This window comes from Magallana gigas, chromosome 3 (genome assembly GCF_963853765.1).
Source record: "Magallana gigas chromosome 3, xbMagGiga1.1, whole genome shotgun sequence".
NCBI classification, from domain to species: Eukaryota; Metazoa; Mollusca; class Bivalvia; order Ostreida; family Ostreidae; genus Magallana; species Magallana gigas.
In genome coordinates, this window is record NC_088855.1 from 3729537 (window position 1) to 4017894 (window position 288358).

A 288358-nucleotide genomic window follows, 5' to 3' on the forward strand; every position below is an offset into this window, starting at 1 on the left:
AAACATGTTAAAAAGGACGCTGGATTCAACTGAAATATGCACTATATATATATATATATATATATATATATATATATATATATATATATATATATATATATAATATATAATATATATATATATATATATATATATATATATATATATATATATATATATATATATATATATTCTGGATACCACGGGAGTAAGACGGCCGATATCGTTTGTAATGCCCGTTGTGTGGTTATACTCACAGAGTAACATTTTATTCTGTCCAAATGCCCCATTCGTTATTATATTTTCGTGTACATAATTATCTAAATATTGTTCCCTGCATCAAAATCATTACATAAACAGCCACCTGTTGACTTGTCGCATGGTCTATATGTTTGTCTAAGAATCTGGTGAAGAGCCCACTTGTCTCGTGGTGGACTTCTAAGGTTAATCGGGAGTTTAAAAATTTATCATTTCGATGATTTGATTGAAAAAGTATTCCTATTGTACGTATTCCGTTATGCAATTATTGTTTTTCAAATAAAATATGAAAATGAAAATTGGCACCGTCATCTCGATCCAAGAGGTCTAATATACTTCAAAAGAATTGAAAATTTTGCAAGAATAGACGATTAAGACCTACTGCATCAAATACCAAAATTAATGTGCAACAATGCCTCCAAACCGGATGTTGCCTAAGAGTCAAACTTGATACTTGACTGTCATAATGATCCAACTTTGAACTAAATAAAAAATAATAAAAAGAAAAAATAAACAGCTAGAATATTCATGCAGATATTGCATATTGTCAAAGCATTAAATTGGATAATGGGAAACTACAAACACCTGGGGCGCAGATACAACGTACGAGGGTTGTTCGGAAATTATTGAGACATTTACTCTTATTTCCTTGTGGAAAAAGATAAATCCTTGAAATTTCACCAAAACGTACACCAGGATAGAGTTTATCAATGTAAAAAATTTATTGTTCATAGCATGATTGGATCATTCCTGGTAAGCTGACCAAATTGCCATCGCCCAGTGACCCGGCGCAACCGCAAACATACCGCAACGTCATTATTGATCCTATGTTTAAAAACCTAACAAACGAAGGGAAATTGGAATTAATTCTTCATTTCTCATCTTTTGTTTACATTTCAAGATGTCAACATTCGCATATTCCCTCCATTCTTGATTTTGTGGTAAAAAATCGGGTCATTTCTAACTGAAAGTCAAATTACTGTGAAATGTCTCCTACAGTGATTCTGTGTACATATTTTAGAACTGTTTACATCAGTTAGTGTGTAAAAAGTTCTTGGTATTTAGTCTCTTTGTCTAAATTCTAGCTAAACAATTAGTGTAAAAAGACGATAAACTGAAGTTCTTTATCCCTTGCCATCGTATAGTTTTTGTTAAAACAGTTGGGTGGTATTAAAAGGTCTTTTTCCGACATTTCCATCAATTTGATGTATATTCGCTGCGCCGCCTTGACGTCAAATTTCTATATACTGTCGTTTTCAAATTCCTATTGCTTGGTAAATATATCTGTACCATATCCGTATTTCAACTCGAACAGAAGTGAAACTTGATCAAAAGTTAGTCACAATAAATAGCAAAATGAACATATATAATCTGATTTCTTTTAGTATAAGCTGTAAGTTTGCGGACACTTAGATAAACGATGTTTTAGTTTTCTTATTCTCCGAATTTATGCTTGCGCCGGGTACCCCGAGCACCGATTTGTTAATCTACCGTTGTAACCAAAATATTAAACATTTTTTAAATATTACTTTCTTTAATTATTTGTTAAGGTTTCTTCAATGTTCATGCCAACTTTCACCATAATTCGTCACTTAGAAATGGAAATATCCGTGTTGTCTCAATAATTTCCGAACAACCCTCGTATGTAATTAGAATGCAAAAAAAAACCTACAAAAACAAAAAAGAACCAACAAAATAAATAAAAGTGAGATACATGTTACAACAAGGTACAAAAGAAAAATAATACTGTATATATCGTTTACACAATTAGATCAAATTAAACTCAAACTACCTTTTACAGACCATTCAATTCTAACTAAAAGTAAAGAACGGTTTAAGAAATATCATATAAAATATCTCTTTATACACAAGAAGCTCTAAAGACCTTCACAAGAATATATATATAATGCTAACATGTAGAATAGAACTCGATGTTAAGGCCTGATACAGACCTCTAGATCTGATTGAGTAAAACCATGCTAACATGTGATATAACCACTTATATCGTTCAACACACCCTTGACATAGGAGAATTGTCATTCCAATGTCGTCAGACAATGCCTGAAACTATTATCAAGTTTTGCAGGTATAGGATGTCGTCCTCCCGTCATTTTAATTACAGCTTGTATCGGTTCAATCGTTCCCTCCATGTACACTGATAGCAGCTACCTAATTAAGATCTCTGGCCACGATAGGACCCTAGCTACGGGACAGCCGCAGCAATATCAATTCTACTGGACACAGAAGTTCAATTACTCCAAGTATTATACATAAAGACATGGCTTCAGCAGATGTATTTCATTTCTTCCGAAGGAAACAGACTCGTCAGCCGTGTCACAAGAAATAAGCTTGCATATTGCGTGAACAACATGGCTCAAAACACAAAGGAGTAAATGTTTAGAGATGTATTATTTTGAATTGGAAACCGCATATTTATAAAAACTTAATATGAACGATTCAAGCCAAGACAGGGAATTCTCCAAGGAGGCCTGGACGATACCTTTGGTGACCATGTACGGACTAATCTTCTTGACCTCCATTATTATGAACTCTTTAGTGGTAGCAACGTTCTGTAAATTCGAGTGTTTGCACTCAATTCACGATCGTCTAATTTTCGCGCTATCCGCTGTCAACATGATTCTCCTGCTGGGTATGCCTTTCTACCTGATGTATTCAGTCGGTTACGTCTTTGTCAGACATAACCAGTACTTCTGTCTCCTAAACTATGTTCTCCTCCATGGTGGGATTGGTTGTTCGGTGTTTCTACAGCTAGGTTTGGCGCTGGACAGGTACATGTGTATTGTTTGGCCCTGGAAACACTCTAAGATCAGGAAGCGATATGTCGCTTTATACGTGGTCATGTCGTATGTGTTTGGATTCGGAATCAATCTAATGCCGGCGTTTGGGTGGAACAGCTGGTCTGAGTACCGTAAATGTGTGTGGGAAAGTTTTCCTCAAGGACATAAACTCTTTGTTAAAGCCACTATGATTGGAATTCTATTACTCAACCTGACTTTCCATCTTTACGTCCTCCGTGTGGCAAACAAACACTCCAGAAAAATCCGCCGGCTGATCCAGCGGGTTCGCCGCGAGCATTGTGGGAAGAGGCGGGGGTGTGAGCACACCGCGGTCACCACCGTGGTACTCCTGTCTGTCATCTCGACCTTCTCCTGGCTGCCCTATTGGATTGGAACGTTTCTTCTGCCGCCAAACACACTGGCAACAATTGTGACCCTCCAGATTCTGTACGCTGTCATCATTCTGAATTCTGTTACCAGTCCTCTGTTGTTTGTAATGCGGAATCGGCACTTTAGGGACGCACTGTGTAAATTGCTGTTGTTTGTCCCGAAAGCTCATCGCTGTAGCAGTTGAAAATTATTGTTCTCTGGTTAAATCAGCTTTGAGGCAAAAACCAAATTGTACATTTAATATTTCCATACTAAACTTATTGGCAGTAAATGGTATATTCTCGTTTGCATTAATTAATTATAAATAACGAATTCAAGACACAGAGTAAGGCGGCTAATACATGCTTAGGTCGGGCCAATTATGGTGCATATTTCAGAACTTTTAAACATTTTTTTTTGGAGGGGGGCGTTTTTTGAATACTTGGTCTGTTCTCCATATGTTTGTCCAGGTTTTTTAAAGTTATGATGTAAAAATTAGAGCAATAATCCACTATACAGTATTTTATTATTCTTTATATAGATATTTTTTGGTAATATAACGTTTGAAAGTTACTTTTCATTTTGTTACTTAAATGGCTTATATGAGTGAGAACTGACTTATATCTTGTGGGCCTAATCCTTTCAAACACTTGTGAGTTTTTTTCGAGTTTGTTGAGTTGAAAATAAACAATAGCTTGATATCTTGTTTATACTTACTTTAATTTGTTGTAAGGCAGTTAATTAAAATATTTCCTTTTAAGTTTGTGATTTCTATTTACACGTACCATTTACTGTTAGACATAATCTTATCTACATATCCTCATTTTAGTTGTATGTCATCTTTATAAAATTCGGGCAATTGAACATTCATATGCAACAATAAGTGAATAGCACCAATCGTCATGCGCAGTCAACACAAGTTTATAAATTATTCAATTGTATTTTTATCACTGAGTAGCTTGTAGATCTATTTTTTCTATAGTAAATAAAATTAAAGAATATGGAACATTTTATTTCAAAAAGGAAGAGGGGCTTGTGCCTTTCACCCTATCCGCGATGTTACGTGTCTGTGGATAAGTTTCGATTTTATCTACTAGAATGTAAACTACAATTTGTGTGTTAAAGCTATACACGCTATAATTTGCGTCAATTTTGAATGACAGTGAAAACGCATGTGTTTGTCTACTTATAAAAGTTATCCTTAATCTGTAAATTACAAGGGTGAATTCCATCTCGTTACAAAGATATAGATTTTTAATTGTTTATTTTCCTGCCAGGAAAATATACCTTTTCATGAATATTGATGAAGGAAGAGCAAACCGACCTCATTGCGCATGTCCGCGGAGAACTAGGTGGTCGTTATTGTTTGCCTAATTAAATATCCAACTTGATTTTTAATATGCTTAACAGTTGTTAATTTGAAATACATACATGTATAATGAGTAAAATACGCTTGCCATTCACGATACCCTTACTTCTGCATTAACACTTATAGGATCTATAAATAGCACATAGGGGAAAAACACAGGTCTATGTCATTTTTTTAAAGGAAGTATTCATATCTACTCACAGGCTTGTATTTTTTCCTTTTGTTTGTACTCGTATATCGGACAAATTTATGCTTTACTGAAAATATCCTTTCCTTTGTGAAACTATCACAATTATGAAGATGTTGACCCTTCACCAGTTTTGGTATGATAGGCTAAATTTAGCTGTCGATATCACGTGATAGATTGATATTCACGAGGAGGCATTACTTTCCTGGCAGGAAAATAAATATTTTTTATTGTTTAATATTTGATATATTTGTTACGTGATCGATTTGAGCATTATAATTAACAGAATAAAGGTAACTTTTATTAGTAATCAAACACATACATTTTCCCCTTTATTCAAAATTGACGCAAATTATAGCGTGTATAGCTTTAAAAGTTATGTTGAATAGACTTAACTTTACATGATGTATGAACTCTTCTCTACATCCAGTTTGGGGCCGTTTTATTATCCGAGTAAGTCCGTACATGTATCAAACATTTGGAGGACTGAACTGTGTATTGATTGTAGGCTAGGCTAAACCTTTCATTAAGATTGTCATCTTCTCGGAGGCCTATAGTCGCCTATGGACATGTCAACAGTCTGTTACAATCACGTGACAATGAAACAGTATGTGCTTTATTTATCTAACATATTCCAAACATTATCTCAGCTTTGTGTAGTTCTGACTTCGAAATTTGTTGGTTTTCTGGAAATTAAGTAAAAGAAACATCATTTAGCAGCAAGCGTAGCGTACCGTTCAGGCTTGAACAAGCTTAGATTTTGTGAAATTGATGCTTAATACATGTAAAAGGTTCGATGATTGTACAAAGCCGACAATACTCAATACGTACTTTCCATCGACATTTACTTACTCCTTACTAAGTAAAACAAAATGGTTGGTTTTTTGTTTTGATTTTACTAAGTCTGTTAATGGATTTTTATAGAATTTGTTCCAGCAACATATATATTGCCTATATTGTTTCAACAGGTTTGTGAACATAAATACGTCAATTTAAGCATGCATTGAGGAATTTTCTCCGTTTGAGGAGTTTATTATATCGCCCATAAGTAGACATACCGTCCTTATCTGTAGATTGGAAGGCTAGCGCTAAATCCCCCTCTTTAACGTTAGGATAGGCTACAGATGAAAACTCCTCCAAATCAACATGGTCGTCCCCGTTCTTGTCCCAGGCAGCAAAGTTACAAGGTAGTGGGGAACTACCAGACACCTTACATGAAAGGATTGAGAAAGAAGAGGTTAAACTGAATCGATGTCTTTGTAAAAAGGTCGAATGGACAAAATATAAACGTACCCACCTCGCTTCTTTTTCCTCCACAAACTCTTTTGCAAACTTTAGGGCATACTGGTGCACACTTTGAACAATATCTTACACATTTGTAACTACAGACTATGCCACAGACTTCTAAATCGGCGTCTCCTCCTTGCACCCTCCGATTCGTCAATCATACACCACGTGATCACGATTAATACAAGCAAAAGTGAAACCTTCATTCTAAGTTAAAGAAAACTGTCACAAGTACTAGGATGCATACTGCCACTATTTCATATATTTCATAGAAATATAATACTACATGTAATGTTTTTGGGGATTTTCAACTTGTTTAACTAATGTTTTCCAGACATATTTCTTTATATTGTGTCAAAATTTGAATTTTACATACCTTTTCTGTAGTGTACAAATTCAACAGCATTGTAACTTTTAATCTGATATTTATATTTTTATGCTGCCAAATCTACAAAACCTGTTCAAGTAAATTACCGCATCATAAATCTGTTGTTAATTCGCAATGACTCTTGTGTTCAATATACTGATGCTTGAGTTCACTAATCAAACACTGGCTGTTAATTTAGGACCATACTTCTGTTTATTGCAATTCAAACTGACGTGTCACTCCTCTATTAAATGATATGGACGAATCTACAGGCTGTTTTCAAAATGAACCAACTTTCAATGCAAAAAGGTGGTTGATGGGTCTTTAAGAAGCGATATATAGTATTAACAAAGATTTTCTGAGTCATTATTAGTTAATTACGCGTTTGATTCTCTCTGGGTCGCGGAGTGGGGGGAGGGGTTATAGGAATCGTAAGTTTTAGAGTTTATTCTTCTTACTCACAGGTAAAAGTAATTAACATTGTGTCCTTGCTGTATAAAATTTGCTTATAGAGGAATAGCTTCAATTCACGGGAACCAAAAACTTTGCATTTCCAAATAATCGCCAAGATTTACGTGGGATGTTATTTTGTGAATTCGCTGTACATACGCTCTGAATAATATATACAGTAGTTTAATACTTTGGTAAGATCTAAAGGGATATAATTAAGTTGAAAATAATTTATTAAGTCATAATGAATTCACAATGATTTTATAATTATAAACCCTCTGCCAAATAGTGAAAATCATGGCCCCTGGGTGAGAGGTTCAGATCCTAGGGTGGGGCCAATATGGCCAAATAGTAAAAATGTATTTATTCAATAAATCATTAAACATCTACTTCTCTACTCCCATATATAAATAAATAAAACTAAATTATGATGTGCATGAAGACTTCTACCTAAATTTCGAAATTCATTAAACTTGGGACAGAGGTTCAGACACGAGGGCGTATCCCATATGTCCATATAGTAAAAATGTATTTAATTACTCCCATATATATTTGTGAAAAACTAAATGCATGCCTGTGATGTCCACGAAGTCCTTCATGTAAATTGTGAAATTCATGACCCCTGAGACAGATGCGCATGCTCTAGAGCATGGCCAATCTGGCAGTATATTTAAATTCTCTAAAATTCTTCTTTTTTTTATATTGGTATGAGAAAATTAAATCATGGTTATGATGTCTTTAAAATCTTTACATACTTTTTGAAATTCATTGTTCATAAGTCAGGGGTGCAGTCCCTAAGGTGGGGTCAATATGGCCACATTGTAAAAATATATTGATTTAATTATATTTTATTCTTTACCATCACAGTAGTTGGAGATAGAGTCATGCATTGTCACTATGTTCATAATGCCCTGATGTTAAATTGAGAAATTCACTGCCCAGGCCATGGGGTAGAGGTTTAGGCTTTTTATTGGAAGGGATGGTGATAAATACGGTCATTCTCTTCATTTCTTGAACACCAGCCCAACACCATATTACAACAGTTTTATGAATGTTTCTCAAACATCAAATAATAGAAGTTGGGTAACAGTCAGAGGAGTCTCAGATTAGGGTTTAGACTTCAAGATGAAGCTTAAAATGCAAACATGGGGCTCAGACATGACATTCTAAGGGCTATGGTGCTCAGGTGACCGTCAGGGCATGTGTGCCTCTTTAAACTACTGATAAGTAATCTCATGACACGATGACTTTTACATATGTGCTTAATTTGCAATCAATATTGCTTTGTTGACTTGAATACCAATTTTTTAAGATAATAATTTAATAAGGTTTTATAAACAAACATCTAACCCATGGCCTGGGCAGTGAATGTATACATGTACAAAGACTTAAAAAGACTAGAACACATGTATATTTTGATGAACACTTTTCAATGATATTCGACATCATAGTTCTAATGTAGAAGTTCTAAATGAATATTTAAAATCTCTTAAATTCAGCAGAGTATTATGACAATAAAATAGTGTATAATTCCATGCATTCCAATCTATATAATGTTTTTTAAAGAATTTTTCTGACGATCATTTAAAGAGTAGGTGTGTGCATGCTCCCTATTTTTCAGGTTTTACATTATAATGATGTCAAAATTTGGAACTTTGGTCCATTTTAGATAGACAGGAGTGTTTTTGTCACATAACATTTGCAAAAAGTCCGCAATTCGTCATCATATAAAAAAATTCATACCTGTGGCATTTTTTTGAAAATGGCTTTAAACAGACATATCGTGTGGGTTCGATCCTTACAAACATCTTCATACTTGTGGAACTTTTTGTATTTTTTTTAAATTCATGATTGTGTTAATTTACCATTATTTCAATAGATGAAAGGTCCAATTTCATTTTTAAAATCATCTTGAATCTAAAATTAATATCGATTCAGTTTTTATCCGGGCTCTGTTGAAAGCAGAGACATGGCTTTAGGCAAGCAAATCGCCAATGTTACTATAAATAGCACAACTTCAAAAGTAAACAAAAAACCAAACAGCGTCAAAGTAAAATCTTACGCTATACCAAATAGTTATACAAAGAGCCACGTTTTGGTTTTTTAATTTTGAGAGAACTGTATATCTTTTTTAGTTTTCTTATTAATAATGTGTTTTGAAAACAAGACTATGCATTTTTGGACACGTACAATGAGCATGAATTTCCATGAACTACTTTGCTGCGAGTTGAAGAAATGGGAATTGAATATATAACGCTTGTTGCAAAATTCAAGGCAGCAACTGTTGAACTTTTTTCTACTAGACAGGCATATTTTTGTTTATAGCTGCTCACAAAATTTGGTCGCTCTCTGACGCTTTGCCGACATTAAAAGCATGAGAGAGAGAAAGAGAGAAAAAGAAATTTAATTCAGTCTTTACCACACAATATGCATATTGACACATCAAAAGAACCCGGCTTTCAGTACTTCAGTACTTTGATTATGTGTTGACTTGAAGGCTGACAAGCGGACATTTGAGCATGGACGTATAGAATAGATACATCAATAAAGTTTCTGTAAATAAATACATCAATAAATTTTCATCTGAAATATTAGCATCAATCTGTATGTTCAGTGTACATTATAAGTTTATTATTTTTAATCAATTGTATTTTATAACCCATTTGTTTGTAAATTCATAAAAGAACGGAGCAAGCTTTTTTCCCTTCGAGTTGATACATGTACCTGCCTGTTCATAAGTATAAATGCACGAATGAACTCCACATTCAGTTACAGTTTTAACAGTGGAGTTGTAATTTTTAGTAAAATGAAAAACACGCTATGGATTAAAAGCTATGAATAATTGACTACATTATACATGATGTATCAACTACAATTCGTTGCATGACACCTAGAGAGAGAGAGAGAGAGAGAGAGAGAGAGAGAGAGAGAGAGAGATTTCGTGCATACACCAGGACATTCAGAAAACTGAAATGTGTATTGAGTGTACATGTATGCTGGGCTTAACGGTTTGTTAAATAATCACCTTTTATGAGGACAAACGCTGCCTTAAATGTAGACATATCAATCGTTTGGAACAATCACGTGACTAGTGCTTCAGTATGTGATTTATTTTTGCATCAACTATTATCTAACATTTTTCAAACATTAATTCAGCTTTGTGTAGTTCTGTCTTCGAAATCTGTTGGTTTCCTGCAAATAGAGAGAGAAGAGAATATTATAAATCTTCGAGAGTAACGAATAAATCCCTTAGATCTAGCATCAGTGCAAATGTACAGTAGCTATTAATTAGTTCCATTCTAACAAGAGCTTGGACTCTCGGTGGGATGTTACTATCTAGTTGCTCATCAAAACAAGCTTTCAAATATTGACCTTCTTTCTTATGATTCGCTAAGAGAAACTGATTAATATTCATAGACTGCCAAAACTGGAAAGTTTTTTGCCAAGATATGCACTTTTGTGTGCAATTGACGCTGTTCAACGGAATATATATCCCTGGATGAAGTCGGACGAGTGTCATTGCGTTCAATGTATTCATATCTATTAGCAAATGACTGGACAGTTAACTATGAGAAGACCCTGCCTTCATCAAATTGGAGTTTGTCACGTACTGCCCTAAGTCCAAGCTGGTTTTAAAACGGTTTTACACCTATACAGCTAAGTTTCTTGTCAAACATTTAATGCATTGATTTAGACAAGCAGCTAGCATATAGGCTTTAAGCAAGCATAACTTTTGTGAAATTGGTTGTCACTAAAAAGTTTGATGATTTCACATACCAGAAAAACACAAAATGTTCTTAGTCGCCTTTTTGTTGACATGTACAAAGTTAAGACTTGAAAAAGTAAATTTTGTTTATTAAACAAAGTCTGTCAATAGCTTTTTAAGTCCAACTACCACACATTTGGCTAGTTTGTTATAACCATAAGTTTGTTGACATATATATTTTAATAAAAGGGACTTGGACACGATTTTACTGAAAATTTTCAAATTTTATTTTTTTCATTTTCAGTTATTATACCGATAGATATAGAAGTTTTTAATGCAATATCAAAATTTGGAAGTCAAATATCAAGTTATAAGCAAGATACAGAGTTCATAGTTCTTTGTTTTGTTAACGAAGCTCGAAAATTGTTGTCATATGTGTTGTATTGGTGTAAGTTTCAATCAAATGTATACAATGTATTTCTTTTGTTGATAATAGTATTTATGAAGATATTAAATATTATTATACTTTCATGTTAAATACTGAAATCTGATTGGTTAAGACGCAGTTGGTAATCCGTTCTATTACCCTCAGCGTTAGTAACACACTTAGCAACGGGTAACACAACGAATTGTTACATGCACGTAAATTATGCGCGTACGGTTCGCCGTAGAATTCAAGTCATTTCTATAAAAATTCTCTAAAATTAAGACATTCGGTATGATAAAATAAATAGTGCCTGTTTGGGAGGGTAACAGTTGAAATTGACATCCCGAGGAAACCATTGTCAACCTCCGCTTCGCGTCGGTTGACAATGGTTTCCTCGGGGTGTCAATTTCAACTGTTACTCTCCCAAACAGGCACTATTTATATAATGTTAAATTGGTTTTTTACATGTAATTTTGTCTAAGAAATGGGAATTCTCTACATTACATTTTCAATAAACAACTATAAGACTCGTGCGTTGTTTACATAACAATCAATTCTTACCTCTGTATCTCGCTTGTAACTTGACTTTAACAGTAAAGATTTTGGTCAATCACTTAAAATGCACCAGTAAACCATTTTATACATAAGAAATAAAAAAAAAATTGATCTCAAATCGTGCCCAAATCCCTTTAAAGAATTGTGGACTTTACTCAGTTTGAGGACTTGATTAAATCAAGCATTAATATACTTACCATCCGCGTCAGTAGCTTGAAAGACTGACGCCAAATCTCCCTCTTTGACAAATGGATAGGCCATAGAAGAAAACTCCTCCAAATCAACATGGCCGTCCCCGTTCTTGTCCCAGGCCGCAAAGTCGCAAGGTAGTGGGGAACTACCAGACACCTAACATGAGAGGATTGGGAATGAGTTGATACCAAATCGATGTCTTTGCATCAGGTCGAATTGACGAACTATAAATGTACTTACTTCGCTTCTTTTTCCAAGACACACCGTTCGGCAATATTTAGCTATACAGATTCTGCGACAGCGACGTTTTCTCCACCACGATCCCTCTGATTCGCCAATAAGACACCAAGTGATTCCCAGGAATACAAGCAAAAACGGAAGCTTCATTCTAAAGGAAACAAAATTACAACCTGTTTAAAATTGTAAAACTATCAACTCCATTTTATAGAGATTGAATACTACAAGCTCGAGGGGTATTATGACTTTAAAATTCTTTTTTACGATACATTACTATTGATATCATGACACAATCAGCTAACATACCTCTCTGTAGTGAACACTTATCTAGTTCTACAACATTGTAGCTTTGAAACGAATATTTATACATATTTTCTGAAAAAATCGACAAAATCTGTTCAAATGAATTACAGCATAATTGTCTGTTGTTGGTTCTCAATAGTTCTTTTCGCTAAATAAACTGCAGCTTGACTTCGATAACGAATCAAACACTAAACCTTTTATATGGGGCCATATATTGCAATTCACGCAGATGTGTCACTCCTCTGTAATTTTTTTATATGGGTGATTCAAAATCGAACCAAACTTCAATGCAAGACAAACAAGTGACAGGTGAATGCTTTAATACATTTTAGTTTATTAGCTATTTGACTCTCTCATGATGTATGTGATGATATGAGTTGCCATTCTTTCCTTTTTCCTTTTACTTTCTTGCAAGTTACAATGCCAGGTATATCTTTGTTGTTTTTACTTTTATATCAGAATAAATAAGATTGATAAGAATATACGTTACTCAGAAGACTTTTTGTCATAAATTCCATAATTTTGTTTTAACAGCCTTTAATTTCCTTTACCTAAGGATGCTTTACAGACAGACGGACATTGAACAGAAATTCATCAGAATAGCTCAGTCAGAATGAGCTTAAAGGAGTATGCACAAATAGTTGTGCACAACCATGCCACTTTGATTTTAATATGATTTCAGTATGTGTTATGAAAACCTTCTCTGGAATTACTTTCCCAATTTAAATAAACTTGACCAAAATAAATGACGAAACACTTTTTTTAACATTGTACCCCAATCAAAATAGTTTTCTTAAAAACAAAAAATGGCGATATTTATAAGAACGTGCCGTAGTTTAGAATAGATTCTACATGTAATTTGTTCAAATTATGGCACTCTTATCGATAATAGGACCACAGTAGGGTTTCAAGGTTTAATACAGACGTAAGTAGGGAAATCTTATCAAAATCTCCCTTAGCCCTTCATTCCTACTCTTTGCAAGCATCATGGAATCACATCTAGTTTACCTTGGCTCTGCAGCAGATCATGGTAGTATGCTTACGATCAATCAGTAAAAAAATTGGTAACTTGAATTTTGTTGTTTAGACCTCTTGCTGTTGGACCCAGACTTGATAAACCTCAACAAGTTAACAAGCAATATAGTGTTTTAAAATACCTTTAATTAGACAAGCTTTGAAATTACTTTTACATGAATGTGGGATGTATCAGCACGGAAGATTTGAATCTAAGTGACAATTGTTCACGATTCCCAATTATACATAGTTAACAATGGAATAATAACACAAAGAACGGATAATATAAGATATATAAAGAAATCATTTATCAAATCGCTGTTAAGTAACTTCTGACATTTTAGTAACATGAACTTATAGAAGATATAATGTATGCTAATATACAAAGACGTCAATTGAAATATCAACTGTTCTGTGACTTTGCCCAGTGTATATTCCCCTTATATCTGCGACGTTCAATTTTCTATGAATACACTTTTATAATTCATGAGCCATGAGCACAAATATAAACGTCCCCACGTGTTTTGAGAATATTTATTTTTGTAAAATTAAATGAAACGTTCAATCTTACATAACCAATTTTATATGTACTTATGAAAAAAAAATCATTAAATTAGATCTACCCCCGGTACTCCTTAAAATTACTGTTCAATGTATGTTTATATCCTTACTAAGAGAGTATATAATGGCTTTACAGCGACAGTACACATATATTTCATTGAAAAAAACCATTATTATGAATATAAATATAAGCACTGAATGCTTATTATTTTTGGATGTCATCGGTCCTGTAACACACCAAGCGGTGCAGACAAATTATCATACCGTGCGGTATTCAATTTGTCTGCAACGCTTGGTGTGTTACAGGACCGACGACAGGACCAACGACATCCAAAAATTAAGCATTCAATGCTTAAGAGGTATTAAGTTATTTAAGTTGTTATAATATAAGAATAATATTTGCAGCGATTAACTATAAATATACATGATGATTAATTAATATAGCCTAAAGAATAATTTAACACCGTTGTAAAATTGTTAAATTTTAATTGTAATTCAATAATAGAGTGATCTGTCCTATAACCGGGTAATATTGATAGTTAATCTATGTAAAAGTGACATTAACTCTTCAGATATTAAAAAAAATATAATCCAGTAGCTTGTTTGATAGGTGTTTTTTTACTCCATGTTCTTGCATAATGATTATTTATTCTCCATGGGTCCACCAAGTTAAATTTTTCTTGTAGCTTAATGACTTCTAATTTATTTTTTAAATTATTTTCTTTAAGATAATTATGACAGTCTAGGTTGAAGTTTTGAGCAAGGTTCCAATCTCCACACACGATTATAAAATCGTCACTGAATTCTTCAATAATATTAGAGAGATCTCTATAAAAATCTGGAGAATCTCTATTTGGACCATACAAGTTTACAATAGTTAGAGAGTATTTGTTATCAACAAGTATACTAGAGACAAAATAATTTCCATTGGGATCTGACTTAACTTTTGAAACAGTATATTCGAAATTATTATTAGTAAGAGTCAGTGTACCCCTTGAATTTGAATTACCTGGGCTCATTAAAAAATCCAGGCCCCATTGTGCATATACAACACTTTTATCATTTTCAGTACAGTGAGTATCTTGTAAACAGTACAGGGATGCTTTTTGTTCTCGCAAATATTTGAACACATCTTTTCGTTTTTTAACATCATGGAGCCCTCTACAATTTAGGGATATAATCTTAAATTCAATCATTATCAATCAAAGTATTTAGTACAAGCCCATAAACAAAAACACATTCATACATTCTAGCGTGCTGAAAGTCAATCGTAAATGAAAAAATTCCTTCCAGCATTGTGCGGAATAATATAAGGATGAGATACTAGGACACTGAGGTGGAAGACAAACAAGCATTCAAAATTATGCATAATTAATCTTAGGCAACATGTTCCAGTCACAAAAGTGGACGATAATAAACGTAGGCTAACACATGTTAGAGGTTTTTCAATACCAATTATATGACACTGAGATACCGATGCCTGGTCTCTGCCTTTCACAAATTCGTCAAGGGGTCCGTCAGCCTTTTTACCCGTTCTTTGGGGGCATGTTTGCAGTTGAAATCTTATTGTGACTAAAAAAGTAGGATTTAGATCGAAAAGAGCCTAGTACTTCAAGAAGTGTCCTCTGTTTTTTTTAAATTTAGACTCTATATTTTTCCACTTCTGTTTTTTTTCTTTTGTTTTAAACTCGAACAATCTAAGTATATATAGTTACTCTGTGTACACAACCATAAACTCTGGATGAATGTGTGTGTATATGCAAAAATGTCCTATGTACAGCTTTTTTCACAATAATATTGTAAATTTGATGACTTCAGGGCCTCCCAACCCTGACATCAAATAAATGTTTAAGTTGTCTGGGACAATAAAATATTTAAATTTAAAAAAAAATTTACACCGTTACAAAAACATGTACCACAAACTCTATTACACGCACTATTTTACAGAGTGAGCAATATGCTTCATGAAAACAATGTGTAGTTTACGTCATAAATGAAATTAAATTATGACCAATACAAGTCATGAAATTATGCATCAGATTCACTTATTAAACATTTTTTTTAAAATGTACATACATAATTTCATAACCCTAATGTAAAAATGCAGTTTGATTTTCATTAATTAGTTCTGCATGTTTACAGGAAAACGAAGCCTCTTTTCAACCATGCATTAAATTTTTCAAATATGTTCAGACAGTTCTGCTATATCTTACATTAATTAAGTGTACATTGCATAGAAAGGTAATGTTAAATTATAGGAAAATTGCTTGGATCTTTGAGGATTCATATGAATTTCATTTATGATACTCTAGTTTTTGAGATCAATTCATTTGTAATGACTGATAGCAAGAAGCACCTTTCAGATAGCTGCACCCACATAAAGACGTCCTAGGCCATCTATACTAATACATTAAAATAATAGACTCGAATTGTTGACCTTCAATACCGATTAATCAGAAGAGTACTCTATTTTGTTTAACATATTTGAAACATCATTGGCACATGAAGATTACCATTTTGTTTTTATTTTTTCTCAATCAAGCTTCGTTAATTTATATATAACGAAAATTGCTCAAAATATGCAGGGGAAATCATCTGGATTGTTTGGATTCTATAATCTTGCGCATGCACATTGCATTCACGCTAAATCACGTGAGGGTTTTTAGTTGTTGTATGTCAAAGAAATCAAACGCCTGTCCGGGTTCTGGGCATCTCCAGTATTTATTGGTATAGATAGTAAAAAATGAATAACCCTACAATAAATAACAACAATATAAATATATGGCATAAAAATATTACAGTAGGAATAAGTTGCATTCAAGGGGAATAACTCTTTACATCAATCCATTATACATGTATGAATTACGTTATGTATTCATGAATTTAAAAATAGGTTCACAATGATATTCATCTTTTATGTCTATAAAGACATCACTTTATTATTCTAAATCATAAAATATAGTTAAACATACCATTCTAAGGGAATGTGCTATTGTACAGTATTATGACTCTATGGTTTATATACAATCTGGTATCTGGTATGGCAACTACAAATTATTGTAAAGTTTACAAAGTGGAACTATTAAAATTAAAATTATATGAATTAGTAATATAAATTTATCAATAGGTAGAGTTTGTTAAAATTCAACAGTAAGCTTTCAAATTATAACATCCATTCTCTTTGATATGACAAAGAAATATAACAAACCAGCACTAAGAATTTGGAGGGAAATCTCTATCAACCAATAAAATCAAAGAAGACAAAACTAAAAACCAATTGAAGTACAAGTTTATTAATGTAAACTTAACAATAAATTGTAGTTGTCATACCAGATAGTATACATGTATATACCATAGCGTCATAATACTGTACAAGAGCGCAATCCTTTAGAATGGTTTGTTTAACTATATTTTATGATTTAGAATAATATAGTGATGTCTTTATAGACATTATAGGTGAATACCATTGTAAACCTATTTTTAGATACACGAATACCTAACGCAATAATGGATTGATGTAAAGAATTATTCCCCTTGAATGCAATTTATTCCTATTGTACTATTTTATGCCGTATATCTTTATTGTTTTTATTTATTGTAGGGCTATTCATTTTTTAACTATTTATACCAATAAATACAGTTACATGTTTCCACAATATCACATTTGCATGGATAAACTAAAATCAAAGGCCGGAACGGCCACAAAGGCGTCAAGCTGACATTTTCTTTTATATAGAATGATATCAATAATTTGAATTTCTGTACTAATATATATAGTCGTTTATCAAATAATATTAGAATAAAAATGGAAATAAATTACGTTTTGTGCTCTTTCAAAAACAATAATCAGTATATTTCGTTATAAAATAGGTAGTGATGAGTTTATAATACAATAACTCATCATGGTTACAAAAATCGAAGAAATTTCAAAGTTCAAAAAAAAAATATTAATTTCTTTCTGCTTTAAAAAGTCTTTGCACATTTCACAGGCTCATAATTTGAATACATTAACAGTGTGTCCCTAATTATAATATTAAAACATACTTTTATTTATTTCAATTCCCGTTTGAAACAAGATTACCTATGCTATGGTTGTTTACAAACAAATCCACAACACGTGCTATCTAAAATGCTCGACCAAACCAACTGCATTATCGTGTTTATTAATTGCAACAAAATCTCTATATAAGTTTATCGCTTACAATTATTTTGGAGACCATGCCCGATAACAAATACATTTACATATCGAATTTTATTTCTATCGGGCACAGTCTCCAATCAAAATGTAAGCGATAAACTTAAATACTATTTTAGTGAATGTTCACATTGCACCTTATTGTATTCATCCGCCATTTCTTGATTAAGCAAATTTATACTTATGCAATGAGTTGTCAATAACTAGGGAAGCAAAGTTGGTTTTTTTGTACACAATTTAGTTGAATAAAAGGAATACAAATCTTGTTATACGTTTAATACTTCAAGGAACTTATTTTTTATGCGCATTAAAAAGGCGGTGCAGTGCATGAATTTTTGGACGATTGCCAATCCAGACGATCGCTAGAAGGCTGCCGAGCATTAGCTCGACGCCTTAAAAACGATAATACAAATACGTGTAAATTTTTATTGGAAATTTGCTACATATTCTGTTCATCAAAGAAAATACAGTAAATAACTCTAACATATTTCATTTACTATATATGAAAAATCCCTAGAGTTCCGAATGTCAACATGGTGTGTAAATTTGAAGCGAATAAAAAACGTTCGTAAAAAGTGTTGAATTCTTCAATAATATGAATAAATTTTTTAGATGAAAGGTATAAATTTGCAGCCTCAAAATGGTTTGTTATAAAATATTTGACTGTTATTTTCAATGCAACTTCATCAATTTCTTCCAAAATCGTTTCGGAGCGATTCTGCAATTTTTGGCTACATTACGGGTATATGGGTGAAATTTTAACTGTGGTGAAGGCTTGTCCCGAGACACGGTTAAATTATTCTAAATAAGCAAGGTGTAGTGAAATTAATAGCATTATTGTAGGCTTAAAGTTTGCTTATGTAAATGTCAACAATGTGTCGATGTATCTATTTCATAAATGACCGACATCAAATGCAGTGTCAACCCGTACACGCAAGGGTCAAACTGTATTAACAGATTAAATATTTGCGTCTATTTTGAACTGCCGGTCAATAGACTTCGGTCTATTGGACCGCCGGTCAATAGACTGTGATCTAATGGACCGGTAAAGTATTTCAAAACGCGTATATGTTAATGTTTCATCCTTTTGATAGTTCTCAGGGAATGTATATTCCTTTACATTCCTTTACATAGACGCTGTTCTTAGTACTTGGTGAAACCATATTCAATGTTATCAAAATGGAGTATCAAATAATCAACAGTTTTAAAGCCTCATATAAGGTAATGCATGCAACAGGTTTGGTGCATGTAAAAGATGAAAAAATATCTTAGTATATTGTATAATGGGACGAAAACCATCTGCAATATGCAAATTGTAAACCCCGAAAACTAAAAAAGGAATTGGGTAATAAAACAATTATTTAATGCTTGAACAGTCAATAGACCAGAATTTTTTCCCTTGGTGCAGGGAACAGCTCAGTATGATCTATTGCCATTGGCCGTTGGCCTCGGGCAATAGATCATACTGAGCTGTTCCCTGCACCTCGGGAAAAATATTCTAGTCTATTGACTGTTCAAGCATTAAATAATTGTATTATAATGGTTTCCTTTCTGTTCATCTGCAAAGTATTTTCTTTTAGTAGGCTTCACTGTATAAAATATTCTCAGATCGCGGGCAAAATAACCATTAACGTTTTCTTTCCTATCTGACACTAACACAATCACTTCTGCGCCATCAATCTGCCGTGGAATTCTCCTATAATGGCGGTCATCACTTGGAGTATTTGATGTCACACAGTAATGGGTTGGATGTTACGCTCCCAATGACCATCCTGTTTTTAAACACCGTTGCTACAGAGGACGCAGGGATCTCTCCCCCATCATCCAGGAACACCTCTATCACATCTCTCAACATTCCTTTCTCTGTTTTTATCTTCAAAACCTAAACAAATGACAAAAGACCCATGGTAAACATTGCTCACATGCGCATCTACGTTGGACAAACCAAGAAGCCGACATTGGTTGCCGTCTAATAATACGCTCTCTTGGACACCAGGGAATCTTTGACATGGAATTTGCCATGATATATACCAGGAATGATGCTTATTTACAGTTTTGATATTGTTTAATTAAAGCGATGTAGACTTGTAAAACACTCTATTTTGTTTTTATCAATTTATCATCCCCACTTGGCAATAAACCGCCCTCCTTTTTTTAATAAATATGAAAGCCCTTCACCAAAGGTTTCTTTGTATCAAAACTGATTGAAAGTCGAAAAGCTGTTCTGAAAAAAAATTTAAAATGTAAAAATGTTTACAGATGGATGAACAGACAGACACCATACAAAATATCATAAAACAAAGCTGAGAGTTGAGCTTAAAGTACAAGCTATCTTTAAAACATTTACAATCAATTCAGAATTCAGCATTGTCTTATTGTGTCACATACCTGAGAAGGCGACGGTGCCCCTTGTCCTTCTCTATGCATGAAGTAGATTAGGGTACCGATTCGGGGGTGAGCCCCCACCCACAGGTCCCCAGATTTAGGGTCTACCTCTATGTTGTCTACTCCTGAGTCCACATACTTAGTCTACAAAGATCTCATTCATTATGTATAAAACAAACTTGAATATAGTTATGACATGTACTATGACATATTTTACCTACATGTAAGATAGAAAAATGTCTTAAATCTCATTAAACTTATCCCCATAATTTATGATCTTATTCTGTGATTGTTTACCACTGTTCACAAGAAATATTGATGTACTATTTTAGAAATAGTATTTTGGCATTGTATTTTTTTTTTGTAGTGTTGCAATTAAAAAGTGCTAGGCAAGTATTGTGTTGATGTAGTCAGGTTTTAGGTAAATTAATGTTGACTTTAATTATAAAGCACAAAGTGTTGCATGTAAGGTGAATCAGTTCATTGCTTTATGTACTGAGGAAGTGAATTGTATGGTTTTAATGTTGTGCATATAAAGTGTTGAAAAAGATGTGTTGGTTAAGGTAAATGATTTGTTTGTATTCAGTGTTGAGGTAGATGAACAGTTTGTATTCAGTGTTAAAATAGAAAAATTATTTCTATTTCACATTGAGTTAGTTAAATTGTTTCCATTTATGTTAATGTAGTTCAAATGTCTGTTTTCAGTGTTAAGGTAAACAAATTGTTTTCTTTCAATGTTAAGGTAGATATTCAGTAATGAAGTATATGAATTGTTTGTATTAAGTGTTAAGTCAGACAAATTGTCTGTATCCGGTGTTAAGTTAGATGAGTTGTTTGTATCCGGTGTTAAGTTAGATGAGTTGTTTGTATTCAGTGTTAAGTAAGATGAGTTGTTTGTTTCCAGTGTTAAGTTAGATGAGTTGTTTGTATCCGGTGTTAAGTTAGATGAGTTGTTTGTATTCAGTGTTAAGTTAGATGAGTTGTTTGTATCCGGTGTTGAGTCAGATGTGTTGTTTGTATCCAGTGTTAGGGTAGACAAATTGTTTGTATTAAGTGTTAAGTTTGACAAATTGCGTTTGTATCCGGTGTTAAGTTAGATGAGTTGTTTGTATCCGGTGTTGAGTCAGATGTGTTGTTTGTATCCTATGTTAGCTTAGATGAGTTGTTTGTATTCAGTGTTAGGGTAGACAAATTGTTTGTATTAAGTGGTAAGTTAGACAAATTGCGTTTGTATCCGGTGTTAAGTTAGATGAGTTGTTTGTATTCAGTGTTAAGTTAGATGAGTTGTTTTTTTCCGGTGTTAAGTTAGATGAGTTGTTTGTATCAGGTGTTAAGTTAGATGAGTTGTTTGTATTCAGTGTTAAGTTAGATGAGTTGTTTGTATTCAGTGTTAAGTTAGATGAGTTGTTTGTATTCAGTGTTAAGTTAGATGAGTTGTTTGTATTCAATGTTAGGGTAGACAAATTGTTTGTATTAAGTGTTAAGTTAGACAAATTGCGTTTGTATCCGGTGTTAAGTTAGATGAGTTGTTTGTATTCAGTGTTAGGGTAGACAAATTGTTTGTTAGATGAGTTGTTTGTATCCAGTGTTAAGTTAGATGAGCTGTTTGTATTCAGTGTTAAGTTATATGAGTTGTTTGTATTCAGTGTTAAGTTAGATGAGTTGTTTGTATCCAGTGTTAAGTTAGATGAGTTGTTTGTATCCAGTGTTAAGTTATATGAGTTGTTTGTATTCAGTGTTAAGTTAGATGAGTTGTTTGTATTCAGTGTTAGGGTAGACAAATTGTTTGTATTAAGTGTTAAGTTAGACAAATTGTTTGTATTCAGTGTTAATGTAGTGAAATTGTTTGTATTCAGTGTTAAGTTAGATGAGTTGTTTGTATCCGGTGTTAAGTTAGATTAGTTGTTTGTATTCAGTGTTAAGTTAGATGAGTTGTTTGTATTCAGTGTTAAGTTAGACAAATTGTTTGTATTCAGTGTTAGGGTAGACAAATTGTTTGTATCCAGTGTTAAGTTAGATAAATTGTTTGTATCCAGTGTTAGGGTAGATGAATTGTTTGTATTCAGTGTAAAAAAGTAGATGAATTGTTTATACTAGAGGGTTGCAGTAGATGAATTTTTATACTTAGTGTTGAGCTAGGTTATTTAAGGCATGTAACATTAATGTAGTTATAGTGTTTATTGGTCAATACAGGTCTTTAATTATTCTCCTAGAAGTACAGTGACAAAGGATACTTAGGAAGAATCGATTTGTGGCATGCAAGTGATACCAAGCACCTAGAAATGTACATGTAAGTGGTACAATTTAAATACCTGTTTAAGAACTAAACTGTTGTCACCTTGCCTTTCATAAACTAATATATCTTTCTCCAATAACTCAGCCACATATACATGCCTAAAAGCAATGAAAATTTGGAAATTACTGGCATTTTCCTATATTCCATCTGAGAATATAGTTTAAAATTGATAATGCCTTGAAGTTATGGTTATGGAACATTTTTTAAAAACATTTAGCAAATCCATGATAATTTTAGATACAATAAAGTTCCAATACCCCACCTTTTGGGACAGAGACTAAATTTTCATCTACCCAAAGCTTTCACTTAAACATAAAAAATCTGTTATTTTTTAAAGAACAATGAACCTGTGGTCTGGAGAAATGTTGATACCATTGGCAAAAATATGTCCCCCTGCCGCAACTCTCACCCTAGAGCCATCATAAAACAGGACCTCCCCAAACCTGAGGTGTAGAAATAACTCCAGCAGTGACCACTTCAGTGAACAGGTGACATAAAACTGGTTCTCGCTGACCAGCACAAGGTCATTTAACCTGGCAGAGTTGAATGCAATTATATTGTAAGGAACTGTTTCACATTCAAACTTTTCAATACATGTACAAAGTCAAATATCATTACTTACAGCATTGTGGCAAGAGTAACAGTAAGATCTTGGGTTTGAGTCACATTGTAAACTTGAGCGATACATTTAAAGGTACCTACTCATAGAACAGAGGATCTCTGACTGTTTTACTGTGGATCAAGATTTGTTTCTTCTCATCAAACTTGAACATTTCGACTGTGTCTTCTCCAGAGGAATGGTGCATTATCACAGCTAATGTAAGCTCTCCTGATCCCAACGAAACACAATATTGGAAGTAACATTCCCATTGTCTTGCTTGAGATTTTGTGAGAGTTTTTCCACACTTTTCTTTCACTTACCTGTTTCATTATCCTGCCAAACTGAGAGTCCGTGATAATGAGCATCTGACATATTCTGGTCACTCTGTAGCTGAAGTTCTTTGATCTTGTGAGTGGGATCTAAGAAATCCATCAGGAGCATTTTCCCTTTCTCACTTGAAATGACCTGATGATGATAAAATTATTAACTAGCTGCCAACTGACACTCAATAGGGAATTCGCATAAATTGTTCTTCTTTTCAACATAAGATTAAAAGAATGACTAAGAGGCTTTGTTTTTAGAGAAACTTCTCTCACCCCACTTGAAATAAATACTCTTCCATCTGGCAGAGCTGTCAAATCTTCAGATCCTCCCTCTACATAAAGTATTGTATTAAAATTGTAAATAATGTTGAACTTCAGAATCTTGCACATAAGTTTTTCAAAGACCATGCCTATAAGTTTAACATAATAAGGTTTGACTGTACAATCATACATTCATAACCTCACCTCACACCTCTCTCTCTCTCTCTCTCTTCTTCTTCTTCTTCTTCTTCTTCTTCTTCTAACCTTCAGTTCTTTCACCACCATATCCCCTAAACATACCTGCACCTTCCAGCCTGATACATGGGCCAGGAGCATCATACATTCATAACCTCACCTCTCTCTCTCTCTCTCTCTCTCTCTCTCTCTCTCTCTCTCTCTCTTCTTCTTCTTCTTCTTCTTCTAACCTTCAGTTCTTTCACCACTAGATCCCCCTAAACATACCTGCACCTTCCAGCCTGATACAAGGGCCAGGAGCATGTACAGCTATCACAGGACTCCTGAACACATCCCTACATAAATCAAAGGCAATGAAATATCTTTAGAACACTGAAATGAGCATTAATTTAATATGCAAACTTACTGAATTTCTCACATATATTAAAAATAATACGTCTATAAAACTGTGATTTAAACCGTGATCATGCTAATCCTGTCCGAAACAAAGCAGGTTACAAAAACATTTTTTTTTTAAATAGTTATAAAGTTCTTACCATACCGTGGCAAGTTTTTTCATGACTACAGCAAAGACAACTGTTGCTATTATACTTAGAACAAATTTCACGGCAGCCATTTTCGGGATTCTTTAAAAAAAAAAATTGGGATACTCAGTCTAATGTTCACATTTTTAAAATTGGAAATAAATATGTCATACAGTCATCCTGACAATCTCATGGGTCCCGGGTCCACTTAGGGCTACAGAGGTGTGTGTAGGGGGAGGGGAGAACAGCCATGTGTGGACTCAACGCTACTGACATTGTGAGGATATCATGTTCAATTCAATTCCTTTTTGGTAGAAAATTGAACTTGTAAAGGAAGAAATAATATTGGGTTTTATTCTTGCAGATTGGTATGTGTATTTCCTTAAAAGACCTACTTGGGGGGTTTTCCGTAGAATTTATCTTATGACGAATGGGACATTACTGAATTAATTTTGATGCAAATTTATTATTTCACACTTTGAAGATTAAAAGTTACTACAATGAAAAGTGTCAACTTTTTCTTTTTATAATAGTTTTACAATGTACTCGACAAAAGCAAAAGAGAGCTAGTGAGTGTTCGTAATCTGACTGTGAACTGTACTTATATTTTATTTCACAAGCTGCTTGGTCCGATTATCTCGCTTTTAAATGATGGTTATTCTAAGTATGTATATAATAAATAGCATTGCAGTAGTTTTCTTGGTCAATTAAGTCATATTTCAATGAAAAAAAATGATGTCCAATGATGTACAAAATTGTTACCAAAACAAGCAACACAAAAGGGTACTACGTTATTTCACCTGATATTTAAATTCACCCCTGATGTCGATACGGCTATGATTGTAACCTGAGTGTGTACATTTCATTTTGTTAACTAATATTTCTGAAGTTTGCTTTGTTTACAATCGATGCATAATATGCGGGTTGAATAAACCCAAACATTCGGGGGACGATACCAAACTTTTCTCAACATTCTCATTACTGTTCGTATGCTCACAAAGAAACTACATTGAATTTTATTTACTTTGAAAATATCTTACTTCGAAAGGAGACCGATTCTGCTGGTGTAAAAAGGCAAATGTATATAGAACCCTTTTAACAATACCTTGGACTTTCAGTGGGGTGTAGCTATCTTTTCCATCCGTCAAAACAAGTTTAAAATGATGCGTTTTCAAGCGAAATATGCATCGATTGCGTAGTATTAACTCAAAAGCCAGACAAATCTTGTTAATTTCAAAGAGCCATGGCTGAGTGGCCCACTAGGAAATAGACAGGCCTGTGTCACATTGCTGTTTGACACAACTACCCAAAGTCCAAGCTCTTGTTCAAATGGTTCTAACTTTCTAGGATAATTGGTTTTTATGGACAATTAAATTTGATACTGTAATATAAAAAAAACGTTATACCATGCAGCTTTAAATTGATGCTGTAGTCCTTCGCGAAATAATCGGACCATGCAACTTTACTATTCTGAATATTCTACCTGCCTGGGGTTTTTCATGAATGAGAAAAAGTTTGAGAATTTCAGACTGTGTTCATGTAATATACGCATTATTTCACATCCTTCCCTACACTTAACATTTTCGTTACTGTTATAATTAATATCCTCTTACGAGGATCCAAAATTTATTTTATTTGTCTATAGAGCTCGTTTCGCTTTCTATAGGTGTAACCGTTTGAGCGAGCGCAGTGACCATGAAATGGTTCTCTATCCGATATAAATAAATTGCTTGAGAAAAAGAAATACTGTTTTACATATTCTGATACGATTTTAGCTTGCTTTGCGAATTTGAGCATGATTTTTCCTTATTTTGTATGCATTTTACGCACAATGTTTTTTATTGTTCAAAAATCACGTGCAATATTGAATTAGAACCTTCAAATTTATTAAGATTTCTTTTATCAAAATTGAAAAACAAGAAAGACAACTTGTGGCGCTCAGTTAAATTTCAGCGTTTACTCAGCGTTCAAAAATTTATCTCAGCAAGTTAGACAAATGTAAGGATTATATATTTTAAAAGAACGAAACTTACTTGCCCTTGCTCTAAAAAAAAAACTTCTTGATTTGTCGAAGAAATCTAAATAAGTAAATAGTTGTTTTTCATTCTCTTAAACCGGATCTTTCAAGTTTAAAATGTAGATAAAGCTGTGCACGATGGAGCTAATTTTCTCCGGTCTAAAGAAAGACAACTTGTGGCGCTCAGTTAAATTTTGGCGTAGACTCAGTGTTCAAAAGTTTATCTCAGCAAGTTAGACAAATGTAACTATCCAATACGTGCCTGCAATGTAAATAAAAAAAAGGTAAGAATTTAGCATGTTTATCATAAATTGAACAAATTATGAGATCCTTGATAAGTAAGATCCTTGACTATAACTTTAATGCTCCCTCTTCTTTGCTACCTCTCCATTATTTTTATACATTTATTTATTATATATTTCTCTTTTTTTTTAATTTGTAAATTTTGTTCATATATCCGACCTCTTTTATCTGTGTTAAGTTAAAAATTCCATAGCAATCACGACTCGATGGCATATTCTATTCACACTTGTTTCCCGTATACATAAATGCATGGTCCAGCTCTTCATATTGAACTAAACTTGTAGTTGGTGCCTTTTTCGTATTTTAATATCGACTGATATAATACTCAGAAATGCTACACTCCTTACAGACCGAGTATACATGCAATCGCGTCTTCTCTGACCTTTCCTAGGCACGTATTCTTGACAAGCAAAAAAAAAAAAAAAAAAAAAAAAGGGGGGGGGGGGAATTCCAACTTTTCCAAAATCCTAATCCTAATCCGGGGGGGGGGGGGGGGGGGGCTGGCGTAGTATATTAGTATATTACTTCAATTTCACCCCTCATTTCCTTATTTTCATATCAATTTTTTTTACCTACTCCCAAAAAGTGGGGGGGGGGGGGGCCAACTCCATGATAATTCAATTTTTCATATGTAAATTTTTAAAAATTTTGTTGCTGCGAGAAAAAGTGGGCCCCCTGATGCTACGTGCCTGTTTCCGGCAGCGCTTCGGCTATGTATTTTTTTCTGCAGGTTGCTACCTTCTTATTGTATGCCGAATGGTACCTCGAGCTCATTATAATAATTCTATGTAACGCGTTATATGATTGGTTCTAGAAAATCACATGCTAGGGCAATAAAAATTCATATTTCGCTGTCATCGTCATAGTATTCACCATATTCCTCCCATTTGAAAGCCACGTGAATTCTCATTCTATTTTCGTATGAAAAATCCCGACGATGAGCATACGATGTCATCAAACAATTCTAAAAAGAAATGTTCAAGACATGAAAAACTGATAATTGCACAATGTTGTTTTAAGAGATTAGCAGTTCTTGAGACTTGGTACTCTGTCTCTTTGAAATCACATTAAGAGTCCGAAAAGTGTCAATCACTAAATAAATAAGTAACTTTGAAAGAAATAAACTGTGAGAAAATATTACGAAACAGATGTTGAATTTTAAAAGTAATGTCCAAAATAAAGTTATAATTAAACAGTGAATTTTGCACGGTGATATTGCCCTCAGGAAATATGATTTTTCCTAGTGGAAAAAATCGTCATATCTCCATTGCCATCAGGAAATATGATTTTTCCTGGGGGAAAAATCGTCATCTCTCCCTCACCATCATGCAATAAATATATAATATTCGAATAATCAAATCTGAAAATATTGCTCATCAAATTTATTAATATATATATTGAACTACGTATAAAGTTCGAAAATTGATCATCATACATATTTATAACAATTTAATTGGAGAATAGCAACTATAAAAATGCATCAAAACGTCAATAGAAACAAACAAAAACCGAGGTAACACGTCATTGCAAAATGGTTGAACAATTTGTATAATTTACCCTTCAATTTACTTAGAGACATATCATTGTCCGATAAAGCTTTTTTGTTAAACTCTCTCTCTCTCTCTCTCTCTCTCTCTCTCTCTCTCTCTCTTTCGATCTTTTTTTTTTCTTTTTCTCTCTTCCTATCGCTCTTCCTCTTTATTTCTCCATTGTCTCTATCTCTATCTCTTTCTCTCTCTTACTCTCTCTCTCTCTCTCCCCCTCACTTTCTCATAAATGGGAGACAGGTTGTAGGTAAATGTCCTTGGACAGTCGGTGATACACACACGCCGCAGACTTGGCTTTGTCGTAGTGAGGGGTGCTGGGACAGTACGTCTCCATATCCCACGCCATCTTCCCGCAAACACGTGTCAATGTAGTCAGCAGGTCATCGTCTGTGTTAGTGACGTCATGTAACACATGGTACAGACAGTACATCAGCCAACCACCTTTACCGGAATCGGACCACGCAATAGTTCCTGAAGTGAAATTCATCTTGTCTTTTAACATTTTGTTGAACTTTGAACATTTTAATGGAACTTTACAATTCTGATATTAATAAAAAGGGGTTTTATGAATTTTGTTTAAAAAGTTTATCTGCACAAATAGTTAGTTAAAAATGCAAGCTGTCTTTATTTGATGAACTATTTTTAAGGTATAATAAGAACGCCTTTAGACCATTTTATATTACCTGCTGCGGAAGAAAACATAACCAGGTAGTCATTGTAGCACGGGATCTGGAAAACCTCAATGGGCTCGGATTCGGGTTCGGGCTCGGTAGGTTTGAATTTATAAGTCCCGGTTCGAGCTGGTTCCTGCCTCTGTAGAGATGCCTGGGCATGGACTTGGTAGTATCCAGGATACTGACGGGATAGTCCATGAACTTTGTAGTTTTCATACAAAGGGTCAAGAGTAGCTGCAGTGAAGTTTCTCCGGAATTCCTCAGGTCGTCGACCCGAGTAATCGTCATAATTCCCGACCACATCGCCCGTGGTAACAGGTCTTGCTGGAGCCATATCTTCCGTGTTATCGGAGCTTGTTGGAGCCATGTCGCCTCTTGTAAAGAATCTTGCTGGAGAACCGGCTGATGTGGTTGCTTTAGTCTCCACGAGACGGACCTCCACACCCATATCTACTTCGTCTGGTCTCTGCACATCGAGGCGGCTCCTACAGGCCTGCAATGATCTAAGGCATTACTCACCAATATATCGCCATGCTATATTCAATTTTAGGTGTATCTTTACATACACAGTATATAGCGTAGCTTCGTCTCAAGTCGAAGCTCGGACTGTAATTCTCTCTCTTAATAATAGTGAGGAACGGTTTTCAAGAAATTCATGCTTAGAGCGAAGTCAGTTTTACTCAGTTTTACTCAGCCTTACACTTACTCATCGTATATTACGAATTTCATTTATATCGAATACAAATAATTCGTCATTATCACTTCGCTATAAGCTTGTTTTACTGTATATACATATGTAACAGCTGACAGTCCCATTAGGTTCTGTTTTGTCTCACCTGAATGAAGAACATCTTTGGCTTCCCCTTGAGATGTCGACAGTTCCGGTCATTGAACAGCTCCAGGAGCTCGTTGGTTCTGACCACCCCGTCCCTGGTGTAGGTGAAGTGCTCTATCCTGATAAACGGTTTCTCGACCTGGGGGTGGACGGTGCTAACTTTACCCTCCATCCCGTGAGAACTAATCACACAGGCGAAGCAGTCAGACTCCGCACTGACAGCATCCCGTATTTCTACAAAACAACACACTCAATACTGTAAACATTGGTAAGCTAGAAAATGAACACCAATATACAAACAGTTGAATTTTGCAATCTCGAACACTGATATCTCGTATACCATAGATATGTCGAAGTGATTTGGAAGTCCAAACTCCATATTCTTAAAGCATTTGACACTGGATATCTCGATTACTCGAAGTTTTTCTCGATCCCATTGAGTTAAGTTAACAAGCTTTGAATTTTATACAGTAACTCTCTTACATGTAATTCAATGCAGAAGGGACCTCTTCACGGCTATATATATATATATATATATATATATATATATATATATATATATATATATATATATATATATATATATATATATATATGCAAAGTAAACTTGTGTTGATGAATAAAAGGAGATTAACATATTTATTATTCAAATGATATATTCTGCAAAGGGGATATCGATGAATAATAATTATATACTAGTACTCGTAGATTTTGGTATTTGTACTGTAAACGAACTTTTTTCGCGACTACATTATTCCTGGATTAACATCCTATAAACTGTTCACAGCGATAAGTTGCTATGAAACCTCTGTTGTTTATTATATAAACAAGTTAAGACTACTTCGCGGCGAAAAAGACTAGTTCGCGGTGAAAAATCTTTGCGACGACGCAGTGCGATAAAAAATAATTGTTTTAGTAAATTATCAATGTACAGATCACCTTATCCGATCTATAACTCCATCCATGTTTATCAAAAATATTGGTTCTATAGTATCATTAGGATAAATTTTGATTTGTTTTATATCTTTTCAAAAAGGAACGGTAAAGAAGGTTTTCTTGCTTACGGCTTAATGCCGTCATTGATGCATATTCATATATACAAGGGCTTGAAGGAGTGTTTTTTCAAAAGGAAAGCATTTTTGAGTGCATGTTTACCGCCATTTTATCAACATGATATTACAATTCAATAGTCGTGTGTTTATAATGAAGGGACATATGATATCGATACATGTGTACCTTTCATTTTCTCCAAGAGTTCTTTTGATGCAAGGTTCCTTAGAACACAAACGGCAAAATTCAGTTCTTTAAACATCTCGCGCATGTAGTGTGCGTCCCAGACGGCATTCTCCCTTTTAGCCTGGCTGTCGAACACGCTGTTGATGATTAGAACGGCAAACCCACGTGTCTCGTGACAGAAACGGTAGGTGTTGTCCGCAGAGGAAGGGAGGGGGGCCGGGTCACGTGGTGGACAAGAGGACTGTGGGTAGACCCAGGCCGGTTCACTGGTCCCTTGCAGTGGAGGAGACTCTCTTTGATATTCGTAATCTGAAGTGAAAGCCCCGGAGTCTTCATCTCTCTGAGATTGGACATGTGGTTTTTCTTTGAGTTTTCTGTTTTTAGATTTACGTCCAATCAAACTGCCAGAACAGAACACAAACTGATTTAATATGTTCTCATTTCATCAGATATTTGTATTACACATTTGTCAATAGGTAAAACTAATCCATCCGCATTAAATAGAAATGCTGATAATGCTGATGTATTTGTACGTTATATATATATATATATTTACCGTAGTTGAATATCGCGTTACCTTTGCATTTTGATAAAGCTGATAATTAGTGGGAAATAAAATACACCTCACGTGAAACCATCCCCGATTGTTTGCTTGTTAATGTTTGCTTAAAATTTTACCTCATACAATTTGCACGTATCAGCTTTCCAAAGTTTAATTCTTAGCCTATCGATTTTTTTAAAGTTAGATCTTCAGATATGAATTTAGGTCATTTAACAATGCGTAAAGAAGGCAAACCTCTGTCTATTGACTCTATTCTACTAGTGCAAGATATACTTTTATTTGTAAGAAATAATTTCAATTGTCTACTGCTTTTGTGATGTTTTTACACATACTATAAAAATTATTAAATAATTAATCAGTGTAATAGTAGAAAATTGGCAAACGGTTTAGATAACAACTAAATTCTATATAGAATAATTTAAGAAGAACTTTCAAAACTTCAAATCATTATAATTTACATAGATATTTCTCAGAATACACGGATCTTTAATTAAGCAAGTGTCTGTACCAGTATACTTACACGGACAGAGTTTTCTTGATTGCTTTATATCCATCTTGTTCTGATTCTACAACACAAAAACCGTTATATTATGGGACAATTTTTTTTATTTGAATATTATTGGTATCTTGTGAGAATTTGTTCTCATATAGGAACTATTTATTCTCGACTGTGTCCATGTTTAAAGTTAAAAAAAATAACTGATTTAGTTTATAGATATGCTAAGTTCCATTTCAACCTTCGGTCAAAAGGGCGTGGCAGTATGTGTCGTTACCTCATGATTATTACCATATGACGTACATTGTACTCAGATATACGTGTATCTGAATAATATCAATATTTCACTCGCCATTGAATAATTTGCAATTATAAGGAAGATTCAATTTTATTGCCTCATATCTTTTGATACTTGAATAAAACTTTCAGGTGATAACTAAATTGATTTGTTTGTCTTAATTGAATACTAGTAATCATTGTTTATGTTTGTTATTTCTTAAATACATTAATTTCCTGATAAGCGAAGAAATTTCTTTAAAATACATGTACATGTATAGGTTTGTTTTTCAATATACGGGTAAAATTATGTTTAACTTATTTTAAGTTACTGTATATGATTCATACATACGCCTTTTTCTAGAGATTATATCGGACCAATTACAAATTCATTTAATCATCTCGTTCAGTCAAATATCATGTTCTGTGTCAGGTCGGAATTTACTTAAATTTTGTTTTCTAAAATCAAAGGATTTCATAAACAGTTTTTGTTTCTATAAGATATGTTTTTTAAATTACAAATTATATGGCCTTTATTACTTTGTCCGAGGAATATAGAGGTGAAAAAATTACATGTAATCTAACCTACAAGTCTACACATTCTGATGTAGCAACAATGTACAACACAAGTTAAGGTTGCCTCAAAGTTCATTCTATTATCTACCGAAGTTACTGATTTAATAAAGTTTCCCAATAACGAAAGTTGTTCTGTCATTAATTTTCTGGACACCCCAAAGTGACAAGTAAACACATGATAACAACAGTCCTCTCGACTCGTTCAGTTTGGTAGATAGTTCTATAAGTACTGACTATAAGTACATTATTTACATTTGAATACACTATTTAACACGGCAAACAAAACTGCATTTGCGTTTAAACTTAATTCACTTGGTTGTACAATATTAAGGGTCTTCGGTTTTTGTATTAATCAATCGAGACCCTATTGGTTTAAGGTTCTAAAACGCCGATTGTTAACACGTACCAATGATTAGAATACTACACAAGGTTGACATTCATGATTGTCATATGACATTTAAATCTTAATGTAATATTTCATAACAATAATGTGGAGGTTGTTATCAGCAAAATTATCGCAGTCCAGAGTATATCGATCGGACACCAAAAATGTCATAATTAATAACCTCTTTAACTACAGTAGACAATTTTCAGAAGCACGTGACCTACCTGGTGCTAGTATTTCGGAGTTTTCGCAGAACTCTCTTCCCTGATCCTCCTGGTCCATTTCACTGTAGCAAGTATCCGAACTGTAGCAACACAGACATGGGGCTAACCGTGTACAACGGCTGTTATAAATAGCCCAGGAATTCCCACAGAACGACCACGTCCAGATATCGCAATCGCCGAAACTCTCGGGACAACCCGGAATGACCTGGATTACGTCAACAGAGTTAAAGAGAATGGGTCGTCCTAATCCCCCAGTGTCGTTCTCGTTGCGCACTCATCCATGGACAATCATTGTACCCTTATATTTACCGATGTATACTTGATATACACGGCGTACGATCAACAGACCAGCGGTTAAAGGCGCAAACGATGGGAAAATCATTTCATTGCTCGGGGAAACGTACATTGACTTCAGAAAGTTTGGCACCGATTCTCCGTTTTGCAAGTCAATCACCCTCCTGATCACAGCGATATATTCAAGCCTTCCAGCCTGATAAAATAGTCTGTCTACCTTATAAATATAGAATGTTCTCGCTGGATTAAAACTTTGGTATGCTTATAAGTTTTTCTAGAACTTTGCAATGTTGAATAAACAGCTGTAGGGGTGACACCCACGTGGGCGTTCCTGGAGATTATTACTTTACCACGAGAATTAAAGCTAAAGAATCAAATAAATTTATGTATAGTACATACAAAAATGTCCAATCTAACTTAATCATTTTTATAATCCACGTTAATCGTCTTTTTGAGATGATTTATAATAAATTCAGCCACAGGCCCTGGCGTCACCAACAGAACTTACAACTAGTGACGGCAATACGATGAGACTAAACAATTATTCTTGAAATGAAGAAGATGGGTAGAAGCGTGCAAAATGCATATTTTAGGACGGATAAAATATTGAGAAATATTTATATCAACACATCTGATCATTTTTTTAACATCGTTCAAAACAATGTATATTAAATATAACATCGATTTATTACTTTTGAATATACATGTATACAATACTTAGAATTTGCCTTTTGAACCAATACCCTTTCGGACCGTTTCATAAAATGTTTTTTACACAGAATATAGTTAGAAATTTTGTTTTTTTAGAACTTATATCAGTTGTTTTTAAATAGATTTATAGAAATTTTATTTTACGATTAAACCAAGTTTAACCATTGGGCATTGGGAATCTTTTTCACTCGGTCATCAATTCACATATACTTTATGCATGCATAAAAAATTATAGAGATATATTTATTAGATATTTTCATGTTTCGATATTATATGGACTATGTGTGTTAAAAAAATCCATGACAAAACCCTTCATTAATCAAACAAAAAATCAGCTACTATTGTTTGTAATTGTGTTTATGTCAGAAAAATATCCAATGAATTGTCACAAGGCCAAACAATATGATCAAATATGAGTCAATTTGATGACAGTACATGTATATTCCGAAATAAGCAATCAAAGTAAATGTGAAACTTATAAAGATAACAGGTCTTATCGGTTTAGCGATAAGTAAGGAAGCAGGGTTTATCCACAAACCACTCGATCGATCTCATTCCTATGCTGCAGTGTTTACAGCGCTCTGTACACGACGTGGTATGAGCTAAAGGAAATATTTTTAGCTGCAAAAACGTGCTATATAATTGCAATGCACGTTACTCTGCATGAAACTTCAAAAACCTATTCAGGGAGTAAGACCATGCATGTATCTTCAAAAACATTTTCTAGGATTAGGACCAATCAAAGAGTGGATGAATTTTATCGGAAGAAATAATTTTGTTCAATAGAATGAATAGGATATTTATTTTTGAACAGGATAACAGTAACATGAATAATGCAACTTGCTTCAAGAAGAGGAACCCCTTCTAAATTAAACAAAATAAAACTATTTATAAATGTTACTTTCTGTTTTAGAGGTAAACGATATTGGGATACTGAATCGGTTGTCAAAGTTTCAATACTGGATGTCCAAGTTTCTATCTCAGTAGGATCGTACAACGCACTTTGGGTGCACTCTTAAAGGAAAAGTTTTCATCACGTTATAGCATTAATCATGTGATGACGTTCGAACCATTCTTATGCTTCGAAAATACCTTTCTTGTTTGTTAATGAAAAGTAAATCAAAACTTGAAGAAAAAAGAATCAAATTTCGTTGTATTTTTAGGAAGACTGAAGCAGACAATTTTTCAAGTGTAATAATACAAAATACGGCATGATAGAATAATCATTCTAGTGCTTCATTACATGTATTTCTTAAGCAGTCTCTTTTGAGTTCACATAAGTACGAGACATGTTGTACCAAGATCGTCTTTTGAAAATGCGCGCGATGTCGGCCTGGTTTGTTTCAACAATCGACGTCACTATATTTAGTCTTGGATGAAGGGAAATATATATCTTTGCTCAGTTTATGATATACACAGGCGGTGCTCTTTGAGCAATGAGCTCTTTCGTTGTTTGGAATAAACGCTTCTCTGGACGCCACCTCTCCGCAAACTTGTGTCAAAAGTGAAAGTAGATCGTCACCGGCGGAACCGGAAGAAAACACTTGGTCTATAGCTGACAGCAGCCACCCACCCTCTAAATCTTCCGACCATGCATATTTACCTGAAATATATTCGCAAGTCAAACCATCTATATACACATCCTAAAAATAATTCACAAAATTATAAAGATACACTGTCAACTTTTGAATTGAAGCAATGTAGAATGGTTGTCATGACAACAACCTTACCTGAGGTGGATGAAAACATGACTAGGAAGTCGTTATAACAAGGAATTTGGAACACATCTTGGTTCAAAGAAATATCCTCACTTTGATCTTTATTTGATTCAAAATTTTCGGTATTCTCATTCAAATAAACGCCTTTATCGACGTCATTTCCTCTACAGGCCTACAACGGTAAGACACATTCTATTTTACGTCATAGAAATTGAAAAATATCATTTAGACAACAATTTAAATCAAGTTTATGATCACAAGTTCTAAGTCTAAAGAACGAAACTTTTTTTACAGCTAAGTTATAGTTTGAAATTTATCATGCACATTTTGTTTTAAAACATCTAACATCAGAAGAAAAAAGGATAGCATTCACATATACATGTACCTGAACAAAGAACAGTCGAGGTTTCCCCCTGAGAGCCTTACAGTGTTGGTCGTTAAACATGTCCATGATGTGTCGGGTCCACAGTGCGCCCTCATTATTCAAGACATAATGTTCTGTCTTAGTGTATCCTGGCTCCTGAGGGGAATTGGCGTAAAACCCGGGATCCTCCCCTCCGTGTGTGCTGATGACGCAGACAAAACAGTCACAGTCACTCGATATCTGAGTCTGGATATCTGTCAGAGACATTGTAAATTAGATATCTTAGTCTGGATATCTGTTAAAGACAATACAATCTAAATATCTCTATCTGGATATCTGTCCGAGACAATGTAATTTAGATATCGTAGTCTTGATATATGTCAGAGATAATGTAACTTAGATATCTCAATTTGGATATATAATGTAATGCTTGTAAATAAGAATAGAACGAAAAAGATGTTACAATCGCCATATGGTCATCTATTATCTGCTATATAAAAAGGAGATATAGATGGTAGATCACGTGATGTATTTTATCCAATGACTTTGCGTCAATCTATTCCCTATACTAAGCCATCCTTTTTACAATATATTTAAAGTCGTTAAGCCTACAGCTAATGTCTTCCAAAAGATGCACGGCAGAGGCACGCAGCATCGTTTTTGAAAGTGGGGGGGGGGGGGGGGGGGTAGGCAGACTCAAGCAAAACAAAAAAGAAAAGAAAAAGGCAACTTTTCAAAATCTTCAAAAACCTTATCCGGGGTGGTGGTGGTGGGGCGGGTGGGGGGGGGGGCTGGTGTAGTATATTTATGACCTTATTTCATTCTAATTTTGTAAATGATCCCAAAATGTGGGGGAGGAGGCAACACTATCATAATTCAATTTTTTATATCTAAATTTAAACTAGCATTGAAGAACAATACTCACCCCAAAGATCTGAAACAAGCTGGTCACCTGTAAGGTTTATGAGTTGTCTAACTTCAAAATCCATCGATGTGAATAATCTGGACATGCTGTCAATATCGTGTTTCACCCCGGGTAAATTCTCGTCCTCGTTTGCGAACTCGTGGTTCATGATGAGGACGGCGTAGCCGCGCTTGCTGTGGGTGAAGCTGTAGCTGCTGTCTGTGTCGCGGCCTACTATTGGTTCGTTAGATGTTTGAGGGGATATAGGAGGGGCACCTGTACTGGACTGCTGACGGGATTGTGCCGTATTTCTGATTAGAAACAATCATATTTTTATTTCTTTCTGATCTATACAGAGTAATAGTTTTTGCAACTTTGGTACCGAAAATGTCTAGTTATTTAAGAAATATTTTTAAAATCAATAGATCTTTATCTTAATATATTGATAATTATCTCTTACTTTAAAAATGACATCCAGAACTTGTCTATTGATCATTTGTTTAGATATTGTAGACATTTCATTGCATTGCACTAGTACTAGTATTTGTTTCACCACGATTCATCGATCTTTTAATACATTTAAGAATAGACGAATTTCTATCGACACCAGGGTTTGTCTGTTAATTACGTTTGTAGAAATCGTAGAGAAGACGGTGAATTGAGTAGGTGGGGTGTCTCGAGAGAAACAGGTACATGTATATACTTACTCAACTCTCGGCTCCACAGAGCCAACGTCATTGTCCCCGGGCTGGGAACACAACATCCTGAAAACAATCAACGATACACACATGCACATAAATCTATTACTGGGAATTCGTTATAGCAAATTTAAGTAAATTATTTGGCCTGGGATTCGCTATAACCAAGATTTACTGTAGTGAATAACATTTAACAATGACCGGCTAAAAGGTGGGCTTGACCCGATTCATGGATGACTGTTGTAGCGAGATAATTGATAATTGGTTTAAGGTTTAAATTACCTGGACAATTCACCTGAACATCCTACCCGTCATCAGAGTGGGGAATCCCCTGGTTGAAAGTTTCACTTACGTATAGTCCTAAACAGTTCGTAAAACACTATGCGATGTGTCACTTCTTTCTGGTCCTACAAACAGTTTTTGTGAAGCACTACGAAACACTCAATATGGGGGCCATCTCATGAAGCTGTAAACTATACCCGGGTCACAAGGAACGCTTGGCGAACCCTTACTCTGGATGGACTCTAGACACAGTACAATGGCGACGAGGAACAACTAGCTAGCCTTGTTTGTCAACTACCACCTCTCCTAATCCGGGAGCACATGGACAGGATTTCACCAATCTATATTTAGAATTCTGCTGCACGGTCTTATGCAATGAGCAGCAGATTAACGTGAAGGCGACAAATGACTGGTATCAGCGTTTATTGTATATATGTATACATGTGATAACAGCTGTGTGGTAAAAATCCATAGATCTTAAAATAGACATTATTATAGTTACTCAGCGTCTACTCACGTGTATCTGTTTTAATGATTGTTATCAATGATATCATTGTAGGAAGTTTTTAATCCTAGTTAATTCATTAAATAAAGGCTTACGCATGCCGATTGTTGCAATAATGCCATGGCTTACTGGCATGTGACCTAACGAAACCTTTGTGTTTAATGAGAAACTTCATATAAAGCAGGATCGGTTTGTCTTTCAGAGTTATCTAACATAATATTAACAACTAACAAAGTTGTTCTGCATTTGATTCATTTTTAAAGAGATATCTGTCATCTTAACAAATAAACAAAAAAATCGTGTCCTTAAAAGCGTTCATGATTTTTAATGAAAAAATAAGCAAATATTAACAATGCCTAATTAAAATGAAATCATTTAATATTTCTTCGTTTGATAAAATACTGGTGCTTCTGATTGGTCGAAAATTTTCTTTGATACCTGCATCAATAAATGTTCGCCGGATCTACTTTTCTCATCTGTTATGATTTAACACTACAGAGAGAGAGAGAGAGAGAGAGAGAGAGAGAGAGCAGGAATTTCCAAAACACTGTCTACAAAATGTTAAGTTGTGTCTGTTTGATTGTCAGCAAACAAAATACGTTATGCACATGTATATAATAGTATGTATGTGCGACTTTTGTAAATGTTGTGATACCTAGATAGCCTGTGAGGTACATATCGGCTAAAATTTAACGTTTTCTAGATCTTTTCGTATTTCCCTATTTCTTGATTTTTTTGTATAACATTTGACATACCCAATATGGTAAACTCCTTATTTATCCATCTGTTAGATTATATTATTTAGAACCCAAAACATCTTGTTTTTGTGCTATTTAGCACGCCCTGAATTTGATGAGTTTTTACGATTTACTGTACCAGTTATCGGCTTCGTGGTAATAACATAGTAAAATCACTGTACGCTCATTGATCAAGTTTTCCGGTCAATTTTTCCTTTGACACGTCGATCAACAGAAAATTATTAAATTCATTTCTTAAATAATTTTTTATGACTGAATATGTAAACAATAGTCGTCTGTGGATGCTCTGCACGATTATTTTGGACTATATTCTCCAACAGTCGTTTACAACAATTTTTATTGGTAAAAAGAACACAAAACTGGTGGAAAAAGAAAACCGTTGAACAAGTGTTTCAGTACTATTTCGTGATTTGAAACAAATAAAAAGACAAAAGATTGATTTGTCTCGATAACACCGGACCGTATTTAACTTGAAGATGCTTTCATCTCACTTGAACTTGTTCTTCCGCGTCTTCGGTTTCCATGTTCCCGTTCTGATTAACAGTGAAAAGATAGTTGTACTCCGGTAATGACGTAAGACTGACGTCATCATCTGTCGTCAGCGCTGATATGTATTCATCCTCCGCTATTCCTACTTGTTTGAGAATATTCCTAGCTCTCTCCGACATCTCCTCAAGGGGCTTCTTCTTAAATTTTACCGACTGAGAGCGAAAAACTGTGACCTCGCCAAAGCCTAGGGTCTCCAACCTCTCGAAAAACTTGACGGCTGCCCAAGACGGGTGAGTTGTCCGTGGGGATGAAGTCCTCTGTACTAACGGTACGGGAGGGAAGAGTCGATACTGGCAGGCGTACGAAGAGGTAATGAACAGTCCTTTGGTCAGCAGACATTTTCTGATCTTGGCAAAACAAATCTGAACAAATATATTGTCACTACAGGTAAAGACACATGTTTTGTGCTGTGTCCTGTCGTTCAGTCGTTTTGGCGCGGGAATAAACCGACGATTCATGTGCAGCTGGTGGGGGCGGGGTTTCAAAGGTGGGGGTGGTGGGCGAAACTTGCCCCTTGGTCTCAGTACACTTGTCATGTTGTCCTGTTTTGGACTCTCGTTTTTAGATACACAAAGCTGGTCAGGTTCATAGTGTTGAAGATTCACCGTCTCTCTGCTCGGTGAAGTAGTCATCATACCATGCTGTTTTTGGTACTCTATTATCTGCTGCTGTGAAGTCTGAACACCCGGGTAATACATACTGCTCAGGCTCCGCTCCGTTTGATTTTCGTCACGGTCTCTGCTTTCCATCTGCCAAATTGTGACGTCAGATGATGACGAGGCTTCCATGGAGGGATTTTCTTCTTTATCCTCGCGTTTAGGTATAATTCTGGCTACTGGTTCATTATTTCCATCTAGAGTGATTTCTATAACATCATCTCCATTTTCTTGAGAATTAAAGGCATTGCGAACTTCCGTTGGCTTTAGCAATTCGACTTCACTACTCAATATGGAGTGGAAGAGCTGGGAGTAACCCGCGGAGTCGGAGCCGTGTAACAAAAGACATTTCTGTCGCAGCATGTACAAACAGATTACAAACATACCCTGAACAGTCGTTTTTGAAATCACATAGTCTGATCTGCTATCGGAAACAGCATGCGTCAGAGCATGGGAAACTGCACTTAATCGCGCCGTTTGGCTCATCACGTGATTAGCACAGCCTCGTTTTAACTCGTCGTTGTGGCACTCTTTCTTTATTGAATTCACCACTCCAGCCATTCTAAAATGAACCAAACAGATATTTAGACGTGCTCTATTTCAAGCGCATATTTTCATAGGTTAATTTTCAATACACAATCAAGAATTATGAACATTTAAATTAAATTATTACAAATTACAGTAAAACCATATTTTTAAACCTATTTAAATAATTTGTGAATTATTTTACAAAAGTACACATAATGTCATTGCATTAATTCCACCGTTACTAACCTTTCCAATTCTTGCAATGCATCGTCGCTAAATGTGTATGTAATATCATTGTTATTGTATAACTCGTGCACTCTCTGAAAAATGATATGAAGTGATGTACATTGTTTCAAAGAAAACGTCATTTCCTCCGAATCACGTGCACATAAAACTAAAACCCGGTCCAGCAGTCTCCCAGGATCGGGCCAGTTTATTATCTCTGTTATCTGTGCTCCCTGCACGGTTGCTGCAACATTGATGTTTTCACTGTAGGAAGCGTCTGAATAAGGGAATAAAACTGACTTCTGCAGGGTATACGAGTTCCAGAAATCTGGCGCTTTGGTCACTTGTTTCATCACTTCGTCTAGATCATCAATGACAAACAATCTGCTCCCATTCACGTTACATGTCTCTGTGACGCCATCAACATTCATTGCGTCTTTTAGTCCAGTCTCTGTTGACCTTGTTTCTTCTTCTTTAGTGACCCTGGTCTCGGTTTGAACTCGTCGGCTGCAACTTTTGATAAAGTTTAACACAGTAGTTTTCCTTTCACCGCGTCTAGCTGCAACTATGCCCATCAGACTTGGTCGCTCAATCCAGCTTTGGGTAATCTGTATTTTTGTTTTTGGTCCAATGAAATTAGCCGCAGAAACGAACAGTGGCAGCATAAAAAGATCAAGTTCGCAGCCCAATGACTGCGCATGCGCACTAAGTACTTCATAAACTTTGCCGTCCAGCACAAGTCCCCAGTCTATTTTGTAAGACTGTGCTAATTTAAATATTTCCATCTTTTCGTCCATATTAAAAATCTACCTACAAGAAATGAGATAAAATTTTATGTTCATCTTTTCACACGCTTTCAGATATCATTACACCCTGAACATATTGATGAAAATAATCAGTGAATCTTACAATAAGACAATAAGACCATCCCACCGATAGACTGGCTATAAAAAGTTACCTTAAACCCACCACCCCAACCTCAACCTAAAAATACCTACTTATATTTTAAAGACATATATCAGTCAGGGTCAGCTTACTTGATAAAATTTAATTCCTCTGAATGAAAAAACTCGATCACTACACACACTATTATCCGGTGGGGTGGGGTTGATAGGGGGAGGGCATGGGCCATGTTACAATTATCTAATATCTAATGTAAGTGAAAGAAAAAACTCCTCTATTGACAACAATTTTTATAGCCATGTGTCATTGAGAATTTGAACAGAATAATTTTGTCGCTGATGAAGCAGAAATAATAAGTTTCAGTTTACAAACTTTTGTTTAAAACTTAATGCAAAAATAGTTATGTTTAAATGTAGTACATGTACATAAATGTGTATTTATAAAGTACATGAATAATTTATGTTTATTAAACTTAATGAAATTACTGTAACAAAAGAAATTCCACGGAAAAAAATCCATGATGTAAATATTTAATGCATTAACTACATTTTTATTATTTCTCCTTTGGGCCTATAAAAAAAGTTGTGTGTTTAGGGTAACACTGATGAAAAAATTAGGTTAGGTAGGTAGGGATTTTTTTTTTATTTCATCATATTTTTTTCTGCATGAATCCTAAGAATGTTTGTTTGTGTCACATTTAAAAACAGATTTTTTAATAGAAATAATATAAAATTCACAATCGGATAAAAATGGTAGGATAGGGGCATTTTTTTAGGTTAAGTCGGGTTACCCTAAACACAAAACTTTTTTTAGGCCTTATTTTGTATTTTCATAATAATGATGCTATTATTATTTCTCCTTTATTTTGTATTCTCTATATAATAATGTAATCTGATAAGCCATATTTAGCTTAATAAAGAATAAATAAACTATAACATACATTAGTAAGAGTTTTAAAAATCATCTAAAATGTTTATTTAAAGTAGGGCCGCTACTGATGCAAAAATTCACGTCGCATATCTCATTATCCAACACAATAACAAACAACCACTGCAGAACAAAGCTACAAGCCTGCGATCAATCTAAACATAGCGACTAGCGAGGCCGGGGAACTAGTCCAATAGTTAGATACCAGCAGGGCGAATCGAGGTAATGATCTAAATCGGGGGAAACTTTTACAAATACACAACAGTTCAACAGTTGACTTACGTTAGTCCAACAACAAGAAAATGTATGTAAACATCCCCAACTTACCCCAAACACAGAGTGTAGCGACAACCTTAGCAAAATGGCGGATATTGCTGTAGTGGCACGCTAATCCGGGTTACCGCGCTAATGCTTGTCTACAGTGTTCTAAAAATAGATCCTCGCCAGTGCGTATGACTCAAAGCTGTCAGGTAAATAATAGCAAGCTAATAAAAGTTGTAAGATAGCCCGAGGGCCTTTGTAATAGACCTACAAGGCACGTGATAGTCGTTCTATCTTCAGAATTCAATGAACACAGTTCACCGCACATGGCATTATTTTGGAAACCTTTGCTATTGTTTAGCACGAGTTATATTGACTGCAGTAGATAGCACTCGATTACCTATTTGATATCAAGCAATGGGATAAATCTTCAAATTTTATTAAATATATTTCCCAGTTAAAACATTTCATATAAATTTCAAAATAGCATGTATTTATTATTAAACAATGTGTGCACCGGGGGTGGGGGGGGGGGGGGGCATATGTACATTTTCCTGCAAAACATCAATGACATGTATTGAGGAAGTTATTATTTTAAAGAGGGTTTGTAAACACTAATACCAAGTAGTGGGATTAGCATGTTTTAACATCTTTGGAAAACATATGCTAACCCAAATTAACTGTCTAATATAGTATCTGGATTAAACTCAGTCATGATGGACAATAATTGCGATTTGCAGACAGGACAGATACATTTTTCCTAAATACATGCACATATCCATGCCAATTGTCTAATTAGAAATTTTCCTCTATAATTTAAAACTAGCTAATAAGAAAACACAAGAGTGTAGGTGTTGTTTTTCTTATGATTTGCTTGTTCCTATTACTCATCATGTTTTTCTTCCTCGGTTTTCTTTCTTATGTACGAGATATCTATGCAATGTAAATGTAGATATCCATGCAATGTAGATATCCATGAAATGTGCATGTAGATATCTAAAAATTAAAATATACATGTAGATATTTATAAAATATACATGTACATATTTATAAAAAGTACATGAAGATATTTATAAAAAGTACATGTAGATGAGAAAATAGAATGGTGACCAGTGTAAAACAAACAATTGTTTTATGTCAATCTTGAGCCACACCCTTGGGACACAGGCACCCTACGTTATGATTTTTTTCTCATAATAAAAATTCCACCCATCTAATAATACACAAGTATATTATTTGGTAGAAGGTGTACATTTTTTATCATGAGAAAAAAATATAACGTAAGACACCTGAGACTTGGGACATCAAGGAAAGGTTCATGAGTTGCAGTTTCAAAGTGGGTCGAGAGCAAAGTGAAGAGAAAAAGATATACTTTCACAACTCTTTTACTTCTCTCCTCGGACAAATTGGTCAGGAAATGTATATGAGGGTGATGAAACGGAAACGAATGTTTACACAGAGTGGAAACCACTATTGGTCAACTTGAAATATTAAGTGTGGATAAAGAAATCTATAACTAGAAAACTAATCTAAATGGAAATTAAAACTAAACCTAACGGTGCGCCATGTTTTATTCAAATTATAATTAAGATAATGGATCATCGTGAAAAAATAAACTGGGTTGTCAATCATTCTCAATTCTCTTCAGTACCTTTATCATGTTCGTGCCCATTTGACGTTTTATTATAATACATGGTATCTATGTATATCAGGCACTTAGCATCGATTTTAAAAGTGGGGGGCCAGACTCATCCAAAAAATCTTGACAAGCAAAAAAAAAAAGAAAAAAAAAAGGGAATTTAAAGTTTCCCAAAATTTTCAAAATCCAAATCCGTGCTGGCGTAGTATATATCTTCAATTTCACTCCTCATTTCCTTTTTTTCATATCAATTTTTTACATACTCCCAAAAAAGTGGGACGGGGGGCAACTCCATGATAATTCCATTTTTTATATGTAAATTTAAAATAAAAAGGTTGCTGCGAGAAAAAGTGGGGGTGCCCCCCCCCCCCCCCCGATGCTACGTGCCTGTATATACAGAACATCCATATCAAAGCTGTCCTCTATGTTGCCCTCTTGTTCTTTCTGTTACTTTGATGTATTTCCTGCTATGCTTTTTTAAAAAAAATTTTGTCTATTATCGTTTTTACTTATCTTGATGTGTTGCAATTTATAGATTTTTTTAAATGATGGTGAGTTGTATCATTATGCAACGTCATTTTTCTGTTCTTGAATGCAGAATACTATAAATTAAAGCGGGATTTTGCACGTAATGAACTATTTCAAAGTCTGCTCTGGAAAGATAAATTCTGATTTAAACCCTTTCGGATAAATCATGATAATTATGGGTATTGATGTAACTCTTTTTAAAAAGTAGGACTATGTTGTTAAAATTGTTAAAACCTATACAGGCACGTAGCGTGTGTGTGGTGGGTGGGCAGACTCACCAAAAAAAAAAAAAATTGACAAGCAAAATCAACAAGGTTCGCAATTATTGGAATTACTAATCGGGGGGGGGGGGGGGGGGGCAATGCTTATAAATAACTTGGATTTCACGGTTAATTTCCTGATTTTTACTCCAATTTTTTTACACTATGGCATGTTTTAAGAAAGTTCATTTAACGCAATAACAACAGGGATATTTTTCGGTTCTACGGAGTCGGTTGTTTGTCCTTTTAAAATTTTCCGTTTCTAAAAACATGTGTCGATTAAAACACATTTTTAAAATTCATCCCTTCTAGAGAATTCTTAGGACAGTCATTTTTCGAAAATGACGGATAGTTGGGGATTGAATGTTATTTTGATCTTTAAAGGCATTTCCTCGTCGGAGAAAGATATAAGGAATAAGGAATCATTCTTTGATCGAGTATTATGAGGTGATAATTTCGGTTGGGGCATGATCAAATCCAATAAAGCCCGAAGGGCTTTATGATAGATTTAATCACGCCCCGTCTGAAATTATCACCTCATAATATTCAAAGAATGATTCCTTATTACTTATATTTATATATTTTTAAGCCATCGTACGATTAAATCTATAAATATAAATTAGCAAACCCCGCTGGCGCCTCAATTTGGCGTCATTTGTATTATGGGTTATATAGTACAAAATCGATACGTAGTGTCATCACAGGCAAAGACACTGGAAAATGTAAATATACACGAGTAAGAACATTTATATTGATTAAAATTGATGATCTGGAGATGGAATATTATAAGTTTAGTCATTTTAATGAGGCATTAATTAGCTCGTTAGAAATAGATATACATGTATGTTGTAACCAATTAAATTAAATTGTTTAACATTCAAATACTATAAATCCAAGCAGGTTAACAACTATCAAAACGAAAAAAGACGTTTATTAATTCTAATGTTTACTGCTTATAAATTTTTCTCTCATTTACTTTATTTTCTTTCATTAAAAATGCAGTCATGAAAATGGATTTAGCTTTTATTCGATAGCTAATAATAATAATAATAAAATAATAATCATCAACATCATCATCTTCATCATCACCATCATCATCATCATATATTACTGACGTCTGTTATCCTCCTCCTCATCATCATCTTTTACTGTTATCCTTCTCCCCATCCTCCTCATCATAATCTATCTATGTGAAGAGACACAGACAGTGCTAACAATGATGTAAGACCAAATAATGAAAATCCAATCACAAATCTCTGTGTATATACTGGTATGAAAATACATTAAAGAGATATATATTCATGTATTGTACTTATTACTTTCCCCTATGTAACAAGCATCTGTTGAAGAATTAATACTGTTTCTATTTCAGTCGTGTGTATATTCTTCCTTGTTTTCAATGTTTTTGATTTTATAACCGCGTCCACTTTCAAATCGACTCAGTTCTGTTGTGGCTCTGGTGAAAACTACAGGAAAAGGAAGCAATTGGAAAAAAGTCGGTTGGTACAATATAGAAGCCGAACGTTAACAGAGAGGGGGTTAGGGTGATGAGATGGGCGAGTTCACGTTTGGGAGTTCCCGTGAGGTGCTGCCCCTTTGTAGGAAGCATGACGAGGACAGGGACATGTGCTGTGAGGACTGTAAGACCATCTTCTGTGTGACGTGTGGTCAGACAGAACACAAAGAACACAACTGGGGCAGCATCAAGAAAATATCGTCCGAAAAACGGAGAGACATTCCCAAAATCAGCCAGGCAATACGTGGCTGTGTGCAGGAAATAACCGAGAGCCTCTCCTTCGTGTCTCAGATGGAGTACGAGCAAGAAAAAAGACATTCGGGGCAAATCAGAAAGCTTGTGAAACAGCAGGACGAGATGGTATCCGAGGTGTTCAAGATTACTAACGCCAACATCGAGAAATCCAAAGGAATCTACTCCCGTTGTCAACAAAAGCTTGCTACCTTAAAAACCAATATGAACAACTATAAACGAGAACTGCTGGATAAGGTCCAGTTTCTGGACTCGCAGTCAGGTAGCATGACGGGATTCCAGCTGATCGAGACAAGGAACGACGCTGAGGCAGTGATTGCTGAGGTCAACAACATCGACTTGACGGCGTACGGACATCTACCCTGCTTCTTTAAAGGTCAGATGGACTACCAAGCACTGAAGGCCATGTACGGTACACTGATGGACCCGGAACATATAAAAGTATCGAGACTAGCGAATTTCAAGAACTTTTCGAACACGATCGTCTCCATACATTCGGTATCGGAAGATTTGGCCTGGGTTCACGGATGGGACTGTAGTGCCTATTTATTGAGCAATATTGGTGTTACTAAAAAGACGATAGAAATGAACAGTCTTTCTAACGACTTCATCGTGGGACCCGGTGGGATTCACATCTTTACAGACTTTGAAAACGATGAAATTAAAAAAATGGATGAAAATGGAAGAGTCTCTGTCATTGTATCGACGAAGCCGCTCACCCCCATTGGGATTGGGAAATCTTTGGACGGGAACATGCTAGTGGCGCTGGTAGATGACTACAGCTTCAAGATCAACACAAACAGCAAACGCCTGCTCAAGCTGATCTCCATTGACGGAGAAGAAATGAGGGCGTTTGAATTTGATAAAGATGGCTCAACAAAGCTGTTTACCAAACCTCATCGCGTGTTTCAAAACTATAACACTGATATTTGCGTCATAGACCAGATCGGCCAATCAAGTGGCGTTCTCCGGGTACTCTCGTCAGATGGCGCAGTCAAGTTTGATTACCGCGGGAATTATGTCAAGAAACGTTTTGATCCCCGTGGGTTGGTGTGTGATGGAAACTGTAACATAATCGTCACCGACTGCCTCCATAGCTTCATCCACATGTTGAGTCCGTGTGGCGAGTTCATCCGGTACATTGTGACTAAGCAGGAGGCGATCGATTCGCCATACTCGGTTGACCTCACAAAGTCTAGTTTGTGGGTAGGTGGAAAAAATGGAGAAATCAGTGTGTATCGATATATTTCTGATCCAAACAATTAAAGTATATCAATGGTATTTCAAAATGTGAAGTGACAAAATGAAAAAAAAAAACGTGATAACATTTACCGGTACTCAAAATTTGATACAATCGCATTGTTTCTTTTCAACTCAAACTTTGAGATAAACTTGCTATTGAATTACCATGTACTACTCTATGCATCTACAAGTATTGAGGTTGTATCATGGTTAATATCTACTGTTTGCAAAAATGTTTGATAACGATTTCCTTAAAATAAATATAATGTATTTTTGTCTTTACGTCAAATTGGAAAAGTTATTGGTCATTTTGACTTTATAATTAACCCCGTGTTGTGTCTCTACTCTGGGAATAAGGAAGTTGGAAACGGGAACATCATAAAGCATTAATTAGTCCCTATTATCCCAATACACGGCTCTGCACAAGTTCCTTGAGACAGCTCTGACTTCAGACATCGCCCGCCTGTATTTTCCTGTCAGTAACAGTGCTAACTGGGATGTGTCGTGTTAAATTTTGATTTAAAGACTCGTTGACATGTAAACGTAAGACTTTATTTGGCACTTATAATTAAGTGCTGTTGAAATATTATATACTGAAGTGATAGAACTTGTGTAGTGGTAGGCCAGATGGCCTTTCCGGTGCCAGACTAGCCATGAGGAAGTTCATATTGTGGCAGAACAAATGTCAGTGGTTTAATTTTTGAAAACATGTTTATTTACTAGCAAGGAGAAAAATCATTCTGCTGCAACAATACAATTTGAACCATAGATATCGGCTTATATAGTCCCATGGTAAAGCACCTGACTCTGGTTTTACACCTGATCCAAATCATTTATATTCACAATTCCTCCTAGGACGACTACACTGTATACCACACAACAATTATAACAGGAGTAATATTGCAATATCTTAATTTATTATCAAGATGTTGGACACAAGTACATGTATATCACAAGCAATATAAAATAAATGTTGATGGATAAACTGTTCTGATAAAGATTGTGGTGGCTACTAGTATCTGGACAAACATGGTCTCCATTCAGGTAAAACATGGAATCCAAGTCTTGAAGCTCTGTCTTTTCTCTCAGCAGCAAAGAGAAAGGTAATTCAACCTTCCCTTAATGTGTCTCTTTTTAGGTCACCATGGGATTGTACCCACAAAACTGTATGAAAGCTTTGTATATAAACTGGCTATAATAGTTGCAAGCCATTGTATAAAAGTAATACGTTAACATGTGTCTCATGATTAAGCAGCAACAAACACTTCCTAAATCTTTTGCAAATGGTGGGCATACTTTCATCTTGTTACTAGATTACAAAATACATTTACATCATTCTTTAGTAATTCTGTGTTATCCCAAAGAAGGATACCAATTTTCTGGGGACCCAAGAAAAAGGAACATAATCATACTCCACTCATTAGCCACATGCAAGAACAGAATGTACAGGATGAATACTGAGTCTGTGAATGAACTTTTCTGACTCCAGTGACTTGAAGCGAAATAGATAAAACAATTACTTGATCACTTATATCGAAGCAGGATAAAAAGATTCTTCTGGCAGTCTACAAAATATGCTAAAGAAATAAATCTAACAAGCAAGAAATCAATCAACTGGTGTGAATTAACAGCAATTATGAAATGTAAAAATAATGGTTTCCAAATAGAGATAAAGATATATAGATATGTCATATAAAAATACAATATAATTCATGTATATATATCATAACAAAAGCCTTCATAAGTTGACTATAGTACTAAACGTATCTCCATCAGCCGAAGAGTTTCACAAAACAGGGGTGACAATAAGGCTTATCGTTCTGTTCCTTGAATGTCCCTTTGTTAAGCTGCTTCAGGCAGAAGGCACAAACGAAATGTTCAGGGTGGAACTTCTTGCCCATGGCTGTGATACACCGGCCGGTGATGGGCTTCTGACAGCTGGCACACAGGGAGCCCCGCTTGGCGTGGTAGTGGGTCTCACAGTAGGGTAATCCTTCATGGTCAAAGAAACTTCGCCCTCCAAACGGTTGGTGGCAGTCCTGAAGAAATACAAAACCTATCGGTAAAAATCTCACAGAGGTTTTTCATTTTATCATTGTGCACCTTTTTAATTGATGTTCCTTTATGCATTAGAAGTATCAGATGTTTAATCGCATACTTTTAACTCTAACAGATTAAGACTTCCCTACAAAGAAGAATCCAATCTTTTATTGCCCTTTATACCTCAACTTTGCCAGTGGGCAAAACAAAATGAAACGAAATCTTTTTAAGTGTCAGTAGGTGAAAATAGAAAAAATAATTTAAAAATATGATTTCAGACTAAAAAGTTTCTTGTCGGTACTTCTACAAAAATAGCACCTAGACACAATTGTTATGAAGCACCTAGATACATGTAGCAGATAAACTTACAAAAAAATTTATTTGGGTTCCAAAGACAAATTAGTAGAACTTACCCTACAAACAAAGCACTCTGGGTGCCAGTGTCGAGACAGGGCCGAGATGTAATTGTCTAGAATTGGGTGGCCACATCCTCCACAACGCGGGGCAAACATATCCAGAAAGTCTTGTCTACAACACAAACCATTATTAAACATACAGATCATATACAATGTGGGGCAAACATATCCAGAAAGTTTTGTCTCAACACAAACCACCAACAACTAATCATCATACAGATCTTCAACATTTATTCAACATACAGATCATATATAATTCTCACTTTGTTCCACATAGCTCTATGTTTTACATTCTCAGGGCATGGTCACAAGGTTTTTTTTCCAAAAATTTATATACTGTTTTAAAGATTTTAAATTGTATTCTAAGTATAGCATAAACAATGATCAAACGTTGTATTTAGGCAGTGGCATAATCATGCTTGAATAATTTGGCTTCCTGGTCCCATCTCAAAAACATTTCTTTTGAAATTACCAAATGTATGGTAAGAAAACATCATAAAATGTGAAACTACTTTTTTTTTTTTATCATTCAACAATATTTACCTGCAGTAGGCCTTGCCGTTCTTTTCATGGAATCCATCGTCTCCGAACGGTCGCCCACACTGGGCACAGAAGAAGTGATCTGGATGCCAGGTCAGGTCTAATGCAGTCACACATTTCTGTCAAAAGAAATTCATTCCAAGTTCTCCTCTTTGATGTAAATAAGACAATGCAGTAAAACTTTCCATGAACTGTCATATTTTCTACATCATTTATTTTAACCTCTTTTATCTTAAAAATAGTTATTCCTGAACTATGGAAGCAAATTACGCTCATCTTTTTTAATCCATATCTAAAACAGGATTAAAAAAATCAAAATGGACTCTTTGAGTTTTTTTTTAGTCTTACATCTATGATTTGTTAACTATTGTATTTGAGCTATGATTTAAAAAGATGTTTCCATCCATGAATGGTTAACATTAGTGACAGAAGTTTGAGCTTACATCTACCAGTCACATAAGAGAAATCTGTGGTTCATATATAGAGCAGTTTCATACGTCTAATATAGCCACTACAGTATTCCAGATTATAATATATTATAACGTTATTTTCTTATGTTTATGATAGGCCCATTGCAGTAGTCATCACCTATTGTTAATGTCTATGATAGGCCCGATACAGAACTCTGAGCTAGCTATTTTCTTACGTCTACAATAGGCCCGTTGCAGTAGGCACATTTAGGAGCAAATATCTTGTGGTAGTCCTCTTCACAGTAGGCCTCTCCGTCCCTCTCGTAGAAGTTCTTGGTTCCCAGAGGGAGGTTACAGTTAGCACAGGTAAAGTGCTCAATATGCCACACCTTTCCCAAGGCCGTGATCACCTGGAAAATTCGTTCAAATTTAAAACCACTAATTTAGACATCCCTATTCTGAATCACTTGTCCATTATCTCCAAAAGTAATTCATTTATCAATAAGTCCAAATTGCTTAAGTGATATATGTTTGAAATTTTAATTAAAGCACTTATTTATACATTCCTGTTTTGAATTACTACCACTAAACCATCTTATAAGTCAAAACTGATTGATTGCTTAATTGATATATATTTTAAACAGGATATAATTAATAATTTAAACCACTTTATTAATAAAATCTATGATATTAAATTAAACAATCATATAAATGGGCTAATTTAAAAATCAACATCCTGCATAAATAAACAGTCATCTCCTAAAAATGTTCAGTTACAAAGTAAAATAAACTTTCTAATACAATGTATTCATTTGAAGTAGGATATACGCAATACTGGTAAATATAGCAGCATAATTGGCAAATCTATTAATCCAATCTAATGATGCCTAAATATAATTTGTCTCTATAAACCTGCTTAAAACAAAGTGGCTACATTATATAGAGCAAAAAAACGAGATTTAACAAGAATCATGACCAGCTGGTCATTTGTCCCATCCCACTCTTCCTTACACTTAAATAAAGCAATCTTCTATCTTAAATGTGTTATGGATCCCATATCCCTTCCAAATATACATACATCTAAGAGCCATTAATTAATCTGTCCTCAGATTTAGATCATTACATGAAACACATCATCCTACCTATCCAATGAATGTTAAGCTATACAACCTACCCCCCCCCCCCCCATTTCTAACTCTTTCAGAACATCTTTCTTGTCAAATACAAAGCTGATTTAAGGTGGAATAACACACCTGGAAAAAGTCACTCAAATTAACAGGACATTATTTGATAATGAAAGATATAATGATAAATAAACTGTACATACGTGAAGTAAGCGAAAAATTTTGCAGTTTGGGAATAAAAAATGAATATCTAAAATAATTATTTCAGTAAGTAACAACAAAAGCCCCTGCGGGATTCGAGCTCGCGATGTACGGATCACAAGACAGATACTTTATCCACTCGGCTATAGAGTAAATTACATTTTGCAGTCGATAAAATCCTTTCAATAAAACGAAATGTCGTTTCTATCAGCGGTCAGCCATTTTGTGATGATGTGTTATTCCACCTTAACACCCCACCACCATCCAAAATTTTCTTTTAAAGGTCAACAAACTTAAATGTATTCTATCACACTCCACTATCACCCCCACCCAAATATTCATAACCAGCCCCCCCCCCCCCCCCCCCAAAAAAAAATCCTACCTATCCAATGTATGAATTATTTGCACACTCCCTCTCACCCCACCCCAAACTTATAAAGACATCCTACCTGTCCAATAACAGGTTGGTTACAGGCCCCACACACACCCTTAGTCTTAGTGGTGACCCCCTGACTCTTCATGTCCTCATGTAGATTTCCCAGCATTGATTCCAACTCCTCCCTCTGGGGTGCAGCAGGTGTGCTAGGGGCACTGCTCTGAGAGGGGGTCCTCTTTTGTGGTTTGGCGTAGGGAGGCTCACTTGAGGGAGAGACTGATCTCTGAGTCCTCTCATGCGAGTTCCCACTCACCTGCATCAAAGTAAACACATAATTATAAATAACTGCTCTCTGAAATAATTCACTATTTTTGGTATAAATTGACAAAAATATAATTCTTTACTTCTGTGATTTAACAGAATTTATTCGTAAATTTTCATAATTTAAGAGATAAAAATTCACTTGATGTTTTTTTTTCTTTTTCATCACGCGTTTTTAGCTTTATTTTTTCACAATACTTGGGGAAGATAATCAGGGCCTGTGTTAGGAGTACCTTGAACCCAGAGAGTGTGGCCATGAGTTCGTCCAGCTCACGCGTTGCGGTGGAGGTAGCCTGCGGTTTGGGCTGGACATGCATGGTTGACTGCTGTGGTTGAGGAGGTGGTGAAGTCGTGGTGTATTCATAGTTGTCATTGGCTGGGGGGCTATAAAATATCATAATAAAGAATACGAAATACTACAATACTTAAATATTATGAAGAGGGCTGTAAAAGAGGAATACCCTAATACACAATATAAAACTCTATAATACTAAAATAACCATGAAGAGCTTCATAGCTATAGAGGTGGCAAGAGACTTTAAAATACTGTAGATTTCTAATTAAACGTGAGGAATTAATAAACACGTAAAGTTGCGAAAAGTAAATCTTGCAGATTTTAAAATCTCGCTTTTATTTTTTGGACAGATGTAAACCAAAATAACACTATGATAAAAATTTGGCGTTTGCAATTTTATATTCTCGGAATTAGAAGAAAAACACTTGAATTGCGAAATAAAGTACTGGTACCCGCTTAAAACAAGGAATGTACAGTACCAAACTAGAACTGTCCTAATGGGACTAATACCCCCGCTAGGCTAATTTCAAATGGGACAAATAATTGAATTGAATAATAATTAAGGTTTGGAACACATACAAAAAAAAATTTCTAGAAATGTAAAAAAAAAAAAAAATAGTTAACAAAGAAAAATTAAAATCAAAATTGTCAGAATTTCACTGTAAATACATATCTATAACAGTAATACATTTACAAATGTATGTATTTGATGATATATTTTTTTAATTTAATTGATTTAAAGAAAAACCAACAAAATGACAATAACCCCTCCCTTTGCAGTGAATAGAAATACCGGTAGCCAAGCAATGCTCTTCTGTTGATTAAACTTTTAATATCTTTCTAATAAGAGTCTTGACAGATGCAATTAGTTGTTTCAAATTTTCCTCACTTTCTCCTATGGCACAATTGAACTCCAAATCAGAAAATTTATCCCATAGGACTATGATTTTCTTTGATGAGCTTGTTAAATTTAATAAACTCCCAAAACATTACCATAATTACCATACTATGTAAAAATATGTAAAAAAAAAAATTTAATATTACAAACAATTTTAAAATTGCCAAAACACTTCAATCATATCAGTAATTTTGAATTTCATTTAAATTAATGCCCAATAGGGTCACTTCATCAAATTACTTGACAAATAAATTTAAACAACCTCTAAAAATAATTTAACTTCTATATTAATAATTATATTATTTATTTCCTTATAATGATAGACCTTTTGGTTTACATGAAACAGTTTTAAAATAGCCCCAAAACCATCACCCATTTTACAGATTATCAATTTCCCCTAAACACATGCTCCATCTGAACCATGGCTCAGATAATGGCTCCCTTGGGACAAATGAATTCAGCCACACTTGTCTTTGATGTTCTCATTAGCTCCTAAGAATTTATCATTGACAAACAAAAACTTTGCATTGTCAGTTGATAGAATACATGTACTTATAAAAAATAAAAAATTTTTATTAATTAAGACATAAAGACAAAAAACTCCATCTGGATGTATTTATATAAATATATTTTAGAGTGTTTTCTATTAATTAATTAATAAAATCTGTAAGGATTACCTCCCTTACTTTTCAACATTAGTGTACAATATATAGAATAAGGAAAATGAAAACTGTCATAAAATCATTAAATCTTGTCTGATCTTAAAAAAAATTGCAGGTGCACATCTTCAGATGGTGTTCAACATATGTACAAATTTTCAAACTGTTCCATGCAGTAATAAAAAATTCTATAGGGGGGACAAAGTTGCGTCTACAGACAGACGGACAGACAGACAGACGGACAGGGTGAAACCAATATACCCCCCTAAACTTCGTTTGCGGGGGTATAAATACACAGCATGAAGTACAAATCATGAGTTGTTTTATATTTCATCAATTTTCTTTATGGGTATGTCATAAAAACATTTTTTAATATCAAAATCCTGTAATACCTACAGGAAAGTAATTCAATATACTTATATGGTATATCTAAATACACTAATGGCCACTTTACTTTAAGAAAGTTATGCGAGCTTACAGGTGCCCTTAACAAACTTAATTCATTCTAGCCATAAACTATTTGCAAAACTCAAGTACAGAATAAAAACATAAAAGAGACTCTCAAAACACAAACATGTTGACTGGCTGTACATGCTCTGGTACTTAAGAGTTCAACAAGAGGATGCACATTTCATTTTTATGGCATGTTGTGTTTTGAATTCAGGATGTATTTTTGCACTTATAGTTAAATACCAAAGTGAATAGGTGTCAACTCATGTGCACACAATATTACAGAAATAAACAGAGCAAAACAATTAACCTCTGACAATTATGCAGTGGAATTTCAAAAATACAAGCATGATGTAAGCACCTTAAAAAAAACCTACATCCCAGTCCACCGAGTATTGATCTATTGAAACAAAATATTTGACTTGGTAAAAACATGCCTGCTAATCAATAACTAAGTATTTAAATATTGAATGCAACACAGGTACAATTCTATCCTTCCATGTTTCAACACAGCTGAAAGGTTATCAAACAAGAGGCCCATGGGGCCACATCGCTCACCTGAGCAACAATGGGCGTTCAAAAGATATTGTGCCATATGGTCCCTCGGCAGAAAAACAAAAAATAAATATTGTAAAGTATTCGAATTTTACACTTTTTTTGTATACATGTAATCTTTGACATTGTACCTTCATGAAATACTATTTTTTAATAAGAAAATTCTACGCAAGATATAAAACTAAACATTTGGTAGAGGTATACTGTTAAGTTGTTAACTTCCAAATCCCTATATTTTCGTTCTGCCCCCCCCCCCCCACTTTGTAAAGCGATCAAAATATATGAGTGCATATAGTTACATTTTTTTCATCAACTACTCAGTACTTACTAGTTATTGTTTTTAAAAAAAATAATAGTTATTGTTTTTTATTTTAAAAACCCTACATGTATAGATGTGAAGAAGAAAATTGTACCTCAATGTGCTCAATTTCTCAAATTAAAAACATTCAAAAATTTTATTTGTCTTCTCCATTACAATTAAATGACTGTTATTTACTTCGCGTACAAACCAGGATAATTTTCCGCTGTGATATTCTTAGGAATAGCGATAATTACTTTATCCCCGCAACAGAAATGTGTCAGAAATATGGAAACTGTTTTAAAGATGTCGTTTTTATTTACTCGTGTCTGAAAAACTATCAAAATTGATGTAGATTTCACAATATTTATTGTATAAAGAGAGGGAGAGTAGATATATACAGAATACTGTGGAATCATTAAATTTCGTGGGGGCCAATTTTCGTGGATGACTTAAATTTTACAGATTCGTGGGGACGTAATTTCGTGTTTTCATATATATCTACAAAAGGGAATATGACTTTATTACCCTAATTCATCAATTCGTGAAGGATGTTATTTCGTGGATGAGAGGTACCCAAGAATTCCACGAAAAATGAGCCACCACGAAATCTAATGATTTCACAGTATCATTATTTTATTTTGTTTGTACAAGTATTTAACATACTCTAATTCATAGAGATTTTCTAATGTTCAACCAAAATTTCAGCGTCAATTGTAGAATTATAAGCAAGATACAGAGCTCACAGTTCGCCTAGGTTTGATTCATATTTTGTTCACATGAGTTTATTACATTCAGCTTATGATTTTTAACTTGGTATTTCCTATTCAGCATTTAAAATGGAAAAAAAGAATGGCCTAAGATTTTATATTCTTTTATTCACTCAATACCAGTTCACTGGTATTTGAGGTTCAAAATCAGTTTATACAAATGTACACAAACACAGTGAAGGATCACATGTACAGTAGGAGTAATAATGACGAAAAAATGTTAAGTTTACAATACAATAAGATGTTAAAGTTGGTTTCTGAACGAACATACTTTGAAAATTTTCTCAATAAATATTGACAAATTTTTTACTTTTTTAATCTTTAGTTTTTAAGATCTGTGTACAAACATAGAATTGTGAGCAAATCTCTGTATCTTGCTTATAATTTGAAGTTTAACACTCAAATATGGTTAGTTATTAGAAATTGAAAACAATTAAACACAAGAAACATTCACTATAACAAATAAAGAACACAATTTATTTTTTCGAAATGAATCATATAGATACATGTATATACCTACATATTTCCGTCAGCAATGTCAAACTTTATTTAAATTGAATAAACTCGAGAAAATGCCGAGCATCGCAACAAAACCTATTGCATTAATCTACCATTACGCAAAAGATAATGCCGATCGAATTACCGGTAGAATGAATTGTATTTCATTATTTTTTAATACATCAGATTTTGCTTAATTTGCGCAGGTAAACAGTTAACTGTTTGATTTACCAAAGTCTCTGTTTGATTTGATACGTAAAAATCACGAAATAATACAGACGATTGTTCCCAGGTTACAAGCAGAAATAATAAAAACGAAACGAAAATCGGAACAAGCTAACACCAACGTCATGTGTGAAAACTGTCAACGCATTGAAATATTTAGCCTCAATTTACTTCACAAAATCGGCAACGATATATTTTGCATGTTTCAAAAATTTCCCTTCATACGCGAACTGTTGCACAACAAGCAAATTCATCATAGTCAGATCGACCCTTTTTCTTATAATGTCATGGCTGCTTTAAACAAAGAACCTCGTTTTAGATGTATGGAATACGAGTCTAGGTAAAATGGGTATGCAAACCCGGGCCGTGGCAAAATAAAAGCCAAGGCAGATCGACAATCGTCAATTCCAAATACGCATTATTTTGCAGCAATATTTACAGCGAATACAAATATACTAGTCCATCAAATATCCTGATATTTTAATGAGATTGGCAGATTAATATCTGCCAATCTTTGTTTTGCCCAGACCAAGTCTTGCCTACCCATTTTACCGGATGTCGGATTACCGGATGTCGAGCCCGAAGCTATTAAACTGATTGAAACACCCATTTCCTTTATTATTATTTTCGTAATAACTCAAATTTGACACAGAATTAGCACTTAATTTTTGCAATTTATATTTTCCTTCCCATAAGGATAATTTATGCTAAACTACGTTGAATTGGAATCAGTAGTTCTTGAGAAGAAGATTTTTAAAAATGCACCCCCCTTTTTCTACAGTTTCAAGGTTTTCTCCGCTTTGAATACAGATCGGACTTTTATTTTTGCAATTTATATTCGCCCTCACATAAGGATGCTTTGTGCCAAATTTGGTTGAAATTGGATAAGCGGTTTTAGAGAAGAAGTTCAAAATGTAAAAAGTTTACAGACGGACAGACAGACGGACAGACGGACGGACGGACGGACAGACGGACAGACGGACGACGGACAAAATGTGATCAGAATAGCTCACTTGAGCTTTCAGCTCAGGTGAGCTAAAAACAACATGGTTAATATGACAGATCGCCAAAACACGCACAGCACAGCAGTACAAGCACAAAAGCAGGCAGGGTCTACACACTGATTAAGATCAAGCATAGTTGATGAAAGAAAGCTGGAAGCCAGGTAAAAACATACCTGGTATACATACTGTTTAAACCATGACTAGTGACTGGTGGTGCATGTAAACTAGTTTTGTTTATGAGGGGGGGCATGTACATGTAATTACATTGTTATTGTGTGATAATCATTACTATAACACGAATAGATACATCATCTGTACATAATTAGGGGGTGATTGTTATAAGAAGTCACAGAGGGAGGGATGTGGTTGTAATACACTGTAATGGTGCTGGGGGGTTCATAAAGTAACATAAACACACAGAGGGGCCTAGCTCTGTGGTATGTGTTCCTGATGCAACTGTTTATAATCTTGTAATGGTGTAGCACTGGATTATATACGGTAGAGTAGTTTTAATAGGGGGGAGGGGTTGTGTGGCACACATACCTTCTATAGTTTTCATTGGGGGTGTCTGGGACTGTCCCCTCCAGCATGTCCAGCAGTCCGTCCACAGAAGATCTCTTCTCCCGGGATGGCTTGGGGGCCACAGGTGGGGGCTCCTTGTTATTGCCATTGGGGATAGGTTGAGCTGCTGGAAAATCAAAAATCTGTACAGAAATCGCTATAATACACCAGTGACAAATGTTATGACCATTCACAGGGAAACAAACTTATCGTGGTGCAAATTTCACAACAAGCCAGATATTTTTTCACCCCTGCTGGCAAGAAAATGAGTCAGCTTTGGATTTTATCGTGAACACACTACAAACAAGCATGACCCTGGGTAGTCTTATAAAAAAGATTAAGTTTTGATAACATTATTATCACAAGATTAATTGCTTAGGTTATCAAAGCTAGCTGGACCACACAAAAAATATTTTAAAATTTTTTAAAAACTTAAAATATCAACCAATTTAGAGATACTTTAATCTCGTATCTATAATGTAGAAAAACTTGTTGACATTCTCATAAAAACCTGTGAAGATGGAAATCACATTCCTAAAAACCTACAGATAATTCCTCACGCATTGGAAAGTAAAAGCACACATACAGAAGTTCCACAGAAAAACACTAAAAAACGCAGCCCTACCACTGTACTTCCATTTTAGCATGACCCAGTATTTATGAATACACTGTCACAATCATACGGCCTCGCTCAGTGATGTGATGGATTTACACGCCAATTAATCATCCAAGTCAAGTGAATGTTTGTACCACTGAATTACCCTTCTATCAATAGCCAACCGTGAAACGACACCAACACCGCTCTCTCTCGATCTCATCTCGTGCTGATTCAAAAACTGTGCAGGGTGGCAATCCCCATTAAATCTTATACTTTGTGTCAACCTTTTTTTTTGAGGGGGAGGGTCCCCTTTATCTTGGAGAGTTATTTTAAAGCTCATAGACAGACACCTACTTAATTGTGTGTATCAGGAATTCCAAGCATTTAAATTATGAATCCTCAGTGCAATTCTTCTGAAGTACATTTGTGCATGAAGGGAAGATCTAAATTGATTTAGAAGTAATTATAACATGACTATTATTACAGATAAAGGGATGCTATCAGCAGAAAGAATAAAGCAACCAATTATCTTAACATTTTAAGCTACGGACTGGATCGACCCTCCGTCTCTACGTTAATTAGATTTAGACATCAAAAACAAATATCAGTTGGTTAATTACATCAAAGTTTAAACACTATCTTTGTAAAACAAAAAATATTTTTTTTATATTTTGGACATTATGTTATATCATCTACAGTAAAAGGAAGGCTACAGAGACGCAAAGATCTAAAATTAACTCTCGTTCTTCATTAATTGAAATTTCATGTTTCACTTGTTCTGTTTCCTTTCAAGCTCTGCCAAATGATACAAAACAAAGGGGAAAATCAAAATCAGCACTCTCATGTAACGACCACTGATCCCGGGAAACAGAAAATTATACTTGAGCCGTAAAACAAAAAACCTCTTTTATTCTCATGAAGTTTGCTATGGCTATGTTACCGTGGATATCAATATCAATGCTATAGGTGTCACCTGTTCCACTACAATCTCTCTGTGTGCCTACTTGTACTCAAATTTTATTGCGTACTGAGTACCATAAGCTGAATACCGGTACATTTGTATAATACAGTATTAGTAGATGATACACACTGATCTCCGTAACATCACTGAAGGTATTATATATATACTATATAATGCTATAACATGACTGTAGGTAAACTATATAATGTGTAACCTATGTACACAGTGAACACACCATCCAGCATATCTAACATCAATGGTTCAGTCCAGTCATTTGGTACAGTATATGCCTTGTACACTGCATAAACAATAGACATCTATCTTTGTACAGTCCACTACTTCTGATAACACTACAATATACATTTCCTTGTTCTGCTCCATGTACAGTTCTTTAGAAATATAACAACAAGTTTGAGGCCGTTTATTTATCTATTTTAAGACACTTCTTAAACCATCAGAGGTCGCTTGTTGCTTTGACTTATTGTTTCAATGTAAAATTAGAAAATTCCTCCTGGAACTGAATCAAGTTTTAAACATTCACTATTTAGACAGCATATCGCACCAAACAAGTAAACAGTGCACCTGCCGGATCCTAATTCTTTCTCGTTTGATGGTTAATATCGGTAATTGTATAAAGAACACTGAGAGTGCCTGATCATTGCACACACTGCTTACACATGTGTGAGGCTTTTTACATGATATTCTGTTTCCTTATCAACAATATTTATTTTCTTCATTATATAATACATTTTTAAACTAAGTAAAAATGTCATCATGGGCATAAATTTTGCTGTAAGACTGAATTCCTTAAAAGCGTGTTTGTTATAACCATGCTTCACTGTTCTCTCTTTAGAATAAAGGAAGTGAACAAGGATATTGTGTACTCCCACTAAGTAGCCAGGTAAGTTAAGTAACAGGAATATCTACCTGTGTTGCGTTTGTCCACCTCCGCCATGAACTGAGCCGAGTTGAGATCTTGCAGAAGTTGGTCAAGCTCAGACAAGTTGTTGCTTAGTTGGGAGGTCCTCGGTTCCTGGGGTGGTGGAGCTACCCCAGTCTCATAGTAAATGGGCTGGAGAGAGAAACATCAGGCAATGATAAAAACAGTTTGCTACAGGCTGCAGAATCCTTAAATTACATAAATGAAGTAGCACCAGTTCCTCTGAAATGAAACTGACTGCACACTGAAATTCACACAATTAATCAAGAATTGATTTGAATATTTACTCACGTCCTGCATCTTAACACAACAATGTAGACATCAAGGATACACCTTACACTTCCTTGTGTACATGTATTTCTGATATCATGATACAAGTGTAAACACATTGAACAATTGTACATACCGTACATGTACATCCTATGTGATGTAATGCTTGAGTATACTTCTTTAGGAAAGCTATTGATATACCAGTACATGTGTGTTTATAGGTTCTGACCATTATAGATTATAGTATTTGTCATAATTCTATCAAATGTGTCATTTTCCAGTCAAGGTTGACAGACCTGTACAAATATCACTAAACAATTGTTAAATGCATAACGTAAGATCCTGATATGCCTTGATGGTGTCAAAACTATTGACAATGTGTTGTCTGTATGATCATTCCTGAGTAATAAAGAGAGGTTGTGATATATGCCTATAAAGATGTTGTATACCTGTTTATATATTACAGGGATTACTACACCTGTATACAGTACTGACTAATGGAGAGGTACACACACACAGTGACTGACAGAGTTACCTTCCTAAACACCTGGTACACGGACAGTCTGCGCTGTGGGCACAAAAAACAATCAGCGGGTTACTTCAAGCAACCACTACCTCACGCTATATGTCTCTCTAGCTCTTTTTATGGGAATAAGGCCGATCAAATCATTGCAAAAAAATCACTTCATTAGTTGTTTCAATCTCACATTAGTCTTAGTCATATAAAATAAATTACAATGTTTGATGAAACATCAAAAAATATATTCCTCAACAAAGAAAAATAACCCTTGCAAGAAAATTTATTAAGTATAACAGATAAAATTGTCTTTCTTGTTGCATGTTTAAATCAAATTTGAAATTTATCTGAATTTTTTTCTAGCTGATAAAAGTACAAGCCTTAGGGGATTTTGTTACTTTACATTAGATATTTCACATTTATTCCAAAGAGATGCATACACCAGTACACCACAGAATTCAACAATAATGCAGTATTGTCTTTCTTGTTGTATATAATATAAAAAAAATCAAATTCAAAGATAACTAATAAAAGTGAAAGTCTATTTTTTTATCTGTTGATTACCTACTTTGGGACATTAATATTAATCGCTTTCAAAATTAGGTCAGAATTTAAAACAGACCAATGATCATTTCAACATCATGGCTGCTTTAATTATTAATTATTATATTTTTTGGTCCTTGTTATTTATTCTAAATGATTCCTTAATTTAGGTTAAAGATAAAATTCAAGTGGTGGATCTCACCTGATCGAACTGTTTTGGTGGTGGAATGTTCTCTAGGAGTTCCTGTGGAGGGGGCGGGGGTAGAGGTGGTGGTGTCTCACTGCCGCTGGACCGCTGGTTGTAGCGCGAGCTGTACTCGACAGCAGTGCTGCTGTACTGAGCATGGTTCTGTACTGGTTCTCGTTGCTGGACCCCGTCTCCTTGGCGACCCGAGCCTTCAGAGTGTTGGTAATGTCGTGATTGAGTGGTTGTGTTCTGAAGGTCAGCCAGTAATGCATCTACAAACAACAAGTAGACAGAAATAAACATCAGAGAAACAAATAAAACCAAAGTTGTATCTAAACATTGTCTTTCTCCTAAATGTAGTCTGTATCTTGCATACAATGTATGGTTAATGAAAGTCTACTTTGACCTCTGACCTTAAAAAAGAAGACCCTCAAATCAAGATTTACAGACCAGAAATGTTCATGTATGTCTCTGGATAACTTGGCCTTAGACCTGACCTTTAAAGTAAATAGAGTTCTTTCTCGAACTACCAGTATTCTATGTATAATCACTGTACCAAATATTGCACAGTCTAAAATGTGTTGAAAAATAGACAAATAGATGACCCGCACATATCATTACAAAACACTCTACACCATACATTAAGACATTTTATTAGTGAATTCGACATAAAAGTCAGTATTTAATCAAGTACTTACATTTGCATATTGATATTACTATCATTAACATTGTATTCTGATGTAAATAGTAACAATTTGAAAGTAATTTGATCCATCCAAAACAAGCATGCCTCAATAAAATGGGGGATGAATGTTTCAAAATTTGTTTCCATTATCTGAATTTTAAGAAGCTAATTACATGCTGATGTACGTCTTTTTTTTTTGGTCAACTAAGTAATATGAATTACATTCAATTTAAATGCAATTTCTAGTACTAATAATGGTTTATATATTTACTTACTGTTACATAAATTGAAGAAATAACAAGATGTTATTAAAGAAAACAAAAGTATGAAATATTGCAATAAACACACCTCTCAATTGCAAATAAAACTGATTTTTAGAGAAAAATTCCTAAACTTTTCTAAATATTTCTGCCTGTATATAAAATGCTTACAGTACATGATTACATGAAAAACTGTGGCCACAGAATGTACTTGTGCTTGAGGTGAAGTGGCTATGATTAAACAATAAACTCAAGTCCATGCGGCAGTTGGGGCACTTAACAACCACTTACATGCTGTGAGTCTCAACAACAATATGGCCTCTAATTTATCAAAATTGGGAGATAACCCCCCTCCCCCAACTACATCTTTTTTTTTGGGGGGGGGGGGGTGTCAAGTATTACCTTTTATAATTCCTGATTTATAAAACACTGTAGAAAACAACAGCCATGAATTAATTGAATCATTAACTTGCCCTGTTACCCCTAGCCTGACATGGTATTTGCAGTATGCATCATTTTCCAGACATCCGGATTCCGGCTCCTAAAGGCCTGGGGCTTGGTGTGAATTTTTATACTCAGGAGATGCTGATGAATCATTCATATTAATGGAATAAAGAAATGCAAATTTCTGGCTTGGTGAGGTAGGAAATTGACTCTGAACAGGTTCACTGGAGGATGGGGGTCGTAATCATCTCAACGCCCCCCTATCTGACCCACAATCTACTGAGGAGGATATCTGCTGAAGCATCAGTCAGCATGCTCGCATTGTCAGAGGAGAAACACATGTTCTCCCTGTCCTACAACCACTTGATCCCCAACAGGAGCCATTAAACACACAGAAGTCATTAAACGCACAACTATTTCATGAATGCTGATCTTTCACAGCCATATGCAACCAGATTACACAGGCGATGAAAGGTCAAACACTTCCTCCCTCTCTTTATATGTCAAAACTAAATAAACAAGGCAAGCTTATTTGTTGTAAAGAATGCCATTCATGCACCAATCTGAAACCAGTTGCTCAGCACTATCTGGTAAAATGGTTAAAATTGACTTCACACAAGGATGAAGAGGCTTGAGAGTTTTCTTAGAAATGTAACTTGGTGTAACTTACATAACACATAATTACATAATATCATTAAAAGATCACAGCAGAATATTGTTAAGTTCATACCAAACAAACTGTAGCTAGCTTGAAGAATACTTAACTTTCTTCCGAGGCAGTCTGGGCGAAACCTTCACAAATTTCAGCATGTTTCCTTCCCTACTTCAGTCGTACGGAGACTGACTATAGGGGACAAGATTAATGTCAAAGTATGACCGGGAAGGAAAAATACAACACCAGGCAGGAAAGTAAAACCCAGAGAACTTAAACCACACAGACCCTGTCTCCGCTCCAGTCACGATGACAGAGATGTTGCTGACACTCAGGTTGTATAGCAGTATGTACTGAGGCTGATCCCCGAGATTTCTTTTTTACAGCTTGTACTCATGCAGGGCCCCGCATTGTAAAACTAATTCATTGTGTCATTCTGTACAGCAAGTAATGTTACACAGAACATTGGATACACTTTTCCCCCTCTCCTTCCCTCTCCCCTGTATAAACTAATTACATAACCACAGATACAGTATCAGGAAAGTCAAGCAAGGTCAAGCCGCTCATCACACAGCCACCCCACAGAGAACTCATTCAGCTAAACAATCAACAATTACCATGCAGCAAATCACAGAATCTCACTACAAACCCAGCCATTTTCTAATTGAAAAGTGAATTAGTTGTCAATTAAAAGCCTAAAATGTCCTACCTATTTCTATCATGGTTGTCGGTTCTGCAGCAGGCTTCCTAGTGAATCATCTCCACTCAAACACAGAGATAGGCTCTGCCAAGAATTTCAGAGGGGCCTTGTCAAAGTTATCAATTATTACGGATCTGCTTAGTGTCAGAGAATGGAGGGCTCACTCCCCAGTATACGGGGGATCTTATTTACATTTTTTAATTCCTCTCTTTACCAACTCTTGGTAGAAAACCGCTTCAGCATACCTAGTTCCTAGTGGAGAAAAACATGTCTGTAATCAGGTGTTTGATTTAGTCATTGTTCACAAACATTACAACCCTTAATGGGGACTTGGAGGAAAATGAAGGAAATGGATCTCTGTTAAAAAGGCATTTCAAGTCTAATACGCAGCACTATGGACCGCTGTGGGACGGGATTGCCTACAGGTCACCAAGTCTCAAAGTCATTACACAAATCTTGATCCCAACCCTGATGAAGTAGATCAAGAAAACTGCAATACATTGATTTTTAAAAAGCTCCTTCTTGTTTGAATATATGAAACTGCATGCTTGGGTATGTGATTATAAGTAAGTTTTCTTAAAAATTGTTTCACTTATAAAAACACTTAACACATGAAATATCAATTTCTTCACTTTTGAGCTATTTTTTGTGTCAGACTCCCGAGTCTATTTAAACTATCAGCAGCCCGTCAGTTTTAAGCCATTGAAGTTCTCACTAAAAATAGGTTCCTACACATTCCCTCACTGAAGTGATAAGTACATAATGTAGATAAATTAAATTTTGTGGTGATGTAACCCCTGCAGAATGCCAGACGGAGGTAGGCAGCATCTATAAATAGACTAATTCCCTGCCTCTTCCATCAATAACATCAGTCTCCCTGGGAAAAATCGGCAGCAACTTATTACTCATCAATGGCTACATTGTACACCGAGCATTGGTAGCAGGGAAGATAACTCTACTTATACACATGCACGTATATCAGCGAATGACTAAGTTATACAAATGTACTAACAAAATGAATAACTTGAATGTGTTAAAATTAGGCTTTTTTTGCATTATCATAGATATTAGCATTTATTGATTATTTGTGTGACTATTTTCTGCACAAAAAAGTGATTTCAGCAGTAAAATAAAATGTATATATGTGTATAAGTTAGAATCTAGCTATTATCCATGCACAGTACATATCTTCAGAATGAAGAGTTTGAAGAAACAAAAGAATGTCATCAAATATGATGACTCTTCATAAGAGCAAAAAACAGTGTTGTTGAAATTCTATGCATAAACTGCAAATGATTGCATACATGTACTTTTTATTGTAACCAATGAAGCTGGATTAGGAATTATTACAGTAGTTTTAGAATTAAAATTCCAAGTCTAACTTTACATTGATAGTGAGTGGATAGTTAAAGCTAGCCAGCACTCTTTTGAACAGATATTAAAGGCATTACAAATACTGCATGTGACCTTTGTCAAATCCCTGGGATGACCGAAGGAGGAAGAAATCCCTAACTCAATATATATTAATATAAAATAAAAGATATATTTCAATCACATGATCACCTGACCTATTTTTTTTTCATGCCTGGAAATATTTTTCATGATATGCAAAAATAAAGTAACAGGAATTCAGGGCTGATTAAGATTCAAATGACTGCTGCATGATTCTAGCATCTCAAGGACATAGCACTCTCATGTTGATTTTACAAAACTCATGCATGGAGTTCTATATGAGGATGCCTAAGTTTGTAACAAGAATATCCTTCATTCCCTTTATCTATAGTACCTGGTAATTAATCTGTTAACATATGTGGCAAAATAACAACCTCTCCCAGCCACCCTCACCCCACCCCAGCCCCTCTCAATATATATTTTTTTTTTAATTTTAATGGCCTGTGTAAACTTAGTGCGTGTAATCTTGAATAAATATTTTTAAGACTGTCCTTGTATGCTCAAAGACCGATGTCAAGATTCTAAATACTAGATGACCTAGATAGAGCTGGCCCTGTGCTGAGACAGATGAAGCCCTGGCACCTGTAACCTCTACAGGAAAACACATGTATCAGCTGGGGGTGACCGGGCTTCTGTGTGCACACACACACTCAACCACAAAGCTTTATTCATCTCCAGCTATAAAACCCATAAATCACACATTGTGTTATTATGTTAAAAAAAAATACATTGTGTCATTATGTAAAAAGCAGATTTCTTAAGAATACATATACTGGGAGAGGGATATAATGAACCTACTATTCTACTTGCTATCAACTTCTCTGTGTTTTTAGAGCAATTGTTTGGCATAGCAAATCAACCAGTTTGAACACAAAAGTGATGTGGCCACTTATTTAAAATCCATTTGTTTTAACTTAAATATGCAATGAAAATATTTTTACAATTAATGTTGTATTGTTTGACAAATGTACCACAGGTCTTGTTTTGGTCTTTTTTTTTGGGGGGGGGGGGGGGGGGGGTGTTGTTGTTGGTGTTGGTGTTGGGGGGGGGGGGTGTTGGGCAGCAGTGCTAGTTTTGTCTTTAGCAGTTTGAAGGTAGCAGTAGCTAGCCCAAATAATTTACACCATTGTGTAGAGGTGACTTGTTTGTGATGTTTTAAACTTCACCTGTGTGTGCCAAAACAGTCCCAGCAAATTCGTTTGGCATAATATACCTTTAACTAATTAGTTCACCAAATTCACATTTGTTACACTTCTTATATAGACTACATGTGTTCTAAATGGTAGGTATGCCTTGTGAATATAGCACAAGATCTAAAATTAGACAAACTGAAATATTCTTTGGTTTAATGAAAGTTTTTGGTCTTTCTTTTAAATAAAATGTTTAAAACATTCCATTGAAAAAAAAATAATGTTGATGTGCAAAATAAGCCAGAATTATATGATGATTGTATAATAACGCCAACAATACAACAATATTTGTTTGATGTTACTCTCTCAGATGGTCAGACCATCATTAATCCCCCCCCAACCAAATTAATTTTTTTCAAAGATTTACATTCTACATTTTTTATTTTGCTTGCAATAACTACAATTTTTCATGTAATTTTTAAAACAAATCAAGTTTATTATATGTATATTAAGTAATATCAATTTGAAAGCACATTATTCATTGCATTTTTTACATGTAAAGAAGATGGTTATATGAGAAGGTTTGGGAATGTCCTCTTTTTCTAAATTCATTCAACATATATACATATACAGTTCACATGGAGCAGTAAATTTACAACAGTTCTAAAAATATATGTACCATAATTGTTGAGCCAATAAAATATTCACTCACCAAAAAAAAAAAAAAAAAAAAATTTACAACAGTCATAGTAATACCGAGCGCAGCGAGAGGCGGGCAAAGCCCGCCTCGTGAAACTAGGATTAATGGTAACAGGTATATATAAGAAAATCAGTTAAAAATGAAAGTTGAATCAGGGGTACTAAGGCCGAAAATAATTTTTTCCAGCCATGGGCGCCACCATATTGCCAGCCATTTTGTTTCTAAAAAGTTAGTTCGATCATTGATTGGCCAGTACTTATTGATGTTTATTGCCCCTAAACTCATTTAAAATGTTCCAGTGTTTCAAAAGAAGGTAATTTGAATTAAAAGAAATAAAAGAGGACGCCAGATAAGTTTCAATAGTGCTTCAGTCAAGAAACACGACTAGTTCTATGTACATCTTATCAAATTATCAGATGGAAAATAAAAACATTAACATCAGGGAACTGATCTTTTAGATACTGAATAAAGTATTCAATTTTATTACCGCGGCATTTATATGAATTAAATTGATGAACAATGAAAGAAGAAATAAATAAAAAGGTTTGGAATAGCGTAACTCTCTTCGGCTATTTCCGAAGACAAAACGTGTACGCTTTACGTCTGAAACATGATGTCATAATGTAGACTGAGCATGCGACATTTAGTTAAACTTTGGCTAATGATTTGAGTAGGCAACCAGGCGTATCCTACCATGTGCGTTTCAAATAAATTTTATTCTACAAAAATCAAATTGCACTGTGTTAAGTCTGCGCTCGGTCCAACGGTCACACCGTTTACATATTAAGTATGTTGCTTATACATGTGAAGTACGGGATCAATATAACAGCCAGAACAGAAGACACCCTTACAATAGTAACAATACTGATGTAATCATCAAATGTTTTTGTAACATGAAGACATTTTAAACATTCATTTACTATTACATGCACATAGCCTCGTTCTGTGCTTCTCATACCAAGAAAACAAATTTCCTTGTATTGATCAAACCACCCCACATTGTTTTTATACATGTAGTAAACATATAAATTGTTTTCTTATCAATGAAATATTTTGTGGTATACTGTACCAGGGTTGTCTCTAAGACCCGGGGAGCGGGAATTCCCCCGTCTAAAATGACGCAATTACCCGGCTATTATTGCTTCAACCACAATCTAGCTATAAGCTAGACCTTCAGAACCCTCGTCTACTTTTTTATTTCTTCCTCCTACTTCAATTTTTAGAGACAACCCTGCTGTACTAATGATTTATACATCAAAGTACATGCTGATGTAAATCCAATCTTCCAAAATACAATTTTGGATGGCTTTCTTTTAAAAAGGTACACTAGGTTGGTGGAGTTACCATTTATTTAATGGTGGAAAATGGTAAAGAAAAATAAAATTGCAAAATTTGAATGAATGGCGATAGACAAAGATATGCAATTTTAACAACAGAATTTCTAAACAAGAATGCTTTGGACCGTCCTCAGATTCAGTATATGAAGGTGAGATTGGTATGTTTTCCAAATTGTAGGCATTTCCTAGCTCAAAAGAAGATGAAGACTGGGAGTGGTACCAAAGGACAGAGATAGGATTGATACAAAAAGTGAATCACAGTGTTCTATTTGACACTGAGTGACATTAATGATCAACCGCCCCTGGCCTACAACCAATCAACCACTCCCTGTTATAGAGACATTATTTGAACTGCTGAAGTCTTCTTCATTATGAATTTTGTTTTAATAAAAACATCTTAAACCAAAGGTATTCAAGATTTCAATCTTTGTGAATTTTCAAGCAAAGATAAAAACATTTGTAAAATAGACAACAATTGGTAGATCAGACTTCTTCAACAGACCACATATACCATCAGTAGAAACAGGACACACCTAGCCCACACCTGAAAAAGTTTGACTGAATACAGAACATCAAAGATTGTGAAATATACAGAATAATAAAAGACACAAACCTAAATCTTCCATTACTCTCTGGCTATAGTGTTGCATCAACTACCACTTGTTCAGTGTTTGTAGTTTCGCTTCCGGTGTGCAATTGTTTTAGAAATGCAGAGGAAATCCTGAACGCTTGCGGAGAATGACTGGTCATACACTCTCTATGTAATTTGTATTGCTACCATAATCTGTGTCTAAGGACGCTGCACGGGCACGACACTCACGCGGCCCTAAAAAATGTCAAAAATGTTGACACACAACTTCATGAATTTTCGCACATACTTTTCCGGACGAACTTCCGTTCTAAATATTACACACTCGTGCCCGACTCTTCAAGGCGGATCTAAGAAAAATTATTTTAAAGGGGCATGGTCACGATTTTGGTCAAAAATCATTTTTCCGATTGTAATATTAACAATGCTTCAGATAGGCATTTTTAATTAGCAACTAACCCCTTCACAGTAACTGCGGCACTGCTCTTTTGCAGGGCAAAATGACATAGTTTGGTGAAATATGACGTAACGTCAATTGTTTCATTTACGTCATTTAATTATCTATCTACTGAAATTTCGGCAAAGTATATCATTTTGCCCTGCAAGATAGCAGTGCCGCAGTTACCGTGAAGGGGTCTAGTAGAAATTTGAGTGTCGTTTGTTGAGTTATATGCGAGTTACAGAGCTTGAAATTTTTCGCTATGTAAACAAGGCGTTTGTTTACATTTTGAACGTTGAAGTAAAAATTTCAGTTTTAAACCTAAAACAAATGTGTAAAACGTTAGGAATTGTTTATCTTACTTAAAATAAATAGAAAGATAGTCAAGTAAGCTGGAAAAAGATTTTTTACTGGTATTTTGAACCTATGTAAACAAAAACAGGACACGAGCCTTGTTTACATGACAAAGAATTATGAGCTCCGTATCTTGCTTATAACACTCTACAAATGACTCTCAAATTTTATTTGATCATTAGAAATGCATTTCTAAAGTATTGTAAATAATAAAAACATGAAAATAGAAGTTGACCAAAATCGTGACCATGCCGGCCCTTTAAGGAGCAATTTTAAATTCTGTTTTACCCGACATTTTACATTCAAATAAGTAAATATGAAGACAAAAGAACATATTTGCTGATTTCTTGACATTTCATAATAGAGTAGGGCCTATTCATTTGAACAACTCACTCAACACACAATATATAGTCAGTCAAGATATATATCCGATGTTCTGATTGACTTTAGACTGCTATAGTTATTTATAGTATCAACTCTATATTTTGAGTTGTAATTTTTTATTTATCAAAATAAAGATACATGTATGTATATTTACATTTATTGTCAATTATAGCAGGGACGTATATATATACTAGTATATACATCCCTGATTATAGATATTTTTGAACATTTTTAGAATACTATTGTAGTACAATCCAGGAATACCAGTAAATATATATCAATCATGCTGTTCAGTTTAAATCATTGATATTTGAATATTCCAGTTTGTATCCCATATGAATTTGAGTTAAATGATTTAGAGTTGTTCTATATATATTAATTAGGACCTCACTCTGCAGGCAACCTCTAGTGAGCAGTCTATCCATTCATCTGTTTGTCCATAATATCCATTAGACCATCTGTCACTCCATTCAAGATCCCTTGTCCAGAGTGTATCTTTTCTCTCCTTGACTTTATCTGGCTCATACTTTAACCACAAGGTGCCTTTGGTCAAAGGGTGTGCAGTATGTGACCTAACTGACGTTTAATGAAGTTTCTATGTCAAGGTCATGTCAGACAACACAACATTTTTTGTTCAGGGCATATATTCTCTCCCCTCGGCTCTACTAGTATCTGGTTCACACTTCAAGTAAACAGAGCTTTTGGGTATAGGGTGTGTAGTGACCTTGAACATGCACATTTCTTGGTCAAATGTGAAGGTCAGAAAAATTTCATAAAAATCTTGTTAATATTATCCATAAATTATTTTCCATTGGCTTTACCTTGCTCAGATTAAAACAAAAGAATGCATGTAGCTAAGGGTGTTGAAATGAGCTTGAATTTAAGTTCTATACCAACTAGAAACGTTCTAAGTCATACAGTACCGATCAGACCCAACCTAACAGAAAGTACATGTAAACCCCAACTAAACCTTGGGTTTACTTCGGGTTTACTAGTCTAAGAGTGGACCCAGAGTAAACCCAAAGTAAACCAAGAATGAACACAGAGAGTAAACCCAGTTAGAAGTATACCCCTTAAAACAGACGCTAACTGTGTATTTGGAATATACAAGGGGCAGAAATTACATGCAGTAGGATGGTAAGATAAAGTACTGGTTTGCTTCACACTTCAGTGCGTACTGTTGACCTCAAAAGCAATATCCAAGTAAACCCAAAGTAAACCCCGAGTATACCCAAAGTAAACCCCAAGTGGACCCAAATTTTCAAAAAGTAAACCCGGGGTTTAGTTGGGGTTTACTCTGGTGTTAGGTTGGGTCTGATCGGTACTGTAGGTTAAGGTCAAAGCAGATTTCTCTGTTCATCTAATGTCCATCATTTAAGCAGGGAGATGGTCACCATCTCAATACTGTCTAGTTACTACAAAAACTGTAAGTGACAATCCCCGATATCGATTCAATTTTAGTTTCCATTTCAGTGAGTAGTGGGAGATCAATTTTGGATACATTTTTAGAATTGAAAGGCAGTCTTAGCTTTTGGGCACAGGGGCCAAGCCCGTTTTAACATTAATTTCAATATCTTTATATATGGTTATGGTTGAAATTAATGTTAAAACGGGCTTGGCCCCTGTGCTTTTGGGTATCAGCAAAGTGAAAGAGCATCAGATTATAAGATGCAGGTATATGGTTTGATTCCATGCAGTCAAGCCATTTTTATGCTTGCATGCATTTACCTTATCCCTGGCAATATTCTCAGCAATTCATTTTAAAATTCAATAACTATGAACCCTTACAAAACTTTACTGATAAAGGGAGTTGATAAGTGTTCTGTACAAATTTAAAAAGCTAATTTGTTGTTTTTGTTTCCAATGAATAAAATTAGAACAGATTTTAATTTCACTTTGTACTTATTATCAAAATTGTTGCTTTACCCCTTTCTGTATCAAATTGTATTTTAACAATCTATAAACGCTCCATTTTAATACATGTAAGTCACAACAGCCTTCCAAAATTTCAAAGAGACAAACACTGCATAACATTCAAATTGTTTTATCAATAGTAAACTAACATTTATATTCATTGAAATTATTTCGAAGCGATTTTTACCTACAAATTGCAAAATTTGCAAAAACTCTTCAAAAATGTGATGGAACCTAGAAGCCATTTCATAATTATACAATTATGATAATAGTTCAAGTTTTTAAAAATAAAAGTTTTTATGCTAGAAACTTTAAGTTTAGCAATCATGAATGTACATGTATTAAAGAATCTGCATTCCACATCTACTCAAGTACCAATACACAAATTATCCAAATCCATTGATTTATTTTCTCATAAATACTCAACTTACACATAGCATAAAAATGAAAAAAATGAAGAATGTAAGTAGAAACATACATGTAGTAGCATTTTTTGTCTAATGTGCACATACACAGCCATATGTTTTAATGTAATAAAAAATAAATCGCCCCACTTCTTTCAGATTCTGGTAAATTTCCCATCTAAATCAGAGATACATTCAGTCTCTCGCTATGACAGGAATTATTCCACCCTTGTCCACAACTATCCACACAGTCACATACAAGCAATGTTTCCTTCATGTCTTCAGGCTGGTGTCTCTTGACCGGTAATACACGCCTTTACTTTTGAGGTCCCTGACGGTGCTGGGGTGGAGTCGACCAGTCACAGATATGGCATAGCACCCCTTAACAAATCTACCTGCAATACAAAACACCCCAAAACTCATGGTCAAATAATAAAGCTGTGGGCGGTCAAGTTACTTTTAGTTTATCTTTATCACATGAATAAGTTTTTTATTTTAAGTTTAGATGTAACACACTGCTCTGACAAATGACAATATTTGATATAAAGAGAGATAACTCTGCTAAAGCTCACCAATTCGCTGCCACTTGGCCACCCAGCTGTCCTCTGGACCCATTAAAGCAATTAATCTGTTAAAAAGGTATGAAATGTATTACAAGTAATAAAAGAACTGTTTATTAATCATTACTAAATTAATGATTTCACAACTGAAGATTAGAACAATGACTGCTTATCAATCACAAACTAATAGTTTATATTTCTAACATTACGATTAAATATAATTACATAATTCAATATAGTGGTGAATGTCGGTTTTGTTTTTGCAAATTGATTTTACATAAGATCATTCCAAGAGACTGAAAAAGAACTTTGTAGTAAATTAAAACATACCCATGTATAACACAAATATAGTCAACTAATTGACAAGATGAAATCTTTTAGGACTTTTACACTCCCCCAGTTTGATATTTCAGCATGAAGGATATAACAAAATATGGAAGTTAGTAGTTCAGACTGAAATTATATTTAGTTTGCACATTCTATGTACATTAATTCTTCATTCATCAAAAGACAATTTGTAAATTAAATATGACAAATTGACCTCATCATACCAATGAGATGACACAGTTCATTGTATGACATGACTTGTCACTCTGATATTTAGGTTAGTAATCTTACCCATCGAAGTTGGAGCTGGTGCAGTCGTAGACGCGTTCCCTGTTGTTCTTTAATCGGAGATATTCCTCACAATTATCACAGCCATCATACTCAAATTGCTCTAGTGTCTGAAAAAATAAATGAAAGAAAATCCTCTTTATAATTATAAACAAGTGCAAAAATTATTTCAGTTCGACACATTTTACACCTATTGATCAATCATAGGAAATCACAAACTGGTGATATGTTCACCACCTCCACTTCTTTGTCAGAACCCACCAAATATTTCTATGTAACAGTGCTTCCGTTCAGATTAAAAAAAAATTAATGGGTTTCAACAAATACTTTCACTATATCAAATATGTGCTGCAAAGGTTCTCAAGCAAACTTAATGGTTAATTTGATCAATAGTAGTCCAGTAGTTGAAAATTTGAATACATCAGGAAGATTTTATTTTGTTTTAATAGTCGTTTTTCATCTCCCCATAAAATTTGAATTCCAAATAGAAAAGCTGAGAAATGAGTCTTCTTTTTGAAACAAAAACACAATATTAAGTGAATTAAATATTGTGAAATATAATTTTTAAATTAAAAACTCTTTTCTTTAAGAAAGAGTAACCTTACATGAAGAAAATTTTACTCCTTTAGGACCTTTATTTTAAAAAATTTACTTGTTTAGGATCTTTATGGGTCACAATAGGCAATTTGGGATGTACCATACATTTTCGGAACTCTAGAACCCTTTACCTTAACAGGCTGCAGTTGTTTTCACATGCCTAGATCGTAGAAATCGAGAATAGAGAGTCTGACTCTGAGGAATGAAGCCATGTTGTATTTTGAGTAAAATTTATCTTTTTGAAGACAGAAACACATTGATTATACAGAAATTCCTAGATGTATTTTTAAAAGAATGTTTAATTAGGAATTATAAAGTAAACATGTTTAAGTACTTGCCGACTTGCAGCAATCGCAACTTCATGGCCCTTTCCAGTGGGCTCGGAAAAACACCTTGATTGTATTAACATCACTGGATGTTAGAATTTGATACAAAATGGAGTCGCTTCCCATTAAAACAAGTATTGGTTAGACAGTCTTGTATGTCGCTTCTGTGTTATATTTTAGTGTAATACATGTACTATATCATTTACTTTAATGAAGTATAGCTCTTATCTCAACTGATCGTAAAATGTGTTGTATTTATATCAAGTTTTATAAAAAGGGGGTTGTCATGGACACCTAGGTATTAATTCGAGGTGCTTTTCCGAGCATGCCGGAAAGGCCAGAGAAGTTGCGATTGCAGTTGCACTACACTGAAACACTATGTGCTATTTTTCTAAAGAAAAAAAGGTATTCTGAGATGAACGAAAAAAGAGTGCAATTTGGTTGGTAAAATAGGTACACCATTTAGGTGTTCGACCACCAAGGGAGTCAAACAACCAATCAGGGGACTGTGCCCAGCGATCCTGTTTCAGAAAAGACTTGAGTATACAGAAAAAAAACACATCTGTATTTATAATTACCCATGTAACCTGTTTCAAAAGAGTTATAGGCTCTTGTATAAAAGTGACCCGATGTTAATTCTTCTGATCAAACACCTGGTGAACTAAATACATATCATGATTGATGAAGTGACAAACAACACTGAACAATAGGACCTGAGCACTATAAACAGGCTGTCAGAATCAGACTGTACTTGTGAGTTGTGACTACTTTAAAAAGGACAAAACATGATTGCTTACCTTAACCAAAGAACATAAAAGACAAGCCCTTAAATTTCTCTGGTCTTTAGGAACCGTTTCAAGTGACATATTTCGTCAATATCGTGCTTACTACTTGGTATGAAAAAATGGATCCCAAGTTTTTCACTTATTAGTTCATTCGTAAAACTATTCCGCTATCTATTGTAAACAAATTAGAAATACTTTTCAATTCTATGTAGACATTTTCATAAAATTAAATATATACATTTTTTATTATTCATATCTTATCTATTAATTATAAAAATCATCTACCACAAAACTCAAATAACACCGAATTATCTAATCAATGCGGATGAATATCTCCTGGATTTATATCATGGTTTATATGCTATTTAAGAAAAAACCTTTAATTATAATTATTGAAATTAATTTTCAATAATGTTTTCCCTTCTAAACATGAACCACTGAATTTTTTGTGAACATTCCGGTGGAAACTATTTATTTATTTAGCGGAAGTCGCCGGTAGACAAGAAAAGGTGTTGTTCGGCAATTTCTGTCGATGGTTAACAGGGGTTATTTTATGGGTCGTTCAATCGGTTACCTGGTTATTATGCAATCTGACCTCTATTTAACGAGCGTGACGACCTCCCGTTATATACATTTCAGGCATCCCTCAAACTCATAAGGACAGCGAACATGTCGTTTTGCGGATCAAAACACAGAGCGAGGAGTGTTGCTGAGGGTGTTGTGAAAAATGAATGTTTTGTAGATGTTCTGAATATCGTGCCACATGCAATATTTGTGCTTGTTAGTTTATTTATACTAATAGTTTGGTGCAAATCCAAGTATTACAATGCTACAACGTGGGTGCATTTCAGAGGACACAACGTACGGTGGACGTGTTCGTTATTTCTAATTATTGTCATTGTGACTGAGATATCTGAAGGGTTCATGTCAGATGCCCGAGATCCAGACACTGTGAATTTCCATGTGTTTATCCCACCCATCATCGCCCTCATTGCAACCATTCTCAGTCTTGTATTTTATCACAATATAGAACAGTGGAATTCACCAAGATTTTTACTTATTATTTTAGCCTACTGGCTATCAGTGTTGCCAATCAAAATCCTGAAAGGTATTTCTCTGTATCAGAATGGTACAACCTCTGCTCATGTTAGAGTGTTGTTAACATGGACTGATGTTGCGCTGTATGTGATTTTACTTGGTGTTGAGGTCAACGTCCTCAGGGTTCAGGTAAGAATTCTTATTTTACTACAGCCCTCTTCATTACACCTTGCACCAGAAAATTTTTCAAAGGGAGGCCTACTTATAAAAATTTTACTATGTAAACATGGTAAATATAAGAAGTTTGAATTTTTCAGGAGTTTGGTGGGGGGGGGGGGGATTCCCTGACCCCCCCCCCCTTTAGATTGGTGCATATCCATTTACCTTGTCATTTATTTTACCAACTTGGTATTGTTATAACAAGAACTAATTTTAATAGAAATATATCTTTTTAATCTTTGATTTACAGAAGTATGCATTCTTCAAGAATCCTGTGCCAGCAAAAAGCCCATCCGATCTTGGAGGAAGCAAGTTTGTCTACAAGCATGTCAATTTTTTATCCAAAATCACCTTTTGGTGGCTGAATGGTTTCCTTGTTGATGGTTACAAAACACCTTATGAACAAGAGCATCTAGGAAAATTACCAAAGGTTTGAGTTTTTTTAAAGTATCATACTTTATAGTGCTTGGAGATGCTTATTGGGTTGCCTGTTATTAATCTAAAGCTGTGTTCTAGAACATTAAACATAATGAAACATACTGTAATATAAGTCAATGACATGCAGAAAACAAGGTACAGTTTCTTTCAATATATGCCCTAAAATTCAAAATTTGTTTAAATCTCATGAAAATACACATATATTATCTTGAATATGTGTGTACAATACAATATACACTTTTATCGTGTTTCAAAAAGTAATTATGACTTCAATATTTTGGCATATTTTTAAGACTTAGTTAGTTAAAAATGATGAGAAATGGCACATTTTCTCATAAATTTTTAAAAAGGAAAATGTGTCCACAGCCGTTGCCCATCACAAAATTAACATGATTAATATATTTTATGTGATATCACATGATAAAGTTATAATGCGAGTATCATTGTGGGCGACAGCTGCGGACATAGTTTTCTATTAAAAAACCCCACTGAGGAATTGGTGTCTTCTGCTCAGTTTTATGAAAATTACAGGAAAATGCATTGTTTATGATGTCAGAATTATCCTTGTGAAAGTCTAATCGGGTATCGCTTTATAGATTCTTAGTTTATGGGTATTCTTGTATAAATAAATGTTACATTTCAATCTTTTGTGATATTTTTCAATAATCACTCTAAAAGAGGGCAAAATACACTGTATGACTGAAACTGTATCTACATGTAGTTCTTAGCATCCTAACAACAAGATATGAATTTTACAGGACACAAAACATATTAAACACAAGTCTTATGTTTATTTGTTTGGAAATGAAATTAATTATGATTAGATTTTACTCTGAAAGTCTTGAAACTGATGCTTAATTGCAGCTTACACCTTTTTCATGTTTTTTTTTTTGTGTGGACAGACACCAAAATGTGTTGTTACATTTGTCCTAAAAATACTAGCGGTAGTATATAACATGTATCAAAATATTAATGCAGCACCAATAGGCAAAAAGATTGAAAGATAATTATTTTATATTCCAAGGGAACTGTTTTTACTCTAAAGATTTGAAAAAAAAACTTTGGAGGCCACTTTAGTGTTTAAAATGTACCTTTTAAACTCAGTAAATTACTAAGTTCAATCCTAAACTATGTCCTGATGAAAACTGAATTGGGGAAATTTGTTACAGTTTTGCAACGAACATCTACTGTAACATGTATTATAAATTCAAATGCCAAGGGAAAAAAGTGATGTAATTTGGTGACATAAAGTGATGTAATTTGGTGACATATTAGGATTCACAATCATGTGTATTTGGTCAATTTGATGTAAAATTGTAGTTTGATCTGAAGGCTTATCACTGGTGTTATTATGACTGCTTTCACTTGATATTTGCCCTGAACAAGTTTCAAAAACTTGAAAAGTTGTTTAAATCATGATTTATGTTATCAGTCATCATGATCAACAAATTTATTAATTATTTTGGATAAGGATCAAAGTTGTCCTTCCATGGTTTGGAAAGATTGTATGATAGTTGCTGACAAATGACCTCTACAGAATCTATAATTTAATTGAATAACCTTCTAATACATTTGTAATACTGTAAACTTGATTATTGATACTAGACCCTTTTCAATTTCCCTAATCTACTCGTATAAATCGGCAAGAGAAATTGATCCCATCAAATATTCATGTACCAGTACCCTAAAAATTAACCTTTGTGTATTTAGAAGCAGTGAGATGTCCATAATTCATAAATCAAATATATGTGAATGCACATTGATTACAAGTTTCCAATATTGAGGATATTCTATCAGTTTTCTGTAAAAAATAATGATGAAAGTGTTCCATAAAATGAACTCCAAGAGTTGGTGAGATACAAGTAAAATCTTAGGACAGCAAGTCCATTTGTTTGTTGTATGATATAAAACAAAATATTTAATAACATTTTTATTACTTTTTGCCAATTACATGTGTTTTTCTTGTTGTCTTGGGACAATACTGTACAAAACTTTTAGGAGTCACCTATTGACACTCTTTCACATCAAGAATTGCCACTCCCATTGTATTGGAGATGGGACAGTTGACAGATTAGAACGGTGAAGAAGTAGCCATGGGGAGATAAAGTGCATGTGAACTTTGCTTAGACCATGTGTTTCAGTAAAATTAGATCATCGAAGTTACACAGAAGATGTCTCGGAGAGACAGGGTGTCGATAAGTTTCCGTGACAGAGGTCAAGTATAGGAACATTTAGCGAAGTGGAGATTGGATTTTAGAACAAGATCTTATCTACAAACTCTAGCGATCTGTTTATTTCATGATAGAAAACATTTTGATGATTATGTTTAAATATTTCAGCAAAATAAACGTTATAGGTGAAGCATCTTGACAAGTTCTATCATTAGCACGTGGTTCCTAATTCTTATGATTATTTTACATGAACTTCAGAGGCTACATTTAAGACCCCAGTGAAATCTAACATTTATCATCCTGTCTTACAACACAAGTTGATAGTTGGTGATTAAAATTAATATGAATTGTCTTTGAGGTGGTATGGGACACCTGTTGATACTTATTAAATAAATGTGAATATATGTACATTATGATCAATCATTATTATACTTTCACTGGCTTAGAATTTTACAATTTTACAATATTTGATCAAAAAATATGTTTTAGAATATTTGGAAAGGTAAAAAAAATAAAAACCCTAGTGGGATTCAAACTCTTGACTTATAGATTCGTAGTTAATGCTCTAACTCATTGCACTATGCTGTTAGATAAGAGTTTTAGAAAAGAAAACATTTGTAAAATTATTCTTTATTTTATTGTTTAATTCGATAGGATTAAGTACATCACAATATGGAGGTGTCCCATACCCCCTTAATCAAAATGTTAGTGAAATCCTTCTCTGTGCCATGAAGGAGCATTTTTAGGCCGGTGCTTATCCCTGGTTTCCGTGGTGTTAAGCAGATGAGAGTCATCGACTTCCCCTGGATGGGACACCTGTCCATCTCAGGTTAACCCGCAGCATATTCCGGTACCCAATTTTAGCTGGATGGACTGAGACAATGTAGATAAAGTACCTTGTCTAAGTGCAAAACACACAACATCAAGTGACAGCAGTGGGGTTTAAACCATCGACCTTTCGGTAACTGGCTTAACACCCATGACCACTGAGCCATGTGCTTCAATTAGTTAATTAGAATGTAGTTAAGAATAAACAAGGTCTGTCTAAGTCATTGGTCTTAGTCTAATGAAAGGTATTGATATTAAAATATTTCATGTACAAATTTGAAAAATAATTATATCAGCATTCAACTCTGTCTGTATTTGTTGCACTTACAATGTATCAACAAATAGAGTTCTGGAGAATCTTAAATCGATTTTATTATTATTAGTTCAATTGTATTGAAGAATCTTGGCAAGGTCAACTTAAAGCTGAACTTTAAGTACCAGTACTTTGATTTAGTAGACCTGCATTTTTTGTTAGTTTATTTGGAAGGTTTGGGATGGAGGTAACTGATCTGTGGGATGGTGCATATCTTAATACAGGATCTGCTCTTTACCTGAAGAACCCTTTACACACCTGATAACATTTACCTTAAAGCTACATGAAGTGTAACAGGTGACATTTGTAGTTTGGTCTGTTGGGCAGGCGCCTTTTTTTTGAAGAAGATTGAGGAGAGGCACTAATACTTTCCTGGTTCCATTTAAAAGTACATTGTCTGAATATCAAGTTATCAACCGATAACTATTCATATTAAGAACTGCACTCCAATGTTTCCCTTTTACCTCAGATAAATCATTTTTAATCTTAAGGTTTTATTGATATTTAAATTTCTCTCTTGTATGGAAGATTTGTTGCAGGAAAAGATCAGTATTTTGATTTACTTTGCCATTTATATTTAATGGAATGAAAATGAAACAACTTATTACCAGAAAAAATCCTATTAAGAACACATTTATGTCCTGCTGCTCACAAATAATGAACAAAGAAAATACTCCATAATATGTGTGATGTAATGAAAATAAATCAAATCTGAGGAAAAAATATGATTTTAATTTTGAGCTCATCTCAACAAAATCAGAAAGTGAATCAAGGTAATGCAGTACCACCAGCCTATGATAATGCAGTACCACCAGCCGATGGTAATGCAGTACCACTGGTCTAGGTGTCAGCATCCTGAGATTAAGTTTTAGGAGAGAAGTAAATATTGACTGTATTGTTCAGTAAATATAGAAATATATGTAATTATCTTTTATATGAATGAATTACATTAAACCTTTCACACAAATATATACCGGTATTTTAAGAAAAAAAACAGTAAAAAATCAAGCTATTCATATTGATTACCTGTGTACATTTAATTAGGTATTGATGCAATGTAATAATATTGTACATGTACCATTATTATTTTTTTTTTTTGAAGACTTCAAGAGACAATTAAGGATATTGCTATAGCTTTTAATTAGCGATTTTACCTTATGTATGTCTGAATATTTTGATTCCCTCAACATTAAAAACTTTGTAAATTATTTGATAAAGTACATGCATGATATACAATACAAATTTATTTTGGAATAGTTCTAGAAATAAATTCTATTTTTTTTTTAAAGTGAGACACTTTAAGTTTGAATGGTTAAGTAAATTTGTTCTATTGATCTTTCTTTTGTTCAATTGAAATAATGGTCAACGGATGATTCTATTGTAAGTGACCTTTTACCCCCCTTTTAAATTGTTGTTAGAAAATTGGTGGCCTTTTTACTTTGAGTTTGATTTTAGAAATGATCAATTCTAACATCTCTTCTTTGGATGGATGCATCAACATAAAAATACATAGGTCGGAATACTGCATCAGCATGCAAAGCAAATTGACCCTAGAGTTTTCATTCCAATTTTATGCTGATGATTCCATGAAAAGTAAAAATATTTTTTCTATCTTATTATTTGATATTTTTTATCTTATATAGATAACATTAAAATATGAAAAAGAATCAATGCTGATAGAAGGGACCTACTATATTTAGTACATGCAGTAAAGTGTCCTTTTAAATTGTTCCATGAATTATTGACAGAATTTTTCGACCAGTCAGAAGAAACATTATCTCCTTTATTTCTCTTCTATTTATTACATATGGAATGATTTATTTTCAGGATATTCAAGTCGAATCTGTGTACAAAAAATTCAAGGCTGTGTTTGATGATGAATTGGTAAGTACTATTGGACTGTAATCCATCTTGTCTTTGGCTAAGGTTATTGCTCATAATAATACAAACATATATCTTAATATGGATATGCTATGGATATCAAATACACAACATATCCACATACATCTGACACACCCACCCACATACATCTGACAGTTTGGACAGAGTAGGTTTAAGTATCTTTATGATATTGGAATGAATTTTTTTTATGTTTGATTATTTGATAATTTATTACTAAAGACTCTATTCTTCAATGCATAAGTTTAAAGTTATGTTCAATTTCTTCATTTTACACTTACTCTTCTGACTCTTCTTGCAGGAGAAATGTCAAAAGAATGGCAAAAAGCTCAACTTCCACAAAGTGTACCTTCGAGTGTTCTGGAAGAATCTTTGCCTGGCTGGCTTTTTGAGATTTTTCGGGGACATCATTCAGTTTGTCGGACCTTGGTGTATTGAGCTGATCATTAATTATGCATATGCTCAGGTCAAGGTCAAGGAGGGTAGCAATCCGACCAATGGCAGCCCACTTGGAACTTCTCCGTCTACGGTTTCTATCATCCCATACAACTCCTCCGTGGTCTCCCTCTACAATCAATCCGTTGACATGACCACTCCTTCAAATACGGTAATCATTATACTTCAAGCTGTCAATAGGAATACCGATCAAAATTAGCCTGTCATAAAAAAAATGTTCTAAAATACCATAGAACCAAGTCAGTATTAGTATCAAATATAATAAAATTAAGGTGGTATGGGACATCTGTCAATGTTAATGTGGATTTAAGTACATTATAAATAAAATGCTTTCACTGGTTTAGAATTTTTAATTCCCTGGTATTTACAATATTTTACCAAAAATATGTTTTAAAAATATTTGAAAAGTAAAAATTTTAAAAGCTTTAGCGGGATTCGAACTCTTGATTTACAGATCTAACCCACTACGCTACGCTGATAGGTAGCTATTCTGGTAAAGAAACTATTTATAGAATTATACTTTTTTTTATTGTTTATTTCGATAAATAATACGTTACAACATGGAGGTATCCCATACCACCCTATTACAGAAATTCATGCGATAATGTTAAATCCAATTTGGTTTGGTTATGATTACACATATGTCAAGTTGCATTTGCATTACAGTTTTTTCCAGGTGTGACTTCTGAAGGGTAAAAATGTTCAATTATATCTTAGATAATTGATATTAAAATCCTGATAATAACTATACCCTGCTATGGAGTTGAATTGATAAATTCTAATGAGAGGAAAGAACCATATTCATCAGTAGGGCGATAACCTGCATGATTTGATGATTTCATTGTAGACCATTAATATCTATGTGACTCTCAGTGAGTTTATCTCCAATGGCTACGTCCTGGCCAGCTCTCTGCTGGTCCTGACTATCCTACAGAATAGTCTCTGGCAGCAGCACCACAACCTGGTCATCCTCGAGGCCTCCAAACTCAAGGTGGCCATCCAGGTACGCTCTCGCCTGTACAACGCTTGCTTTTATAGTTGCATTTTTTTATTTTCTGCAGAATTTGTATATCCCATACGTTACTAGCCATGAGTTTTTCTCCAATGGTTTTGTGATTGCTGTTGTACTCGTATTAACCACAGCAATACAGTCTGCATGTCACCAGTACTATGGATTTCTCTCTATTAACATGGGAGCCAGTTTAAAAGTGGCTGTACAGGTATGCCTCTAATCCACCAGTCTCTCACCCCTTCCCACCCATCATTACCTTAAGGTCGGGTTTCTAGGACAACCAATCAAATTGCTGATTAGGTCAAGCTTTGAGAATTATAATAATAACACATCACACTAGTATTTTATTCCTCATCTAACCACCTTCCTTCAAAAGTTACATCACTTTATGCTTTTCAAACAAGATTATAAAATAAAGATTTTTGGTTGAATTAAAAAAATTAAATAGTCTCTTTTTATTTTGAAAGTTTCCATAACCTTGTTTTCTGAAGAAAATGAAAATTTAGTTGTTCATAAGCAAACAAAGTGATGACTTGAAATATTTTGCACAAGAATGAACTTGATCTTAGTCCTCACAAATTGATGGTCCGGAAGCAGGTCTTCTCTATCTCTGAACCATAAATAGTACTTCACAGATTTAACCACAGATAATCAAAGTACAAGTACTGAGCAAGAGCAAGCATCTAACTCTTTGTATATATTTAAAGCATAGTGTACTAAAAGTAGGGTAGTGGGCTCATTACTATAAACATATTATATATCTCTAGCATGTACGTTTTTTGGCTGAATTTGATTTTGCAGCAAGTATATAGCATGGATTTGAATTTGTCCATACTAGTAATTATGTCGATAAATGCCAGGCATTTAGCAACATAATTTGAATATTTGGGTAGAAGACATTTATTAAATTTGACAATTGCCTAAATCCTCAGTGAGTGGAGTGCTGTATATTTGAGTGTTGTATATTGGTGAATTAGTTTGTTGTATACAAGTGTGTTGCATATTAGTAGTGTGTTGTGTATAAGTGTGTTGTATTATAATATAAGTATATAAGTGTGTTGTATATAAGTGTGTTGTATATAAGTGTGTTGTGTATAAGTGTGTTGTATATAAGTGTGTTGTATGTAAGTGTGTTTTGTATTTGAGTGTGGAATATTTGTGTGTTGTATATCTGTGTGTTGTGTATCTGTGTGTTGTATATTGGAATGAGTTGTTTTAGCCTGTGAAGGGGTTATGTGTTGTGTATTGGGAAGTGGTGTGTAATATATTGGTGTGACTATCTGTTGACTGTAGGCGATGGTGTACAACAAGGGCCTGCGCCTCTCGGGACTGGTCATCAACTCAGGCCAGATGACGATGGGTCAGATTCTGAACCACATGTCTCAGGACGCCACCAATCTGATGATGATGTTCTTCTTCATTCACTATGTCTGGAGCGTACCCTTAACAGTGAGTTAGTAGAAGCATAGAATTCAGATCACATGCTACCAAATCACCTGTGCTGGAACAGGGGACCTGGAAAAATGGCTACATATCATTGCTAATTCTAGTTGGGGTTAGTTCTGGGTTGTTAGTTTGATGGTGTTTATGAACTTGTCTGTCACACAGTGAAGACATGTGTTGTCTGTCACACAGTGAAGACATGTGTTGTCTGTCACACAGTGAAGACATGTGTAGAATTAATAATCCAAGGATCAAGTCAAGTAAATTCTATTATTCAGTATTTTTGATGATACTCTAGAATCATTGAAATTAAAGGGACCAATTTTTGAAAATTGCCAGGCTTTACTTGTTTGCTGCAATGATACTTTGTGGATTTTGATCAATGAGTAATAGGTAAAGACTGTTCTTCATAATTCACTGAGGATTTATAGTGAAGGATATCAATGAAAACTTTAGCCATCTTGAGTTTGAATGAACGAACTGAGACACATTTTGATGAATAACAGTTAGTTTAGAGTGTCAATGTAAGAGTATTTTTTGCAGGTTATCATAGCGCTGGTGCTGATGTACATGAAGATGGGGTGGACAGCCCTGATCGGGGGGTCAGTGGTGGTGATGGCGGGACCCATACAGTATCTGGTGGGCAAGGGAATGTCCAACATGCAGAAAAAAGTCATGGTATGTGGGAAGAAAAATCATTCATACCGGTATAATACTGAAAATCACACAGAGGAACACATTTAGAGGCAATATACTTAGAGCAAATTCAAGCTTACAGTTAAGTCAGCTTTATTTGCTTTATTGCAGTGTAAACCTATTGGTACATGCATAAGAAAATGTCTTTATATAATCATGTTTTAGTGTACAATGAGTATTGAATTGAAATAGAATACTCACTCTATCTTAGAAAACTGTATAATCACTCTGATTAGGCACGTTTGTGGTTGTATATGATTATATTATTAATTATACTGTGGAATCATTAGAATTTGTTTTGGCTCAATTTTCGTGGTATTCGTGGGTAGCCCTCCCCCACGAATTTAAATCCTCAACGAAAACAGTTTTAGAAAGAGTTATCTTTGTTGCTGAAACGGTAACCGACACATCCACGAAATTACATCCCCACGAATCAGCAAAAAGGTCATAATCCACAAAAATTGGCCCCCACGAATTTAAATGATTCCACAGTATATATTTGTAATAACTGGTTACAATTCTAGAAATATGTTTCTGATTTTAGGCTCAGTCAGACAAAAGAGTCAAGAAATGCAATGAGGCCATTCAGGGCATCAAGGTGATCAAGCTACTGGCCTGGGAGAAGTTCTTCTGCCATGACATCCAGTCCTCCAGGAAGAAGGAACTCAAACTTCTATTCTTCAACTCCATCTTCAGAGTTCTCTTCAGTAAGATTGAATTAAAGAAAATGATATTGAGCTTCTCTGCTTTAAAACAAAATGCAACAGCTAGGAATTATTGGGGTTTTTTTATTACAAGATTTGAGAAGGGGGAATCACTTATTTTAATTTTTTTTAAACTGAAAATCAGAAGACTGGTGGAGTAAAGACCCTTTTCAATATATCTACAAAATTAATCAATGCTGCAGCATTTGACTTAATGCAGCAGTGAATGAGAAACTAAACTTTTATAGGGTCAATTTAAACATTAGTTTGATGTCATTTTTTGCTGATTTTGTACTCTGTTTTAAGAAATAAAGCTGTTTAGAAAATGTTGCTATAACAGTCAAATAAGGCACCTGTACCCATACATACATGAAAGTAAAAATCTTTCCATTTTTAACTTTGTTGAATGAATACAGATAACTTATTGGACTTTTCCTAAAGACTAGAAAGAATTGTCAACTGTGAATTAGAAGCAATCATATTCGGCACAAACAAAGTTGATGCAAGAATTGGTTCAGAGAAAAGTACTCATTGTCCTGCATTCTGTCCTTAAAGTTCACCAAGCTGTTCAAGATGTTTCTAAAATTAAACCAAGTTTCTCTCAAAAAAGTACTTATGTATTTTCCTTCAAACACACCCATCCCCTGTATTGTTATGAGTATTAATATATTTTGTTTTCTTGCAGCTTTCATCCTGGTTGCTGTACCAACCATAGGAACCATGGTGGTATGTCACTGATAATGATAAATGATCTTACCGGTATTCAAAATGAGCTTTTTACTGGATTTGATACAATATCCAAGAAAGTCATCTCTATACAGTTTATACTTGATTTTCTCCTCCGAAAAAATCCAACTTTACTTAACCCTGTACCAAAACTTTGTCTTATAACACATGATAACCTGTATGACCTTTGACCTTGCAGACGTTCATCCTGTACCCAGACCTTGAGGGTAAGCCGTTAGACGTGGGTAAGGCTCTGTCTACTTTGGCCCTGTTCAACATCCTGACCCTCCCCATGGCTCTGTTCACCCTCTTCTGTACGACCTTTATCACCGCCAGCGTCAGCATCAAACGTCTGATGCGCTTTCTGTTGTCCGAGGAAACGGAAGGTCTTGCGGATAAAAACAAGACCCTGACCCACAGCATTGGGATAGACACCACAGACCCAGACGGAGTGACCGGGACAGAGGTAGGTACTTCACTGGTCCACACTGATAAATATATCAGCTGAAAAACGAGTCTCGCAAAAAAAGCCATGTTTATATCATACAAACGAATTTACTTCCAGAGCCATTTTATTCATTGAAATTCACATGAATACCAGCATTTAAATCTTAATGGTAAAAATACATTGCATTGTATAATATTAGTATTGCTATACTTTGATATTGGTTGTAAAATCCTTTATTGTAATTGCATGTTATCTTTAAAAGTTTATAATGATAAATTAATAAAAAAAAAATTTGTTGCTCAATGAAATTTAATGGCCTTAAATTTAGGATATAAAACTGGACACGATTGTGGAGTATTGCAATGGGACAAAAAAGAATTCTACGTCCACGAGCCTTCATAAGGATGAGGATAGCAGCAGTCAGAGTTCGCTGGGAAGCAACATGTCTCGAACGCCGAGTCGAAGCCGTCAGAACAGTAAAGGCTCGCTGCTGGACATGATGGAGGGAACCCGGCGCTCCAGTGCCCAGACCAACTACTCAGGACCAGGTAACCATAACCTAGACTACAAGATGGGGTTTTAATTTAATTTATTTTCAAAAAAATTTCTGATTATTAAAAATTCTTAAATTTCATCTTGTATTTATGTACCAGTAGATTATCATATTATTATTTGATGACAGCTTTAACAGTGAATGATAGAAAGGACCCAGCGCGTCGCAGACACACCAGCGGGGTGTCCACCGAGGACGAGGAAGAAGTCTCGGAAAACCTCACTGTTATCGAAGCCAAGAATGTGTTTGAGATCAACGACGGAGCTTTCTCCTGGCATTTAGACCATGAGGAGGAAATAGCCCTGAAGGACATTAATGTTAAAATACCTGTCGGGAAGCTGACAATGATTGTAGGTCAAGTGGGTTCAGGGAAGACGTCGTTGATATCTGCCATGCTTGGGGAAATGACAACAGTTAGTGGACATGTGGATATCATCAAGTAAGATACAGGAGTATACGATAAGGATCTGAACTGATTATTTTTTTAATTTTATATTTTGATCTGACATACCTGGTACTTGTTAATAGTTAATCTTACAGTTGAAGCTGAAAGGAATCTTAGAATTTTTTTGTTTATGATTACAGAGGAGCTAACATTGCATTTGTACCACAGAAGCCATGGTTACTGAACGCAACACTGAAGGAGAACATCTTGTTTGGACAAGCATTCAACTTCAGACGGTAAGGCCTAAAGTTCCAGTTCTTTAAAAAAAAATTCTCTGTTTTATTCTCCCAGTAGCAGTCAGTCAAATTTAAAGTGGAAAGTTATCTGTCTTACAGAAAATGCACACTCAACTTTTGATGAATTTAGTGTGATGTAACTTTATTATCCCCTCGCGCAACAAGTTACGCGAGGGGATATAGCATCGCTACCGTGCGTGTGTGTGTTCGTATGTATGTGTGTATGTATGTATGTGTGTGTGTATGTGTGTGTGTGCACTCCATTTCAATTTTCTAGTAAATTAATAAAAAAAACCTTCCAATAGAATTTCCTCAGCCTTTGCACAAATATGCCTCATTGTAAAAGATTAAAACAAATGCAATGTCAAATTAATTGGTCAAATTTGTATGCAAAAACTTAGATAAAATTACACCATGGTAAAGGAGGGGGGGGGGGGGGGGTATACATTATGACAAAATTCGTTCAAAACTAAAAATATTTATCATAGATTGCACACTTCTGTAAAATAACAAAGAAAAAATGCATATGCCTTTCCAAACCATTAATACTATTACAAATTATTATTTCATTAAATCAATGTTATAATCAATTTTGTATACGAGTTATCAATCTTCCGCTTCACTTCTTTGAAACCAAAGTGAAAGTAAGCAGTTCAAATCAACAACTTGATATTTTTTGGATTTAGATCTAGTACAGGTAAAGAAAATGTAGTTTTTGCAGTAATGGAGAGTTAGTAGAATGTGGTCTTCTCATTAACATAACTATATATTGCTAAATAATGCATCCCTGCACACAATAACTCATGTCGCGAGGGGATGCTCCGCTTAGCGGTGCCCTTGTTCAAGATTGATATGGAGAAAAAAGTTTGAAAATAATGTAAAGTATTCTGTTGATGATAATGAATCAAACATGCACTGGCCATTACCAGTAAGTGTATTAGACTGTTCTCTGTACAGTATCATCATGAATCTTTAAAACAGCTATAACAAAGTAATAGATTCCTGTGCACTGAAACCTGACATTGCATCACTTCCTGCCGGAGATGAAACAGAAGTCGGAGAGAAGGTAAGGCCGTTTCTATAATCTAAATGATAACATCAGGAGTAACACTGAACTTATATATATAATTATTTTCATAAAAGTTGATAAATCTACAAAGAGATGGATGTATTGAAAAATAAAAATAGAAATGATTTGTGTATTTCAGGGAATCAATCTGAGTGGTGGACAGAAGCAGAGAATCAGCATAGCCAGAGCATTATACTCCAATGCTGATACTGTCATTCTGGTGGGCTACCTTTAATTCAAGTTTTATTAAGTTCTGTTTATCTTTCATACATAAACATGTACTTCAGCTTTCTTTATGGAAATTTGAATTCTTTCTCTGTCTGTTCAGGACGATCCTTTGTCTGCGCTGGACGCTCACGTTGGGAAGCATGTTTTCGAGGACGCCATTGTTAAGCGATTAGTCCGACGTAAAAGGTCTGTCATCCTGGTCACTCATCAGCTACAGTATGTCGGTCACTCCAATCAAGTAAGTACTTGCTATCTTATTTTCTCCTCCACTAGAATATGTTTGTTTAAAGCACAATTATAAATGGTATATTGATTGATTGTTTGATCACTTGATTGATTAATTTACTGATCAATAAATTGATTGATGTATTGATTGCTTGTTATTTCACATTCTTTGAGTTTTGTTTCTACTGTGGATTGGTAATTGACTTGTTGTTTGATGTTGATTAGTTTGGGTATGTAATTGACTGTTGTTATTTGGTGTTGATTAGTTGATCGTGATGAAGGATGGGAGGATACAGTACCAGGGGACGCTGAGTGAGGTCAAGAAGCAAGAGCCGGAGTTGTACGAGTCCTGGAGGCTGGCACTGAGAGAGGCCAAGGCCTCCGAATCAAGGTCAGGGTCATTCCTAATCACCAAGGATAAAACTCAATACAGATGTTCCTACAGTCAAATGGTTTTATAGTGATCAATTGGATATGTGAATAACAACTGATGATTCCATGAATTGGAAGAAAGAAGTTTTTGTGTAAATTTAAATGCAGAAGACAGAATTTTAAATTTTCAAATTTTTGAAGGTAGTATGTTTTTTTATGAAGTCAGTTGATTTGATGATAGAAATCCATGTTACCTCCCCTGTTTTACAGTCGGGACCACCATGATGCCCCTATGTCTCCGTCAGATGGTGCCCATCCATTCGACTACAGCAGACAGATCTCTGTACAGGTGAGTATTCCTATTAACAAGTCAGAGAGATCGGTGGGAGGGGGGCTTTAGAAAAATTGAGATGTGTCAGTCTTTTTAAAACTATTCAAATATTTCAGTCCATTCTCTCTGGAGGCAGTCAACCTTTCAGCAGACAGATGTCTGAGATGTCAAACGTGGAGGAGGATTGTATAGATGCTACAGAGCAGGGTAAGGGAACCTTGCATACATTTACTGTAGATATAGCTTTTACTTGGGGGAATAAAAGGGTTCAGGGGAAGATAAAGAGATTGTATACATGCTACAGAGCAGGGTAAGAGAATTCTCTTACAGTACACACAACTTAGTAGAAAAAAGAGAGTTGTATACATATTGGATGTGCAAAGAATGAAATGGAATTCTATACATGAGCCTAGGAACTAATATAAAAAGCATGTGCATAAAGAAAGCAACATTTTTTTGAAGGAATATTGTATTTTCTACTTCCGTCTACTGAGTGGAAGACATTGCATCATTAAATGTTTTCAAACTGTAATGAACCATTAAGGCATGTCTTCTGTGTCTGAAATTAATGAACCATTAAGGCATGTCTTCTGTGTCTGAAATTAATGAACCATTAAGGCATGTCTTCTGTGTCTGAAATTAATGAACCATTAAGGCATGTCTTCTGTGTCTGAAATTAATGAACCATTAAGGCATGTCTTCCGTGTCTGACGCTGATTGGTCATATGTCCATATGCATCATTGTAAATGTTTTCACTGATTGGTCCTGTAGATCCCCTTAAGGAGAAGGATGGACAGCTGGTACAGAAGGAACACAAGGAGGTGGGGGCCATCTCCCTCCGCGTTTACCTGCAGTACGCCGCAGCCTGTGGCTACCTGCTCATGGGTGGGATGATGATGCTACAGGTGGGCTACCATGTGTTACTGGCCTGGAGCAACATCATTCTGTCTTTGTGGGCGGAGGAATCGACCGAGTTCCAGACTCAGCTAGCTCAACTCGGCTCACAAAACAAGAGCAGTAACATCTCACAGGTGAGATATTCTGGAATGATTTCAGCTGTGTATCTCCCAATTTCAAATACTGTGATATCAGTAATTCATGTTGAATCCCTATTGGACAAAATTGGACAGTCATGAATAATGGTACAAATTGATGCAACTATTTTACACAACTTTATGTCTCATCAAAAGTTTGAATTTTAACAAATCCCTGAAAAATTTGTGCTCACAAATGTTAAAGAAACTACAATATGCAGTTTGCCTGGTTTTATTAAAGGGATATCAGTTGTGTGCATCGTATGGTTAGAGCCCTTAATTAGAAAGAAACATTTTGCTCTGTCACTTTGACCTCTTATGTACTTTAAAAAATTGTTACTACTCACTGAAGTTTTTTTTTTAAAGCAATCAATTACAAGCAACTAAGTTGATGATTACTTTAGGTACTTTTCCATCTTGTGGCAACCGATAGCTCTCCGGTTATACTGGAAAATTACTGTATATTTTACTTTCAGACATTTGACAATCACAAATACATGTTCGACTATATGATACTGAACATAATTGGCTTGGTTGGAGCCTTCATTGCCAATCTAGTCCTGTACTTGACCACACTGAGGGCTTCCAAGAATCTCCATTTCAACCTCCTGGACACTATTCTTCACCTCTCTATCAGGTGAGGTACAAATTACAAAAAACTACTGTAAATTCCTTATATTACACGAGTACTTAATTCCGCAATCCCGCTGTGATGTATCAAATCGCAAGAATATAAAATTGTGAACCCAGAGTGCTTTATCTTATTTCTTATCGTTCTAAACTTTGAAAAAATAATGACAAGATTTTAAATTCTGCGAAGGATGCTTCTCGCGATTTTATGCGGATATTAATTTCTCATCTTTGATCAGGAATCTACAGTATATATGCTGGGTTATGTTTGCCAAATCACTATTAATACACATAGATATAAGTAGTTGATATTAAGTAGTTTATGTCCCATTTAAATATGTATGTATCTACTTCTTTTGGTAAATTTGAATAAGATAAGTTTCATATCAGGTGATTCATTTTCTCTTTATTTCAAATTCCACGGCTATCCCTCATGATCACCCATAGAAATGCTCAACAAATTGTAAAACATAACTATTAAGCAGTGTTGTCACTTGATAAAACACAATTACTTAATATATAAAAGTAAACCAATGAAAACACGCCTCCATGATAGCATGAAATGATAGCAGACCACAAAACAAAAATTAATGTTATTTTAATAAATGTAAAAATGATTGATGTTTTGTATATTTAAATCCTGAGCTTTTATTCATTTTATTTTTTTGTATCTGAGCAGGTTTTTTGACACAAACCCAAGCGGTCGAATTATAAACAGGTTCTCAGCGGATGTGGCAGGAATTGACCAGGTACATTTATTAACATTTATTTTAAGCTCGACATATAAAACAATACTGTGGTTTCATCAATATTCGTTGAATACCAATTTTCATGGATTTCGTTGTTAAGTTGATCCACAAAATTAAATGTTCATTGAAGTGCAATTTCTATTAATATTTTGTATTGATAGACCAGTTGGCCACGAATTTACGTATCCTTGAAACTGTCATTTTTACTTTATCCACGAAAATTGATACCCTCGAATATTAATGAAACCACAGTACATCAATTTAATAAATATTGATGGAGAAAGTCTCTACCCTTAGACAATACAAAAAGTATGTAATTTTATGAGCATTCTAAAAAAAAAAATTACAAAGTAATTATTCCCATCAGATATTATTGAGAACTACATGTACCTGCATCTACACTACAGTTTTATGATTTTACAGCGATTGCCCTTTATTCTGGAGAGTTTTACCCGCTGTGTCCTGGTAACAATATCGGCCCTGGCCATTAACGCGATCGCAACGCCCTACTTCCTAATAGCGGTGGCTCCACTGGCCATTCTGTACTACTGCTTCCAGTACTTCTTCAGGGCCACAGCCAGGTGAGTTTCAGACATCCCATCCCCCACTCATATCACTCACAGAATCCAGTTCAGCTGATACCAATTTGATTAAAATCACCTTTTAAATGTTTAGCTTCTTGGGTCGTTCGCCACTTGGGATGTGATCTTTAAGCAAATTATTGCAGTTGTTTCAGAGTGGTATTATCAGAATACAGTGAAACACAGCTACTCTACACACTCTTATAATGATACGGTGAAACACAGCTACTCTACACATTCTTATAATGATACGGTGAAACACAGCTACTCTACACACTCTTATAATGATACGGTGAAACACAGCTACTCTACACACTCTTATAATGATATGGTGAAACACAGCTACTCTACACACTCTTATAATGATACGGTGAAACACAGCTACTCTACACACTCTTATAATGATACGGTGAAACACAGCTACTCTACACACTCTTATAATGATACGGTGAAACACAGCTACTCTACACACTCTTATAATGATACGGTGAAACACAGCTACTCTACACACTCTTATAATGAATTCATAATTACAGCCAAGTCAGTTTCCTTCTCTCATCAAATATATCTGAAGTTTCTGGATAAAGTAAATAACTTTGATAACAAATTTAAAGTTGCTCTTTCATTGTACTTCACTTTAGTTATGAATTACTGTATTCTAAAATGAAACTTCACAGTTAAAAGCAATATACTGTTTGTTGTTTGACCCTTTTCAGTACACAGCTGTAAGGGTCTATATACATCAGGTATATTCTATGTTGTTGATTATAAATCTTGATTTGGAATATTTGTTTGCATTAACAGGGAGCTTCAGAGGATAGAGAGTGTGACAAGATCACCTGTGTTCTCTCACCTGTCAGAAACTCTCAGTGGGATGCAGACAATCAGAGCCTACAGGTAACTAATTACACGCATTGTTATATTGAACTTAGTTTTAATGTTTACAGGTGAGGAGGGATTGTGTATTAGCTTACAGGTATGTAGAACTTTCAGGAAACAGTCGCTGCCAAGAACTATGGCCTCTGTACCAACAGGTAATAGCAAAATGTATGATAGCATTGCATTGATGAGTTTTGGATTTCAAATTTTGAATTTGATAAACTGTAACTAAGGTCCATTGATATTACTGGCACATACCTCCTGAAGGTTCACAGCAAAATGACTGTTGAAGCTATTGTAACTCTAAATCCATTGTATATCAAATCTGTTCTAGATTACCATAGCGCTTTGCAAGTTTTTGATAAGTACTGGTATGAAGCGTCTTTTTATATTTTCAGAGCTGAGCGGCGGTTTAGAAAGAGAGCTTTTGCCCTCATTGACAACAATAATACTCCCTATGTTTTTGTGATGGCTATAAACAGATGGCTTGGAATTCGTCTGGTAAGTCAACTGATTACTGTAGATAAAAACCACAGTAAACAGACCAAGGAAAAGTACTCACCGCCACGATTTTATGGTGTCAATTTTAGCATTTTTCTTGCTCGAAATTACCGGGGGTATACGTATATGTGATACTAATTTTTATATGAACTTTATTGAGAATTATTTTAATTGCTCTTTAAAACTCAAAGTTGTACATTGTTTTCAGATGGTTTTGCATAGTTTCAGGTTGAAGTATTAATTGGTTGTAATTTCTTCCCTATTTAGGACTATATAGGGTCTCTGCTGGTGTTTTTATCTGCTATATCCAGTCTGGCCACCTGTCTGACCGGGCAGACCTCTCCAGCTTATGTCGGCCTCTCAATCACCTACGCTTTACAGGTATGCCTTTCAATCACCTATGCTCTACAGGTAGGCCTCTCAAACACCTATACTTTACAGGTATGGCATAGCCTTATTGATAAAAAGTGTGTTGCTGTAAACATGAAAATTTTCATGTGGGGAGTAAAACATCAAGAGAAAGTACTTGGGAAATATTTAACTCAAAATTGACTTGCATACAATGTACATTTATATTATTTTTTAAATAAACATTCATAATATGGAAACAAATTTTGCTTTTTGTTTCCTATTGGTTATTGTGTTATTAACAACACATGGAAACAAAATTTACTGTAGTCTGTAAACTTGGCATTGAAATGCAAAAATGAATTTATTTTTTCAGGTGTCTATCTACTTGAACTGGATCGTCCGTAATGCTGCTGAGCTGGAATTGTCAATGAACTCGGTGGAGAGGGTTGATGAGTTTATCCACCTGGAGCGAGAAGTTGACTTCCACCATAAAGGTCAGGGGGGACTCAACATAATAAAAATAGAAAAGGGAAAAACCCAATGATATACTTAACACAGCAGTGAAAATGTTTGTGTGCTCTGAAAATAATGCATGCTCCTTATTTAGGTCAATTGAATCTGCAAAGAAATTTTTGAAGTCAAATAATTAGGTAAAAATCAGGTCAATTAGTACATGTATATGATATGGTTGAAGAGATTTGAGATTTAAAATATTAAGTTGTGTACTTGCATTTTGCAGGTAACCATAAACTGGAGAAAGGGTGGCCAGTGCACGGAAAAATTGAGTTTAGGAATGTGAGTCTAAAGTATGACAAGGACTTAGAGAAGGTGGTGACCAATGCATCCTTCATCATCAACCCTGGAGAAAAGGTGAGGAGCTTGTAGGGGCAACAAAGTGAAGTGGATCAACTAAAATATTCTTCTCCTTTGTTTGTTTGTTCCAAGTTAATCTATATTTTAAAGAACATATTCAGCTATGATATCTCTTCTACCTTATTTGATTACACAGAATTAAGGAAGACAAAGCCCTCTCGTTTGCCCAAAGGGCTGTGAGAGTGAAGCCCTTCCTATAGATAACATGTATATGTGAGAATAATGACTACTAGTATTTCAGAGTTTACAAACTTCACTTATGAACTTAAAAAATGTGGTTCAAGATTGTTGAAAACATTTAAAGTGTTGTTCTACAACTAGTTATTTTGATCTATTTGCAAATTGTTCTCCACATTGTTTCTTGTTTATCGGAAATTGTCCAGTGATGTCTACTAACATGACGTCACAAGGTACACTGTGCATGTTACATTGAGCGTAATGAATAGATAGGAGGATCTAACTGTGCGTGTTACATTGAGCGTAATGAATAGATAGGAGGATCTAACTGTGCGTGTTACATTGAGTGTAATGAATAGATAGGAGGATCTAACTGTGCGTGTTACATTGAGTGTAATGAATAGATAGGAGGATCTAACTGTGCGTGTTACATTGAGCGTAATGAATAGATAGGAGGATCTAACTGTGCGTGTTACATTGAGCGTAATGAATAGATAGGAGGATCTAACTGTGCGTGTTACATTGAGCGTAATGAATAGATAGGAGGATCTAACTGTGCGTGTTACATTGAGCGTAATGAATAGATAGGAGGATCTAACTGTGCGTGTTACATTGAGCGTAATGAATAGATAGGAGGATCTAACTGTGCATGTTACATTGAGCGTAACGAATAGATAGGAGGATCTAACTGAGCATGTTTCCAATGAATCTGATAGTGAAAATCTAATTCTATTAATAGCATTGCTCTTCAAACAGCACACTGTAAAACATATTACATGTATTTCATTTTAGGTTGGAATATGTGGACGAACTGGGAGTGGAAAATCCTCATTGACCTTGAGTTTATTCCGCATGATTGACATATGTGAAGGAGAAATTTACATCGATGAGAAGGACACTAAGAGAGTTTCTCTGGAAGAACTGAGGAGTAACCTGGCAATTATTCCACAGGACCCTGTCCTGTTTACAGGGACAATCAGGTCAGGACCACCTAGCACATCAACAATCGCTATAAATTGGACTGACAAGCACATCTGATATTATTTTCACTAAGGGAAACCCAGTGTATCAACTTTCAATCAGGGCCACCTAACACATCAACTATTGCTTAGGCCATTTAGCACATCTACTATAACTTTCAAAAAGTGCAACTTTGTATAACAGCTACCGGTATTACTGAGGACCATCTAGCACACCAACTATCACCTAAAGCCACATAGCACATCTTTTATCACTATCGCTTAGGGCCACCTAGCACAACAGCAATCTCTAAACTTTATCTTATTGCATCTTTCCTAAATTTTCCATCCGTAGAGAAAAGAAGTTTACATACCATACACTTAGGTCAGTAACCTTTAAAATCCATGCATATTAGGTGTTAGTCTAATAAAAAGAATGAGTATTATAGGCTTGTATAATTTTGGGGATATAATAAATTCTGTACATTAACATTCTGTATGACACCTTTATATAGTGATGAAATGTTTTGTATAGGTATAACCTTGACCCACTAAATGAGATCCCAGATGAGAAGTTGTGGTCAGCATTGGAGACAGTCCAACTGAAGGATTCCATCACAGAGCTTCCCAATCAGCTAGGTGAGTGTCTGGAGGATTCCAGGTGAGTGTCTCAGTCTGGAGAATTCCAATTGAATGTCTCAGTCTGGAGAATTCCAGGTGAGTGCCTCAGTCTGGAGAATTCCAGGTGAGTGTCTCAGTCTGGAGAATTTCTTACTGAGGTACATGTACATATACATGTATGTATGTTAGTTTGTAGGAACCTTGGTTTTGGTGAATAAGTTAGATCATTGATCCATATTGAGCATTATCATTTCTATATTTTCTAAAAACTGTGTTAAGGCATGTCAAAATTGGATCAAGACTGGTATGGACATTGTATTCTACTTTGTGTACCACATACGTCTTAATGGTTTCTGTGTCTTGTGTAACTTGGCACAGTCTTGAGAGAGCTCATCCAAATTCTCTATCCTAGAGTGAGAACATTAGCCAGTGCTTGCAAGCACATGATCTGGTCAATATGTCTGAGAATGTTATTTTATTGTATTTATATATACTGTAAGATGTCACCATGAGTTATAGATTAGTAATTTTCCGCTGTTTACTTTTAGATGCCAATGTGTCAGAAGGAGGTGAAAATTTCAGCGTCGGCCAGAAACAGGTATGGAATTCTCTTGACAATTACATACCTGTTAACCCTCCCGCATTGCGCGGGAGACTCCCGCAAAACGGCCTAAAAATCTAAGATCTCCCGCATCCAACGTATCTCCCGCACGGGAGACAAATTTCTCCCGCAATCGTATTTGTCTTCCCCATACCCCCCCCCCCCCCCCCCTCCCCAATTCTGAATCTTTACATGCAAATTTCAACATCCACTGCGGGGTTTTCTCTGATTTTGAACTCAAAAAGCTGCTGTGTAGTTTGAATATATCAATATCCATCCAAGTACTGTCTACCGTGATCATAGTATGACATGTTATAGCCCAGTTTACTTTTTACGATTACTTCCGGTTTTGACTTAAATCAGTTACGTATTTAGTTATGCATAGGCCTTATAAAAAATAAGTGAAAGCTTAAAACATCTTGATTTTACTCTGTAACACCAAAGAAAACAATAACAGCCAGTGGTGTCACTTAACAGGTGCACAGGTAAAGCACCCAAGCCACGTGCAGTGAGTCGTGACTAATTCTGTCTGGCCAGCACGATCGGTAAAAACCAAAGTGAGTTTGGAACACTGAGTGTTTATAAAAGCTACCAATAAAGTGAAGCTCGAGGAAAAAGTGTAAAAGCATTTCACAAGAGTTTTAAAAATTTATAGTACCGGTACTATGAATTACAGGGATGCTAAAGACATTACAACAGAGATCATTTTTAAATGATACTGGAGAAATACATGTTAAAATTGTTTTGTGAATTAAAAATCTATCCTATATATAAGGCAAAAAATAATTTTAATGAATATTATTTTCTGGTATTTTTTAACTGGGTTTCACTGCAAATTCAAAATAGGCAAAATAAATTTTCTGTGATTAGCCTAGATGTCAGCATGCAGTGATGGTTCAATACTGAACAATAAGAAGACTTAATATATAAAGTGGCACTATTGACTTCTTGTATTGTACCATGCAAACAAAATAATAGTTTTCTGAACTTGTACAGCAACACAAGTTGTAATTGGACACTGGTAGTCATAGAAATAATAAAATTTAAAATGATTGCAAATGCATTCATTACTATGGTAAAATAAGGTATCTCGTGAAAAAAAGTCGTTTACGCAAAATCTCCCCCTTAGCCAAGTTGGTAAGGGGGAGATTCTCCCACATAGCAGCTTTGAAAGGTTAACAGGTATGCAATTATTCCCTAAAATCATTAATTTTTAGGAAGTCATTACAAACTTTCATTGTAATTTTAGAAAAATAGTTCATTTATATGATTTCAATACTATGGTTCATTTACAGTTATTTTTTTTTAAATATTCATTGTGATTTTGTGGGAAATATGAATTTTTGTATATCTATCACCCTGTCAATGACAAAACCATTCCCAGCTACTGAAATGTGTCTCTGCTGTTTAAAGAGTCTCATCTAAATCTTTCAAGAAAGCATCAGAAGGGTAAACCTGTGTTGAAATGTGGGTTCGTGCAATCATGTATTATATCAGCTGATCTGTATAATCAGACAGTTATTTAGCAATTTCTCCTGTATTTCAGCTGTTCTGTTTGGCGCGGGCGTTCCTCCGGGATAACAAGATTCTCGTCCTGGATGAAGCAACAGCATCCATTGACCTGGAAACAGACAATAAGTTACAGAGAGTCATCGCCTCTGCATTCGGAGACAAAACTGTCATCACTATTGCTGTAAGCTTTTTCATTGATTACTCTAATTCAGACGCAAACATGTAATTGATTTTTTAAGCTCCAATATTTGTAAACATCCTGTAAAGATGAATATGAGAAAAAAACAGTAAACATAGTCTTTGATTTCATGACATGAATATACTTTTCTTAGAAATGATAAGTTACTGTGTGTGTGTGAATGTTTAATTCTATTAAATCTTCTTATGAATTTAATGTAAATCATAGTTTCATATCGACATGCATGTCGTTGATAACCACATAAGGTATATATATATAGAAAAATAAATTGGAACCTATCTTGTTCTATCTTGTCCCACAAATCAAAAATTTTAACTTGATCTTACAGCATCGGATCTCAACCATTTTAAAGTATGACAGAGTTATGGTTCTTGAAAAAGGAGAAGTCAAAGAATTTGACTCGCCTCAAACTTTGCTCAAGAATCCCGAATCCATCTTCAGCAGTCTGGTGCACAGTAAGAAGAAATGAACGCTGACTGAATGTCTGTGATAACCCACCAATCAGACTTAAACTTGACTTTGTGTGATACAGTTCAAAGCTATTGTTCAAAGTTCTTCCAAGAAGAGCAGGAGATTTTATGGCATGTATAAAAACAAGATGATAATGTGATTCTGTGGTGTTATTTATTTAATGGTTTACTTTTTTAATTGATGTGAACATATGAAGTGGGGTTTTTTTCATTGAAATTTGTTGTGTATAATGCATTCGTTGCTTTTTTGCAACTTGTAAATAAAGATATATCGATCACTTTATTTTGTAAAAAAAAATCAGTGAAATGAAGGACCATTGGTCCTGGACCAAGGAGAGATGCCTTCAAACTAGAGTCATCTATGTACCATATATTGAAAAAAGTACTTAGTGACATACTTGTATTCAGGGTTAATTATGCATGATAAAGGCATTATTTTACATACAGGTATTTGTCATTTGGGATTTGGTATTTGTCATTTGTCCTTTGAGAAAAAGACAAAGTGATACTGAAGAATATCATTTTTAGGTAAACAATCTAATATCATGTTTGTGAATGCAAATCCTTAGTGGAATTTTTAGATTTGTACATACCTGTGCATTCTGATCAGAGAGGGGCATTCCTATCGTCTTGTACAACTCTGCCAGTGCTGATTCTTTTGTATGATTCAGGCCTTGTTTTGTTTTGTAGTTGGCTGTCAATTCAGTGTAAGTGTTGCACTGTTGTTAAACATGCTGTCATTAGTTTTGCCATAGAAAATCATTTGTTGCACAGGTACTATTTTTTCAACATTTGCCATATGGCATTTTATGACATGAGTGTATCATGTGCCATTTGTTAATTTTTGTCTCAATTGCCATATGACATTTTATGATGCATCATATGCCATCCCTTAATTTTCATATGAATCGTCATTTTTGTGCGATTTGCTGTGTGATAGTTTCAGCATCTTTGCTCTATGTGACAATTTTTGTGTATGTCAACTTCCACATATTCCAAACACTTAGTAGAACTCTTTGTGTTATTGTTGTCTTAATTAGTAAAAAATGTCATGACAAAACAAATGCAATTTTGTAAGAAATGTTTTATGTGTGGTTTTCACAACTTTATTTTTTTCAATCATGATTGACAAAACGTGTATTGCTATTACAATCATATATTGTATTTCTTATTTTTGTATAAACAGACAAATCTGACAATGCTATGAAAAAATACTCATTTTTTCCACTCTGTAGAAATAAGATATTTTTTAATGTGATTACTGATTACGAAGTTAATTGTTATGAAATTGTTCTCCAAGATTGACATAATGTGTCCATTAGCACTGTTTTCGTGCAAATTGTACGAGCGCTGTGTGTCCTGTAATTCAGTGACGATTGTTGGTGATTGTTTGTTCACTTCTTTGATCCAAAACTATGGCTGCCTTTTTTAAGTAAAAAGGAGGTCATGATTGCAAGTAAAGCTTGACTGAATTTGTTTCTTTGTGTACACTTTGCTTTTTGTTTGTTCAATCAAAGAATTATGTATCGCAAACAAGTTTTATGTGATACAAATAAATATGATTTTTGTGATAGAAGTATGACTGCAATGATTTTTATGTTTTCTGGTTTTTTTCTGTTTTTTGATTATTTGTTGTGTTATAATTTATCTGTGCTTTTTTATCAAAAAATTATATCTGCAATGAATTTTATGTTTTGTTTTGTTGGTTTATTTGATGCTTTTTATTTTATCTGTGCTTTTTGTCATATTATCTTGTTGTTAGATGTAAATTTACTGTTATTTTATCATTGTTTATTCTTATTTACTTGGCCAACTCTATGAGTTTATGATAGCGGATTTTTATCAGTTAGCAAACATTGACCAAAAAACTCTGTAACATCTTCAGAAAGTGTCTCCCCTTTGAAGGAAACGTGTACTCGCTGTGAACGAACAATATCAAAAGTATTTAAACATGCAATTTTCAATTAACGATTATAAGTATTTGTATATAAATTTGCCAACGATACCTAAATAGTATTGGTAGATGCAGTTTCTATGATTGTGTCTAGTATTTTAACATGCATTGTAAACAATAAATTAATGTAACTTGTAGATGCAATTTATATGAAAATGGACTTTTATTTAAACATGCAATGTTGAGACATTTACCTTACTGGTAATTAATTAGAATTTTGGGCTACGACAGTGTCTTTATTTTTTGTGAAAATGGACAGTATTTGATTTATTGATGGGAATTTAAGAAAGAATTTTTATCAATCTTGTCAGGTAAACTTCTAAGTAATATTTTCCATGTTAAGTTAGTTGGAATATTCTGTAATGTGAGCCACAGTTAACAGGTTTTTTTTGGTTAATGACTTAACTATTACAGAGATTGTCTCACACTGTATGATCAATGTTTGTTTTTTTAGTGGAGCAGTCTTGCTAGAGTCCTGTTTGGTGCTATTCATTTACCTATACAGATGTAAAGTACAGTATGTGTACAGATGTGCAGCACCATATGCGTAAACCTGTAATATGTACAATAGGTTTACACCTGTAACATATGTACAGTAAGTGTACACCTGTAACATATGTACAGTAAGTGTACACCTGTAACATATGTACAGTATATGTCCACCTGTAACATATGTACAGTAAGTGTACACTTGTAACAGATGTACAGGAAGTGTACACCTGTAACAGATGTACAGTGCAGTACGTGTACAAACTTCAATTTGTTGTATTACATGTATAATCAGGTCACTGTGTGTTAAAAATGGCTGGAATATATTGTATGATAGATTTTTATTTAATCATGTTGAATTGCATGTAGATGCTAGATTAGATAGGTATAGTTTTGATTATACATGTATTATCATAATTTTTATTGAAGTAGCATCTTATTTATATAATGTTTTACTGACAACAATGGTCTTGGAGTGTATGGGTGGGGGTGGGGACCATAGAGGGGATGGATGGGCTGGGGGTGGGCCATCTAATTGTTTAGGACTAACAAGAAGAGTTGCTGTGATTTACATGTTTGCTGCTCAGGATGCTTACACTGCCCAGACTGAGGATCCTAAAGTCTGATCAAAACTCGGCCGGTGTGTCAATAGTACCCAGTAGTACATAGTACCCACTAGTAGTCCACAGTAGTACATGTAGTGTAGTATGACACAAGGTGAGCCAGGGTCCCATGATACAATCTCTTCATGACTAAGAACTCTTTGTATTTCATCATTTAGTCTTCTTATTTACTCCTGTTAAGTGAATACAGGTGTAGGCAAGTAGCAGGGAACTTTTTCTTATGCTTTTGCATTAAAAAAATGCATTCCTCTAACAGTTCTCTAAATATTTAATCTGATTGTGTATGTAGTAAGTCTTTTTGGTTTTTCCTACCCCGATACTTCGTGCCTACTACTTTGACCAACTGATCAATAATTTGTTATTTATTCTATGGGAGGGAGATGATCCTATTTTCTTGTATAAATTAGGGCCCAAACTCACCTATGATAGCCTCAAACATTGCCAAGAACAAACAGATAGTTAGAATTTTCAGAGATTTTTTTGTATGTAGCAATGCAACTTGTAAGAAATGTGAATAATTTGATGTTTCACAGAAGACGAGACTTTAGAAAACAAATGGGGTACACTGACAATATATTTTGTTGTACAGAAAATTTTGTTTATTTAGATATCAATTTTACAAGTTTTATGAATTTTAGGATCAAAATAAAAAAGTGAGTGTATATTTCAGTGTTTGTTGTGTTTTTAAAGTCAACAAATTAACCATCAGATCTACCTCAAAATTTAAGATATGATTTGTTTGGGTTAGTAATAAACTATTATTTAGTGAAGAAAAAATCCATATATTTTACCTTTTAAATTTGGATATTTTCCTATATATTTATATGGAGCTTTTCTTCTAAAGGAGATCAATACAGTCTAAAAATGACAAAGACCATCAATCCCTCTTATTCAAAATTGATAAAAAAAAGCTGCCCAATCAGCCCAGAAAGTGAAATAGCCTGTTTGGTATTTGAAATACAAATGTAAATCCATTTTAGCTCACCTGAGCTGAAAACTCAAGTGAGCTATTCTAATTACTTTTTGTCAAGGGTCATCTGTCTGTAAACTTTTTACATTTCCATTTCAATTTCCATTTTCTCAAGAACCACTGGGCCAATTTCAACCAAACTTGGCTTAAAGCCTCATTAGGTGAAGTAAATTCAAGTGTGTCAAAAGAAAGGGTCACACATTCTTTGAGCGGGAGATAATTAAAAATAATTGAAAATTTGTTTGTTATTTCAAACATATCTTCTCAAAAACTATTTGTCCAGAATAGCTGATGATTATGTGGAAGCATCTTCAGGTAGTGATGATTCAAGTTTCTTCAAATCATGACCCTCAGTGGTAGGGTGGGGTCAATATGGGGGTTCGAATTTTTAATTAATTATGAAGACACAAATCTCCTCAAAAAACCAGTCGGCCAGAAAAAGCTGAAACTGTTATGAAAGTACATGTATCTTTAGGTAGTGTAGATTTAAGTTTGTTCAAATCATAGTTCCCGGGGGTAGGATGGGAACACAGTGGGAGTTTTCAGTCTATACATAGGAAAATACAGAGAAAAATCTTCTCAAAACCCGTTTGGCCAGAAAGATGTAACTTGTGTGGAAGCATCCTTAATTAATGTAGATTCAATTTTGTTCAAAGCATGATCCCCATGAACACGGGAGCCACAATGGACAATTTGGAGTGTCTGAAGTTTTACTTCTTTTTTATTTTCTTGGGGGTTTTTTTTGTTGGTTTTTTTTGTTGGTTTTTTTTTTGGGTTTTTTTGTTTTGTTTTTTTTTTGTTTTTTTTTTTGCTTAGGTGAGTGATATGGCCCCTTGGCCTCTTGTTTCTGAATACTGCAAATCATTGTTCTGTGACGTGACCGGCCAGAGAGAGAGACTAAAACTTCCTCCACATACCGTAAGATACTTTTTATGATAGTTCATCACAACACAGAGATTTAATTGTTCTATGAGAATTGTTTACATCCCACTTTGTATCACATTGGATACTGCAGTATGGCACCAAGTTACTGACCCGTAAATTCTGAGTTCGAATAAGACAGCTGGGACTCTTGTTTACTTTTACAGCTATTATGAAAATTAGGTGGATTTTTTTTTCAAGTTACAAATTTTCAAATCATACACATGCTAGAATATCTTATTCTAATGTCAATGTTGTAAATTTTGAATTTACCGGGTTAGTGTACTTTTACACCCATCCAGTAAATTCAAAACTTTTAACATGACACTAATCACTTGTTACATAAACTCAAGAAGTTATATTAGAATAAGAACTTAAAACATGTATCTTGTAGTATGCCAATATCGCGGTCTCCAGGGGCTGCAACAGACAAAAAAAGTAACAAATAAAGGTTTTATTCTATTGGAAAAAATCAATGTGACTACTTAAGAGAAGACAGACTAGAACTGTATCACACTGAGATTCTACAGAAATTGGTGAAAAGTACATATGCTATCTGTAGAATGTCCGTTATTATAAATATCACCACCAGCAAAAAATATTGTCCTCAAGATTAATAACATTGTGAATATCATTTTAATTTTGTTCGTACATGTATCTACCACGAGAATTTTTTTTTTGTTATCATAACTGAAATTCTACAGAACGTTTTAAAGTATACGATAGCGTACATACTTTAACCAGTTTCTGTAGAATTTCAGTTTTGATAACTGACCTAAGGATCTCTCTTTTCTCGATATTTAATTTAAGATATATATGTAATTTTGTTTTGAAAACGCAATGTTGATCAATTATGTAGGCTGCAAGTAAGTTGTAATTTTTCAAAATAAATTTTACATGCGCCATGCAGGATTTCATAATTACTCTAATAACTTTCATCTGTTTATTTAAACAACATTTACTGCTCCTTGTTTTTGTTTTCTTGAGCATGAATTCGAAGCAATCCCATCTTTTTCTTATACAAGATGAAAGCTTCACTATCATAAAGATCAATTATGTAGTATATTATTACATGTGTGCTTGCAAGTACCAAGATATTTTTCAAAATTTTTAGTGAATGAATTTTAGAAAAAATTTAATGGCACATACTTCTAGAGCGTATATTTCACTGCATCGAGTTAAATATTTTCTGCTTTTTAAAATATTCAAAAGAAATATGATGGGCTCATAGGCACCTGGCGTTTTATATTTTTCTCATGCTAAAAAATATATACACTTTACCCAATTATATACCTTTATTATTAGGTAGCGGGTATTATGAGAAATATATATATAACGTCAGATGCCTGTGAAAGTGCACTCTTTTCAGGGGTCAATCCGTAGATCCGTTTTGTCTATTGACTTCACAAAAAGCATACCGAACTGGCACTTGATACTATACTCTATCAGTCGAGCTATACTATATGAGTTTGTATACTATACTATATCAATCGAGCTATACTATATGAGTTTGTATACTATACTAAATCAATCGAGCTATACCAGGCTTGGGGTAATGCTAAATGTAATGGTAATGCATTGCAATGCATTACATGTTTTCAAAGTAATGCTAGTAATGTGTAATGCCACAAATTTAGCATTACAAGTAATGCTAATGTAATTCATTACTTTCCAAAATTTAGTGTAATGCTGGCATTACATGGCATTACTTTGCATTACTATGCTTATTTATACATGTTCACTTTAAAAAATGTGATTAATAAATAAATAGCTAAAATTGAATTTGATTAACTTTATTATAAAGAAAGAAATAATTCTTGAAACAAAATTTTTTTAGTTGTATTAAAAAAGATATATAAAATTTCATTTTTAAATTATTCATATTACTAGATATAACAACACAGTTTCATAACATTTTTATGAGTGTTGTTTTTAAGAGTTTTAAATCATTTAAACAATTTACTCCAATTAGTTAGCACTTCAAAAAAGATGTGTCAACAACACACTATGCCCCCAGGATAACATAAGTATCAAAACAAAACACCCTAACCCCCTTCCCTATGCCATGTCCCAATAGAATAGGGGACATACATGCACCTTTAAGGGCAAAATGAATGCACTGTCCATCCATGATGAAAATCAAAATCACTTTCAATATTATAACCCATTTGAAAATAATTTCTCTCTCTCTCTCTCTCTCTCTCTCTCTCTCTCTCTCTCTCTCTCTCTCTCTCTCTCTCTCTGTTGTACATGTATATTAAGTACATTAGTTTGGACTGAAAGAAAATACAAGATTCATGTATATTTTCTATTGTTTCACTTAAGATATCCTAGGTTAAAGATTTCAAACAATCTTTCAGTCTCAGCTTCCACTGCACCTGTAGAACGTTTATTTAGTATAGCTGGGAAGATTTTCAAACTAATAGGATGCAGTTAAAAGATGAAACCTTCGAAACTTTGATCATAAAGTGCAACAGCAATCTTTTGTTTTAAAGTGTCCTTAGCATAAAGAAATCCGATTAAAAAATATTAAGAAATATAACTGGGAAAAACCATCTGTCTCTAAATTAATACAAAATTATAAAGATTTGTGTTATCTGGGGAAATACATGTATCTCTATTTAGCTTTTTAATAACCGCAACACTATTCCATAAATAGTTTTCTATTATGCACGAATTCTGTGTCTCTATATCTATCATATCTGACATTGTATCATGCCAAATGTCTATAAATATCTTTTTACTTAATATGTAATATGTTGTTCATAATGCAACAAGATTATTATATATTGAGCAAAAAAAGAATGACTCTTGTATATATAGTCATTGAATTTGAACCTGATACTGAACATGAACCTGTAGATATGTTAAAGAGTGTTTTATATTTGAAACATTAGCAAAAACTCTTTATTAGCTTTACTTTTTTAAAACAAAGTAATGGTAATGGTAAAGCATTACTTTACTCATGTAATGGTAATGTAATGCATTACTTTAAGAAAATCAAGTAATGGTAATGGTAATTTAATGCCTAAATTCATGAAGTAATGGTAATGTAATGCATTACTTTACAATGTAATTTGCCCCAAGCCTGAGCTATACTATATGAGTTTGTATAACATGCACGCCAGTAATCCAGGTAGCATGTATCAATACACGTAATTATTTGTGGGAAATTCTTCAGAGAGTAGAAAAATACCTTAATTTGATGATAAAGAAACTTTTGTTAAGTTTTTTATGAAGTGGGCGGAAAATCATTTGATTTTGACATTTAATGTATTTCGTTTGTAATATATTATCTGTTGTCGTATTCTCAACTGTAAACCCATCCTCCCCCCCCCCCCCCCCCAAATGCAAATTATGATGCATTTTTTTTATTTATTTTAAAATAGATGTTGCAGAATTTATAAGTCAGTTGAATTATTATTATTATTTAACAGGAAAGTACAGCTGTGTACTTTATCGCCATAGTGTACATACGATATAATCGGCATATCGTCTAATTCAGCAACAGAGGCACTGAACGGACAATCGATTAATTAATAATTAACCTACGATGTTTCATATTCTCTTATTTCCTGGGTAACCTCACTCCACTTTGTCTCGTGAGGTGAAACCCAGGGTCATAAACTCAAACCATCAGAAGGTATAATTTACAAAACATCACAAAACAGTTAAATACCTTAATTACTTATATATGTTTATGTTTATTCTCCAATCAAGGACCCTCGGGGGGGGGGGGGGGTATGCATTAAAACAATAAAACAACATGATTATAACAAAGAATGGACTTGTATACGACGCAAATAGGCCACACAAACTAAACCTCCAAAAATTTATGAATACCCATCTTGGAGTATCAGTAAAATTTCTTTGCTTGATCTAAATAAAAATAAATTTATAAAAATTTTAATTTCAATTACTAAAAAATAAATGTTTATATGATTTTGTGATATAGATTAACTCTCTTTTGATTTTTACTGATCACTAGTGATAAAAATAGTTGAGAAAAATTTCTCTCTCTCTCTCTCTCTCTCTCTCTCTCTCTCTCTCTCTCTCTCTCTCTCTCTGAGAGAATATACATGTGAGACCTGCACACCCCCAGATTCTCAACTTGGTTCAGTCTCCTCATGCGTGACCTGGTGAAAAAAACAGCTTAGGAAGCCGAAGTGTAGATTCAGTGAACCGTGTCGAAGTAAATATCAACACTACTACCGCGTGGACGTCTACACTGGCACACATGACTGATCGGCGGCGACATGACAACCCCCGAGGGACGGAGACTGAAGGAGGATAGGACCAGGGCCAAGAACTGGAAGCGATGGGGGCCCTACCTCTCGGAGCGACAGTGGGGGACGGTCCGGGAGGATTACTCTGATGACGGGAACTGGTAAGACCACTAGAGGAGATTTAACTATAGATGTTTGTACAGAACTTTGAAAACTATAATCACCTTAACAAAAAACTGCATATACAATCCGTTATATAAATACATGTAATGCGTTAGACGGCTGGTAATGTATTTTTTTTTTTACGTGTATGTCAGTAATTTAGGTTAAGTAACATATAGGGCATGAACGTATATATGATCAGGGTATATATCTGCATGCAGATGCTGTCCATTTTACAGATTATTCAACTTGCTCAGAAAATTTAACTGGCCGAGGGAGGGTGGTATTCTTATTTGATATGTTTTATTTGATTTATTTATCACAATGCTTATCGTCCACATAAAGTTAAGTAAAGGTGAAGTTGTTTATGACTTGAGGAAAGTATAGGAATAAACGCGAAATGGCCTGGCCTTCTTAATTTAAAGCCTTAAACTTTTGAAATGTAGGTCATATTTCTGCCACAAGATTTTCTATATAGCTTATAAAGGCTATTCATTACTGATGGCTTGAATGAAAATATTTCATTAAGTTTAGAATAACCTTACACTTATTCTCATTTCAATATCTTTTAATGAAATAATCACTGAAATAGAAAATGTGAATGGACAAAAAGCCTCATTCACAAGTACAGTTAATTATTCAAAGTGTCTGTTCCATTCTGCCTAAACCCTGGCCATGGTCATTAAGCCAAAGATAATAAACAATGATTGTAATTTAGCATACATACTTTTTGTCAGCATCAAAGATTTATAAATATGTAGTTACAGTGAATGGCCCACTTTTACAGGGATGCTCATTTGTAAATTATATAAACAAGGGTTATTTCTTAATTAACGCTCAACTTAGTGATGTAACGAAACTAGCACAATGGACCTGTTAGAAACTAGTACATTATTTGTTTATGAGCTGTGTGTTTCAATCTTCATGTTCATCAGTTAGAAACATAACTTACGATGACTATATGCATGTTACATAAGAATACTTGGCTATGATGCTGTTTTATGAGTACTTTCTGCCAAGTTAATAGGTGTAATAACTGGAAATCATCTCAAACAGTTACACTTCAAAGCAATCCACTGACAAAAAGGTGCTATGTGATTTTTATTTGACATTTATACTAGCACTTGAGAGAATATCTCTCTCTCTTTCTCTCTCTCTCTCACACACACACACACACACACACACCCACACACACACACACACACACACGCACAATGTAAGAAATATTTTGTAGTTTGAGTCACTCAAAGGTAGTCCAGTGTATGTGTGTGTGTGTGTGAGAGAGAGAGAGAGAGAAGGAGAGAGAGAGAGAGAGTGTACCCATTGCAAGATGAGATAAGTCACAGGATGCCAGTAATTGTCTGAGCACTGAGTGGACATCCTTCCTGGTATCTAGATTGATTTGACATGCTGATATTAGACATCTTCCTAGTTCAGAACCCAATCTGTGAATCAGTGAGTAGGGGTGTCAAGGCTTGCTGATCCTCACACTCAACAATCAGTCATATCAGTCCCCATTCCATCTGATTTATTCTGGAAACAGCTGATAATTTGCTTCAACTGAAAATGTTAGCTTGTATGTTAAATTGTATGAATTTCAAAAGAACATTTTGAATTTGTTTTTTTTTTTTTGCGTGACAATCACTTTGCTTGCATGACAAAATTTTTTGGTAGTCATGGTCGACTGTTTTGATATTCATCTAGATTAAAATTTGATAGCCTTTGTGAAAAAGGAAAAAATGAGGCTTTTGTAGTGTTTGTTGAAGTTGTGGGTGTATATGCTATATTTCATAAAACTCATGGAATTTCTGTGATATTTCAAACGAGAAAAACTCTGAACACTTTCTTTAGAACAGAAATTCTACGCTTTTCATTGATAAAAGCCAACGGTGCATGATGAAGAAAAAAGAAATTAAGAAAAAATTCAATTATTTTACCAATATTAAATTACATATAAATTCCCACTTATCATTTCAACAAGTTGTTTGTTTTCCTATGTTTTATGAAAATATGTGTAAATTTTTTAGTGCACTGCACCTTTCACAAGAGAGTACAGTAGTTCAAACAAAATCCATCTAAAATCCATCTAGTATAAGACGTTTGCTTGGTATGTTTTTTCTAAGTAATAGAATGCTTTATAGATTTATATATGTGTGTATACAGTGGCTTCTTCCTCTTTGGGACATCGTATTGATTGGCTTGAAAGTTAGGACAGGGCTTTTTATTCTCCAACAACAGCTGTTATGAGCATCAAATAGTTTCTGGGCAGAGTTCAAGGGAGGTAACTCCTAAAACCTATATAATTGTTTGAGCTTCCCTGTCTTTCTGTTTCAGCTGGAACTACTTCCCCCATGACCATGCCCGCTCCAGGGCATACCGCTGGGGTGAGGATGGACTGCTGGGGATCTGTGATCGGGAGGGACGACTCTGTATGGGCGTTGCTTTGTGGAACACCAAGGACCCAATCCTGAAAGAGAGGCTATTTGGGCTGACCGGCCACCAGGTACTGCTATATTGGTGGATAGGTGGAAGGGGGGTTACATTTAATTCTTAAAGGTCACAAGATACTGTTATAACTAGTTCTTACTGGTCATGCATCAGATAGTGTTTACCTGGGGGGGGGGGAGGAGGAGGAGGAGGAGGAGGAGGAGGAGTGGATTAAAATTCCAGTAGGCCTGCATCAAGTACTTTAGCTGTCAAACAGGGTAATGGGAGAGTTTAATTCTCATCAGTGGTCTGTTACCATTTAGCTTGGGGAAAGGGGGGGGGAGGAGTGAAGAGGAGTGCAAGTATACATTTAATTCTCACTGGTCATCAGTTTCAAATATCAAGAAAGGGAATGTGTGCTGATACTGAAGGTCATTTTTCATCATTTGTAAATCAAACTTTATTATTTGTGAATCAGGCTTTATCACTAGTAAATCATGCTTTATTGGACCATTCTGCAGGGGAACCACGGGGAAGATGTGAAGGAGCTGTACTATTACTTGGATAGTACCCCCACCCACTCCTATATGAAGGCCCTCTACAAGTACCCCCAGAACGAGTACCCCTACAGCCAGCTCGAGAACGAGAACCGTATACGTGGGTTTATGATGCCCGAGTATGAGATTCTTGATACGGGTAAACACATACCTAATAGAATGCTGGCGTAGTATGATGATCATGATATGAATTTAAAGAAGTTATATTTCTTTATTGATTTAACTGACATTGGATTGTATATGTGTGAGAGAGAGAGAGAGAGAGAGAGAGAGAGAGAGAGAGAGAGAGAGAGAGAGAGAGAGAGAGAGAGAACATTGTACCCTATATTCAGATTGGTTTGTGTCATTCATAGGTGTGATTGACCAAGGATACTTTGATGTAATGGCTGAGTATAGTAAGCACACGCCCAATGATGTCCTGGCTAAATACACCGTCACCAACCGCGGGAAGGAGCGAGCCACCGTCCATGTTCTCCCAACTCTGTGGTTCCGGAACGTCTGGTCCTGGGGTGAGGATGCTTATGTAAGTCCCACAGTGATGTGTAGGTCAATGGGAAATCAGTTAACATACTGGTCGCAAGAAATTCAGTAACAGTAAACGTACTGGTCACAGGAAAATCAGTAATTTACAGTAAACATACTAGTTAGACGAAATTCTGTAGATTTATGTTAGTGAAAATCAGTAGCCCTTTTCACAAAAACTCTTACGACAAATACAGCTTACTCCACTTATATTGAACTCGCTTATTTTGAAATTCCGCTTATTTTGAAATAGAAATAAATCCCCAGATTTTACCCCTCATATTCTTTGCATTGATTTAACGGATATAATGAACTCGGTTATTTTGAAACATCGCTTATATTGAAGCCACTGATCGGTCCCCAAAGGTGATAATTAGTTGTTTTTATAACGGTTATATTGAAGTTCTCCCTGGCGGCTGTCGTCACGGTTGGTGACAGTAATTATGCCAGACTGACCGGTTGATATACAAAGGTGTGAATTGATAAGTTTCTAAGCCTAAATTCGAAATAGCTAAGATTTTGAGATTATCGCGATGATATACAAGCAGCGTTCAGCAATATTTGAAGCGTTTGAGTGTGGTGATTTTTCTCTAACGTTTTTCTAAAACGTAAAATAATGCGATCCGAGATTATGATGAGGTTTAAGATAGTAACAAAACGAAACTTACAAAACTTTCGGATATAATTTTAATCAAACTTTCAAGGACTAATGTTCCATGTAATCCGTTTATTGTAATAGATAAATGATGAACTAATAATTTGTTCGGGTTTGGGTTTCTATGCTTACATCGGGATTGAACTTTCCAAAATGGCGGCTTCACGTCAGTCAATTTCGCTTATATTGAAATACGGATATATTGAAATAATTTGCATGGTCCCCTGAATTTCAATATATCCGGAGTAGGCTGTATTTGTGAATTATTAGTGACACTATCCATCTTAAGACAAAAATAATTGTAAACAGATATGGCTGCGGCGTTTGTTGTTTTATTAGAAACAGAGAGAGCAAGACGTCTGGAAAGGGTTTTCAGTTTTAACAATAAGATTTTTGTTATGTTTTTCAGTGTAATAGTTTTCAGTTTCTTTATTTTAATTAGATTTTGTGTTTCAGTGTTATGTGAGTCCAAAACCACATCTCAGTCAAGTTTCTGGGTGTAAAGTAAAATGTGACCATCCAACATTAGGTATGTTATAATGTTGTGTTTTTGTGGTGGGGAATGTATTAGTAAAATATATGTAGGGTGACGATGTTTCAGCGTTTGTGAATGTTATACATTGTAATTCCTTAAGGAGATATTAATGAGACAAATTTGTGGTTCCCTGTACAGGAGAGGATCAGAGTCACCACATTGACCCCACCGTTGACCAGGCCACTCCACCACCCGCCTTCATAGGTAAATAGTACAACAATTAACTCCGCATATAATACCCAAATAATACGGCAGATAATATCGCAGAACCTCAAATAGAACAGCAATTAAATAAAACTGCAAATAATGCCAAAATGATACAGTAGATAACATCGCAGCTTCTTTGCAATAAAGTATTACACATAAGTTTTAACACATATTTCAATTGAATATACCTATGAAATGCATGGTAAATATGTCCTGAATGTCGTTACGCGCTACGACTAGATTTTTTACTTTCCAAATCTGGTCATGACCAGATTTTCACATGTTGGAGGTTGGCAAGTATGTTGCAGAACCACAAACGGACCAGCAAATTATGCTGCAAATAACACTGCATCAGCTGGGAACCCAATTAAAAACTGTCTAATAGGCAAACATAAATATTTTCTGAAGAATATAAAATATATTGATATTTTCTGTAATATCCATGAACTACACTGCATTAATCAATAGATTATTAATCATAGATATGTTGATATTTTCAGCAAATTAATTAAACAACAATTACCATTTGGAGTACTACAGTATTGTTTGTTTGTCTGACCAGGTTCATTCTACTGGGAGGTCGACAAAGACCAGAATAACAAAGAACCAGAACTCTTGTTTACCGAGAATGACACAAATCATAAACGCTTGTTCAATGTAGACGGCCAGCACTATTCCAAAGATGCCTTCCACAACTACGTTATCAAAGGTTTGTACATGTATCTATAAAGTTTCAAAATACTTGGCACCGAAATAAAGGAATACTCAGGTAGAGTCATAGTAATTACATAGCTCTGTTGATATGAAGAAGAAATAAACTACTTGTAGAATCTGCTGTAATAATGTATTTAGATACAGAAAAGTCTTTTTCTATAGTTAGCAAATTTAAAGGTTTAGGAGAGCACAATTTAATTAAATTCTGTTAGCTTATTTAGCTAAAAGATTTTATTGTACAATACACTGTAAGGAACAGTATTGTTGTTATTGCAGGGGACAAATCTGCAGTCAATCCATCCCATTGTGGTACCAAGTGTGCTGCACATTATGTCTTGACCCTTGACCCAGGTCAAGAGTTCACCATCAAAGTGAGGCTGTATTTTCAATTGGAGGCCCCTAAGACTGAAGTATTTGGCCCAGATTTTGATGAAATCTTCCAAGACAGACAAAAAGAAGCAGATTTATTCTATGACGAGGTTTGACATTATTTTAGATTATTTTGATGTCAGATTTTTCTTAATTGCAATGAGTTTAAAATATGACAAATTTACTAGAAATTTTTAAGATAATCAAAAATAAATTTCAGAAAATTCCAATGAGAGACCAGAAGCAGAGACAGGTGTCTCGACAGGCCTACGCGGGCCTGCTGTGGAGTAAACAGTTCTACTACTACGTCATCGAGGAGTGGCTCAAAGGTGACAGCACTCAGCCGCCACCCCCAGCGTCCAGGCTCAAGGGACGCAACTTTGAGTGGCTGCACCTCTTCAACATGGACATCATCTCGATGCCCGACAAGTGGGAATATCCATGGGTAATTGTGTAAAATATTTGTAGAAAACAGTTTTCCTGCTCATCACACAAGGGGCTGAAAATATTTAAATACACTGTATAAAAATTTCATTGGCAATCAAACAACTGAAGGGATTAGCAGGGGCCTATTTCATATCATTATGGTGCAGTTCACACATCTTCACATTGTCAGTTCTGACTGTCACATTTTCCACACCAGCACAACTTTAATAAGCTTGTGGACAATTTAAGTTAGGTAAACCTGTTAGCCTCATTGCATGAATATTTCTTGCCACGAACCAGTCTTAAAATGTGTGAAGTAATTTATTATCCAGATAATATTTGTCACATTTCACACAAAATTTGTTGCCCCAAATCATTTTATCTTTTGTTATTTGCAAAAAAAAAGTCATCCCAAATGACAGTATTTTAGAAATTTGAATACAGCACCAAAGCTTTTCTTTGATTCGTGAGTATGATATTTTTTATGATGGCAGTATGCGTCCTGGGACTTGGCCTTCCACATGATCCCAATGGCTGACATCGACGTTCAGTTTGCCAAAGATCAGCTTCTGCTGTTCCTCAGGGAGTGGTACTTACATCCAAATGGACAGGTATGTTACCTGTCTTTGTTCTTCATCGTTATCCGTTTTCTGTTTATACAGGGTTATTTTCATTCCGTCTTTTATCACCCTTTTACACTTGCAAACTTGCAAATATTTCAGATTAACACAGTATCTAAAAATTGTTTAATTTTGCCCAGTTTTAAATTTGTCCAATGACAAGACGGGCAAATGGGGCAAAAATAATACGGGCGAATATTTCCCTGTATACAGTACTTTTGAATGTACTTTTGGACAGGAATTGAATTCTTAAAATTTTATGCTATTTGTAGGAAAATTTTGACATTAAAAGAAATAATCTAGTAATCAAAGTCATAGTAAATAACATTTGAAAGTAAAAGATATTATACTAGTCTTAATTAAGATACACTTTAAATTGAGACTGTTATGAATAAGTATATAGATCCTTTACTGGGTTTGTTTCAGCTTCCAGCCTACGAGTTCAGTTTCCAGGATGTTAATCCCCCGGTCCACGCATACGCTGTGCTGAGGGTGTACAAGGCCTCGGGGCCAAAGAACAAGAGAGACCTTGCCTTTCTCGCCCGCTGCTTCCACAAACTCATCCTCAATTTTACATGGTACATGACGGTCAGTCATTTCTATCTATTACCTGTCTTCTGGTAGAAGGTGTATTGTTGTTTGTATTGTATTGTGTAATTTTAGGTGGATAAATAGAAAGGATTTGGAAGGTCGTAACATTTTCACTGGTGGTTTTCTGGGTCTGGATAATATCGGGATATTTGACCGCTCTAAGCCCCTACCAACAGGTATGAATATCCCTTAGTTGACTCTTGGAATACATAATATCAGTATCTGTGTTAGCTCATGTCCAAAACTGAATTATAAACATTAACATGCTTTTGGATTACTCCATACATTTATCTACTAAATGAGGTGCTAAGAAGATAATTCTTTTTTATATTAAATGTTTACTGATCAAACAAATATATTTCAAGAATGACAGCAATTCAGTGTTAATTAAGTTTCCTCATATTTAGAGAACCTAAGCATAGAAATATATTTGCTATCCTGACCCTTTATGTGTTGTGTAGGTGGGTACCTGGTGCAGGCGGATGCCACTGCGTGGATGGCCTTCTTCTGCTCCATCATGCTGGAGATCTCCCTGACCCTATCCCGGCGGGACTGTATCTACGAGGACATGGCCAGCAAGTTCTTTGAGCATTTTGTGGCCATTGCTGACGCCATCAACCAGAAGGATGGAATAGGTAAGAGTCCCTCCCTATAGTGTCTGTCCTTGAACCTTTGTCTTTATTGAAAGAAACATTGACAGCATCTGTCACTGTGCTGTACAGGGTAATGAGAAGTATTTATATCAAAGTCCACAAAGTTGGTTTTTGTGGATTTAGTAAAAATCAGTTGTGTTTTGAAAATGATCCTATTAATACAATTTGTCTTTAGATATTGCACTTCAGTGAACATTTAAAATTCATGATCAACTCAACAACGAAATCCATAAAAATAGTTCTCAGTGAATATGGATGAAACCACAGTACATGTATTTTTAAACATTAAGAAAACCAAGTAAAGCTATCTAAAAATTAAACAGTATTAATCACCATTTATGACTGTAATTATAACATTTTTATGAAATGCAAGTGACTTGAATAAGATGAACATTATTTAGAGCAATGTATGATATAAGGGACAATGCTGCATGATGGAGACTGATTTGATTGCGTTGTGTGATCAGGTCTGTGGAATGAGGAGGATGGGTTCTTCTACGACCACATCAGAGTGAACGGTAAGAAGACAATGCCACTTAAGATCCTGTCCATGGTGGGGCTGGTTCCACTGTTCAGCTGTATGGTGCTGAAACAGGACGTGCTCCGGAGACACCCAGGCTTCTACAAGAGGACTCGGTGGTTCCTGAACAACAGAAAGGACCTCTCTCATCACGTAAGTGTATAGGGAGTAATGATGAAAATGTTGCTTATGTATGTGTACACTAACGATAAAAATGTATGTCATATATAAGTTTTCTGAGTGATCTTATACTGTTAATTTGTGGTTTCCTAGTAGATATCTCACATGTGTGAAAATATTGTGTGATTCTAAGATCCTTTAGATATTTTTTATGTCTGATATTGATATTTGGTCCAATGCAGATACCATCCAGTCTCTTCTATGTCTGATATCGACATGTGGTCCTTATGTAGATATTGTTTATGTCTGATATCAGTGTGTGGTCCTCTTGTAGATATCCTTTATGTCTGATATCAATGTGTGGTCCCCTTGTAGATATTGTTTATGTCTGATATCAATGTGTGGTCCCCTTGTAGATATTGTTTATATCTGATATCAATGTGTGGTCCCCTTGTAGATATTGTTTATATCTGATATCAATGTGTGACCCTCTTGTAGATATCCTTTTTGTCTGATATCAATGTCATGAATGTGTGGTCCCCTTGTAGATATTGTTTATGTCTGATATCAGCAGGTGGTTCTCTTGTAGATATTGTCTATGTCTGATATCAATGTGTGGTCCCCTTTTAGATATCCTTTATGTGTGACAATGAGGACTCAGAAGAGCCGGCCCTACTTCTCTCCTTGGTGAAAAAAGAGCAGCTCCAGAGAATCCTCGCACACGTCCTGGACGAGAACAAATTTCTGTCTCCGTATGGAATCAGGTCACTGTCCAAGGTACCACAAAGTTACTAAGCAGCTCATTATACATGTATTCTCTATGAGCATCTCTATGCTGTGAATATTCATCATCTTAAACCCCTGCATGCAAATGTCAATGGTTTCATTGTGAAAACTTGTTGTTGCAAACAACTGGTAGCCTATCAGGAATTTGTAAAGCAAAGTAGTTGCTAAAAAAGTAGGTATGCTAGTAATTTCATAAATGTTTGATAAATGCTCTTTGTTTGTTAAGAATGATTTGAGTAATATTTTCTGTTTGCAGCACCATAGAAAAGAGCCATTTATTCTGGAAGCCGGAGGGAATGCTTATGGAGTAAAGTATGAACCTGGAGAGTCGGAGAGCAACATGTTTGGAGGAAACAGCAACTGGAGGGGACCCATCTGGTTTCCAAGTATGTTTCCTTATTATTTTTCTTAGTTTCTGTGCTCATTTAATGAAATAATTAATAATTGCTGTATTTTCTTGAATATTTAGTGGCACACCTTACTAGTGCTCATAATATGACATTCCTAATAGACTCAATGTTTTGCAGTCTTTATTTATTGCACTTTTCATGATTCCACAGTAGCTCAGTGGCAGCAGAGGTTTGCTTTTGTTGAACCTTTAGGTTTTCAGTAACTTGTAACAACCAGATCTAAATGAGGGTGATTACAGGGAAGAGTGCCCTCATGAATAGACAATTATTTATTCTCTGTTTACGAACTCTATTTTTTAATGCAGTGAACTACCTACTGATAGAGAACCTGCGGCGGTATGACTACTTTTTTGGGGACTCACTGAAGGTTGAGTGTCCAACCGGCTCGGGGAAGATGATGCGACTCACGGACGTTGCCCACGAACTCTCTCTCCGACTGTCTAGGCTGTTCTACCCCAACCCTGAGGGATTCCGTCCCTGTCATGGTGAATATATTTTGACATAGACCCATCATGGTGAGAATTCGGTCAAGCTAATTGTCAGATGTGTTTAAGTAGAGAATGTTCTTAATCACTCATATTACGCTGTGCATTCTTATTGATATTCTTACCATCTCATGTATAGGATATAAGAATATTCTGTTTTAATGGAGGCTGGATGGTACAAATTAACCATCAGGTCTGTTAAACTTTTAAGAAATGGTATAGACTAATGTTTAGTAAAGAAAAAGTAAAAAGGAAGTCCATCATTTTTTTTCTTTTATACATTGTATTTGGGAATTTTCCTATAATTTTATATAGAGCTCTTCTTATAAAGGAGATCTAAACAGTTTAAAAGACCGCACGTACCATTGAGCCGTCTTAATAGTTATAAATGGGTAACATAATGAAGAATTAGCAATAACGACATTCCCAATAATAATCATGTGATGGTTTCTCTTTTGTAGGTGATGAAGAGAAATATGCCAAAGACCCCAACTTTAAAGATTTTGTTTTATTTTATGAGTATTTCCATGGTGACTCAGGACGAGGATGTGGTGCGAGGTAAGAAAGACAATCGACGATTATCAGTGAAGGTTGTTAGATCCTTAAAGACTTAAGTGGTTTGCACTCTTTGTTGTTCTCCTCATAAAAATGTCTGTTCTTCTTACATCATTTATGAATTTTTTCTACTGTAATTTAATTTTAATTTACTTTTTACAAAAATTTTAATAGAAAATATAAGAAAGGTGGAGATTTGGGTATTTTAAATATTTTAAAATACTGCTCTGTAGTTAAGAACCCTGAAACTTTATTCATTAAAAGGTTGATGTGCTGAGCCAATGTCACTGATGCTTAATACTGAAAAAAGAAAAATTTGTCTAATTTACAATTTTAACTGACAATTCCACGATTTAAGTGTTATAAAACCTTGCTGAAGAGCAGATAACATTGATAAATTAGAGGATTAAACGCTTGTATTTTGTAATTAAAGTTCCACAAAAACACTCCTTTTCAGCCATCAGACGGGTTGGACAGCGCTTGTAGCCAACCTCCAGAAGTACATAGCAATCCGCGAGAAGTGGGTCAGCTCGGTCCACATGGCACAGCTACGTAAAATCTCCAACACCGGCATCCCATTGGACATCGACATAATGATGGATTTCAGCTCCGAGGGCGAGATGTCCTCGTAACCTGTCAACCCAAGAACTCTGCAGATGCCAAGATATCTGCATTACTTGTTGACCCAGAAAACTTTTAAACAGATTCCAGATAGACATTCTGAGATCTGTTTGTTACAGATCTGAAGAGTGCAATGTTCGTGTCATGTTTTTTCTTTTAAGCCAAGAAGAGTGCATGAAAAAAGCTTTGTTACTATTTTTTTGATAAAATTCTGAATCCGATTCACATGCCGACATACCTCAGTGTAAACACTAAACTGCTAGCTCCATGAGCTGTGCTATGTTAGGATTAATCATTTGGCTCCTTGATGAGCTGACTGGATGTGGATATGTGTGCTTTTTTGAAAACATTTATGTATATAATTTACAGTATTTCCCCAATACATACAATAGTATACGGTATATCTTTGAGAGTGCAAATAATTCAATCCCAGTTTATCAATTTGTGTTATATGAACTTGGTCTTATCTATACCATTTTTAAAGTATTACATTTTACTTGCTCTTATAATCATTTATAGCAATGTTTATATAATACGTATTTTGTAGAGTGCGTTTTTTTTTAAATAACAGTTTAAGGTTGCAATATATACCTTATGTGACTATTGCTTAATGTACCAAAGATATTATAATCTCAATGGGGTTTTATATTGCATTTTGCAGCCTCATTGTTATTATGATTATTTATCCTATTATTTTTTTACACTTTGGAGAAGATTATACAGTTTTATTTCAATTGCAGTCATTTGAATGGACGACCTCTCAACATTTGCTGCCTTCCATTTTCTGATTGTTGATTTATATTTTGAAGAGCATAGGTGATTGAAATTTATACATTTATTTGAGTGTTTCCTACGGAAATGCAAAAATGTTGTGCTCATCATCTTATTTATAAAATGTTTTTATCAAAAGCAATATTTTAACAATAAAGTGCAATGATAGTCTACATTAATTGTTGTAGTTAATACATGTATTAGCTTAAGAAAATTACACATAGATTCTACTTACTTGATTGTAGAAGCAAATCTTCCTAGTGGACAACAGATCAACGTATTTTGCAAATAGCATGTTTTATTTATAAGCATGAAATAGAAAAAAAATTGAGAAGTCAAATGAAAGTTCAAGACATTTTTGGAAATAGACCAGGCAAGGGTAAATATAAACTCTCCACAACTGAAATAAAATTGGTTACAAGTTAATACTGCTCAAAACTTGGTCACTAAATGGAATGGTGCATATTTTAGTCACTGCAAACGATGTTTGAGTTCCGATTCCTCAAGCTTGCTCTTTATTCACCTCCAGCGGATACACCATGTTGAATCCAAGTGATGCACATCCGGCCGCCATCTCGACGAAATCGAGGCTCATGTCGGCGCCTGTGACCACCATAATGAAAATAGACAGCGGGTCTCGGTCGTCTTGGAGATAGAGCTGGAAGAAGATGACCCCCGCCGTCACTGCCGAAGTCAACTTGAAAAACGCGAAACAGGAGTGCAGCTTGTTGTCGGAGACCTCCTCGCTCAGCTTGAACGATACCGTCAGGATGAAGCCGATGATGACGACAAACGCCAGGTAAAAATAGAACACGTACATCCAGGTGGTGTTCGAATAGACAAACCCAGGGTTGACCATTACTGCGGCGATTTCTGCGGCGTCAAAGCCGTACCCAATCCACATTCTGAACAGGAAAAAAGTAGGGATCTTCTTCCCGGAGTAGAGTTTCTTTGCGATGATGAGCGGAATGTCCATGCTGGAACAAAGCTGTCGAAGAGTATGGCTCATGACTGCTGTCTCCTTAACTTTTATAGCCTTGGCATGAAGAAATGGTATCCCCAAAGATCCCCAACTTCATATAAATATATATGCCGATTAGATAAAAAAAAACATCATACTGGTCTCTGATTAAACAGAAAACGAGGAAGTTGGATAGTTTATTGAGTTTGAAACTGTAAATAAGTATATGATTTTTTAGGGCGCCAAGCGTTTTTAATCCTTTCCTTTCCATCCTATCTAGAGGATAGCTTACCTGTCAAATTAAAATAAAGACGGGTGTCGAATGATGAAAGTCAGGGAAAATATATGGGCATTCATTTTAACCGTTCTGATATAACTAGCATACGTCTATGAGGAAATGATGTAGAAATTGTTTTTAAAAGTTCCACACGCAAAGTGTAATTTACAACAAAACTCATAAACATGTTAGCCTGTAAAATTTTCACTTTTGTAAGCTAATCTTATCAACAGAGACTTTGCGTAATGTAGGACTGACAGATGAAATATAATGAGTCGTTTTTCAAGTTAATCGAGGCAGCCAACTTCAGGGAATTCCGTTTATTTGATAATATGCTTTACGCTCCTTCAAAAGAAATGATTGTTTGTGCCTGCATTGACTATTAGACTATTATCAATAACAGTTAAACTCCAACCCCTAAAAAATAAATGATATATGAACAGTAGTTTATTGAATTGAACTGTATAGTTTGAGTTCAGGTTTCTTGCACTACGCACAATAACCCACAAATTAAAACACTGTACAGAAACAAATGTGAATCTCTACTTCACAAACTGGAATAAGCATTGTACCATAACCATTGCATGTAAACGGAAAAGATGTCATCCAGTTTACAACAAGAAATAGAAACTGAAACAAACTGAACACATCACAGAATAGAGTCAGATGGAGGATGATTGACTTCTTCGTGTTTTGCAAGGATCGATAATTCAAACAGAGGATTGACTCGAGCAGGTCATGTATACATTTATATTTTTATTAGAGGACCTCCAAACAAATAAAAAGGACATACCTTAAACATATGTTTTGCAAGATTTAGTGAATTACTTGTAGGTATAATACGTTTCAAGTTCTAATAATTGAACTAGGTCATGTTTATTTTCCGAATCGTTGAAAAAAAACGTACTGACAATGAGTTTACAATTACGTATTCTGCGGCGTCGAATCCGTAACCAATCCACATCCGAAATATGAAGAAGGTGGAATATTTCTTTGAGGCATACAGCTTTTTGGCTAAAACTAACGTAATGTCCATTGCGTCTTTAGTGTCGAGATGTTGCAAGTTGGCAGAGTATTCCAAAAGCAATCTAGGTAAGGTACTCAGACATTTTCGTCAACAAATTACAATGATGATTAACCCCCCCCCCCCAAAAAAAAAAAACACCCCCCCCCAAAAAAAAAAGCCAAAAAACCCCCGAAAAAACAAAACAAAACAAAAAAAAAGAAGAAAAAAGCTATCCACGAAAACAAATTTTTCGGCATCTTATAAGTGTTGTGCTGCTCAGATGAATTTATGTTGTACAAGACCATGGTCTTATACGTGTATTAAGAATACATATTGTATATATATATATATATATATATATATATATATATATATATATATATATATATATATATATATATATATATATATTATAGATTTTTTTATAGATTTTTTTGATAAAACAAGGAAGTTCTTGGTTAACTGAGTTTGCTTTGAGAGTGTAATTTATCCTTATTTATGCCATGTTCCTGGTAGAGGTAAGTATACCTGTTGTTGCGTGGATAGTTATTATAGCTGATATCACTTAACAGACAGTCTCTGTGGATATTATATATTGGACAAAAAAGATATAATACACGCAAACATAATTTATCACAAAACTGATAACAGTCCATGGAATGGTTTATTGTCCCTATACCTTTGTAAATTGGTATAATAAATTTTATCACACACTTTATTACTTTTGGTAAATTATATTGATAATTTGGAATATCACCATGACATTTCATTTAAATACATTGAAAAGTTACCTCGATGCTAAAATCCAACTTTTTTTCAAAGTGCGTTGATTTTAGGACCAAGTCAAAAAATATATATAATTTTATTCCAAAGTTCGTTGATATTGTCGAAATACTTGATACTTTTTAAAAGTACAATCAAAAATTATTTTAACCTTGTTTATGCTCAATCGGACACATGTATATATAAAAAACCCAAAGGGTTTGTTAGCTAACTTTGTATTACAGTTTTTCAACTGAAATGTTTTCTCTCAAGCTTACGTAGTTCAACAAATGAGATTTGTATCATCATGATAGGACGTGAACAGCATCGCTTAGCAACTGTCTTTGGCTAGAAATGAAAAAATACCCGTGATTTTGTAATGCCATTGAAGTCGAGTTTTTACTCTTTAGCAGATGATCTACAAAGAGTTGGTGTTTTCCACAAACAAACCAAAGAAGCTACCGAGAAATTATCATTAAAATTTTATAATGACGCAAAGTATCAGGAAGTCTTTGGGCGCGTCCCTGGAAACAAGTTTAGAGGAATACACTGCTTTCAACATGTCAGACAGACTCTCATTTCAAATCATAATTATTTATGGTGCTTATGTTCACCGTTTTTGTATGAACATTTAAGTATCCATAGAGAAAGATAAAAAGAAGGTTAAGTGCGATCGAGTGCCTTTGACGACAAAAATTATCTTTACAATGGCCATCAAAATTATGAATTTTTTTTAATAGAAAATAGATTTCCTTAAGAAAATCTACACAGAAAAAGAACCGATCAGCAAACATTATGCTACAACTTACTGCATACCAAAATGAAAGGATAAAAATCACTTCAGATTCAAAACATCAAAGCTGTTGTTACGTATAAACAATGTATTTGCAACTCTAAACATATGAAGTATAAAACATTATCCATTAAAAGGAACATTTTTAGCTCACCCGAAGATGAAAGTGAGCTAATTTGATAATCTTCTGTAAGGTCGTCCGTCTGTTCACCTGTCTGTAAACTTTACACATTGTGTGAAATGTCTTAATGATTGGTATTCAATTTTCTTGAACACAGTTTTTTGAAAAGCCAATTTTCTTTTTTACTCATACCATTGTATTCAAATCCGAATTTTACGTACAACTGCAAAGAACGTCAACGCTTACATACTTGTTGTCGATTTCAAAATTAATTTTTGTTTAAATAATGAACGAGTATTCTAGTACTCAAGCAGAAAAACAGATAAGTAATCGTTTATAACAAAACAAACAAACTATGAAGTAATTTATTTGTTTTTTCGGCAGTCGCCAATCTTTTAAGTACAGTGTACGATGCATGCCCAATTGAGTTCAAAATGAAAAGCAATGTCAATTCTATCAAACAACCTTACTTTCTGATATACATTAATTTAATTCAAATACATAACATTCTACACATTTATTCCTTGTAAATATTATAGTTCTATCAATGTCCAATAAAACCACAATTTCATATTTTGACAAAAAATAAACCGCGGTTTTCTTTTCACAAAAGATATGCGCTCCCATAGAGACTGAAAACTTTCATGTTTCCTTTATAAAGTGAGTAATATTTACCTACTAGTAAATCTGCAAAACGTATATAAGATCGCTGTGTATCGTGGCAAGGTGAAGTTTGACAGTACATAACTTTTGATTGGATATGTTGCTATTATTTTTGAAAGGCGAAAAGAAAGACAATTGAATCATAACAAAGGACTCTATACCATGTATGATAAGGGCATGATATGCACCCCCCCCCCCCCCCAAACGAACATCATCAATTTACTGTAATTGTTTGCTACCTTTGTACGGATATACATGTGATATTTTTTTTAAAATATAATTTTCCTTTTGATACAAATAACCTCAATTTTGAAATATGACTAAAAAAAGTTAACCTTTCCCCGTCATTCTTGCATTTTTAGCATAGAACAGCTTGTTTTCAAGCATTTTTTTTCAGAAAGCATTGAGTGATTGCTTGAGCAAACAAAATATTTTCATCAAAGATATGTCTATCGAAGACTTATATGTGACAAAAAGTTTGTTCTTGTTCAATTCGTCGCTCTATATTTTCCCTTTAAAAAAAAAGATAAGAAAAATGTCAATTTTCGACTGATTTTGATTGAATTACGAAAAGATCATATACTGCCAGTGAGTCCAAATAAATAAAAAAAAATAAAGGTGACAAACTTATCTATGGGAGTCAAATATGACCGATATAATATAGAGGCTTTTGTTTTGCCTATTGAATAACCTTTCCAAAATGTTAATTATAATAATTTCCCAAAGGATCTGAAAACACACGTAAATCAGACTTATCACTTGTGGACAACATGTTCAATTTAGATAAAATCTACATTTAGTTGACACACAAATTAACATTTTCATATAAATTCGTTATTTTTTAAGACCAAAAGCAAAAACATAAAATATTTCTCCATCTAAACCAGAAATGACAAAGTCAACGTGCTATAAAATTAGTAAAATATTCCAATTTTTATAAAATTGATACTTATGATATACATTCGTAGTTTGTTTATGGCAAAACGAAAATTTGTTAAGCTATCTTAAAATTCCAAGATTAAATACCATGTGCCAATTCAGATAACAAATTCAATGAAAAAAAAATTAACAATAAAAAATTCAAATCGAAATATGTCGCTTATATTTCTCTTAAAATCTAACTCATAAAATGTCAAATTACAATGAAGATCTTTACAATACATGTATATAGCTAGGGAAGTTGAGTTTTCAAAATGTTCAACTGCCAATTGTTTTCAACACCTTGCATGAATCGTTCTTGTCAATATCACTACTTTGTGTTTGTTATAAAATTTTACACCACAATGAAGTTTGAATCACGAGAAGGAATTCTTGTTGCCAAAACCAGATGTACGAGAATATGGCGAAAGAAAATATAAAAACGAAATGGAGCAAGTTCGATCCTATTTCTTACTTTTGACATCTAAAGGATAAACCGTATTAACTCCTAACGCGGCACAGCCAGCGGCCATTTCCAGGAAGTCCAAACCCATGTCAATTCCTGTGACCACTAGAAGAAAAATAGCGATACCGTCTCTCTCATCTTGAAGATACAACTGGAAAAAGATCAAGGCCGCATTAACGGCCGATGTCAGCTTGAAGTAGGCTAAACATGAGTGGACCCTTTTTTCCGAACTGATTTTTGTCACTCTGAATACCACCGTCATAATGAAAGCGCTCAGAGCCAGTAACCCGAGATAAACGTAAAATACGTACATCCATTCCACACTGTTGTAGATAAAGCCGTAGCGTATAATTACGGCCGTGAACTCAGCAGCGTCGAATCCATAACCTATCCACATCCGGAAGATGAAGAAGGTGGAATACTTCTTGGAGGCGTACAGCTTTTTAGCCAGAACTAACGGGATGTCCATAGCGTCGTTGGAAATGAGTTCTGTTTGGCAGATCTACAAAGCGTTGGTTTGTCCAAAGAAACCAGATAAGCTTTTGAGGAATTCTTACTTACAATCGTATGATGACATCACCGACAGAGAGTATTGCACGACATAATAGGACGATTTCTATCAGTACAAAGGACACATTGCTCTGACCACGTCAGGAACTTGTCTCTAAATTAGATTTATAACAACCCATATGTTTCTTGTTGAAATAAATAAATGATATTAGATTGTCTTTTTGGAGCTAGACCTACCTTTATGAAGTATGAATAAGCTTTGATTGTTTTATCTCTTAAAACTCCAAAGCTAGATCGTCTTTTTTATGTTTATGCCAAGCTAAGTTTTCTCTGCCAAAATTTTGTATAAAAATTTGCCCGATTGGCCTTTTTTTATCGTAAATTAATCAATCAATGAAATCACAAACTTAGCATGGATCGACTAATGCTCTTTACCATAGAAATGACAGTATTAAGCAATTAAGCATGACTTATTATTGTAAACATCTATAAATGGTCATCAAGCATCATCAGAGTAAAAATATCTCATTTTTTAACACCCCTTTAATAATCTGTTCCACTCTTTTTCTTTAACTGACTGGATATTGACCTAAAAGGATAAAATAAAAATAAGGTCGAATACATTTTGCAAATAGTTTTTGAGTGTCTTTGCTTGTGATAACACTGCGTATTGATTTTGTACTGTACTGTTTAATTAAATTCAAATTGGGGCGCAATCGAAGTTTGCTTATTTACGTTCAAATATTTAATCGTACAATTACTGAAAATTTTATAAATATTAGTAATAAGGAATTATTCATTGAATATTATGAGATTAAAATTTCAGTTAGGGCGTGATTAAATCTATCATAAAGCCCTTCAGGCTTTATTGGATTTTGTCACGCTCCGACCAAAATTATCTCCTCATAATACTCAAGGAATGATTTCTTAGTCATTATATATAAGGAACAGTTATGAGAGAGAGAGAGAGAGAGAGAGAGAGAGAGAGAGCTTGTATTCCATCTGTTTCATTCAGTATCAATTTTGTCATTATTACAATAAAAATATATCCCTTAAGAGTTTTAAGGAAGACATCGCAAAGGAGACGTTTAGGAGTCCGAATATTATTGAGTTATAAGTGCAATGGAATTTTTTTTAACCATGTGTTCATGTAATATACATCAACTCTTGTGTTCTGTGAAATTTCACGAAAATCTATCGTCTGGTACCTTATAATGGCCATTTCAAAATACAGTTACATTTACGATAGGAATGTATAGAAATTTTCTGCACTTCAAAGCAGATTGTAAAAATACTTTGATACAATTTTTAAAACTTTCATTTACTGTAATGTAGAGGAGTTTTTTTTTCTAATTTGCAATAAATATTATCATCTGAAAATATCTTTATCATATTACTAATATTACTTTATCATATTACTAATTTTATGTTACATCTTATTAATTAAAGTCGACTTAACTTAAAAATGCCATCATAACTTTGCATTTTTTTAAACCCAGTTTTGTTTTGGTTGTTGTATTCACTAAAGTATTTGTATCTTTTATAAATTATTTTGTTTTAAACAAAACATACCTTCCATAATATATATGTGGATTAAACACATCTTTTTAAAAAATAAACCAAAATTTTTATCTTAGATGTATAGCAATTGATAATTTTAAAATGTAACCTATTATGACCTGAATAGAAGTGGTCACTGATGGGTTTATAAAAAAACCTACTTTCAATTTTGTTTTATCATGAAGATTTAGTATTATCTTTCCAAAAAAATTCATTCTCTTTGATATTGATTGAAAGAGATATACCAAATTTAGTTATCGAGAGTTTTTACCTATATCCAGAACATTATCATACACATCAGCTTTGTCAACTAAACCCATCAGCTCTACAGACATCAAAAGCATTTGACGCATGCATTCAGTATTGGGTTCGCATAGACTGTGTGCACCTACTGCGCTGTTCAAAACCTTTAATCCGTTGTTAAAACATGTTCCTTACAAATACTATTGATTTTTCTTATGTTATCGATATAAAATTTTAGCAATGGGTTAGATCTCTCGATAAAGTTTTTTTTATGTAGATATAGTAAAGAGTTCTAATGATCAATATTTTATCATCTTGTGAACATGCAAATATATATATATATATATATATATATATATATATATATATATATATATATATATATATATATATATTTATATATATATGTATTTTTTTTCTTTAGATCTTAATGTTGGATTATTTTGAAAATTTATTAATAACAGGATCAATTGTGAATCAACAATCGCACATAGAATCATAAATGATATATTATTTCATAATTAATAAACAATGCCATAAGCTAAAGAACTGATTAGTCTTTGATATTGAACTCTTTGGATTAACATGTCACATCATTTCCTGGTTCACGAGATTTAAATACTAGTATACGACGTTTTTTTATATTTAAAATGATAAAAGAACTCATAGTCGATCGTAAGTAAAACGAATACTAGCATTTATCTACTTATGATAAAAGCACTCGAGAAGTTCTCCAATTTTAGATGATTTTTCATGAAGGATTGTTTCTCAATTTATTTATTTGATTGTATCAAATCTGTTAATGACCAAAAAAAATCAGGTTAAAATACCATGTAATATTTGGAGTTAAAATAATTTGGGTTTTTCATATAATAGCATGCAAAATGCAATACAATGCTATAAATAAAGTCATAGTATACAGTATATTAAAACTGTAGCTATCATATAACATGGAGTAAAAATAAATTATGGAATAACGTTTTATCTGACAAGGTGTATATTCAGAATGTGAATGTACATATGTATTTAAAACGATTCATTTCATTTAGTATTCACAAAATTCGGGGTACCAGCAATGGTTAACATAAATTTACCTATGTACAGTTTTTATCAATTGGCATGCAAGAGCACTAAACGATCTACAATCCTCAACAATGTTCGATAACTCTGAATTGTCCGAGAAGTTTTATTCATACCAAAACATCAGCCTTTTATATAGACTTTAAATAAATTTCTAGTATTAATATTACATTAAGCTATTCTACGGAAAACTATCACATACTGTGAAATTGGTACGACCTTGCGATGTACCGGTACAACTGGGTTTTTTTTAAATCTCAAATTGTATATTTATTCAATTATATCCATCGTTGGCACAATTGCAATAACTTTGTGTAAAGCATGGACGCAATTAATCTTTTTATTTCATTTTATTTACAAAATTTGAAGGATAAATAACATTTTGATGATGAAAAAATACTTTGAGGCTGAGGATCGGAGAACCTTAAATTGTTTAAAACTTTTTGTCAAAAGAAAACTTTTACTGCAGACCTCTTGGTTATTGTTGTTAACATTTAAGGTGACGTAATTTAATATGAGTAAATCCCTGTAGATTTGTTCTTCATTCCCAATTATAGGGGAACACAACATTTAATTTTTTTTTATCACATTTGTAGAGATAATAATTTTGTGTTAAGTACAGTATTAACGGTTTTACTTTATACAATCGCTATCATCGCCAACATCATTAAGGCATATTTGAGTCAATAAATGACAGAAGTTCAAACTGTTCTGCGTCCCGTCCTAATTTCAAAAAATTTAGATGAATTTTTTTTTTACATTTTCCCTCTTCATTTAAAAATGTGCACACTGCAAGGTACTCAAAACGTAAGCATTAATTCTTCACACTAAACACCTTTCTAGGTGACAAAGGGTAGGGCGAACGAGAAAGTTCACGTCCAGGCTTACTGGTACTCTTTACTTCAGCCCGAGGGGATTCTCTGGAGTCCATAGGATAAATCATATTAACTCCCAAAGCGGCACAACCAGCTGCCATTTCAAGGTAGTCCAAACCCATGTCGATTCCTGTGATAACTAGAATGAAAATGGCGATCTCGTCTCTCTGGCTTTGAAGATACAGCTGGAAAAAGATCATGGCGGCATTAATGATAGATGTCAGCTTGAAGTAGGCCAAACAAGAATAAACCGTTTTGTCCGATGTATTTTGTTTTACTCTAAAAACCACCGTCATAATAAAAGCGACAAGAACTAGCAGCCCGAGATACACAAAGAATATGTACATCCATTTCACACTGGCGTAGACAAAGCTGTAACGTAAAATGACGGCCGTGAACTCGGCGGCGTCAAATCCGTAACCTATCCACATCCGAAAGATGAAGAAGGTGGAATATTTCTTGGAGGCATACAGCTTTTTAGCTAAAACTAACGTAATGTCCATCGCGTTTTTGGTTTTGAACTATTTCCCTTTAGTAAGTCTTAAAAATTTTGCTGTGTTTTATACAAACCAGATAAGGTATCCCGAGAATTTCTCATTTATAACTTACGCAAATATACAACTTGATATGTTAGATTACCAGTCCTTTCAAACTAAACCTGGGTATACATGAAGCCAATTGGTTCTACATGGAATACGTTTTTGTTATTTGTTATCTAAAGTGTCAAATGAACTAAAGTTTATTAAGTAACACTCTTTGTATATACCACTTTTTGAAACCGGAAAGATTGCTTCCAGCGTAAAAACTAAAACATGGAGAGTTAAGCAGCGTGTATTGTGAGACACTGGTAACGACCCAACGGATTTCAGGTTCCTCTAATCATACCCTCATCAATTCACCGATGTTCATAAAATATTAAATTCTTTGGATGCATGTAACAAAGTTAGAATTCAAAGATGTGTTCCAGGCCGACAATAGGCCATGCAATAATAATACTGTAGTAATATCGTCAAATGCCATTAGTAGGATCCTGCTACTTCAATTTTCACCAACATCGGGTAAATATTTGATAATAAGATATTTACTATATTCTCAAAGCAACCCCTCCCCCGTACACTACATTCTTTCGGCGGTATATACTTTCCTGAATATTTATCTAGACTAATTATGTTGTTAGAGTCCTCCAAATATTTCATTTTTTCTAATTATTAGTTTTTAAAATTTCAATTATCATTTTAATCCTCAACAGTGACTAAGTTTAGATTCTTTTATATATAGCAATGTGTGTTTCAAAATATAAAATACATTTTCTTTTACTTGAATAGGAGCATTCAATAAATGGATAAAAGTTGTATCAATTTACATGTATATAAACTGTGTCAATTGAAGTCTTCAGCTCTTTTGATATCAAAATCCATTTGGTATTGGATTGTTTTAAACCAATAACATCTATTATGTTTCCATTATATATCCTCCATTAATCAACTCATTCTTGTACTTTTTCATGTTTTTGCTTTTTGATGACTGAAAACAATGAAATAGTAATGGTTAGATTTCTCAATATCGTTGTAATGTGCCCTGTCTTTTCTGAGATCAGTGAAAAGTTCAAATGCTCTCACAGTACGTAATGGGCATATAGTGAGAGTACATTGATTTTTATCGTAAAATTGGGCGAACAATCAATTTCTGACATTTTATTATATCATAAACAAGCGAATGGTAAGATTTAAGATTTGGATATTTGATTTTTGAACAATGATTAATAAAAGGAGCAGTTTCGAATCATTAGCCTAAATAACAGTTAACATTTTGTGTGACGTCAATGAAAACAAGCAAGCACCTTTTGATTTATTCTTTATCTTTTAATCTTAAATCTTAATCTTAATTTCCAGAGAAGAACAGAAACTCCCACTTTTCAAAAGTAAGAAATAAGTAAATGGCATATTTTAGGATTATATAACTTAAAACACACTGCTCTTTCAAAATTGTGATACCATCGTTCGAGAATCTAGTGTTTTTATATGCAAAGTTAAAATTCTGTATGGTTGTGGACATTTAGAGTGTACATTAATCTTCTATAGTCAAAGAGCTTAAATATAGGAAATGTTCAAATTTTAAAGCTAAAGTAATTGGATATTTTTATTTAATAAATAAGTAATAGTTTACGGCAAAAACATCAGCTTTTAAATTTTAAGGCAGATCTGATGGTTAATTTGTTGACCGTCCAGTTGTGTGCAGGGGAGGTAACACTTCATACTTTATTTGATTTTATATTCAATGTCGGATTATCCGAAAAGTTCTATATTTATCCTGTAAACACAAATTTGTAAATAATTATGACCAATTTTTTGCACCATTCAGCACTTTGATAGTTTATATCGGCTTTCAATAGTTAGGAGTTAAATTTGTTTGGACTTATCGCTGCGCCGTGACACCCGGCGACGTCAACATTTTTTGAGAATTTTAAAGAGGACTATCTGTCTTTAGTAACTGGTTTTTGTTCAACAAAATAATATATCCCGTCATTATTTGGTATTTAAAATATCATATGGTTTATTTTTGACAAAACAAAATTTCTACCGTGCGCCGCGACCTCGGTTTTGCAGGATTAGATTCTTAACAATTCTTAGAAATAAATATTTATGATTTTTTAAAAAATGTTTGAAACTATTATAAAATTATGTGTTCCAGATTTAGTAAATATGTGACATTAAGTTAAATAGCCATGGCAAAAGTCTTCGCATTTTTCGATTGACTAAATCATTGAATGAATATAAAACATTTTTTACACAAACTAGTTTGACTTAAAAATAGCATCATATACGTTGATGAAAATGGAAAATTTTATTCCTTAGAAATTTACAAAAAACTTAGATAAAAACAAACTTTCTGAACTATGCCTCACTCAAAAATTTAATTATAGCTAGTCACTATAGCTTTAAATTCAAATGGGAACAAACAACCTTAAACCAATTTATTCTCATAATCTTAAAACAATTCGTAACAACAAAGAAGGAACAAAACATATCTACAATATTCTTATTAAAGAAAAATTTCCTCTGGGAAAAATAGAATTAGGAAAGTTTCTTTATTATTTATGACCTTCAGTGGGAAAATATTTTCACGTTTCTTTTTTTTTATACAAATGTTTTTTTCTAAATTACAATTGAGAAAAAATCAGTACGTTTTGAGTACAAACTCATTTGTTTTTATATAGGTAAAACGGACATAAAATTGTGTTGCTTACTAGTATGTCAAAGTAACGTTTTATTTTTATTTTCAGACAGATCTAAACTAAATGAAACTATGATGAAATTAGGCGTTCGAGATTTTATATTCTCGTGAAATGATGCAAAACAATTTAATCGCAGAACTAATTACCCGCGTAAAAAAAATCTACAGTATGTAAAATATTTCTGACATGATACATGCATTCTCATTATTATTAAAATCGATGAAAGGGAAAATTTCCAAGATATCTTCATTGGTGCATTATCATTTTTCACTCGTAAATAATCACAGGATCGAAAATAGATTTCTTATGTAGGTTTATAATGGGGAATATTTATATCTTTTTCCAGTAGGAAGTCACTCTCGGAATACCTCACGCAATTTTTGAACGTTATCATCCGGGCTTACTGCAATACAAAATCCCATTAGATATCACATTATTTAGCCATGTTTTGAAACCCAATAACCTAACGGGGACATTTCAAATGAGAAATCCTATAAATGTTTCATCTTTTGGAATTAACATCGTTTGAACCCTGCGGTATTTATAAATGTCGAGTAATTAAGCAAAATTTGAATCGTGGATATCTTGGGACAGATTAGAGTATTCTTAAGACCTTTCAGATTTCAAAATGGTTTTCGCCATCGCACCCCCACCCCTAAACCTACCGCATACCAAAATCCATATCTAATTCCCTTGAAAAAATCTAAAAAAAAGATTAGAAAAATCGTCAACATTCTCTTTCAGTTTCTTATTTACTATGCATAATCATAATTTAAGTTTGAATACAAGGACTCTTAAAATAGGTAGTGTTTTTTCTAGCCGTTTCAATTACCATAAGTGTTTCTTTATAAGGTTTTGTCTTTGACTGATTGTTTCTAAAAGTAAGGATACACCTTATCCTTATTCATTCCTAAAGCGGCACAACCAGCGGACATTTCCAGGAAATCAAATCCAATGTCAATTCCGGTGACCACAAGAAGGATTATGGCGACCTCATCTCTCTGGTCTTGAAGATACAACTGAAAAAAGATCATGGCCGCATTAACGATCGACGTCAGCTTGAAATAAGCCAAACAGGAGCTGATCTTTCTGTCCGATATTTTGAATTCCCTTAAGACCACAGTTATGAGGAGAGCGACAAGAACTAATAAGCCGAGATATCCAAAGAAGACGTACATCCACACTACATTGGCATAGACAAAGCCGTAACGTATCATGACGGATATGAACTCAGCAGCGTCGAATCCGTAACCTAACCACATTCGAAAGATGAAGAAGGTTGAATTTATTTCGTCGTGGTAGAGTTTTTGAATCAGAAATAAAAGGATATCCATGCCGTCTTTGGTTTTGATGTTACTGTTTGTCAAATCTATAAAATGTTTGTTGCTCCAAAAGCAAACACGACTAACAACGAAGAATTATTTTTCACAAATTTATAATGATATCACTTAAAACAATGAATGAGCGAGTCGTTATATACAAGCTTTTAGGAATACTCTGCTGTTAACCATACGGGACACTCGTAGCCTTTCACAGAAAAAACTTCATAAACGAGACATTGATTTGCAGTGAATACTAATTAAAAATTAAAAACAAGTAAAAGGATCAACCCCGATAGGGTTACTGCTGGTTCCATTCACCGTTCAGAAAGTCCCTTTCTCATTTTCTTTGGGGAATTGGAACAATACAGTCTAGACTGCTGTAGCGAATATTTGTATCAAGAGACTCTCCGTCTTATGCGACCATATTAAGATTTTGACAACCATAGTTATCAACTCAAAGTGAGTTTTTAAGTTTGTTCATATGAAAGACCAAGTCGTCTTCATAGAGGAGATAAGAGTGACATAGAATGGGTGAATAAAAAATCTCCCTATCCAGAATCAAATTTCAATTTCAATTTCAGTTTCAATTTCAAACACGCTTAGCACAAAGCATCCTAAGGGAAAGAACTTCAACTTTTTATATGAAGGGCCATGTCCTATGAAAGAAATAAATAAGTTGAGGTTTTAAAATTCTACTCCAGAACTATTTGGCCCATTATCATCAAATCTAGCAAAACACACCCTAATGAAAGAGCTTAAAAAGGTTCTTTTCCAATGAAGGGTCACGTCCCCTACAGGTTATTGCTTGAAGCGTACAATGCTTAGAAACTTTTGTTTTCAGGATAAAGTAAAAAATGTAATAATGTTAACTGACGACAAACGGACGACCAACGGCAATAGATTAACAATAGGTTCAAGTGACATAAAATAAACATTGTACATGTTCATTAAATGGCCATATTTATAACCCCCTCCAAAAAATAAAAGTAAATTAAAAGCCTCAACCTCTGTCCCATAGGCAGTGAATTTCAATATTTAAAAAGAGGACATTATGAACAAATCAACCATGCATTTAGTTAATCCGATTATCTTTGACGATGCATGGGATATATACGGTTTCCATATGACTGCTGTTCACCAATGATTTCCTCTCAATTTAGTAGAAGGTAAGATATGAGTAAGATATGATTTTATGCAGCAACAGATCACAAAACACATGGTATCTAGAAAAAGATATTTTGATATATTATCTGTATTATATGCTAATACGGGAATTTACATTGAAGCAAGGCGTAAAAAGTTATACCTTCCAGATAATGGGAACCCAGTCTTCTCTGATAATGTAACCTTAATAGAAACTTACCCTGTATACCGATCTGATTTTGTTACTTTAGGGATAGCTGCAAGAATGTAGTTCTCAGTTTGATAAAATTTAGATGGACGACCTTGGAGCTACCGTTCCGTATGTGTAATCATAATCACAAGATTGCCGAAAATCCCCTGTAATGGATATGAATAACTAGATAACAGATCGACTTGGGTGGATATTCACTTTCGTCTTTCTTAAGAGCGTCACAAATAAAGAGCATCCATATATTGCTCATCGTGGAGATATTATTGTGCAGCAGTTTGGGTACTGCAAATTTAAGTGACAACCTTCTGTTTTTCTCTTGGCGCCAGTTTTTGAAATTACCAAAATCTAAACGAGTGTTTCTCTGTATTTTTATTTTCTTGATTTAAATTAACTTTAAAATCCAAAATTTCTTCAAAACGCGACTTTGTTTATTAATCGCTGTTTATTTCAAAATTATTACTAGTACAAGGTCCATCTCCGTCTGAATCAAAATCTCCAAACATTTCAACATTAACATTATGCATTTTGGCACATGGCGACGGCGGAACATCAATGTTCAGATCAAACTTTTTTTCAAAACTAATTTCATGCACATCGTCAATGAGTTCCTCTTTTTCTCAATTGCATCCCAAAAGACAAGAGCTTACAAGGCCTGACAAATCCCCCCGTACCCAGGGTTTTGAAATGGCATATGAACATATAAAAAAATCTTTGAACGTTTGAAACTGTCCATCAGTACATGTATAATATAGAACTGCATTCTTTGACAAATAAATAATATACAATAATACATGTACTTTGTACTTATCTTCTTTGCTTTATTTGATGCTTTCTAAGCATTACAACATGGTTTCATATCTGTGCTAGCGCTATTTTTATCTGATATTGTATGTACAGAACATGAACATACGTAATTGTTGTCATTATATAAATGGTATTAGATATTTTTCTCATAATCAATAATAAAGCAAAACACGTTTTACTTAAAGGCAAATGAATTTAAAAATAAAACGCCGTCTATACGATTCGAACACCATCTTCATTGAGAAGGATGGACTACGACCCTCCGCCTATCACAGTGAGCTACTTTGACACATTAGACTACGGGTGAATAAATCTAACTCTTTGACAATAATTAATAAAGTAAAACGTTTTTGGTGAAAATAACAAAGTTGACCCATTATGGGTCTAGACTCCATTTTAATAAATCAATAATTAAAATCAAAATGAACTTATTCTTTAAATAAAAGTATTTTTAGGATGGTGTCTGGACCTATTTATACCTAAGTTTGCAAATTAAGAACATTGGATGATCCAAAATTTAGGCAAATAACGATGTGCAGCTTAATTTGGAAACCAATACCTGTCGTGTTTATAGAATGAAAGAACAAAATTGCCTTCCATCGAGAAATGTTTAAAGAAAACGATGCATACAAGTCAAAAATAAATATTCTAACTTGAATTGAAATTCTTTCGTCTTCACTGCTTGGGGATATGCAACGCCTTGTACGCCCCTCTTCTTTTTGAAAAAATAATTTCGTTCTCTAAAGTTGCAGAAAGTAAGATTCATCAAGATTTATGGTTTCAAATATGGCGTCCATCCTGCGTTCTACTAATGAAAATGTCGTCTGCACACCAGTTGCACAGTACAACATTGCTTTGCGATAGTGGGTGGAGTTAAGGTAAGTCTTATCTAGACTTTTCTTTAGATTGTTTTATGTACTGGCGTAGTTACCGAGGCATTACAAGCACAATCGGAAGGCCTTGAGAGCCAAACTATCTACGCACAATGTTAAGTTCTCCATGATAAATGTTATTTATAGAACAGTACCTCGTGATAACTGTATTTATCTTACATCCTCATTGGGTGAGACTTTTTGATGTTGTTGAGACTCGTCCCACCCGAATTGAAATATAAGCTAAGTACAGATATCACTTGTAAACTGTTCTAATAAATGTAAACTTATGTGTATTATGAGGTTAAATAGGTGTTTATAAGCATATAAGTATATTTTAGATGCAGTGTTTATTGTAGAGTTAGGTTTGTTGTATTTGTATTATTCCATCCGTATTAGAACGGCCTCAGATAGGTTTACATACGGTCACTTAGGATTGAAAATAAAAAAAGGTAGACTGAGTTCCATTTTTTATTTTTAAACTTACCCAAAGATTAAGTAAAATATGGAGGACAGACCCACTCTATAAAAATGGCATTGAACTCTAAAAAATGACTATAAATTTGAAATGTTTATAATTCAAAATACGCGACTTTATTCACAAAAATGGCTATTTGGCCTTTTCTTTATATGTTTTAAGAATAACACAAATGTGAAATAAGTTGTATTTAATGATTGAAACAATTTTGAAACATAATGTTAGCATTTTTAATTTCTTTTTTAACTAAATCATGTAAGATAAAAAAAATTCCAAAGGTTTAAATACAGTTTAGAGGCAATATACAACAACAAGTCTGAGTCATTCAATGATCGAGTTAACTTTGTTGAACAAATTGGCGGTGCCATAGAACTGAAAAATATATTTTTAGCCTTCAACTTTCTTTTTTACTGCTTTTCTTATATATACGTGAAACCACGAAGCTTTGCCCCTTTAGATCTCTTGTGCGTATAAACTATACCATTGAACTAAAAATTGAGGTTCAAGATAACGGAGCACACTTTTCTACATTTTGAAACTTGCGCCGAAATCTCGTCTAAAGAAAACTGATTTTTTTTCTACAGAAATTCAAATTCAAAGGAAATCCTGAAAATATTAAAAGGACTCAAACTTCTTTAAATATTGTTTGAAACAATGTCATTTCGAGAGAATTGTTGAGAGATATCTACTCTACTAACATGATTTCACAATGTAGACTAAACACGCAACTTCTAACGTAACAAAGAAAAGGATTCCTTTTTGCAAGTTCCCAATAAATCAGCTAGTGGTTATGTTAATGGTCACACGGTAAAACATTTTTTTTTTCAAATTAAAAATCCCGAGATAGAAAAATCAGAACAAATTCGTTTCAGTTCATAATTTACTCATTTGTATAATAAAATTTCGAGTTCACATACTTCTAAAATCAATAGAGTTTTTTGAGTGTTTAAATTTTTAAGACCTCTAAATGTTTTCACAAGGTTTGGTCTTAATTTGATTGTTTCTAATTGTCTATAGGATATACACTATTAATTCCCAAAGCGGCACAACCAGTAGCCATTTCTAGGAAGTCCAAACTCATGTCGATTCCTGTGACCACTAGAAGAAGATGAAGGCTGCACTAACGGTCGATGTGAGCTTAAAGTAGGCCAAACAGGAGTGGACCTTTTTTCCGAAACTATTTTTTTTTATTCTAAAGATCACAGTCATTACGAAAGCGACCAGAACCAGTAACCCCAGGTAAACGTAAAATTCGTACATCCATTCCACACTGGCGTAGACAAAGCCGTATCGTATCATGACGGCCGTACGGTAAACTCCGCGGCGTCAAATCCGTAACCTATCCACATCCGAAAGATGAAGAACGTGGAATATTTTTCGGTCCCGTACAGCTTTTGGACCAGAACTAAGGGGATGTCCATAGTGTCTTTAGTGTTTGGCTTTTGTTATTCTTCCGCAGATCTATAAGTGTTTGTGCGTTCCAAAAACACAATTACCGCCTGAGAAATTTTCTCTTGGAAACAAGTTTATAGGACTTTAAGCTGTTCACCATCCGAAACACTTCCGGCTTATTTAAGAAAAAGACCTGGGAAATGAAGTACTGATACGCAGTAAGTGCTTATTCGTATCATGTAAAATGATCCGGAGTGGTTAAAACGTAGAATCAATTTTAGAATCAATTTTAGACTGTAATTAAGAGAGGGTAAATAAACAAGCACTAAAAATCACACCAGGCAGAGATAAATAGACTATTTTCTGGTGTCTAATATGTGTCATAGTAATTGTTGACTTATTTTACATGAATCAAAAAGTAGATTGACCTTTACACATGTACTTGTGTAAGATGTAAAATAGTCAAAGCTTCATCTTGCGTTGTTCTATTGATAATGCCGTTTACACGCCGGATGGATGCGCTATATATATGCGATATATAGTGGACAGAGATAACGAAAGAAATTTTTTGATGTTTTGTATAGTTTTTTTTATGAACTGGCGTAGTATGGAGTTACAAAAGCATCAAAAATTTAACTTTAATGTACGTTTTTATCTAGTGGCTAATTTGTACTTTTTTTGGAAGATATAATTTACGAACGACTGTGAACTCAGAAACGACGAACCCGTAACCTATCTAAATTCTTAGAACAAAGTTTATAGGAATATCGGCTGGTAACAATCCGGAACACTTCCGGTTTTCAAAGGGAGCGTTGTGGTTTAAATAGCTTTTCTTTTGAGGTCAACGGACAAAAAAAAGCGTAGTTCTCTCTACCAGCATTTATGTTACGAATATGAGCGTATTTAAACAATTCAAGGTATTTGGGATTGGCAAAATGGGTACGTGTGGTATAACAAGCTTACCGTTTTTAGAATTTTGACCAATATTTTCAAACAACACAATCATTGTAGATCATTGTAGAAAATATGTGTATTTTCTTCATAAATAAGTTATACTACTAGTAATTTTCAAATGCTATGTATGATCTCAATTATCACAAAAATTGCAGTATAGTCGTTGTTTTGACAGAATATACTTTCTTAAATATTTCTTTGGACGAACAATGTTATTCGGGTCTTCCAAATATTATTTTTTTTAACTTCAACGGGCTTCCTTTCATTTCAAACATCATTACATTTTCCTTAACAGTGCCTATGAATAGTTCCTCCTGCATATAGCAATACGTGTTTCAAAAATGTTTAATTGTTTGACTTGAAGAGAAACGGCTGATGAAGAAATAATAACTATATTAATTTACATGTGTATAAACTGTGTCAGTTTAAGGTATTTCACTACATCAAGACACCCATTTTAAGACGCGATGTCACAAGATGGCGATTTCATAGTTTCATTAAGTTGTTTGTATCCATCGATTTGTTACATATCATCATAATTCAGTGGTTAAAGTATCTTGCTCTAATCCGGATATCACGAGTTTGAATCTGTCAGAGGCTTTTGTTCATACTCTGTGAATTAAAATTTTGAAATAATAATTTTTAAAAATTATTTTTAAATTTGCAAATATATTCATCCTTTTTTACTTATATGCTTTTTATGCACCATCAGCTACTTTTTATATTCAAATAATTAAATAATTTTCAAATTCAAATATTATTCATATTTCAAATATTTATTTATTAATAACAGGAACAATTGTGAATCAGTATTTTTAAAAAAGATTTTGTACTATATATTGTAAAACAAGTAATAAACAAAGGGCTAGAGAACTTGATTAGTCTGAGCTATGATTACACACATTTACATATCTATTGTGATAAGCATGTCATGTTTTACTCTTTCATTTCCCAGTACAAGAGATTTAACGTATTTTTTTTTTATCTCAAGAATTAAAGAAGTCTCTCGCTCATAAGCAAAGCAAAAAACCTGCATTAAAAGACTTTAACCTTTTAATTAAAAATAAACTTTAATGGTGAATAAGGGATCACTGGCATTCAAATTTAGTTATTTTTTTAATTATGAAGTACATGTGATGTGTTTACCTGTAATACTGGTATTATCTAACTATTAGTATTTTGAATGTGCTTGAATTTAAAGTGTTTCAATGTATTGAAGAATTAGAACATCCAAACTAAAGGACATGTCACTTAATATTAGAAATTTTTCGCAAGTAAGTATTGTTCTTGTGAGATATCTAAGTTTTACTTTACAAAAGACTAGTTCAAGATTTAAAATTGACGGCCATTTTGGAAAGTGAATTATGGCCAACAATATTATATGCGTTTTTCGATTTTTCGTCTTACGATTATTAAAGATTTATAATATTAAAATGGTTCAGATAGAGTTTCGAGAAAATATACAATAAAAAGTGTCAGTTATTTGATGATCGAAATACCTTTGTTGAACAAAATGGCGACATCCATGAACCAAAAAAGTATATTTTAGCCCTTAGAACCCCTGATTTAACTTTCATTTTGTCTTGTATAAACATGTAACCATGAAGCCTTGCCCTGTCCCTCTCTTGTTTCGCTCAGTATAAATTATGCCGTATGAACTAAAAATTGTGGTTCAAGATGGTGATCTGTACTCTTCGGCATTTTAAAAATTCGAGCCGAAATATTGTCCAAAGGAAATTGCTCTTGGCTTGAAAAAGGCGGAGTATTTTAATTTTAAAACAAAATCCTGAAAATATTATAAAAAACAAACTTGTCGCTTTAATCTATCTTCTTTACAAAGTGTTTGAAACAATGTCATTTTCTCCTTTACTTACATAAAGTTCCAGAAGAGACTAAACACACGACTTCTTATGGAACAAAGTAAAGGATTGACGGATTAAAATGTGCAATGCCTAAATAATTCAAAAAGTGGTTATGTTTAATAGCTTTACGCTCACGCCGTAAAATATTTATTCCAAATTGAGAATCACCAGATAGAAAAATCACAACAAACCCGTTTCAGTTAATAATTAACTCATTTGTAGCATGAAATAAAATTTCAAGATCAAATACTTTTGAAAGAAGTTTTCAAGTGTTTTGGTTTCAAAGCCTCTAAATTTATTCACATGGTTTCCTCTTGATATGATTATTTCGAATTGTCTATAGGATACACACTATTTACTCCCAACGCGGCACAGCCAGCAGCCATTTCTACGAAGTCAAAACTCATGTCGATTCCTGTGACCACTAGAAGAAAAGTGGCGGTCCCATCTTTCTGACTTTGAAAAAACAGTTGAAAGAAGACGAAGGCTGCGTTAATGATCGATGTGAGCTTGAAGTAGGCAAAGCAGGAGTGAACCTTTTTTTCCGAAACCGGTTTTTTGATTCTAAAGATCACGGTCATTAAGAAAGCGACCAGAACCAGTAGCCCCAGGTAAACGTAAAATACGTACATCCATTCCACACTGGAGTAGACAAAGCCGTAACGTACATTGACGATCGTAAACTCAGCAGCATCGAATCCGTAACCAATCCACATCCGGAAGATGAAGAAGGTTGGATATTTCTCGGAGGCGTACAGCTTTTGGGCGAGAATTAACGGAATGTCCATAGCGTCTTTCGTGTTGAGCTGTTGTTCTTCTTTTGCAAGTCTGTATAGGTTTTTTATGGTTTTAAAAAACAAACTAAACAGGCTTTTGAGAAATTCTTAGAAACAAGTTCTAAAAATAAAAGTTGTCAGCAATCTTCCGGCTTTTAAAGAATCAGTAAATGCAAACTCATGTAGTTAAATGAATCTTGAGTGGTTAATACTAACAAGAGATTAAAATATAAGGTTTTCTTTTGAGTTCAACGGACAAAAAAACATAGTTCTCTCTAGTATTATTTAAAAACACCAGCATTTATGTTATGATTGGGCTGGTGTTGGAAAAGATTCAGTGTGTTTAGTATTGGCAAAATAGGTGCGTGTGGTGTACAAACATTATAAAACATTATCAAAAAAAGATATGATATTTGTAGTTTTTTTTTACCAATATTATACAAACAACTTTACAAATAATTGTCGGTAACGTTTTATTTGTGACACCGTGAAATCGAATTATCCACTGCATATGTTTTCTTAAAGGACTATGTATGATATTGGCCTTAAATGGTCCCCTTAATTGAACATCATTATTTTACTGTAATTCTTTGTTTTATTTGTACAGATATATATGTGATGTTTTAACATTATGTTCATTTTGATTCAAGTGCCAACGATTAAGAAATATGATATCACAAAGACAACCTTTTCCCGCCATTTTTGCATTTTTAGCATAGAACAGCTTGTTTTCAAGTAGTTTTTCTTTCAGAAAACATAGAGCGCATGCTTGAACAAACAAAATATTTTAATCAGAGATGTAACTAGCCAAGACTTATAACAAACAAAAATATTTTCCTTGTTCAAGCATGCGCTCTATGTTTCCCATTCGTTAATGATAAAGAAAAATGTCAATTTTTGACTGATTTTGATTGAATTAGAGAAATAGAAATAGCGTCACTTCTGACGTTATATACAGAAAGTGAGTGCAAATGAATCAAATAAATAGGTGAAAAATATATTTTATATCAACTCTTTTAAAAAACTATATAACATTTTTTTGTTCCTGAAACACTTAAAAAAATGGCAAATTATGGGGGCCAAATTCAACTCATATCGTATATAGTTCTTTCATTGCGAAACATTTTCTTAAAATTAAGTAATGTTACATTTGTGGATATTAATTTTGTGTTAACTAGAGTTCCTTTTTGTTAACGTTTTACTTTATACGATCGCTGGATGAATCTAAGTTACACTATTGCAAAGTTTCTAAACAATTAACTCACACATCTTTCCATTAAAAAGATAATCATAATGCAAGGACAGAAATAGCCTATCGTGATTATTTTAGGCAAAGTATTGAAACTTCGTACTTCTATAGCTCAACTATAATAATGTATTATGTTTCACTTATGTAATTCTGATAATCTTTCGACCTGTAAATATGATGAATCAGTCCACACTGGCGTAGATAAAGCCGTAACGTATAATAACGGCCGTGATCTCCGCGGCGTCAAATCCGTAACCTATCCACATCCGAAAGATGAGGAAGGTGGAATATTTCTCAAAGTCGTACAGCTTTTTTGTTGAGAACTAACGTAATGTCCATAGCGTCTCTTTGGCGTTGAACTGTTCCACTTTAGTAGGTCTTAAGATTGCTGGTGTTTTTTTAAAACCCAGATAGGGTACTGAGAATTTCTCATGTATGACATGTAAATATACAACTCGATATGTATGATTATTAGTCTTGGCAAATCAAAACTTGATATCCAGGAAACAGATTGGTTCTACACAGAATATTTTTTTTATATTATTTGTTATCTAAGATACCAAATGAAGTTATGTTCATTATGTAAAAAAAGGAAAGAATCTTTGTATATACCACTTTTTGAAACTGGAAATACTGCTTACAGTGTATAAAAATCAAACTGGAGAGTCTGTTAGCAACACATATTTTGATACACTGTTAACGACCCATGTGATTTTAAATTCCTCTAATTATACTGTCATTAATCTAAGATGCTCATAAAAGAATTAAATTTTTTGGTTTTATTTGACATATTAATAGTTCAAAGATGTGAACGAGCCGGATACACATACAACGATACCACTAGTAGTCTTCAAATGCTATATGTAGAATCATGTTATCAATTATCACCAGAGTTGTAGTATAGTTTTGATATTTAAATATGTAACCACATTTACTCCATGACGGCCGTGAACTCAGCAGCATCGAATCTGTAACCTATCTACATCCAAAAGATGAAGAAGATGGAATGTTTCTTGGAGGCGAACAGCTTTTGGACAAGAATTCAAGGGGCATGGTCACGATTTTGGCCAAATTCTATTTTTATGTTTTTATTATTTACAATGCTTAACAAATGCATTTCTAATTATCAAATTAAATTTGAGAGTCATTCGTAGAGTTATAAGCAAGATACAGGGCTGACTTTTCTTTGTCATGTAAACAAGTCCCCTTTATGTTTACATAGGTTCAATGTACCAGTAAAAAATCTGTTCCCAGCTTATTTGTCTATCTTTTTATTTATTTTCAGCATATGTAAACGGTTCCTAACGTTTAACACATTTGTTTTCGGTTTAAAACTGAAATTTTTACTTCAATGTTCAAAATGTAAACAAACGCTTTGTTTACAAAGCAAAGAATTTCAAGCTCTGTAACTCGCTTGTAACTCAACAAATGACACTTAAACTTCGGTTGCCTTATAAAAATGCCTTTCCAAAGCATTGTAAATATAAAAATCGGAAAACAAAATCAAAATTTTGACCAAAATCGTGACCATGCCCCTTTAAGAGGATGTTGATAGTGGCTTTGGTGTTTGAATTTTATACTTTTTATTAGGTCTTAAAATTGTTGGTGTGTTTTATACAAACAAGATAAGGTACTTGAAAGTTAACAGTTATAACGTACATGTACGTAATTTACAACTTGGCAAATCAAAATAGGGTGTACAGGAAGTAAATATGTTCTACACAGAATTTTCTTTGTTATCTAAGATGTCAAATGAACTAAGGTTAATTAAGTAAATTCTTTGTATATACCAATTTTTTAAACTGGCAAAATTTCTGAAGAGAAGGCAGTCTGAAGAGTTTATTATCAACATGTATTTTGATACACTGTTCACAACCCACCTGATTTCAAGTTCCTCTAATTATACTCACATTAATCTACTGATTTTCATAAAATATTGGGTTATTTTAAATATTTGTTTTTATGTGACAATTTAAGGTACCTCATTGAATCAAGATATACTTTTTAAGACGCTACGTCACAAGATAAAGATTTCAATGTTTTGCTAAATTGTTTGTAACAATCAATTTGTTATATTTCATCATAGTTCAATTGTTAAAGTATCAAGCTTGTAATCCGGAGATCACGGGGTCAATCAACCAGGAGCTTTTTGGGCTTTTGTTCATATTTACTGAATTAGATTGTTGAAATTTTTTTAAAGAAATATTTCAAATATTGCACATATATATCCAATTTGACTTTTATGCTTCTTGTGCATCATCAGCTAGTTTTCCTGATCAAATTATTCTCGACTGATTTGAATGAATATTTTGTACTGTAGTAATCAGCCATTCGGTGTTGTATTGTTTGAAACCAAGTACTTGTACATCTATTGTGTTGTCCGTTTTATATCCTCTATTAATCAACTTTCCTTGTACTTTTTCATTTTCTTGCTTTTTGATTTCTGAAATCTATGTAATAGTTATGGTTAGATTTCTCAATATCGTTGTGATGTGTTCTGTCTGTTCTAACAATAGTGAAAAGTTCAAATGATCTCAAAGTACGTCAAGCACATACGTTGATAGTATTCTGATTATTTTCGTAAAATGGGGCGAACAATCATTTTCCTGACATGTTATCATCTTGTGAACATGCATATGATAATGATTGTAAGATTTGAATGTTTAATTTTTGAGAATTTATAACTAACAGGAACAATTGATAATCAGTTGTCCTAAACCAGATTATGTACGATATATTGATAAACAAATAATGAACAAAGGAACAGATAACTTGATCAGAAAGAGTTAAAATTACACACATTTATTCATCTATTGCGACAAGTTTGTGACGTTTACTGTTTCATTTCCCATACAAGGATTTAACATGAACAGTTTTTCTCTTGAATTCAAGGGCTAAAGAAATACAGTCGCTCGCTTGTAAGCAATGCAAAAACACCTGCGTAAAAAGAAGTAATCCTTAAAAAGATAAACTTAAAATAAGGTTATGGGACCAACGGCATTCATGGTTTTTTTTTAATTTCTTTCTTATTATGGAGTACGTGTAAAGTGATGTGTTATATTAGCTTACTAAGTGTATTTCAAAGATCCTTGAATTTAAAATGTTTCAATGTATTGCAGAATTTGAAACATAAGTGCGTTTTGGGTATCACAACACCTACAAGAAATAATATTGACACAAGCGTCAAATGGGCCGCAAAAATATAATTGTTTTATGAATCATTGGTTGTTTACATAAAAAGACACCACAAAGAAGAAAATATAAGTTGGTTGTACTAATTTTTATGGTAAATTTTAATATACTTTCAGCAACTTGTTTTAAGTTTAACATTTTACTATTATTATTAAGAATAGAGTTCGTTACTGTAAGCATTTCTAACGGTAATTGTATGATCATTGCCATAGTATGAAGTAAAGGAGAACACACTAATTTGTACATTACTTTAATACAAATTTCAACTCATCACATTTCTCTTGGAGATTATGTATTTGAAATCATTTTGGGTTTTTTTTTGTTGCATTATTTTGAATGAAAACTTAATGCATTAATCTATATGATTTCAAGGGACCTAATGATAAAATAGAAATGGATTAGTTTTCCAGTCAACTCAAATTTTCATTTCTGTCATATTTTTGCGCAAAAAATTGATATGGATGTCATTTCATGATATTTTCTACCACATTTAACATGGAAATATAATAAATACACACACACACAAAGTCATTTTACTTGACACGGCACATAAAAAGTCAAATATATCAGTTATATAAAATTTAATGACATTCAGGTCCTTGGTATTTCAGGTCTTTTGTATGTCCCGCATACTGATCCCGATACATTGTTTTGAAAAGAATGAAGAACACTGAAATTTTCCGAATAGATTTTAGTCTTGATAAAACGCGCCAAACACGACAATCTAATATGTACAAGTAAAACAAAAATTATGTGATATTTTTAAAAGGCATAAAACATATTTCTACATGCAAATTTACTTTTAATTTATAAAAATAAGCATAATATTAATTCTATTAAAAAAGAACTATCCCGCAGAAACGCAGTAACAATATTTAAATGTATATCAAATAACGGACCGCCTTCCGGCGGCCCGTAACAAACATTAACCTTTGTAAAATTGCTTATGATTGGCAAGCCAGTAAAACTGCAGGCAAACTTAAGGATAACTTTTCTATGACGTCAATAAATACAAGTTTAGTATCTGTTGATTTATTCTTAATTTTATAGTTTTAACTTTTTATAGAAGAACAGCAACGCTTGCTTTTTAAAAGTAATAAGTAAATTATATTTGATAGGAAGAATCTAGTTTAACTTTTGAAAAATTCTAGATGGTTCTGGCCATTTTGAGTGTACATTTATCATCTTTAGTCAAAGCTCTGTTTAAAGATATAGGAGAATGTTCAAATTTTAAAGATAAGATATTTGTAATTTTCTTTTTATAAGTAATAGCTAATGGCAAAAATATCATCTCTATATAATTTTAAGGCTGATCTGATATTTAATTTGTTAACCATCCAGACTCCTTAAAACTTACTCAAAACTCTCAGAATAATTCTTCTGAATCAATTATATATTTAATACGAAAGACGAATAGGGCCACTTAAAAAAATATTTTTATCTCGTAATTACGAGAAAAGATCTCGTTATTACGAGTTAATTATCCCGTTATTACTAGAAAAGATCTCGTTATTGCGAGTTAATTATCTCGTTATTACGAGAAATGATCTCGTAATTACGAGAAAAGATCTCGTTATTACGAGTAAATTATCTCGTTATTACGAGTAAATACGAGTAAATTATCTCGTAATTACGAGAAAAGATCTCGTAATTACGAGAAAAGATCTCGTTATAATGAGTTAATAGTCTCGTAATTACGAGAAAAGATCTCGTAATTACGAGAAAAGATCTCATAATAACGAGAAAAGATCTCGTTATTATGAGTTAATTTTCTCGTAATTACGAGAAAAGATCTCGTAATTACGAGAAAAGATCTCGTTATTACGAGAAAAGATCTCGTTATTACGAGTTAATTATCTCGTAATTACGAGAAAAGATCTATTTTTGAAATGGCGCGTTTCATTATTCTATTCTTTTTATATAAAGTGTATGAACTACTGCAATGTCTTTTAATATACACTTACTTAGCATGATCATCGTTTAAAACGCATAATTTGATATAAAATCAGACCAAGCAGTTTTAAAGAAATTTCAGAAGAATTAGCAAAGCAAATTGATTAAAAAATTAAAGGATACGTGTTATTTTTTTCAGACTCCAAAATGTTTATATAAAATCATGTATTTTCAATATACATGTAGGTTGTGTATGAACATATAAAACACAAATTCGGGTAAATCCTGTGTATCCATATCCATGACTGAAACTATATAGTCTTTAAAGTTATCTGTAACTAATACAACTGTGTTTTACGACTATAGGACTACCTGGTATTTACTTCGGAGTGGGATTATAATACATATAAGTTGAATAGAAATATTACATAAACTTCTTTCCTTTTATTAATACCAGATAAAATGTCAAATCCAATCATTTTGATATGTAGAAATTAATGAATAATGATCGTTGTTATTTTTGAATATTGATCAAAATTGAATCAACGTTTCTGGAATGAAAAAGATAGACTTAAAGTGTGATCCAGTCGAATTCTTTTTCAGAAACGTACCATTTTATATAGATCTTTTCTCGTAATAACGAGATCTTTTCTCGTAATAACGAGAAAATTAACTCGTAATAACGAGAAAATTATCTCGTAATAACGAGATCTTTTCTCGTAATTACGAGATCTTTTCTCGTAATAACGAGATAACTAACTCGTAATAACGAGATCTTTTCTCGTAATAACGAGATAATTAACTCGTAATAACGAGATCTTTTCTCGTAATTACGAGATAAAAATATTTTTTATGTGGCCCTATTCGGCTTTCGTAATTTAACAATCATCTCAATCAGAAAAAAAAATCGTACTGCAAAGGCAAAAAAACAACCCAACCAAACAAACAAAAAAACCCGCATAACTTATTTATTCTTATAGACTATAACTTGGGTTTACCCTGCGCGATTTTTATAGTTCAAATTACTCGATCATGTCCAGGTTATTTTTGGTAATCATAAAGTCAATGCTTTAGATTTTTTGAATTTAAAGAAGTCCGATAAAAATGTAAGGTAAATGTGATGGATAATTAGCTGACCACCCAGTCTGCTCAAAGTAAATGCGTGTTTGTTTGTATTGTTACTTCAGGGTGTCTGTGGAATTACTGCAAGAAAAATATCTTCGAAGAATGTTCAAAGAATGATTCTAAATAAGATGTATTTTTCTCTTATACGTACGTAATGGTTTTTTATTTTTGCAATTAAATTTAAAAAAAAGTTCTCATCAGTGTGTTAGATAATTTATATTTTAAATGGCCAAAAGAAGAGTTCACTGCTAGAGCAAAAAAAAAAACAACAACTTTATGATAAACGTGATGACTTCAATTTTTCTATCGTCAACTTTCCTTACTTATGTAGAAACATACCTTCATCTCCTGCAGTTTTTGGAGTTTTTGTCTCTCAAAACGAGGCAAGCTACTGACAAACAAGTTGATCAAACTAGATTATCAACAGTCTCAACTGAAGTATTCATTTTGTAAGCAAATACAGTCTTCCGCTATATAGGTCAAATGGTGACTAACGTTTTACATACCAGGCCATAATTACCACATGTAGTATTCACCGATTTGTCTGCGGATTTTCCCGTTTTTCGCGATTACGACAAAGAGCACACGGCTGGTATGACCGGTCAGCCGAGGATGCTCACGCCACCATGGAACCTGATTCACCCTACAATTTTTGAAGAGGTCCATGTTTGCTCTGATTATTTAGTTAGATATTCTTTAAATAGTGTCATTTCCCTCAAATATGAAATTTCACTTATGTTACTTTTATATTTCATAATATTGTTATATGCCAAAAGGCGACGTTGAGGCAAACAAGACACACAAACAGACGGACAAAATGTTGATAAAAAAGCCTCAAACTCGAGGACATATTTATCTTTATAAAAACAAACAAACACGTGACGACAAAATTTAAAAAAATATATGTTTATCTAAATATTTGAGATGAGAAAACTTTTCAAAGAGATATATATATATATATATATATATATATATATATATATATATATATATATATATATATATATATATATATATATATATATATATATTAAGTGACATCAAACCATTTGATGTCTAAAATAGTCAAAAGCAGATAAAGAATTAAGCATATTTTAGTTGTTTTTGGTAAACATGAAGTTGTAAAATATACAAGTAATATTTATCAAAATCACTTGCATTTCTGTAAATTTCAACGGAAAACTGTTGTTCATTTATACATAAAATATGTTGAATAAAATCAATTATAAACATCATGGGGACGACAGTGTATTATTTAGTGCCTCAAATAGTTTTCAAAAAGCTATGTTATAAACTTTTGTTCTTTGAGCATGTTAAAAAGTTGTAAATCTTAGATTTTACCATATAAAAATTCCGACAAAAATTTGAAGCTCATGCCACTCTTTAAATCCCAAAAAGATTAATGCAAATAAAATCACATGGATAATTCCAATTTAAAAAGTCTGATTCCAAAATGTTCAGCACCCATGAAAACATTTTTTTAAACATCTTTGGATTGTTTTTGTCAATATTGAATATTATGTGTTTGTTTGGATTTATACACAACAAGCTTCTTTTTAACTTTTCTTGTTTTCAGCACCGAAGACAAAATGGCAAGGGTAAGGCAAACTCAGATATCCAAATGGAGCAAGTTCGATCCTAATTCTTACTTTTGACGTCTAAAGGATACACCATATTAACTCCCAAAGCGGCACAACCAGCGGCCATTTCCAAGAAATCCAAACCCATGTCAATTCCGGTGACCACTAACAGAAAAATGGCGACCTCATCTCTCTGGCCTTGAAGATACAATTGGAAGAAGATCAAGGCCGCATTAACAGTCGAAGTCAGCTTGAAGTAGGCCAAACAGGAGTGAACCTTTTTGTCCGATATGTTTTGTTTTACTCTATAGACCACCGTCATAATGAAAGCGACCAGAGCCAGTAACCCCATATACACATAGAAGACGTACATCCATTCCACACTGGCGTAGACAAAGCCGTAACGTATAATGACGGCCGTGAACTCAGCAGCGTCGAATCCGTAACCTATCCACATCCGAAAGATGAAGAACGTGGAATATTTCTTGGAGGCGTAGAGCTTTTTAGCCAGAACTAACGGGATGTCCATAGCGTCTTTGGTGTTGAGTTAAAAAATTTTACTGGTTGGCAGATCTACAAAGTGTTGGCGTGTTCCAAACAAACCAGATAAGCTACCGAGAAACTCTCGTTAACAATTTTTTTAACAATATCACTGATATGCTTGAAGACCATTATCAACAAATCAAAACTGGGTACACATGAATTGAATGGATAGGTCTATGGAGCACACGTATAAAGGAATCCAAAGCTGTAGATACTTATTTACTAGAACACAGTGGTACATAATAAGGTATATACCGGTACCCCTTCTAGCAAGGAAGATAACTCATAAAGTGAAGATAATTCTCAATGACATTGAAATGTTTAAAATTCAGTAAAAAAGTAATCTTTGAATACATGTATAAAAGCTGGACTTTAATCAAATATTTAAAGACTTTACAAGAATAATAAAACATAAGGCGTTTGCCTTTTACTTTAAAATGGGATGGGCAAAGATTACAAATAATTCCTGGCAGTGTTGCTAGTATTATAACACGTTTGGAATGTCATCATTTGGTACAAAAACACAAGTGGTCTTGGTCAAACCAGGCTGAAGCTAGCAGCCACTAACAGCAGCCACTAAGCCCGTAGAAGCTAGCAGCCAATAAGGAAATTCATCAAAGTACTGAGAGTACTCGAACAGAAAAATTATATTTCACTTAATTATCGACATATTTTAATTAATATCAAAATGATTAATGCTCAATAATTTGTACGAGCATTGACGACTTCCAAAGCAGTAAAGCTCGCCTGGATAAGAGTTATAAATGCTTCTATGTTGGATAGAAATGAAATACGTCTATACGGGTCATAAGTTATGAAAATAATGTTATCTTAAGTGTAGACTTATTGATACAAATAGAAAAACTATATGCATCGTATAAAGTGATATGCAAGCGTATTATTATATAAAAGAAATGATAAATGAAAGTAAATTAAAAGGCATAAAACGACACAAATACAATTAAAAACCCAAAACCAACTCAGTGTGGCACGATAATTTGTTTACATCAAAGTTGAACATGTGCGTGTTTGAAAATTTATTGTCGGGCCTTTTTACTCCCCCGGAAACAACATCAATCGAAAATTAAAAAGACATCGTATTATTACGAATATGAGACAGTAGAACACCCAGCATTGGGATTTTTTTCTCATAAGAAAATAATTATATGTCGCAGTCAAAAACAGCGAAAATCATCAGATGAAATTGGGATTATTTTGTCTCGGCCATGTTTTGACGTGAACCTTCGAATACAACATTGACAGTGAAAAGGATCGGTTTAGCTCAGCCGAACTTTGTCATATTTTAGCATTTGACAATGATATAGGGGTTAAAAGTGGTCCATTATCTTCCTTATCTTTGAAGTGTGCATCAAACAAATAACGGGGTAGTGTAGGGGGCATATTGGGCTATTATTTCACGGTCTCAGATTTGGGCTGTATGGGTACCACCAAGTGGCTCCCAGGGGTTCTGGCTCATTTCAGGGATTTATATCTCACTTGAGATTGGCCACAAGACCTTGCAAACACTTGGATTAGGTATAGGGCCTCAAGAGGTATTCATAATAAGCGTTAGAGGGCACCTATGACCCCTACAAGGGTTCGGTTAGCTCAGCCGAACTTTGTCATATTTTAGCATTTGACAATGATATAGAGGTTAAAAGTGGTCCATTATCTTCCTTATCTTTGAAGTGTGCATCAAACGAATAACAGGGTAGTGTAGGGGGCATATGGGGCTATTATTACCTGGTCTCAGATTTGGGCTGTAGGGGTACCACCAAGTGGCTCCCAGGGGTTCTGGCTCATTTCAGGGATTTATATCTCACTTGAGATTGGCCACAAGACCTTGCAAACACTTGAATTAGGTAGAGGACCTCAAGAGGTATTCATAATAAGCGTTAGAGGGCACCTATGACCCCTACAAGGGTTCTGTTAGCTCAGCCGAACATTGTCATAATCCAGGTGTTTCCAAGTTCTTGTGGTCAATCGCAAGTGAGATATAAACCCCTGAAATGAGCCAGAACCCCTGGGAGCAACTTGGTGGTACCCCATACAGCCCAAATTTGAGACCTAATTAATAGCCCCATAGGTCCCCATACACTGCCCTGGTATCCGTTTGTTGCACACTTCAACGATAAAAGAGATAAAGGCCCGCCTTTCACCCCTATATCATTGTCAAATGCTAAAATATGACAAAGTTCGGCTGAGCTTAACCGACCCTTTTCATTGTCGTTGTTGTTTTTTTTTCGAAGGTTCACGTCAAAACATGGCTGAGACAAGATAATCCCAATTTTATCTGATGATTTTCGCTGTTTTTGACTGCGACATATGATAAATTTTTTTGAGAATAAAATAACAATGCTGGGTGTTCTGTCGTCTCATATACGTAATAATACGATGCCTTTTTAATTTTCGATTTATGTTGTTTCCGGGGGAGTGAAAAGGCCCGAGGATAATTTTTTAAACACGCACATGTAAACAAATTATCTTGCTACACTGGATTGGCTTTGGGTTTTTATTGTATTTGTATCGTTTTGGCCTTTTAATTTACTTTATGTCTTTTATATCATAGTAGGTTTGCATATCGCTTTATCCGATGCATATAGTTTTTCTATTTGTATCAATAAGACTACACTTATGATAACATTATTTTCATAACTTAAGACCCGTATAGACGTATTTCATTTCTATCCAAGAAAGACGCATTTATAACTCTTATCCAGGCGAGCTTTACTGCTTTGGAAGTCGTCAATGCTCGTACAAATTACTGAGCATTAATCACTTTGATATTAATTAAAATATGTCGATAATCAAGTAAAATATAATTTTCTGTTCGAGTACTCTCAGTACTTTGATGAATTTCCTTATTGGCTACTAGCTTCTACGGGCTTAGTGGCTGCTGTTAGTGGCTGCTAGCTTCAGCCTAATCTTGGTCAAGGAAGAGTGAAATACCATCCAACAGCGCAGGGCTGCAGCCGTTCTCTCATCTCTCTGAGTTACACTAATCTGTTTGTAATTTTAATGTCTTAGTGGAGTCGTCTCCTGAGTAAAAGTAATCAGACAGGTCGTCGGCATGGTCTATGCCCTACTGAGTGGACAGAAATATCCATGGAATACCTCGTCCTCTTTTGATAGTGCACCGCGGTATCCAATATATCACAATAATGAACAGAAATCCAGACATAACACATCCTTGCCTCACTCCTACTTCACACCAGTATGGCGTTCTTCTGCATTAATTCTCTATAACACAAATAGCATTTCCTTCACATGATATCCAAAAATTGTTAATATAAATTTCATGTAATATTCGTGAATAATATTTGAACAAAACTTAATGTACAGTCTATAAATACTATTGTACATGTAGGTTGTAGATCTATGGTTTGTAAAGTTCAGAAGATCTAAATCTTCAAATCAATAGATTTATGTTATTGTCATCACTGTAAGTAAATAAAATTTTTAAAATGAAAATCCCAATTGTGTCGAACATGCGAATTTTAAATGACAGCATCAAGAGTTAACTTCTCTATCATGTGTGCTTGCAGCACCAGTTTCGTGTTCAAACTCTCTAATCGAACTCGACCATTTATGAATCGGGTTCGGAATACCTAACCGCAATCCGCGGCCTAGACTGGATAGCCTGCCCTTGATTCCATACGCTGCCGCTAGGAAATTCAATTAATTTAATTAATTGATTATACGAGGCGCGCTCGTAATCAGTGACAGCGAACCAGTCTATCCGCGGCCAATATGAATGATGCAATTATCATGTTCATAAGGACACGGACCAAAGATGCTTTCCCATCTATTTGTAGGAAGCTTGCGATGCATATTCATCAAGATCTGCAAATAAGCTGGAATAAAAAATAGGAGTATTGATTTTCGGTACGAGTATATTGCATTACTGCAGTAAGGTTTAAGCAGCATAGTGCATACCTGGTATTGGCGGGGATGGGTGGGGGTATTTACATTTACTTACAGGCATCTGACAGGTAATTTAAAGAGATGTACTTATTTTGATTGATCAGATAATGTAAGGTAAACCTTTTTTTTTTTTACCAAAAAGCAAAAATTATTGAAAGAATTCATTCCAGTTTTCAAATTCAACTTAAGTGAACTCTGTTGAAAGGTTTTGAAGAAACCACAGTGAACCAAGCTGAGAAACTATCCCATGCTCTTTGAATTCCCAGTCAGAGTTTTCTAGGGCCTGTGATTAATCCAATCAAACCATCTAGGTGTTATAGAAAGACAATATTGTAAGCCGTGGGTTTTGTGTTCATTCCACTCCCACAAATGGGGAAGTATAGAATAGACACAAAACATGTGGCTTGTAATGATGGGTGTATTTATTGTGAGCCAGAAAAAATAATCCTGATTTGTTTTGCCCTGACAAACCCTATGTTATGACAAGGGAAAATGTGCCGATGCTGCAGTATGGAATTTATGTTGCTGTTGAAAAAACATGGTAATGAATAAGTATAATTTCATGAAAATTTTTCACACTGAATGCACTGCCACAATATACATTATTTTGTACATATTGGTGTTGCTAGAAAACAAAAGTGCTGAATAAATGTTGAATAGTTTAAAGTTTAAAAATTAAGCAAAGTGAGATATAGGACAGCTCTGGGAGCGTCCAGAAACTTTTATCCTGTTCTAGCTAGTTCTGTCACGTCTCCTTTATTTTTGATACATTGTAGAGGAGTAGGAGTTTTATGTAGCACAGAATGTTGAGTTTCAAGGATTGAAGGAGTTGTGTTTCTTTGCATATGTAAACAGGGATGTATTCATGTGTATACTAACATATATCCGTGTACATCCCAGATGTTCATCACACAACACCTGGAAGAGGATGAATGTTTTTTAAAATTTATCAAGGATGATTTAATAGATAGAATTATTGTCCTTTTATACATGGAAATGTTCTACTGTTAGCGCTCAAAATTTAGTGCGTTCTTTCTCAAGATTTCATCATGAATATTAAGCAGAAAGTATAATGCAAAATTTTACTTGTGAGTGTATAAGTTATGTATGTTTATAGTATCTACATTTTAATAAGGATATTGATATTTTTCACATCACAATTCATGTACCAGGTAACTTAATTTGCATGAATTAGGGTAAATACATGTAGTACAAAAGAAACCAAACAGCAGACTAAATATTTGTATCAGTATTCTTAAATGTTTTTGTCCATCTGTTTTCATTAAGAACACATCAAATTGTAAACTGATGGAAAAGTCTTTGAAAATTGATTAAAAATTACAGGTTGAAATTTAAAGTTATTTTTAAAAGTTTGGAAGATTTTTATGATGACATTTGAGACAGTATATTTAAATGACTGATGATGTGTGATAAAATCTGTCAAGCTCTTTACTCGCTGTGTGGTATTTTATCAAGTCTCTTTGACTGCAACTTAATGAGCTAGAGGTTCAAAACAGTGTTTAAAAGACAATTAATCTTCAATCAGATGAAGTTTGCATGCAGTGCAGTAGGTGCATACAGTGTTTGTCTTTTCTTTCTCTTGGTGATTTCTGGAGAGATTACCTTGACCTTTACACAGATGACACCCCAGATATGTTGACCTCTCAAGGTCTGATTACAACTGTGTCAGCAACATGTAAAAATCTTTTGAAAATAATTCTGAAGTCTAGTGATGAAAAGCTTTGTCTCTTTAATAAGTCACATCCTGTATGCCCAACATTCTTTTATAAAGTCATCATCAACACTATCATTCTGTCTGCACCATCTGATTCTCTATTATTTTAAATCAGTATTTGTATGTAAAGATGTTATTGTATATTCTCTTTCAACTAATAACTGGTACATATGTCATTCTCTTACATTATTTATTACAGTTTACTTCATATGATCCACTTAATTAACTTTTTTCAGTGTCTTTTCTTGACATGGGAGATCTTAGGGAGCTAGAAAGAAAGAGGCTGCATGAAATGACATGATAAAATGTATCTTGTGATGAAATCTTTATGGAAAGGACCTCCTCAGAGGACCTCTATGATGGAGACTTCGTGAAGACTTGTGCTATGTTGACCTCTCCTATGAGATATACAGGATGAGGTCCTCTAAATTTGTGAGGCACATAAATGTACTGTGAACATCGTTTATACAAGACTGTCTAAACAATAAAATCACCTTTCCAGTGAGATGTACAGCTTGTGTACAGCTGTCCTATGAGGTAAACAGTATGAGGACCTATAGATTTCTGAGACATAGAGAAAACACCTTCACTCCAAGAGGTCGTATCCTATAAGGCATGCAGTATGAGGATGCTTCTTGTATTGGCTTTCTCATATGAGGTAAACAATATGAACATCTATCCTCTGAAGACATTAAATTGAAATACCATTCTTGAATTTTATTTAGTTTTAATGAAGTATTTCCTGTTAGTGCCCAGTATGGGGCCTTTTTGTGAGGCCTCTACTGGTAATTTTAGGACCTTCCTCTTGGTGAAACAGTATGAGGACCCTGATGGTGAGACATGCTATATGAATTTCTTTTTTCAGACATGCATTAGCAAAGCTTACAGGACTGTTTTAACAAGACATCTAATATGAGGACCTTGAAGTATACAGCATGAGGATTGAGGACAGCTCCTATGAGGCATGTAGGACCTTTTCTGTGAATACGTACGATGAGGACCCTCTCTTAACAGGTCTTATGTGTTGAATGTAGTTGATATAAGTAAGTTAACAATGAAATGTTTTCTTTAGTATTCAGTACTTTCCTTTTTCTGCATCAAGCTTTGTCAGTTGAGTGTTGATTTGTACGTAGCATTCAGAACTTTATTGTGAGTCTCTACTCAAATGTTTACCACTACTAGAAGCTTTATCTTAATTTCACTGTCTCTATCTGATGTTTACGATTTTTGTTTAAATAAATTTCCATTTTTTAAAATGTATATGTTACTTTGAAGTTCGGTTCAAACACATTGGTGCCAGTAAACAACACGCAGTGTTGGTGTTTGAATAATTCAGGAGATCGTCCCTGTAGGTAAAAACTCTGATCGTGTGGACTACAAATATTGTTTTCACAGTTAAATGACACGAGGACATAGGCAATTAATTCCATTGATAACAATAACAGATTGGCGTGAAAACAGAGTGCAGGTCGTTTACAAGTCAATCTTTATCTTTGATTTTTTTTCCCCGTTCCTGAATTGTTCTTTTTTGGTCAGCCAGTCAGGGTTCCATTGTCCTGTTTGCCTTTATTGCCTCTGGTAAAGAGAAGCTTCCGTAAGCAATTTGCCTGTCCTCTAGTCCAGATATAGTTTATCATTTAATATTTATTTACCAATCAAGGGCCCTCTAGGGACATGCATTATTTAAACAATATATTAAAATAAATCATTTTCAAAATACACAGAATGAGAAATGTCTTTTATTTTTACAATGATCTTAGAATGTTTCCTGGTATGAAAATGTACATTATCACATGGATGTACGATAATTTTAAAAAGTACAATATTTATGAGTATAGTTTGTTAGATTTACAACAACAAGGTTGCTAGCTGAATAGTTACAGAGAACACGAAGGGACGGTGCCTGTGAAAAAAAATATGCGTATACATGTATTTAAAAAAATCACTCTCCAGTTTAAAGAATCATATCTTACAGATTAACACCGAGTTTAAAACCTAATACCTACAGCTGTTTTGTTTCTTGAATAAAGATGAACTAGACAAAAAGATGTTAAGAATTCTTTGAATTTACTCAAATTGATATTCAAGTACTCTTTGTTTGCATGGAGTTTATAGGAGGGTAGGTTTTGGTTTAATGTTTTGCCATTAAACGATACCATCGATTCAACAGGTGATACAAATGATATCATTTTGATAAAGGATGCATTGAATAGATGATATCAATTAATGGATATATTAATTTGTGCCTAATATGTAAACTTCTATTTCAATAACAGTCCTCTGTATAAACCACATGTGCTAATTAAATGTTAAATGTGCAAGACTCGGCTTGCATAATTCATTTTGAAGTGAATGGATTTAAACAGAACACTTGCTGATCCTTATGCATTGTTCTCCGTTATGCGCTATGACAGCATGCGTAACTTAATCCTCCAATATAGATTAAGGTGGAAATCACCTCTCAATGAGCCCAATCCACAGAACTGACCCATGAAATCTGACAATACGGCAGAAAATGTCTTCATAGACCTGAATAAACAAATATTTGATCTCATTTTATTGTCAAGACTTTTAAATAGTTATAGTCTAATTAATGAGCGTTGTATTATTGAACTACAGGAAGTGCCTTAGCGCGGAGTGGGTGATTCGATTACTTAAGTAATATTGAACATCAAACAGTTCCCTTTTTACTTATAGATGGTCATGTGTGTGGTTTGGGGATTGTGTATGACATTGTCGGGGCTTTCTTTGGTGGAGAGTTCTTTCCCACACCTGTTTCCACTGATTTTGAAGGAGGCCGATTGTTAAAGAAACAAATGAAAAGTAAGTGTTGGGAGTTAATATACATGTGTATATAATGCAATATATATCAGGTAAAATAAATATTATGAAAAAGAAATTTGTGAATGTTTAATATTTTAAAATGTGTGTTTATTGTAAAGAGATTGAATGCAGAATAATATATATTAGTCCTCAGAACAAAAGCTTATTTACTTCAGTGCATAAACAAATTTAAAGGTAATATATTCTGTTATACTTATCAGAGGGTTAGCACATGTTATATTTTGAAATTACAAAAGAATTTTTGTTTCTTATAAAAGTCACTCATACTTCCATAGAGGAAATTTTTTTTTTCATTTCCTTGATATCCTTTTCTTGCTTTCTGTAATATTGTTAAAGATACGATCTTGAGTGCCAGGACTAAAAATGATAGATATAGTGGTGATAGTTTATAGCAGATCTCGAGTTGGGCAGGTGTCCATATTAGAAATACAGGTGACGTCCCTGTCAATACAAGCTAGATCACTGATATCAAATCGCATACGGAAAATAGCGATCCTCAATGAATGTGATTAAAACCAAGAAAGCGCAATGAAGGAAATATTAAGCATTGTTGCAAATTAATTTGCATAAGTGTATGCAAGCAGAAACGCTTTAATCGTTATCGTCTGGTTTTACATGTACCAATGTGAAGTGTATGGAAATGACCCCTGTAAAATGTATCGTCTATAAAGTGATAAAGCTGAGTTCGAAATCGGACAACCACAGCTGTTTTGTTTCACAGGGAAACGTGTCATCACAGGTGAATATCACTGAAGCTGGTTAATGCGACAGCACATTACAATATATGTTTTGGTTTGAAGAATCTAGGGAAGTTAGCTTTTTAACCAGTGCACAAAGGACACTTTATTCGAAGGATAAATACAATGTCAAAATCTTGATAGCATTTCTAATGAGCCCCTCATGTAGAACAAAATGTTTGATGAGTGTATTAAATGTCCATGGAAAGTCACACCCATGTGTCAAATGTTTATAAACAATCTGCACCTGAGTGGTGCATAGATCACATTGGCAGGCTGTGTGTAATAATGCATACATCAAGATAATGTATAGGAGAGTGGAGTCCCTACATGTTATAATTCTGATACAGCAGGTAGATTGATTCAGTTCACCGGATTAACCCTCCATCTCCATGGCTGATAAATGTTTGGATGACATTTGTTTGCATATATCTACTAGTTTATGTACTTTGTTAATTCTACGCAGTGACAGTCCCCAGCAGCCGTGTCCGCGCTTGATGTCAATTGTCTGCTGAGTGGGGTGGGGCTCTCATCTCCTGTCTGGGCTTCATACAGTGCATGTCCCAAAGGCATGAGGACCAACTTTTACTCAGGGTCCACCTTACCCCGTGGTACAGCCAGGTAGGTAAGTAAAACGCTCACTGATGGAGACACTACGGTAGCTAGAAAACACTGACCGTCCCTCACTAGCATTGAGGTTCTAATTAGTGGAGAATTTACAAAGTAACCATCTGATAGGCAGAATTGATCATTTGTGGGAAATGAATTTTTAATGCAATTTACCTGCCTGATCCTGATTTTTATTTTTTGACGGTGTTAATTTGGACCAGGATCTCATGAATAATCAATTATCCTAACACACAGTGCGGCCATATAACTGATCCAACAGGAATCAATTCAATACTGTTTTATGACTCTTCACCTAAGCTTTGTGTATTGTGCGATTCAAAAAGATGATGTTTACACGTCAAGCTATATCTATTGGCCATTTTTTATGTACACACCTATAGCATGTAATAGCTATTGTTAAAACAAAGAGCCCAGGGGCACCTGTACAGGTAAACAGGTGAACTGGTGACCACCTGTACTAGGTATCTCTCCACTTCTTCAGCGGTGAAAGATAAAATGACTTTGTCTCTCCCTCCATTTCAGAGTCTACCTGAGGGTTGCGAGTTAGACAGAAATTAGCAGGGATAATATGTTCCAACTGGTGGACACTACCTATGGTCAGAAGATTGCACACCTGTATATTATCAAGCCAGGTATGTATATAACCTAAAAATTAACATGTAAATTTCCTCATAATGCAAAAAAAAAATAGGCGCAAGTTTATTCTGTTGTTGAAGGTATATATTTACATGTCATTTAACCAAATTGGAGCATGTATAATGTGATTCAGTGTGGCTGGTCTTTGTTGCAGTAGGTTGAATGGTTTACTATTTGTGTGAACTGTAGAGATCCCTCTTTGTGGTCAGAGAGACTTTTAATTGTCACAGGCCCACTCAATGAGTGGCGGAATGTTTGAAGGTTTTTAGGTCCAATTTTTTGTGGTGAAACCTCTTTTGTTCCCTGGATAAAAAGTGACTCAAGTACATTTAAAAAGTAAATGTATGAGATATAATTTAATTTGTCAGATTAAAAGGTTATAACAGACAGATGACTAAAATGTTTTCTTTGGTAATGAAGTGTATATTAGCGTCCATCATCGAGTATAATTGCCCTAGGGTTTATCTCTTCATCTGACAACGGTCCATTTTACAGCAGGGTTGTTTTATCTTAAAGGCTGAGTGCAACTGGTATATGATACCAGTGATTTTAAACTTGATTTTGACTTTTTGTGAATGAGGGCCATTGTTTGGGAGGTTTGCGGTAAATGGTATCATTCAGGGTTCAGGGTACAACCCCTCGGTGTCAAACGGCCGGACAAAGAGCGGGGTACAGAGCTAGCTGGCTAAGCAATACATGTGAGCTGCATGAGAAAAATGCATATTACCTGGAGTTAAGTCACCTAATGCTGGCTTAATGGATTAACGTGATTAGTCTGGGGATTTAGAAGCCATGCAGTTAAATGACAAGAAAGGGAAGCTCAGACTTCCTAATATACATGAAATATTGCAGTACAGTGTGCATTGCTTTCCATGATTTGGCAGCTTAGGAATATTATTGTCAGTGAAGAGCATTCTGTTTTAAGGTAATATACCGCTTATATTGAAAGATAACAAGCGACAAGAGGTAGATTTACAGACAGGGTGTGCAAATGTCAAGCAATATTGCCAAACAAAGCAATCCCATCGACTGAAGTTGGATTGTTGGGATCATAACTTTGTGTGCAGATCTTGTTCATATAGGGCACCATAGTCTTGTGTAAGATGACCAGAAATTCCAAATATTGCATAACATTTAATGGCTCCTGGATGAAGCAACTTTGGTGTAGGACCACTTGAAGAAACTCTCAGGCACTGTTTGCTTGTACTTCTGATAAAACTTCAATGGGAGGAATACCTACTTCATTGGGCTTGTTTGGAAATTGTCTAATTAAGAGCCTTAATGCTCTGTAGGTGGGATATTATAGGCCCTTGACAGACGGTAAATATTTGTGGCTATCACTTTCTCTTTCAACAGTATGGTCATGGGAACTATATAGACTTTGTTATATGAACTTCTAATGAGTCTGTTCTGTTATGTCATTCTGTATCTTGAAGTGCTTGGTAATTTGATTTGTGGTGCTATATACATAAAGCAGGAAAAGGAACTGAGGGAGTTTTCTATATGGTAAAAGCTGCACTTATTGCTCATGTACTGTTTGGACCAGAAAAAGCTCTGTTTATCTATGTCTTCACATTGTTTGTCCAGCTTTTGTCTGTCTCTAAATTTAAGTGGCTCTTTAGATATATAGATACTTGAATCTTGGAATAGAAAAAATTCTAAATAACTGCATGGTGCAATGGCCTATCTTGACCGTCTGAAGTATAGATATATATTCCATTGGTATTATTTATAATGCATGCATAAACATTTTTCACTATTAGCTATAAATGTACATGTATCTTGGCAGATGTTCTTTCTTAGACACAAGAGTTATTGTTGTCCAGAAAAGATACTTGTCTTTTAAATTCACTTCTTAACGCTGATATTTTCGTACTTAAGGTTTTGCCATTACCTTTGTTTGATGAAATTTGAGATTTATGATGTCCCCAGGCAGAGTCTTAAATGGATTCTGACAGCTCTAGCTAATATAAATTGGTGAATGCCATGCAATAAACTTTCACCCCATTCTTAATCCAATGGATGTATTAAATCAGCTGTTTCCCTGTTGATGATACTTAGGTGCTAGAGTTCCCTCCCCCTGTCACCACAAAGGGAGGTAATAAGAAGTTAACCCTGAGTTATGTGTTCACTGGAGGGAGTTGTAAAATATTACCTGGACTTTTTCTCAATCATCCATCTTGGCCTCACAACAGTGATTTTGAATTGTGTGGTCTAATCTGTTGAACTGTGTGTCAATCCAGAAAGATCTCGGGATTATAATTGTCACTTGCCGGATTGGAGAGACTGTTGGAAATACTGTTTGCTTAAATGATGTATTGGAAATTTTTATCGATATTACAAAAACACATTCCTAAGTTATCTCTGGCATGGCCTTGCTTAGCTGTTGGTTAAAGTAACTTTGGTTGTTCCTTTTCATCATACCTAATAATTGATTATTTTTACGTTTTGATTCCAAAATAGGTACGCTATATTCATTTCTTTGCAAAAATATTTTTTTTGAGTTTCTATATTGAGTTGAATTGAATTAAAATATTCATGACCAATTAATATATTTTTTATCAGAATGATACAAATTATTGTTCTTTTTTTGCATTTGAGAGTCTGTAACAAAATTTAGCTACAGTATAAATAAATGCATTATCACAGAAAATTACATTCTGAGTATATCCTCTCTATCATCTAGAATACAATTACATAAATGTAGAGAACTGTCAAGATTGTAGTACTTGAAGAATTTGATCAGTGTGGATCCTGTTGTAATTCCAAGCACTGATGGAGGACCCTTGGTCTTGATGGATCAGTATGTCCCTTCATTAATTGCTCGTTAGGCTGTCATTAACCTCTGCAGAGTGCAGCCGGCTTTCATCTGTATTATTACAGCCACTTTTTGTCATGTCTACAATGACATGGTGTGTGTCTGCTGTTGGTACACAGGTTTTAGCATGTTCAAAGGCTCAGAATTTTCTGTCAACACAGACTTTTACACTTGTCTACTTCACAACGGTACAATCAGTGAGCGATATACAATAGGAAGAAAAGGAACAACCTTGTTTGGACCTATGAAATGATTCCAAGGGGCATCTGGTGTTTCTTTATAAAAAAAAATGTAGTTCACTTTGGAAAAGTGCATTTTTTAAGAAGTCTGTTTTAAGATTTATATATTTTAAGACATTTTGACCTGTTTTTTAAAAAATTAAATGCAGTGTGAAATATTAAAGTCACAGCATGAAAGAAAATGTTACTCAGTCTTGTAATCTAAATACATGCTGATAATCAGAAAACTATATGACATCTCACTTACCACAAGTAAAGTGGAAGCTTCTGACTTTCAACATTTTCAACAGGTTTTTTGAAATTACATGGTTTTTTTTAGCGAAGATGATCTGATATTCCTTGAGTTGATCTTTGTACAATTTCATAAAGCTTAATTTATCCTCTCATTTAAATACTGAACTTTATTTGAAGGAGGAATGCTTTAAGTTTTCACATTGTGGTTTTAGTTTTTGAATGCCCTGGTGACAACTGCTGTTATATATATTCAAACGTTTTTACCTCATTTGAATATGTATGTCTAGAGGGATTTGTACAAAATGAGCACTGTAACTTGATGTTCCCTGCAGAAAAAAATAAAAGGTTTTGAAATCTAGCAATGATTTAGAAGAGCTTTAAATATTAACAGTGCATTAAATCTCCATAAAAAAATCTATAGCCCATGTAGGTAGAGAATGACATTTTTACTTTTGTCACTTTATTTTCAGGTTACAACAGATCTTGTTAGCCGAGTTGTGGGGATGATACTGATAACTGACAATGAACTGTGAAGATTTCAAGATCTTTAAAAGACTGATCAGCAAAGTTAGCGCATCAGCTGGGCTGGAACAAGATCTATCAATTAGTTCGCTCAAAGAAGCACATCATTACCCCATTTTATGAGTAGATCCCAATTCTCCACTTCAAAATCTCAGACTTCAACAATTCATGCAATTACCACCATTCTGTTTTGTTTCAAAAAAAACTTCACTGCCTTGAACATATAAGATTTTCTTGATTGTACCTCAGAAACGGATTTGTTTATTTGTGAGACATTGTGTTCAGTGGAAGGATAATGAGTTTTTGTTGGAGAATGTAGACAATGGCGGAAAATGCGAAAATGAAGGACACCTTTCGTAGTGTGTGTTTCCATTCACTGGAACCTTCCAAACCCGCTACAATCACAGACTCGGACAGACAAAAGAAACTCTTACAGAGGATTGAAGAGAATCGGATCCGAACTCAAAACGCAATCAAAAACTGCAGAGAAAATGACTCTGTGATGAAGAATGATCAAACTAAATCTAGTCCTGGAGGATCAAGAAAATCAGTTTCTCTGTCAAGTAAAAAGATTAGTGAGCCAGAGGCCAGTCCCAAAGAAAGAGGAAGAAGTAGATCTAAGGAAAGGTCATCTGAGGATTCCAGTAGGTCAAGGTCACAGCATAGTGATGACCCTGAAGGTTGTCATGTGAACCACTGTATCAATGGAAGGTCAGATGTGCCTCTCTCTGGATCAAGTGTTTTGCTAAGTCCAGACACTGCTGAGTCCTTAGATAGTATAAAGACAAAAGGAGTGGCCACAGAGCAGAAAGAGCAATCAAGGAGAAAGTCATCTCGGTCCAGAGACAGGCTGAGTGTGAATGACCTGCCAGACAGACCCCAGGCAGCTCCCAGAATGTCACGGAGTGTGTCGGATCCAGGAGGGGGTCAAGACAGCTACACAGGGGTGATCCGGAGTGTCTCCCAGGGGTCAGAGGGTCACGAGACAGAGGAGTGGAGGGCGGAGCTGAGTAGCCTACAGGAAGAGGTGCAGTCTGTTTTATCCGTCAGATCTGGTCCCAGGGCCTTAAATCTTAGGCTAGCTAACTTTTGGTCCCTGCAGTCTCACTTTTTCACTACCAATACACATGTACATGTATATATTCATTTTGAAAAAGTGAGACCAAGATCAAAAGTAGGCTCATCTAAGTTTTATGGCTGCAGAGCCAGGTCCATTTTTTGTCTATAATAATGAAAAATCTTTAATTGTAAATGTCTCATGAATGGCCATGATTATCATTAATTATTCTCTTAAATCAAATAAGTGATAATTAACAACCAGGATATATGGTAAATGTGCTAAAACTGTCTTTTAAGTGCTAGGTTCATTGTGGCACCAACTTTACTCTTATAAATTGTCCTTTATCTGGAATTTGTGACGGCACTTTTTTCATCATGTTTAAGGTAGTCCTATACTCGGCACTAAATGGGCTCAATAATTAAAAGCTTAGCTTTAAATGATAAATATACAGTCTAGCAATACATATACAAAAGAAAATATGTATGTTTACATGCTAGTTTGTTTGCTATCACCTCTCAGACGGGTGTACCCCCTTGCGAAAATTATTGACAATTATGAAATTTGCCAGACGTCCGTTTTTCCTAAAAATAATTACCAATTTTGGGAAAATTAGAACTGAACATACAAAATAGAATATAAATATTTATTTAAGCCATATCTCATCAATAATTTTGCGCAAATTTTTGTAAGTAAATACGCTTTATGGACCTGATGTACCATAATAGAATACAAAAAAATGCAATGCTAGTATCGCGTTTGGTAATTTTTTTTACTATTTTATGGACTCAAACTTAAATTCATGGTGTTTATTCTATAGATTGACATCTTAGAAAAAAGATTTGGTAAAATAAATTATATGTTGACGGATTACTTTTCACGCTATAAGCTCTAAACCAAGTAGACCCTGACGAAAAAATCCGTAAAAATCACATTTTGCTACAGTTTTCTGCCTAGATCTGTCAACAATGTTAGATATCTTTTAAACATTAATTAATTGACGATTGATTAATTTCGAAATAGCTTCTGTCTCTAAAGTTAAACCGGTTTTAGTAAAAGAAAAGGAAAAATTCGAGGGGGGGGTGTCAAAACAAAGAAGATATAAGCATACCTGAGATCCTGGTTAATCAGAAACTTCGTTTTTCATTTTACTTTAACAGAATCGAGTTTCTCAACATTAATCATTTCTATCTCTCATTGAATACATATATTACCGTTCTTATTGCTTATTATTGCCATTGTTTACAACAGCGATGTAGAGCAAAATCAATACCGGGTATCAAAAACGCTTTGTAAAAGTCGAACCAATATTGTAAAATCCGTATTATGACGTAGTGCGATACTCGGACTACTTTAACTTAAACATTGTGCTATGAATCTTATTTGATTAACCGTTTGTGCCTTGCTGTTGGGGATCAGATGGACTAGTCAAGCATTCCAAGAGGGATAACTCTAGCATTGCTATATACTACCTGTGAGCTTCACTGCTGGATACTAGTATATAGTGAATCAAAGCAGAAATAACAAAAAACACTCAAATTGATGATTTTCATTGATGTTCAATGAAAGAGTTGTAATAATACAAAACCAGTATTTTTGCCCCAGTTGTAACATTATATGGATTTAAAGTGTCTGTTCAATTACTGTACATGTATGTAAGTGTTGAAGTCCAAACATGTTACCTGTTTGAGAGATAATTCTTGATAACTGTTAAATGATCTTAGAAGTGGGAAATGAGTATAGGTTTTGTCATGTAACTACCTTGAGGATAGGTATATCGATATCTACCTGTGTGGGTGGTGCGGACTTGAAGTCATTGTGCCCCAATCAACATGCTTTTTAAATTACATAAGTGTATGGGGGTCTTACTCATTGTGGTATTTCAGATATGTTGAATTTCTTACATTTAAAATATAGTAGACAATAGGTGTGAATATAGATCTATCACCATTCAGATCTTTAATGGGATCGGCACCTCCCCCACGGTCTGAGTGTTTTTTCGTCAACATGTTGATTTTTGTAAACAATAATTTAAATGTTGTTAATTACGTACAATAAACTATTTATCTTTTGCCTGTTTGTAGTTGAGGAAATGTTCAGATTTCACAGAGAGAAGAAACATCAGAGATAAAATTCGGAAACTGCGAGAAAAGAAACAGGGTAAATTATCTTTTTCGATTTTAAATTTTCCTTTTTCTTATACACTGATTAATTTTGAATGACAGGCTGTCTTGTGTTTGTGTATTGGAAATTCTTCAGTGACAATGATGACGTCCAGGGCTGTCAAACTGAATTTAAAATTATATCTGGCATGAATTAAATGCCATCTTTGCAGGAGTCCGTTTATGATCTCATTTCATTGCATTAAATCAATTTAGCGTACGCTTTAATGTTTAGGGTAGCCTTTTAACTGACTGACAGTATTTTACGGTGAAGGGCTGTAGATGTACGGGTATCAAATTCCTGGCACCAAATCAGACCCCTGACACTTTGATGTCTTCTGATGAAGAGTATTGTCTTATAAACAAGGGACACAACTCCAAATCATGCCGATCAGACATCTAAGATAAGAAGTTTACGACCCTAAACCCACTCAAAACATCTACCTCCATTCAAACAGCCCATAAGCACACGTGTGCATTAAATGATTAAGCATTTGCTAATTTATTGTAGGTATTCTTTTGTCTGTTTAGCATGGAAGTTCCAAACAATTATATTTAGATTATTCGGTTAATGACAAATTGATTTTCATATAATTTGTTTGAATAAGTCAGGAGTGAACAGAAATGGTTCTCCTTAAAGGTAAAATTATTATTATTACTAATTTACATTTTATTTGTATATCCCATTTTTACACTGAATTGTCAAATTATTTCATTTAGTATTTCTTTAGTTGTTTTTCCTTTAAATGAAATATTTTGTGTACTTTGAAATTACTGAATTTGTAAAGATCAAGGATCCGTCATAGACAATTATTATCATTGTTGATTGTGTTACAATAGAAACGGTACGTAAACTAATACTGTCACATGGTTTAGATGTAATATGACAGACACGTATATAAAACATGATAAAATGCATAGATTTTGTTAAATAAATTCATCTTTGCTGAACAAAATTGCCATCAGTGTCACTGAGGCTGTCAGTATGGGGCTTTTGAAGTTTCACTCTGTTAAACTGATATGTTGGTTGTCAAACTTGGAAACACTTCAGCTTTCCTTTCTTTACTTTATGATGCCATAAAATCAGAAAGCTTTTAATAGAGTTTCTTAATATTGCTCCGTTTTATGACCACATAATTTGGATAGAACACTCGATAAAATTCATGTTAAAAAAAGGTGAATATTTGTCAAGCTGTTAGGCCCTACTAGGTCTGAGGGCTAATTATAGGGTTCACCCTAGATGCATTGAATTATCCGATCTCAAATGGGAGGTTATTACAGAATTCCGAGGAACTTTCTGATGACAATTCCTTGTCAACCTATTTGTAGAAGAAATGCTCTATATCATTTTAAAGAAATTAGGTCTTGGATTTTAACATTAATGACAGAGGGATTTCTGATTTGAGACAATTGGAGACAATTGGTATGTTTGGAGTAGGAATATTAGCCCCAGTTATCTAGAAATTGATCATCTGCAATTTGTCAGTCACAGCATAAACTGATAAACTGACCGTTATTACACACCGTTATACACAAGATATCTATTCATTTTGAAATATTGTGAAAAATTAAACCGTTTAAATCTGTTGCCTAACATGAGTTTGTAAGTTTATTATTTTTCTAGGGATTAATTTTATAAAAATACATGTACCAGGTATGAATGTTAACAGGGTTATTCTTGTCTTTGGTTATTTTAACACAGATTATAATTCATAATATTACATTTGCGTTACTATTTGAAGTTAGCCCTGCGTTAAATTTGCTAACGGTTAATTTGTGTTTGTAAAACCAAATTAAAAGAATTGAATTTTAATTACTTATCAAGTATTATTTTTAATATTTAATAACAATGATCTCTATCTATATTAAATGTAATACTGTGGTTTCATCAATATTCGTTGAATACCAATTTCCGTGGATTTCGTTTTTAAGTTTAACCATGAATTTAAATGTTCATTGAAGTGCATTTTCTACTAACAATTTGTATTGATAGGGTCATTAGCCACGAAGTTACGTATCCTTGAAACTGTGATTTTCACTTTATCCATGAAAATTGATTCCCTTGAATATTAATGAAACCACAGTAATATATATTTCGGTGTATACATCATTTTATTTTTATGTCCTTAAGAGTATTGATCCCTGTAATTTCTTAAAATGTGGTCTCTGACAAAAAAAAATGGGGGCTAGCGAAAAGGGAGATGATGAAATAACTACCGATATATGTACAATATTAGATATAAAAGAATCACAAAAATTCCTGAAAATGTGTAAATTAGATTGTTAAGATCTGATGATGGATTGCTAGATGGGAGTTTTTATATCTAATTTCAGAGCTGAACGTTGCAGAGATGGGTCGGTGCTCTCCCCCTCAGTGTGGGCGTGGCAGTGACATCACAGAGAAGCTCCGAGAACTAGACTCGATCCAGGACATCCCAGAACTCAGAAAACTGGTAGGTTCCTATTGCAGTCTTGTCCGAGTCCAAATTCTCAGCCATTCTATGGAATCATACAAATATTATTTATATATTTATCATAAATTTTATGGCTACCCCTCACTTATCAATTAACATGTCCAACAAATTATGAAATTTCTTCATACATGTATAAGTATTTCGATGAATTTTTCATCCATACAAATCTACAAAAAAATGCCCCCACATATTTAAATGATCCAGAGTTTGTAACAGCTAGCTGGGAGTTGGTTGACCAGGTATTGTCCGACACAATACAGCATGTAAAAAATAGTCCCCAGACAACGGCCATATAACTAAATACAGGCTTACTACATGCAGACAAGGGTCTATTTCTGTCAGAGAAGGAGTGCTTGGGAAGTAAAGGGACACTTTGAATCGTTTCTGCTCAATTGAATGTGTTTTGAAATTCATACTTGGACTTCACACATTTAAAGTCTAAGGGGATAAATGTTTTAATCACAGATTGAACTTTCTTTAGAAATATAAGTACACTTTATGTATAACTTTTTCAAAACTCCCCAATTTGTTCTGGTCAGCATGAAAGGAACACATGATAAAATGAAATACATGTATAAACAGTTATTGTGTGTAAGCCCCTTGTTCTATAGACAGACAGGGGAAATCAGAGTCAACCAAAATGAATGAAAAAAGAAGAGATCGAGAATTTTAAATGGGATTATTGAAATCCCTTTTGGGGTCCTAAATACTTGGCCATTTAAACATATATACAGTAATTATTAGGAGATAGAACGGGTCGTGAAGAATGGAAACTGAATTGCAAAAGTCATGGAGTGTTTTAAATGTCTTCAGAAACCTTCAACCTTGACTGTTTAATTTGTGGAACTATGGCTAATTATAAGAGAGTTTTGTGTCATTTTCTCTTGCTTTATTGACTGGGATCAGTTTGTGGGGATGTATCCGGGAGAACTACATCGCAGACATAGTGTGGATATACAGGATCTGTGTGGGAAAATCAACTCCGCTATGTCCGTAAATTCTCAGGTAGGGACAGACTCCGTATAGTATCATCGCAGGAACTGGTCAAATCAGGATTCCTTTTCTATGGGGCCATAAGGAGATAATACGATGATAGAATTCCTTAAAAAATTTTAATTTCACATTCGTTATCTTGCGAGTTCCGAATAGATGAGAGTATTTTGTGTGACCATGTAAACAAATCACTTTCGTGAACATTGGTCTCTGATCATCGCATGTCCTCAAAAACTGTTGACAGCTGATTCAATATCATTATTATTGATTATTGATTTGGCAGGGCTTCAGTTTTGTATGTGATCAAGTACGCTATCAATGGGGATGTTCTCAGATCTGAATAAAGATCCTCTCAGTGTAAGAGTTAAACTTTGGCCAAAGCCCAGCTAGCGAGTTTTGTCTCTGCTTTGGAAAGTCTGAATAAGACCTGTCATCTGCTGTTTTTTCTGCGCTATCAAACGCACTAGTGTTTAAAATATAAGGGGTAGAACATGCAACTCTCAAAGTCTTTTGAAAAACTCTTCACTTGAACCAACTCACCAAAAACATTCAATAAATTTTTGACAACTTGTGTTAGCTGGTATGACATTATGTTAAGACTGTATTATTTTGGCCCCTCAGACATGTAGCTATTTTATGTTCTGAGCTTATTTTGTAATTGTAATTTCAGCTGAGTGAGACCAACGATTACGATGAGAAGAAGCAAATTCGCCTTGCCCTTCGTCAGCTTCGACAACGAGACAAAGGTAGGATACATATCTGTGTAACTGAATTGGCAGTAACTGTCAAAAGGGAGAGAATTTCATCACTTCAAATTTTTTGAAAATCAGAGGAAGAGTTAGAAGGATGGTCCCGGTCCTTATAATCTGCATTAATTACCAATATTCAAGTAACAAAAAGCGTAGTCAATTGTTGAACTCTCTAATGCCTTAAAATTCTTGAGATAAGGGTTTTCTTTCTATTGCTAAACTTTTTGTGGGACAACTTGTGATTTCCATAGTAAATATAAACGTCAAGCTATATTGTGTAGTGGCCTTGATTTCAAGTAATAATATTTTCCTATCCAAATGATACATATTTTTTTACACTTTGGAATTTCTGAAAATCTCTTTAGCATCATCACAGGTGTTGTTTTTATGTTGATTAGACTTTGGACACATTAATAAGTGTTAAAATGTCACAGAAAAGTGATTATAGAATGCGAACAATTTGACGTAAAGTGTGAATGGTCATTTGTTTCGCCTCTTAATTAGATCTAGTTCTGATGAAGACAGTTGTGTTTAAAATTTCACACCTGTGGGTTTTTATTATCCAACTTGTTTTGTTTTATTAAACTGGTAATGTTCTGTGATATTGTGTAGAAGTTTACCGTTGACATATTGATGTTATTACAGAGTCAGATGGACAATGCTAAAAGAGGGTTAAATTGATCCTTTTCATGCATGCAAGGTTTCGCTATGATAAGAAAATTTTGCTCCATAAACAAAAAACAAGAAAAGTGCTATCAAACCAACTAATTTTGTCTGTGAATTTTCAGGTCCTCAAACTTGCAATTTTATTTTGAATTTAATATCACATTTCAATTGTTTCTGAGAATACCATTACAGCAAGCATGATGGATCATGTAATTTCTCAGAGAATGAACTAACTGGAGAGCCTCTTACTTTTATGACATCTGGAAATATTTGACCTAATGGAAAAAGATTTTGAAAGAGATTTTAAAAACCATTTTTCATTGCCTAGGGTATAAAAGGGATTTGTAAAAATCAGGAGCAATAACTTACTACAATATTTGTCTAACTCATTAGCATCTTCATTGCTGTTGGGGTATTATGGGTGTTTATTGTGGGCCGTAGTTCAGGGCCGATACTTGTTCGCTCTGTTGACCTTCAGTGTGTATTCCCTAAATTGCTTAGGTGGCCTTAAATTTTACAATGAGCTTAATGCCTCTTGTCAACCACTGAGGAGGCCCATGATGCAAACTGGCCATTTTAAATGGTTGACATCTGAGGGTTAATGTCGTAATGTTTGGAATTTGATCGTTTGTGGATATTGTGCGTAAGGGGGGGGGGGTGGTATTAGAGGCAGCGTTGTAGATCTAAAGTGTTTACCCGTCTTTGTTACAGTAACAAAACACCTCCCTCTTGCTATATTCCTGCTTCGTTTAGAGAAGAAAGGCTTGTTGAGACATTCTGTAAACCTAAGACCCCTTGTTTGACTTAAATATTGACCGCCAAAGAGGCACTCTGTCCTTCTTCAGAATTAAAGCCAAATTTTCTCAAACTACCATTGTGCTTATTTTGACATTCCATCCTTGAGTAATAAAAATATTTATCAAGGTAGAGAAGTTGCAGAAAAACAAGATTTAGAGTAAAATTTTGAAATATACATCAGAGGAAATTTAAGAACTATTATATAGTTGAGATTATATATAGCAAGAGATACATAGAAGCAAATATAAAGGAAACTTAACATGGCATTACATAAAGATTAAGGTGCTAAATTACATATTTGTGTTATGCATATGTTATGTTATACATGAAGGAAGATAAGCTATAGGTGAAGTTGAATTTTAATATAAAGATAACCTGTTGGTACCCTAGTCATATTCCTTTGATACAATATAGAAAGTTTAGCCTATCAGCAAAATAAAATGTTAATCAAAGTATGAAAACATGGCAAAAAATCAATGTCCATAAATTTATGTGTCCATAAAACCCTGTCTTACATAATCCACAAAAAATGATGCCAAAATTGAAACATCAATATTTAAAGATGTGAAGAAAAGTGACATGAATGCAATTATATATGTACAAAAGGTGTGTGATGAAAGTCTGAGATATATGTAAATACTACTACATTTGACAACTGATGTGTATATATAAACTGTAGAGGTGTGTTACAAAAGCCTGCACCCAGGGACTCGGAGTCCCTGTTCCAAGATCCATGTCACAATGGTAGTAAAAGTAAGGACATCTTGAGTGAAGAACAGCTAACATCTGAAGGGTATTCAATAGTTTTCTTAATGGGATGGAACGGAATCTTTCTAGTTTCTTCACATTAACTCTTGTACTTTAAGTCTCTATAATGTAGAGTCTGTGGCTGTCATTGTGCCATTGTGTCAATAATCTAGTGCCATAGATTTCACTTTGTAAGCTGATCTATAACCTATGCTAATTTTACCTCCTCAGATTACTGCATTTTTGTTATCCAACAGATGATGAGGCATAACAGGAATTTTTTTATGTTTTCATTCTCTGTGAAAGTATGTCACATTACCCTTGAAGTTTGACCTGATAGTTTAAAAACTCAATGCATCTTTTTTAGCCCGTAGAGTGATACATTTGGGTTTTTCATCACTCGTTTTCTCACTATATTAATGAGTTTTGAGATAAAAGATCCAGGCAATATACATGTTTTATCATTAGAACATTCGGTGTACTATCTCTGTTAAAAATTCAGTTTCTTTTAACAGAGAATGTTTATGTACATTCTACAGATTTTTCGTCTGTTTGGCTGTTGGTAGGGATAAGCTGTGTTGTCTTGATAATATTAACAGAATATTTTACCAGATAAGCATGTATCGTGTAAACAAGAAAATCCAGGGGTTCAATCAGAAATTCCTCAATGTGTCCCCATATCCGGTCAGATGGAATATGTTTTTCAATTTTATTGATTTTTTGAAATACCCGTGATAGATAATTATATAGCAGAGGATGATACATGAATGGCCTTGTCTTAGTTCTGGGTTTTGCTACCCTTTGTCCGTCTGTCAGTCTGTCTGTCAGTTATCCATTGATGTCCATTGATTTCTCCAATGACCAGAAAGTATCAGCATATCTCAGGTGTTATTACATGTACCTGTAATTACTAAGAGGCCCCACAAGAAAAAGTGGACAGGCAGGAGTCTTTTACCTGCTGAAACTCTCACCTGTCGCACACCTTATCACGACCTGACACGCTCTACTCTAAATCAATCTCCCATTTATTACATCTTAATGCCGATCACTTATTGCTTGCATTCTAATATCAGGTCAGAGTAAGATTGGACTGGAGTCTGGATTCAAAAGTTTGGGGGTCAATGGGCAATAAATCTTGGCTCAATTACACTCCTTCATAAGCAAACACCCAAGATTTTATATCCATTCCGAGAAGGAATGAGAGGTAACAAGGGAAAGTTAACTGCTATCTGTGCCAAAGGAAACAATTTCCATTTCGTAAGGTAAAATGAACTTATTAACAGCAGTTCACTGTTTTAAGGGCTTGGTTGTCATTTATAGAATTACATCACTCTGAAAAACAGCATAACTGTCACACAGAGGTTTGTTTTTTTTTCTTGATTTTTTCTTTGCCTGGTTGTGAAAAGTTTTGACAGCCGCTTTTCAGACATTGAAACAATCGGCCAATTCTTCAAGCAAGCAGAAGGGTTTTATATTATCTCTGAGAAAAATGAGACAAGATGTTTCCAAACATTGTACCGCTTGCGTGTTTACATACCTAATGTAAATTTCAAAAATGTTTACTTCTTAAGCACAATGTAATTTTAATCGGATCGAATAGATCAAGGCTTTTAAAATGGGCCAATTTCAATTAGAATTGAGCAGGTGATGTCCCTTTTAAATTCTCCACAAACTAATCCTCTTTCCTACGAAGAAAAGTGTCCAATAAATCAGTTTCCAAATCAAATGTTATTCCATGCAGGGGTCCTTCAATACCCATTATGCTGAAAAACTTTCATATTTTACAGGAAGGCTTTCAGTGTGAATAGTTATGCGATAGAAATAAATTAGCTTTCTCTCTTGTATTGTATATGCATATAGAAATTTGGCAACAAAATCCATAGATAATGTTGTTAATTATTCAATTTTTGGTACATCAAGATGTGTGAAATAAATTGTTAGAATTTTTTTGTAAAGAACATTAAATAAAATAGGATTTTGAAGCTGTGATTTTTTAAATTAAAAAATAATAGGTATGATTTTTAATGCGTTTTGTTGTTGGAGAGATTTGAGTTTACTTTGTTGAATTACACCTGTAGACAGAACTTCTTATAACCTGTAACATTCATCACTTCAGTGTGATTATCTCTGGTGATTATTGGCCCATTATTCGCTCACATAAAAAGAGCACTGATCCATGTTATCACGCAATGAAAGTCCGTCACTCGTACAGACTGATTGCTTCAAAGAACTTGATGCAGTTCAAACTTCTTAAGTTATCTTCTCTTAAATAGACCGACCCTCAGAGTGATGGATTATTAAAAAAAATACCATATATAGCCCTCCTGTCAATTTGGAGGTCGTTTAACTCGATACTTAGGATACTATTTTGATCCCACAAGGACCTGAATAGGGCATCCCTCTGTCAAGCCCAGAGCTTGCTTTGGCTGTTGATACCTTTATTTTGGTCGAGTTGAGGTGTTTTGCTTCACCTGGTAGCTCTTTTTGACACAATGCTGGCTGTCATTTGAATGCTGTGTTTAGGTGCACATGCTGCGGATTACTCTCTCCAGCTAGTGGACGACACAGCCTGGTAAGATTGCCATTCTTCATTTTAAAAATATTCAGACCAAATATATGGTATTCAAAATTTTAACAGTAAGATGGAGAGAAGAAACTATCAAAATTTAGATTTTTTGGAGAAGATTATTTTTGGAAACTGAATGCTCATTGCAATTTGACAATGCTTCAAACACTTATTTTAGACACAAGAAATGCAGAGCCCAATTTTATGTTTACTGAACCTAAAAACTCTTTTTTTTCAAGCTGCATGCAATGCAAAGAAATATTTAGTGGTGAATCATTGGTTTGGACTTGGACATATTTAACTCTTCTTTGAGAGATATTTTAATGAGCACTTCAAAATCTAAATTTGTCTGCAAAAAACTACAGACACAAGGTTGCACTGCTTAATTTTCCTTGGCAGAAAACATTGCAGACTACTTCTGAAATTTTTTTGGTCTCATTAAGTAGCAGAGTAATTTACATAACTTTGCTTATGTAAAATGCTTTAAAGCAATATGTCTTTCACTAATTCAACGATCATTATGATGAACTTTAACATGAAGTTTGGATGTTATGAGACTTGTTGAATTGTCATTGCATGGTTGTAACAAGTCACACACAGGATGTGATATAATGCGAGTCCCTGCAGAAGAAAGTGCAACACCTGTATTTTGCACCTTGCTTTGCCGTTTTACAACATAAAGAAATGGGGGGAGGTTAACCACCTTTTTGACGATCCTTCGTTAATTTTTGTTTTCCTTTAGGGTGGGTCTTGTGTGCTAAGGAGAAGATTCTCCGTGTTAGTCGACATATTCATAAAATGTTCTTGAGACAATTTTATTGTTTCGGGCCAGCAGCTATGCTGTGTGAATTTCTGTAAACAAAACAGAAAAGAAGCAGCAACTCTTACCAGTTAGCAAGCATTAAAACTTCTAATCAGTTATATCTGCCAGTCGTACATTATTGGATTTTAGAGGTAAATATTTCAAACCCATTGTGCGGCTGAGTCACTTCGTGCATGAAGAAGAAAAATCTGATAATTTTAAAAAACAAAGTTATCCAAACATACAGGTCCCTGACTTTTTAGGGGACATTTTATCTTTCTACCTGAAAAAAAAAATTAAAAAAAGAAGGTCCATGGATTCAATTTCATCTCCCCAGTCTAGGTACCAAACTGTCTGACTCGTTTTATTTCTCTCAAAAGGAATAATTATACATTGCAAAGATTAGTGGGTAAATTTGAATGGAAGATTTAATCAGGGGAGGTTATTTTGAGGGTTCTGAAGTGTTTATCTCCCTTTTGGGGTACATTCAAGTGTTTTTCTTTTTGTCTATGTCTTTAAAATTTATAATTTGATATTTCGCTGTAATAAATCTCCAATATAAACATCCAAAGGGAATAAATCTGATATATCACATTCAATTTGCGCCTTTATAGATTGATACACTTTAATAAAGTGTATTTTGTTTGCACTTTAAATCTGTCACAAGTAGAAATTTGCTGCATTGAGCAAATATATATGAGCCATTATAACATTAGGAATGCTTTCTTTGAGCTTTAGGTTTTAAATTCAATTGGAAATCTTTCAAGATTTTGGCTACAAGGGAGAGACGAAGAAAAGAGCCATCTTATGAAATCACGACCTTGACCTTTGAGGTCTCTGTAAGAGTGACCTTGAACTTGCATGAGAGACAGATGATTGAGAAAAGAAATTTATTTGTAGAACTAGATTAAATAGTGTTGGTAGATGTGTAATGATCGAGGAAAGCAAGCTTTACTCATTTTCTACTCACACAATTCGGATCCATTTCCATTGATATTTAACCTGAAAGGACCTAATACTTTTGGAGAGCATTTCAGCACTCTATTCTTGTTAAAGCTTTATTCTCCATAAATTGCTGTAAAGCTTTGAGGGTTTGATGTATGTGATCTTTATGTATCAACAGTATGTTAATTTTATTACGTTTCATATACCTATGTGAGTTGAACATACGCATTTAACCAAATGTTTATGGGAATAAATCTCCCACATGCTGTGGGTCCTTAAATTGAACATAAACTAGGACCAACTAATTATATGGGAAATTTGCATTGGCGTATTTACAAGCTCCACAAACTAAATGTATATAAGGTTATTGTGTTGTAAACTGCTTTGATAGAAAGAAGAAAAAAGAGGCTTACAGGGGATACAGAATTGCATGCAAGTGTGATCAGCTCGTCCATAGGCCATGCTTGGGAAATATTGGCACGGTGTCTTTAGTACTAAAGACAGAGAAATTGCATGGCCATTATCTAGACTGGGTGCTTTCTCTGATCCAGTTTCTAGCCGTGTTTGCTTTAGGCTGCAGATCACACTTTAAGTTGTAATGACTGATTTACTTCTTAAACTTTTAATTTGTTTCCTCAGGGGTGCTGGAGTTTAATGGATTGTTTTCTTGATTAGGGACGTGGTGTGAGTTACTTTGAGGGCATTATATAGTCCCATTGTACCGGTACAAACTTATTAACACCTGCAGCATTCAATTTTGGCTTTTGGTACTAAATGATATCGATTGAATGATAACTGTTTTTATTTTGTAAAAGAAAATGATTTCACTTTGAATAAAAGTTTTTAACAACTTAAAGTTCTTATTGTTAATGACAATGATAACTTCATTAAAGGTTAATTGTCTAACCCTTAATTTAGTCAAATAACTTCTCAAAGTTTGTGAAATGTAAATTTTAGAAAGTGAATTTTAATGAAAATAAATCTAAAGCTGCCAATAATCAATGAGGAAGTTTTACAGAAACATAAAATATTAATGTTCAGATATTTTCTTGTGGTCACTCGTTATATTCGTTTCTTTTCCACTGGGGTTAAGTCAAGAGATCCCTGTTTTATCCTTATCATTGTGGGGGATTTAGGAATCCGATGATCAAGGCTTTCTCTTTGGTTTTCCCACAAAGTGAGAAAAGATTTCAACTTGTTGGTCATTTGATGAGAAATTTTGTTTACTTTGAACTTGAAATCCGTTAGGTATTGTCCTGTTTTAAAGAAGCTTAGAAGATTGGCCTCTCCAGTCCTGTAGCTAAACAAATTGTCATAGAATTGATCCCTTAATGATGTCAAAGATAAGCAATGGTCTGTAGAATTATGTAGATATTGTGCGATGTATTTTGTAAAAGCCAACATAATCACAGAATTATATATGTTCATAAAAGAATTTGATCCGTGTAAGAGGTGTTGATGTATCGTAGCTTTTAACGATTATCAGATTAGAAATTAATAGTAATTCTCATTAAAGATTAACTTATGTGCATATACTCGTCCATTCCGTTTAACATTCAATGTACTTAAAGACATTGTTGGCTTGTGTAAGGTACCCTCAAAGAAATAAAAACCAATTATCAGTGCATGAAATGTGGAAAGGGTAAAAATAGTCATTTAATGCAGTCTTAAGATCCAAATCTTAAAATTTAAGTATTTCCTTTAAAAGTTTATGCTTTTATTCTTTTGAATTTGCATGCAGTTGCATTTAATGACATTACAGTGCATATATTTTACAACTTTGACTTTCAAAAGAAATGTATTATATAAAGATTTGAAAATCATTTCATATATTTGGCAATTAACTTTGACTTTCACAAGACATTGTAAAAAAGGCATAAAAAATATTAAGTGAGACAGCGTTTTTGGTGACGGTATATCGGTGGTGATCAGGTTTGAACAAACATCTCCTGTAACGGAGAACGCCACTGGTCGCCACGCGGTGCCATTTAGGGGCTCTAACATACATTTATTTTACACATTTTGACAGAAACATGCAGCAAGGCCAAACAGAAATATAGGTGCCCAGGATTTTTATTTTTACAGAGTTGTAATTATGTAATTATTGAGGTTTTTAAAGCATTGCCTGTTATCAGTGAAATAGCACTCCGATTGCTTCACTTGCATGTTTCGTCTCCCTCTTATTTTCTATGAGTCGGAGATTTACAATGGATCATTGAGTTAAACATACAGATTTTGGCCATTTAATTTGAATGGAATATTTAAATACAAAGAATTAAGAATTAACTTTTATCTGTAGCTGAGATAGGTATAAGCGGTCCTGGACTTAACTGACTCATAGTAAACAACATGGACAGGGTAACATATGTGTCAAAATACACAGTCAATATGAAACAATGGAACTTAACCCAAAGTTCTCAATCAGGTAACACTTTCTTGTATATTGTTACTTTGTGGCGGGTAAAATGTCTAAATGTTGACGTCAGATGAGGTCGAATTTCCCGTCTTTTATTACATCAGTTTGTAAAGGTGTTGAATTCTACTGAATAATGCAGCACCATTCATCGGTTCAATGCAATGTAATGTTTTAACACAGTATTGATCGCTGATCACTTTATTAGTTCCCTTTCTGCTCTAACCTTAATTGTCAGTTAGGTAAATGGGGTTTATAATCAGAAAATATAAAGGAATAAATGTGTGTACAATGAAGAGACTTCCCTCTCAAAGAATTTAGATGAGTGAAGGTCTCCAAACTCGGACACCTGTTTCAATTGCAGTTCTTATATTTTTCCTGTATTTGAACAACATAGGAATTATTGACATATCTGGTGTACGTATGTTGGTCGTGTTGATTTTTGGTAGTTGGAGAAGGTCGAGTGTGAAATTTACACTGACACAGTTAGGAATCTTTTAATCCTAAGTTCGGTTTGAAGACGGATCTTGGACAATTCTGAGGAATCTTCGTCGTTTTTGCCTTTTACCTGTAGACCCTTGGGGGGCTGTCCCTCGTTAATATCCACTTGTCAATAAAGCAGCGGCAGTGAATATTTGAACTCAAACAATTGATTTTGTCCTGGGATAAATTTGATGCAATAACTCAATAACGGATTCTTTGGCGTATTGATCAAGGTGAAGAGTTATTTGGTACCAGGCTGATCATGTGACACAAAAAGTGCATCCGAAATCAGGGAAAAAATACCTGACATAAAAGTGTCGTGAATAAGCAATATATATTTATTTAAAATGTGGGATCATCGGTTTCTCACAAAGTGAAGTGTGAATATGGTTAAAATGGAACGTACTTAATGTAAGAGGATGGAGCGCATGTATTACTACAGGAAATGTCTAGGTAATGATGTATTATCTATATACATGTTTGTGTGTTTTAGGTGAATCTATATAGCCCATTGACATGGAATTGTTTAAATGTTCTGGTATATTGATGGTTTCCACGATGTATGTACACAAAGTTATACAGCCTACTTGGCCTATGAATGGCTTTACTTGACTTTGTGGCGATAGCTCTTGTTTTATTATGACTACTGAATAGAAAGAAAGGGAAAACTAAAATCATTTTATTTGATTATATTACAAGCCGGCTTTTTTCCCCCTTAATTGTGTCTGTCTTTGGTGTTTACTCTTGGTTTGGTTCAAGACGGGCAACCTTTGCTGTTTTTTGTCATGAAATTGGATCAAACAATTGCAGAAAATCTAATCTAGATTAAAAGTTTGAAGTTTCTGAAATTAAGGTTTAAAAATAGTATTGCAGAATGCACCTCAACTGTCAAGCTCTGCAGAGAAAGATAAACACGCTTGAAGATTTTCACCGAATTTTCAATTGGGTTGGAGACAACCCAGAAACATTCCAAGGTATTGTGCAAAAGAAAAAATGCTGGAAGTCTTTCCTTAAGAAATGATTCACACTGCATTGTGGTTGTAGAAAATATAAACAATAGGAAACCGTTCCCTTCCTCTCAGAGTAGTCTGACTCCCAGAGTCTATTGTACAGGATGCCTGATGTCAGCTGAATAAATGGAGTAAAAATCCACAGAACACGATATTCCTCAGCAGAGTGTGATCAAAGACTGCACACTGCAGACAGCCTTGATGGCATGACCATATAGACATGCTTAATTTAATAGATTATTTTTTTGTTAACAGTGAAATGTTTTGTGTGTTTATACAAAGACAGTTTGGTTCTACAGTTGGTTAACTTTGTTATTGTTTGATTGTAGACAGAGAAAACCATCGAGACGTAGGGCAGTTAGACCAGAGGCGGAGAAGTTTGGGGTCACAGGTCACCGCGGTAGTTCGGGAAAGCGGAGACACTCCCAATCCGAAACACAAGAGACGCTCATTCTGTGAGAGGATAAGTGAGAATAAGGTGTACGATAGAATCAGTGACAAGAAGAAGGATTCGTTGATAGAGAACGACTCTCAAACACAAAGTGTGATTTCACCTGTCAGGGGACACAACTTGCACACAAATCATACATTGACAGACAAAAATAAGATACAGTGTAAAAAGAAGAGTTCTGAGGGCATTCTTGTGGACCATAAGCCCCCCATCATCCCACACAGAAGAGACTCAACTCATAATTCTCAGGACTCCAAAAGTGCTTCATCTTCCAAAAACGATGCATGTATTACTCAAAATGCAAAAGAATCGAAAGTGAGTTTACAGCGCAGTAACAGTCGCAGCAATAGTGTGGTAGACGGGATTCACGGAAACTCGCCGCTAGAGTGGCTCGAGAAAAAGAAGCGGTCAAGTTCCCTCCCGACGTCAGACCGATCTCAACTGAGTACGCTCGACATGGAGGCAGCTTTCACTGAGCTTTTAAGTGCAGTGGACGATGACCTTGACCCCTTGTCTGATACTGAGGTAAGGATTTATATTATATCAATACTATGATCAAGCCTGTAGCTGTTGGTGTGACATCCCCCTTTTTTTACCCTAATGAATTGAGATGGAGTATTGAGCTCTATAAACAGATATTTTAAAATTTTCTTTTTTTAAGGTTGTACTGGACTCATTGAGATATTAATGTTGATGAAAGTGCAGTATATTCAAAATATAATCCCTGTTTTTTTTTAATTTGTACAATATTTTACTAGTATATTTTATTTCTACACAAGAAACATATTGAATTACCGCAGGTAATGCAACACAGATATTTTTTTTTATTCTCACTTTCTCCTCACATTCTGCAACTACATTGGAAGTGGCTGCTTATTTTGAAGTTTTCACTTTTTTTCTAGAAGAAAAAAAAAATAATAGTATTAAAAAAAAGAGGGTGAAAAAAAGAAAAATTATCAGACAGATGCATGCATGTAAATTAAAAACTAATTAGGTAAATATTAAGACAGAATGACTAAAAGTTAGCTACTTCAAAATACAACTACAAATATTAACATGATTATGATTGAGTAACAGTATCAAAAACAGATAACCCAGGTCTGCCTGGATTTATGCATTATTAATTTTTACAAAATTTCACCATTAAATAATTTTTTTACATTTATTGAAAGGTAAAAATTATGAAAACTCCAGTGGGTTTCAAACTTATGACGTGCTGATTGGTAGCCGTCATTTTAACCTATTGCACTTCACAATCAGACATCAAAATTCTGAACAAAAATATCTTTGAGAGCTGAGTTTTATATTTTATTTCAAAAGAAAGTATGTCCCAACATGGAGGTGTTCCGTACCTCCTCAACAAATTGAAAAAATAATATTTAACTTTAAAAGAATAATGCATAGTTCATTACTAAAATGCTCATAATACGAATAACAGACATCTATAAGGACAAGAAATAATTTGTTTCAACTGTTTTGAAAAGCTGAGATTTGCACTTTTAAATTCATTGGTGGTGTCGTGTTTTGTTGACCCTAATGATTGTATGTGCATGTAATTGGTGAATAGTGCATTGATGCAGTGTTTGTTAGAGTAGGTGTAGGGGGTAGTAGTTAGTATTGACGACACATAATGGGGCTTTGAGAGTTAGTGAAAACACAGGGCTGAGGGTCATATGTTGCTAGGGAGGGGATCGAATGGGACAAGACATATTGAATAACATCCAGGCAATTCTGTCAATACAAAACAATTTAAATCAGCGCCTTTCCCTATTGACATGTAAATGTTAAAAACTAGACCGACAAAGTTTATACGATTTCACATGTATTAAGGAAATGTAGACCAGCTCGGAGAATGTAATAAAAGTCAGACAAAAGTCTGCACCTGTAATACCTTGGCTCTAAGAATTTAGTTAAACTGTAACTAAAAAGTCTGGGTATCGGAGACTGTAATGTTACACGAATCAGTCATTTGACAGGGGGATGTAGGTATTTTATACACTACAAAGAAGTCTATTATAATTTCATTTTTATATTGACATCAGGTGATTCTAGGGGCTCATTTAGAGGTTTAAATAGTTTCATGTAATCATAGCATCTGACATTCTAACCCTGACACCATGTTCGTTTGTTGACAGGTGACCCTGGTAGATACAGGGAATTGATATGTCAGCCGTGGGATTTTATTTTCATTGGGAAGCTTCTCGGTTCCTGAGAGAATTCATGTAGAAAATTTGACAAGATTACCTGATATGGTTTTGCTGACGATCCTAGAATACAACCTACATATTTTCTACCTGAGCTTGTTTGGAATTAAGAAAAAAATTTGAATTTCATTTCGTGCATTATTAAGGTCATATGTATTTGTTGGTCGTTTTCATTACATAGTTTTATGTAAATGATCCCTGCATCTGTTTCTCCATCAAGGGAGATAACCCATTTAAAATGCACCAATGAGTAGAGTTCAAGCATTGTGTTCTTAAAAAAGGAATCCCAAATCTGTAAAAAGCCCTTGTAGGATGAATGATCTGTGGATTCTGTCAATTACTCAAGTGTAGAACTAGGGGTTAATTCAAGTGAACAGAAGAAATGTATCTAATGATAATTAGATAGGCAGCCATCTTTCTAGCTGACTACATTTAAATTAAAAAGTAAGCTTAAACACATGTTGCATTTATCAATAATTTACGATACAGGATTTATGAGATGTCAGAGTTTACGACGGCGGAGTGTTTCATTAGGTAAATAGCATCTTTTTGTGTAATTATCAGGAGCGGGTCCAGTCTACTGAGGAGACCATCGAGGAGGAAGTCACGGACAGGACCATGCTGAGGGTGAACTGTACCCCACAGCCAGAGGAAGCACCAGTCGTCCAGCCCACAGGGTCTACCATCTCTGTACTGGAGGGAGACGACGGGTCAGTGACTGTCCAAAGTGTGACCCAGAGGGATGACGGTGATCGGACTGTGACCGAGAAAACTCGACTCCGGCGGACAGAGAGCCGATCACAGGAGGAGGAGAAGGACACGGTGATTGAGAGCAAGGTCACATCTCCAGGAGGGTCCGACAATTATGTCAAGGACGTCATAAAAACCCGCAGAAAGGTGACCTCCAGGGGCTCAGACTACTTCACAAGGTCAGCTTATAACATTCGCAAAAGGACTGATTTTGAGGGAGAAGAAATAGAGGAAAGAGACTTTACAGTCGAGAGTGAAAATTTTTCTGCTACCAAAGGGGAAACCTGGGGGGATAAAGCAGAGGCTAAAGTTCACCTGACAAGGTCAAAGCAATTAAAAGATGAGGAATCAAAGAGACACATTTTAAGTACTGTTAAAGAGTTGGGGCCTGATGCTACAGAAAGAGCTCCCTCTCCTGCCGGGAAGCAGTTGGAAGTAGATCCGAAGCACAGTGCTCCTAATCGCATGGACATTTCCAAGGCCAGCAGTGGGTACGGGACTGGGTCAGACGAGGAAGAGAAAGACGAGGTCGCTCACATCTTCCACGGGAAGCCTGCAGGTAGCAGAGCCTAGCTCTTACTTGACTTTCAAGTTTGCAATCAAATATAACACCACAGCTATTATCACCATAGATCTCGCCTTGATAAGGTGTTGTTTGTTGTCATCTCTTCATTTGCTAGAACTTTAACAGCCGAAACCTAATCTGCTTAAAGTAATGTACATTCACTGCATGAACAGCCATTTAACTGTTAATTGATCTGTAGACTTACTTAGGAATGATTTGTGATTGAAGCTTAATTTGAGCTTCTCCTTTTAACCATCAATCACCTTCACTCTCATCTCGGAATGTTAATGAGATAATTAGTCACTGCAGCTGAAATCTAACTTCATTCTTCATCTAACTGACCCTTTCATTTTTCAGATTTTGAAGGCATCTCAGTTCTCAGCTTGTTAGAAAAGAATAGTCATGATCGAAAATTGCATCTCTCGGATGTCTTAAACTCTAGCTCTGGCTGGAGAATGTGTAGGCTCAGTGTGAAGTGTCGTCTTTTCATCCCTTGCATGTGATAATACCTACATTATTATAAGCTGTTTGTGTTTTATGGAGTAACCGTGATGGGTTTTTGTGATCCTAACTGTCTTTGTTGATTAGACAATACTCCTGTTTATGTGTAGTGGGTGTTAGAAGTCAAGGTTCTTCCTGATCCAGTACTGGGGTGTTTGTTTTTCTAAGAGGATGGTGCCTGTCCTGCTCAGTGTAAACATTTTAATCCTTTAACAACAGCAAATATGAACGTTGTAGCGAATTTAACCAAGCAATACAAAAATGATATTGTTTCATACAGGCAATTGCTGTCATTTTCTAGGACTCAGGAGCATTAAATGTCATCCAAAGGACATGTAACATTCTTTGAAGAAGCAATGTTCTGTCTTTTTTGTTTGCAGGCTGTCCCGAGATTAAGTCAGTGATGCGAGATGTCTCGGCATCAGAAGGGAAGAACATAACTTTGGAGTGCTGCGTCTCTTGCTCCCCACCCCCCTCAGTGTCCTGGTTTGTGGGGAACAAGATCGTCTTGGTAGGGACCACTTTTGACCCGATGACTGGGAAAGCTAGCCTGACCCTCCCCAATGTGAGGCGGGACCAGATGGGGGAGTACCGGTGTATCTTCAGTAACTCCCTGGGGGAGGCTCAGACCAAGGCCAAGCTCACAGTCTCAAGTAAGTCAAGTACAGTCCTTCAGTTAGTTGTGGTAATTTTAAACTTCAAACTCCAACATAGAGAACTTTAAACAATGAAAACTGACTTTATAACATGGGGTTGGAATTTTGTAAGCATGCAAGTTTATTACTTACCTGGTAAATGCAGAAATTAACTTCTTTATATTGCAGAATGGCCATAGAAATAGGAAACTGATAACAACATTTTCAGAAACCTTTTTATATATTGTATCTGATAATTGTAAAAACTTTAAGTATTACTTCTGCAATGTAATGATTTAGTTACAGTTGTAGGGTGAACTGTCAAGCTCTAACACTATTTGTCTCAACAAAGTGGTATCTGGTTATAGGCGTCAGCAATAGAGCCCCACGGTTCCTGACCGGTCTGGTGGACATGCTGGTCACAGAAGGTCATGCGGTGGCCCTCGAATGTCAGGTGTCCGACGCCACACATGTGTCATGGTACAAAGACGGCATCATACAAAGGAACTCGGCCGACTTCCGACAAACTTTCGATGGAGAGAGAGCAAAGCTAGAGATCGGAGAAATTTTCCTGGATGACCATGGGGAGTATTCCTGTGTGGCCAAAAATGACAAAGGGGAAACCAAGACCTCTTGTAGAATCTCGGTCAAAGGTCAGTGAATTTATACAATGATTCTGGAATTATTTCATCTCTTGGTAATAACTTAAGGGAACAATCACCGAGTATCTCAGGTCATTGTCGTTGGTGTTCCCTCAGGTAGAAGATTCCTTCAAATCTTCATTTATGATTACCAGAGTTACAGTTCTTTATGGAAATTCATGTGATCTAGAATTGTAGTTTGCTTAAATATAGGATAGTAACAATTCAATCATATTGATATTAAGTATTTTTAATGGAGAAAAGTTATGTGTTTCACTCTCTGAAGATGATTGTCATTAAGAGTTAAGTAAACATGATAAGAATGTTTTAAATACACCTTTATCAGTCTATAATTAGCTGCCTGTCCTCACAGGTATGTGCTCTTTGTTTTGTTGTGTAAGCTTATGCCTTATTACCCATCTCAAGGTGTTGTCCTGTGTTTTCTGAGGATTAAGGGTCATTCAAGGCTAGGTCCCAGGACAAACAAAATGTAATGCCAGGGCTCGGATAATTGGATTAATTCCACCTTAATCTTATCAGAGTCACAGTCGGTGCAGGTCCCCTCCCTTATAGCTGATACTGACCCGACATCTCGCCAGAGTTAGACTTATGTTTCCATGCATTGTTTGCTTACAGAGAACGATGGGGAGGGGGAGGTGGCCCCCCAGTTCCTGAGTCGGCCCGAGAGCAACATCTACGGCTTCGGAGACCTGATCCTCCTGGAATGCGATGTGATTGGTTCCCCCACCCCCACCATCACCTGGTACCGAGATGGCACCGCACTCTCACCTAATACTCGCACCAAGTCGCTCTACGACGGACGGGTGGCACTCTTAAAGATTTCAAAATCTGCGACGGAGGACAGTGGAAAATATGAAGTAGTCGCACAGAACTGCTGCGGGAAAATTTCGGTGGACTGCCTTGTGGTTGTTAAAGGTATGACTGTCCGACATTCCTCTACTCCATATTCTTACCCTCTCTACCCCCCAAAATCTGTGTTGAGAACTCTCTAAGTTGTCTGTTGGTTTGCACTGAACCCCTAGAGGACTGAGAAGATGTTTATGTCTTGGTATGTAATATTACATACACAGGGTGGCTCAAGTGTTACCAATCATGCTAGTTTGAATGCAAGTGAAGTAAGATTAGCGTACCTGAAGGAGATCCATCTATTTACTGGTGGAGGGGCATTCATTGAAAATTACGTATTGCATTCAGAGAATCCCTTATTAAAATGTTTGACAATCTTTTCAGTCTGATCCCAATAATTGAGAGTTTATTGCTTATAAACCACTTTTCTTTGATTAAATCCAGAAGTACCCAATTATTGTATTAGATTTCATTCTTGTTAAGGTATTGAAGCATTAGCAGTGTATTGAACCTGTTGGCAATGAGTAGATGCACCCACTGCAGTGGTGATATCTATTGTAAGCTCTCATCAAAGGACATGGAACGTTTGACAGGGATAATGACACTAAAGCACGATTCATTTACTTATTCTTTCAATGCTTTGTGATTTTTGCAACATTGCCAAATGAAAATTCATATCATAGATTGATAAATATGTCGGCCGTTTTTTTCTTTCATTACATGGTATAGTCGTTGTTTAAGGTAGCTCCATACTCGTAAAATTCTCTGAGGAAAGTTGAAAAACCGAACTGATTTCGACTTAATAGACTTAAATGTCATCAATTGTTAGAAAAAATATACATGTCATCACACTTTTTAAGATGCCAGATAAACATAAACTAAAGCATATTTTAGCATTAGAAAAATGTATTTTTTTCTGTTAAAAGTAAAATCTTGTAGGCAGAAATTTGTTTTTCTTGTTTAATTTTAATGTCAACTTTATCAGAAAACTAAAATTACAAAAATATTTTAAAATTAATCGTTGGAATAAGAAAAACTATAGCATTTAGACATACAACTGAAGAAAAGTCAGAAAAAGAGTTATTTCCCCTTTGCATAGATAAAATATATAAAAATTTGGAAATTTAGTATAGAATTAAGTGCGAAAATATCTTTAACCTACCAATAATTCTAATTACATCCAGGTGATTATATTCACAAAAAATAAATAAAACTATCTTGCACAATTTTTAAAGAATTCAAAGTTTTACAAAAAAGTGTGACGTCACAGAACACTGGATCTACTTTAACTGCTGATATTTGTTGGTTATTGCGAGAGCTGGTCAAAGGGAAGTCATCAGTACATTATCTTATAGTCTCTCCCAAACAGTTTTCTGTATGAAAAAAATAAAAAGATAAATTTGACTTTGACCTGTATGCTGTACATTTAATTACATGTTTGTTTTAATTGGTCATGTAATTTACTGTGGTATATTTGGGGCATTTCTCCAGAAAATTTTTTCACTTTTTTGCCCTACAGGCCAAGAATTGTATAATTTGATCTCAATTATCTTAATTGACTTATTTTGTTTCTTTTAGTGTTACTGTAAATGCATTCTTTTTAATCTCTGATAATTGGTTTAGGTTGTTGACCAGAAATATTGCCTTCCAGCTATATTACTCAGATCAATACTTTCACTCGTAGAGGCAAAATAAATAGGCCGAGGTGTTTTTATTTAATTTTTCTATCAAAAGTCAACAAGTATACCGTAGATAAGTTGACCCCAAAACACTTGTGACAAAGTATGGAGACTGATAAAAGACTTTTGTCTCTACAACTCAATGGAAAAACATGTCAGTATCAGGGATATATTCCCAAACACATATACAAACTAAAACAAATGTTCCTATAATTAAGAGGTTTTTGAATTATGATGTTAAAAAAGGTAAAATAGGCTTATCAACAGGAAGGTGCAGTATTTGAAAAATGCACTCTAGTAAATACTGAGTCAGAAATTAGCCTGCTAATTACAGGTGATTGATGTGTTGATTCTAGATACCAATACCAAATATTGTGTCTCACCCCGTGCTGCCTGATTTAGTGAAGGGGATTTGACAAAGCACCAAAATTTTTAGCAATGGCACAGCACAAGGGTCAGAAAAAAACTTAAGATATACAAAATTCAATGTACAGCTGTAATGCTGAATGGAGAAAATGACTGACAAATTTTGTTCTGTTGCAGCCAAGGAAGGTCCTCCGGCCATTCTGCAGGCCCTGAGTGACACAGTGGCTACCTGTGGTAGGGCCCTGACTCTCCAATGTCAGATCAAGGGCAGCCCTGCTCCCATGATCCTGTGGAGGAAGGATGGTAAGATGATCGGGAACACCAAGGACTTCAAACAGACCTACCAGAACAACATCGCTCTGCTGGCCATACAGGAAATCATGGAACAAGATGGCGGCTGCTACGAATGTGTCGCCAGAAACTCTTTTGGGGCTGTGTCCTCTAGTTGTTCCATTACAGTACATAAAGGTGAGATCTTCGGTATTGCAAACACTATGTACAGTGTATTATCTATGCAGTCATAATGATACAATTGAAAATTTCTAAGACTCTTTAGGATTTTTGGTAGTCCTGTAAGTTAGGTTGTTTGTAAGTATTTATTAAACTAATTTACTGTAACTTTTTTGTTCTTCAGGAGAGGAAAGCAAGAAGGAGACTGCTGGCTATGTCAGTAAGAAAACTGATTGGCTGGTAGGGCGGGGAGGGAACCAGCCAGAGGAACCAGTCCAGGAGAAGAAGTCCGCCAGTGTTCGTCGCAGCGAAAGTGTGCATATAACCTCTACCTCCAAGCTATCCTTGAAGCCGGTTTATGAACCTAGTGGTGCTAAGTCTCAGGAGAGACGTACAACTCGCAATACTACTCAGAAGGTGCAAGAGGAGGGCATTAAAACCACCACCAAGCAGCCACAGAATACTCCTCCCCCCAGTGAAACAGGCACTGGGGATATCCAGAAAGAAAAGACACCCTTCACCAGCAATATCACAGCAAAGACTTTAACAGAGGGGACTTCAAGCAATAATGAGACTGAGAAGTCTCCTTCGCAATCTAACACTCCAAGCTCACATACTCAAGTCGATCCAAGGGAATCGGGGAAAGCCTTGCAGAAAAAGCAGGCATTGGTCAAAGACCAGGGAACCACAAAACCAAATGATCCACCATGGAAAAATATTTCGCTCAGGCGAACAGAAAGTGCTCGTGTGACAAATTATGGCAGAGAAAAACCGCTAACTTGGAAAAGAGATGCCACGGAAAAATCTGAAAAGACTGTTCCAAAGATAGTTGTAGAGAACACAGACTCTACAGACAAACCCACAGGATGGAGACCTGTTGTCATGGAAACAGGTACAGAGAAGAAAACAGTGAATCTTCGAAGGTGTGAGAGTGCCAGGGTGGAAAACAAAAACAATATCGATGTCATAGCAAAGTTCCTGTCCAACTCTCAAAGCAAGGAAAAGCGCGACATGAATGACAATAAAATCCCGTCCGTTGAAACTCCTGCAAGAGACAATGTGGTGACAAAGTTGAATTCTGAGAGCGCTGGGCTGAACAGAAGTCAGAGCATGAGGATGTTGTTTGAGAATATGGAGGCCAAGAAGAATCAGAGTCCTGCCCCAGCAGCTGTAGTGGCGGTCCACAGGCGGGATCAAGGACTGCGACGGACGTCCAGCCTGAAGGTTCTTCCAGGAGAGATGGAGTCCTTCAGGGCGGAACACAAAGCCAGGGTGAGTGTATGCTATTGATTACGGCAAGGGGGAATACTCACTCCGTATCTGTCTGTGTTATCTCTGGGGCATTCAGGAAAGGTGTAGAAAGCATATAGATAAAAAATATTTACATGTCATAGAACCTTTTTTTTCTTTTTTATTAAAATGAATAGTTTGAACTCCTTGCACATCAAAGCTAGGAAAGGGATTAGCACTCTTCTAAATCACCTTCTTTTGACTTCCAACTTTAAGAAGCCAAAGTGGCACCCGATTAATAAGATGTGGCATTATTGCCCAATAAATAGTATCAGTGTGAGTGTGTTTGATCTAGAGGTAAGCTGCAGCTCCCGGAGGAGAAGTGCCCCATCTGTCTGGTCTTATCACCAGGAACCGCTGTAGATAGGTGTATGTATATATACTTTCTGTTTACGCTGATGATGCCACTTCACTGCCTGTGAGCTTGCAGCACCTTTTCCTTCTTTCCTTCAAAAACTATTGAAGGTCAGACAGGCAATGTGAGGAAACATCTATTGTATTCTTGCTCCCTTTTTTCTGGTTTTTGGAAATTAGGATATTATTTGTTATTCTGTTGAGAGGTAAGAATGTGTTATTGTGAATTGGTTGAATTTCTCTTTTCAACTTATTTTTTTTTTCTTCTTTTTTTTTTCTTCTGTCTATAAATATTCTGGCAAGAATACAGCATGTCTGTAGAAATAAAGATCATTTTCTTGATTTGTTCAACATAATTTATTTCTAGGTGTTCTTTGATTTTAGTCTCAGACAACAGAATGTTTTCCTCAGGTGAGGGACCAGTACCCAATTCCCCTCTCATAAAAAAAAATCTACCAAATTTTACTTTTTCATTTTATTTAAAACCCCCTTTTCTCCAATTCTTGTCGAGGATGTATATGCACCTTTTTCTCTTGTTTTTTAGATTTTCCAAACCACAATTATCATTTTCAAACTGAAATGGTAATGTGATATGTTTTTCCCTATTTGTTCTTTATGTAAGAGTATGGAATGGTAAACTGAGTTATCTGCCCTTCTGACAGATTGTGTCCAGTTAGCATGCCACTTTACCCACCTCCCCATGGGGATTCGCTGACCATATCTCACCTCCCCCTTCATGTGGAGATTACCCATGATTCTCTATCTTGTCTGACTCCTGGCTCAGTACCTGCCGATACCTGCTGATTTCTTGCGTCTCCCGCTAGTCTGCCTTCAGGCTGTATGATGTGTTTGTTTACAAAGATTTTTGTTTATCACATGGTACACAGTCAGCATCAGTTTACTGAATGCCTAAAATGTAGACAAGATGAAGGGGCCATCAATGGGGTTGTGTCTTTTATAAATCAAAATCGAGGGAATAAATAATTTGGAATATAATCGGTTTTATTGCACTACACGCCTCTTTTCTTATCTGTTGGCTGAACTCTTCCTAATGCTGCTTAATATACCAACAGGTCTTGTGTGGATTCTTTTAAAGCTACACGCCTGTTTTATGTATTTGTTTTTCAAACTACGTACTGATTTAAATATAAATTAACCAAGTTTTGCTCACAATTTGTTTACGGTATTCGGAACATTAAGCATGAATATTTAATTCTGCAGGAAGAAGCATCCAAGTTCTCACGGTACCCAAATACTTCTGTTACCATGGCATCCTACGACACGATAGAAGATGAGGATGAACTTCACAAGTTGGTAAGTAGATCATAGAAAGGTGTATTTATAAATATTACACATCTTCCTCCCACACAGATATGTCAAGCAGTGGTAGGGATGTGAGGTGTATAATGCAGAGAGCTGTAGCCTGTCACATTGAAGTACTCATCTGAGTGAGAACTAATAGAGAGTACATACAGATCCTGGAATCTCATTCCGTCTTCATCTATCTGGGACTGATGTCAGGTCAATTTCTCAGAATCCCCACACAATCCGTCACCCTCCCTGTCTGAGAATGTAGTAGACCCAGATCCTAGAATCTGTCACCCTCCATCTAATTAAGGTCAAGTCGTAAAATCTACCATTTCTACAATACATTCTACAATAACCTTTGGTACGCACTATCTGTCACCTATATAAGATTGGTTGTAGGTCAATGTAATAGAATTGACTCACACTCTGTTACCCCGTCTGTCTGAGATTGTTGCCAGGTCAATGTCTTAATTAGAATCTCCATGTAATCTGTGACCCCCTGTCTGATAATGAGGTAAGGCAACCCAACATCTGGACCATACTCATCCGCAGACAATAGCGTTCCAGTGACTTTGTAATGGTCCCAGATACAGATCAAGATATAGCATAGCACTGACCAATTTAATCAGTATTTACCTTTACATATTTTCCTTCAGGTGTGCTATATGTATTAATCTACTTGTGCAAGATGTGCTATTTGTATTAATTTACTTGTGCAAGATGTGCTATATGTATAAATCCAGGTGTGTAAGGTGTGGTATATGTACTCCTTCAGGTGTGTAAGGTGTGGGTATGCTGTGTACTCTGTCTGGCCGTTACGACATTGCTATGGTATACATATATACTGCTGGTATGTGAGTTGTACTGCCTGTACCTCAGCCAATGATTAGTAAATAGTGTTATCACAACCCTGCAGTACATTAGAAACATGGTCAGTGCCCTACCAGTGATTGGGGGTTGATTTGCACAACAGGTGAATTCCATTAGGGGTTAGTGATGCTGGTTTCTTGTTGTATTACATGTACTGGTACAAACAGAAATAGCTTTATAGGAGGAGAAAGCCTCATGTTCATTGGGGGTGGTGTTTTCAACCAGAGAACCAAAGTTGACTCTTAATTATTGTGTGTGTTTTTAAGTAGATGTTGGAGGGAGGTGATGGAATGCGATGTTGTACTTTAGCTGTTCCTGAGATGTTACGACAAACTGCTGCCGATGGAATGTGGAACTTGAATTCCTCTTCCTACACCTGAACGCTAATGTTCATTACAATAGAGCATCTTGCCAGAACTCTGGTGACTCAGTGCTTCAGAGGAAGCCCCAACAAGGCACTGACAAGCTTCCTTCTGAGGAATTCAGGGTTTTTATCGGCTCGGCTTGTAGGATAATTAACTCAAGTCATTTTCAATTCTCTTACGCAAACCAATCTTCATGCTGTTTTCTTCCCTGTCAGGTGTTGGCAAGCTTCATGATTTCACATCTATTTACACATTGCTATTTTACCAACAGTCAGAGGGACAAAACACATGTTCAATATTTTTTGTATTCTCAGGTTATACATGCAAGCTTACATTTACACAGGTTTTGATGAATACAGTCAGATTTTGTAGAATTCAAGTTATCAAGTCCATGCCCTCTCCCCCAATCTCTATCTAATCTGGAATTGGCACTACTCATGAAAAAATAAAGCTGTTTGTCAATGGATAAAAAGTTGTAATTTTCTAATGTGCTTAATAGATAGCATCACATACATTTACAGCATTGTCAGAGATGTTGTGTAATTGCTCTCTCTTTCTCTCTGTCTCTCTCTCTGTCTCTCTGTCTCTCTCTCTGTCTCTCTCTCTCTCTCTCTCTCTCTGTCTCTCTCTCTCTCTCTCTCTCACCAAACAATGTTTTTTAAATATACAGTGCTGTTGTTTCACGCCCCCTCAGTGTTGGATAATCGATTTCACACCCTTTCTCTGTTGGATGTTCCCTGTTGTTGTTAAGTTCCTGTTGTTGTTATGTTCCCTGCTGTGTGTTATGTTCCCTGCTGTGTGTTATGTTCCCTGCTGTGTGTTATGTTCCCTGCTGTGTGTTATGTTCCCTGCTGTGTGTTATGTTCCCTGCTGTGTGTTATGTTCCCTGCTGTGTGTTATGTTCCCTGCTGTGTGTTATGTTCCCTGCTGTGTGTTATGTTCCCTGCTGTGTGTTATGTTCCCTGTTGTTGTTATGTTCCCTGCTGTGTGTTATGTTCCCTGCTGTGTGTTATGTTCCCTGCTGTGTGTTATGTTCCCTGCTGTGTGTTATGTTCCCTGCTGTGTGTTATGTTCCCTGCTGTGTGTTATGTTCCCTGTTGTTGTTATGTTCCCTGCTGTGTGTTATGTTCCCTGCTGTGTGTTATGTTCCCTGCTGTGTGTTATGTTCCCTGCTGTGTGTTATGTTCCCTGCTGTGTGTTATGTTCCCTGCTGTGTGTTATGTTCCCTGCTGTGTGTTATGGGGGTCAGTGACAGAGTTGTCTGGCTGGAGTCCCAGGATTCTGAGATTATTCTACAGCACTAATGGAGCAGATTCTCCCTCCGATTCAGTGATATCCTGTTGTAATGGAAACTCTGCTGAAATCATTAACAAACACACATTATCCTCATAAACTGCAGAGATTTGGGTTCCTCCCACTGCATTTATATTAACAATGTACAGTCAACAAAGGCTAAAAGCATGCTTATTCAGTAAAGGGCAATGCTTATTATTAGGAATCCTACTCAAGTGTTTATTCAATAAATATTTGAATACATATTGCATTACAATTGTAGTCAATTTACATGCATAAGAAAAATAAACACAGGTGCATTTTCAAAGTCTCTGCAGGTGTTTTCTGCAACAATTAAGATTACAAATTATTATTTTTACTATTTGTACAAAGATATTTTTCATCTGTTTTTGTTGTAGCTCAGCAAATCTGAGAACTTTGAAGAAAGGAAGAAGATCCGAGCTCGTATGAAGGAAATCAGAGAGAAAAAACAGAGTAGGTCCTAAAAATATGTTTTATAGAATGCGATGATTTCTAGATAAAGTGTATCAAATTCAGATGTTAAGATTAAAGTCCAGCAGTGTAGGTTGAAGATTGCATAACTTTTGAGATCTGTATAATAAAACATGCAAAAAATGTGCATGTGCTTTTGATCCTTCTACATAATTACAAGATTCTGCCAAAAAATTTATTTTCTCACATAAGAAAAAATATATTTATGTACTGTTATATTTCAATAAGAACTGTAAGTGAAGGGTACTTGAAAATGATTAACAAATCTTAGAATCACTGAATCATTTTGTGTTACAGAGGATTGGGAGGCTAAGCGACTGCAGAGAGAAAAAGAATCTGGCGATCTCGTGAAAAAGAAGTTTGAACTAGCAGAGAAAGAGAAAGAAAAATTTCTGAAAACATTTGAACAAACGGCAAAAGAGGCGTCAGCAGAGCGGGAGAGAATTCTCCAGAAAGGTGAAGATATTCTCAAGGACAAAGTGAAGCACGCGGATGAGGACAAGAGGCGGACATTAGAGACGTTTGACAAGTTAGCCAAGCATGACGACAAAAAAGTACAGAAGACGCCAGGTGAGCTTCACGGCCCCTCCCCAAGTCTTACACCCCGTACTGTGTACTATCACTGATAATGCACACAGACGATAGATCTATAGCTCTATGAGAAATGTAGCATGGTCAGTGCTTGGTGTTTGGTATATATACTCACATTTATCATTTATATTCATAATGAGCCATATTCTCATATATTTATTTATATAATCGACATATTGCATGGATTAATCTTTCAAATCTTTACTAATGAATATATATATCAGAGATCTCCTTTTAAATTAGGGGGGAAAATGAGGGACACTCTTTAGCAATAATTTGCACTGCTTAAAATTTATACAGGGACTTATAAACTTGGGTTCTGGGACTTCTTTACTAACTCCCACTATTTCTTCTATTTAACGGTAGATGGAGTCATTCGGACCACAATAATCAAAGATTCAATATTAACCCCTGGAGATTCCTCCAAGTACATCTCAGGTAACCTCCCCTTTCTGTGACAGTTGTAGCTGATTCACTCTCTTTAAATAATTATCTTCTTACTTATTCTTTTATTATTATATCTTTACTATTCTCATATCTTATTTACCAAATTAATCGATATTTATAGCAGTTATTACATTTATTTTATTCCTGTAATTTTGAACATTCATATTTTGAAGTCAAGTATGATGGGTAAAACATCAGGGGACATAAGTAGATATTGAACACGATAAAATACATCCCTGTGCACTGTGCAGGCTAAATAACTGATTCATCTGAATGATAACAGCTGGTGTTTGCAGTTTAATTACATAGTAGTCTTGTGTAATTCATGAATTGTCAAATCAGATTGTAGCTGTAATGGCTTCCCCACGTATCTGTTTTCAAAGCATGCTTGACTTCCCCCTAACGTGTGCATGAGTTACATGTGTGTTTTCCTTTTTGTACGCACCTTGGAACAGAAGAAGCAGCCACATTTTTGACCAATCAGCTGATCAATACCTTATCCCCCATAACCAGTGGCAACATAACCATCAAAACCGAGTCCTGGAACAGCCGAGATGGCATCACAAACACGACTCAGAAATCGCAGTCGTGGGGAGGTAGCAAAACATTTTCTTCTGTTTTGACATGGAGGTGTACAGTAGGATTGGATCTGGTTTCTGTTTTGTGCTTAGATTGATATCTGCATATTAGTGCATATGTTTGTACCTGTTAATAAATGTAGGTCTTTTGATGTGTAGTGGAACTAATTAATAGGATTTTACATATATACATTTATAGGAACATAAATTGATAAGTGATCAGAGATTTAGATACGGGGGGGAATGGACGGTTGTGTTGGCTTGGTATCAATTAAATAATCAAGTGTTGATGCACCAATCATTAGCAAAGTATATTTCCTTAAATCAAAGGCCAAAAGGTCACACGGAAAACAGATCAAGGAACCCACACATGCACATGTCTATAGATAACAAGCATTGGCAATGTGTGTCTATAAATTCATGTAAAACACTTCCAGGCAGAATTGTTCCCTTTATCAGACAATACTGGTGGCCTTGAATGTGTTCTAAGGTTAAGATTACAGTTAAAAAAGAGACACACTGTAGAACTGGTAATTGATGCCCTCACTATCAGAAAATTCACAGACAACACAAAGTTTTGAAAATTCAATACTCTATTTGAAATAAGATCTCAATTGACTTGTTCAGCTTCATAAGAATGAACAATTCGAAACTGTTTTGGCAAACTTGATTAGTGTAGCAACATTGTGAAAGCTTGTGAAACTGGTAATATACTGCAGTCAGTTGAAGCAAATTCAAGAAACCAATCAGTCATGATGTCATCTTGCTTACACTTAAACTGCTGTTTTGGCATTCCTGCGAGATGCAGAACTCAGGCGGGTTTTTGGCAATGTCTCCGATACCTCAACAATCTGGAATCAATTATTGGCGTAAAATAGATACATGTTTTGATGCAAACTGTATTGGCAGTATTATGTAAAGGACTCGGTATTGGTACTAAGTACTTTTACAGCAGGTGTAATAAAACTGATTGATTGCACAACACAATCCTTATCTACGAGTCAACTGATTTGAAGTGATTGGAGAAATGTGTATGGAGATATTCTTATGATATTGCAATTTGTGTAAATTATTACAATGTATTATTTTGAACCTGGATTCTGCGATTTTTAACGTTGGAGTTTTATTTTCTTTCTTGAAGCCAAACCATCTGGGCCCCAAGGAGCGAAGGCCATGTTCCAGAAGATGGACAATGCCGCACCCAAACCAAAGTATGTATTAGATGATCAGAGTTAAGCTTGATCTGAAGAAGTTAATCCCCCGTTGGATTATTTGTTCTGTGTTTGAATTATGAGTTCTTGATATCAATGATACATGTAGGCCTGATAGTCAAGATCTGAAGGACGCCCCTCAATCCTTCAGTGTGAAGTATTTGATCATGCTCTCAGACAGTTGAAGCATTCTGATCAAACACTCCTCTAGCTTTAAATAAACTGGGTGGCTGTCTGATGATCAAGTGGGTACCAGGTATGGATTTACACACTTTGTCGTTTGACCGCCCCAGAAGAACCTAGGAGTGGGGGTACCGACCTGTTTGGTGGGGGATGGAAGATATACACTTATTGGGAGTGATCCTTGTCAGCCTCAAAATACAAGCTGAGGGTAATCTTTGTAAAGTCATTGATCTCATGAGCATTGCCTGACGTTGTAAATACTCTGAGAGTGGTACAGACAGTCCACCATCACTGTGTCACTGTGATGATAGACTGAAGAACATATTGCTGCATGTGTGCATGGTAATACTTGACTTGAATGTGCTTTATTTTTGAACTTTGCAGATTACTCAGAAAATAAAGAAATTGTGCTTGATTGAATTATGCAGATTTAATATGCAAGAAATTAACTTCCACCCACTTTATACATCATTGGTACATGTAGATGAAATTAATACTGTTATTCATGTAGATTGTTCCTTTGTCAACAAGAGAAAAACTTGGTCTTAAAATAACATAGGTTGTCCAGAAGATTCATAATTAAGAAGCTCTGCTTCTACTAATTTTGACTGGTAAATGTGAATGTTGTTCTTAATTTGACCCCAGCACCACAACTAAGTATATGTGTACGTGTTGTAGGGTGTGATGACCCCTAACAGTACTTGAGTACTATGTGTTTGTGTGACTGTGAACTAGTGATTCCCTTTATATTAACACGCTCTCTGTCCTTTGTTCAGCGGTCTGTTAGCTGTGTCATACGCCAAAAAAGCAGCCACCACACTGCGGCGAAACGCTGCTGCAATCAAGCAGGAAATCCTCAAGTTCTGCCAAAGGAACACCATGGACTACGAGGTATACCTGGCTAGCCCAGTGAGCCCGCGGGCAGTGTGTGGGGCCCAGGGCCATGGTTGTCTCACGCTAACCTGTAGATCTCATGTACACCTGTGTTCCCGCTGCCTCTAACATGTTCCCATTTTCTTCTAAGTTTTTTAATTCCATGTGTGACTTTTTTTATCAATATATATGCATTTTTCTACCGCATTCAGTGTTGATCTCTGAAGACATTTATTGCCTATTTGCTAACATGAAAGAATATAATTTTCATTTAATTAACATTTATAATTAGCAAATTATAGACTGACTTTGATTACATTGTAATTTAAAGAGTGAAAAATTATCTTCCAGAAAATTGATGCTTGGAACAAAGGTGTTATTTCATTTTAACTTCATTGAACAGCTAATGTGCTGCCAGATTTGGATGCCATACTATCAAGCTACAGTGATTAGAAGTCAGCCTTTAAGATCGCCATTTTGTGTTGTGCTAACACTACTGTGTGTAATTTTGCCACTTTTAGTATATTTGTGTAGACTTAGAATATTTGTACACCAGTTAAGACATACATGTAGATACTAATCTCTTCATTTACAGGCTCACTCTTCAAAAAAGGCGGGACAATTTGGTTGAATGTAGCAGACGACCAAATTTCTAACTCTTTTTTCATTGGTTATATACCAGCATATATTAGAACAAGAAATTAACCAATCCGTGCTTTTTTTACTAAAGAAATTTAGCGCCCGGCGGAGGGGGAAGCGGTAGGGCACTGGTTCGAAGCCCGAGTGCCATCAAACAAATGTTACTGGACTGGACGAAAGCCATGACGAAGGAGTACGAGGTAACGCATGACTGCATGTCATTGAAATGAGTAGTCATGCATGAGCTACTGAAGAGGTTGTCATGGTTGCAGAGTTTACTAAGATGGCTGTTGTCGGCGTACAAGTGCTGTGTCATTGCTTGGCTTTGATGTTGTAGATCTTTGTATTTTACATGTAGCTGACTGCTTTTATGTTTTGCAACTGCTGAGGCATTCCCGAAGACACAGCATTTGTACCGTCACAACGTTTCCGTGGTGTTAGACTAGACCGTAAACCCGTTAACTTGTGGTTTGAACGTTATTAACAGTTTTGACTTACAGTGAAATTAAGAACGGCATGGTTTTAATAAAGTGGTATTGAGAAGGACATGGATTAAATGTAGAAAAATGTGGACGGTGTAGAAAGTTTAAAAAGTGTTATAAAAATCAACGGTGCATGTTTTAATAATATGGGAAAACTAAACGTATGCTTGTTTAAAGTAGACTTACTAATCACTTTATGTATATATATAACATCTTACTCAATTAACGCATGCTGTATGTGACTAATCACTAATTATAACCAACACAATATATATCATACTAACTTTAATACAACTTTGAAAGAGGATAACTGATACCGATTTTGCATGATAATTTTACGTTGTAAACGGAGACCGCGCTGACATTGAACCATTCATTGTGTACGTCATTATTTCTGTGTCTGATGTCCATTGCTGCCTCGTTTTAGAACGTGGAGATCACGAACTTCTCCAGCAGCTGGAACAATGGCATGGCCTTCTGCGCCCTGATCCACCACTTCTACCCCGAGTCCTTTGACTTCAGCTCCCTGGACCCCAAGAAGAGGAGATACAACTTTACCCTAGCCTTCGACACCGCAGAGTAAGTAATGTCAACTCCCTGTGGTTAAAAATAATGACGCCTCCCTTCTATGTTAGTCTGCAAAGCTGTTAGATTGTTGAATAAAAAAAAACAAATTTGAAGTAAATAAAATTAATGTTATTATTCAGCTTATCGCGCTAATTAACATAATTTTCAATTTATTTTTTGTTTACAGGAAATATGCTGACATAGCGCCATTACTGGATGTAGAGGACATGGTGAAAATGCAGAAACCTGACTGGAAGTGCGTCTTTACCTACGTGCAAAGTTTCTACCGAAAGCTGAACTCGCACGAACGCAACAAAACGATTACAGGTGGCGAGTGACCGCAACACAAAGCAATAGACCACAGCAACCCTGTAAATAGTCTCCGGGAATAAACTATATTTTTATTTTTGATTAATTTCATTTATTTTTATCGATAGTAGAAATCCACATTTCACTCTTATTTTCTTCTGATGCCAAGTTCAGTTTGTGTTCAGTTTCTCGGCTCCGTGGTTACTTACCTCTCTAGCTATGTTAACCACTGTACTAATTGAAATAGAGTCACACGTGCCAATAATATTAGATGTTTTCTCAATGGATATGTATGTCTGCCTCTGTTATGTACAATTAACGATTCGATAGGTTGTATAGAATTTTTTACCTCTATATCCTTACAAAGTGCACTATTTTTCATTGGATTAATATGACTATATAGCAATAAATCTATGATATTATATCAATATTAATGTGTTTGGTAGTGATATTATTGTTGGAAATCCAGTGTTGGATACCTATCTTTGTTTATGTGTGTGCTGCAATATGCATTGTTTATTTTTGTTGTTGTAGGTTAAACACAAAAAAACGTTTATGTGCGTAGAACGTCACTGTTTTCTGCGCAGGTTCATTCGTTACCTTAGAAACATTATGTATAACTCTGCCAAAGCTTATATACATCTGGAAAAAGACAATTTATACATGTCATAAGATGATACATGTAATTCTAAAATTAAAAACAAATAAAACTCGGCTCCGTCTTGTTTCTGTCACATGTATAGAGGTGAGCGTCCAGCTTCTAGACATTTCCACTGCATTTCAAGACGTATGGAACCAGAGTCGGGTTTTTTTTTCTTGAAGGAGAAAAACAAATTGCCAATCATATTTGCATAAAGATATTCATAATAATTTTTCTAGCCATTGTTTTTAAAAGGAAAAACAGCAACTTCAAGCTTCGAACAAAGCTAGCAAAATCTGTTAAAAATATATATTTTTTTATCTTCTTGTTCAGGTGGTTAAATATTCTAAGAATGGCCTTTACAATCTGTAGTTTTTTAATGAACTTCAAATTAATATTTTATTCAACAAATGAAAAGAAAATAATCGCATCCATGATTGAAGCAATGGCTATTTGAAATTAAAATGACAAAGTTTAGCCGCATGGCGACACTTGTCAATAGAAATAGGAAGATAATGTCTGGACTCTATATCGGTCAGGTGGTTAGATGGACAGAAATTTTTAATACTATTGTTTTAAGTAACATTACGTCGAGTTTCTTTAATTCTGATGTCATTATTATTTATCATCCTAAATTTGCACGATTTTGATTTCTGTCACCTTGTCAAGCATTAGAATATTTAATGGAGGAATCTCATTTCCTGTTGAGTTCATCAAGGTTAGAACCGTGCGCCATCTAGTCCCCTTAAGAAGCAGACGACATTCAGATGTAAACAAGCGGAGAGTTGATGGTACAAGACGAACAAACTGGTACAAAATGATGACGTCATCACAAACATTATGCAACTTGAAAATCATTTTACCCTTTGTTTCAACAGTTTTATTTTCTAGAAAGTATGCTTAAACTATCAAAGACATTATCCTTTTGTCTTCAAATGATGGAATTGAAATTTTTGAAGCAAAAGTAACAATAACCCTTTTCTAGAAAGACATACATTCAACGATGAAAAACTATCTAAGATATATTCGTCACAGAATGTTTCAGAAACCAACGTAACAGAATCACTCTAACAACTTAACTATGTCATAAGTAAATATAAACAGTACTGCAGGGGTTACAATTGCAACGTTTAAAATAAGTTCTAGCCCTAGCATGAGTAATACGTAAGAAACCTAATGGACCGTTTTTGTTATGAAAGATGAATCTTAAAATTCCTGTGACGTTCTGGTTGTATGAGGCAAGCTTCCATTCTTCCTACAGATGCATGAAACAAGAGATGCTCTAAATATTGATCTCAATAGTCGCAGATTTTCGGTAGAGAATATACGTAAGCTCTATATGAAGTGTATATATAATGTTAAACGTGATTAAACTGTTAATCAGATGCATTCTTTGATATGCATTGAATTCCGACCGATGATTTTTTGGATCAAGCAATTAGCTTTACCGTGTAGAACGTCATTATAAGCTTGACAGACTGAACCTAATCATAATTAATTATCATAAACACACGACCAAATTCACGCAATGTTAATTAATTCCTTATCTTTGTTTTGTGGTGGTATGTTGCACTGATTTTTGGTGTAACATGCTAAAATTATTTTAGATTTTAACTACATTTTTTAAATTAGAATATTGTGGAGTGTGTCGATCTTTTGATATTGTGTAGGTATTTGATACAGTTTTTTTAAAAGTATATCACTAAAGTGTTTTTAAAATTCATACAAATTATAAGCGACATACAATACAATAGAACATTTAAAAAAGCAACGTATACTAAACATAAATATGCTTGTAATGATATAAGTATATTGTATACCAATACATGAAACAAGATTAGATAGTATACATATTTATTCAATGTATGTGTCAAACAAGAAATGCATGGCCAAAAAGCCAATCTTCGACAAAGCGAGGATCGTCATCATTTGAACATTTTCATTGCATTCTAAAAAATACTGTGGGATTTTAATTTCTTGATCAGATTTTTTAGATTCTTTATTCCCATTTAACGTTAAGAGAACTGTAACGTTCTGAAATTTCTGGACGTTGGAATAAAAAAGAATAGATGGGCAAATCAGTGTGTGATTTCTGGTAATATTTTTACAGGAAAAATATTTATTATCAAGAAGCGTCTGCAAACAAGAATAAAAACAAGTCTTGATAAACGCGATAAATAAAGAACGCAAAACAATAAAATAGCCTGGTATTTTCTATCTAATTTGACTAGATCTAAAAGAACCATATTCCAATATGTTGAAAAAGAAGATTATGATGCCTACCTTCTAGAAAAGTCGTAAAACTCGAGGAAACAAAGCACCATTTTATAGTTGTTGCTTTATACTTTTGTGCAATAGGTACCACCAACACTTTGCCGAATTCTTGCATGTTTTTGGCCGGAGAGTCAAAGTTCATTCTCTAGATCAGTACGCATTAAATGAAAATATTTTGAAATATGATGGACTATCAATTAGCGCGTAAAAAATGTAAAACACAATCAATTTATGCTAATTAAAATGTACCAAACAGTGTCAAGGAAATTAGACAGAGAACAAGTTGTATGATCAGCATTACATGTCAAACCGTGACCCCAATGTCAAACAACTGGAAATGAAAAAAATCCGCGACTCATGAATATTCATGAATCACAAATCATGAGCTGCATAGAGGGTACCGATTCCCGAGCCTCACGAACAACGAATTATGATTTTCGATAATGAAATTAATTAAAGTGCAATGATATCAATGACAGGTAATATGACGACCTTTGGGAAAGTTAAAAGGTATATAAAGAGCGGGCGATCCGTGGATCGGTACTCCATCCATCATGGCTGGCACTAGTTTCGCTTTGGTGTGTTGCGTTGTCGTGTTGCCTTCGGTAGCTGTAAGTACTGTCTTATCTAATCTTATAAACGATGACAGGATCTTTTTACTGTTTTTCTGAAAATAGTTCAAATTTGAAATATACTTTTTAAAATATAATTGATGGTAAAAAGTTTCTGAGTTTTAAATGTTCCAAGTGAAATCAATTTTAAGATTGTTGGTATTAATTTTCGAAAGGAGCATCATGAGAGAAATAAATAAAAAGCTAACTTTTTTTAAACAAAACAGCGATAACATTGGTTTTGGATTTATTTCAGGGTTATTGGTGGTCCAATCAGAACCAGAATCTGAATAACAATGTCAACGTAAACACAGGGTTCTACGACCCCCCTCCCGCCCCGGCGCCGGAACCCCCCGCACCCGCACCAAAGAAAGTAGTACACGCCACCAAAGACACCGTGGTCAGCATCAACTTCCACGCCCCCATCAAGAACAAGTTTATCCCCACCCTCAACATCGGAGGTTTCGGAGGCGGTCCCGCCCCCAAGGCCCCTTCAGCTTCACCCAAGAAGAAGAAGACTCCTAAATCCCCCAAGAAAGGAAAGAGGCCAGAACCTAAAAAGAAGACCGCTGCTCCAAAGAAGAAGTCCAAGGCCCCCAAATCAAAGGCCCCCAAGAGCTCCCCACCAAAGGGATCTCCACCCAAAGGTTCTCCACCTAAGGGATCCGGTGGCGCCGGACACGGTCTACCCATGAACCTTGTCTTCAACAACAACTTTCCCCAGAACATGATGAACGTTGTCGGAGCTCACAATAACGTCAGAGGCAAAGGCGTTCACATGCCCAACAACAACGCTGGAGGAACCCAAAAGGTCAAACAGACCTACAAAGCCACAGGTGGAATTCAGACCCAGGGTGGATACCAGGGAGGACAGCAAGGAGGCCAGCAAGGGGGACCTCAGCAGGGTGGCGGACAAGGAGGGAGCCAGGGTGGATTTGGAAGGTGGGGTGGATCTCATTATTCCAACATCCACTCCGTCAAATACCCGAGCAATGACGTACAAGTCATCGGAAACGGAAACGAAGTCCACACAGTTGCCGGACTTTACAACAATGTCAAGTACCAGAAGAAAGTGGCTCCTCCGCCCATGCAGGGAATGCAGTTTAAACTTCTTCTGAACTTGCTCCAGAAGATGGTTGTTAAAGTGAATGCTCCACCAAAAACCACAACTACAACCACAACAGAGCCTACAACAACAACCACTACCACTGAAGCTACCACAACTCCAGCAGAAACCACCACAACCACCGAGGCGACCACAACCACCACCACCACAGAGCCTACCACAACTACCACTGAAGCTACCACCACTACCACAGAGGCTACAACAACCACTACCACAGAGGCCCCAACCACTACATTCCCTTATAACCAAATGTTGGAGATCCTGCTAGCACAGATGGCCTCTGGCTCCAACACACAGACACAGCAAGCCGCTGTTTTGGATATCATGGGACGAGGAGGTCAGAAAGCGGTCTCCATGAACGCCAACTCAGGATATGGTCAGCAGGCTACTCTGGACATCTTTGGTGCTGCCCAGCAAGCCCCAACAACCATGGGACCATACTTGGACCCAGTGGCTCAACTCGACCTCCTGGCTGCCGGTGGATCCATCTCTGGTGGCTCTTACGGCGGGTCTAGTTTTACCGCAGTCACACCGCCACCTGCTGGTGCCGGCGCCGCCGGATCAGCCGTGGATCTGACTTGGCTGAACAAGTACATGCCTCAACTGGCTCTCCACCAAAGGTCTCCAATCAAGGTCATCTCTGGTGGCAGTTACGGTAGCAGAAAGGCCGCCGTGTAGTGAGTGCATTAACTATCTGACTCTTATACCGGTATTGTTTTGCAATTTGTGTCTCAGTCAAACCACCTCTAAATCTAATTTCTACGCATTTCTGCCGGAGCCTTGTATTTTATCAGTATTATCTTTGTGACCAATAAAGAACTTTTTCATACTTTCGATCAGACAGAGATGTATGAAATCCGTCTTCTGGGACACGGTTGTGATCAACTGCAGGAATTTTGTGGTGTTCTTAATGTTATTTATTTCATCTGTGTTTTTATTGTCCTGTTGATCTTGTACAAATAAAGACTTTAGAGTTAAATGCTTTTACTTGTCATTAAAATATCATTGTTTAAATGAGGAGCCAATATGAGTGATAGAAAGAAAGAGAGAAATAGAAAGGGGGTCATGACGATGCAAATGAACTCAAGCTTGATAATAATATTCATCTGATCGGTCGTCGTTAATGTCACAATGTTCACACGTTACCCACAATCTTTTGTCATTAATTAAATCATTGATTAAAACAAATTACATGTTAAAGAAATATTTGTGGCATTTCTCGCCGGGGAAGTTTGGTTCTATCCAAAATGTCTGCAAAATTCCTCTAAATATGCAGAAACGTCTCAAAGGTTGAATTAACTCCAAGTATCGCCACTTCCACATGCACGTAATTTCTTTGATTAATCAATGACTAATTAATGATCATAAAATTAATAATTTACTAATTAATCGGGACCAAGTGTGCCTTGGAACGAGGAAAACAAATTCGGTGAATTCTGTCAAAACGTTGCCCTTTCTTGTCAGGGGGAAATTGCAAAAGTGTCGATAAGAAGATTCTAATTAATTCTAATTACCATACAACTAATCACGTACAGGTAAAAGTGTCATTACCATTTACCTGTCGACCCTCATCACTGATAAAATGTACAATAAATGAATAATTCTAATTGATTTTGTGGACCGGCCTACATGGAGGGTTTGTGTATATAAGAACTACAACCAGAAGACCCCGATCAGAACACAACCATGGCCAGAAGCGAGTGGGTCCTCTGTCTGCTGGCTATTCTCCCGTTGATACAGGTAAACATCAACGTTACTGTTCTGTAATCAGAAATCAGAAAGTTATTGATTTCTGTACATGATAGACTTCAGTATGCTTAGTTCACTTTTTGTATGCTTTCTTTTAATCATCTTACTTTGACAATGTTTTCTTTCTTTTTCAGGGATGGTACCAGAACCAAAACTCCAATATCAACATCAACACAAATTCTCCGGATCCGTTTGTGTTTGTAAGCCATTCGAACATAGCCTCCAACCCCGGGACAAATGTTATCACCCACTCTCAGGGGGCACATGATTCGTTTGTCAATTTGAACTTCCATGCCCCAATCAGCAACCACTTCGCTCCTACCCTCACAATTGGAGGGGGAGGAGGCGGTCCAGCAAAAACACCATCAGCTCCCAAAACACCAAAAGCTCCCAAAAAGTCACCAGCACCGAAAAAATCACCGAAGAAGATGAAGCGTCCCAAGAAAAAATCGCCTTCTCCACCGAAAGCTAAATACCACGCCCCAGCGACCACCCCTCCTCCAATTCCCACCACGCCACCGCAAAAGACACCAAAGAAAACACCCAAAAAAGCGCCAAAGAAGAAAAGTCCTAAAGGTTCTCCCAAAAAGTCTCCCTCTGGCAATCCACAGGGCGGACCTCCGTCGTATCCCCCCAAACGACCACAGGCTCATTACGTGAACATTAAATCTATCCAATACCCAAGTAACAAAGTGACCGTCATTGGTAGCCAAAACGAAGTCCATACTGTGGCTGGATTACGCAATAATATCAAGTATCAGAAATCGGTACTGCCAGCACCAGCTCCTAACCCTAGCATGAAACTCTTACTGAACCTTTTGCAGAAAATGATCATTAAAGTAAACAATAAACCTGCACCAACTACAACAACAACGACAACAACAACAACAACAGCTCCTGATACAACTACGACAACTGAAGCCACTACAACCACAACAACTGCCGCCACCACCACCACCACCACAGAGGCTACCACCACAACCACCACTCCTGAAATGACAACTCCTACAACTACAACAACAACTACCCCGGCCAGCACGACCCCGCTACCGTTCCCAACCTACACTGTCCAGCCCATCGACCAGAAGGGCCTGCTAATGGAGGTGTTACTGCAACACATGATAGCTCAGCCTAGTTCCGGTGGAGCCACCTTGGACTACGTGGGTCAGAACGGTAACCATGTGTCACTTAACAGTGCCTCAGGGTCACAGGCAAGTAGTTTGGGATCTCCAAGTTCCTCATTGTTAGGTAGCCTGGGACTTTCGTCTCAACCATCTACTGGAGGTTCTTCACTGTTGAGTAGTCTTGGTCTTTCGTCTCAATCTGCAACTGGAGGTTCTCAAGCCAACACAAATCTGGGACAACAGTTAGGTTTGGGTGCAGGATTTGGAAACTCTGTTGCGCTTGATGTGTACGCAGCTGCTCTTGCAAAATCGACTACACCCAACCCATTACTTGACCCCTATCAACTGTCCGGGCTTCTCTCGGGACCAGCTAGCGGCGGCGCTGCCCAAGGAGCTCCGGCTGATCTCACCTGGCTACAAAACTACATCCCACAGTTAGCCCTGGCGAAGCACGGGAAAGTAGCAGTTGTAAATAAGTTGGCCAACAAAAGCAAAACGAAAGCATTCATCAGCAAGAAACTATCAGTTTAAAAAATACCGTTCAGTATTAACAGAAGGAAACTTACATGTATGTATTGTTGAAGTGTATGCGGATGCTGCAAAATTGCGTGGACTTGTGTTGACTTTGTAAATACCTCAAGTGATGTTCCCGTAATCGCTCTTAAATTATTTTTCAAGTGAGTGTTATTAATTTATTTATTGTTTTTATTGATCAAGTAAATTATTACATATCGATCTATTTTTGTTTGATTTTTTTCTGCTAGTATTTTAGAAATATTTACATACAACAAAATTAAGATCAACGATTTCATAACGCAAAGAAAACTATGATAAAAAGAACAAAAATAAAAGCAAAAAAATAACAGATAAACCAACAAACTAAAAAGGCAATTTTATAACTATAAAACGTCATTAACTAAAGTGTATACGATTGCCTTCATAAATAATAATTTAAATATTCACTGAACTTTAAGGCGACAAAGAAAACCCAAAAATTTCGAAATATTCAAGGTCGATTGATTTATGCATTGTCAATGAGGAAACTGGAATTATTATGTTAATTGTTGCCTCATGTTGAATTAATTAGACATTGAGTTTGGTGATTTACTTACACCAAAACAACGCCGTAAAGAAGGGAAAAAAGAAAGATTTGCCGTTCGAGTCAGAGTAATTTAAATCCTGAGAGATCACTGCACGGTAAAAATCAAACCGTAATATTATATCACGTGTACGTTTAACGGCGTAAGATATTATCAATATTATTCAAATTCACAAAATTAACATGGACAGTAGTTATGGCAGTACTGTGATCTATTCATGAGTAAGTTGATTCAAAGGTATGTCAATCATAAGTATACATGTGAACGTGAAAATGAACAGAAACATAGCATAGCTTTCCTAGGACCCTATTAAACCACCAATCTTCGCCTAACAAAAATACGTTGTCAAACGTATGTCAATCACAAGTATACATGTAAATGCATTCTGGTTATTAAGAAACATGCTGGTATTCCATTTAATAATTCATGAAAACCGCAATAATTAAAAAGTAGTTTACCTCGATAATTGAATGCATCAAAACATTCGGTATGAATTTGTTTAATGCTAACTTTAATAATATAGCGTTTGATATAAGCAAACTATACATTGTATACCTAATTCTTTACAAAGTCGAGATTTTTCTGTTGTGTAAATACATGCATTGAGTATTAATCTAGTAGTACGTGTTATCTGTATCTGTCTCCTCTGATCTCCTGTCTCGAAGACAATTAGTTTTATTTGAACTTCTACAACAAAACAACGACCTAAACACGGCGGCGTAGTAAGACCGGAAGGTGATGTCGAAATATCCGTACACGAACGGATTCACTACGTTGGAGACCATGTGGAAGCGCCGGAGAAGCAGGAAAATGGTCAGTTTCCCGCCACTCAGGTCCAACCAGTAGCCGGCTTTTTGTCTCTGGACCAATATCATCGTAAAGGTAGGTATATAGGTCAGCAGGTAAGTCATTACAATCACTCCGAACATCATGTGGAAATTTAGAGTAACATTTGGTCGCCCGCGGTTTCCCCGCCTTTCTTCTCGCATTACTGTTCTAACGTCCGTGATATCGGAAGTCAATGTTTCAACGGCGTCAATGGAATTTGATTGGAATTCCGGGGGATTCTGGGAAGACCCTGAATTTTTATACTTTTTCAAAATGACAAATCCAACAGGAGCGTACAAAAGAGTTGTTGTCAAAATCAAAAGCAAAGTAAGAACGAACAAAAACATAATATAACTTTCCTCAGACTCTTTAAAAGTACCTGTCTTTGCCTCACAAGAGCACGTTGTTAAATGTGACCCGTCCGACAAAGAAACATTTATAGCAGCTGTTCCAGAGAAGACACACATTGGAACAGCAATCACCATAGGAACGAAAGTAACAACAAGTACGACGATGATTCGATGATGTCGAGGATCGAAGTAGCGTTTAGTAGGTTTAAAGACGAGCAGGAAACGCTGTAAAGCAATGATAAGAACCATCAGGGCTGAGGACGAAGGGGTCGTCCACATAAAATATGTCATTACTTTACACAACACATCAGAAGGGAAGCTGACGCTGTAAGAGTTGAGGATCAGAACGCTGATGGTGGTATCCACACTAGCAATTATATCGTACACGGCCAGGAGGAGGATGTAGAAACGATTCCCTCTCTTCTGTTTCCGGTGACATACGTGAATAGCGATCGAATTCCCGACGATTCCGACGAGGAGGAGACAGACCAGAAGGATGTTGAAGGGAAGCCTGGAGACGGCAATCACTCGGTTCCGGTCAGTCACTGAAGCGTTGGTGGTATGACAGACCATTGCAATCCCACGAATGCCAACGGGAATGGCCGACCCTTGACCCCGTGTCCAAAAATATGCAATATTAGATATTTACATCAGTATCTCACATGCAAGTAGATTGCCATTTGTTTCTCGTTAAGTCCACCCATGAGGAACAACGATGTAAAAGGTAGGTGTAGAAACAACTACCGGACATCCGGACGTTTGTCTTTGTGATTCGGAAAGCAAAAACATGTCTTTGTTTCCTGTAGAGTAAAGTTCTTATCACTTTACAATAAACAACACTAAATGCAAACACAAAGAACACAAAGAGCATCTGTAACAACATAAACAACACAAGGCGGAACAAGATCAGCTTTTTATTCTAGTGTTCAAACTCTGAGACGGTTGACGCTGATTTGGATTACCCACCAGATATCCGGAATAACCGGCATATACCCAATATACCTTTTCCATTACAAAAGTAGGATGGAAAAGGGTGCGGAGTGTGGAAGACGACAACGAGCAGACGGCAGATGGAGCACTGAGGCGAACTATGGTTCAGTCGAGAGCCGTGTGGGTAGCTGGTCTTTTTCTGACTCTGAAAATGGTGTCTCTGATACACTGACAGTGGGACCTAGAGAAGACAAGGGGCATCAGGACTCTCTGGCGTCCCCTCCAGAGGAATGGTACCGACCAACCATGTCAGATGTGTTGGGTAATTGTGAGGCAAATGACCAGACAAATGGAACAGTGGAAAATTATGATGACAACGTTGATGAAAACGACGATGAAAACAATGATGAAAACAACGATGAAATCTATAATGAAAATGACGAGTTCTCCGTCGAGAAGGATGAAGAGGCATCTTTAGAGGAAGAAAACATTGAGGACGATTTAATTAATGAAGACGATATAATGACAACGATGAATAATAAGAGAAATCAAGATAAAAGTGAACCATGTTATGATGTCGATCAAGTGATAGAATGCGAATAAATCACGTATGAATCGATCATGAATTCTAAAAATTCTAAACAGTAGAAGTATTCCCTACGACGCAGGTATGATTACAAGGAACAATGCATCATCAATCATCAAGGTGACAAGGCGATTAAAGCATATGATTTATAAAACATGTAAATCTTAATGTGTGTATGTTCAAATGATTATTATTGTAAGCTTCAAATGCAGATCATATATTATGTGTTTTAGCGGGACATATATTGTGAAATTTGTTGAGAATAACTTGGACAGTATTGTTTCGACAGTACACAAATATTTTTAATTAGGATCATCTTATGTAATTTCACTTAGATTAAATTATCATGCTTTAAGCGATAAATGATATCTGGCATACATCAAGAGTTATAAGAAATTGATTTTATTTAAAAGAGCATGACTTTTCATATTACACTGCCATACGGGCATTAATAATATACCTATCACATGATTATACATCCAATACAGTGAATCATGGTAAAAGCACACACACTGAGAGAGAGAGAGAGAGAGAGAGAGAGAGAGAGAGAGAGAGTTACATGTAACAGTTTTCTACACTTATAGTCGTATTTCTATAATCAAAACTAAAATATGGAAATGTGAATTTTTTCGTGATAATGATCAAATCATTTATTTTTACCTTGACATAATGCTAACTTTCTATCAATTTATAAAAAATTAATGAAATGATTTAGTTATTAGCCTTTCGTAAGTTCAGTTTAAGCGACACCTGTGCAGGCCATACATAATTCTAATGGCGAAACCTGGCGCCGGAAAGACGGATATTTTGACAAGTGTCACAGAGTCGCTGACTGCATAAATTTAGCCTCTCTGGTGAAATGATGCACCTTTCTGATTGTAAGTGTAACCTAGATAAAAACCATGAAAATTGCTTTAATTTTAAAGATATTTATTATTTTGAAACAAAAAGTATAATCATATAACTTTCAACTGTTTGCATAGGCATAACAAAAAAATTGTATACAAAGATGCTACATTGTAACAAATGAATAAATTATGGCGACAGAGTTTGTCTCACACAACCTTTGCTGGCTATCGTCCACAACGTAAGACAAGTCGAAACTTTTGGGACAGGGCATTTGGAATCCAGACACGGCATTCGCACCAGATCAGTTGATTGTCCAGTCATATTTTACGACACAACAACCGTCCGAGTGTGTGTCCAATCACAGCCAACGTAACAAATAGTTCGGGTTCAATCACAACGATTGTTACAGCATTGTCAGAACAGTACGTTACGATTGTTACAGCATTATTAGTACAATACGTTACATGTACTGTATCTAATTACAACTACCGTAACACTAACAACTCCACATTGTTTGCTTTGTTGTTGAACCCTACGAAACCTTTATGAACACTAACTCCTTTAGGTGGAGAAAACCTATCACTCATTTCGTTGAAAACTGACCCCTCCTCATTTGTCTTTTTAGATCTGTTGCGACTGAAATGGCCCAGATTAAAACTAAACTGCACATTAACTTTACTTTTTTGAGTTGGTGTCAGTTCGGGTGTTAGTTCATTAACAAGCTCATTATTAGCGTTGTATTGAGATTGCTGATAGGGTGAACTGGCTGTATATTGTGGATCTTGGTTCAATGAGGGTGTGTCCAGTGCAGGAGAGGTCCGATCCAAGACGGTATTTTGAGAAATGTCCACTGTATTTCCTTGCTGTGCTTCCAATTTGTTGAGAGCACCGGCCGATTGACTTACTAGCCCAGAGGGTCTTGGAGATATCGTTGTGGGTGTCCCTCCTACAGAACGAGTGGTTGGAGCCTCAGTTGCGACAGTTCTTCTGTCTGAGAGGTAGCGAGGGGTAAGAATGGGAGGGACCGTGTTAGCTGACTTTGTCGTTCCACTAATGACATTTTCTGGAGGAGGTGTAACAGATTTGGTACCGGAGAGACTTGTTGTTCCCTGGCTGGGCGCTATTTGAGGAGGCGGAGGGGTGGGTCTCAGAGTGGTTTTGACCACAGGTTTGGTCGTGGTTTGTTTTGTCGGGATATCTCTGAACGGTAAAAGAAGAGCTTTTCTTCTCTTGGGCGCGAGAGTCGTCACTGGTAATGGTGTTGTTGTGGTCGGGAGCGTTGGTGGTGACTTTGGGACAAACGATGGTGTGTTTGTATAAGTAATCCTCTCGATTGCTGGTGTAGCAGTGGCTGACGTGGTTAATCGCGGTCGCTGAACTGTATTGGAGTATGGACTCTGCGGTTTGATGGCAATTAAGCTGTTTGGGTCTGCCACTGCGGCCTCCAATACATTTGGATTTCTTTTAAACTGGTTATTTACGCCCTCTATCTGACTTACAGATCCAAGGTTTGTGTAAGCCGCAGCTTTCACTGCGTTAGGAGTAGGTTTGACCTTGGTTATTCTTTGTTTGGTTACAGGGGGTTCGTAGTCGGACTGTGTTTGGGGCTGAGGTTGAGGTGGCTGACGTATCTGTTCCATCCTTTGCGTATTTATCTGACGATTTGGTGATACCTTTTCGGACGGCCCTGTTTTCATATCAAGCCCTGCTTTTGAAAGCAAGTTTTGAAGAAGATGTACAAAATTCGGATTGATCATGTACTTCTTTCCGTTGATGACTGTAGGAATGAGCCCCGACTTTGTTTCGATATTTGACTGCTGTGTTGTACTCGTGGGGTTTGTATTGCTGTTGACTGACGGGCGCTTATTGAAAAGAGTTGTCGGCTTTTGATGTCCATTGACATTCGTTTGCAATGCTGGGGTTTGCATACTTTCACTTCTTTTTGGCATTAAATGGCTATTAGGCTGTGTATTTGGTAAAGAGTTTGATACCACGTTTTGTTTAAGATTCATTCCAAGTTTCTGTTGTTGGGAGGCAGGGAAAATTTGTCCATTCCTTGTTGGGCTAATGTCCTCTATTTTGATCTGTTGTTGATCACTAGGCAGTATTTGTTTAATGTTGGATGATCTCGTCTTCATTCTTCTCGGTGATGGTGGCTGGTTGTCTGGCAACTTACGGAGAACATTTGTTGCCACTACTTTGCTTGGTTTTTGTACCGTTACTGGTTGTGTTCCAGGCAAGTTTTGTCGTAAAGCATTGGACAGTGAAGTTTGTAAAGATGAAGTCTGAGTTTGCCATATTCTCTCTGTATTAGGTAAACTGCGCACAATATTGGGTGATGTCATGTAGGACACATGTTCTTCTCCATTCGGTACATTATAAGAAACTGGTTGGTTTTGTTGTACATTGAAAGGAGAGCTTGGTCTAACTGGATTAGAAGGCAAAACATAGGATTGTGACGATTGAACAGGAGCTGGTTCTAGGTTTGGTCTAACTTCATATGGCTCTGGTGCTGGAGTTGTTGATGGGGTGACAGACTGAGGGTTAACATGGCGTGGTGCGGTCCTGTGAGCAGCAATGTTCTGATAAGGAGGGGTAAACTGATTGGCGTTGGACTGTAGAGGCCGCAATGTGTTTACTTGAACTGGATATGGAGGGATGGGTGGATTGCTATTTGAATTTAGTGAAGTAAATGGTACAGATTCAATAGGTCGTGGTGCTCTCTCTATTGGCTGTGACGGGTGGTGCTGATTAAGTGATGAGCCGGGTGTTTGCCACTGGTTATTCCTGTGTGTGGTTTCTGCTGCTGTCCGTGCAGGCTGTACTCGTTGTGGGGATAAACTTTGTTGGGTTACTTGGCTCCGAAATGAATTCATTGAATGTGGCTGCGTATTAAGATTTCTCCTGAGATTCCACTGTTGCTGAACCGGTGGGTTTTGTGATGTTTGCGCCAGCCCAACTCTCTGTGCAGAAAATTGGTTTTGATTTTGCGGATCATTTTGCGATGGGCTTGATGACTGTGGTCCGGGTGGGTTATTCCACTGTGACATTAACTGATTATGAACGGGTTGATTAGAAAATACATTTAACGGCGTTTGTGTAAGCCCTACTCTTTGTGGACTTGCTCTTTGGAAATGTTGTGGATTTCGGAAACCATTGGATGCTAGTGGCATTGAGTTCGTTCTTTCTTGTCCTATATTTTGGCGACCAGGTTGGCTTTGTGTACCTGGTGAAGAAGAGTGCCCTGGTGGCACTCTCCTTGAGCCTTGTAATGGCTGACCGGTCGCTTGGATCTGCACGGTGCGAAAAGGTGAGTTCTGAATGTTCCTCGTCGTGTGTAGCGCCGGACGGTTTCGACTAACACTGACGGGTCGTTGTGAACCGCTGTCCGGATGTGGGGTGGTCTCCAATAAGAACTGCAGTAATGAAATAGGTGGCGCCTTGGTGCTTGTTTGCAGTTGTGGACTTCCTAGTCGGCTCCTCTGGATTCCAGGTGCCATGGTTACCTGAGTCGTCGGCATCAGGGAATTAAATGGCATCCCAGTACTCAACCGAGAGTGCATCCCCACCCCCATCTGTGCCGCGAGTCTGGGGTCCGTGTGTTGTGAGTTCCTAAAACGCTGTGGCATGCTCAATCGTGAGTTTTGTTGGAATGGCTGTTCGGCTCCATTAGGGTTTGACTAAAAAAAAGTATATTTGTGTTACATAAAAAATTCAAACGTAAATCAATTGAAACTAAGCTTTAACATTCTTTAATGTAACACATATTATGTAACTTGAGTAAATTCACGTGAACAATAAATTATTATATTTTTTAAAATTTTACTAGTATGTTAATCTTAGAAATTGTTTGAACGATCAATGAAAGTTTTAAGATATGACTTTATGTACATACAATGCATCTAGAAAATTGTTTAGCTCGAAACAAATTGACAGATTTGTAATTTTTAAAACAAAAAAGTATGTGCGTTAGTTCCACGTTTTCTAAATTAATAAATTTCTATAAAAGTACATTTGAAAATGTTCAAAACATTGATAAAAGTGAATTCATACCCCTGTGAAGAACTGTCCGTTTGTCAGGGTGATCGTACAAAGCAGACACACAGTTTTACAAACGACGTCCATGGTAGCTAGCGTCCGTCTGAGGAGTCCCGGTGTCGGCGCATCAACCGCCGAGTGTAGACAAGTTAGTGTGTCTTTTCCTGGTGATTAGTCAGAAACAGATCATCGATTGAATACCAAATATTGGTCGACGACGATCGATACAAATTGATCTCTCTAATGAATTCAATATCAGTGATGATCTATTCCAATTGCCCCCGCCTTCACACACAAACTTTTATTCTCCTCAATGGTTTTCTTTCATTCGAGAAACAGTCCAATTCGTTCAATATGGTAAGAAATGAGCCACACGCACTTCATAATTTGAACGATAATAATTCTAATTTATATCTATATCTGTTCAGAAACCGCCTAATGATTATTATACGTGAGTAGAAAGTTTATTAGGTGTCGAAATCAACTGTTCTTAGCCAATATAAAGACGGCTTTCAAGGAAGAAATCTAATGAACTCTCCCCTCATTTGTCCGTCATTAATTTATCATTGATTAAGGACAACAGGATTTTTAATGGTTTTTTAATCTAATTTGGGAAGCTGAATAAACGTAAATAAGCCGATAGAAATTATAAACAGGTGCGAGAGTTTATTTTTTTTCTATTTATACATGTATATTATTATTTTAGTTTCCACGTATAAATATATGTGACGGAGGGGTCATTATGCAGATATACCGGCTACATCTAGTTTGCTCCCATCTATGATAACAGAAAACAATCTCCGTAATCGAAAACAAAAGTACAAAAATGATAGCATGTAAATGACATACTGACTGGAAATGATTTCTTTTGGGATTGATACGTTTTTTGACGCTGGCGTTGGCAACATTCTGTCATGTTGTAAATTTTGAATTTACCGGGTGGCAGTAAATACAAAATTTACAACATGACAAATACGATATTAAATAATATGTTTGCCAATTAGAGAGCGCGTAACAACCCAAATAAAATTATATGATTATACAATACAATAATAAATATTTTCATATTTGCATACAAAATACATGTACACGCTGCTTGATTGGTGTTTGAACAGACCTTAATGAATTGTAAAATTATCTTAGGAAATACGGTAGTGTTTTGAATTATACTAAGAGGACGGGTATCAAATACATTTTCGCTTTGCCAATTTTCTACTACATGTAATCAGTAAATGCGACTGATCGTTTTCATGAAAAAAAATCAACGCAAAGATTCTGCTGTCTGTAGAAATATTTTCAATCGATATTTGATATTTCCAAACAGTTTTCTTTAAAAAAAAAGTTAGCTATTCCAGCAAATGTCGCAAATCCTAACCCCCCCCCCCCCCATGTACATTTGTTATCGAAAAAACGTAAATGTAACTGTTTATAAAAACGTGTACGTTTGTTTAATAATTTAACCATTTTAGTAATATCCATTTCTATGTACTTTCCATTCTAAACTACTACACAGTTGTAAATTGTTATACTTGGTACGAACCTCGTGTAAGTTGTCAGAACTTGTATTTTGTTTATGAAATAAATATGTTCAACCCCCCCCCCCCCTCCCCTCCAGTCTGTCATTGATTATAACTTGTTGATTTTTAATTGACAGATTTAAATTCCATTGTGAACACATAATGATTCACTACTGATTTACATATATCCATGCCACGACCTCCACAGTCATTGTTTTAATAATGAAAGACTTCAATAAGTTTTTTAATTATTTATTTTGGATTATCTAGTTTGTGGCCAATCATCCATCACTCACATTCAGTCACACATTGTCATAACGGTTCCTATCACACATAACGCTACTCATCTACACACAGTCATGTTGATGGGATGGCAAGACATGCCTGGTAGATTCAATCACACACAGCTTTCATAATTATATCTTCATTTACATACAAATAACGTCTGACTCATTCATTCACTAAATTATATTGTACAGATATCTCCATTCATACACATATAAAGTGCAGATGCCCTAATTCATACAAATATATTATACAGACATCCTTGCTCAATCATGATGAAAATATGATAAATGCAGAAATTAAATGCATTCAATTTCATCGAATGCACCAACTATCTTCATCATTGCTCTAAAATAAAAAGTTGATATACCCATTCCTGCTAAAGTTATATTTATACACACAGGCATACAGTTTCACAATTATAAATAAAGGGGAAGATTGAAAGAAAGAACTAGTAAGAGAAGACTGGGATAAAAATAGCACATTTTACAATCACAAAATAGTAATTGATGTATATCATAACAACAAATAAATATCATGACTGGTTTGTTTGATTGTTAACATGGTTAATGAGGTAGTCATGGAGATGTGCAGTTTCTGTAACTGTCTACTTTCACTTTGATGATGATGCTGTCATCTTTGATGTAGTCTCTTGTCTTCAGGATTTCGTGGGACACAAATTTAGGGTACCCGAATCCCAGTGCACCTGTGTCCTTGACCGGTTTCTGAAAATGTTTCCAGGTCGGATCTGGAACAAAGCTCTCGGTAATGTTAGCTCTCAGATCATAGTCAATATTCTGGTCATAAATCGAAAACGAAATCGGCAAAATGAACGGCCACTCCAGAATGTTGTCATACTCCCCGGGGAGAATCTTGATGTACACGGACAAGTATTTTCCCTCCCCTGCACCATTCCCATTCAGGAACACAGAGGCGGCCATTTTGTATCCATATCTGGCTGTGTAGAATGGCTCACTGACAAGTTCAACACTCTTGTAAGCAGACTCCAAAAACTTCTGCTTGTAGTTTGAGATTTTCCAGATGAATTCACCGTCAGTGATATGGGTGAGTGAGTATAAGGCATTACACAGCTGAGTGATTTGAGTTTGTTGAGTTTTTGAGAGGTCACACATGAGTTTAAGATGATGCTGTACATTCTCTGCTGTATGCTTTTCCATGCTGAATCTAGGACACTGAAAAAAGCATCAGAAAATTGTTTATCATACCCTATAAAGTTTTTTAAAGAAAATTTCAAACTACATATTTTCATATTCCAGGACATTAAGAAGAAAGCATAAAAAACAGGGAACAATATTTTATGAAGTTTTGTGAGAACGATTCCAGTAATATATACAGATTTTGATTTTTCAAATGGAGTTAACTCTCACCTTATGTTTACATCCTGCGTCTCTGAAGGAACAGGAAATGGTTGCTGAAGGACAAAGTTCTGTCACATGGAGGTCAAGATCCTCTCGGGGGATCTTTGTGGGGTCACATCTGTTGGGGCACACCACAGGGTACCTAGGGCACTGGTACTGGTGGGTCTATGTACACAGGGATAAATTTATTAATGCTTCAATTTTTTATATCAATATCAGTTATAAGTTTTTGGCAGCATGAGCCCTGAATATGTATTGTAGATCTTTAGAAAATACATATATATAAAATCAATCACACATAAAGTACAGTGTACCTATAATGATGTCTTCTCTGACTGAGATATAAAAACCATATCACTATCAACATCAATCCTGCTGCTTAACAACTTATCATCTACAGCTTTTGATTGGTCAGTACCTGTAGAGTCTCCTGGACAAACTCCCTGCTACAGAACTGGCAGAGCACCGTCCGTTTGTGGCACTCGTTCCTCATGTGGTTGGCCAGGAAGCGGCGCTCAAGCCGGGCACCACATTTATTCTCACACCACATGACCTCCGATATGCACTGACCAGAGTGTTGCTGTACCAAAGAATTGGAATTTAAGATTAACTCATCATAATCGTCCTTTCTAAAAGATTCCACAAAGTGCAACTTATGGATACATGTATTTTCATGGCATTAATTTAAAAATTCACAACTGTTTATGCGACAGCATATCCTAATATGTTGTTGCAATAAGACGGAGCAATCTTTTTTTTACCTTTTCATAGACGTCTCCTGGGAATTTTTTGGAACAAAATTCACACACCACCTGTCGCCTGCAACAGGTAAATTCCAGGTGGTCCTCCAAGTCTAGGCGGGGCAGCACTGCACCACATCTTAGAGGGCAAGGTAGGGCATCAAACGGACACTCATCTAGGTGTACCTGAATAAAAGGATGGAAGAGATATAAGAGTTATTCCCCTTAAAATGTGCTGTAAAACAACTTTTGGTAAAAGTTGGTTTTATAGTCATCACTTAAGATAAATGAGCTTCTGCATTTATATCACACATTTGCTGCAATATGCAGTGGATAAATCACCCATTATGTAGTAATTTTTTTTATATTACACTGCAAAGACATGATAAGGGATATTTAAGTAATAATTTATTGCACAAAAGGCCTATAAAAGAGGGATTTACACATACAAACAGCATTAAATCATGTAAATAAAACAATCTCTCATGATTTGTGGTGGTATATAGCTGATGTATTTTAGATATTTTTTCAAATTTATTATGCTTAAAATAAATTGAAATATGATATTTATCCTACAAGTTGTGTGTTTCCTATCCCCTTACCAAAGCTCAGTGATAGGGAACTCAAACTTGTTGGATAAATTTTTAAAATCATATACCAATTTATTTTAAGCATAATAAATTTGAAAACCATCTGAAATACATCAACCATTGATCAGCTTATGATTTTAATGCATTTTAAATTCTCAATGTTTTACAGAGATTGGTATCACTGGTGTAGGGTTTACCTATGCGTAGTGGGTGACATTTGGAAGTATCCGAGAGATATTGGATGATAATGGGGCTACGTACACACAACACTCAGAGATCAATACCTATACCACACAGATGTTACAGGATGTGCCGACAGACATCTACATTGAACTGCAGCTATTCAAACTCACACAAACAAATTCAACAGAATATGTATAAAATGGTAAAATTTGATACAAGGAAATGTAAAACAAATATTTCCTTTCATTATGACACCTTGGCAGATGGCAAGATGTTGACTGGCTTTATTTACATGTATATTGTGCTATTCAAGAGGTTTTTTCTGTTTTGTTCAACGTTTGTCAATATTTTACCAGTATCTCCATTTTTTGATAAAAACTGGATATAGATTTACATATAGCATCTCTATTGATACTTGAGATAGGTTTGCATAAACAGTCAGAAAATCTTAATTCTGAAAATTTCTTTATACATGCACGTCATAAGAAAATATATAGGGTATTATATGTGAACTGTTTCAATAATAAAGAGTGTACGCTGGATGGCTGTGTCATAGAGAGGCTGATATCATGCATACTACATGCTGGTTAAATCTATAAACTTATCTCATCCTCATTCATCATATATTTTAGAACATACTTATTACTTTGTACAGTGTTTTCTGGTTAACAATGAGAGGAAGTGACAGACACGACCTACCTGTAGAATCTGGAGCTTGCCCACCCAGCGGCAGCCATCTTTGACGTTCCGACATCTGACCAGGCTGTTCATGACTTCCGTCGTTAGCTCCTCATCTGGGTAAATCTGTCACAAGATCAAAGGACTATCATACTCTCATGTCCGGGAATGCTAGACACAGTTATACAGATACCAAATGTTGCCAATCTGAATTCGTATATTCTATTTCACATGCCAAATATGTTACCAAGAAAAATTCAAGTCAACAACTGTTGAATCCATTGAAATTCTCATCACCATAAATCTAATGTTTTACAATGCCCTCAGATACTTTTACACCGTAAAATAAGGCAAATCCAATTAAAAGATGAGTTTTGTCTTTATGATAGACCACTTGAGATTTAAAAAAAACTAAGTATCCTTGCTGATCACATATTTCACAGGACTCCCAATAAAAGGCTGATTAATTATTAAATGTAGCAGAAAGACGAGAATGGATGAGATCATTGCTGTATGCACACAATTAACATAGCCTCTAATCCTAAACATCTAATGAATTTTTAATGCTAATGACAAACAGATGATCTTGTGAGATTCATGTTGCCAGCATGCGTCAGATACAAACTAGTCTAACTCAAAGCAATCCATTGTTGTGAAGTTTCAATGTATGATATATTAATTCCTCCAAATTTGTTTGACAATTTGAGTTTTATTTAGGTATTTTTTCCCATCTTTTGACTTCAGTCTAATGTCAGAAGTGAGAAAATATCATATACAATGCAGGGTTCTTCACATCTTTTGTGTTGATAAAAAATAAAGTTTTAAATGGCAGTCCTCTTCCCTAGCAGTATCTTTTGTGAAGCCTGTATATTTTAAAGCGTCTTTACAATTCAAAGATATAAGATTTTATTCAAAAGTCTAAAATTACTGAAAATTAGAGCAGAATCCATTATCATGGACTTATTGAAAACAATTTACTAACACAAACATTTACAAACCAAGAACATGTCAACTTAGGAAAGCTGTAGAGATATTTAGCTTTATACCCATTATTTTCCTTACAAAGGATGATATTCAGTACACCATAAATTACATAAATTGATTTTCTTCCACATGGCTGCCTCTGACAAATTGCTGTCCATTATAACTCGATGGGCTGCACGTCTCGATGGAAGGAATACACATCTGTCACCCTTCAAACCTCATCCCTGAGGCTCAGATAACAACCCCCACCCCCACCCCACCCCACAACCCAATACCTGGTTGTCTGCTACAAACTTAGCTACAGAACTAAAATTCTACGGCTGCCCATCAAAGTTTTTCTGACCAGAGAGCTACAGTTTTGCTGCTATACTACACACTGTACCTACCTTCTGCATCCTGAAACAAGGTCTCCTGCTGTTTTCACTGATACAGACCAGTGAACCATAAAGTCCACTCTCTTGTAGAGTACAACACATTTCTGTTATTGAGAGCTTACATTGTTAGGAGGAGGAGGAAGCTATAGATCTAGATAACATTTCCTGGTTCTTTATAACATCAAGAAGAAATTCAACCCCTTTCTTTGCTGCCTGCATTCCATAAATTGTTGTGACAAAGTCTGTGTAATTTAATGCAACTTTTTGAATAATTTCCTATCAATAACAAGAAAGTTATCTCCTCCAAGCAATTATCCAGGAAAATATATGGCAAGACATGGACAAGGTGGTAGAGGATCTATAAGGCAACTGTACATGTATTCTTAAAGATCTGGTGTCTGAGAGAGTGATTGACTGTCACTCATCAGATAACTCAATCCTCCATTATAATAAACTCTTACACATTCTACATTATATTGTATTACAATTCCCTCTTTAATACTATTCCAATATCCATGTCTCCTTATAGTTCTCTTGTTTCAATTCTAAATAATGACCTGTCCAATACCTTCTCCATCATAAATACATAAAATCCTTCACAGACATTCATTTGCCTATAACATTCACAATGTCCTCACTAGGTTTTTTTTTTAACACAAAATACAGAGTATATGTATAGGATATATATGTTTACCTCCTGTCCCTAGCTGACATCCATCCAAGACATCAGAACACAGCCCAGGGTACCACCCTCCCCTCCTCTGTCCTCACAGGTTTATGGCCAGCATCAATGTCGACTTAGCTGTCCATGTTATACCCTCATCTACTGAGAGTCTATAATGTTTTATGGTGTGTGTGGGCCAGCTCTTTATCTGTGGGGTCACCCTTTTAACCTCTCCTTGTGACATAATCCCCCCATTCCGTCTCAGAATGATTTACTCTGCCTGTATCTTCACAAGCTTTCCACAATGATCATCTACTATCATCACTGACCATCTACCCCTAATTGCCGGGTCTTATCCATAGGTATATAAGTAAACCTTCAGGTATATTATACATGAATGAGTTAACTTTAAACTGTGCCTGTTGAAGCATTGAAAATGCTCTGTCAAACTGTGACTCAGACTTGGACTAGCTAGGGGATCCTTGATAATTTGGTAAATTGGACTAGTCAAAATTGCCAATGATTTCTCAATATACCGGTATACATTTTTATTAAGCTACTTTCTGATCAAACTATCATGAAATATATTTTGAAATCATAAGCAGAGTTAAGCAACAACAAACTTAAACCTGCAGCTATATAATTTTACACAAACAGCTGTTAATTACAGTGCCATCTCATCTATATCTATATAAAATATATATCATTTCTTACCTAAAATCAAAACCAAACTGCAATAGTTTCCTTACATGGGGCCTGACTGACACAGAAACTGATCAATGTGATTGACCCAGCCTGGTCAAGCTCCATCCAGTGAAAAGTTTAATGGTGGAGAAAATCAGGTAATGAACAGAAGCCTGCCCTGTGTAGCTAATAAGAATAATCAAACCCCAATCTAGATCCTTATCTCCATAATCAGCCACCACAAGCCACTTCAGGCCCGGGACAAAGTGCAGATCTCCAATCCCTGCAAACTCCCTGATGTTTGGTCCAGATTATACTGGAGAGACAGGCATGTATTGATCGAAGTTCTAACATTAAAAAAGATCCTGATAAAGAATATTAAAGTCGGCTGGGTTAAATGAGTTTCAACCCTGAAACCATAATTGCAGCTCATCATTGTGCACCAAGTGACCTCCGCATTTGAATGACAGCCTGCATGCAGCAGCCTTCTTTCACTGCTTAGTGCTTCCTTCCGATTGCTTCATTATGAAAGCTATCTGTCGTGGATCCCGCTGAAGCGAGCATGAAAGCCTTGGAGCTTCCAGGATGGCCATATGTCATGCTTTGACTTTACACAATGAGCTTCCACTTGATCTCAGTAGGAAATGGTGGAGAATAATACTCCCCGTTATAAATCTACCTGAATAAAGCCAAATATCTCACCTGTGCATAGTCCAAAGGTCTGTCATCTTCTGGGCATTTGGACACCCCACCACTGCAAAAACAAAATGCACATGGTTAGCACATCACGACAAAACAACAAATATTTAAAATGTGTAACGCAAGTCCATGAGCCCTCAACCATAGGAACTGATAGAAGGGTTTTTCCTCTTACCAAAATCCTATGACTGTGAAACAATATTTCACAAAGAAAATGTACACACTTTTAACAAAGGAACCAATTTAAAGAATGGAAAGCAGAAAACATTAAAGTCGAGAATCGTTCTAAACAAACTTTGGGATATCCTCATTTACAATACCTTCATCAACATAAAAGTGTTTGACCAATATCAAGTGTCCAAATACCCAGCACATTTAAAGATTTTCGGCGTAAACTGTGTTTTAAATTGTCCTCTCTTTATGCTGGTGATAACTGATTCATCAGACAAAGCGAGATTTAGGCTAAATATTGTAATCATATTGATCCAGAAAGCAATCATTAGATGTTCAGATAAATCTACCAATCGGACGTAGATGGAAGCATTTTTGAACCAGCCTTTCTCTGTGAATATCAATTGATTTTCCATTATTCATTTAAATAATGGTTATTGCTGATTATAATGGGGGCCAAAAATATCAGGATATTCCATTTAATGAAAAATGATAACTAAAGCTGAAAATAAAATACCATTGAATATATGAATGATACAAAATTAATGCAGTCATAATCGGGCATGAAAAAGTTTTGTTTGCACACAATATTCTGTGTCATCAAAAAAAGATAACAGCAAGTCAAAATCTTCTAAAGAAATAAATTTGTATTTCACAAAATTAACACAATGTCAACATTTAGGGACTGTTTACATTTTGAGATTCTGAAAAGAGTTTTGATTAATATAACTTAAGAATAACCAACAGCTAGGGAAGAATTATGGAATTTTAATAAAAATAAAAAAAACCCTTTCTGTATATCATACAATAATGCATCCCATTTAAGCTTTAAAAGGGAGCAAAATCAAATAACAACCCTCATTTTGGTCCACTCAAAGGAAAATTTGTCATTGTGGAGTGCACCTTTATTCAACACTTTGATGAAAAGATATATACCCAAAAGAAAATATCTGTTTTAAATCTTTTGAAAAAAAAAACATTGAAATTGTAGATTTGCAGATTTGTAAAGAAAAAACAAACACTATGCCTTTTAGAGTAAACAACAGGCCTTGATGTGCATACATTTGTACAACTAAAAACAAACAATTTAGGACAATGTTTCACAGCAACCTTTTCCTCAAATGAAAGCCTCCCTAAACACACACCTACCAGATCTCCGTGAAGTCAATATCAGATTAGAAATGTCCCAAGTCACAATGAAAATCAGATTTCCCAGAATTTAAGATCTCCACCTTGTCTACATGTAGTAGTCCTTATAAAATGGTTACGGCTTTTTCTGTGGAACCCACAATCCACCCAGGAACGGGAGCTCAGTGACTAGTATTCACGCACAGCGTGTATTGATCCTCCGTCGGAGATTTTTATCCAAGAGACATAAAATATTGATCACGCCAATCTTGTTTTTTATTCAAAGTTGCACAGATGCTTGTCATCATTTATTAGAAGCAATATTGCGTTCATATTTCACCTCAGCTGACAGCGAGTTATTAATATTCTGGTGTTAATTGATACATAATCGTGTTAATAGTAGACAGTGGACAGTGAAATGCAATTACACCTGGCCTCCAGCACGTCATAGAGTCCACCAACGTGGGCTTCCGTGTCTGAGGTGTGATCAGGTGTTAAAAACATCCCCACATACATAAAGTTACACAAAAATATCAAAAAATGAGACCATCTTACAGACATCAAATAAATTCACCTAGTAAGGCTAAAGTGCAGAAAGAGTTACTTATTCAATGAAATAAAGGTAAAAAGGTGAGAAAAATATTGTTTCAAGCATTCACAAACCTAATGGTTATTCAAATTATAAATCTTAAATAAAAGTTATAAAAATCTATTCAACTGAACAGATCTTACTGTTTTATATGCTGAAGAAGTTTCAGACTTGCTCTGTACAAATCATTCCTCTGAATCTCTTCCACACCCATCGTCCTATAAGGAGCAGGGACATATAAACCAAGACACCCCAAATTGTGAAGATTTTCCCCAAAATCTGACAGATGGGGATTAGCTTAAGGTGACAAAATTCTGCCCCTCTGATTGGTTAACTCCTCAGGCGGCACACGACCCAGCTGCCAGCATTTAAATCGTCATGCTTATTTTGAACTTTTGCCTCAATTGACCATAAAGGGCTTTTTGTTGGGATACCGTAATTTGTAAAGTATCGGCACGCTTCTGGGACCCGGTCAAACTTCCCCTCACAATGGGGACAAAAGCTTCCAAAAAAGGACAGGAATGCAGTTAGAAAATTATAAAATTTGGGAGGCAGATTGGGTCTTTTGGGCAATATTTTGTTTGATCTTTTTTGAGATTATTTACAAGTTTTACATAGAGGGCAGGTGCTAGGACCCGAGTCAATAACCCCCCTCACTGGTTTAACAAAGAACTGCTACCTGAACCTCTCAACCATCTGACTTTCTCTAAAATTCTGAAATGCATTTAATTGTCTTAACACCTGCAAAATGCTGAGGAGAATTAACTAAAGTATTTCACCTGCCTTTGTGTTACTGGTAGGTCACTCGATCTAGCCTTTAATTTATGGTTACATTATATAATATTATTCCTGGAAGTTAAAGAAACTTGAATGCATAGTTCTATATATATTGAATTGAGAGATATGCTGCTTTATGCCATCATTATAAAATTGTGTTTTAAGTCCACAGAAAGTACATCCAGTTTGATTTCCCTGTGGATACATATCCAGAATTCTGATCAGTGGGAATGAGAATTCCATCCCAGAATTCCAATCAGTGATTCGGAAGGAGAATTCCATTCCAAAATTCTGATCAGTCAGTCGGAATGAGAATTCCATCCCAGAGTTACGGTTAATCCTCACCTGCATTCAATGTTTCACCTCATTGATACCAAAGATAAAAAGATATGGTTCGGTCACGTTTACAGGAATCATTAATGTAATTACCGTGTAGGGTAATTAATATTTCCCTGTGATCTTGCTCCGAGTCCACACTCAAACCTGTCCAGTAGATGCTGGAATCAATGGGAGCTCATGGGAAATCTCAGCTTCATTCAATGCAAAAAATTATCGATTTTGAGGTAAAACACAAGCTGTGTGGCTTACGGATTCCATAAAGGGATTTACAGTCCCTAGTGAAACTTTATTGTGCTACTTAACACTCCAGTTTAAAGCTTTTCTGCTGGAATCAAGAGCCCAGGTCTAAGATAATGTTAGTTTTATCAGAACAGGAATAAATGGATCGAGGCCCCATAAATCAGCAGAAACAATGGAAGTACTTTTACCCACAACTTCTGCTCAATCTCCCACCCTGACAAATCTATGGTGGACCAGGCATTTGTATAAAAATATGTTTTATCATCAAAATATATACATGTAACATAAAATTTATGTTACATGTTAAAGAAAACAACAAATATACCTAAAATACATTAATTTCATGCTAAAGAGAGAGAGAGAGAGAGAGAGAGAGAGAGAGAGAGAGAGAGAGAGAGAGAGAGAGAGAGAGAGAGAGAATGATAGTAGCTGGCATATGTAGATACATATACATTGTTTATAAATGTATCTTTATCTGTAACATCACATCACAAAATGTGTAGGTGTGAACAGGTGAGAAAAACCAACTGACAGTCAGTTTTAGATGTCTTTGAAGTCTTGATACAATACATATTTGATCACATCATCAAAAGAAACAATAAAGTTTATATATATACCTGCTATTCCAGGTATTCAATCACTCTAATTAAATTACACATAAACTGCTTGTAAGTGATCATTGGGTGATTTGTAGATGTACATGTTTCTCTCTGTGGCTGAAGGACATTGCCCCCCTGGGGGGTTAATCTTGTACAGATAGAGGAGATAAGCTATCCAAGACATCTGCCCCTCATTCTATTTTCTCACTTAATTGATAACAGAAAAATGTGAGGACTACCATAGTGTGAAGTAATGGAACCAGCATGCCATTGATAGTGGTGCAATATATTGCAACCTGGGAGGAAGTGGGGGGGGGGGGGTGGCAAGGGGGGGGGGGGGTGAGGAGAGATCAAGAGAGAAATGCAACTCTATAGAAATTGTCTATATGAATACATGTATCTGTGTACATTAATTACTTAAATGCGATACAGACATGAAATAGAAGGCTTGTTAAAGATACTATCTACTCCATACCAAGCTTATCTAAACATAGGTGTGTTAGTAAAAGACTGCCATACATTATTATCTATATTCAGATGAAAACTATACTTAGAGGCCCATTAAATTGAATTATCCTATTTGATTGAAGTCTATGCTCTTTTGAAAAGAGTTGAGTCATTCAAAATGAAATGAATTTCTTAATTTGTGTCCTTGAGCTGATATCGTTTCTGAACCAAATTCTACCCCTTTAAGCTGACAGTTAAAAATTGTCATACGTGTGAATGAATGTGTTATAAACAACTATTTAAAGAGCCTTTCCATCAATACTAGTAGAGAACTTCCTGTGCATTAAATAAGAGATATTCAAGTGACAGTGGGACACAAAAGGGATGTTGGCTTATTGAGTCTAATGATACTCTTCACCCGATCACTACAGCCCAATATTAGGCCCCAAAATAAACAGGAAATGGTTGTGGATTTGCACAAGTCTCAATCAGCTCAGGGATCAAAACGTCTTGTCAAGCAGGCTCCATGCTAGATCATCTTTACAAGATAAATCGAAAAGAAATATTTGTTTACACTCGACAGAAAATACTTCTTAAGCAAATTAACCTTGGTATGGATGTCTCTTTTTAAACAAGAAATACTGTATCAGGAAAAAAAGGGTTTTTTTCTGATTAACACTGTTTCAATAAAAAAGAGTATTGGGTAAAAAAAAAGAAAACTTGTAGATCTTGAGAATGATTGGTATTGATTTAGCAGGTGCTGGCTTTATTACCAATAAATAGTGGTAGTAAAATGGATGGTTTGCTATGGGCAGTTCATTAAGTGGTCCACAATGAGCCATGAATCAATTATAACGATTTGTGTATCATATCCTCACACCTGCCCCGGTAATATTGAATTAATGACCAGCATTCATCTCACATGATTAAACAGTGATAAAAATCCCCAAACAATCAATATGGCATTGTTAATATTTCATTGTCATATTTTTCAATGTATTTGTAACTCAATAAATGACATAGAGCTTGATGGTCAATATAGGTCTATATTGTAATCCTGTATTCCCTACTTGTATTACATATGGCTGTGATCATATTTAGTTGCTTACCTTTAACAGTATTAAATTAAGTACATGTACATCACTAAACATTTTCAAATCAAATAAATTTCAACCAAATTATATATACATCTTAAATATTCATGTACATGTAACATGAGAAAAGTATCTGCCCTTTCAAATTCATAGATGATAATAAACTAAAATTAAGCTGCAGCAAATTACAAAACACATGTTTACAATTTCATTATCATATCTGAATACAGGAATGGATAAAAATAGTAAAATCTTACGAGCAATGCCTTCTTGAAGTTCTTCCTCTCATTTTCAAATGTTGCGATAAACTTTATCATAAAGATACTGTCCTTGCTATATATATTTGTCATTAGGTACCATGTCATCTCACCAAAATAGACCACTTTTATTTACATCTTCAGAAAAACATCGCATCACATTCTATTCTTAGGATGAAAATTTTTAAATAAAAAACAAGCGAAAAAAAAAAACACCTTGACATACTATCGTCGATAAAATTAACAGCTGATTTCATTTCTTAGGCTCACTCTCTAGTTTACCTGAAGTATTCTTGGAGGCAGACGTCACAGAATCGGTGTCCACATGATGAGATGATAACGGGGTCCCTCATCGGCAGCCGACACAGAGGACAGACACAGCGCTGGGGGTCCATTCCTGACAGGAACAAGCAGTCGTACCCAGGCATCCTCACCGTCCGCCGGATAAAGCGAAAGTACGCCTCGCTGACTGAGCGCGCGAGACAACGGGGGCGTTGTGTAAGATATGGACTGGCCTTAGAGGTACAGGGGAGAGTAGGAACTCTGAAAATATAAACGATTAAAGCTACTGACAAATATGAACGCAGATTCTGTGTTATTTTCCTTTGTCACAAATTTTACATGCGAATATTAATGACATGCCATGTATAAAACTTTGTATATGGCCAATAAACTCAAAGAATTGCATGTTCAGAATATAGACCTTGATCAACAATGCGGGTGTAGATTTCCTCGAAAGAAGGACAATTTACAAAAGGAATCCCGAAATGACTTTCAAAACACTAGCACAAGATTGTGTTTACTCAAATCCCCTCAAACTAAATTATATACATACTTGTTTAAATCGAAATAGTAAAAACACCCGCGGGTGTTGTGGTACAAATTAGCATGAAGCCATTGATCAATTGATTTCCACTGATTAAGTCACTGCTATCAAACACACACGTTCACACCATGTTTGCTATTTCAACCAAAAAGAACATTAGGTTCCCGCGGGTCAAAGGTATAAAGATTTCATCATCAGTCAAAGCTAATGCCGCCGCCATATATAATGGGAATAGCTCGGTTGATATAGAATTTTTTCATTATTGAGTCAATTCAATTTTTAAACTTAGAGAGTTCAATTTTATTTTTATGCCAATCTAATTAAAATTAGATGTTTGATCCGCTCGCTTACTCGCTCGCTTACTCGCGTTTGTGTAGCGAGTAAGCGAGCGGATCAAACATCTAATTTTAATTAGATTGTTTTTATGCTCACATGTACCTGAAAGCTTTACTGAACAAAATGTACGTAGATTAATATGATGTTAATATAACTATTATTATTCAAGATATTTAGTGAACATGCAGGAAAATGACGTTATATTTGGTTAAAATAATGCAGAAATCACATAATTTTTTTTTATCGTAACATTTAAGGATGTGTTGTGGAATCCCAATAGCATATTCACTTTATACAAACAACCGAACATGTGATTGCCAAGCTTGCAGATTTTGCGTGCTATGAAAAAAAAAATGCCGAACTTTTAAAATTAAAATTTTCGAACAGAGAAAAGTGGGGAATAAACATTTTACCATCACATTTAATCACCCGCAGCAGAAATATACAATCAAGAAAACTATTGTACCGTTGACTTGTTCTCACATCTAAACTTTAAAATTATGGAATAAAGACACATTGACTATTTTTGTGATGTAAATTATACACAATTCAAGATAATTGTTATATTATAAAAACATTATTTCTGCTGACACATGACTTACAACTCACTAATCCCAATGTTATAATTATTTTTAACTAATACAATATGTCTGAAACGAATGATTAATCATTTGACCAATCAAAGCCCCCCCCCCCCCCCCCCCCCCCTTGAAGCGCACGGACGGCGCGCGTCGGATATTGTCGACATCTTGTCAGCATCATATACGACGGTTTGTATTTTTTTTTCACATCATGGAGTCTTAAAGAAAAACAGCAATGAGTAAATAAGAGCTCTACCCGCCCCAAACATACCCATCAGTAAAAAAAACCCTTTCAACCCCAACTGATAGAGAAAAATTGCGAATCCCAACTGTAATGGAATCCCAATGGTGCCCAAATGAAAAGAATACGAACAAAAAGCGGATACACAATATTTTGATGTTTGATATCACCGGACAGGAATGTTTTTTTTTTTTATCCCAGCCGGAGATGTGTTCTCAGAGTGTACTCTAAACAAGTCTCTGGACATGTTGTAGGTATATCTTTTTAAACCCCATGGTTTGGACCATGAACTAGCAAGTCTGCTGGAGTTCTCTTTCTTTGACAATAACATAATTTCAAGTGAATTTTTTTTTTAATTGCAAATCCTCTTTTCTGACATGTGTCAAGCAATTATTTGAACCTGTTTTCAAAATATTGCTTATTAAAACAAAAACAAAAAAGAACAGAAAAAAAAACAAAAACAAAAAAAACACAACCAACAAAAAAAACAAAACAAACCAATTATAAAACAATATATAAATAGTGCCTGTTTGGGAGGGTACATGTAACTGTTGAAATTGGCACCCCGAGAAAACCATTGTCAACCGACACGAAGCGGAGGCTGACAATGGTTTTCGATGGATGTCAATTTCAACAGCTACCCTCCCTAACAGGCACTATATATTTTATTATACTGAATGTCCTTTTTTTTAACCAAAATTCTACTGTTTTTTTTATAGAAATAAAGTGAATTTAACGGCGAACCGTAAGCGCATAATTTACGCGCATGTAACAATTTGTTGCTAACGTAAAGGGTATTAGAACGGATTACCAACTGCGTCTAAACCAATCAGATTTCAGTATTTAACATGAAAGTATAATAATACTATATAGTACTCAAAAGATTTTTAAAAATCAAATATTAAAATTAAAAAACTTAATACATGTAACATTTACCTGTTTAGTATAAACTTTTATTAAAAATAACAACCTGACATTCCAAACAAATCATAAAAATAACACCCGACCTATTTCAGTAATGCATACACATATATTTACATCCACCAAGCATAATTTCCTCTATTTCTTACGGAAACTTATAGTTAAATAATAGCTCTATAGAAACAGCCAGACTGAAATCTACACGCCCTATTTATCGATTGGTCGAAATCTTTACAGCGGCTGAAAGTGACAGGACTGAAATTGACACGCCCTGTTTATCGATTGGTCTGAACCAACAGCGACCTTAGTAAAATCCCGGACTGCACGAAATAATCATGACGATATCGATGCCAGACTCAAAGTCTCACAGGAGACAATTTGGCTGTTTCTTTTAGCTAACGTACTTTTGTACATTAACAGTAATTTAGTGAATTTAACTAACTTTTCATATTCAGTTTATTAATTAGCTAAAGAAAAGATGTAAATATAAACAATAAAATCTCTCTTTGATGATTCATGCGGGTTATGAAGGTAGCAATCATTGCAGGAACAATTTACATAACCCGCTAACGCGTAAAATATTTCTAAAATTTATTTGAGATTCGTCTGCACGGTAATAATGTTATCTTGTTTCAAATACAGTGTCATTGATAAAATCAAGCAACGCCATGGAAGAGTTCCAATGCACACTCATTATTTATAGGACAAAATGTGACAAAAAATGTATGAGTTTACTCTTAACGTCTATTCCTTTTGTGACGTCAGCAAACCCGTTACGTCACAATCGCCAAAACGTCATAGAGGCCATGTTGTGTTCATCAAGCCGTTTTCGTCGTTTGGGTCTCTGATATTGGATCATGGCGCTCTTTGTCTTCAGCTGGACGAAGAGAGAGTACATTATGACTCTTCTGTCATTGATATTGCTGGCCATCACTGTCAGTCATCGGGAGTTCTTCCTTTGGTAAGTCAGAGAACAAGTCAAAAACACTGGCGGTGTTCAATAAATACACCAAGACGTCGACACAATAGGCAGTATTCAGTCTGTAAAACAGTAGCAAGGGGGAAAAATAGGCCTTGAGATTTACAACGAATAAATCAAATAATGAATCAGGATACCATTTAATTTGATATGTATTTAAATTCAACATCAGTTGTGGCCAAAAGTGACACAAATGCGACTCTATATTATTTAGAAATTACAATTCCTTATATAAGAATATTAATGATGTTAACAATATTTTTCATGGACCATGATAAGGGCCAAGCTCGTGCAGCATTTGCATTATATTATTTATATGTTCTATGTTTGTGCGTTATCACATTGTGATTAATTATAAAAATTATTTCTAGGGAAAAGGGTTCGTTGTCTGCCAGTTTTAACAGAAAACATATTCAGAAATGTGAATATCTTTGATGACATTAACAATGATTTGTTATAGTTTTCATACATCTCATTTTCAATGCGGTATATAGGTTTCCGTGTTTATTGAAAATATTTTTGAAAATCGTGAAATATAGTAAATTTTATATAACCTCACAAACAAATCAATTATATCCAATAATTTATTGTCCATAAAAATTTAACAGAATAATATTCGGTATTTTTTTTTAAACAATTTAATAATTAAAGTTTATCTTTGACAAGTAATGCAGTTGTCCATCAGTTTTGTTTTATACTTCACCAGTAGGGAGACGTCCCTGAATAGAGTGGAGAAGTTTGGGGTGTGGCTCGGAGTGATGGATAAACCGGAACCATGTCCGGGAACAGAGGATTTCCACAGTGTGAGTACAACGGACATCACACGATCTGAGTTCTTGTCGCCTTGGTCTACCTTTCCCGTTACATGTATTCAGTACTACGAAAATTTGTCGGTCTTTCTATAAGTTGTCTCTCTTTGATGTAAACTGCAGTTGGCATTGGAGCTGGGAGCATCAACACTTGGTGTGATAGGAGCCACCTACGTGGTACCCTGGCTGTGGAAGCGGGTCAAATCATTGATTGGTCAAGGAGTAAAACGAGTGAAGGATGGGCTCCAATGTGTAAAAGGTATAACCACATTAAAAATAATTAGACATGCAAAGACTCACAAAAGATAGAAGTGCCGATTTGATTTTAATATCTCTGAATCACTGATATCACAAATCGTTTAATGTTGATGATAATTGAGTCTGTTTTATCCGAACTTTATCGCTGATATCTTAATATGTTTTTCATTACTATATCATTGATGCAATACTCGTATCTTAAAAGGGTATTGGTCACCAACTGAGTCAACATCTATTTTAAATATTTATATCTATTTTTAATGTTTACAAAGCTTCAGAAAGACATTTCTAACAGTCAGCCAAAAGGAGAAGGGAGGATAAGATAGCGCAAATGCCCAGTTGGTTTAGTCGTAAAATACAATTTCAAATAATTTTTGTTCCCTATTGGATATGTTACGTATTTTAGATTGCTGGTACCATGCATGGCATATTCCCGGAGACACCGCTGATGATGAAAGTGATGATGAATATTACAGCCCTGCCTCTGACATAGTCCGCGCTTCGGATAGGGATCCTACTGAGGATAGAGATCCTCCGGGAGATAGAAGTCCTACTCCTGTTATTGGCTCTACATCTAGCATCGATTTCCCCTCTCACGCCGATATTGCAGAATGTGGTTTCGAATCCACCAAAAATGGTTCTTCTAAGTCTCAATATCAGATGTAAGTACTACATGTTTGCTAGGTGAGTGTGGACAATATGTCCATATGATTGTTGCTTTTTCTGCCAAATGTTACAATGCAATCGAAAATCACATTTGATAGTTTTTAAAGTGACACTTATCCAATAACCACTTGCACACTTAAACATAGTTCAGTGATATGTTAAATGGAGAGACAACACATGAATTTAATACTGTATGTTTTAAAATTTGAATAGTCTCCACAAAGTCTACGAGAGGAAGCGGGTTATTCTGTTTGTGAAACAGAACGAGGACTATACCCAGATCTTTGCCTACAGCCCCGTCACCAAGAAATCCGTGCTCAAATCTTACTTCCCAAGCAAGCCTCGATTTGGGGTACCGGGGTGGTGAAGTAAAATCTCAAAATTCCGAAACTAGAGAATTTTCTATATTTTTTTCCGGTAATTGTCGAATATTAACCTTTAAGAAACAATGTCTGGAGTTTGCGAGTCGTTTCTGTACATTACATTACATTACATTACATGTAATAGTATTACCTTAATTTGGCTTCAGGTTGAAACAAAATTCCTGAGGCATGGCGGGGAAGGGGCATGGTCACGGTTTGAAATGGAATTAGTTTCCTACTATAATTGTGTGGTATTTTTAATGGTCAGTCAAAATTTGAATGTCAGTTGTCGAGTTACATGAAAGATACAGCGCTTGCAGTCCATCGCTATATGTAAACAAGGCTCGTGTCATGTTTTTGTTTCAATATACTTGTTAAAGTTCTGTTTCAAGCTTATTTTATCCTTTCTAGTTTGTTATTAACAACTAGTGTTTGTCAATTTAATATATGTAAGATGTTTTTATGCTTTGGAATATTATTTTTATCGGAAATTTTGTAGATTTTATGTATTTTTTTTTCAGTTTTCAATGCCTTCATTGTACTTTATGTATGGCCTTCCGGTCAAGTGTCAAATTAAGATATTTATTTATCGAGAAACATTTATTTACTATATCAAGTTACCCCTTTAATAACTTAACCAGGTTGGTTATTGTTTTTCAAAGTTTTATTCTGTATGTAGAAGACCACCATGCCTCTTTAAATGCAATTTTTTTTTCACTGTAAACGAATATAAATGTATATGCAAGAATAATAATTACATGTTACAAAAATTTGTAAATCTACAATGTACGTTGTATCATGCTGTGTATTATATCATGTTAATGAGAAGCACCATACATAAACTTTATAATTCACCATATGCATTGTTTTTGTCATAATTGAACCAAACCTCGTTTACTGTGTGATATATATGAATTCGATACAACATTCAATCAAAAAATATAAGGAGAGATCGACAAATTTTATATATAACACTGTATGCATATTATTCTAATTACTTAAACATCATAAAAAAATTATTTTTATTTCATAGTTCCAAATCATAAACTATATTAAATAAATAATCATCATTTACATGCATATTAAACAATAAAAATGACACAATCTTCAAAAGAATGACCAAAAACAATTTGCTTTTCGAGACATCATAATCAAAGCAACTTAAAATTTAAAATTAATTTGAAATCAAAAAGAGCAATATATACATTACATAAAAATTCACTCACAAACTTTGGACGAAGTATCATGTATCAAACTTATGTATATATATACACACTTATATCTTACATATTTTTTGTAAAAAAAATAAATCATCCTATAGGTAAAAATTTTTAGGGGAAATTTAAAGCATAACACTTTCGATAATTGATTCAAAACTTTTTTCTAATTACAATGATTCGAAATAATAACAGGATTGCATACTCAACACATAACCTACGCATGTTCTTTTTTGCCATTTTAACTGGGCGCGTACAACCAGACGCTCTATCAGAGCAAAGCTGCGTTGCGTATACAACGCGTCAGGTCGAAGTGGACGTTTATATAAAAGCATCGTAGAAACACATATATCGTATATCCAACCGTCCTCTGGAGACCGGTTATAAAATTAGTGAATATCAAACAAGTTCAACATGATAGCATTTGAAAAACACAACTGTAACGTCACTAAAAACACTATCACAGCTGGAGTAGGTGTAGTTGATTGGACTCCGGAGATGATATCATCCAGTTGATTGGAATCTGTAGTACTAGCACTAGTTCTAGTTCTCACGTCAGGGCTAACTGTGATGTCCTCCGTATCAATACACAAAGGTAATCCTGTCAATACAAAACATAGTTCTGTGAATCTTCTGTACAAGAATATTTTACTTAGATATTTAGACCTTTACTAAATATTGGCAACTGACCTTTAAGTTACACCGAAGGCAACAAATTTTTTAATGTTTTACCTTTCGAATATACGATAGACCGTTTTAGTATACATTGCAATTACGTGATATCTCCCATTTGAATAGGTGATGTCACTTATCCAATAAGTGATATCATCTATTCGGCTTTTATCACTTATTCAGCTTTTTCACATAAGTGGTTCATTTATTCGAATAGGTGTTACTACCTTTTTAAAGCGCTAAGTCGTTAGACTTCTACTTCCGGTGCATCGAATAACCGCCCCCTATGAGCAGAAGTATACATCATTTAAACTGGTTAGGGAACCAGTTTCAGAGGTTTATGCATATAACTGCACGGTTTACTGTGAATCATACGGGTTATTGTAAATTTAATGTACGGGGCTTACATGCATCATTGCAGGGGGTGTCATGCAGTGATGAGGAAATACAGTTAGTGCCAATACAGAAGCTTAAATGTTATATACATACACTGTTTATCCTTAATATACATTTAGAAGCTGGGTTAGCGCTTTTCAGTACTATGAGTACTTTGATTAGTTTAAATTGGTGATATAGTGATTTTAAATAAATATGTCATACCGGTACACTTTATTAATTAGGTGGTATATTCTATTTTTTTTTGAATTCTAAAAAACTGTATTATCACTTATTCTAATAAGTGTAATTAGCAATTCAAACTAAATTGGTGTTACAAACTGTTGTAAATTCTATGAGGGGATGAGTTTTTCGATTTATTATATCTTGAAATACATCAGTAGATAAATGTAAAAGAATGTTGACTCCTGTTACTTTTGTATGAGTTAAATAAAGAAAAACTCCGTTTTCCCGGTTAAGCATACACATATATCAATGGTGAAATATTATTACTTATTAGGTTAGTTACTGACTCACTACGGAAATATATTGGGTTGATCAATCTCATAGACGGCGAGGCGAAGCCGAGCCGTCTATAAGATTGATCAACCCAATATATTTCCGTAGTGAGTCAGTAACTAACCTAATAAGTGTTTTGTTTTCCCGAGGACTATCAAGCGACATATTCATTCACAAATAGCGGTGATCTACGCAAAGCCATGTACAAGATGCCTTACATCTCGTCCAGTTAAACTCATTTAAACTCTTAAAAAATATCAATACCACCTTTCAAATACACTTAAAAAATCTTCGCTTCACTCATATTACTTACAATGTTTTGTTGCTATTCAATTTTAAACCTCTGCAGAGATTTGAGCAAATTTCGGCGCTGCCATTTTGCTCTGCTCCAGACATAACAATGTGACGTCAATATTCAAAGGGCAACTACTCTAATTTTAAAATAATTCCAAAGGGCAACTACTCTAAATATTTTAAGGACTTACTGAACACGATTTCTGTGTTAAATAATATGATATATCGAGATGAGTAGGTGAGGCGGCGGCCAATGACGGCCATATTGCCTAATATAAATCCTCAAAGAACCTACATAGAGATATATGAGGCAATCACGTGCCATGTTTAATCCAATGAAAGTGTGACATTTCAGTCCGAGGGAAAACAATTAATTTTATATGACTATAGAAATGAAGAAGTTCAGAGACGTTTCATTAAAATCAATGATCGTATCCCATTTTGTATCAATATAAGTGTGATAATCAATAACATCACTTGAAAATCTACTGAAAAGCCAAAAAAATAAAATAAAATAAAATTGATTTATATGTAGAATTAAAACCATTTGCTTTGCGATCTTCGTATTTTTCTAAGCTAATTGTTTTAAAAGAGGAATCATTAATTTTTAACAACTTGTGATATCACTTAGTCTAATCAAATAAGTAATATGATTTATTAAGTTGGGTGAAACCACGCATTCTTTTCAATTCAATTCAATTCTTTATTCGCTCAAGACCAGTTCACTGGTATCTGAGGTTCAAAATCAGTATATACAAATGTACACGAATACAGTCAAGGATCACATGTACAGTATAAATAATAATGACAAAAAAAGGTTAAAATCACAATACAATAGGTTGTTAAAGTTGGTTACTGGAAGAACAGACTTTGAAATTTTTTTCGAATGAGTGATATTATTTTTTAAATTTAACTTTTCACCCACCCTGTCTATCCTGTGACGTCTCGGTCTCCTTACACAGGTAAACGTACTTCCCTGTCCTGCTGTATGTCACACAGTCACTCTTTGTTAAATCACAGTTAATCATCCCTATTGCTGAAAAAGCTGATATTTTATCACACCGTCTCGTCACCTGAAATATTATACAATTATTTAATGCTTGAGCAGTCAATAGACCAGAATATTTTTCCCTTGGTGCAGGGAACAGCTCAGTATGATCTATTGCCCTCGGCCGTTGGCCGAGGGCAATAGATCATACTGAGCTGTTCCCTGCACCAAGGGAAAAAATTCAGGTCTATTGACTGTTCAAGCATTAAATAATTGTTTTATTACCTAATTCCCCTTTTTTAGTTTTCGGGGTTTACAATTTGCATATTACAGATGGTTTTCGTGCCATTATGCAATATACTAAGATTTTTTTTCCATCTTTTACATGCACAAAACCTGTTGCATGCATTACAACATCTAAATTTAATATTAGTTTACACAAAGAAGGGAGAGTCTTCAACCCATTAGATTTTAAATAGTCTTTTACCTTATATGAGGCTTTAAAACTGTTGATTATTTGATTCTCCATTTTGATAACATTGAATTTGGTTTAACCAAGTACTAAAAACAGCGTCTATGTAAAGGAATGTACATTCCCCGAGAACTATCGAAAGGATGTAACATTAACATACCCGCGTTCTGAAATACGTTGCCGGTCCAACAGATCGCAGTCTATTGACCGGCGGTCCAATAGATCGCAGTCTATTGACCGGCAGTTCAAAATAGACGCAAATATTTAATTTGTAATAAAACAACAAAATCCTTTTGATTAGGTAATAAAAGAATATATGCGTACGTAAAAAACATGGATATTTACTTTAAACCTATTTGACCTAGATTCTAAAAACACAACGCTCTTGTACATCGTATTTATAATCTTGAAATAAAAATTTGAAGAAGGATGAAAAAGGTTTTAAAAAAACTTATGATTAATACATTTTCCAGTTTTTCCTCACAGAACTTGCCCTGGTAGTTGGGAGGACATTCACATGTGATGTGTGGAGCCACTTCATCTCCATTACATGTAAGCTTACCTCCGTTGATACAGGGGCCGTTGTTATTCAAGCTGTATTTTTTGCAATCTGGACCTTTTAAAGAGGACAATGGATGAAACCCATGGCTTGGTTTTAACATTTCTGTTCTAATCTTTGTTTTTCAAAGGTAAATTAAATGTTATATGAATAATAATTATAAGTCACCGAAACGACATCTAACGTACACTTTAATTTCGTGACAACATCTGACTCCTCACCATGTGGACAAGACGAGTACTTGTGATACAAGGTTGCCTCATACACGTTGTGGAAAGAACAGACACACTCTGGTTTTACGTACACATTTGAAGTTCCACATCTCAGCATCTCTTGTCCTAAAACAAAGTAGAACTTACCAAATGTTTTCCGCAATTAAGGTAACTTAAGGGTCCTTTGTGTCCGGTTTTTTCAAATGGCGTGATAAATTTCCGATTATAGTTTTGCTTAAATCAACGATCATTTAATTAAGACGACAATTAAGTAATTGATTTAAAGTAGTGTATAGTTATGGTTCAGTGACTTCAGTACTCATCTATAGCTCATATTTTTCAAAAGAAGAGGATTGGTCCACCTTAATTCCACTCATGACATTTGGCAACATTTTTGCAACAAATCAGTAGTCATATCAATGTATAACCGACGTTCGCCATGAACATAGATTACACATTTATTTTCGAAAGATGTACTGTGATATCTCAGGATTGTGAATGCATTATATTAAGAAGGACCAACAATGATTACATAATTATACCAGTACTTATAAATTATTTATCAGGTAAGTAACAGGATTTTAATACATTATACTCTGTGTCACCATTCTAACCACACCGACTAATAATAGATATTTCGTTATTTAATCAATATAGTTAAATATTGTATGAATCAGTGTAATAAACAAACATGTTTCTGTAATTTACAAGATACATAAAAAGAGTGACTAATAAATACCCTTACTTTGTGTTTGACATTGAATCTTATCTTGATGCATCAAAAAGGAAGGATGTTCTAAAAAAAAGGTTCAAATAAGAAATACTTGTAACAAAATATTGTCATTACGATACAATGTATCGTATACAGACAACAAAAACGTAATTGATTGCTGACAACCTAATTCTAATTGAAGGCGTTCTATGTCAAATGATCATCTATTCTAAACTACATGTTCAAAGAATTATATTTGATAAGACCAATTGTTTTCCACCCATTTTACTTTTTTATATATCATCATATCAAATCATATCTTCTTTAAACAAAAAAGTTATATCACAATGATCTTGTAATCAGTCACCACCGTCCAATAATCAATGTTTATCTATGACGCCACTAAAGTTTGGCAAATTTCCGCATTATTGCAAACAAACCAGATATTGCCTTTTTCCCTTAAAAAATAACCTTTAAAGGTATAAAGCGCATGACTAATCAAACGGTACTATTTTCACATATGATTTGGTTAGTTGAAACAATAAAATACTTTATTTGGTGATTCATGCAAGATATGAAGGTAGTGAGATTGCAGAAAAAATTACAAAACCCGCGTTAGCAATAACTAAAAAAAAGCATTTAAATATTCATATTTAGTTTTTTCTTTTTTTAAATAATGATTTGGTCGTAAAAAGTTCGTAAAAGTAATTTATTGTTAATGTACATCAGAACATGAGATAAAAGATATCATTACACCTTAAAATGATTATTCTATAAAACGCAGCATCTGATTCGTCTAGAAAGTCACGTTATAGGGCAAACAAAGTCGTGTCTCCCAAGGATTAAATATCATATTCCATCTCTTCGGAAATCTCAATTTTTTTCATTCAAAAGGATTTAAAAAGCCGATATGAGCAAAGAATATACACAAAAATGATTAAATCAGAAATATATTTAATCATTTTAACATATTCAAAAACCAAATTAACTATTTGTGATTCTCTTGATGAAAGAAATGAAAAAAAATAACATAACAAATCAAATAATCACGACGCTATTGCTTTCGAATAGTTTTAAATAACTATTAGGATTTGACGTATTTTGTGTAGTCATATATTGTGTGACATATTAAATTTTAATTGCATGAATGTTAAGAAATATGAAGATTTATACCGGCAGAAAAATCAAATATAATTTTTCCAGGGGGAATTAATCTTCATATTTCCTTCACCATCATGCGATGAATGTATAATGTAGCCAAATCGTATTCTATAAGGTTTGAGTCTGACATCATCGTGATTATTTCGTAACGTCGAATTTTCGAATTCTTTTAGTAGAAGAAAAAAATCTTGTTTTGTTTATAAAACAGCTCATTAAGACCAATACACTTACTGAATGGCACATCTATGGACATTTTGTCTTGAATAATCACACATCGGTTGTATCCTTCTAAATGAATTAACAAAAAAATATATAATACAATCATTCAAATTTGAAATACAAAAATGACATCTTGTTGCAACATTTTTAAATTTTATTTAGGAAACATTATCTATGTTGAGTTCTTCTCACCTCACAAATTTGTGGAAAAATTGTTCTACAAACCTTTCTTATATAAGAAATGACGTGATATCTAACAATTCACTATTTTTTAATGGTGATGTTTCTTTTATATAGGTCAAATAAAAAGCTTAGCTTGATCCCGGAGAAAAAAAACCAAGGTTATTTTGTTAAAGATATGAAAAATTCATAAAATCATTTGACCCATACCTTCGATATTGTTGTTTCCCCGATTTTCGATTTCGGTCATGCTTATGTCAGAACATACCATTATACATGTAGTTTATTTCACATTAAAAGCAATACCTATTGACAATTGTGAGACATCATGAGTTATATATATATATATATATATATATATATATATATATATATATATATATATATATATATATATATATATATATATATATATATATATATATATATATATATATATTGTATCAAAAGAAAAAAAGGAAAAAGAAAATGCACAGTTCCAAAGTTTCTATTCGCTAGCGTTATCTGGATTTAAACCATCCTTCTTGATTGTTTATACTGTGTGACATCACCTTTCACTCTTTTTGGATTATATATATATATATATATATATATATATATATATATATATATATATATATATATATATATATATATATATATATATACTTTTTCAATTTAAGACTTGCCTGTTTGTTGTATGTAAGTAACGGAAAATAAAATAAAATAGACCAAAGCTACGGTTTCTCTTTTCATAACCACTTTACCTACAAGATATCAACATTTTCTGAAAATTAAATATTTAATTTAGCGTATTCGTTGAGTTGAACTTTTTAAATAAAAATGCCAAAACCTACCTTATTGCATTCATTTATTTTAAGAGTTTGTTCGTCAGTCTAGACGTTTAAATACCCTTATCGATATATTTTTATCTATCAATCATTCCCTTAAAATCCCCATTTACTTCCGTTATTAATCATTGACACCATTTATGCCACATGTTTGAAAGGAAAGTAGAAATCCATGGGACGAATGACTCACACGAACAACAAACATCTCTTTCTATTCAATAGAATATGAAACTCTTTTAAATATTGTAAAACTCACTCAAACAACAATTCCTAAACAAAAATAAAGCCGCCAACCTTACCTTATATGTCGATGATCGGGCACCCGGCACAGACTTACAGTCGGCGATTAAAAAACTTTCAAAAAGTGTCTGTATACTTGCAGTTGTTAATAAAAGAAAACAAAGTAGATGCTGCCATTAGACAGTAATACCCTCACGAAGTGTTTGTCCCTTAAAAGACTGTTTTGTACCAGTTTTAGTTAAAATGAAGGCCACAATTTCCGGAAATATTTGATTAAGGTCTTCCGTTTCCAACGGAGGACCTGATAGTTTTCGTACAATTTCTTATTATTATTAAGGTCTTCCGTTTCCAACGGAAGACCTTATTGTTTTCGTACTGGGTATATCCCTCTAACTATTTTTAGAATCGGTAGGACAACAAAGAAGTGCCTTTAAGCAAAATAGTCCCTATACTTGCAGAGTGTATATACATTTTTTGGGACATTTTAAATCAGAATGCTTGACACATGTCAGAAAAGAGGATTTGCAATTTCAAAAACAAGTGTCAAAATTAATTTATCATTTGAAGAAAAGAATTGAAATTGTGCGATGTACACCCTTTCCAAAACTGAGAAATTTCCTACTTTTACTTTCATTTTCAGAGTTTTTCAATACAGACGCATTTTGCCGGAAAACGAATCTGACTTCACACCACGAAATTTTAACAGGGAAGAGACAATTTGATGAGCTTTCATTCAAGAGGTCCCTTGTTGCTGAACGAAAATTAGGGCCGGAGCTATGAACCATAACGTTAACATTACTGCCTATGGAAAATGCATTAGTGGACTATACCCTACTGTTTATTATTTTTTCCCCAAAATTTTGTGCACGCGATTTCTCTAAAACTACTCAATCGATCTCGATAAATTTTTCACAGATGATGGACATTATCTGAATTATATATATATTTTTTAATTTTTTGTCGTCGTCACTTCCAGTCCGGATTTACGGTCGATTTTGTAATTTTTTACGACCAATTTTGTGCAGAGCTGATCTCAAAAACTATTAGAGATACGACTTTAAAATTTTCCGGATAGGTAGAGCATGGTTTGAAGTTGTGCACTATATAGTTGTTTTGCACCAGTGGTGCTATTCCTTGGAGCTCGCTAAGGCACGAAAATGAGGTACAGATTTTGATTCAAAATTTTCATACGTTTTGATCAGTATCTTTTTATCGGTTGATATTTTGTTAAGACATATAGAACAAAAGTAGTAGGAAAAGGGCCTGGTCCCTTTAATTAGAGACCAAGAGACTCGTAAATTCTATTACGAATAACTTCAAAAACGATAAATATTTTGATATGCATTATAGAATCAAAGTTGTTGATCCCTACAATATATGTTCGAAAAAGTCATCATCAGGCCCATGTTTGACGTAATTAGGTTTTTTTATTCATTATCTTAAAATTCGGGGGGGGGGGGGTGTTAATTTTGAAATTGTATCGAAATGTCATGGTATCATTTAAATTAATAAAAAAAAAATCGGACGGAAGACCGATTCGTTACTCGTAACAAGGTCGTATCCTAGTTAAGGTCTTCCGTTTTCAAGTTTTCCTACAGTTTCTTCTTATTCGTTTTTTTTCCCACAAATTTTCTGTTTCCAACGGAAGACCTTATTGTTTTCGTATTGTTTATTATTAATTTTTTTCCCAAAATTTGTGCACGCGATTTCTCGAAAACCACTCAACCGATCTCGACAATTTTTTCACAGATGATGGGACATTATCTGAATTTTATATGTTTTTTAATTTTTTGTTGTCGTCACTTCCGGTCCGGAATTACGGTCGATTTTGTAATTTTTTACGACCAATTTTGTGCAGAGCTGATCTCAAAAACTATTAGAGATATGACTTTGAAATTTCCAGGATAGGTAGACAATGGTTTGAAGTTGTGCACTATATAGTTGTTTTGCACCAGTGGCGCTATTCCTTGGAGTTCGCTTAGGCATGAAAATGGGGTACAGATTTTGAATCAGTATCTTTTTATCGGTTGATATTTTGTTAAGACATATAGAACAAAAGTAGTAGAGAACTAGATACGATCTCGTTACGAGTAACGAGTAGGTCTTCCGTTCAATTTTTAAACGATACGATTAAAATGTCAATGAAATTTCAGAATTCCCCTCAACCACTGAATCCCTTTCAGATAATGTATAAGTTTGTCAATATCCTTTAAAATGCTTAACAAAGAGTTTTGCTTTTTCACATACAGCACATTAAAGATTTAAGATTTTAGTCCCCTAAAATCCCTAATTACGTCATCAATGGGTTTCGAAACGAGTTTTATAAAAACTGATATTGTTACGATCAATGTTTCTATAATGCATTACAAACTTTGTATCGTTTTTAAGTTATATGTAATAGAGTTTACATGAGACTTTGCCCCTAAATAAAGGGACCAGCCCCTTTTTCTTGAGTTCATTCCAAAGGTCTCACGAATAATGACATTATTTGTTGTTACACTTATCTAGAATTCTTGTTAATTTTTTTTAGATACAAATGATTGAATATTTTAGGGGCCAGACCTTAAGATCCCTAATGGTGACAGCCATTGGTGTTTTGATTGGTGGAATCCATTAGAATCATCAATACAGACATTTTCTCTTCTACAATGCTTAACAAAATATGTCTCCTTCTCAAGATATATTACGTCAACGTTTAAGTACTTTGGCCCCTAAGAATCCCTAATTACGTAATAAACGGGCGTGGCAATGATTTTTTCTTATAGATATTGTGACGATCAACAACTATGCTTCTATAATGGATACCAAAATCTGTATGGTTTTTAAGTTTTTTATGATAGTGTTTTTCAGTGTTTTGGCCCCTAAAAAAAGGGGCCAGCCCCTTTTTCTTGATTTTGGTGGAAAGACTGTTGAATTATCTACTACTTTTGTAATATATGTCTCAACAAAATAATAACTGATAAAAAGATACAGATCAAAACGTATGAAAATTTTGAATGAAAATTCGTACCCAAAATTCCGTGTCTCAGTGAGCTCCAAGGAATATAGCCACTGACATAAAACTTAATAGGGCCTAACTTCAAGCTATATTCTATATATCCTGAAAGTTGCAAAGTCATATCTTTGATAGGTTCTGAGATCATCTCTGCACAAAATAGGTCGTAAAAATTACAAAATCGGCCGTAAATCGGTACCGGAAGTGACAACGTTAAAAATTTCAAAAACATATAAAATTCAAGTCACGTGCCATCAACTATGAAAAAATAGTTGAAATCGGCCGAATAGTTTAAGAGAAATCGCGTGCACAAAATTTGGAAAAAAATAATAATAATAATAATAAGAAACAGTACGAAAACAATAAGGTCTTCCGTTGGAAACGGAAGACCTTAATTAAAAGGTCTAGCCAACAAAATCAAGAATTTATTAATTAATTTAATTAGGGACCAAGAAACTCGTTAATTCTATTACGAATAACTTCAAAACTATAAATAGTTTGTTATGCATTATAGAATCAATGTTGTTGATCGCTACATTATCTATTTGAATAAGTCATCGTCAGGCCCATGTCGACGTAATTAGATATTTTTATTTATTTACTTAAAATTTCGGGGGGTGTGTGTGTGATAATTTTTATTTTGTATCGAAATTTCAGGGTATCATTTAAATTAATAAAAAAAATCGGACGGAAGACCTACTCGTTACTCGTAACGAGGTTGTATCTAGTTAAGGTCTTCCGTTTCCAACGGAAGACCTTATAGTTTTCGTACTGTTTCTTATTATTATTATTATTATTTTTTTTCCCAAATTTTGTGCACGCGATTTCTCAAAAACTATTCGGCCGATTTTAAAGATTTTTTTACAGATGATTAGTCATGATCTGAATTTTATATGTTTTTGGAATTTTTGCAGTCGTCACTTCCGGTACCGATTTATCGGCCATTTTGTATTTTTTTACGACCTATTTTGTGCAGAGCTGATCTCAGAAACGATCAGAGATATGTCTATAAAATTTTCAGGATAGGTAGTCTTTAGTCTAAAGTTGTGCACTATTATTTTGTTTTACTCCAGTGGCGCCATTTCTTGGAGCTCGCCTGGGCACGAAAATTGAGTACGAATTTTTATTCAAAATTTTCAAACGTTTTGATCTGTCTCTTTTTATCAGTTGATATTTTGTTAAAATATATATAACAAAAGTTGTAGAGAATCAAAAGTTCTTTCCAACAAAATCAAAAAAAAGGGGCTGGCCCTTTTATTTAGGGGCCAAGGCACTCTTAAACTCTACTACAAATAACTTAAAAACAATCAAGATTTTGTAATGCATTATTGAAGCAAAGTTGTTGATCGTACCAATATCTATTAGAAAAAATGATTGCCACGCGCATTTATTACGTAATTAGGGATTTTTAGGGGCCAAAGTACTTAAATTTTGACGAAAAATAACTAGAGAAGTATACATATTTTGTTAGATATCATAGAAGAGAAAATGTTTTAATAAATGATTTAAAGTGATTCCACTTATCAAAACACGAATTTCTGTCCCCATTAAGGATCTAGAGGGCTGGCCCTTTAAATATTCAATTATTTGTATCTCAAAAATGATCAACAATTTTACATGGGTGTAAGAACAAAAAGTATTTGTATTTATGAGACCTTTCGTATAAAATCAAGAAAAAGGGGCTGGCCCCTTAAATAAGGGGCCAATAGACTCCTAAACTCTATTAATCATACCTTAAAAATGATCAAGATTTTGTAATGCATTATAGAAGCAAAGTTGTTGATAGCAGAAATATCAGTTTGTAAAACTCATTTCCAAACCCATTGATGATGTAATTAGAGATTTTAGGGGACTAAAATCTGAAATCTTTAATGTGCTGTATGTTAAAAAGCAAAACTCTTTGTTAAGCATTTTAAAGGATATTGACAATCGTATACATTATCTAAAAGGAGGTGGTTGAGGGAGAATTCTGAAATTTCATTGATATTTTAATCGAATCGTTTAAAAAATTGAACGGAAGACCTACTCGTTACTCGTAACGAGATCGTATCTAGTTATTATTATTTTTTCCGCAAATTTTGTGCACGTGATTTCGGAAACTTTCCAACTGATTTACACTATTTTTTCCACAGATAATAGGAAATGATCTGATTTCATTTTGTTTTTAATATCTTTGCCGTCGTCACTTCCGGGACCGATTAATTGCTGATTTTGTAACTTTTTCGATCCATATTGTGCAGGCTTCATCTCGAAAACTATCAGAGATATTGATATGAAATTTTCAAGTTAGGTAGAGCATAGTCTGAAGTTGTGCCTATTGTTTTTGTTTAATGCCATTGGCGCCGTTCTTAAGAGCTCACTATGGCTCGAAAATTGGGTACGAATTTTGTTCCCCTTCTTTGTACACACGATTTCTCAGAGATGGCTTGATATTTTTTCTTGAAATTTGCAGGAGTGATAGAAAAAAAGTTATATCTTGAGTATCCATTTTTCATTTTTTCAAAGTTCATTTCCTGTCGTCCGTTTCCTGTCCCGCGACAAAAAGCTTGTTACATTTGATCTCAAAAATGATAAGGACTTGAGCATTTAGACTGTGTAGGATTATAGACCTATAGTTGCAGATGTTTTTAAACTATATTATTTTGTTCGTTATAACTTCCGGTCGTAACCGGAAGCACTTCAAAAATCATTTTTTCTTTAGCATTAAATGTGTTTCTCGTAGAATTGAAAGATAAGTAATAATCCTGACATATGTCTTGTATCCGATGTTAAATAAAAACAAAAAATTCTACTTCCAGTGAGATATGTTAAATATCTCAGATAGCGTTTTTTAAGTAAAGGTTTTTCCCACGAAATCTCAAAAAAGTCCAGTGATCAATACATAAAACTTATATAGATAATAGACATTCGATAGAAAATGCGTGTAATTGCTTTCATTTTGTCAACCGTCACTTCCAATTCTTACGGGAAGGGTACAAACAAATCAAGCTGTTTAAAAGTTTAACTGTTTTTCTTTGACAATTTTAGTAAAATTGATAAACAATAAAGTACAAGTGTCTTATGTTCCACAATTCATGTTTTTATCAAGTTTAACCAATTGTCTTTGGTGTTTTAGCTAGCATGATAAACAGTGATGTACACTAGGCAAATGTATAAAAAAAACCCAGCTTTTATTTTCATTAATCACTTTCGTTCGTCTGTTTCCGGTCTCGAGACGAAAAACCTAGTTTCACCAGGATCTCAGATTTGGCAGAGAGTATCAATATTACATCGATATCATAAAACAAAATCGGACGGAAGACCTACTCGTTACTCGTAACGAGATCTAGTTTTATTTTATTTTCATAAAGGATGAGATCCAATCACACTATACACAAGGGTTGCCCTTTATGTACAATTTGGGGTTGAGCTGTTTACATGTATACATAAGTATTGTCGTGAAACCGATAGTATGTAAACATTACACGGTATATGTATAAGGCAATAAGCCTCACCTTAGGATGAACAAACGTGGAACATGGTACAGGACAAACACCAAGACAAGGCGAAAGATAGATGTGTACTGGTGGGCTGAAGGGACTAGACTGGCCACTGGAGCTCCAGGTATTGGAGTGGGCAGTGAACCAGGGTCAGAGGTCATTTGCGTATTAATGTCGAATAACACACCTGGAAATAGTCACTCGAATTAACTGTAAAATATTTGATTATGAAAGATATAATGATACATAAATATACATATGTCAAATAAGAGAAAAATTTGCAAAATGGGGATAAAAAAATGAATATCTAAAAAAATCAATTCGGGAAATAACAACAAAAGCCCCAGCGGGACTTGAACTCGGTATGTACAGATCACAAGCCCCACAATTTATCCACTTGGCTATGAAGTTAGTTATATGTTTACGTCGATAAAATCCTTTTAATAAAACAAATTGTGGTTTCGACCAGAGGTCAGCCATTTCGTGACGATGTGTTATTCCACCTTACACAGGTACATGTATTTACATAACCATGTACATTTCACTAAAGTATTAGGCCTACTTTTACTATCTAAATAAGTCATCTCTTTGCCAGCAATCTGTATCATCATTTTTTTAATATTTAAATAAACCTACTTATTGCATTTGTACAGTTTCTGTTGTTTTAATTGCAATTTTTTTTTCATTTGTCAGACTTACACTGTTGAATGGACTTATTGACCCTGTACAATTTTGTTTTAAATTTGTGTATTTCATGTAAGTAAGTGTAGAGACTTACCATGTTTATATAAGTTATATCAGGAAGGAAAGGGTCTTTTTTCTTGATGTATTATGATGCATCAATTGAATGTATGCCATGACCCTATGGAATTGTTTTTACCCCCTGAAACAGGAAAATACCAAAGATCCCCAACACTAAACCATATAATTATATTCTTGTTTGTAATGTCATTATGATGCATCAAATCCCCTCTAGAATAGAAAATGAAGATATATTTTGATAACTTTTGAGATCTCCATCCCTAAACCATACTTATACTTGCTCTTTGTGTCATTGCGCATCAAATGGTACATAGGTTATGTCCCATGGAGACACCCTGACTTTCCAGAATTGGAAATGATAAAGTATTTTATCTTATTCATATGTAATGTTTGACCCATATGGGTAATTTCTAGCCTAATGATGACCCTGCTTTGTTTAGGAGACTTTACAATTACATAAAACATTTTGTTAATCTTTATAATTAAAAAACAATTTCAAAAGTCTTAATGTGCATCTAGAGAAAAACACCAATCAAGAAATTATTACAATTTGCTACTGTACACTTGTAAAAATTTAAGAAGACTTTGAATCTTTAGAACCAGATTTGATTTGGGGGAGGATAAACATTTAATTTTTATCATTTATTGTTATTAATTTTAACTTGAATATCAGTTATTGACCCCAGATAGAAGATAAGACTTCTGACCATATTTTAATAGATCATTTGTCAATTATGCAAGATGTAATGTGATTTTTTTTAAAGAAAAGCATTTTATACCAGTTTTTAAGACCTTTAAGACCACAAATTATATTTTGATTTTAATAGATCATTCGACAATTAAAAAGAATGTTAAAGTAAGGGTTTTTTTTAATTTCAAGCAAAATAAACGCAAGCTTTTTTTTAATTTTAAAATGAAAAATATGTCATTTTATTTACATTTTAAGGAGGGATACATGCTCTCATCCAGAAAATTCAATTTTTTCTAAAATGGGGTGGGGTGGGGGCAACAATTATAGAGTTTTCGGGGTGGGGTTCCGAGGCATGTTTTTGGCAGTTTTATAATGTAATTTAAGAAATTTTAATTTTTGAGGAAGGATCTGGACCCCTTGACCCCCCCCCCCCGATCCGTGCATGGGATAAATGTTAATTTTCTGCTACAATTTGACTTCCTGGATGAAATTTAAAGTTTTAAAACCTTATTGCATATCTTCAGGACAGGCCCTATTCTATCCCAAGATATGAAATCACTACTGATGAAAATGTAGGAGGAGTTCAAGGAAAAAATGCTTTTTGTGAAAAAAGTCATTTTTTTTTTTACAAATTATTTAACCGACAGGACTACCAGTTTTGAAACTTTTTTACAAAAACAAAATGACACCCCAAATCAAACACCAAGAGTTCAGTGTGCTGGTTCATAAGATGAAAGAGCAGGTTGAGAAAGTAAAACGTGACAGACGGACGGACGGACAGAACAGGGTAACAACAATATACCCGAACCTTTTTTTTTAGAAAGTGCGGGTATAATTATACATGTTTAAGTAGCTTTTTGTGCTATTTCATTTGTGTTCGAGTTGAAATATGGAAATAATACTGAAACAAAAACTATTCTGTTGAAGGAGTCTATAGCTTCAGTTTATCAGGCATTTTGACCGATAGTTCAACTAGCATGAAAACAGGGACTTAAAATTAGGTACTTTTATAGCATATTATCTGATGTAAAGGGTAGGAAAATATGTACATAATGACTGTAACAGAAGTTTCACAATTATTTGACTTTTAAATAGCAATGGCTCAAGTTTTGTTCATAAATAATAAGAATGGAGAGAAAATGTATATGTTTGCATCCTACAATGAATATAATAAATTAAGAATAATGTTTTTTATTTTTTTGCTGTTGATTTGTAAGGTATTTGGAATATAGTCATAACGGAACGCGTTACACTGACGTTGCGATGCGTTTGCAGTTGCTCCAGGTCAGAATGTCATATCAACAAAAAGCAATATATCTTTCATTTATATTAAATTTTGAATCAAAGTACAATTTTTAAATTTTCATAGGTAAAGTAAAAAAATTTATACCTGTAGTATATGATAAGAACAAATCATTTTGTTATCTTTAAGAGTGATAAAATATAGCTGAAGATCTGATATTGTTGAAAATAGAAACAGTTATTTAAAAATATGGAGCATAAGACATTCATGTTTGTAACCAAGGGGTATGTGATTCTGCAGCCCCGCATAACATGTGCTTTTTAAATACAGCGGCAGCAATTTTAATATAGTAAAATGTTATTGATTTAATACCTTATCCATGATAATTTAATTGTACTTATTGAAAAAACTAGATACACTCTTTTTGGTCATAAAATCAAATATTTATCTGGACAAAAACATCCAAAAATATATTGAAGTTGTCATATATTTGTAGGACTTTAAACTAGATAATTTAGATTACTAGTTGCAGTATTTCTCTCGCAATTTTAAACCTAGTATATTTGTTTAACAATGGAATTTAAGTTGTAATGTACAATAACCATATCATGAATATGGGTATTTATTGCCTGTTTTAAAATTTCAAATTATTATGGCAATTTACTTTCCCCTTTAGTAGGTCTAAGCAACTTTCGTTTTTGTATGTTAGATTTTTTCCCCGAAAAGATACTTACCAGTACTGTGTTCTGAAAAAGCATTGTGCCTTCTTTTGATTTTGAAACGGATTGATGCGCTGATACATTAATTGGAATGAAATTAATATTGTTTAATTTGTATAGATATAAATTTTGAACTTACGATCAATATTTCGAAAAGAGCATTACTTGTTCGGGACGTTTTAGAAAAGTTTAACAGAAACGCAAAAGGTTGTAGAGATTTTGAATAAAAAATTATTAATGCTTTTGTAAAAATTAATTGAGATTTAGAAAAAAATTGTAAGTACGTGCTTACAATGCTTCAATGTAGCAAGTCTACTGACATTGAAATAAGTATACTTAAATATAAAAACTTCAATGAATTGATTGAACCCTTTTAGTAGAAAACATCATTTCATGCAACCATACACATTTACAAAACCACTGAATCAGTAAGCCTTGCCATTTTTATCAGTTTCATCGTGGATCTGTTATCTGCAAAGACGCTTAGGCCAGCATTTTTTTTATTTTTAGGTTTACAAACCCGCCGCTCGGTTTTCTGAGTTTTTAGAAAAAAAATAAAATTACAAAAAAGATCTTTTTTTTTCTCCCGGACAGCAAATTTTTCCTAGTAGGAAAAGTGTATCGTCATTGTTATCAATGGCATAAAATCTGCTCTTTTTGTGTCATGATAGCCTAACAATTTCTTTCGCATCTTTTTCTCGTGCTACATTCTTCAGAGAAGCTTCTACAAATACTCTGCTGTAAGTTTCATACTTTGAAGTTTTACCGACAGTGTTGACCAGTGGCTAGACGAGATAGTCACACCTCACTGAACATGGCTTCGATAGTTACCTGTGCAGCTGTTTTCAAGTACATCACTGTAAAATGATTCCCTTTCTTTTTGTGTTGAATTGGCATATGTATTCATTGGCTTTTTTAAACATTTATTTTACAGAGAGAGAGAGAGAGAGAGAGAGAGAGAGAGAGAGAGAGAGAGAGAGAGAGAGCGATGTATTAGAGATATTATAAATTTCTGCAGTAACTATTCTCATGAACACATTTTAAAGTGACCTGCCTAGTGAATTAAAAAAAAATCATATTTTGCATATTATTGTTTGTGCATTTTCCGTTATTTTCAATCAAAATTTACCATTTCATAATTCATTGCATAGTTGTACTTTGTACATGGAAATTCAACAGGATAAAATACATGCACACATATAGTTGCAGTGATTTTATAGAGTCTGTTCACATTCACAATGTTATGTTTGAGTTTTCTCACATATAAACACCCAAACCAATTTTGTATTTATAAAATGTGAGAGATCAATGAAGTTGAATATTTTTTAACTAGTCTACTGCAGAAAACATGAAAGTAATAAATATTTTGTATATTAATAATTATATACTAGTATCATACAGGAGAAAACATTATGACTTTATGTACATAAAATTTAGGTTTTTTTTTTATAAAATGAAATGTTGACATGTCCGACAATAGTCTGACTAGTAACTTTGAATCTTGGGCTAGTAACTTTGTGGCCAAATTTTGTAATTGCACACCCCTGACATTGCTATATGTACATGTAATTTCAAAGCTGTATGTCTAATATTCTATTGTACTATTTCAGTGATATGTTACACAGATGACATACTTTTCACATGCTACACTTGATGCAGTTACACACCACTATCATGAAGTTGTCATTCATTATATTATTAGAATAAAGATGATGTCATAAAAGGGGTTTTTTCTCGTACAGAACTTTACAATTTTGTGGTTCGTAAACCTAAAAATAAGAAAATTGTAGGTCAAAAGAGATTTTTTTTTTTATTTCCTCCTCCTACGGAACTTTATCATTTTGTTGTTTGTAAACCTAAAAATAAAAAAAATGCTGGCCTTAACAATGCGTTCAACAAAATGCTTCGAAACATGCAGAGGAAGTTTGAAAATAAGTGGTATTTCAAATCAAACAGACACACACGCCTGAAAATTAAATTTAAATGCAAACACTTTAATAATTTTAAAGATGAATGTCTATATATCTATATACCTGTAGATACAAATATATATATGGAGATTAAAGGTTACAACATATAATTTCCATTACATATATTTTTAATTCCATAGATTATACCAGATTTTATACTGTTCTAATGTCGATACACATAATTCAGAGAGGTTATTAAAACATACTTAAATATTTCAAACAAAAGTAAGCAATTTTTTTTCTTATTAAGTCCTTTCCAATTACCGTTTTAGATACAAGTTGAACACATTATTACAATCGAAGCAAGTAAAAATATATTTCGATTCAATGCAAATGTGAGCATGACTTTCCAATGATGTTTTAAAGTACGATATATTTTGAAAATGACCGACCTTACACTTAAAATATGCATACGTAATCTTTTTTCAAACTTGAACTTTATATTGTCTACCAGAATGATCTGATAAAATTGAATTAGGGTTAAATAGTGTTTAATTTTCTAACTTCTTGCGATTTATACTTGATCGTTGCTTTTAAAAAGTTTTAAAATTTACATATTTAAGGAGGCCGATTTGGGTTTTTTTGCTGAAAAACTACAATAGCATAACTCTTTATTTTTTAACCATATGTTATTTAAACCAACTCTAGTTTATTTGCGAAGGTTCATGAAAATCGACCGTGTGGTTCTTTTTAGGGACCATCTCAAAATAATGGTACGTTTACTATAGGAATATATAGGAAACTGTCATTTTCCGCAAATCAAAGCAATTTAAAAAAATACTACAATAGCTTTTTTTCTCAAATTGTTATATATGATTAGTAATATCATTTCCTACCTTATATGCAAAAAACACAAAATTCTACCGTCTGGTTTTTAGCGGGGGCCATCTCAAAATATTTAAATGCACCAAATTTTGCTATATATTTGGATCATCACGAATGATGATTGGTATAATGGATTCATTCCAAAAATGAGGAAAATGTCCTCGAGGATAGCATCATTCTGTATATAAAATTTCAACAGCGTACAATTTTTACTTTTTCTTTTATGTTATTTCTTATAACGTACTCCAACAAAGCTTCATTTTATCATAACGTCATAGAAGCGCAATGACCATGCTCCCCTACCGCACAACGTAAAAACGTGTAAAAAATAAAAATTTCCTTTAAAAATTTAAATATTTTTACCTGTATTTTGTTTATTGTGTTAAATTTTATAAATGATATCGAAAAACATTCATAAGAATTATAAATCAACGGTATTATATTAGAATGCGCAAAAACATGCGCAATGCAAACTAAAGTCTGCCTCCTTAATTGGTTTTATATCAACTGTGCAATTCTATTCTCATCGGCATGATAATTTCTTATCTAACACATTTTTATCTCAGTTACTATATGTTTACGCTTTAATTTTCTAAGACGTTTTGAAGAAAAAGTCTAGGTGAATTGTTCTTGAAATACAAATTAAATCATTTGAAATGTTTTGTTCTTGTACATACCAAAGGTATTAAAATCTACAATCTTAAGAGAAAATTGCAGTGATCCAATAGAGTTTGTTTGGATTGCTGTAAAAGACAATAAATGCTGAATTACAAATAAAATCGGGGAAGATCTGTATAATTTTGAGCACAATATATCCAAAGTTGATAACACCACTTAAGTGTAAGATCTCACAATTGTAACATCAGTGAGTTATATGTTATAACATATATGGACATATGTATTCCTGCAGATGAAGTTAACTTATGATCCGGTATAACGAAGAATATTGACCCGGGTTGAAAATTGACCCGGTGGGTCACTTTTCAACGTTGAAAATTGAGATCAAAATCGTGAAATTTATACCCGGGGTCATTTTTCAACGTTATGAGAAAAAAAATTCAAAACTCTGATGACCATTACACGTTGAAAATTGATCCTGTTGAGAATTGACCCCAACCTCGGAGTTCTGATCTGAACTGTAACTTACTCTACACGGTTTAAATGTACAATCTTGCACATATTTGAAAGTTTCAGTTTTTAAATTTTCATACACTCCGATAAGTATGCGGACGTGGCTGATTTCTTTTTAGGTTGATATGTCGGATTAATCATTTAATTTTGAGACTGAAAATATGATATCCATTTATTATTACAATACTATGTAAATAAAGCTAAGAAGATGACCGTTTGCTTCGGAATGAAACAGGCGAGTCGGGCAAGAATACTTTTTGACATTCTCTGCAAGTGTAGTGATTTTTTGTAACGTATTATTGTAGAATCATTAAATATGACTTCACAAGTATTTACATTAATTACACTACCTTAAGTTTATCTAGTTATTGTTTTAATATACTTATAGACATTCATTTATTAACCAAATTTTGAAAAAAAAATGATACTTTAAAGTAGATACATCATGATCATTAAAATGATATTTAAATATAGGCTTACATGAACATCAACATACAAATGATAATGAATGTATTCATATTTAAATTCTTTAAATCAAAATCTTGAGGAGTAGGATTGGGCCACATTTGGATTCCAATTTTACAAATGAAAATATTTAATTATTCACAATAAATGAAATGTTATGATATATGGTTTTTAAATTACTTATATGCAACATACTGTAAACTAACTTTTATTCGCGTGCTATAAATTTTCGCGAGGTTTGCGAGAGCCTCGTCGTCATGAATAATTCTCGCTCGCTCTTTATCGTATGGTTGTTATAACAAAATACGGGTTTGGATAAGGCTTGGTCGCGAACATAAGTCTTTGCGAACCAATTAATTGGAAGTTAATCGCGAAATTGGTCGCCGCGAATAAATGTTGGTTTACAGTATTGCCGATTCCTTCAAATTATTTAGACTGTGGCCCCTGGACGATTCTTGGGCCTCACAGGGGTTTCAGAGTTTGATGTAGGTTTATATCCTTTAAAAAAAACAATTGTTTAGGATCTCTTTGAAAACTGCAATGTCAACAGGTGATACATGTATGACTATAAAATCATCCTTTTAGAAAAGGGACTTGATTATAAACATAAGAATATCCAGGGGAAAAAATGGACTCGTATTTATACAGGATCTATATCTAATATTTTACATTGCCAAGATAGTTTGAATTATGACTCTGTTAAGCTGATTTTATCATACCTATTGTCACTCAGGTGAGCGATGTGGCCCATGGGCCTCTTGTTTACTATCTACCAATATATCGGACTACTTATTAATAGCTTTAATCCGTCTACATGTAAATTATGGAATAATCTTCATGCAGAAAAGAAAATTCCAACAACTTTATCTATCTTTAAGTCAAAACTTAGAATAACAAAATATACCCAGAGCTTACAAACACTTCAGTTAACGAAATAGTGTAAAGTACCGAGCTACTTATACTGCCAGGGGAAGGGTTCGTGCCTGGTCTTTTCCAGGGTTTTGGGTGTACACTAACAAAGTCTTATAATATAATGATTTTCTATTGATTGTCAAAAATTATTGGTATAGCCTAACCTTACTTAGGTTAATAATCAACAAGTAATTTCAGGGAATCTAGAATATTTACAAACAAAACAAGGGTATAATAAATATATATAATTGACACTGTGTGTGATGTACTGGTGCTGCCTTGTTCAGGTCGGACAGTACACACCCACAGTGACAATCCACTGAGGTCAACCACGCAGCTAAAATGACTGACCGTCCTCAGATTACCGCATATACTGTAGGCTGCCTTATTCAGGACGGACAGTATATGTGGTAGCCCTTCAACCACTGTGCACACTGTAGGCTGCCTTATTCAGGACGGACAGTGGGCACAACGGCCTGGACGACAGTCTGATCAGCCACTAGAGAAAGGAACCATGGCTAGCCTCTCCGAGGAAAGCCTACTGTGAAAGACTGACAAGCCAAAATGACTGCAATGCCTACAGTACCAAGAGGACAACCTCTCTATGGCCTATCAAAAACACTTAACACCGTTACGAACGGGCAAGCTCTGTATTGACACAATACCTTTTATTAAACTTCACCAACTTCCTCTCTCTGCGGCTGATTTCCAACTAAGCAGCCGACAGCTGATTCACTGTCGTATTTATACCCTTGTATCATGTGACATAAACAAAGGAACTAAAAGAAAAACCGGTCCGGGTTGAACCTAAAATATCCGGAATTATTACAATAGGAAATATTTTTTTACATCAATTACGGAATAAAGCTAGTAAAGCTTACTTATATAGGGGTTTTTTAATTGATGAAAGTCAATGTTTATACTGTGGGTCTGAATCGGAAGGAAAGTGTGATTTTCCCCCCTGGATGTCCAAGATACACTCAACAAAGAGACGAACCTTTTATACAACTTATTGGCATTAGTGTACCTTTTTTATATGATCTATATACTTTATGGTAGTTCTGATTTTTGAAATAAATAAAACTGTAAAATTGTTTCCCGTGTTGTTATATTGGAGCTCCCAAGCGTTTTTGATTCTCTTTTTTAAAGTTACACTTTTTAAACCTATTTAAATATTATACATGTATATTTACTTGTTATATAGTTCCCTTTTATTTACTGTTCTTTTCAAATGGGCTGGATCATGACAATCTCATTCTTAGGTTTGTATATATGCAATTATAAATGAAGGTGATAGGTTTGTTAATGTAGGTGTGAGTGAGCATGTCTATCAACAATATGTCCTACAACTATATATGGCAAATGTTCAGATATTTATTTAATATTTAAGTATCCCCCGTCTTTTATACACATTACATCAATAATATTCTTTAAATTTGCAATACCATATTCTTATGCCCATAGATAATTTCTTCTTGACCTTGTATGTTTGAAAGGGTTAACATAGGCTTATCTGTTATCTAATCCATTCAATAATTTGAGCATTCCGTTCAATAAAACACGTTTAAATTAACAATGTAGGTGCCTGTGATAGGAAGGTCAGTCATCTACTCCAACGCTGTAGTATGATCTTGTAGAAAATATTTGTATTCAAAAAAATGTAATTTACCTATTTATTGACGAAAACAATTACTGTTAGTAATTTTTTTTAAATATTTGTTATCAAAGCAATCTAGAAACAATTAAAGCAAGAATTTGTTATTGTTCTCCTGTACAAAAATTAGGTTGCTAACTTGTTACAGATTCCATGAAGCAGAATTGTTTATGCCTAGAAAATTAGCGATTTGATGATATTTAGTTACATAAGAAATTATCCTAACGGAACAAATAAAACACTAAAGAATATCGGCTTCCAAGATATTTAGTTACTGCAGCATTGTTCACGAAAGAGTACATGTTAGCGTATCATCATTTTGTAAACTATTATTGGCTGGATGGGTGTGAATACAAAATTTTAACAACTGCATGAGTGGGTGCAAGCACAAAAATCTCAACATGTATACTGTTAATTTTGTTTTTTCACCCACCCAGAAAATATACAATGAACAATATTAAAGTTTCAATTTATTGGGTGAATTAAAACCAAAATTAAACAATATGACGTATTGTAATTCTTTAAATTATTTATACGTGTACACTTCTCCAGTGAATTTAAAAAAAGGAGTTTTTTCTTCTGAATTGAAACGTGTAACCATGTATACAAATATTATTTAAAAACATATTTAAAAAAAAAAAATATATAGATATCACACAAAACAGCAATTATATGCGAAAAGCTTATTATGAATAAAATTGTTATTAAATATTTAAAGGGATTAATTGTAAATTCAAAAAATAATCATTTAAGTCTCATTTTAACCCCCCCCCCAGTTGAATGATGTAAACATGTGTATCTACAGCATAAATATGTAACAACTGATAATTTTTAATTAAATAACTCAAGTTATAAACATTGATTCTTTGCTGTTGAATTTTGAACCGGTTTCATGTTCAAAATTCCACGTTGCGGGTCAATTTTCAACGGATTAGGGTCTTTATTCAACAACTTTGGTCTCAATATTCAACATGGAAAAATGAACCCTACGTTTTTGTTTTTATCCAAGATAGAATTGGAAACAATTCAATTTAAAACCCACTTTTTGTGGTAAGTATAGGACTTTAACTCAATCAACTATTTACGTCTAATATCAGTGAGCATTCGTAAACGATTTGACATATAAAGTAGCTATTCTGTGTTCAAAATGTTATATGCGATAAATTTGAACGTTGGTTTTTGTAATTTTTATTTGCTTGCCTACATTTTAATTTTGTGACATCATCTGATTTCTCTCCGTGCGGACAAGAGGTGTGGTTGTGGTATTTGGCCTCATACACGTTGCTAAAACCTAGAAAACAAACAAGGAAATAGAAAGCAGACTTCGTGGGTTTGATGGCATATGTTTAAGGCGCATAATTAGGTATTGTAAGTGGCAAGATCGGATAAGCAAAATGGAATTTGCTGAAAGAAAAGAAATACGCAGTAGCCGATTAAAAAAGTTGAAATCAAGAAAAAAATTTGGGCCATGTGCTCCGACGAGATATAGAGGGAATTACCAAAAGATCTTTGAAATGGTATCCACCAAGAAATAGAAAGCCTGGAAGAGCAAAGGACAAATGGAGGAGGACCATAGAAACTGAGATGAAGGAAGCATGATTTGACTGAAATAACATCACCAGAACTACACACGATTGAAGCGGATAAAGCTTTTTGCTGCCTTATGTACAAAATATTTATGAAGAGAATTGTGTTACCACTTACTTGCCCCACGAGCTTGACATTTTGCTTTGATGTTTGATGTCAAAAAGGATGGAGGATCTTTTTAAAAATAAAACAAATCGGACAGTAAAAATATTCAGTGCAGATTAACTGTTGATAAAATTAATCACAATAAGCTTAAGGTTCTAATAAGCAGTTAAGTTCCACTCACTAAACGGTACTGTTAAACCCTGTTTGTCTTGGATAATCACACATTGTAAAGATCCGTCTAGAATGAAAAATATTGCGAAAGAACAATGCAATCTTTATAACAAATTTAATTTGCCAACTGTTCTTTACAACAATAAATGACTAAATTTCTTCATTACATCAAGTTTTGTCTCTAGCACTTTTTTTTACAGACAATAAATCTGCTTCTTTGCTAAAATATTAGTTATATTTGCTTTTCAGTATATGTTGAAATACCAATTTTTGCATATAAATCAAAAATGTGCAAGTGAATTATTTCATGATTTTTCTTCGACGTCTGATATTCAACCAGTATGCTATGTAATTAGTAAACATTTCTCAAATTCACAATCCTTATGTATCAACATAAATTATGGACACATGATAAGAAGAAAAGCATTCTGGCTCATGGCCCTGAAGTTTATGTAACATTTATTGATATGACTATACATACATTGTAACATGATATATGATTGAGATCTCATGAGCATATAAACGCAACTGTATTTATTACTTGACATTTCTTAAATTCCTCCGGTGAAGCCTACCTGTTTTTGCATTACCAAAGAAGGAAGAACTAAGGCCAAAAACGTTATAATCCTCATGTTTTCCTCATATTATTTTAGATGCCATTGCTGAAATAAATCATTGTTTTAAAATATGAGACGTGGATCTGAAAAACTTTATTAATCACTTCTTAATTTGCTCCATTGATACCGTGTTTCCCTTCAACATAGCCCTTTTCCTTACAACAATTGGGTCCTGGTTGTCAAAGAGTTTTACCCTAGAACGAATTCATCAAGGTGTAGTGTTCCTCCATAGAAAAACAGAACGACAATAAGATTTTAAAACAACACGCACAGGATAAAGTTGTGCGTCTTGTGCGTCGTATTTTAACGAAAGTGGGAAAATCGTGACTGAACTGCAGGGTTTTGCCTTACAACTGAAGTCGTTTACATCTAAGCATTTTTTTTTATTTTCAGAATCAAATCATTTCGACTCAGGAAAGCTTAAACAAGAGATTGTTCTTTTCAAGAGGGAAATAAAGATGTCTTGTGTTTTATAAAATTTCCTTAGACATTTTTTGCATAGTTTATTAGAGGGCTCGAGCTAAATATTCAATATATATTCAATATTTAACAACTAAACGTGTTTTATTACCTTGTGTAGCAATCTGCATAAGTGGTTTATAATAAAATTAAACAGATTGGTATAAAGGAAAACAATAACCTTACTACCTTGCGTAGGATACAATTTTTTTTTTAAAGATAACCTTTTCATACGAAATTTATTTCTTTATGATCTGGATTTTTGGCAGTAAAGCTATGAATTTTGATAGTTAGGATATTGGGCCTACTACATGTAGCTTGAATGCACCTCCGCTTATATTTGATGTTGTACACGTTAGCAAATTTTAGTGATTGAAATCGTATTTAACAAAGACGGACCAATCGTGTGGTAAACTTTTGAAATGAAGCAAATTCAAATGATCAAGTTATGGATTTTGGTAGAGGAGACCTTAAATAGCTTTTCTTTTGGGACCAGTCTTACTATATAACATTGACAAATTAAAGCCATAAACAGGTTATGCATTTCAAAACCTCCAAAAAGTATTTGTGTAGTTTAATAAATATATAATATTATAGGATTAAAATAAAATTGTTCCAAGGGTTCCTTAAAGTAGGATAGTCGATTGCGTGCAAAACCACAAAAGGCACTCAACAAATAGCGTTTTTTCAACAAATTTAAAAGTTGAGTTCAATTTTAAATGAATGCAAAGTGTTATTCACCGAAGCTAACGTTTTGAAGCAAATCAAATGTGGTCAAGAAAATTCTACGCTCATTTACGATTTGCATTGATTTCAAGGCATAAAAAGGTTTACTTTTCGAAGAAGAGATTAGTTAGGTTCTACAAAATTAAAATAAATTAATACTTATCAATTTTTGATTATTATTTTAATAAGATTTATTACATCACTAATTAATGGTTTTGTAAAATGCCATAACTGTAAGAAAGGAACTTAAGATTTCATTTCGTTAATGCAGGCACGTAGCATCGTTTTTGAAAGTGGGGGGGGGGGGGGGGGCAGACTCATCCAAAAAATATTGACAAGCAAAAAAGAAAAAGGGGGGAATTTTCAATTTTTCATAATCTTCAAAATCCTAATCCGTAAGGAGGGGGGGGGGGTGTAGTATATCTATAAATTCAATTTCACTCTTAATTTCCTACCAATTTTTTTTTACATACTCTCAAAAAAGTGGGGGGGGGGGGGGGGCAACTCCATGATGATTCAATTTTTTATATGGAAATTTACAAACATTAATTACAGTTAATCAAAGAGAAAGTAAAGCTCTTGAAATATAAAATTGCTTAAAAAATCATAATCTGAAATGAAATGGGCATGTTCTTGCATTTCAGGAACGTAGCATCGGGGGGGGGGGGGGGGGGGGCAGGGGCCAGGGGTTTGCCCCCTCCACTTTTGTTTGTAAATTTCCATATAAAAAAATTGAATCATCATGGAGTTGCCCCCCCCCCCCCACTTAAATATGTTACAAACCGATTTAAGTTTAACTAGTTTGAAAAATGTAGGTAAAGGCATTTAGACAGAATATAAAAAAATGTGTTCAAAAAGTTAAAAAATACTTATATCGAATATACGTCTTTTCTATTATAAAAACTCTGATAACAAAGAATGAAGATCATATATAAGATACTTGACCTACCTTAACAGCAAACTTCCTGGGAGTTTGTTGGGGAATACCTAAATACCCACATATCTTACATCGTGCCTCTGTTTGTATTTTTGTTGCACTCGTAAAGTGCACATTTGATAAACATAGAGGTGTGTTAATTCTCGTTGTTAATCCTTGTTTTACTTTATCGATAATAGAAGCTGAAAGTCGATGACCTTCATTGTGTATACAAGTATAACATTATTCTTGTTAAAAGATATACTTTTTAACTGTCCAGATAATATGTTACTTATATGTACGCAATTGATATCTAGGTGCTGAAATAAATCTAGGTCAGATTTAAATATTTCGTAATCTGTGGTTTTTTTTAAAATAAATTAAATAATTAATAAATAAATTTAAATATCTAAAACATTAATACAGGAAAAAAGAAATAGAATTGGACACGATCTCGTTATGAGTAACGAGTGTGTCTTCCGTTTGATTATAAATAAATGATAGGGTTAAATCAAAATGCTGACATTTGGTACGAGTTTCTATATCAACTTACTTTTAAACTGCTATTTGGACCTACTTTAAAACGGTTTTTAGTTTTTTATTCAATACAAAAATGTGTACAAAACATATATGCTTTAAAAATCGAAATTTTGGAATCTGATGGACGACCTGCTCATATTAAAATTAAAAAAGAAGTTTAAAACATATTCTGATGACAAGAAATTGTAAATTTTTTAATTTGAAAAAAATTTTAAAACACAATTCCGTCCGTTCATTAACATCTTCCTCGTCTATATGCTTAATAAATCATTTTTGTGCCGTCATATTTTGTTTAACCGAGTCTAAAAAATCTTTTATTGTCCTGCAACGCTCCAATAAGTTCCCTGTAGCTGTCCAATAAGTTAGTAATTAGACGGCTACAGGTGACAAACTGGACTGCTGCAGATAACCTGACTTAAAACAAACTCACGGAAACACAAGAGGAGAGAAAAACTACACTGATTCCTCCAATCTTAAGGGAATTTATCAGCTTTTACGTGCAAACAGCACAGAATATCTACAAGGAATGAAATTTATAGAACCAAAAATGATGAAAAAATTATAGCAAAATCAAAATAACCTATTGCACGAATTTTTAAAAGCATAAATTCACTTAAATGGAAGTGCTCGGTTAACGTCGATTTTTGTATAAAATTGAATTGGAAAAGAATTTTAAAAGAAAACATACATTTTAATCTATGTATCAACATTTAAATCTTACATACGCACACCATCGTCTACTGCTGTGTGGACAAAAACGACCAATATGCTGGAAATTTGAATTATGCTTACCTTCGCGCATGCTTTTTCATGATGCAATGTGGACTAAAATGATCAATGGAAAAAATTGTTTATCTAAACATGATTGTGTGTCTTGATAAGTGTTCCCTTATTCAATATTTACTTTATTTACAAACACAAACGCAATATGATCTGTTTTGGCCTAATGCTGATTGTGAACTTATAGGATAGGGCCAGGTAAACGAAATGATTCCAGAAGCAGAACGATCAAGAAAACTGTTCACAAGCAATGAAAAGACAAAATGTTTTAAGCAAGTTATAAGCCTCAAACTGCCCATTCTGACAGATACTGTAATGTTCTCGGTGCTGACGCGCCTCAGAATGTACAGTATCTGAAAGAATGAACAGTTTTCGGCATACCAGTATAACACCGGTATTACAAATAACTAAACACAATATGAGCTGTATCTTTGAGATTTGTCTTTAACTGCCAAATTATGCTAACATATAATTATAGGTGTAATTAAACCTTTATGATAAAATAAATTAAATTAACTTGTTTAACTAATCATAATAAAAATTATGTACAATAGAGCAGATGCCAAACTAATTTGAGTACAGGACGACAATAGTGATATTGTGATTTAAGATTAATTCAAAAATGTGAAAACCTTATGACGGCGTAAATTATGTAAGGCTGCACACTTGTAAGATCGCACATTTGGATTTGAATTCATGGGCGATATGAAATCTAGATAGGGTTTTTATAAGACATTCAACCTAACATCTTTGTATTTAGCTTGTTAAAGTTATAATAACGTTTGTAGCAAAATCAATAAATAATTTATTGACATTAAATTTCAAGATTTTTCTGCATGCATGTGTGTAAATTGTTTTTTTATTTCTGTCTATCTAAAATGTTTCTGTGACTGAAACTCATTTTCACACAGCACATCATCTACACTATCCTCGCCTTAAGATTAAATGCAAATAGTAATTATGTGTGTTAAAACATAATTTTCATAATAAAAGGAAACCAAAAAATGACATTCATGTCGCTAACAGTTACATTTAAAAAAAAACCCTTTACTCTTCCTAAATTTCAATGGAAAACATTATTATTCATACGTAGATTTCACTTATTGCTTTTAAATAATGCATGAAAGTTCATATTATTCGAGTACGTACTTTCGATGAGTGAACTCAGAAGTAAATTTCAACTTGCTCATTGATTAACTGCCAAATTCTTTTCAATGAGTAAATGGCGTTGTGGGTTTTCCAGCCGTAACAATCTACCTGATGCCGTGTAAAACTGCACAATTATTAAGGTAATTCAGTGAGAGGTTCGAGGTTATATAAACATTCAAATCATTTAGGGTCGTTTAATTTTTGTGAAAGCTAATCTGATACATGTATCGACTGATAAGATATCTTTTTGAGAAACGAAACTAATCTTGGATTCCCGATGATTTCACATATGTTTTGGTTTAAGAAGAGAATTAGATTAACTTCTTTAGAATTTACACGTTAACTTTGAGACGAAAAAAAAATAAAAAGCTTGAAAATTCAATATTGCAGTTATTGTTACACAATAGAAGGTTTTTAGATTTACAAGACATAACAAGAAGATTATATGGGAAAAACGGGAACACAACTTAATGCTTACATGCGCGTGCATCGCCAAAAGATAAACAAACATCCTTGCAGTGAACATTTTGACAGGTGTGCAAAGGAAGATTACCAAGTATTCCCATTCTTAAAACTTAAAATCAATTCACCGCCATGAGGCTGGTGAAATAGAGCAACTTTATTTCTCGAAAGCGCTTATGAAATAGAATGATACTGTCCAGTTTCTTTTTTCTGTTTTGATTATTTAAACTGTATAAGGACTGTGTATAAAGAAGCACGATTAAATACGGGATCCGCGTTGCCTGTACTGTAGTTTTCTTTTTATTCATCACCAGGAAACAAACCATTTCCGATGGAGAACTTCACGCTACTTTTCTGTTTGAAAAATAGAAATATTAGCAAAAAAAAATAATAATAATAAAATAAGATAATAAATTTGCAATTTAACAAGAAACAAGTGTTTGTGGTTTTTACGACTAAAGGGAACATTTGAATCATAGGCTAGCGCAAACACCTTTTAATGTTTTCACACTGTTTTCTAGTTGCTTTATTAAGTATAATTATCAACACTTTAGTCCGTAATTATTAGATATTCAAGAATGTTGAAACTATAGTTTTCAGTTTTAAGATTTGGCGCAGGAATTCCCCAGCATTTTAAATGTTTGTATACAATCACCTTGATAGGTTACGAATGTTATATATTTTTATGAGATAAAACATTGTGGGTTTTCCACTGACGTGATGAATAGAAACAAACTAATAATAGATAATAAAAACGTAAACTATGTCAATATGGATAATTCTGTAAAAGCCCCGCTTTCTGATCTCCCCCAGGTAAATGAAACAAGTTTTTGTTTCAGGTGGATTCATATGTGTCGATTTATCTTATCCAAAGATATATTTTTGTAATTAAGACATGTAATAAAAATGTTGCTTATTTATTATGAAAAATTGTATGTTCCCCAAGAAGTTCATTTTTTGAACGAAAAACATGACGTATTCTTCATGAGACTATGTTAAGATGGAAGTGATTGAACAAAGCCATTTCCCTTCGTGGAGAAAACCACATTCAATTTCAAGGCAGCTTTTTAGAAATTTTTCTTTAAAAACAGAAAAACAACATTTTGTACTGTTCATGTCAAAGACGTAGTTTAGGGGAATAACCCATCAATTGTACTGCATTTGTTGCGTAGTAATATGCCATTATAGTCAGTTTTCACTTTGCACTTTCTTTGTAATGTTTTGTTTTGTTTTCTTAAATTTAGTTTGTAATACGATATTGTTTAGTTAAACAGTGCCCCAAGAAACGTAAAGGCCGGGGCCTATTTAAATAGCTACCAATCACACAATGCATGGGAAAATCTATTTTTTTTTTACAGCTTTCAAGTTCAGAGAAAATATTTTCAAATTAATTGCATAGATTAACCCATTTCATAGATAGCAAACTCTAGTTCTTGGTCTAGAGGTAGCTATCAATGCAGTTATGAATTAGCATTAAAAAAATTACAAAGAAAAATTATAAAAGGAGTATTCATCTCATTTAGTTTTGAAGCAGTTCAGAATTTACTGATTGACATATGAAAAGGAGATGTTTTATTTAAACAGGAAGTGGATTTAACCATGTGCTCTGTAAAATGAGATATGTTTCAGCAAAAATTATTTACCTTAGCATTGATTAGAAATCAATCCTTCATATGAATAACACTGTTGGAGTGACACATATTTTTAATAAAAACCAAAAACATATAATTATATTGCCCCTAGTCAAAATTTAAAGTCCTCACTAAATCCACAATAAAGATTTGCATTACGTCCCTGGGTCGACACCGGCCTATTAAACGCCAAGTCATTTTATTTACAATAAAAAAATCAATTTTTGACCGATTTTGATTGCGTTACTTCTGACGTCATATACTGCAAGCGAGTACAAATAAATCAAATGAATAGGTAATATATTTTAAATCAACTCTTCTAAAAAATAACATAACATTTTACTGTACCCGAAACACTTTAAAAAATTGCGAATTATGGGGGCCAAATTTAAATCATATTATATATAGTTCTTAAAAAAGAAAAGCACAATCGTAATTTTCAATCATTTTGATAAGGAAATATATGAGCGATTGTGTATTTTTAAATGATGTTTTTACTTTTAAATGACCGTAAAAATATGTTCATGTGGTCATCTTTAGTTTTTGAGATACGGGGCCCTAAAAATACATTTCCTTTATAATTGGATTTCAAACATAGGGCTCGAAAACAACAAAGGCCCCTACCCTGCAGGGTACCTAAAATTTTCAGTGTCATCTACTAGTGGTATAACACTATCACTGTGAAAATATGGTTAAGTGGTCATCTCTAGAATATGAGATTCAGATCCCCACTTATAGAACACTATTCAATCATTATAATGGGGTTTTAAACATCGGGCCCTGAAACATCAATGGCCCCTACCCTGAAGGCTGAAATTTTTAGAGTCATCTACAAGTGGTAAACCACTGCCACTATGAAAATATGGTGATATGGTCATCTCTAGTTTATGAGACATTGGACCCTTAAGAATATGCACTATAATCATTATAATAGGATTTTAAAAATCGGGCTCTGAAACATTGGAAACAAAATCTCTTGAAAACAGAGGTTTAGCCTGGATGAAATTTTCAAAAACAGACAGCCAGTCTGATAGATTTATCAAAAAATTCTTAAAACATTCTCGCATAGTACAATTTCAGAACACAGAATTATGCATATAAGTGTATAACTTGTAAAACCAAGTATTTTTTTTCCAATTAATTAACTAAATTAAGTTTTATGTGTAATTCAATTACACAGATGTTTAATTTTCAGCATAGTCTATAAAAATAATAAATCGGCAAAACGAAACTTAGCCTTTATAGATGAATGCAGTTGTACATGTATGCAACCTGGGAGTGAAGAAACATTAATTTTAATCCTTACTGGATTTCCATCAATATTTTTTATAAAATCTGAACCAAAAACGTGAGGGAGAAACCCTACTATGGGGGAAAAGCTACTATATAGTAGCTTTTCCCCCCAAGGGGAAAGGCTACTATATAGTAGGTTTTCCGGGGGGAGAAGCTACTATGGGGGAAAAACTGCTATACAACACCGGTACTCAATGCTTCTAATTCAATAGGACTTGCCTCTCTTTTGAACATTGACAATGGGGTATTTAAATAGGTTGAAAATAGGTTGATATAAGCCCTCATATGTAATATTTTTTAAATGTGAGCATAGAAATTGAAGTTCAGACATAATAGGACTTGCCTCTCTTTTGAACATTGACAATGGGGTATTTAAATAGGTTGAAACTTGTAGTAGCCCACAATGCCTTGCAACTCATTCACCTGATTGGTTTGTCGATAAAAGTAAACAGAAGGCTAATTTAGTATAATGTAAATTTATGCCGACGTCACAAATTATTGTGGTCTCGACCTGTTAAACAACAAATATAATGTCATTGCAAATTCTTAGGGTGGAAACATATTTATAGCAGTTACATATATTCACATCAATAATGGTTATATAACAGGAAGTGTGTTAAACTATTTTAAATTAACAACTCAACCTACATGGTTCTAATACATGAACTTCATGTTTAACATGAAGTTCATGTATTGGAACCATGTAGGTTGAGTTGTTAATTTTAAATAGTTTACAATCTTCCAAAATATCATAAGATTTTTACTACATTTAAAAATCAAGACAGACCGATTAAAATTACTAATTCAATAATTTTAAAGTACAATTTTGTCAACATATTTTCAAAAACTAGCGAGGAATAGGTTTTCAATAGAACATATTTTTTGTCTTAGCAGATACAAAACAATGATAGGATATCAAATGTTTATTGTTACGTAGAATGTTGCATAAAGCCAATTGAAAACAAACATATCTCTGTAATTTTCTTTATAGATAAAAGCAGTGATAAGTGAATACCTTTCTTTGTGTTTCACGTTAAGTCTTATTATGATGCATCAATAAGGAATGAATCTCTGAAATAAATAGTTCAGGATCAAATTACAAGGTTTTTTATAACAATAAAAATTAATATATTTTACACAGACAACAAAAACGTAACTGATTACAAGTACGTTATAAAATTATAATTGCTAACCTTTTCTTTACTGCGAAAAACTGTATTCGATAAAGTACGTTTGTTTTTCCGTTACATTTTTTTAATATCATCCTATCAAAATTATATTAAATATCTAAATCGAACAATAACCAAAATGTCCATGACAATGATATTGTTATCAGTCTCCATTGTTCAATAGCTGTTTTTCTATGAATTCTTATATAGACCAGTTTCCGCATTTTAAAAACAAATGAAAAACATTATGTATAATGTTAAATGAATTTGGATGTACATGTGTATTAGTACTCGCGATTTGGAAAAGAAAACTGCTTTTTATTAACCCATTTCTTTATAAAAGAGCTCATTCATAAAAATGCACTTACTGAATGGCACATAGATAAACATTTTGTTTTAAATAATCACGCAGATGTTGTATGAAAATGGCAATAACAAACTGCCAACAATCTCAAAAACCCATAAAACGAAATACAAATTCAAAGCAAAGCAACACGGACCTCTAAAAAGACAGAGATAGGATCGGATGCCTAGGAGGAGTGAGCATCTTCTGCTGACCAGTCAAGGCCGCCGTGTGCTCTTTGTCGTAATCGGAAAAAACGGAAAAGTCCGTAGACAATTAGGTGATTAATTATGGTTAAACAATTAGTATGAAAAACGTCAGTCAGCATGCGACCTTGTGGAAGATTGCATTTGCTGACGAGATCGTTGTATCGACCATAGAACTTACGAAAACAAGACTGTTGATGATCCTGTTTTATTAAGTTGTTTTTTTTTCAGTAGCTTGCCTTGCCTTAGAAACTGTTCATACGAAGAGCATGCCCTTGTGTATCAAATTAACTGAGAGACAAAAACACAATATGCAGGTGTTGAAGGTATATTGCTAAATAAGTAAGGAGAGTTGACTATAGAAAAATTGAGGTCATCGCGTTTACCGTAAAGATTTGTTGTTAGGTTACCATCAATATCCATTTCCAGTAAAATATCCAAATATGAAACATGACACAGACTCTGTGGTATCCTATTTCAAGTGTACTGGGATATATTGAGTCGACGTTAGTATGGAAATAACAATTGTTAATTTATAATGCGT

The 288358-nt window shown here is 34.7% G+C and overlaps 18 protein-coding genes and 2 long non-coding RNA genes across 51 annotated transcripts; 8 read left to right on the plus strand and 12 right to left on the minus strand.

Annotated features, from left to right (window-relative positions):
• Positions 1–2002: 2002 nt before the first annotated feature.
• On the plus strand, positions 2003–4502 carry LOC117692571 (adenosine receptor A2a). Its single transcript, XM_034480902.2, has one exon. It carries the CDS (start codon positions 2686–2688, stop codon positions 3607–3609), a length of 924 nt encoding a protein of 307 aa, XP_034336793.1. The 5' UTR covers positions 2003–2685; the 3' UTR covers positions 3610–4502.
• Positions 4503–5558: 1056 nt separating this feature from the next.
• LOC136273547 (uncharacterized) lies at positions 5559–6363 on the minus strand. The gene is made up of 3 exons (XR_010711706.1): positions 6258–6363; positions 6019–6169; positions 5559–5646 (listed from the first exon to the last, which is right to left on the minus strand). It is a non-coding gene; the product is annotated as an uncharacterized lncRNA (long non-coding RNA).
• A 3755-nt stretch (positions 6364–10118) lies between these two features.
• On the minus strand, positions 10119–12499 carry LOC105346946 (EF-hand calcium-binding domain-containing protein 1). Its single transcript, XM_011455749.4, has 4 exons — positions 12488–12499; positions 12185–12332; positions 11950–12100; positions 10119–10256 (listed from the first exon to the last, which is right to left on the minus strand). Exons 2-4 carry the CDS (start codon positions 12329–12331, stop codon positions 10195–10197), a joined length of 360 nt encoding a protein of 119 aa, XP_011454051.1. The 5' UTR covers position 12332; positions 12488–12499; the 3' UTR covers positions 10119–10194.
• Positions 12500–19740: 7241 nt separating this feature from the next.
• Positions 19741–27008, minus strand: LOC105346951 (serum paraoxonase/arylesterase 1). Of its 2 annotated transcripts, XM_011455763.4 has the most exons (10): positions 26873–27008; positions 24852–24941; positions 24583–24650; positions 24133–24191; positions 23857–24001; positions 23638–23764; positions 23283–23468; positions 22952–23033; positions 20643–20783; positions 19745–20136 (listed from the first exon to the last, which is right to left on the minus strand). In XM_011455763.4, exons 2-10 carry the CDS (start codon positions 24929–24931, stop codon positions 19966–19968), a joined length of 1059 nt encoding a protein of 352 aa, XP_011454065.3. In that variant the 5' UTR covers positions 24932–24941; positions 26873–27008; the 3' UTR covers positions 19745–19965. The 2 variants fall into 2 exon arrangements, with proteins under 2 accessions (XP_034336796.2, XP_011454065.3); XM_034480905.2 differs by lacking the exons at positions 24583–24650; positions 24852–24941; positions 26873–27008 and adding an exon at positions 24421–24478 and having other exon boundaries at positions 19741–20136.
• A 1518-nt stretch (positions 27009–28526) lies between these two features.
• On the minus strand, positions 28527–34491 carry LOC105346966 (caspase-1). 2 transcript variants are annotated; one of them, XM_066078127.1, is made up of 7 exons: positions 33971–34491; positions 32534–32579; positions 31452–31852; positions 30217–30449; positions 29749–29873; positions 29390–29682; positions 28527–29177 (listed from the first exon to the last, which is right to left on the minus strand). In XM_066078127.1, the coding sequence occupies exons 1-7, from the start codon at positions 34026–34028 to the stop codon at positions 28930–28932; spliced, it is 1404 nt and encodes a 467-aa protein (XP_065934199.1). In that variant the 5' UTR covers positions 34029–34491; the 3' UTR covers positions 28527–28929. The 2 variants fall into 2 exon arrangements, with proteins under 2 accessions (XP_065934199.1, XP_011454093.3); XM_011455791.4 differs by having other exon boundaries at positions 29390–29873.
• A 1622-nt stretch (positions 34492–36113) lies between these two features.
• On the minus strand, positions 36114–39672 carry LOC105346972 (caspase-3). Of its 2 annotated transcripts, none has more exons than XM_011455811.4 (6): positions 39012–39672; positions 38669–38725; positions 37983–38272; positions 37079–37311; positions 36706–36865; positions 36114–36578 (listed from the first exon to the last, which is right to left on the minus strand). In XM_011455811.4, exons 2-6 carry the CDS (start codon positions 38722–38724, stop codon positions 36319–36321), a joined length of 999 nt encoding a protein of 332 aa, XP_011454113.3. In that variant the 5' UTR covers position 38725; positions 39012–39672; the 3' UTR covers positions 36114–36318. The 2 variants fall into 2 exon arrangements, with proteins under 2 accessions (XP_011454113.3, XP_011454107.3); XM_011455805.4 differs by having other exon boundaries at positions 38942–39651.
• Positions 39673–40523: 851 nt separating this feature from the next.
• On the minus strand, positions 40524–44504 carry LOC105346978 (uncharacterized). Of its 2 annotated transcripts, none has more exons than XM_011455830.4 (3): positions 44275–44504; positions 42184–42972; positions 40524–41971 (listed from the first exon to the last, which is right to left on the minus strand). In XM_011455830.4, exons 2-3 carry the CDS (start codon positions 42957–42959, stop codon positions 40687–40689), a joined length of 2061 nt encoding a protein of 686 aa, XP_011454132.3. In that variant the 5' UTR covers positions 42960–42972; positions 44275–44504; the 3' UTR covers positions 40524–40686. The 2 variants fall into 2 exon arrangements, with proteins under 2 accessions (XP_011454132.3, XP_011454126.3); XM_011455824.4 differs by having other exon boundaries at positions 44320–44502.
• Positions 44505–50585: 6081 nt separating this feature from the next.
• On the minus strand, positions 50586–73607 carry LOC105346995 (paxillin). Of its 4 annotated transcripts, none has more exons than XM_011455859.4 (10): positions 73321–73607; positions 65363–65619; positions 63818–63962; positions 61314–61458; positions 55352–55502; positions 54871–55110; positions 53333–53506; positions 52690–52805; positions 52144–52258; positions 50586–51729 (listed from the first exon to the last, which is right to left on the minus strand). In XM_011455859.4, exons 1-10 carry the CDS (start codon positions 73355–73357, stop codon positions 51463–51465), a joined length of 1647 nt encoding a protein of 548 aa, XP_011454161.2. In that variant the 5' UTR covers positions 73358–73607; the 3' UTR covers positions 50586–51462. The 4 variants fall into 4 exon arrangements, with proteins under 4 accessions (XP_011454161.2, XP_011454180.2, XP_011454172.2 ...); XM_011455878.4 differs by lacking the exon at positions 73321–73607 and adding an exon at positions 68098–68255 and having other exon boundaries at positions 61314–61455; XM_011455870.4 differs by lacking the exon at positions 73321–73607 and adding an exon at positions 68098–68255.
• Positions 73608–76773: 3166 nt separating this feature from the next.
• On the minus strand, positions 76774–79848 carry LOC105347027 (transcription elongation factor SPT4). The gene is made up of 4 exons (XM_011455898.4): positions 79687–79848; positions 77970–78076; positions 77364–77419; positions 76774–77186 (listed from the first exon to the last, which is right to left on the minus strand). The coding sequence occupies exons 1-4, from the start codon at positions 79753–79755 to the stop codon at positions 77065–77067; spliced, it is 354 nt and encodes a 117-aa protein (XP_011454200.1). The 5' UTR covers positions 79756–79848; the 3' UTR covers positions 76774–77064.
• Positions 79849–80158: 310 nt separating this feature from the next.
• Positions 80159–109392, plus strand: LOC105347034 (ATP-binding cassette sub-family C member 9). Of its 2 annotated transcripts, none has more exons than XM_034480909.2 (33): positions 80159–80901; positions 81182–81361; positions 86509–86565; positions 86882–87187; positions 87884–88039; positions 89342–89497; positions 90035–90169; positions 90732–90894; positions 91577–91617; positions 91817–92083; positions 92394–92613; positions 92748–93057; positions 93204–93299; positions 94281–94365; positions 94508–94588; positions 94697–94834; positions 95088–95212; positions 95464–95542; positions 95641–95731; positions 96297–96556; positions 97036–97196; positions 97869–97938; positions 98362–98519; positions 99324–99416; positions 99797–99899; positions 100167–100280; positions 100624–100744; positions 100990–101120; positions 102093–102280; positions 102795–102898; positions 103429–103478; positions 105028–105174; positions 105521–109392. In XM_034480909.2, exons 1-33 carry the CDS (start codon positions 80344–80346, stop codon positions 105659–105661), a joined length of 5085 nt encoding a protein of 1694 aa, XP_034336800.2. In that variant the 5' UTR covers positions 80159–80343; the 3' UTR covers positions 105662–109392. The 2 variants fall into 2 exon arrangements, with proteins under 2 accessions (XP_034336800.2, XP_034336799.2); XM_034480908.2 differs by lacking the exon at positions 87884–88039 and adding an exon at positions 88098–88256.
• A 5365-nt stretch (positions 109393–114757) lies between these two features.
• LOC105347043 (uncharacterized) lies at positions 114758–127726 on the plus strand. The gene is made up of 19 exons (XM_011455924.4): positions 114758–115006; positions 117342–117510; positions 117956–118130; positions 118345–118514; positions 119625–119697; positions 119842–119907; positions 120473–120619; positions 120901–121103; positions 121214–121438; positions 121914–122030; positions 122466–122617; positions 122703–122806; positions 123092–123265; positions 123751–123956; positions 124554–124700; positions 124966–125095; positions 125425–125604; positions 126066–126162; positions 126617–127726. Exons 1-19 carry the CDS (start codon positions 114876–114878, stop codon positions 126789–126791), a joined length of 2841 nt encoding a protein of 946 aa, XP_011454226.3. The 5' UTR covers positions 114758–114875; the 3' UTR covers positions 126792–127726.
• A 41004-nt stretch (positions 127727–168730) lies between these two features.
• LOC105347050 (titin) lies at positions 168731–214276 on the plus strand. 14 transcript variants are annotated; one of them, XR_010711707.1, is made up of 23 exons: positions 168731–168899; positions 170124–170282; positions 170810–170919; positions 174685–175763; positions 177878–177953; positions 180290–180408; positions 182093–182168; positions 192931–193577; positions 195821–196565; positions 197453–197725; positions 198076–198360; positions 198985–199284; positions 201438–201728; positions 201895–202982; positions 204576–204668; positions 207589–207664; positions 207980–208252; positions 208640–208711; positions 209176–209316; positions 210440–210509; positions 211469–211583; positions 212296–212404; positions 213114–213257. XR_010711707.1 is itself a non-coding variant. In XM_066078128.1 (23 exons), exons 4-23 carry the CDS (start codon positions 175059–175061, stop codon positions 213589–213591), a joined length of 5748 nt encoding a protein of 1915 aa, XP_065934200.1. In that variant the 5' UTR covers positions 168742–168899; positions 170124–170282; positions 170810–170919; positions 174685–175058; the 3' UTR covers positions 213592–214276. The 14 variants fall into 14 exon arrangements, 11 of the variants coding, with proteins under 11 accessions (XP_065934200.1, XP_065934201.1, XP_065934205.1 ...); XM_066078128.1 differs by lacking the exon at positions 212296–212404 and adding an exon at positions 213441–214276 and having other exon boundaries at positions 168742–168899; positions 213114–213265; XM_066078129.1 differs by lacking the exon at positions 212296–212404 and adding an exon at positions 213441–214276 and having other exon boundaries at positions 168742–168899; positions 170124–170278; positions 213114–213265.
• A 2228-nt stretch (positions 214277–216504) lies between these two features.
• LOC105347108 (uncharacterized) lies at positions 216505–219192 on the plus strand. The gene is made up of 2 exons (XM_011456016.4): positions 216505–217087; positions 217344–219192. The coding sequence occupies exons 1-2, from the start codon at positions 217031–217033 to the stop codon at positions 218889–218891; spliced, it is 1605 nt and encodes a 534-aa protein (XP_011454318.3). The 5' UTR covers positions 216505–217030; the 3' UTR covers positions 218892–219192.
• A 557-nt stretch (positions 219193–219749) lies between these two features.
• Positions 219750–221819, plus strand: LOC105347116 (uncharacterized). Its single transcript, XM_066078137.1, has 2 exons — positions 219750–219953; positions 220097–221819. The coding sequence occupies exons 1-2, from the start codon at positions 219900–219902 to the stop codon at positions 221615–221617; spliced, it is 1575 nt and encodes a 524-aa protein (XP_065934209.1). The 5' UTR covers positions 219750–219899; the 3' UTR covers positions 221618–221819.
• A 981-nt stretch (positions 221820–222800) lies between these two features.
• Positions 222801–223937, minus strand: LOC136273283 (cholecystokinin receptor type A-like). The gene has a single exon (XM_066077684.1). The coding sequence runs from the start codon at positions 223935–223937 to the stop codon at positions 222801–222803; it is 1137 nt and encodes a 378-aa protein (XP_065933756.1).
• A 1888-nt stretch (positions 223938–225825) lies between these two features.
• On the minus strand, positions 225826–230184 carry LOC105347127 (mucin-2). Its single transcript, XM_011456036.4, has 2 exons — positions 229783–230184; positions 225826–229409 (listed from the first exon to the last, which is right to left on the minus strand). Exons 1-2 carry the CDS (start codon positions 229852–229854, stop codon positions 226215–226217), a joined length of 3267 nt encoding a protein of 1088 aa, XP_011454338.3. The 5' UTR covers positions 229855–230184; the 3' UTR covers positions 225826–226214.
• A 1336-nt stretch (positions 230185–231520) lies between these two features.
• LOC105347139 (TNF receptor-associated factor 4) lies at positions 231521–244648 on the minus strand. 11 transcript variants are annotated; one of them, XM_020074872.3, is made up of 7 exons: positions 244468–244648; positions 238548–238599; positions 235161–235265; positions 233710–233874; positions 233367–233528; positions 232958–233113; positions 231521–232762 (listed from the first exon to the last, which is right to left on the minus strand). In XM_020074872.3, exons 1-7 carry the CDS (start codon positions 244611–244613, stop codon positions 232148–232150), a joined length of 1401 nt encoding a protein of 466 aa, XP_019930431.3. In that variant the 5' UTR covers positions 244614–244648; the 3' UTR covers positions 231521–232147. The 11 variants fall into 11 exon arrangements, with proteins under 11 accessions (XP_019930431.3, XP_011454399.3, XP_034336812.1 ...); XM_011456097.4 differs by lacking the exon at positions 244468–244648 and adding an exon at positions 244186–244298; XM_034480921.2 differs by lacking the exon at positions 244468–244648 and adding an exon at positions 242406–242430.
• LOC136273550 (uncharacterized) lies at positions 234456–235267 on the plus strand. The gene is made up of 2 exons (XR_010711710.1): positions 234456–234797; positions 235022–235267. It is a non-coding gene; the product is annotated as an uncharacterized lncRNA (long non-coding RNA).
• A 3224-nt stretch (positions 244649–247872) lies between the features above and the next one.
• LOC105347183 (uncharacterized) lies at positions 247873–250297 on the plus strand. The gene is made up of 5 exons (XM_011456146.4): positions 247873–248051; positions 248776–248872; positions 249002–249137; positions 249543–249798; positions 250016–250297. The coding sequence occupies exons 1-5, from the start codon at positions 247948–247950 to the stop codon at positions 250167–250169; spliced, it is 747 nt and encodes a 248-aa protein (XP_011454448.3). The 5' UTR covers positions 247873–247947; the 3' UTR covers positions 250170–250297.
• Positions 250298–251463: 1166 nt separating this feature from the next.
• LOC136273551 (uncharacterized) lies at positions 251464–257670 on the minus strand. Its single transcript, XM_066078143.1, has 6 exons — positions 257577–257670; positions 256218–256268; positions 255449–255598; positions 255166–255317; positions 254167–254314; positions 251464–251982 (listed from the first exon to the last, which is right to left on the minus strand). Exons 1-6 carry the CDS (start codon positions 257668–257670, stop codon positions 251771–251773), a joined length of 807 nt encoding a protein of 268 aa, XP_065934215.1. The 3' UTR covers positions 251464–251770.
• Positions 257671–288358: the final 30688 nt, after the last annotated feature.

Bases quoted from the DNA above. Each gene is read 5' to 3' on its own strand.
- LOC105347034 (XM_034480908.2), top strand. From the start codon at position 80,344: ATGTCGTTTTGCGGATCAAAACACAGAGCGAGGAGTGTTGCTGAGGGT. The intron at 89,498-90,034 runs GTGAGTTAGTAG...TATTTTTTGCAG, and splicing joins TCTGGAGCGTACCCTTAACA to GTTATCATAGCGCTGGTGCT. The intron at 96,557-97,035 runs GTGAGATATTCT...TTTTACTTTCAG, and splicing joins AGAGCAGTAACATCTCACAG to ACATTTGACAATCACAAATA.
- LOC105347050 (XM_066078128.1), top strand. From the start codon at position 175,059: ATGGCGGAAAATGCGAAAATGAAGGACACCTTTCGTAGTGTGTGTTTC. The intron at 208,712-209,175 runs GTAACCTCCCCT...ACCTTGGAACAG, and splicing joins TTCCTCCAAGTACATCTCAG to AAGAAGCAGCCACATTTTTG. The intron at 213,266-213,440 runs GTAAGTAATGTC...TTTTGTTTACAG, and splicing joins CTAGCCTTCGACACCGCAGA to GAAATATGCTGACATAGCGC.
- LOC105346978 (XM_011455830.4), bottom strand. From the start codon at position 42,959: ATGGACGAAAAGATGGAAATATTTAAATTAGCACAGTCTTACAAAATA. The intron at 41,972-42,183 runs GTTAGTAACGGT...GGTTCATTTTAG, and splicing joins GCATTGCAAGAATTGGAAAG to AATGGCTGGAGTGGTGAATT.
- LOC105346995 (XM_011455859.4), bottom strand. From the start codon at position 73,357: ATGCAACACTATAGCCAGAGAGTAATGGAAGATTTAG. The intron at 61,459-63,817 runs GTAGATATTCCT...TTGATTTTCCAG, and splicing joins GGTGGACAAACGCAACACAG to CAGCTCAACCTATCCCCAAT. The intron at 55,111-55,351 runs GTACTCCTAACA...ACTTTGATGCAG, and splicing joins CCACACTCTCTGGGTTCAAG to GTGAGTGGGAACTCGCATGA.
- LOC117692571 (XM_034480902.2), top strand. From the start codon at position 2,686: ATGAACGATTCAAGCCAAGACAGGGAATTCTCCAAGGAGGCCTGGACG.
- LOC105347116 (XM_066078137.1), top strand. From the start codon at position 219,900: ATGGCCAGAAGCGAGTGGGTCCTCTGTCTGCTGGCTATTCTCCCGTTG. The intron at 219,954-220,096 runs GTAAACATCAAC...TTTCTTTTTCAG, and splicing joins CTATTCTCCCGTTGATACAG to GGATGGTACCAGAACCAAAA.
- LOC105347127 (XM_011456036.4), bottom strand. From the start codon at position 229,854: ATGGACGTCGTTTGTAAAACTGTGTGTCTGCTTTGTACGATCACCCTG. The intron at 229,410-229,782 runs GTATGAATTCAC...ACTTTTTTTTAG, and splicing joins ACGGACAGTTCTTCACAGGG to TCAAACCCTAATGGAGCCGA.
- LOC105347027 (XM_011455898.4), bottom strand. From the start codon at position 79,755: ATGTCACTTGAAACGGTTCCTAAAGACCAGAGAAATTTAAGGGCTTGT. The intron at 78,077-79,686 runs GTAAGCAATCAT...TTATTTTTTCAG, and splicing joins TTTTATGTTCTTTGGTTAAG to ACACTAGAGCAATTTGAGTA. The intron at 77,420-77,969 runs GTAAGATTACTA...CCTTTTTAACAG, and splicing joins ACCAGCTCCAACTTCGATGG to ATTAATTGCTTTAATGGGTC.
- LOC105347183 (XM_011456146.4), top strand. From the start codon at position 247,948: ATGGCGCTCTTTGTCTTCAGCTGGACGAAGAGAGAGTACATTATGACT. The intron at 248,052-248,775 runs GTAAGTCAGAGA...ATACTTCACCAG, and splicing joins CATCGGGAGTTCTTCCTTTG to TAGGGAGACGTCCCTGAATA. The intron at 248,873-249,001 runs GTGAGTACAACG...TGTAAACTGCAG, and splicing joins GAACAGAGGATTTCCACAGT to TTGGCATTGGAGCTGGGAGC.
- LOC105347108 (XM_011456016.4), top strand. From the start codon at position 217,031: ATGGCTGGCACTAGTTTCGCTTTGGTGTGTTGCGTTGTCGTGTTGCCT. The intron at 217,088-217,343 runs GTAAGTACTGTC...GATTTATTTCAG, and splicing joins TCGTGTTGCCTTCGGTAGCT to GGTTATTGGTGGTCCAATCA.
- LOC105346966 (XM_011455791.4), bottom strand. From the start codon at position 34,028: ATGGACCAGGAGGATCAGGGAAGAGAGTTCTGCGAAAACTCCGAAATA. The intron at 30,450-31,451 runs GTACACATGTAT...GTTGTTTTGTAG, and splicing joins ACTCTTGGAGAAAATGAAAG to AAATACGGGATGCTGTCAGT. The intron at 29,874-30,216 runs GTGAGACAAAAC...AGATCATTGCAG, and splicing joins CAAAGATGTTCTTCATTCAG to GCCTGTAGGAGCCGCCTCGA.
- LOC105346946 (XM_011455749.4), bottom strand. From the start codon at position 12,331: ATGAAGCTTCCGTTTTTGCTTGTATTCCTGGGAATCACTTGGTGTCTT. The intron at 12,101-12,184 runs GTAAGTACATTT...CTCTCATGTTAG, and splicing joins GTCTTGGAAAAAGAAGCGAA to GTGTCTGGTAGTTCCCCACT. The intron at 10,257-11,949 runs GTAAGTATATTA...CTCTATTTGCAG, and splicing joins TCAAGCTACTGACGCGGATG to GAAACCAACAGATTTCGAAG.
- LOC136273551 (XM_066078143.1), bottom strand. From the start codon at position 257,670: ATGATTGTATTATATATTTTTTTGTTAATTCATTTAGAAGGATACAAC. The intron at 255,318-255,448 runs GTACGTTAGATG...CCTCTTTAAAAG, and splicing joins TGTTGTCACGAAATTAAAGT to GTCCAGATTGCAAAAAATAC. The intron at 251,983-254,166 runs GTGGGTGAAAAG...TTGTATTGACAG, and splicing joins GACGTCACAGGATAGACAGG to GATTACCTTTGTGTATTGAT.
- LOC105347139 (XM_066078138.1), bottom strand. From the start codon at position 239,131: ATGGAAAATCAATTGATATTCACAGAGAAAGGCTGGTTCAAAAATGCT. The intron at 235,266-238,547 runs GTGAGATATTTG...ATCTTGTGACAG, and splicing joins GACCTTTGGACTATGCACAG to ATTTACCCAGATGAGGAGCT. The intron at 233,875-235,160 runs GTAGGTCGTGTC...CCTTTTATTCAG, and splicing joins GCAAGCTCCAGATTCTACAG to GTACACCTAGATGAGTGTCC.
- LOC105347043 (XM_011455924.4), top strand. From the start codon at position 114,876: ATGACAACCCCCGAGGGACGGAGACTGAAGGAGGATAGGACCAGGGCC. The intron at 122,031-122,465 runs GTATGTTACCTG...GGTTTGTTTCAG, and splicing joins ACTTACATCCAAATGGACAG to CTTCCAGCCTACGAGTTCAG. The intron at 122,618-122,702 runs GTACATGACGGT...GTGTAATTTTAG, and splicing joins CTCATCCTCAATTTTACATG to GTGGATAAATAGAAAGGATT.
- LOC105346951 (XM_011455763.4), bottom strand. From the start codon at position 24,931: ATGGCTGCCGTGAAATTTGTTCTAAGTATAATAGCAACAGTTGTCTTT. The intron at 23,469-23,637 runs GTAGGTACCTTT...CAACTCTGCCAG, and splicing joins AGAGATCCTCTGTTCTATGA to GTTAAATGACCTTGTGCTGG. The intron at 23,034-23,282 runs GTTCATTGTTCT...CATTGCTTTTAG, and splicing joins AACATTTCTCCAGACCACAG to GCATGTATATGTGGCTGAGT.
- LOC136273283 (XM_066077684.1), bottom strand. From the start codon at position 223,937: ATGGTCTGTCATACCACCAACGCTTCAGTGACTGACCGGAACCGAGTG.
- LOC105346972 (XM_011455811.4), bottom strand. From the start codon at position 38,724: ATGTTGTGTTCCCAGCCCGGGGACAATGACGTTGGCTCTGTGGAGCCG. The intron at 37,312-37,982 runs GTGAGTATTGTT...TGTCTCTGACAG, and splicing joins GCTTGTTTCAGATCTTTGGG to ATATCCAGACTCAGATATCG. The intron at 36,866-37,078 runs GTACATGTATAT...TTACCGTTGTAG, and splicing joins CTCGACTGTTCTTTGTTCAG to GCCTGTAGAGGAAATGACGT.